The sequence below is a fragment of the Dryas octopetala genome, chromosome 5 (genome assembly GCF_963921425.1).
Source record: "Dryas octopetala chromosome 5, drDryOcto1.1, whole genome shotgun sequence".
NCBI classification, from domain to species: Eukaryota; Viridiplantae; Streptophyta; class Magnoliopsida; order Rosales; family Rosaceae; genus Dryas; species Dryas octopetala.
The window spans coordinates 13,644,487-13,887,449 of record NC_141370.1 but is presented as its reverse complement, the minus strand read 5'-3'; the positions used below and the strand labels follow the sequence as shown (position 1 = coordinate 13,887,449).

The 242,963-nt window shown below is 36.6% G+C and overlaps 25 protein-coding genes and 2 pseudogenes across 29 annotated transcripts; 10 read left to right on the top strand and 17 right to left on the bottom strand.

Moving 5' to 3' along the window:
- Positions 1-2,593: 2,593 nt before the first annotated feature.
- LOC147284564 (methyl jasmonate esterase 1-like) lies at positions 2,594-4,097 on the top strand. The gene is made up of 3 exons (XM_086242967.1): positions 2,594-3,071; positions 3,340-3,468; positions 3,748-4,097. Exons 1-3 carry the CDS (start codon positions 2,616-2,618, stop codon positions 4,015-4,017), a joined length of 855 nt encoding a protein of 284 aa, XP_086099093.1. The 5' UTR covers positions 2,594-2,615; the 3' UTR covers positions 4,018-4,097.
- An 890-nt stretch (positions 4,098-4,987) lies between these two features.
- LOC147284563 (methyl jasmonate esterase 1-like) lies at positions 4,988-6,514 on the top strand. The gene is made up of 3 exons (XM_086244292.1): positions 4,988-5,484; positions 5,601-5,729; positions 5,967-6,514. Exons 1-3 carry the CDS (start codon positions 5,029-5,031, stop codon positions 6,234-6,236), a joined length of 855 nt encoding a protein of 284 aa, XP_086100418.1. The 5' UTR covers positions 4,988-5,028; the 3' UTR covers positions 6,237-6,514.
- A 1,571-nt stretch (positions 6,515-8,085) lies between these two features.
- Positions 8,086-9,540, top strand: LOC147284562 (methyl jasmonate esterase 1-like). 2 transcript variants are annotated; one of them, XM_086244096.1, is made up of 3 exons: positions 8,086-8,544; positions 8,795-8,916; positions 9,173-9,540. In XM_086244096.1, the coding sequence occupies exons 1-3, from the start codon at positions 8,095-8,097 to the stop codon at positions 9,447-9,449; spliced, it is 849 nt and encodes a 282-aa protein (XP_086100222.1). In that variant the 5' UTR covers positions 8,086-8,094; the 3' UTR covers positions 9,450-9,540. The 2 variants fall into 2 exon arrangements, with proteins under 2 accessions (XP_086100222.1, XP_086100221.1); XM_086244095.1 differs by lacking the exon at positions 8,795-8,916 and having other exon boundaries at positions 9,180-9,540.
- Positions 9,541-11,701: 2,161 nt separating this feature from the next.
- On the top strand, positions 11,702-12,451 carry YCF37 (homolog of Synechocystis YCF37). Its single transcript, XM_086244789.1, has one exon. The coding sequence runs from the start codon at positions 11,766-11,768 to the stop codon at positions 12,249-12,251; it is 486 nt and encodes a 161-aa protein (XP_086100915.1). The 5' UTR covers positions 11,702-11,765; the 3' UTR covers positions 12,252-12,451.
- A 1,027-nt stretch (positions 12,452-13,478) lies between these two features.
- HCF164 (Thioredoxin superfamily protein) lies at positions 13,479-16,080 on the top strand. The gene is made up of 5 exons (XM_086244317.1): positions 13,479-13,703; positions 14,143-14,355; positions 14,866-14,969; positions 15,157-15,481; positions 15,852-16,080. The coding sequence occupies exons 1-4, from the start codon at positions 13,533-13,535 to the stop codon at positions 15,437-15,439; spliced, it is 771 nt and encodes a 256-aa protein (XP_086100443.1). The 5' UTR covers positions 13,479-13,532; the 3' UTR covers positions 15,440-15,481; positions 15,852-16,080.
- Positions 16,081-29,349: 13,269 nt separating this feature from the next.
- Positions 29,350-34,143, bottom strand: LOC147284559 (Protein kinase superfamily protein). Of its 2 annotated transcripts, XM_086244811.1 has the most exons (4): positions 33,863-34,143; positions 32,866-33,639; positions 31,568-31,642; positions 29,350-30,834 (listed from the first exon to the last, which is right to left on the bottom strand). In XM_086244811.1, exons 2-4 carry the CDS (start codon positions 33,605-33,607, stop codon positions 29,546-29,548), a joined length of 2,106 nt encoding a protein of 701 aa, XP_086100937.1. In that variant the 5' UTR covers positions 33,608-33,639; positions 33,863-34,143; the 3' UTR covers positions 29,350-29,545. The 2 variants fall into 2 exon arrangements, with proteins under 2 accessions (XP_086100937.1, XP_086100938.1); XM_086244812.1 differs by lacking the exon at positions 33,863-34,143 and having other exon boundaries at positions 32,866-33,852.
- Positions 34,144-46,650: 12,507 nt separating this feature from the next.
- On the top strand, positions 46,651-48,612 carry LOC147284558 (UDP-N-acetylmuramoyl-L-alanyl-D-glutamate-2, 6-diaminopimelate ligase). The gene is made up of 5 exons (XM_086244917.1): positions 46,651-46,792; positions 46,882-46,934; positions 47,814-48,005; positions 48,098-48,178; positions 48,276-48,612. The coding sequence occupies exons 1-5, from the start codon at positions 46,736-46,738 to the stop codon at positions 48,451-48,453; spliced, it is 561 nt and encodes a 186-aa protein (XP_086101043.1). The 5' UTR covers positions 46,651-46,735; the 3' UTR covers positions 48,454-48,612.
- A 4,520-nt stretch (positions 48,613-53,132) lies between these two features.
- LOC147284557 (vacuolar protein sorting-associated protein, putative (DUF1162)) lies at positions 53,133-75,535 on the bottom strand. 2 transcript variants are annotated; one of them, XM_086243328.1, is made up of 36 exons: positions 75,116-75,535; positions 74,895-74,991; positions 72,517-74,762; positions 71,824-71,938; positions 70,378-71,241; positions 69,324-69,609; positions 68,770-69,242; positions 68,473-68,599; positions 68,277-68,401; positions 66,540-67,204; positions 66,297-66,414; positions 66,053-66,169; positions 64,949-65,043; positions 64,317-64,468; positions 63,550-63,605; positions 63,228-63,441; positions 62,012-62,431; positions 61,653-61,930; positions 61,372-61,457; positions 61,212-61,298; positions 60,855-61,116; positions 60,285-60,692; positions 60,077-60,173; positions 59,409-59,728; positions 58,479-58,595; positions 58,166-58,333; positions 57,707-57,829; positions 57,484-57,573; positions 57,255-57,361; positions 57,024-57,172; positions 55,963-56,045; positions 55,781-55,876; positions 55,543-55,665; positions 54,728-54,811; positions 54,261-54,404; positions 53,133-53,710 (listed from the first exon to the last, which is right to left on the bottom strand). In XM_086243328.1, the coding sequence occupies exons 1-36, from the start codon at positions 75,394-75,396 to the stop codon at positions 53,372-53,374; spliced, it is 9,612 nt and encodes a 3,203-aa protein (XP_086099454.1). In that variant the 5' UTR covers positions 75,397-75,535; the 3' UTR covers positions 53,133-53,371. The 2 variants fall into 2 exon arrangements, with proteins under 2 accessions (XP_086099454.1, XP_086099456.1); XM_086243330.1 differs by having other exon boundaries at positions 53,135-53,707.
- A 1,810-nt stretch (positions 75,536-77,345) lies between these two features.
- Positions 77,346-78,779, top strand: LOC147284556 (protein JINGUBANG pseudogene; annotated as a pseudogene).
- A 4,503-nt stretch (positions 78,780-83,282) lies between these two features.
- Positions 83,283-89,144, top strand: XLG1 (extra-large G-protein 1). Its single transcript, XM_086243751.1, has 8 exons — positions 83,283-84,786; positions 84,881-85,018; positions 85,104-85,208; positions 85,298-85,483; positions 86,165-86,345; positions 87,017-87,249; positions 87,839-88,002; positions 88,318-89,144. The coding sequence occupies exons 1-8, from the start codon at positions 83,578-83,580 to the stop codon at positions 88,910-88,912; spliced, it is 2,811 nt and encodes a 936-aa protein (XP_086099877.1). The 5' UTR covers positions 83,283-83,577; the 3' UTR covers positions 88,913-89,144.
- A 397-nt stretch (positions 89,145-89,541) lies between these two features.
- Positions 89,542-93,039, bottom strand: RUS4 (root UVB sensitive protein (Protein of unknown function, DUF647)). The gene is made up of 10 exons (XM_086245002.1): positions 92,417-93,039; positions 92,007-92,153; positions 91,658-91,804; positions 91,516-91,578; positions 91,344-91,420; positions 90,757-90,862; positions 90,479-90,581; positions 90,231-90,382; positions 90,074-90,139; positions 89,542-89,941 (listed from the first exon to the last, which is right to left on the bottom strand). The coding sequence occupies exons 1-10, from the start codon at positions 92,885-92,887 to the stop codon at positions 89,702-89,704; spliced, it is 1,572 nt and encodes a 523-aa protein (XP_086101128.1). The 5' UTR covers positions 92,888-93,039; the 3' UTR covers positions 89,542-89,701.
- Positions 93,040-96,189: 3,150 nt separating this feature from the next.
- LOC147284553 (B3 domain-containing protein Os01g0723500-like) lies at positions 96,190-98,267 on the bottom strand. The gene is made up of 5 exons (XM_086245705.1): positions 98,172-98,267; positions 97,078-97,541; positions 96,923-96,987; positions 96,700-96,842; positions 96,190-96,420 (listed from the first exon to the last, which is right to left on the bottom strand). The coding sequence occupies exons 1-5, from the start codon at positions 98,265-98,267 to the stop codon at positions 96,190-96,192; spliced, it is 999 nt and encodes a 332-aa protein (XP_086101831.1).
- Positions 98,268-102,510: 4,243 nt separating this feature from the next.
- On the bottom strand, positions 102,511-104,762 carry LOC147284552 (B3 domain-containing transcription factor VRN1-like). Its single transcript, XM_086245704.1, has 4 exons — positions 104,697-104,762; positions 103,270-103,810; positions 103,045-103,190; positions 102,511-102,744 (listed from the first exon to the last, which is right to left on the bottom strand). Exons 1-4 carry the CDS (start codon positions 104,760-104,762, stop codon positions 102,511-102,513), a joined length of 987 nt encoding a protein of 328 aa, XP_086101830.1.
- A 9,235-nt stretch (positions 104,763-113,997) lies between these two features.
- Positions 113,998-115,686, bottom strand: LOC147284551 (putative B3 domain-containing protein At5g66980). The gene is made up of 2 exons (XM_086245703.1): positions 115,594-115,686; positions 113,998-114,600 (listed from the first exon to the last, which is right to left on the bottom strand). The coding sequence occupies exons 1-2, from the start codon at positions 115,669-115,671 to the stop codon at positions 113,998-114,000; spliced, it is 681 nt and encodes a 226-aa protein (XP_086101829.1). The 5' UTR covers positions 115,672-115,686.
- A 3,757-nt stretch (positions 115,687-119,443) lies between these two features.
- Positions 119,444-121,829, bottom strand: LOC147284550 (B3 domain-containing transcription factor VRN1-like). Its single transcript, XM_086245702.1, has 8 exons — positions 121,694-121,829; positions 121,243-121,594; positions 120,903-121,136; positions 120,632-120,723; positions 120,297-120,438; positions 120,033-120,184; positions 119,622-119,889; positions 119,444-119,529 (listed from the first exon to the last, which is right to left on the bottom strand). The coding sequence occupies exons 1-8, from the start codon at positions 121,805-121,807 to the stop codon at positions 119,444-119,446; spliced, it is 1,440 nt and encodes a 479-aa protein (XP_086101828.1). The 5' UTR covers positions 121,808-121,829.
- Positions 121,830-127,131: 5,302 nt separating this feature from the next.
- Positions 127,132-132,211, bottom strand: LOC147284549 (uncharacterized). The gene is made up of 10 exons (XM_086245701.1): positions 132,107-132,211; positions 131,446-131,977; positions 131,227-131,333; positions 130,852-131,119; positions 130,517-130,738; positions 130,253-130,359; positions 129,889-129,975; positions 129,560-129,763; positions 129,133-129,353; positions 127,132-127,384 (listed from the first exon to the last, which is right to left on the bottom strand). Exons 1-10 carry the CDS (start codon positions 132,209-132,211, stop codon positions 127,132-127,134), a joined length of 2,106 nt encoding a protein of 701 aa, XP_086101827.1.
- Positions 132,212-140,557: 8,346 nt separating this feature from the next.
- LOC147284548 (B3 domain-containing transcription factor VRN1-like) lies at positions 140,558-143,027 on the bottom strand. Its single transcript, XM_086245700.1, is given in 6 exon segments — positions 140,558-140,800; positions 140,904-141,238; positions 141,341-141,611; positions 141,745-141,959; positions 142,131-142,578; positions 142,935-143,027. Coding segments are annotated over 6 exon segments (1,602 nt in total). The 5' UTR covers positions 143,025-143,027.
- Positions 143,028-150,369: 7,342 nt separating this feature from the next.
- LOC147284547 (B3 domain-containing transcription factor VRN1-like) lies at positions 150,370-154,627 on the bottom strand (annotated as a pseudogene).
- Positions 154,628-164,602: 9,975 nt separating this feature from the next.
- Positions 164,603-168,715, top strand: LOC147284546 (uncharacterized). The gene is made up of 2 exons (XM_086245699.1): positions 164,603-165,307; positions 165,392-168,715. Exons 1-2 carry the CDS (start codon positions 164,603-164,605, stop codon positions 168,713-168,715), a joined length of 4,029 nt encoding a protein of 1,342 aa, XP_086101825.1.
- Positions 168,716-169,800: 1,085 nt separating this feature from the next.
- Positions 169,801-177,925, bottom strand: LOC147284545 (putative B3 domain-containing protein Os03g0621600). Its single transcript, XM_086245697.1, is given in 16 exon segments — positions 169,801-169,859; positions 169,939-170,059; positions 170,061-170,089; positions 171,843-172,116; positions 172,252-172,457; positions 172,572-172,842; positions 172,891-173,232; positions 173,684-173,798; positions 175,640-175,776; positions 175,879-175,991; positions 176,070-176,114; positions 176,194-176,343; positions 176,429-176,702; positions 176,799-176,926; positions 177,197-177,596; positions 177,818-177,925. Coding segments are annotated over 16 exon segments (2,727 nt in total). The 5' UTR covers positions 177,881-177,925.
- Positions 177,926-180,748: 2,823 nt separating this feature from the next.
- Positions 180,749-183,808, bottom strand: LOC147284544 (B3 domain-containing transcription factor VRN1-like). Its single transcript, XM_086245696.1, has 8 exons — positions 183,704-183,808; positions 182,745-183,001; positions 182,500-182,636; positions 182,132-182,295; positions 181,689-181,959; positions 181,466-181,594; positions 181,232-181,377; positions 180,749-180,985 (listed from the first exon to the last, which is right to left on the bottom strand). Exons 1-8 carry the CDS (start codon positions 183,806-183,808, stop codon positions 180,749-180,751), a joined length of 1,446 nt encoding a protein of 481 aa, XP_086101822.1.
- Positions 183,809-188,846: 5,038 nt separating this feature from the next.
- On the bottom strand, positions 188,847-189,758 carry LOC147284543 (B3 domain-containing transcription factor VRN1-like). Its single transcript, XM_086245695.1, has 3 exons — positions 189,470-189,758; positions 189,230-189,354; positions 188,847-189,119 (listed from the first exon to the last, which is right to left on the bottom strand). Exons 1-3 carry the CDS (start codon positions 189,756-189,758, stop codon positions 188,847-188,849), a joined length of 687 nt encoding a protein of 228 aa, XP_086101821.1.
- Positions 189,759-194,433: 4,675 nt separating this feature from the next.
- Positions 194,434-196,241, bottom strand: LOC147284542 (B3 domain-containing transcription factor VRN1-like). The gene is made up of 4 exons (XM_086245403.1): positions 196,125-196,241; positions 195,097-195,394; positions 194,871-194,998; positions 194,434-194,735 (listed from the first exon to the last, which is right to left on the bottom strand). The coding sequence occupies exons 1-4, from the start codon at positions 196,230-196,232 to the stop codon at positions 194,451-194,453; spliced, it is 819 nt and encodes a 272-aa protein (XP_086101529.1). The 5' UTR covers positions 196,233-196,241; the 3' UTR covers positions 194,434-194,450.
- A 4,638-nt stretch (positions 196,242-200,879) lies between these two features.
- On the top strand, positions 200,880-205,526 carry LOC147284541 (Prolyl oligopeptidase family protein). Of its 2 annotated transcripts, none has more exons than XM_086244930.1 (11): positions 200,880-201,257; positions 201,344-201,522; positions 201,616-201,838; positions 201,930-202,071; positions 202,154-202,354; positions 202,624-202,755; positions 202,900-203,028; positions 203,480-203,898; positions 204,082-204,298; positions 204,681-204,871; positions 205,068-205,526. In XM_086244930.1, the coding sequence occupies exons 1-11, from the start codon at positions 200,899-200,901 to the stop codon at positions 205,243-205,245; spliced, it is 2,370 nt and encodes a 789-aa protein (XP_086101056.1). In that variant the 5' UTR covers positions 200,880-200,898; the 3' UTR covers positions 205,246-205,526. The 2 variants fall into 2 exon arrangements, with proteins under 2 accessions (XP_086101056.1, XP_086101055.1); XM_086244929.1 differs by having other exon boundaries at positions 202,154-202,369.
- An 879-nt stretch (positions 205,527-206,405) lies between these two features.
- On the bottom strand, positions 206,406-210,055 carry LOC147284540 (uncharacterized). Its single transcript, XM_086245244.1, has one exon. It carries the CDS (start codon positions 209,641-209,643, stop codon positions 206,785-206,787), a length of 2,859 nt encoding a protein of 952 aa, XP_086101370.1. The 5' UTR covers positions 209,644-210,055; the 3' UTR covers positions 206,406-206,784.
- A 15,068-nt stretch (positions 210,056-225,123) lies between these two features.
- Positions 225,124-228,909, bottom strand: LOC147284539 (uncharacterized). Its single transcript, XM_086245095.1, has one exon. The coding sequence runs from the start codon at positions 228,143-228,145 to the stop codon at positions 225,269-225,271; it is 2,877 nt and encodes a 958-aa protein (XP_086101221.1). The 5' UTR covers positions 228,146-228,909; the 3' UTR covers positions 225,124-225,268.
- Positions 228,910-236,284: 7,375 nt separating this feature from the next.
- LOC147284538 (uncharacterized) lies at positions 236,285-239,776 on the bottom strand. The gene is made up of 5 exons (XM_086244896.1): positions 239,404-239,776; positions 238,679-238,921; positions 238,201-238,284; positions 237,157-237,286; positions 236,285-237,062 (listed from the first exon to the last, which is right to left on the bottom strand). The coding sequence occupies exons 1-5, from the start codon at positions 239,703-239,705 to the stop codon at positions 236,499-236,501; spliced, it is 1,323 nt and encodes a 440-aa protein (XP_086101022.1). The 5' UTR covers positions 239,706-239,776; the 3' UTR covers positions 236,285-236,498.
- Between the last annotated feature and the right edge of the window lie 3,187 nt (positions 239,777-242,963).

Genomic DNA, 242,963 nt, shown 5'->3' with positions numbered 1-242,963 from the left:
ATTTGCATGGTGGGGGCAGCTTGAGGAAAGTTGTGTCATAACAGATGAGTTTTCATTTGTTAGTCCTCTATTAATTTTCTATATAGACTCGAAGGTTTTTCCTTTCTATTTGGTATGCTTGAGCTTGAACATATATAAGTAAATTGTTTGTCAATTGAGTTTTAAGTTACCTAATTAGGCATACTGCTCTTTGTAACATTTCTCTTGAAAATTTTCTTTACGTTTTCATTTAACCCTTGCTCAACTTTAACTGAGAACTTTGAGTCACCCAAGAAAATATTAAGACATCTAATTGTGATTGAATAAGTAGACGAACATAGTGATTTCGTAAACACTTGAAATGATGATCCTTTAATCAAATAATTAAACGATTTTTGATTTGTTTAATTTTTTACAAAGATGATCCTTGTATAGAAAGTTAAAAACTTAGAAATTAGACGGTTTCGATAATCGAATGACAATGTAGAGTGGGTTCAACAAACCATACCTCATTATATTTAAGATGAAGTATACCTCAACACAAGGGGCATATATATATATATATATATATATATGCAATACTAACTAGTTAGTAAGATAATACAATACTAACCACCATTTTGGGCCTACTATACAATGTAATCTCATAATTCAAACCGTTCATATTTTAAGTCTCCATTCAAAGATTAACTTTGCAAAAAATCAACCAAATTAGAAATCATTTAGCCATTTGATTATCATTGCAACAATTTCATGTTTTATTGAAAAACTTGTGTTCGTCCATTTACATGAGCACAATTAGCTTACTAATAGTTGGTTAAACGATTTCTGATTTTGTTACTTTTTTCTAAGGATGATCTTTGAATGAGAGCCTAAAAAATAAACGGTTCAGATCATGAAATTACATTGTGTAGTGGGCTTAAAATGATAGTTAGCGTCATATTATCTTACTAACTAGTTATATAAGGGATGTCTTGTGGTATCCACTCTACATTGTATTTTAATGATCATAATCGTCTACATTTTAGGTCTCCATTGAAGGATCATCATTGCAAAAAATTAGTTAAATCGGAAATCATTTATCCATTTGATTAAATAATCATTATTTCAAGTATTTATAAAAAATATTTTGATTAAATCGGATCATTAAAATATTATATAAAATGAACCCTATTAAAAATTTGTTAAATAAAATTATTTAAAAAATAGAAGAGGCATATATATATATATATATATATATATATATGATAAGGGAGGATTTACAAAGGTGGATGCACGACTGAGAATAATCCGACAGATAAAGATAAATATGTGGCTCTAATCTGATCTGATCACATGGTCATGTTTTCTCTCCGAACCACTTGAGCTGCACTGCTCCTTCCTACAGGAAATTGTTGAAAAGTACTAATTTGTAAAATGTGTCCCCGAAAGTATGAGCTTCTTGTTGAAAAGTACTAATAGTCAGCAAGGATTAGTCTACACTACACGTACACCAAAGTTGAATCAATCCAGGGTCGGCCTGACTTTTGAAAGGTACAGGGTCAAAATCTAAGTTAAGTTCCTAATAAAATTTTTTGTAAAACAATTCACAATTAACAAAAAATTAATTAAAAATTTTTTGATCACATCAAGAAATTAATTAGGAAGTTTTTAATTGAACGTCAAGAAAATAATTGAAAAAAAAATAATTTATAGAAATATAAGAGAAAAATTAAAAGGAAAAAACACATACTTAAACATTAATTACTTTCTTGCCTCAATGAGACCTCTCTAATTTCTTTCAAATTAAAAAAGTTTGTGGAGAACAAAAAAAAAAACAAAATTAGTTTTCCACAAGACTATATGGAGAGGCAAAGATTCGTCTTTGTCAATTCAATGTAAACATGTTTTTTGAATTCAACTTTCCAAAAAGAAGACATGTACTTTTGATAAAAAAAATAAAAAAAAAGGTGTAAACCCAAGGGCAAAAAGGACCCATTGCCATGCAGATGACGATGTTGGCTTGCTTCTCTTGTGATTCACGTGAGAAGCCAAAGAAAAAATGAAGCAAATTGGCCAAACACAAATTAAGAAAATAAAAAGAAATAAAAAGGTAGCTTTCAACTAATAATCAAGAAAAAATAGGTTGCAGAACCCAAACTTTATATCTTAGAAGGGCCTAATTTTTTTTTTTTTTTTTTGGTACAAAGGGAGCCTAAACTCAAAGAAAGAAACTAAATAACTATAACTATAATACAATAAGTAGAAAGACCTAATTACAACAAAGATATTATAAATAAACTCAACAACTATTTTTTTTAATATATATATATTAATATATACATAATATAAAATTTTGTGGGTCCATCTTCTAGGCGGTCGCATAAGGTGCCCTCCTTCAGGGCCAACACTGAATCTATCTTAAACAATTATTACTCATGGACATTTCCAAATTTTATAATAAGTTACGTGTAGAATTAATGAAGATTAAGATCATATTAACTGAACCTTTGGAAAAAAGTAGGTTTGAACTTTAAACTTTGAACAAATGGAAATTTGGCAAGGGACCAAAACGAAGGATTTCTCGAGTATAAAAGTAAAGACTAGAGCAAATGCAGGCCAAGGAATTAAAGAGATCGAGGTTGAGGGTTAACAATATGAAGAAGCATTTTGCGCTGTTTCTTTTATTTCTTTGCTTGGCAACAATTAATTGTACTATCCCATCTCCAAATCCAACCCAAAAGCCAAGTGGTGCGAATAAGAAGCACTTTGTGCTGGTTCATGGAGCGGGTCATGGAGCATGGTGTTGGTACAAGGTGGCAACTCTACTCAACTCCACAGGTCACAACGTCACAGCTATAGACCTGACAGCCTCCGGAATCAACCCAAAACAGATACAAGAAATCCATTCCCACTCGGACTACGTCGAGCCATTGATGGAATTCATGGTGTCTCTCCCGAAAGAGGAAAAGGTTGTGCTGGTGGGCCACAGCATGGGTGGCGCTGCCTTATCCATTGCCATGGAGAGGTTTCCCGAGAGAATTTCTGCTGCGGTGTTTGCTACCGCTATGATGCCCGGTCCTACTCTCAGTTACAACATCGTATTAGAAAAGGTATTGAGTTACTTCCAAACACAAGTAATTTTTTCGTGTGATTGTAATATTGTCACGTACTGTTATTAATTCACTTATGTTAAAATATAAATTTATTATTCAATCATGTTATAATAATATGAATTCGTAACACTATATGACAGTATTACAGTCGTACCAAAAAATTTCTTCAAACGCACGCACACCTAGGCCCTTCTCTGTCACAACAACTTACAACCGCATGTTATCCCTTTATTGACAAATAATAATGTCTTTGACAAATGTACAGATTCAAAGCAGATCGGATTTTATGGACTCTCAATATAGATACGATCAGGGGCCCAACAACCCTCCAACCTCGATTATCTTTGGACCCAAGGTTCTGGCCTCCAATTTATATCAACTCTCTCCACCAGAGGTTAGTTTTAAAAAGAAAAGTGAAAAATTATAATTGCATGTGCAAATTATATATAACTTTCCTCTCACAATATATACTTGAGTTAATTGCGGATCTCACAAGTAGATATGTTGTGAGAATGAATTGATGTATAACTAGCGGATACAAAAATAAAATCACTTAGACTGCATTACCTTAATTACAAATGCATCAAGGTCCAATATTTTTCAATCGGTTAGCTAATACTTTTGTTCTTTTATTAAATTTTTGTTTGGTTGGTGATGTATCAATGGATCACAGGATTTGACACTAGCTTTGTCATTAGTGAGATTTGCACCTCTCCTTCATGAAGAAATAAAACTCACAAAGGAGAAGTATGGAATGGTCCCAAGATTATTCATCGTGTGTGACCAAGACCTTGCGATACAGGAGGACTTGCAAAGGTGGATGATCAAGGAAAATCCTCCAAATGAAGTGAAGATGATAAATGGTTCTGATCACATGGTCATGTTCTCTAGACCATTGGAGCTCTTCTCCCACCTCCAGAATATTGCTGACGAATATTCTTAATTAATTAAATCATGATGAGCTCGCTAGCACCAGAAGCACCATGTATATTTATAAACATGAATAAATTCTAAGAAATATTATGAATAATTTGTTTCAAGAAATTAATCTTGTTTTTTTCCGACAACTTGTCATATTCTCACTACACACTTGCCTAATTAACTTTAAATGAACCAACTAGCTACTACTACCTAGTGGCATTCAATCCAATTACATTTGATGCTCTTAAAGCATTTTTCTAAATGAAGCAGAAATTAATTACCGATGAGAAGTTTGAATCGGTAATTCGGGCACTTGAGTTATACTAGAGGAGATTGCTGAGAAGTACAGTATCGGTAAAATGTGCTCTTCTTGTTGTTATGCATTTGTGTACAGTGTACATGACACAAATATTGACTTCCCTCAATTTGTCGGATTAGAACTTTGGCATATTTGCTTATAGTCAATGAAATATTATCTTGTACCCAAAAAAGAAATATCTTCGTACAACCCACAAAAAGGACATATCTCCACCACTGACGTGAGGAATAGACAATTAAGAAAGACTTGTCATGTAAAATATTAAGGAATTAGCAATATAACTAAGGACCCAAATAATTTATTTTGTTTTTTTTGCTGGATAGGAGCAGCAAGTGGGTGCTTCCACCAAACTCAACAAGGTGCCCCTCCATGCAGCAAAGACATTATATATAAATAAATTCAACAACTATTTTTTTTAATATATATATATTAATATATACATAATATAAAAATTTGTGGGCCCACTTCTAGGCTGCCGAACAAGGTGCTCCTCCTTCAGGGCTGGCACTGAATCTATCTTAAACAATTATTACTCATGGACATTTCCAATTTTTATAATCAGTTACATGTAGAGTTAAAAAGTAGGTTTGAACTTTAAACTTTGAACAAATGGAAATTTGGCAAGGGACCAAAACGAAGGATTTCTCGAGTATAAAAGTAAAGACTAGACCAAATGCAGGCCAAGGAATTAAAGAGAGGTTGAGGGTTAACAATATGAAGAAGCATTTTGCGCTGTTTCTTTTATTTCTTTGCTTGGCAACAATTAATTGTACTATCCCATCTCCAAATCCAACCCAAAAGCCAAGTGGTGCGAATAAGAAGCACTTTGTGCTGGTTCATGGAGCGGGTCATGGAGCATGGTGTTGGTACAAGGTTGCAACTCTCCTCAACTCCACAGGTCACAATGTCACAGCTATAGACCTGACAGCCTCCGGAATCCACCCAAAACAGATACAAGAAATCCATTCCTTCTCGGACTACGTTGAGCCATTGATGAAATTCATGGCCTCTCTCCCAGAAGAGGAGAGGGTTGTGCTGGTGGGCCATAGCCTCGGTGGAGCCGTCATTTCCACTGCCATGGAGAGCTTCCCTCACAAAGTTTCAGCTGCGGTGTTTGCCACCGCTTTTATGCCTGGTCCTTCCCTTAGTTTCCGCACTGTATTTGAAAAGGTAATAAATTCTTTAAAAATTATTGGGTGGGACGATAAACATGCGGAATTCTGTTACATATTTGAACCCCATGTTGTCCTTTTTATCTGAAAATAATGTCTTTGAAAAATATACAGATTACCAGCAGATTGGTTTTGATGGACTCTCAATATAGATACGATCAGGGGCCCAACAACCCTCCAACCTCGTTGCTCTTTGGGCCCAAGCTTCTGTCATCAGTTTTTTACCAACTCTCGCCACCCGAGGTTAGTCTTTGCCAAACATTATAGTGTGTTTTTTTTTGTCGACATTATAGTGTGTGTTGAATTATTGATTATATTTCTTTCTCTCGCAACATGTATAATTTTCTCAAAAAAGTTTGTCTTAGAAAAAAAAAAAAACAAAGAAACTAAAAAGTGCAATGCTTTTATACACAATTTTCATTTGGTCAGCTAATAGTTTTCCTCATTTCTTCTTTTTTTCTTTGATTGGTGTTTATGTAGGATTTAACACTAGCTTTGTCATTGGGGAGATTTAGCCCTCTCTTTAGTGAAGAAATAAAACTCACAAAGGAGAAATATGGGTTGGTCCCAAGAGTATTCATCGTGTGCGACCAAGACCGTGCGATAGAGGAGGACTTGCAAAGGTGGATGATCAAGAAAAATCCTCCGAATGAAGTGAAAGTGATAAATGGTTCCGATCACATGCTCATCTTCTCTAAAACGCTGGAGTTCTTCTCCCACCTCCAGAATATAGCTGAGAAATATTCTTAATTAATTGAAATCATGAGCAAGCTGTGTACCTGATAACTAGCTAGCTAGGTCGATCTAGGACTTTATCATCATTAATATTGTACAAATATATGCTTCAGGATCGCCCGATCGGGTATACTAGCTAGCCTCCCTCATGCACTATCTATATGGTCTATATTTATAAATATGAATAAATTTCGAATTAAGTAAACCTAAGGAGTAAAATTTCGATTTCGAGGAAATTTTCGCGGAAAATTTTCGACGTAGATTTAAGGTTGCAGATGTATTATTTTAGGTTGTAAATGCATCTTTTTAGGTTGCAGATGTAGCTTTATAAGTTAGAGATGCATGTTTTAGATTGCAGATGCAAGGATGAGGTCACAGATGTAGGTTGCATATGCAACCGCCAAGTGTTTGACAAGAACCACCTAACGCTTAGTAAGAATTGCTGAGCGCACAATAGAATTTTTGGATCGGCTGGACCTGATTTATCTTTCTTTCTCATTTTGGGTTTCTACTTAAAACGTTCAAACCAAATATTAATTAAAGCATAGAGTTGAATCATCAAAATAAGGACTATTATAAATGATATTGAAATCATGAAACACGTATTAGTTGGACTAATGTTGAAAAGAAGTTTAGGGGGTGTAATCAATACAGAATTTCAATGACTTTTATAGAGTTTTTTTAAGTCGATCATTGATTTTTGTAGAGTTATATAAATTTTTAATAACTTTCATAGACTTCACATATATTTTAGTAGAATTCTATACAGAGTTTAAAAGAGTTTGTACGTTAAACTTATCACATAAAATTTGATAGAGTTTTATAGAGTTTTAGTAATTTTCATAGAGCTTGGTAAAGTTTAAATATATAGACTGCTAATCAATGCAGTACTAGACTTTATGCATATAATCTTCACGTCATGCTGAGTGCCAATTATTTTCGAGACGTTTATGAAACCCTTGAAGTTAGCCAACGTGGTGAGGATGAGTGAAATAAAGATTAGGATTAGACTAGGTGAGGATGAGTGAGATAAAGATTAGGATTAGACTAGGACGTCCATGATTCGATTCCCACCAATGTAACAAAAAAAAAAGTCTGTCATTTAATAAAGAGATAATTAGACTTAGGTTTTTTAGAAAAACAGTTTTTAGATGGAGACCGGGAGTGTTTTAAAATTTATAAGAAAATCATTTTAATTCATAATAATTTATAAGAAAATCATTTTAATTTATAATAAAGTCCTTTTAATTTATAAAAAAATCATTTTAATTCATAATAAAGTCCTTCCCCGATTTGAATGGTATTTCCCTCTATTTGAAGGATATTTCTCCTCTGTAGAGTGGGCTTTGTAGAGGCTTTATGTTCGCCCAAAATCTTGAAGTTAAAACCTAACATAAAGTTGTCAAAGAAGAAAAATAAAATGACTTAATTAAAAACCTTAAATCACTACCGATCTTAGTTTAAAAAAAACTCATAAAATGTACTGAACTCTAAATCTCTCTTTAATAAATCCCTTACAAATTAGTGACTTTTTTAATGCAACACAACTTTTATGTATAAACTCTATTAAAGTCATGATTGAATATTATCGTACCTTTAAAAAATATTGATCGAACACTACCAAACTTGCATGGACTTTTAAAAAGTCTTTATAGAACACCACCGACCTTGTTGTAATGATCATCACTTACATCACTTACGTGCAGAGTTAACCAAACAAATATTACTCATATTTTATGTGGTGAGGAGAGATTCAAACTTGCACTCTCTTCCTAAAGTTGACCAAAATACCACTACATAATTAAGAAGGATTCACTTCTCTCAAGTATAAAAAGCAAGGAATTAATAAAGAGATCATAGTTTGGATAGGAAAATGGAGCACAGCAGAGAGAAGCATTTTGTGTTGTTTGTTTTATTTCTTTGCTTGGCAACAATTAATTGTACCCAAACTCCAGGTGGTGGGAATAATAAGAAGCATTTTGTGCTGGTTCATGGAGCTGGACATGGGGCATGGTGTTGGCATAAAGTTTCAACTCTACTGAAATATTCAGGTCACAATGTCACAGCTCTGGACCTTGCAGCCTCTGGAATCAACCCAAAGCAGATACAAGAAATCCATTCCCTCTCGGACTACGTCCAGCCATTGATGGAATTCATGGTGTCTCTCCCGAAAGAGGAAAAGGTTGTGCTGGTGGGCCACAGCATGGGTGGCGCTGCCTTATCCATTGCCATGGAGAGGTTTCCCGAGAGAATTTCTGCTGCGGTGTTTGCCACCGCTATGATGCCCGGTCCTACTCTCAGTTACAACATCGTATTTGAAAAGGTATTGAGTTACTTCCAAACACAAGTAATTTTTTGTGTAATCGTAACATTGTCACGTACCGTTATTAATTCACTTATGTTATAATATAAATTTATTATCCAATCATGTTATAATAATATGAATTCGTAACATTATATGGCAGTATTACGGTCATACCAAAAAATGTCTTCAAACGCACGCACACCAACTCACAACCGCATGTGATCCCTTTATTAATTGACAAATAATAATGTCTTTGACAAATGTACAGATTAGCAGCATATTGGATTTAATGGACTCTCAATATAGATACGATCAGGGGCCCAACAACCCTCCAACCTCGCTTATCTTTGGACCCATGGTTCTGGCCTCCAATTTATATCAGCTCTCTCCACCAGAGATTAGTTTTAAAAAGAAAAGTGAAAAATTATAATTGACTTTCCTCTCACAATATATACTTGAGTTAACTGCGGATCTCACAAGTATGTTGTGAGAATGAATTGATGTATAACTAGTGGATACAAAAATAAAATCACTTAGGCTGCATTACCTTAATTACAAATGCATCAAGGTCCAATATTTTTCAATCGGTTAGCTAATACTTTTGTTCTTTTATTAAATTTTTGTTTGGTTGGTGATGTATCAATGGATCACAGGATTTGACACTAGCTTTGTCATTAGTGAGATTTGCTCCTCTCCTTCCTGAAGAAATAAAACTCACAAAGGAGAAGTATGGAATTGTCCCAAGAGTATTCATCGTGTGTGACCAAGACCATGCGATACAGGAGGACTTGCAAAGGTGGATGATCAAGGAAAATCCTCCAAATGAAGTGAAGATGATAAATGGTTCCGATCACATGGTCATGTTCTCTAGACCATTGGAGCTCTTCTCCCACCTCCAGAATATTGCTGACAAATATTCTTAATTAATTAAATCACGATGAGCTCGCTAGCACCAGATAACTGGCTAGCGCTAGAAGCACCATGTATATTTATAAACATGAATAAATTCTAAGAAATATTATGAAGAATTTGTTTCAAGAAATTAATCTTGTTTTTTTCCGACAACTTGTCACATTCTCACTACACACTTACCTAACTTTATATGAACCAATAGCTACTACTACCTAGTGGCATTCAATCCAATTACATTTGATGCTCTTAAAGCATTTTTCTAAATGAAGCAGAAATTAATTACCGATGAGAAGTTTGAATCGGTAATTCGGGCACTTGAGTTATACTAGAGGAGATTGCTGAGAAGTATAGTATCGGTAAAATGTGCTCTTCTTGTTGTTATGCATTTGTGTACAGTGTACATGACTAGGTACTGGTCAGCATGATGCACAACAAGACTACCAAGTCACAAATATTGACTTCCCTCAATTTGTCGGATTAGAACTTTGGCATATTTGCTTATAGTCGATGATATTATCTTGTACCCAAAAGAGAAATATCTTCGTACATTGATTCTAACCCCCAAAAAAAGGGAAATGTCTCCACCACTGACGTGAGGTATAGACAATTAAGAAAGACTTGTCATGTAAAATATTAAGGAATTAGCAATATAAATAAGGAGACAGTTGTGATACACAGTGGTGGATCTAAAAATATTTGTTCATAGAGTCAAGACTCAAAATTAAGAAGTAAAGAGAAAAATTTAGAGAACATGCAAAATGTTACAGCGTGTCTTTATGTTGTGCTTAGTAAATTCGATCGAGCATATATATTTCTACATATTTATGTACTCCATAAAACAAAATCTAGATATACTATTATTATTATTATTATTTAAAAAACAAAACTTGATAAGCAGCTATAAATTATAATTAGAGGTTATGTTGTTTCTACAAAAAAACAAAAGAAAAAAGAATAAGCCATTGGAAACCCAAATGACAAAACTTGTACAGCTGTAACATTGGGTTCTCAAAGCATAGTGTTGAAATTGATAATGTGTATTTCATCACAGTAAACATTGTACATAAAGCAGAGTTAAATAGGAGGGAACGACACTAACTAAGAACCATCTTAATTGGCTAAGAACCAATGGACAATGTACAAGGTCCATCACCACTAATCTCTCCTAACTATAAGCCTTAAATTTAGGCCTTGGAACTTGGAACTAATTACAAGAGAACAGAGCTGTAGCCTTAATTAAGGAAGCACATCTAACATAAAAAGTATGAAGGTGGTTAATCACAACCCTACACCTAAGCTAGCTAAGGTGGTGATAACAACCTATATACGTTTCTTCCAATACTCCCCCTCAAGCTAGATCAAGGATATTCATTGAGCCAAGCTTGAATAACAGCCGTTGAAACTGAGCTGAGGCAAGAGCTTTAGTGAAAATGTCTGCAAGTTGATCATGACTGCGAGTGCATGTACACTGTCTTGATTACCTTGGATTGAACTTGATGTCAAACAAAATGACAATCAACCTCAATATGCATGCTTTGTTCGTTCGTGGAACACGGGATTAGCAGCAATGTGCATGGTAGCCAGACTATCACAATGCAAATGTATGGGCTCGTTGCGTTCAACACCTAATTCACACATTAAGCCCTTCAACCATATAAGCTCACAAGCTATGGATGCCATAGCTTGATACTCAGCCTCTGCGCTAGACCAAGCAATGACGGTTTGTTTCTTACTTTTTCAGGTAACCAAATTACCTCCAACGAGGGTGCAATAACTAGTTGTGGATTTTCGATCCAGAGCATTGTATGTCCAGTCTGCATCGGTGTACCCCATAATTTTGAAATGACCATTGTTCGTCCTAATTATTCCTCGACCAACTGACCCCTTCAAGTATCGCAAAATTCTTTTGACAACTTGGAGATGGTGAATAGTTGGAGAATGCATGAATTGATTGACCAAATTTATTGCGTAAGTGATATCTGGTCTTGTGATGGTGACCAACTATTATTTCAAGTTTTAGTCACTAATGGATGAAACAGATGACATATCAATTTTTTATTTGTCATAAATAAATAAGGTCTAAAATAAGTTATAAAATAAATAGATAAAAAATGACCACGTCACTTAAAATTTATAAAGTGAAATAATAGTTGACTAGTTGTTATAGTTTACTAGTTTAGAGAACAAAATGTGACAAAATGAGATTTGAGAGGTAGAATGAGATAAGGGTGATATTTTGGGGCATTACCATAAATAACTGAAAAATAGAGAATTGCTCAAGGATTAGCTTGTGTGGTACCACGATTCACAATTCACAAAGAAAACACATGGCTACGACAGCCTCAGCTCTGAGCCAGTCTCTCTCACTCCACACTGTGCGCAATGCGCACCGTACCTCCTCCTCGCAGGCGCTCGGTTCGAAACCTGCGCCGCCGCCACGTGTAGCCGCATTATCCGGGCGGAGACAGCTGGTGGCACTCACGCTGACGTGGACGGCAGCGGTCGCGGCGCCGGCAAAGGCGGAAAACATCGGGCTGTTCGGGCTGAAGAGGAAGTTGAAGGAGGTGGAGAGGGGGACGGAGGAGATAGTGAAGGAAGGGTTCGAGGCGGCGGAGAAGGGCATCGAGACGGCGGAAAAGGGCATCGAAACGGCGGAGAAAGGGCTCGAAACGGCAGGGCAGGGGCTAGAAACGGCGGTGAGCTTTGGTGGGTTGACGCAGGCGGGAGTGGTGGCGGGAGCGGAGGTTGTGGGGGTTTTGGTCGCGACTTCTGTTGTGAATGGGATTTTGGGGCTGGAAGCTCAGAAATCGTGAGTTGAAGACTCGGTTTCGTAATTTGTGTGAATTGCAAACTTGTACTGTTACGTAGCTGTTAATTTCTTAATTTTTGCTTTTTGCAAACTTGTACTCTTAATCACTAGTACTCAACTGATTAGCTGCTTTTTGCTTTGTAAAATTCTAAGGGTCCAGTGTATTTAATTTTCCATCATCAAGTTTTTTATTTTCTTCTTCTAGTAATGTTAGTTGAAGGCTACGTAGAAATTAATATGATTGCGTGATTTATATGCTTTGATGATCATGAATATGAGGATAGATTTGAGCTTGGTGTTCAGACAGTGAAAAAAGAATAAAGGAAGAAGAAGATGATTGTGGTTTGACTTTTCTTCGTGTTTCTCTACATTTTGTGACACGCCTGCAAATTTGTACGGGCTTCCTACGTGCCACGACGGGTAACGAGTACCATAGATCCATAGCTTTGGATATTTAATTTAATTTGATTAATATTTTTCTACTCTCCGTCCATTTTCTCAAAGAGCCTTTTTTTTCACAAGAATAAAATTACTATTTTGACCCATCGTAAATTGATCATACTATATTTCATTTCTCCAATAGAAGTCAAACCCACTTCGTTCTTTCTCAATTTTTGTCCTCCCTTGGCGATTATTTACTTGACTACAAAAAGGAAGTTTCCAATGTACTAACTTTCACATCGGTGGGAACTTGACTCATCATTTTAACATTTGATTCACTATTAACCCCCTTATCTAGTTTTTGACTCAGCATTGTAGTGAAGCTAAAACATAAATTTACAAATCTTAGCATATTGAACTAGATGATGCACAATTGAATTACATGATTGAGGAACAAAAGCACACTTAACTCGTACAAATTGCGTCCAAAATTCTTTTGGTTTCTTTCATAAGATACTCATAATTAAGTAGCAATATCCTTTTCCATTCTCTAAAATACAAAAAATAATTGCTTGACTATCTGACTCAAATAATAACAGAATCAAATCTTACCTCCAAATGTAACGCAACCCACTAATTAGACATCTAATCGAGTCGAGGGAAAAAAAAAAACTTCTAATCGAGTCAAATAGTCTCATTATCAAATTCTTCTATATTTATATTTTTTATTAGATCTTATATTATATTTATTTATATTACGAATTTCTTATTAAAATTTAATTACCACCTTGTTAAAACTTGAAAAAGCCTCAACTCTCATCTATATTACTATATACGAAGCCATAGTACGCCCTATTGCTTAATTAGCTGAATTTAACTCACTCTGTCACAAAATATCTCTGCAATGGCTCGCCTGGCTTCAAACCCCGTTGGTCTCCATAGATTCCGGCCATCTTTCCAAACCGCTCAGCTTGCCCAATATGTTAAAACCTCCGTTCACTCCCGAAACAAGCACCGCAGATTTCGGACCGTTGCTTGCCAGAAACCCCCGAATCCAACCGAGACCTCCACAACGGTACGCTTTGTTTGGCCATTAATCTCTTTCACATAAGCACTAGTTGGAGGTCTGCAAGTGTACCCTTTTCGATAGTTTGCATATTTTCCAATTTATTTGTACTGGGTTAGTTGGTTTCAGCTGTTAAAAGTCAAGATTATTGTTTTTGATTAAGAAAGATGGAGTTTAGGATTATAACAGCCTTGACATGGTATGTATGCACAGTTATCTAAAATTCACGAGTTGGGTCCTTCAAAATAGTGAAGGAGGGTGGAAATTGATTGTCATGGTTTTCATGTCATAGTTAGCAAAATGTCATAGTTCACCCTTGCCGTGTCAACGTTTTCATTGATTGTTGCATATCTGAACTAGTGTTGGCCAAGTTTCTTGTTCGAATAAATTTTTTCAAGTTTAATTTATTATATGGTTGGTGACATCTTCTTCAACTATTGTGGTTCAGGAGAAGTCCCTGGTTGAGCCAGGCTCAGGTAGCAGTAGCCAAGCTGCAAGTTCCTCAAACGACTCTGGCCCTCCGGTATATCCAAACAAAAATACCAACAGGCAAATAGCAGTGGTTTCTACTCTTGCAGCGCTAGGACTTTTCTTATCAGGACGACTTGATTTTGGTGTTTCTTTGAAGGACCTGACTGTTGTGGCATTACCTTATGAACAGGTTCGTTCAATTAATTATGCGCTGTTTACTTTGTTTAGCATAACAGGTGTTCTGTATGGGTATGGGTCGGTAGGTGGTTGTGATGAGCATAATCAAGAACCTAGACAAAAGTTGTTAGCAATACCTTAGATGTTTAAGTACAAATGGACCATTTGAATGATGCTATTCAAAACCTAGTCCACAATGGATTTTAATGAATTTTTATGCTCTAACTTAGACGATGCAGTAATTGTAACAAACAGTCACTCTTTTGCCTCTCAGAAAAGCAAGGCATATCTTTAGTTACTTTTATTTTCTAGTTAACGAATTACATATACAGACCTTCTTCTTGATTTCTTGATTTATTAATTCCCATGTCTTCAATAAGTTATTTGTGTGTTCAAACCAAAAGAAAAAAAACTCCGCTATTTATATTTTCCAGCATGTACATGCATGTGAATAGAACTTTACATACTCAAGGTAATATCCCTGTTGGTTGCTTATGATCTCTTGTATTTTATGGCCAATTAGGCTCTTTCGAACGGGAAGCCTACTGTTGTTGAGTTCTATGCTGATTGGTGTGAAGTATGCAGGGAATTAGCTCCAGATGTCTATAAAGTTGAGCAGCAGTATAAGTATGATGTTCAGGTTCTAACTTGTTATTAATTATAAATGCTTCCCTACTACAAGCTTAGATATAGTGAACGTTTACTTCCGGTTATTTATTTGTTTGAAATACTCTTGATTCTCTAAATATCTGAGAGCTTCATAGTCATTGGTTTTTGAAACTCACAAATCCCTTAAATCTTTACTCATGCACAGGGATCGTGTAAATTTTGTTATGCTGAATGTTGACAACACAAAGTGGGAACAGGAGATTGATGAGTTCGGTGTTGAGGGTATTCCACACTTTGCATTCCTAGATAAAGATGGAAATGAAGAGGGTAACGTAACGGGCAGGCTGCCAGAGAAGTACCTGCGTGAGAATGTGGATGCCCTTGCCCATGGAGAAGCCTCAATACCTCATGCTCGTATAGTGGGGCAGTATTCAAGTGCTGAAGCCAGAAAGGTTCACCAAGTTGTTGATCCAAGAAGTCATGGATAGGTGCTAACTTCTTTTTGGCGAAAAAAGGAATTACATCTAAAGGTAATTAATGTCTACCTTGTTGATATAATAACATTGGTCATTTATTAATTGCAAGCAAGTTTCTAGAATTAGAACCAATTTTACTTTGGCATTTAGTTACCTGAAGCTTTTTGAATGGAGAATCCTAGATGTAATTTCATCCCTCAGTAGTTTCCCATGCTTGGTAGCTTGGTAGTGAATGCCATTTGATGTGATGATTGGATTACACCAATAATCTGGTTAAGCTGCACTGAAACTTGTGTTGGGCCTTTGAACAATGTTGGTTCCAAGTGCATAATTGCTTTTTGTAAGTTTATTTGGTGACAACACTCAAGCTTATTTGCCTTTGCATTGTTTGTGAGATTGAATCTTGATAATCTTTGACCTGCAGGTTAAACAACAAACGATATTGATAGCTAGCTGATACTGTTTATTTGCCCCAAGTGAGTTGTTGGCCTACTCCTGCAAACTCGTAGCTCTTTCGACAGGTTAAATTTGTACTTAAATTGTAAAGTGCTGTTGGGGAGGAGTCCTTGTATTGTGCTCCCTTTACAGGGTAAATTTGTACTTAAATTAGATGAAATATTATGTTACGACTCAAATTTGTATTTTGTACTTCAGGTACTTTGTTCTAAAGTATGTTAGAGAGCATAAGTGGTGAAATTTTCACTAGAATCTTCAAGAAAACTAGTACCCCTTGAGATGGGTTGAAAGCAGAGTAGATATGTAATTAGCTTAAGCAACGAGGCCAGCTGCTTGATAGAGATATATAGACCACATCAGTCTTAATTAAAACTAAAAAATAGCAGAGCAAATAGAGCAACTAGGGGGAAGAGAAAGAGTCCTCCCGGAACAGCCATATCTCGTGAACTGAGGCCATGTAACGAGGCATGCATTGCACACTTTGATTGACTGAAACCGAAGCTGCTCTGCTCTCAGTGGAAGAATTCTTCAAATGGTTGAAGGTCGAACTCATGTGGGTAGTGAAAAGCAGTAGGTTAAGTGATGGCATGGTAGTAATCATAATTATGCGTATTTCTCTTCCAGAAACGGCCGCACATCCAAAGAAACATTAATGCAGAACATATATTCATATAACCAATAGAAGGCTAAGATGATCATATATTCATCAATAGAAACTTGTACTGCTTTTTATCGCTTTTCCGACAAAGCCTGCATCTTTATAAATAACATAAACTGTGATCAATGATCATCATTTTGTTCTACATTAATTGGGTGTTGCAAGCCAATCGCCATAGATCCTCTTAGATTAAGGCAAGTGAAAATAAGAAGCATGTACCTCCATCAATCACATTCTTTTTAAAGCAAAACAAGTTGCAGAAAACAAAACCTAGATCATAATAAGCTCTGGAGACAATCTTTGAGACAGGAAGAGCATGTTTGGTTTTTGTCAAGGTGTGCTTGCCATCGTATTTCAATGACTGCAATTGTATTTCATGATGATTCCAAATACTGGGACAAGCAAGAAGCATGAGTTGAGGCACTTCAACAACAGCAGAATTTAGTAAACGCGGCACGTGCAATGTAGGACACAAGGGACTGACTATGTTTAGACAGGTCTTCGAGGCACATCGGATGCAACAAAGTAATTTTTTCATCAAACACCTCAGACTACGCATCATCAATAACTCCAAATTTGTAGACAATCCAATTGCATAATGTTTCCAATTTGTCATGTCAACAACAATATTAATACAAAACAGTATCACACTTAGTGTCAATGTTTTCGTACAGTTACTGGTTCAAGTAAATCAAACTGTAACAACAAATCAATGATACTTACTTTTCATCGAAAACAATAGAATATACGCTATCAAAATCATTAAAACATCGCCACATCCGTTTGAGAAATTTCTTCCAAACCAGAAGCTACGTACAATTCCCTTCATGCCAGTTTCAGCCATCCTAGCTTTTTTAAGAAATACGATTCCTAGCTTGCTGATGTGTTGGTGCTTATATCATTGTCCAACAATAAACCCAAACAAAGCAATGAGGGTAAAATAGTAAATTCAAATTCTTCAACTAATAAGCCTAAACAGTAAACATGCTCAATTACAAAATAAGTCATTATGTAAACAGCTGCAACGTTAAATCAGTAAAAGAATATTTCACTTCTACTACTTCTTCTTTTCAATCTGATTCAAGAGAACAAGTTTCTTCTCTTAAAGCTTGTTTGGGAGTGCTTTTGTAGCAAGCGATTTTGCTCAGTAGCACTTTGACTAGAAGCGCTTTTGTTAGAAGCACATAGATTTTTTGTAAAAATTCCTAATGCTTCTTGTAAATGTACTTAGAAGCGCTTCTTAAGGAATGCTAGGTGCTTCACAGGAAGCACTTCCAAGTGTTTTTATAATTCAAAAGCGCTTTTAATTTTTGTTGTCAAACATAAACAAAAACGCTTTTAAGCCTTCTAAAAATACTGTCAAACAAGCCTTTAGAGTTTCTCCACAGATTAAATTTGTATTTAAATTGTAAAGTCCTGTTACAGGAGAGTCCTTCTATTGTGACTAGCTAAATATATGCTAGGTATTGTATTAAAATTGGATGAAATATTATGTTATTACTCAAATGTGTATTTTGTGACATCAGGTATATTATATTTTAAACTAAAGTATGACTCAAATTTATATTTAAACAAAAGAAAAAGACCAATAAGTATGATTTACATATGTCTATAATTAAAAACAAGCCTAATAGCCAAAAAAATTGCAACAAATTAAAAGAAATGAGCCTGAAATTTGAAAATAAAAAGAAGAAGCTAGAAAACCAATTATATATAAAAGTCGAGGAAATCCTACTATAGATTGGCTTGGATTGTATTGGATTTTTAATCTAAATTGGATTGAATTAGATGGTAAAATGTTGAAAACGTACTATTACAATTAGATTGAATATATATTCATCTAAATAGCAGCTGGTTCGATTGGATTGAATGCATAACCTTTCACTTAATACATGAAAATTCTTACTATAAAACTTGTGACAGAATACTCTAATTAATTAATTACAATCAATAAGTTTTAATCTTTCTGATTTTCTTTTTCTATGTGAAAAAAATCTTTCTAATTAGCTTACTATATCTTTATTTGCTGGATTCTATGAATTAATTTCGCCATTAATTGGTCATCACTAATAAATTGTTATAAAAACCCAACCATCTTAACATTTTTTATAATCATCAAAAATTGTGGTTGTCGTACGTCTCTCTTTCACACACAACAATGTCGACTGGTAAATCAATCAAAGTGCAGTTGGCTCTCTTTTGCATCGTCTTCATAACATTCTTGGCTGTTATTCAGTGTATGTTCATACTTATCATCGCATGAAGATATTAATTACCCTCTGAATTACTTTTTTTTGAATATTTTTCTTTAGTGCGAGACAAAAATGCTAGATTAATATGAGATGGTAAATGTTCAAACATTCATTTCTTTCACTCAATGTTCTCCCATCCAACGTCGCAAATTAAAAAATGCATCTACTTTTTTCTTGTTCATCTTTTAATTCTTTCACAGGTATTTATTAACTTTTTTCATATGATAATATAATTAAATTTACAGGCAATGAAAGCATTAAGGTTATTGAGAAATTAAGGGTGAGAGGTGGTCATCATCATGTGAACAAAATACACCTTTGCAAAGACGCATGTGGACAAGGCGGTGGGTCTTATTGTTGGTGTTGCAACTTCACCACTAATTGCTATGATATTGAAGAGGAGTGTAATAGAAATTGCGTCCCTGCAGGTCTTGCGCAGTAGCTGATCATAGCCCTAGGCCCCTAGCTACATTATCATTCATCAACACAAACTTGTACTGCTTTCCTTGTGCGCGCAAAGCCTACATCTCAAATTTTCTACGAATAAAATAAAGAATAAGCTGTGATCAGAATAAAATAAAGTATATATATACTTTCATCAGGTGTTGGCGTGTTGCAAACCAATTATCCAATTTGTATTTTGTTGCATTAATTAAGACTTGAGAGCATTTTGGTAGCCTCTAAGGCTCTAACCAAATCTAATGACAAGAACTGCACTATCAATTAATGAAAATTGTAAGAGTACTTGAGTTAGTGTTGATTATTTGACATGGTTAATTAGATAAATCCAAGTAAAAATTAACTATTATTTGACATGAATACGAAATAATACGACACCCTTTAACACAAATTTCTATCCTTAAATACTATGACAAATTTAAGTTTCTTTATTTTTTATTTTTTTAAGGATGAAAGCAGATGGGGTACGTTGGATTTTCGCGTTAATTCTTATGTTTTGTTAGTTTGGATATGTTGCTATTTGGGTTGTGCTTTGGGCAATCCCCTTGTTTTGGCATCTACATATACGCCCTGTTTCTGTTGTTCAGTCCTTTATTATTAGATACCTACAAAGGCTACAATGTATCCTTAATTTGAAATTTGCGTATCAAGTATATATATTTGTTAGAGAATAAAATTATAGCTCTTTTTTTTTTTTCTCTTTATTCCTATACAAATATTGTCATTATTTATTTAGATCCATTGACTTTAAATACCAAACTTTAATAATTTTTTAGTTTAGGTACTAAAATTTAATAGCATTTTAGTTTAGATACTAGTTGAAAAGTCAAACAAACTAATAAAGTGAAGGGTACTAGAATTCATAAAAATTACATTATATGCCACTACAATAAAAAAAATTTAAAAAATTCCCAACTAACCACCGGCCACCTCCGTCCGGCCGACCACCTGCCACCGCTGTCCGGCCGACCACCGGCCACCTCCGTCCGGCTGACCACCGGCCACCACCGTTCGTCCGGCCAACCACCGGCCACCTCCGTCCGGCCAACCACTGGCCACCGCCGTCCGACCAACCACCGGCCACCTCCGTCCGGCCGACCATCGACCAATGCCGTTCAACAACACAAAAACAACTTGGCATAGAAGGGATTCAAACCCCTCTCATGCAAGAGAAAGAGGCACCTCTTACCACTACACTACATAATAATTTCAATAAAAGTATTTCTTTGACCTCTATTTATCCAATATTATAATACAATTTAAAAAAAAAAAATTTAATTCAGTCACAAGTCACAAGTTAAACTGTGACTGTCTCACAATTTGTTGTGACTGTCATGGTAAGTTGAAAGAGATACCTTCCCCAATTGCACTAGTAATTATTTTGTATAAAAAATATTGCTTTGACCTCTATTTATACTACATTGTAGTACAATTTTTTCAAAAACATTCAATCAAGTCACAACTTAACCGTGACTGTCTCATAATTTAGTTGTGATTGTTCTGTAGTCACAACTAAATCTGAAGTTGTGACTGTCACAATTTGAAAAAGATAAACCATAAACTCCAGCATGCAAACTATAGAAAGTACACCTAAACCACCCCCAAAACTTATATAACAAAATTTGAAGTTGTGACTAATATTAAGAAAAAGATAAGTTTAACATAAAATACCTAAATGTTTAACATAAAAGCTCACGTAAAATAGAGAAGAGGTTCAAAGTATCCCCTACATAACCAACAAAAATATTTCAAATTCCCAAAGAACAAATTCAGAGTTAAAAGGCTTAAAGCAACTTTGCTTACCAAGACCAGCATTCTTATTTACTACCCATTTTGAGTTTTATTACTTGTTTTACTGAAAAAAACTATGAGTTGGTCATTGAGCAATGAATTAATTTCAAAAAATGACAAACCCATGAACAATACATAGAAACCCATAATCAACATCAATGCAAAAGTATCGGTAAACCTATTCTGCCAAAAGGGGTGGGGGGGGAAAGGAAACAAAAGCCCAAATGATTCATTGGTTCTAACCTTATTACTCTCAAAGAAAAAATTACAAAGATAGCAAAATGAAAATCATAATTTAGAAGACATTAAAAGAACACACACTTGTCATAAGAATGGAAAAGAAGTCACAATGAAAACTGAACATACATCAAATACAAAGTCGCAATTTGATATCAAAATTCAAAACCTTTGTGGCACTCACTATAATGCACTAAGTCTTCTTTTGTGTAAAGTAATTGCTTTGAACCTAATTTATATGATATTGTGTATATATATATATATTTTTAAATAATTAATCCAGTCAGTCACAACTAATTAAATCTAAGTTGTGACTGTCATAATTTAATTGTAACTATTCGCACAACGACCAAACAGTAACTTTTTAACAATTATTAATTATACTAAACCCAATAAATGGGCCAAGGGCAAAATCGGAATCTGAAATAAGCCCACTAGAAATAGGCTAGGCTGGAAAGAAGGTTTAGTATCTAATCTAAAATGTTTTTAAGAAAGTTAGTAGCCAAACTAAAAAAAATAGCCATGTGCTGGTATTCCAAAAAGTTATTAGAATTAGATAGTTAATCCTAATTTTCTTTAGTATGAGATTTCAAACCTATGGTTAATATTTTATAGTAAAAAATGAATAAATCTCATGAATGAGAGTTGTTGATCAATTAAAAAAAATATACATAATATATGCTCATATTTATTGAAAGGAACAGGTCATGCATATCTGACCCAAATAAAAGAAAAGAAAGTGGTAATAGTATTTATGGATTTTAATTGATTCTTATTATATATATATAATTCAGAATGTTAAACTATATTTTGTTTTTATCAAAAACCTATATCTATTGTATGTGTAGCTAGTCAATTCAAATCCATATATTTGGAAAAACTATAAAAAACAAAATTATATCTGATTTTTTTTTTGCTAAGAAGGATATAACCATTATATCATAAAACGTGAGAAATTATTATGTATAACCGATATACATCCACGTAGTATAACCAATACATGCATGTGTCAAAATATGAGTGAATGTTATTAATATTATACTTTACAGAGATAAACATGTCGTACAACAATACCCTTACATATTAGATTGGTTACATTACGTGACGGTGTATCGATAACACCCAATAATTTTTTAAGAAACGTATATGAAATTTTATGATGTTTCCAAATATAGCATTATTGTCAAAATCCAAATACACATTCCAAATAAAGCATTATTGCCTAATAAACAGATTTTTTAGGTGACGGTGTATCGATAACACCCAATAATTTTTTAAGAAACGTATATGAAATTTTATGATGTTTTCTAATATAGCATTATTGTCAAAATCCAAATACAAATTCCAAATAAAGCATTATTGCCTAATAAACAGATTTTTTTTTTGGCCACTGCCTAATAAACAGATATATATAAGAACCCAACAAGATACGTGATTGCCATATCACCAAAAAAATTCTCTCCCAAACACAAAGTCATGGCAGCAACTCATCAATTTTCCTTTGCACTTTTTTGCATTGCCTTCATAATCCTCTTCGCTTTAGCTGAATGTGAGTATCTCTTATACTAATTATTTTCGCATGGAGATTATATAAACATAAAAAATTTCAACATATATATTATTTATTTTAATATATATAATTTTGGGCCCTTCCTAATACTGGCCCAGTATAATCACCCATGGGACCCTTTCCTCAAGGCCAGGCCTGCTGCAAACTCGAGTTAATTAATCTGAACAGGCCTTCATGTTAATTAATCAACTTTATCGATCAATTGTAAAATCATGTTCGTCCTTCTGTTTTTGGTCCTGAAATCTTGTTCATGCATGAAGTGTCCTTTCATTGTAACTGTGACTTGCTTAAGTGTTTCTCCATCCTTCACATGTTCATCACGCTGGTCTTGTGTATTTAATATCAAATTTTTTTTTTTTTTTTTCTGTTTCTGAGATTTTGAACTTATTGCTAGGATGTTAGGAGTTACTATTTTGTATACAAAAACAGAAAAAAACTTACATTTAAGAACTCAAATCTTCAAAAATTCACTTACTATATATTGTGATATTTATTACCATGATTGTCACTTATAATTAATAGAAGGTCAAACTGTTTTTCTTATAAAAATAACCCACCACTTTAACTGCATATGATATCACCACCACCAACACCAAATTGTCTCTCAGTCTCTTTCTCACACGTACACACCAACAAAACAATGGCGACTGGTAAAGTAATCAAAGTGAAGTTGGCTCTCTTTTGCATCATCTTCATAACCCACTTGGCTGTTACTCAATGTAAATGTCCATACTTATATATCACATGAAGATCAACTACTCTGCACGTACCATTTTATTTCTAGTTTGTTGCTTACCGTATGCATTTATTTATTTTCATATATATGACATAATTTGAACAGGCAATGACAGCACTAGTTTTAGCAGCAGCAGCAAGAATGTTGTTGACAATTTAAGAGTGCGAGGTGATCATGCGAACACTGCAGGCGGCATCAAAATACATCTTTGCGATGCAAAGGAGTGTGAAGGACGGCCTTGTTGGTGCTGCGCGACTACGTCGTACTGCTGGTATACTGAAAAAAGTTGTAATGCAAATTGCTTCCCTCGTGCTTCTCCTCCTAATTAAACCTAGCTAGCTTAGCTAGCTCAGTATCTCTAGAAATAAACTGCCTTGAACCTTCTTCTAGGCTTGGTGTACGTTATGATCATTGTCTTCTGACTTTTTTACCCTTGTACTCATATCAATGTTTTTCAATAAGAGCCACTTTTCAGGCTTGGGTTTTATTTTTCCTTCTTTTTTAGTAAAAGTTCATTGGTGAAAATTAACAAATCAGGTGCTGCAGAATTGGTCTAATTCTTGGTTGCGCGCTTTTAAATCTTAATCAATATTTAAATTGTAGAGAGTTATATATATACTGCCATGGCTAATTAACCATATATGCATATGTTGGAAAAATTTTAAAACGTACCGAATTAAAATTAGAGGAGGTAAAAGTTTGACGGGGGCAATGCGCGCACCATTAGATACGTGGGAACAGTGGGCAGGACATGGAGCATACAAAAAGATACCACCTATGAGGGCAGAAAGGAATGGAAGAAACTGTAAATTAAAAACCTCTGAAATGAAAAGCAACAATGTGAGACAATGAACCATAGGTGGTACCTTTTTGTATGCTTTCAATATACATAATATATGCTCATATTTATTGAAAGGAAGAGGTCATGCATATCAGACCCCTGTTGATGTTGCTCTTTGCAGAAGTACCATGTATGATGGGACTCTGAAACTGAATGTTATAAACATTGCATGCGTGGCACTCCTCCTGCCCGAAGTCCATCGCCATAGACTGTACTACTCACATCCTCCGAGTTTCCCCCATCCACAATTCACATAATCACCTTTGATGTCGAATAATAAAATAACAAACATTGTAGCCATCCATGCTATGTACGTGTGTGTGTGTTACTCTTTGAATATAGACTTAAAAAATAAATGGTTCGGATCGCTGAAATTTAATGTCAAGTGGGCCCCACATTGAGTCCCCATAAGTATGACGTGAACGTCTCACACCTGTCGATCGTTCGGTGCCGATCGAATTGTGATAGAATAAATAGACGAATGTAGTGATTCTGTAAACACTTGAAATGATGGTCATTTAATCATTTCGATTTTCGATTTGTCTAATTTTTTGCAATAATGATCCTTGTATAGAGATTTAGAAAATAGACGGCTTTAATCATCGAATTACAATACAGATTAAATGAAGTAGAAACTGATTTTTTTTTTTTTTTTTTTTTGTAATATCCAAGTTTTCTTTTTCTTTTTCTAGATTTTGAACTTATTACTAGGATTTTAGGAGTCACTATTTTGTAAAAAAAAAAACTTAAGAAAGATTTCAATATATTTTAAGGCTTTATTATACTTTACTCACCTGAATTTTGAGCTCAATCTCACTTCACCACCTGAACATTGAGCTTAATCTCACTTCACTACCTAAACAAAAAATTGTGTCAATTTATCACCTGAATTAAAAATTTGTTGCAATGTACACTTATGATTAATTTTGTCTAAACTTTTATTAAAAATAAGGGTGTTTTGGTCTTTTCATGCCAGTTTTTATTGTGTCAAAACAAGCAAAGTGTAACAAAAACCATATTTTTCTAACTATAGGAACTTGGAAAAGACCAAAACACTCTTATTTTTAACAAAAATTTAGGCAAAATAAGTCAGAGGTAATACATTGCAATAGATTTTTAATTCAGGTGGTAAATTGACACAATTTTGTTTTTAGGTAGTGAAGTGAGATTGAACCCAAAGTTCAGGTGGGTAAAATGTAAAAAAATCATATTTTAATGAAAAATGCTTGAGTACTCAACCTTGTACTTATCACCAATCACATGAGTTCATGATAGGGTCTACTATGAGAGAGAATATAGTGAACTCCATCGTGAACTCATGTGATTGGTGATGAGTACAAAATTGATATTTGTTACCTTCAAAATTCAATTTAAGGTGTAAATAGTACTTTTACGGCCCTTTCAACTGGGATACCAAACAATTGCACCTACAATTTAGGTTAAAAATAAATGATATATAAAAGACAATGCAAGTAAATGCTTGTCACTATATATAATTAATTTAATGTATTATATGGAGCTTTTACAATAACAACAAATTTTCAGTCTATGTAAAGAGAACAAAATCTCTTTACAATTATATATATTATTTATTTTAATATATATAATTTTGGGCCCTCCCTAATGCTGGCCCAGTATAATCACCCATTGGACCCTTCCTCAAGGCCAGGCCTGCTGCAAGCTCATATGTGTAGCTAATTAAATCTGAACAGGCCTTCATGTTAATTAATCAACTTTATCAATTGTAAAATCCTGTTCGTCCATCTGTTTTTAGTCCGGAAATCTTATTCTTGCATGAAGTGTCCTTGCATTGTAACTGTGACTTGCTTAAGAGTTTCTCCATCCTTCACATGTTCATCACGCTAGTCCTGTGTATCTAGTATCCAATTTTTTTAATTTTTTTTTTTCTGTTTCTGAGATTTTGAACTTATTGCTAGGATGTTAGGAGTTACTATTTTGTATACAAAAAAAAAAAAAAAAACTTATGATACATTTAAGAACTCAAATCTTCAAAAAATCACTTAGGGGGGTGTCCTCAACTTGAATTTTAATAGATTTTTAAAGTCCAATGAAATCTAGGTGTTCTTGATATATCAATTAAGATTTTAATGGAAGTCCAAAGAAATCAAAATGTCCCCAACTCAGATTTTAATGGATTTCAATGAAGATGTCCTAAAAAACTCATAGATTTGATTAAGTGATGAATTTTTATGAATTTGGATGAATGCTTTACACGTAACAAATTCCATGAAAATTTCAGCTAATTTTCTTGAATTTTGATGGATTCTATGAATTTTAAAATCCATTAAAATCTGAGCTGGGATACTCCCTTACTATATATTGTGATATTTATTACCATGATTGTCACTTATAATTAATTGAAGGTCAAACTGTTTTTCTTATAAAAACTCACCACTTTAACTGCATATGATCACCACTACCAACCCCAAATTGTCTCTCAGTCTCTTTCTCACACGTACACACCAACAAAACAATGGTGACTGGTAAAGTAATCAAAGTGCAGTTGGCTCTCTTTTGCATCATCTTCATAACCCACTTGGCTCTTACTCAATGTATATGTCATACTTATATATCACACACTACAAGAAATGTGAACAAAGGTCACTTTTATTGGTTGTACAGAAAGGGGTGGCATTTGTGAATTTTAGTCCCTATTGTCTAATTGCCACCCAATTTTGTTAAAATCGAGACACTTTAGTCCCTATTGCCCAATTGTCATCTCTTTCTATGCAACCAATAAAGGTGGCTTTTACTCATATTTCTTGTAGTGACATTAAGATCAACTACTCTGCACCATTTTATTTCTAGTTTGTTACTTACCGTATGTATTTATTTATTTTCATATGACATAATTTGAACAGGCAATGACAGCACTAGTTTTAGCAGCAACAGCAAGAATGTTGTTGACAATTTAAGAGTGCGAGGTGATCATGCGAACACTGCAGACGGCATCAAAATACATCTTTGTGACGCAAAGGAGTGTGAAGGACGGCCTTGTTGGTGCTGCGTGACTACGTCGTACTGCTGGTATACTGAAAAAGAATGTAATGGAAATTGCATATTCCCTCCTGCTCCTCATCTTCCTAATTAAACCTGGCTAGCTCAGTATCTCTAGAAATAAACTGCCTTGAAGGCTTGAACCTTCTTCTAGGCTTGGTGTACGCGTTATGATCATTGTCTTCTGACTATACCCTTGTACTCATATCAATGTTTTTAATTCAATAAGAGCCACTTTTCAGGCTTGGGTTTTCTTTTTCCTTCTTTTTTAGTAAAAGTTCCTAGGTGAAAACAAATCAGGTGCTGCAGAATTGGTCCAATTCTCGGTTGCTTTTGAATCTTAATCAATATTTAAATTACAAGTGAGTCCCACAAGTTATACTTCATCATGTTTAAGATGAGGTATGGCTTATGGACCCACTCTGTATTGTAATTCGATGATCAAACTCGTCTAATTTCTATGTCTGTATGAAAGGATCATCTTTGCAAAAAATTAGGTAAATCGAAAATCATTAAGACATATAATCGTGGTAGAATAAATAAACGAACATAATGATTCCGTAAACACTTGAAATGATGGTCCTTTAATCAAATAGTTAAACGATTTTCGATTTGTCTAATTTTTTGAAAGGATGATCCTTGTATAAAGATTTAGAAAGTAGATGGCTTCGATCATCAAATTACAATACGGATTGAATGAAGTAGAAACTGATTTTCTTTTTTAGTAATATCCAAGTTTTCTTTTTCTTTTTATGAGATTTTGAACTTATTGCTAGGATTTTAGGAGTCACTATTTTGTAAAAAAAAAATCTTAAGATAAGATTTCGATATATTTTAATTATGAGATATATTTAAGGACAAATCTTTAAAAACTCACTCACTATATCTTGTAAGATTTATTACCATGATTGTCACTAATAATTAATAGAAGGTCAAACTTTTTTTCTTATAAAACCCCTCCAATTTATCTGCATATGATCACCACCACCAACACCAAGTTGTCACTCAGTCTCTTTCTCATACACACCAACAATGGCGACTGGTAAAGCAATCAAAGTGCAGTTGGCTCTCTTTTGCATCATCTTCATAACCCACTTGGCTCCTACTCGATGTATGTCCATGCTTATTTAATATTTATCACATGAAGATCAAGTACTACATGCTTATTTTGTTACTATATTGGGTATAAAAGCACGGTTTGGGGGAAATGTATTATTTTTGGGAAAATTATTTCCCACTGCCAAAAAATCAGCACTTTTATCTCTAAAGACAAATTTAAAAAATTTAATACATTACATGAAAGAAGCTCTTAACACAATCTTTTTATATGACATAATTTATACAGGCAATGACAGCACTAGTTTTAGCAGCAGCAGCAAGAATGTTGTTGACAATTTAAGAGTGAGAGGTGATCATGCGAACACTGCAGACGGCAGCAAATTAGATGTTTGCCACGAAAAGCAGTGTGAAGGACAGCCTTGTTGGTGCTGCATCTACAAGTGCTGGGATACAGAAGAAGATTGTAATGCAAATTGCTTCCCTCCTGCTCCTCTTCTTAATTAATCATAGCTAGCTTAGCTAGCTCAGTATCTCTAGAAATAAACTGCCTTCTAGGCTTGGTGTTCATTATCATTGTCTTCTGGCTATACCCATGTACTGAAATCAATGTTTTTCAATAAGAGCAACTTTTGAGGCTTGGGTTTTCTTTTCCCTTTCTTTTTTAGTAAAAGTTCCTTGGTGAGAACAAATCAGGTGCTGCAAAATTAGTCTAATTCTTGGTTGCATTTGAATCTTAATCAATATTTAAATTGTTGAGAGTTATATATGCTTCCATGGCTAATCAACCATGCATATATATGTTAGAAAATTTTTAAAACAGAGTTAAAACTAGAGGAGCCAAAAGATTGATGAGGGCAATGCACCATTAGATAAGTGGGAATAGTGGGGAGGACATGGAGCATACAAATGGACACCACCTATGAGGAACATAGAGGCAGAAAGGCGTAGAAGAAACTGTAACATACCTCTATGGTTTTCACCATTAACATGATAGTATATATATAGGAGGCTAAGCACACAAAAAGAAAAATTTCCCATACGTCACTGAACTACATTTCCCAATAAGCTGTTTGTTGAAGGTGAACTCTGTTCACTCAACCAAGGATCATGTACAGAAACTGGGGAGCTATCCTTGTCCTCCTCCAAGGAAGCTAGAGAACCATCCACCCTTAGGGAAGCAATTGATCTCTGACTTCGTATACCAGCCTGCTTAGCCGTCACACCACCCAACGACTTCTCACTTCCATTGTATGGTGATGAACAACAGGATACCACTGATGATTCCATGCATATATTTTCCTCCATTGTTGCCCACCCACTCCGTCGAACGTATTCTAGTTCTTCGGCCACTTCTGTCATAGAAGGCCTCATGTCACTGTGAAAAGCAAGGCATCTAAATGCAAGCTCAGCCACCTTGTTAACAGAATAAAGTGTCCAAGCATCCCTATGTGGCTCGAGAAAGGGATCAACTATCTCATCCACACAACCCTTCCCAATCCTATCAATAGCAAGGGCAGCCAAATTAACCTCACTTTGAGGTCTAGCAAAATCAACCACCTTCATCGCGGTTATTATCTCAACTAAAACTACCCCAAAACTGTAAACATCACTTTTATCTGAAAGGTGGAAGTTTTGATGGTATTGTGGATCCACATAGCCCGGAGTCCCTTGTGGGGCTGTTGATACGTATGATGATTCTGTCATCCCAAGTCTAGAAAGACCAAAATCTGCTACCTTGGACTTGTAGTTGAAGTCCAAGAGTATATTGCTGGATTTGATATCTCTATGATAGATTGGTGGATCAATTGAGGAGTGGAGATAGGCTATGGCATTAGCAGTTTCAGCAGCAATTGTGAGCCTTACGGTCCATGGAAGTCCTTTGCCCCTCTCTCTTTGTAGATGTTCAGATAGAGTTCCATTAGGCATATATTCATATACAAGGATCTGTTCACCTCCCTCTATGCAACAACCTAAGAGGCGCACTAGATTCGGGTGGCTCACAGAGGAAAGGAGCTTGATCTCATTCATGACTTGGTCAATGGTGTTGGTGTCTCGATGTTTGATCTTTTTAATGGCAACCCACTCATCATCGTGTAGTTTTCCTGAATAAACTGTACCAAAGGCCCCTGTGCCCAACCTTTGTTTCTCAGAGAAGTAATTAGTGGCTCTCTCTATTTCTTTATAGGGATAAAATGGAACACTGGAGTTGCCTGCAGCTTCACTCAGAAGACGCCTTGCACTCAACTGGTTTTTCAAGCATGTGGAACGGCGTCGAAGAAAGTAACAGAGAAAAGATAGACCAGCCATTAAGAAAGCTCCAGCAATAATCCCTAAGAAAGAAGCAATGAGGCACAAGGTGCTATTTAAAAAGTCCAGATAATCATTTGTAATGTAGAGAACTTCATAACCAAATATATGAATTTTTATCAAATACTGTTCATATATGATGAATATCTCAGCTAAGGCTACTATGAAGAACCACATTGTGTTACCATTTTTGAGTCATTTGACCCTCTGTTTATCTTTGAGAATTACCATGTCAAAATTTTACTTATCAAAAAAGAAGTCGCGCCAAATTTTCATTTTGTCTTCAAAGATTTTTGTTGAAAACCCCCCACTGACCTGTTAATCTTTCTACAATCAATTGAAGAACTAAGGAAAGTATGTGCATGTAAATGGGGATATAGCCACTATTAGCCAGACAAATAGATAACAGAGACAGGAAGCTTGCAGAAACATGTGAAGCACATTCCTTTACTTAATGAAAATGCGCAGCACAACTGCATCAGCAATTGAGGGCACCTTTTTAAGGAATTCAAAACAGGGAAACCATACAACAGTTGATCAAATCATATGGATTATACATCTAAAAATCACCATGTCAATAGCTGCAATTAAAAATACTAAATACTCTTATTGAATCTATTGATAATAATGATTTTTCACAAAACTTCAAAGAATAAGATAACTTTTTTGCAGATGTATCCATGTAAATTGTTCCAAGCTAAAAGATAGGTGAGCATATGATAAATTAACAAAAAAGAAAAGGAGAAGAAAATTTACCTCCAACAAGAACACCAACTTTAGTTGTTCCCCCGCAATGACCAGACATGTACTTTGAAAGATTGCATTCCGAAACTGAAGACAAGGAAACCAGTAAGAAAATGATTAAAATGCTATACTCGGTTTCATTTTTTCAAAAGGTCATGCAATTATAGATGCATTCTAATTGCATATAGAGAACTGAAATGCAAGCAGAACTTAAGGCTCAGGCTTACTGGATAAATGGTCCATGATAACAAATTCTCACTTGTTCCAAATGTTACTTTCCAACTAGAACATTTTATACAGGCCATTGCAAGCATTATTTCTGTCAAGTAAAAGTTCAATTGAAAAGGCATCAGGGAGCAGAACATAAGTTCAAATCCCCAGGGTTTCAAGGCCACTACCAAGCATCTGCACAAAGTGTGCTAGCAAGTGCCAATTGGATAACTTCAACTAGCAAGCTTAGTTATTTTATTAAGTGTTTCTACAATAAGAAAGTATGCATGTCACATTGTCAAAAACTTAAAACTCATGAGGTAGACACCCATCAGATGGCAGGTCTATTCTTTTCTGGTGCAAGATGGCAAGTCTATTACATGAACATTTGAACCAAAGAAACTGATGTTGTGGCCTTTACGAGTCTACTCTCCCCTTAACTTCTATTGATCCGAAGTCCAAATCTATAAGTAAAGCCATGTGCTTCACTTAATATCACTCTATAAATAAACAGGGCATCTTGTCCCTAAGGTTTTGACTTTTGGAGGATTCTCTGGTTGGGAAGGCGACCGTTCAAAACAAAAGAATTAAAAAATTGACATAAGTTATAAACAAGAATATTAAAATTTCATTTCAACTATGCAGGGGCCAATATTCATGGCACATTTAATTATTCCTAAAATCATGGTCAAAATTGCTCAATTCATTTAATTATGGAAAGTAAACTCCCTGATTTTAGGCAATACCGACATTGTTATGACCAAATCAAATCCATTGATCCAATGTGGCTGCAGAGTCTAAGATGACTTATGTGGCCAAATGCTGATTACCAAAATATAATTAGTACCCACCAATTTAATGGCACAAAATGGTTGACCAAAATATAAAGTGACACAAAAATCAAACAAATTTATTGCAATTGGACTCACCCATTGGCAGGAGAAATTGTTTAACCAAAATTTACCATTTACCACCATTTTTCCAATTTAATTTTATAAATAATGACGTGTTAACACATCATTCGCCAACACATAAAACGACTGTAAATTTTTTCCTCTAAGCTAAAATAAATGCAGTAAGACAGTAGCGGTTTGACTCACCTCTCTGGCAACCCGACCCGTTTTTGAACCCGTCGCCGTCTAACCCATCATCACAGCGGCAGCGAAATCCAGCCGGGCTCCCATCAGAGTGCTTCGGAATGGTACACGTGGCATTCGTATGACATTCGCATGGACCTTCGACCCACCAGCCCAACTCTAAGGTCTCGAACTCAAGCGAGAGCGGCGAGTCCTTACCCGACTGAACCGCCGCCATCGACCCGAACAAGAACTTGCACCGGGTCCGATTCTTCAAGTCCAAATACCCCATAATCTCCCGGTCGTCACGTGCCTGAGAGAAGCAGCTGATGTTGTCGCTCTTGGAATCGCAGCTCTCCAACTCGAACTGGTTTTCGACGAAAGACGCCGGAATAACGCAGCCGTTGAGAGGCGTCGTGCAGTTCTGGAAGAGGAGGCTGTTCTGCCAAGTTGGGCCGAAGTTTGGGCCGAATAAATGGGCGATGGATTGAATTCCTCGGTTGCATTTTGCCGGGAGGTTGACGAAGACGCTGTTTGAGGTTATGTTTCGGACTGTGAATTCGCCGAGTTTGATTTCGTTTTGGTCCGAACAGTTCAATGGGATGGTACATCCGGGTGAGAATCCGAATGGGTACTGAACCGGTTGGGCTGACTTTCCGGATCCGCATGTGCGATGGCAGTGGCTGGAGTTTTGGGCTATGGAGGTTGTAGTAGTGACAATGATGAGAATAAGACCCAGAAACGTTTGGTGGAGAAGGAGAAGCATCTTCAATTGTAGTGGGTGATCATCAGTTTTTTCTGCAAACCCAGAAATTAATTGAAGTAAAAAAGGAAAAAAATCAAAAAAGGTAGAAGATTTCTGTGTTTTTGGAAGTAAGGAGAAGCTTAAATTGGGAAATTAAAGCAGAGCGTTGGGAGGCCATCTAGCTCAATAAATGCTCTGGGCAGAGAAGCAATTAAGGTCTTCTCTCCTCTTAATAAGCTTTGGGTTTGTTGAGCTTTTATTGACGAGCTTGCTTACCTCTCACTATCTATCTGGAGCTGCTTCAATGGTGGTTGGATTAATTGCTCTGTCTTTTTCAACATGTAATTAAAAACTGCTTGTGCTTGTTTACGGGTTTTGAATATGAAAAAACAAACTGCAGAAAGTTAATATGATATGCTGTGGCTGTGCTTATTCTTGTTCTTCATCAAAGAAAAAGCTTTCTCTTTCTCATGCCTCTCTGCAACTCCAAAAACGTAAATACGTGTTGTTGGTGTCTAACTGCCTCAATGTATATTGCTGTGTATTTCTGCAATCCGAATAAATCTTTTTGGGACAGAAATGGCCCTGTAGAGAAGAGGAAATTACATTACAGGTATTGGAATGTTGGGGTCAGCTAGCGAATTATAAATGGTTTGACTGACACAGACACACAAAGGTTGTATGTGGACAGCATATTAACACCATTTTGTTATTTTATTATCAATGATTTTTCATTTGATGAAGGTGGGGAGGTGGGTCTCATTGTTCCAACAGCTTCATCTCCACTATATAGTCTATATTCCCTATGCTTTTTTAGAAAATTTACTTTTAGCATGGGTCTTGTTCCACCATTTTTTTTTTCTTTTTGTTAGGTCCAAAATGATCCCTTTGCCCTTCGATCATCTTATGCAGGATGGGTTTAAGTAAAAGCGCGTTTTAAAAAATGTGGAGAATTATAACTTCCATTAAGTGCTAATAATCATGAACGGCAATTGTTGATCATGCATTTAAATTTTATGAATGATAATTGTTGATAATCAAAAGGGAAAAAAAACTTTTGAGATATTAATATAGATTAAACTTGACAAATGTGGGTGTCTAATGCCTTAAATAATTGGGAAAAATTTATAAACAGGACACATACTTTGATGACTGTTTCATTTCAGGACATTAATTTTGATTCGTGTTAATAAATGACACATATTTTTATTTTGTGTCAATTAAGAACTCTGTTTTATCTCAACTTTGGCTCGACATTAGACCCATCAAAACTCTACCAAATTTAGCAAACTTATACTTGGTTTAAAGCTATGCATCTCCTCTTTACAACCATATAAAAATCACTTAAATCGGACATCTACAACTCCAAATAATTGGCCCAAAAGTAGGGTACCCGAAACTATCCAATCAGACCTCTGGAAAAAAATTTGGAAAATCAAACAATTTCGGGTACCCTACTTTAGGGCCGATTATCTGGAGTTGTAGAGATCTGATTTGGGTAATCTTTATATGGTTGTAAAGAGGAGATGCATATCTTTAAACCCAGTATAATTTTTCTGAATTTGGTGGAGTTTTGATGGGTCAAACGTCGGACTAAAGTTGAGATAAAAACTGAAAAAAAAAACATGGTCCTTAATTAACACAAAATGAAAGTATGTGTCCTTCATTAAAACAAAGCAAAATTAATATCCTGAAATGAAACAACCATCAAAGTATGTGTCCTGTTTGTAAATTTTTCCCTAAATAATTATTAGACTCTTAAAACATACTAATACAAGTGGGAGATGAGAATTGAAGTTTTGAATCCATGGTCTCCTATAAGTCTATAACTAGAGTTCTTATATCATTCCATTTACCCTTTCGAATAACCACTACATCACAAAAGCTTGAGAATGTTTAATAATTGTTTTTACCTTTTTTTATCAAGTTGGACGGCACTATAGAAATTTTGCATCTTGTAAAGATAATTTAATTTGTTGTTTTATTGACTTTCTAAGGGAATATTGATGCATTTCTAAAAAAATAATATATAGAACTCATAGAAGTGAAGGACGCGTTAAACTTAAAAGAAGGGGATTTTTCTATAACCAAGTTGCAGTCTTGTCATCTAGATTAGTCTCAAAGTATTATTATCTATTTTTGCATATAAATGGCAGGCGTAGGGAATAATTAGGACATCAGCTGTTTGACGATAATACCCAATGGGGCCGAAATGGTGGACTATCGAGTCCCACTCTCCCAGGGAAGAAGAAAACTGGTCTGTTTCACATTTTCGGTTTTTCACTCTTACCAAATGCCAATTAATGTAAAATGAGAATTGAGAGTCCTCTTGTCTACATTTGATTTTGGGGGATATGAGAGGATTATGATGATGACTAATTAATGACTAATGAGTAGTCATTTGCTTGGATGATAAAATAGCTAGATTTCTACCACCACTAATTTTTTATTATTTGGCTGTAATTATTACAAGATATAATTATTGATATGTTATAAAATAAAGAGAAATGTAGAGAAAATATAAGAGAGAATTGGGGAGGAATCAGAGTATATTTCTCATTCACATAAGGCCTCTATTTATAGGCTCTTGGATGATCTGAGATAGACCATTAAGGTCTCCTATTTTACAATGAATTGGACTCCTCATAATTATCTATACAATTGCTCTAGATAATACAAGAGATAAATATTGAACATGAAAATGGACAGCCACATAATTAATGATATTTACAACACTCCCCCTTGGATGTCCATTGAATATGATAGTTGCCTCATTAAAAACCTTATTAGCCAAAACCCTATGGGAAAAATACTAGCTAAGGAAAAGAGTACAATCTTCATGTGTTTCTGATAGATATGATGGGCGCACGACACTGCCTCATTAAAACCTTGCTAGGAAAACCCAATGGGACAAAAACCTTGGACGAAGGAAAAAGAGTACAATGTTTGATGGCACGCTCCCCCTGATGTTGATATATTTCTCCAATCAGTGAATGTTGCCTCGTTAAAACCTTGCTTTGAAAAACCCAATGGGACAAAACCAAAGCAAAGGAAAAAGAGTGCAACTTTTGCAATATCACTGCTACAATGTTGGATGCGCTTTGCCTCATTAAAACCTTGCTAGGAAAAACCCGATGGGACAAAAACCTAGTCGAAGGGAAAAGAGTACAACACGCAAAATGGTTGGATGCTCCCCCTGATAACAACAAGCTTTAATTTGACTGGCTCAATAATCCAGCAAATAATGATATCTCACATCCCATCTTCTAGAGAATGGAGTTTGACAATGCCTGTATGAACATGGCTTCTATACCATCAGGGGTTATATGTTTGTCATCATATATTGAAATCCTGTTGAGATTGGAGCAATACAAACAAAATATAATTCCACTAAATAAAGTGGTTAGAAACAATTATCTCTAAAAGAGAAGAATTATTATGAAAATACTTTGAGTATTGGAAAAATTATATGACACAATCACCGATGCTATATTCGGTCTACTGCATTGTGATTAAGTTGAATAAGGCACATTAAGATATGGTGCTTCTGGACCAAAGATCTTTCTCACATCTTCCTTAGGAAGCAAGTGATCATTCTTAGTGCCAATAGATTGAATAACCGTTGGGCATAAGAATTTCACTAGTACAGTACTCGATCTGCAGCTCGAGACACTATTTTCATTTCCCAAGGTTATTTATATCAAATCCAATAATTAAGCATTCAATAATCTTATGAGTTCTTCAGGAGCCTCAATTAATTCATAACTTTATTCAAAAGTTTGAATATGTTGCAACAATTTCCGAATTCGGGTTCTAATCAAAGTACTCAATAAGGCAATTTTGACCATATTTATAGTGTTAAGGTTGAGTACATATTTTGAGCTTCAGGCTCTTTCAATCCTTCAAGGATTTGCTTCAAGCACATAATATTTTATGACACTTTCAATTTGGGATTTGACTTAGTAATTTGTCCTATATCTTGTAGGAAATCGCTTCTGGCGATATGCTTCAGGTATTTCATAATCTTTAAAGGTTTTTCTCCATATGCAATGAACACATTAAATTTACCAAATATGTTAAAATGCGGTTGCATCTATAACAGGAGAGTATATAACCACAATCCCATGTTTCTTTAGAGAAACCTTGTGCCATTATAAATAGTGATTTCATTCACTTTATTTCAAACACTCTATAACCTTCAGGGTTAACATATTTGGTGTTTGAATTATAGGTTCTCATTATTCCACGTTTATAATGATGTTCAATTTTACTGGAATTGCCTCTTTCCAGTTTGGCCAATCATTTAATTTTGTCGACATTTATAGTAAACGTGGTTCCACATTATTATAGCCCATGATGATTTTTAGTAGCTACCATAGACAAAACACATCATCAATATATCAACGATCTCACAATTCTCATTTGCATGCTTTAGATATAAATATATATCTTTGTAATCGGTACATATACCTCTTCAGGGGCTTTATAGTCTCTTCAGGGACTGTCATCTCTTCTAGGATGATTTGTGTACAGAATGTGGATCTTTAAATTTAATTAATTGGGCTTGTGTGGACCATTTCATATACTCTCCACTTCTGGGGAGCTAAACTTTGGAACCTATAGATTTGTCACGCTTCAGGCGTGCAATAAACCATTTTCTGCCAAATTGATGGACTACCATGTTAGGACATCAATCCATGTTGACATATATAAAACTTCCATATGTGACTTTGCAGTTTCGTTGTATATATATGCATCTAGCTTCCAAATAAATGCATTCACTAGATTTGCATTATCATTCATATCTTATTCGCATATTGAATGATATGAAAAGACTAGTATATGCATATTATGATATTTCACGCCGTTCTTCAGGAACGGTCATTTCTCCCCCTAACGGTGGAAAAATTTTCATAAGTGCATATATAAAAATCAATAGAGTGAGTGGTTATACAAACTCAAATGCTTATATAACTTCAGGTTATATAAAGACGAAACATAATTAGGTTTGCAATGCACATGTAGGTATATGAAACTTCTGGTTTCAAATAATTCTTCAACATTTAACTTCAGGTTATAATGTGAATTAATAAATTAATTATGAACAACTATGAACATATATACTAATTTGTTCTAAATTGAAGTGATGAAACTTTAAGTTTCTACACAAAATATAGGTAGAACTTCAGGTTCTTGAATTTTGTGTAAGCACAGAACTATAAGCTCTAATGAATCATATGAATAAAGACTTTTTGTTTAATCTAAACTTAATCAAGAACTTCAAGTTCATGAGAAAAATAAAAATAAAAATATAGAGATGTGAAAAATTTGAGTTCTAAATGGAACGATAGATCAAAAACTTCTAGTTCAATTTGATTTTATAACATAGAGCATGAAAATCATGGAACTTCAAGTTCTAACTTGATTAAGTAATGCACATTGAACTACAAATTTTAATCAATCAAAAGAACTTGGTTCTACAACATCTCCAATTTCATCCATTTCTGATAAAGAAATAAAGAGTCAAAGAACTTCAGGTTCTCATTAACTCTTATAGAACTACAAGTTCTAATTCTTATTTTCATGAACTTCAAATTTCTCAGGTTTTAAGTAAAACCAAGGAATAAGGAACTTCACATTGTATGCGTTAGAATATCAATTTCTTTATAAGTTTGATCTCTCCATTCCGTGACAGGAGACATAAATACAGTACAGATCAAAGATTTAGAACTTCAGGTTCTATATAAAGAAAATGATATAGTCAACTAGTGTACATAATGAAAAGCATTAATTACCAATGTACAACATCTAAATTTATAGATCTGAACTTCTGGTTCAATCTATATTGGCAAATTAAATACAAATAAAATGTTCTCATGTATTCCCAAAACCTCAAATTTGGAGTAGCTTAGAACTTCGGGTTCTAAATATTTGCTCATCAAGAGTCGTAACATGAACATCATGTCACATTAACATATTTCTGAAACTTCAGGTTCCAGATTCAAAACATAGACTTAAATTTAATTTAAAACTTCCGAGTCTAAAATGTTCGAGCTTTGAACTTCAGGTTCATATTTAGACTTCAAGTCCTTATTTTCCTATTGTTTGTACTATGTTAGAACTTCTGGTTCTTAACAAGATTCATATATTTTGAACTTCATGCTAAAATAATTTGCTCAAAACTTCAAGGTTGAGGCTGCATTAATTAGAATTTCAAGTTCAAAATCAAATCTATACTCGAAGCTTCAGGTTCCAATAAAAATAATAATGCATAGTTAAGAATTAAAATAAGGAAATAAATAGAGCGATTAAATTAAAGCAGAAATTGTAAAACATTGCATTAAAATAGACTATGGAAACTTCTGGTTCCAATAATATGAATCAACAAACTTTGGGTCATGATTTGTATATAGAGATTGAGAAACTTCAGGTTCTCATTTAATATATTACACGATTGGATAAAGATTGAAGAACTTCGAGTCTTTATTATATATAATAATAAAAAGAAGACACTTCAAGATTATGATTTGATCACATGATAAGAACCAAATAATTTAGGGTCCTCATAAAAATGGAAGAACTTCAAATCTTCGTATGATTAAATGATTAATCAAAATCAAGGAGCTTCAGGTCCTAATATAATATATGATAATCGTCGTGTATATCATATATAAAGCAAAATCGAGTGCTCAACAATATCAAGACCTCAATGATAGAATATGTTGTATTTGCACTATCATCGAACGTGTACTTCATTGCATATGGTTCCAATATTGACCAATCATTATGAAACTTCAGGTTTCGATTGGGTAACGAAACTTCAGGTTTCGATTGGATTGCGAAACTTCAGGTTTCGATTGGATCAGATGATAAGGAACTTCAGGCCCTTATAATAATTAAGGTTAAGGAACTTCAGGTCCTTGTATATGAGTCATCCTTTGTATGATAAGAAATAAAGAACTTCGAGTCCTTATCTTATTTAGTTGTATAACAATTGAGGCACTTTGCCCTAATTTAATAATACTAGAACTGAGGAACTTTGGCCCTCATTCAATTTTATGAGGATCTTCGGGTCCTCAATTGATTTTTCTTTTTTAGAGGATTTAGGATCTTCTGGTCCTTAATCGATTTTAATTTGAGGATCTAACAACATTCAGTTTTGATCTCAACAATCATAATAATCACATGATATTATAGTTTATTGTAATATAATAAAGTAAATCAAATTCATCAATAAGCAGATGGTAAAAAAAATCTCTCATATCGCATCGGGCTATTCTTGTAACACTTCAAGTATCAAATAAAATCATAGCCCAAATCCACGTCAATTGATATTGCTATACAAGCGCAATATAGTTAAACAAGCATATAGGCATTAATTAATATACAAATCGGAACTCAAAAACATTCAAATTAGCAGTGCATGTACATGCAGTTAATATATTGGAAGTGTAATCTAAAAATAAAGTTGATAGATAATTATAAAAAAATTAATTTAAACAAAACATGCCCATATATTAGATCAAACGAATTTATGATAAAGATATATCCACCCAGGAGGTAGGAATAAAAGTTATGTGCTTGTACATGCAGTTGAATCAGTTGATACATATACGATATGCATCAAGATTGACTTTGTGCGTGATATAGCAAAGGGCACATAGCATATATATGTATACACACACACATAAGGTTGCAGTAAATGAATCAAAGAATTGTCATATATAAAGCGTATATATAATAATTCAATGATAAAAGTGAAATAGACAAGAACACAACAAACTGTCAGATGAATTAATTAAACACCCAAAACATGCCATCAGTGAGCGAAAAGATAATTTGTTTCAACCCAAGAGTTTAGCACTAACGTTGCAGCGGCATATAATGGCAGGAGTTTGTGAAGCAAATATATATTGTGATGAAGAAATCAGGCAGTATATATGTGCTGACAGATATATTAAATTAATTCAAACAATATATAGTAATTGCAGTAGCGTGAATAAGAGCATCAAAGTTGAGCACGAAGGCTCTTGCTTCTTAGATCGAAAAAGCCTCTCAATGTCATCGGCTTGTTATATGAATATAAATTGTTACATAAATTGAAGAAGCAAAATAAAATAATAAAAAGAATATAAACTATACCAAGACTATCGTGCTGATAACGTGTTATAAAATAAAGAGAAATGTAGAGAAAATATAAGAGAGAATTGGGGAGGAATCAGAGTATATTTCTCATTCACATAAGGCCTCTATTTATAGGCTCTTGGATGATCTGAGATAGACCATTAAGGTCTCCTATTTTACAATGAATTGGACTCCTCATAATTATCTATACAATTGCTCTAGATAATACAAGAGATAAATATTGAACATGATAATGGACAGCCACATAATTAATGATATTTACAACATGATAAGGAAATTACATTTTCTTTTTATTCTCATTATTCTTATTTTTCAATGTATTTCATAATTGAAATCGTTTAGTTTTTTATTAATTACAAATAAATTAAGAGTGCTACTATTTGCACTTTTTTTTTTTCTTTTTGCACACCCACATCCCTTAATTAATGAATTTACAAAATTATCCTAATATGAAAAGACTAATTCACACACTCATCTCTCTTTTCCTCTCTCCTCTATCCCTTTCTCTGTTTGTCTGACCCGATCAGAAACTTCTACCCCGACCAACATTGAAGCTCCCAGCCTCCCTCCCTCCCTCCCCCTTCACCCGATCCACCTATCATTGAAGCTCGCAGCACACGCATCATTGATACGAAAATAAAAGATGACCATTCAGTTTTTTATCCTTCCCTAAAATAATCAAAACATTAAGTTCTATCCAACCTGTATGTTGAAATGAATCATCACTGTTGGTTTTTTTTTTTACTTCCATCATTAACTGCAGTGTGAGAGAGATATATGGGAAGGAAGATATAGACATTGCTTACAAGTATTTCAATTCTTAAGTTGCCTTTGTGACTCTGTAACCCTATTTGGGTTTATTATTCCATTATGTGTGTGAGAGAGAGAGGGATTAAATAATTTCTTCCTGCAACAATTTTATTATTCATCACATAATTTCCCCTTCAAGTGGATTATTTCGTCAAGACTAGATTTTTGGCTAGGTGACAAGAACTTTAGTTAAAACAATGATCTATCAAGGCGGTTTACACACAAGGCAGGAGACAATTCTGCAAGGCAAATGTATACCGATTAAGGTTTGTTGGAATTAGTGGAACAAGAGCTAATATTGGCGTGAGCTGCGAGCTGGTGGTCGGTGCAGAGGAAGCTGACACTACGACGTGGTCGGGCGCGAGCTGGGCAGAGAGAGAGAGAGAGAGGGGGAGGTTGGGTGGGTCGGGTGAAGGGCGGAGGTGGTTCGGTGAGGGAGGTGGTATGGGGGAGGGAGGAGAAAGGGCTGACTGTTTTTTTTTTGTGGAGTTGATGAGGTGTGTTTATGGATATTAAGGTAATTGAGAGTAGGTGTGTATGAGAAAATTTAATTGTGGGAGGAGTGTGAGGGTGTGAAATGAGAAAAAGTGAGAAAATGATGTGCAACAAGAAAAAAAAAGGTGTGCAAATAGCAGCACTCTAAATCAATAAAACTTTTCAAAGTAATAAATAATCAATGCACTTTTTCATAATTTCATTTTAGTCACTATAAAATGAAAAAAATAATTACAATAGATCAATAAACATACATTAGTATACAGATTTATATTTGTATTAGTTTTGTGTTTGACTGCTATGCAGCAAAACGACTTAGGGCTAGCCAAAACTGGAGACTTAAACCTTAAGCCATAAGCTCCAGAACTCTATTTCTAAACTCTAAACCTCATTTATATACTCTAAATTCATTTCTATACCGTAAACTATATCAAAGACAATGTCGTAATTTTACGCCTATAAGTAATAAAGAAATGGAATAGGCGAATTAATATTTTTTAACGCATCAAAATACATGACATCGGTTAGTGAATTGGGCTTAATAACTAAAGTGAGATAAAATTTTTAAATCTAATGACTTTTATGGAAAACAAAAAATTTATGTTGACTATTATGTAATATTAAATGCTTTATTAATTTAAATGTAAATTGCTATTTATTTTTTAGATTATTTTATAAAATTATAATAATTAATAAAAGAGAATGTCACCAAAAAAAAAAAAAAAAAACTAGCATTCATCTTATCACTAATAAACACAACGAAATGTGAGAAACTATATTACCACATACGTGACTAGTTTTTCCACAATGCCCAAATTTTTGACTCCTAGGCCTAGCTAATAGGCTAACAGGCATGCTGCTGCAATCTTGGAATTATAGGATCTAGAGAAGATGACAAGAAACATCATATCTCGAGTCCCTTTGAGTCTTTGACCTATGTGAAAAAAGTATTTGGGTATCCGATACATTATTATGTGGTATAATCAATATAATATATATGAGTATTATTAAACGATATATTTATATTAGTAGCATATATTATTAATAATATTCACCCATATTATAATATGTTGGGTTAATTACACCACATGACAGTATATCAGATACACATAATAATTTTTCGATCTCAGTTTAGGGTCACAAAATAGCTAGCTAGCTACTAGTTGCTTTGAGAAACAAAAATTGAAGAAAGAAACAAATTATAGTATGTAGTTAAATTATGTAAAATTAAATAGTTTAATATGTACGTTATTTTGTTAAAGAAAAATTTATAGATTTGATCAACTTATTTTATAGTTAATTTGATTTCATGATTTTTTTAAGTTCCAAATAGTGTTGTGTTTCTTGTTATATACTGAGTATTAATTGGGGGTAAAGGTCTCGTAGAGTTGTGTTGCTTTTCAACCATATATTAGTTCTAGGCTCATAGATCGAATTCGAAGGATTGTGAGCATTGTTGAAGCTCAAGTGCCAATTAATCTGCACACTGACTGATTGACTGACTTACAGACTAACCGACCCTCATGCATATATATATGATTACGAATTGGTCATTGTCTTGTGAGAAATTGAGGGGAAAATGTTTGCATGGAAAGTGGCACCCTTGTGGCGTGATTGGAGGAGCCTTGCTCATATATTTTGTTTGAGACTATTGAGTCTATGAAATCTGAATTGTCAAAGTCAATTGGATTGGATAGGACGAATTTGAACCACCGATGTATTCACCATTTTCTTTAGGTCTATGTGAGGTCTATTTAAGGTCTGTTTGAGTATGTTTCGTTAAGAAGTGCTTTGATTTAGTATTAACTTTTTTATAGCAATTTTATTAGAAGTAAGTACTTTAAAAAAACATATACTTGTATAGGAATTCATATAGAAAATACTCAAATGTTTATATAACTCAAAAACACTTGTTTCCTCTATATCTAATAAACACTATAAATTATATTGACTGTACTGTAGTGAAGCTAATTAGCTAAATTAGGAGAAGGTCCTTTTTGAGCAAGCAATGAAAGCAATCGCAGATACTTTGACCATGTGTACGTGTGGCCTGTGGAGGATGGCCATAGTACAGCCCAAATGTTAGACCACCAAATATTTTAATTAAGACTCTGAAAACACAATTAAAAATGATCAAGGCAGCATAGATATCTGTACCCAACTACCCACCTTCATGATCCAATATTGTATTAAAGTCCAATTAACCTAATTCATTCTTAAAAAGGAGTTTATAAGCGACATATCGACCCAAGTTTATACACATGATGCCATGTTAAAGCTTTATAGGCTTAGTTTATCTTTAAAGACTAACTTATAAGGAGGACCATACTGCCGTTGGAGCTGGTTCAACGACTTTTCAAAATGTTAGCTACTCCATCTAATTGGTACTTACCACTTGGTGCCTCTTTTGCGTCATTATTTATCTAAGCTAGCTATCAGAATCGTTTATTTTTTAAAATTAATAATGAAAATTATCTCTACAAAAAAATCAACTAAATCAAAAATCGTTTGATTATGTAACTATAGTCAAATAAACAGACAATTTTGGTAATAATTTGATTCACCGTTTACTTATTTGATAACGATTATATGACCAAATAATTTTTTATTTAATTAATTTTTTACATAAATAATCTTTAAATAATTATCTAAAAAATAAACGGGTTCGATTATAAAAATACATTGTGAAATGAAAATAATAAAAAATAATGTGGATAGTATTTCGCATCTGCTTATAAGTTATAATACATAGACAAATTAGTTGTGTTTTTTGACCATTGGAGAGGAGTCACTGTAAAAGTGTAAAGTGAGTGCTAAAACCTTGTATATATGCCAGAAATTTACATGATAATACTAAATGACTTCACTGAGATTTTCCTATTATATAAACATTAATTGGGGTCATGTTCATAATTTTTTTTTTTTAATTAGATTGAAAATTTTGCATGACCAACATCATCATAACATCATTGCCTTGTAAAATAAACAAGTTGATTTTTTTTATTTGATTCAGGAAGCAATGACGAGAGTCAAATTCTACAATAAATTTAGGGATAAGTACTATGCTACTAGAGCAACATGTCTCCACAAATGAACATTCTTAATTTTACATGGCTAGATTACGTTGACAATTGTTACTATAAGATTTCTCCAACATCTGATCTCAAATTTTCTTTTGTGTGTAATTCTTTCGGTACATATATTTGTGATCTCAATTTTGTTTGTGCATTTGAAAAATACTAGAAAAAGATATTGAGAATATACAAATATACAATCTCATATCACAAATTTAAAACTTCTTATAACAATATATAATATCACATACTTTTTTGCCTATCACTAATTGATTTTAAATTGGTTGTTCTAACTTGAACATAGTATTAAAGCGACAATTGCCTAATCGCCAGAACATGAGAACATGTGTTTCTTTTTTCTTTATTAGATTTAATTTAAAAATTCTGACAAAAAAAAAAAAGATTTAATTTAAAAATTGAAAATAATACCCATAAGGCCAGGAACCAATTCGGGCAGTCCGGCCCAAGGCCCAAATTTAGGATGGGCTCCAGCTTTATTTTGATCCAATAGGTCTGCCATGACCCAAAACTTCAGAATCAGCTTCGTCTTCGAGTAGGTTATACCTCAAACCAAAAACCCTAGGCGTGCCTGAAACTCTCTCAAGCCAAAAGGGGCTGGAATCCGATGTCGGACAGAGAGGATTACGACTCGGACGCGCCCGAGGAGCTCACAGCTGAGCAGGTAATCTTAGTCTCCAAGAACTGAATTGAAAATTTATTTTCCGAAAACAAAGTTTTGAACTTGTTTCATATTTTGTTTAATTGTTAAAGGGAGTACAGCAAGACCAAGAACTAAGTAAGCTCCAGAAAGAGAATAAAGCGAGGTTTGTCACTCATTTTTATTTTAATCAAGGTTTTGTTCGGTTGCTTTAAAATTTTTGGAAATGTATTGAATTAAGCTGAGTTCTTATGAAATAAGCTGGCTGAGTTGAGCTTCGTTGCTTAATTTTAAGAGACTAAGAACCCCATTATTCAGGAAACTCAGAACTCTGTTTGTTGTCTTTTGTAGTGTTTTCTCTACTCACTAGTCAGAACACATATGTTAAAAGGGTAGGAGAAAGGGTTCTTTTTCTTTTGTCCAATTTTTTGATATGCTTTTGTTTATTAAGATGTTAAATTATGTTTCTTAATACTGTAAAGGTTTGAAATCTTGTTATTAAATGGAACTGATAGAGGAATTAGTGGGGTCACATTGAAGTTCAAAATGGTTGAAGCCATACCTGGTAGTGTTTTGCTCCCAATGTTTAGTGTGTTCTGTGCCTTTAAGAAGTTTGATGCTTTGCATTATTTGGTGACCGACTCTTAGTAACCTATTAAATGGCTATATAACCAAAAATGTTTCTGCAATATCCAGTGATGAACCTATTTATATATGATCAAATACGGCCATTAGGAAGTAATGCTGTGGAATTTGTAGTTCTTTTAAATTCGATGTGTGCCTGAAAATGTTGCAATACATATGTCTGAGTGGACAAGGTGTATACCGATATATTATTGATGTGAGTTTCAAAGGTTGATTCAAGAAGGGCTTAAGGTATTGTGGATTTTTGCTCTTGGTTTTTTTTTATGGGGGTTCGGGGATAAAAGCTCTAATATTGTGAGACATAAAAATTATTCCTTTGTGCACAATATGGTATGCACCTTTTGCATCTATTTTGCTTAAAAAATGGACTTTAAAAGAACTTGATATTTACTTCACATAGGGTGGTTCGTGAAGGAAAAGAACGTCGTAGACTATGGGCCCAAAGGAAAACACCACAAAAGAAAGCACCACAGTCGTCTGCCAGGGTTGAAAGTGTTCAAGATGCCTTTGAAACTAAAACACGCCCAGAATCTATTGGTAGTGCAGGAACGCTTCCAACTAACATTGTTGAACTGCTTGCAGCTCGTGAGAAGTATGACCCCTCTCTCTCTCCTCTTCTCTTTGTGTGTGGATGTTGATCTTTAGTTATGAGATTGTAACCAAATGACCACATTCCATGTGCAGGCAAGTTTTCAACTCAGACTCTGAGGATGAGAAGACTGATGCAAAGCCCACTAAGAAAAAGAAAAAACTAAACAGCTCAGGGTGAGGGACCTCTTCTATAATGACACAGGAATATATTTTTTATGTCACACCATTGTGAATGGAAATGATATTCTTTTTTTGAAATTGTGGTTTGCAGGGTTGAGACTGTTATTTTGAAGGAGACGCCTGCTCCTCCATGCTTACAAAATTCCTTGGAATTTTTGAAGAAAAGGAAAATGCAGGTGTCTAGATCATCTGCAGTATTGAACAACTCGAGCCAAGCATTACGCTTCCTCTCTACTTCTGGCTTGTTGAGTAAAAAGTTGACAAACTAAAATTGTCTGCATTTTATTTTTTAGTTTTCTTGATGTTATGCTGCTATGCATCCTACTTAGGAGCATATGCCTTTGAATGATGATTGAACAACAAATTATAGATACTGCAATTGTGTTGTAGTTGCATTGTTCTCCGTGTTGTGGAAGTATTTTTCTTTATTTCTTTCTGTCTTTTCAATGAAAGAAAGATTTACTGCAATTGTTGGAGAAATTGAAGGAGCACATGTGAATGATGAAAAATATAGTGAACCATCATGGATTTTGAATATATGAATAATGTTGGGAAATCCATTGGAGGCATTAGCCGCATTATATAATTTATATACGTCTGTGGCCTACCCTTCATTTCAATGGTGGTTCCAAAGTGAAAACTAAGCCCTTTTTGGCTGCTAAAACATGGATTCCTCGTTTAATAGAGCCCACTTTTGGAGATCCGGATCCATTATGATACACTTCAATTAATTAGTGGAATTCCACATAGATTCAGATCACCAAAAGGCAACATGTAGATGTATCTCCCATTTTATTATTGTTTCCATTTAATTGGTCAGACCTTAAGTGGGGGCAAAAGCTTTTCATCCCACTTATCCACCACCCCCATATAGCTTGTTGTATTCTTTGATTAATGCACAAAGTGAATGACTATTCAGGTCCCTTTGGAGTCATAAAATCTGTTTCTCACTGGTAGGCTTTGAAGGCCAGAACTGTGTCTAAAGCTTGGATGAATTATGATTTACATACATGTTTCAATTTTCAGAAAGAACATAAATTTGATCCCGAGTGGGAAAGATGGTGATCACAATATTAAATCTTTACAAGAACTAATAACTCTTTATGTTGGTAAAATTTTCAGTAGAATCTTTAAGAAAACTAATACACTTCAGATGGGTTGAAAACATGACATAAGTAGATGTGTAATTAACTTAAGCAACGAGCAGAGCTGCTAATACATATATATATAGACCACATCATTCTTAATTAAACTATAAAAGACTAGGGGGAAGAGAAAGAGTCCCCCTGGTACAGCCATGTCTGGTGGAGTGAGGCCATGTTAGCACTATGATCTTGTTCTGAAGAGCCTCTGCCCCTCAGAGCTTGAAAAGCGTTTTTGATCTTCATCAAGCTCTTATGGTGTCTGATGCGTCTTAGAACAACATCCCTGTCCAAGGTGGCTGCTTGGGCACTGGAATTAGCAGATGATGATTTCAAGTAGAGATGGCTTGTGATGTTGGAGTTACTACTCTGTGACGCCTCAGGGACTAGTACTTCACCATCTTTGGAGTGCAGGCTCATCTTCTGATCAGCTGCCTCTGATGAGAAAGATGATGGCTGAGCTTTGGAAATGATGAAAGCGATTGTTTTGGGAAGACTGGAAGAGGAAGGTAGCTAGAAAGTGTCTGAAAGATTATTAGGAGAGTGAGAGTTTTTTTTTTTGGCCATGGAGAGTGAGAGTTTGAGAGTGCCAAATGGGGATTAATTTATAGGAAAGGAGATGTGTATGGATCGGTGCGGTGGTTTTTGTGCCATTTATTGCAGTTTTGCACTTTGTTTTGTTTTTGCCAGTGGTAACTGGTAAGTGGTTTTTGGGGTTTCAGCCTTTCAGGGTTCTCCAAGCCAATGGTTTTTTTTTTTGTTTTTTGTTTTTTCTCAAGTTTGGGTTTTGATTTAGTTTTTAGTTTACACGGCAGTTTGTGTACTGATCCAATAACCAGCACACCATGGACAATGGTGATTAGCTTAGGTTTGGATAGCAGGCCAATTTTTTAATAACCTATACTTATATAACGCGTGCTACCTATTTATATGCATACTCATGTTTATCATGTTTGAATCCTCCCTATTAGATAAAAAACAAAATTAAATAAAGTATATGATTTTAAAGTTAATTTTAGGGTTTTTTTTTTTTTTTTTTTTTTTTTTTTTTTTTTTTTTTTTTAAGTTCAGTTCATAAATTAGATGGATAACATAATCCACTTGTTACAGGAAATCTCAGTCCGTGCGACACGAAAGTCACCGAGCATTCGACAATTGCTACTGTCAGACAGTAGCTATTTGAATTGCAAAAGCCACCCATATTATACTGTTATTAATTGACATTGTCGAATAATGACAATGATTGTGCAACAGTGGCAATTTGCTCAATTCTTTTAAAAAAAAAAAAACCCCACCGAGCGCCAGCGCAAAAAAAAAATAATAATAAATAACGTGGACTTTATTTGTACAAAGTTGACCTATTTATCATTACAACTTTTAGGTGAGTTTGTTTATCATTACGAGCTGTAAAATGAACTTTAGAGTTATTTACTTTTAATTTTATACCTTCTAATGTTAAATAAATCCACCTAATATTATCAAATATTAAAAAGGTCCACCTATTGATGAATAAACCCACATTTAAAAAGGCGCTCAAATTAACCAAAAAAAAGAAGAAGAAGCTAAGTGGACACATGAGACCTTATACAATGTTGATAGCCATTGTTGGACAATAAATTTAAAGCGATAATTCCTCTTCGACATGGACCTTGCAATGACGAACATGACAAGGGTTTATGTGACTACATAAGGGTGATTTTTTGTGTTGCATATTGGTTTTATGAACATTTGACATGTTATGTAAAGCTATAAGTATCATGTTTATGTTTTTTGTTATAGTTGTTGCATAGTGAATATAGCCACTCTTTAAGCTGTTCAACAATGTCAATGTTGTAAAACACAGTAAGTAAAACGTGGTGTGCGCTGGGTTTCTTGCCCAACACATTTTCTCATTAATGCAGGTTGGATTATCATCGATTTTTTAAATGTGCGATGTGTTATAACTTATAAATTTGGTCTTAAAAAAAAAAGCCAAAAAGATATGTTCACGATTTTTCACTTACTAGTGCTACTATGTAGTCTATGTTAATTTCTATTTTCTATAAATTTCTCAAATCAATTTATTTGGAAATTTCCATCAAATGACCTATTTTAATGCTTGTAAACATTAATTTTTGTTTCTCCCAAAAAGTTTTTACAATTTTGATTTTGGACCATTTTAATACTAAACTATTACTATTCCTCTTATAATGATGGTTGAGATGTGATCAAGACTATATCAACCACCTCCACCATCATGAAGAGTCAATTACCATTAAAGGATGAGTAACTCGATTTAAAAATTACCCAAAAAGTTAAAATCATAAATTTTTTTTTTACAAAAAGCTCAAAAAAGTTTGGAAGGTATTAATTAAAATGTGTCATTTCAATGATTTCATAATTTCTCAATTTGCTTTGCCCCGTTGTTAGTAATTCTATCAAGAAAAACAATGTAATTGGACTTACAGATGAAAAACAAACACTTTCTTATCACGGATTTATACACTATATATATGAGTATACATGTCTCATCACGTAAAAGTTTTACTCCTACAAATTTTATTAATTATGTTTTGATTTTAAATTGGATATTGCATAGGTCATGAATTGGAAAATATGCAAATCAAAATGTGGTAAAACTTGTAAAACAACAAATGATTTCCTTAGAGAATCACGATATATGTAAAGAAACAATGCAATTTGATGTGCCATGACTCATAACTCATAAGTAGAGACTAGAGAGAGCCTTGTAATGATTTCAAAACGTGGGCCAATGGAGGCATGCATGGGATCAAATGATCAATGGATCATAAAGATAGATAATTGCGGTTGGTTTTGTCAGCCACCTGACGAGTGACGAGTTATATGATTCCGGAATCCCCGCACCATTTATATCAGGTTGGCCCAGAACTCTTATCCTAATTATTTCTTAATCTGTAATTTAAGAGCATGTGCAGTAGTGCAAAAGTGCATGAGAGCATTTTATAGAAAAATACTTCATCGGAAATGGCTTAATAGTCCCCAGCATTCAGCACAAAAGCTCCACATCAAGATGGTCGATGAGGAGGTTTCATCTTGGCCTAACAAGGTAACAGACCAAATGTTGTACAATATAAGCTCAGGATAAGAGGGAGCGCTCCAATCTGACTGTTAAACATAAGAAGTTATAAACTCTTACTACAAAACATATCTCGCATGAGAAATGTAAGCATACATAAGCATAAGAAATGTGAGCATATAGAATTACAAAATTTTACTAAATACTTTATAGTCTAGTAACTCACATTTCTCTTTTTATGTATATTCACAATTTTCATGCGTATAAAAAATTTTCATCTTTATTTATGCAGTTAATTATCCAAAAAGAACCATTAGTATTATTTAGGAGAGATTTAAAACTTGAAACTCTCTAAAATAAGGGAAAGGAAAATATCATTAACTCAATAATTAATTGGTGGTCCTTTAGATTTTTGTCATTGCATGCATGTTGATGATGTGGAGTTCCTTGATGCTGACGGATTTCCATTGGTGGCCACATGAAAGCGACTACTAGTGCAAACAATGGGCAACTTCGTGACTTCGTCGGTTGTTTCAGATATAAAACTGAGGGCCATTGATTATGCATTTACGAGGCATGCACACTTCAAATGAACTCCATTGACTACTGAAACGAAAACTACTCGAATTCTTAAATAGTACTTGCTTGTGGTACTTGCTACAGTATATAAGACAAAATTAAAAAGGAGCCAAAAAAAAAATGTATAAAGGAAAATTAGGACTTTAATTCAAACAATAACAAAAGGCTTGCGAAACTAAGTAGGGATCTCACTTAGTGGGGGCCCTTTCGATGATTGTTGATTCAACCCAAATTGATAACACTTCTCTAATGCTTGGGGACCTACTAATGCAAGTGACTCTCGTTTCTATTAAAAAGGTGGTATCAATGTGGTACAAATAGTTTGTCCATGTAACATATGAACTCTTTTTGGTATAACGTAACATAGACGCAGCCATGTAAATAAGAGAGCAAAAACATAAACTAAGAAAGATAAATTAAAGACAAAGTTCATTCATTGCTATTGTTATCAAGGAAGGTCAGTAAAAAGCCACTAACAATGCGCCGAGCTACAGGGTTAGGAATACAGCGACATAACCGTCCATCTACATATGCTACAATGGCTGACAAAACAAACTTGCTGATGCCATTGCCCCATTTCCAAACGAACTTAGACTTCACGGCTTCAGCAGAATTTGTAAGGACAACAGCTTTAGAAATGTCACCGTCTGGCTTATACTTGATGCCGGCAATGAACTTGTTAGCTTGCTTCCTTAGCAACCGAATTGCAAAACTCACAAAGAGGTGCTCACACAATGTCAGCACAGTTGGTCCGATTCTCCACTCCTGCTGAAATGAAAGTTTCACTTAATCAACTTCAAATGGTTGAAGGATGCATATTTCTCTTCCAGAAACTATTGGCAGCCAAGCAAAAAAAATAATGCAGAACAAAGATGAGCAAATAGGTTTTAGTCCATATTGGGTTATCAACATGTTCCTTACAACAAATTAAAGTAGTATGCAACTGAAGAGCATAAAAACTAGTGGCGGGAAGAAATAAAAGTGCAATTTCTTTAATTGATTCTGAACTTCTTCTGTTCTATGTCAGGATTCCTGCTACTATACACGTTTATCAGGAATTTCAAGTTAGGGTTGTAACTTCTCTAGTTCAAATTAATCAACATGTAGGATGATAAAAGGTTTGAAAATAAAAAAGATCATGAGCCATTAGATAAATCCGCTGTGTTAACAATAACAAGACAACATGGGTGAGGGCAACATTTTCCATTGAACGTCAGGTCAAGTCACAAACACTAATTTTAAAAACCAACATCATATCCCAACATATGGAACAATAACAAGGAAAGAAAGGTTGAGTAGGGAGGGAAGGACCACTTACACTTTCACCTCTAAGATGACTCAAGGGCCGAGATGTTATTGATGGATCTCCTTTTAGCAATGCCTTGCTCACCAGAAACCCCTTCACACGATCCATAATCTCCTCTATAAGAGAACTGTTTGGGGGTAGGTTTTTGAGGTAAACCTAAACACAACACACACACAATTATTAGAATCTCGATTAGAAGATTGGCAGGCAATGACAGCATTGCCTAAAAAGAAAATTCAACTCAAAGATCTGTCAGTAGACATGCACTCTACTGCTGGACTTTAAACAAACTTCACCGCACAAAGAATGGGCCATCATTACCAAATAAAGATTTCATGCGACTATTCCATACAATGTATGCTAAACTTCTATACTCTAGTCACTGGACCTAGTGATAAGTTCTAATATCAAGATAAAACATATATGAATGGAATTATTAATCTATACCAGAAAAGCTTTCTGATTTCTTTTAAGATTACCTGATTTTCAATGACTCTGACCCTCAAATATTCTTGTCTATAGAGTGTGTCCAACATGGCTTGCAGGTATCCTTCAATATATAACTGCAGTAGTACAAAAAACTAATGGTGATTAATTTTCAAAGCACCATACAGAAAAAGAATCCCCAACATGGTGGTACATAGTGAAAACTAAATTTTCTCAATATTTCATTCTAAAAAGAGTCGCCCTTTATTGGTGATTGGTATTTCTTGTCATAATCTTTTTGGTCTTACCTATCTATACTCACAACCCACACCAGAATGCAATTTCAGTAAAGTTACTAGCTTCAAAACTACACTGTTAACAGGGAAAATAAAGGGAGGGGACGGAATAAGCTAATTACAGTAAGGCATAGTTATCATTACCATACTGAACATTGGCCCACGCAAGGGTTCTACTCACTGCTTTGCCAGATTGAGTCTGATCAGACTTAGGGTTCTACTCACTGATTTGTTCTACTTATCTCTATTTGAATTTGGAGTAGCGTCTTAAGCTCATTTTATTGTAGTTCGCAATGGCAGATATGAGTATAGGTTTAAAGGGTTGGCACAAGGTTTTTAAGCCTGTTGGCATTGCCATTCTGGTGTCAGCTAGTGAGGTGAAGTCATAAACTGTCCCTAAAACATGGAATTCCCATGCAAGAAACTTTTTTAGTATTGACACTAATGAAATAGGAAGGTGCTAAGCTGTTGGGGTTAGCCCAAGTGGTGAGGGTGGGTGGGGTAATGAGTTAATAACTTAGGATTAGGATAGGCCAAGGTTCGATTCCCTCCAATGTGCCCCAAGATATTACCTCATCAACAGCAGGACTTCGGTCAAGCTTAATCTTTCTATCCGGGCCACCTTCCATCACAGCACTCCCTAGTAATGATGGCTCCATAGCCAATTTCAACATTCCTTGGTGAAAGCCAGTCACCTTGAAGAAAATACCATGACAGCCAAAATGTCAAAGATTTCAACAGTCATTTCTTATTTTCAGATCCACCAAAAATTATGAAATATGCAGCTAGTAATGTTAAGATTATTCCTACCACTCCATTAAAACCACTTGCTTCTGCGCCCTTCAGAACAGAGTCTGATATTTCAGTGACTGCGGCAAAGAGTACATTTGACCCCGCTGTTCTCAACTGCAAAGCCAACATGAAGTTGATGGTTTTTGGGTATGTGTGTGGCTTTGCAAACATATTTGTAACTGAAAGAATATAAAACTTACAGATTTTCCTAGATCACCAAAATAGCGTTTTGTTCCTGAGAACCCTTTACCATCGATGCATTTACGGATTAATTTGAAGGTACCTGCCCCAACAGCCAGACCAGCAAAAAACATATTTCAAGTCAGAGATAAAACAGAGGAAAAATGACACTCGGGAGTGAGGACCAGACTTGGTTATCTGAAAGAACTAAGCGATTATACAAATATGGAAGTACAAGTTGACATTCAGACAGGAAAAGGCAGACAAAAAGAAATCAACTTGATATTTCCAGCAGACCAGCAAATGTCACATTAGACAACATGCATTTTGTGTTAATAACAATCCACAAAATGCAAAAGTACATAACTGGACAATGGTACTAGAATCTTCAATTTGTTAGGCTTAATCTGATTCTGCAGTGATCAATCACCCTTTAAGGTATCTATCATTTAAGAGGGAAAAAAAAATAATAATAACGAAAAAAGAAAGAAAATAACTCTTTAAACTTTTTGACCTTTATCTTTGACATATATATGCAATATAGACCTATACATTTCTACTCGATGAAAAAAGTTGGCAAATCCTGTTAAGAGATCAAGAAAACTAGAATATTATAAAAGTATTATTCCCCATAATATGTAAAAGGCATTTTGATCTTTGATTCTCAATTTCAAACAAATCCTGGAAATGAAACTTTAATAAATTCTTCTTTCGATGTGTTAATCTGTTAGACCCAAAAATAAAACCAAAATGAAAAAAATAAAAAGAGGAAAAATACAAACATAATATATTTTCTTCTAATATCAAAGAAACACCAGATTTCTCAACCAAAGGATTATAAAAACTTCATTTCTAAACCAATACATTTAACCCATGTATATGCTGAACACAAAGATTGACGATCGTGATGGTAATTTTAGTACTTGCATCATTACTTATAAAGGTGGAATAACTTTGAACTATTAGGCCCAACTATTATCATGGTAGTAGTAGTACCAATCAAACAAGGGAAGTTAAATAGAAGAAAAAAAGGAACAACAGAGAAAGAAGAATCAAAGAATGAACAGTGTAAAAGGCATACCCAAGGTGAAACCTGGAAGATTCATTAACCCGCGGGAAGGATCAAAGAAGACATCAAGAGAGGATGAAGCCGTGTCATCAAAGATTGACACAAAATCTGGTGGAAGCAACGGACTTCCTTTTGCAATATAGATTGCCCTCATGGCATACCTAGATAAACAAATCTTCAGTCAGACATGAACAAACATACTACTTAAATCACAAAACAAGACAATATATATGACAGATTTACCATGAATAATGTTGTGCACATTTGATAAGTAATTCACGCATCGTAATCAAAGCATGAGTGACCAGAACACCGTTGAGCTCTACAACCTTATTTTTTATCGCAGGGACCTAAAGAAATAGAATAGGGTAAAGAAATCGATGGAGAAATGCTCTCATGAAATTCCAGAAGACATGTGATTTAAACATTTAATTGTAAGATAAGATAAATTTCCACAAGTAGTCTGTGCCACCTTTACTACACTGTGCAATAAGGACCTTAGAGCCTCCTCGGTTGAGCTATAACTTGAATACGAGTCCCCAGGAAGAAAGTTTGCAAAAATCTAAAAGGACATACAAACACAGGTGAGTTCCCATACAGTCTTATAATTTGGACGACCGTCTAATAAGAATAATTAAGACAAAATTCTATAAAGGGAATATTTCAAAAATGAATAAATAAGAAAAGGACCTAACCTTTATCGGGTGGATCTCAAAATGATCAAAATAATACTGACGGCTCTTGGAGTCACTAAGAGATGTTCTCCAGAATGGGACAAGTTTCACTAATGTCTCCTCATCAAGATTTAAATCCATTGGCTGTGGAAGACGAAATCACAAATTCAAAGCTGCTACAGCCAATGCAGTGTAGATATACCACTATCAAATCTATGGGAGACATCTTTAATAATGGAAGTTTTTCACTAGCTGACATTTATAGAAGCAAATAGAACTGTTAAGCAACAACCTAATTGATCTCATTAGTCAACTCTTAGCTGTGTAATTACTTAAGTTTAGGCAATAGCTGTATATTTACTTAAGTAATTAGGTTGTTGCTTAACAATAACAAAAGGAAAATAAAACATATATACAAAAGCTTAAGGGGGGGGAAATAGAGTTAACATAAACGATTAAATGTAAGGTGACTGATTTTACCTGCAGAGCAATAGATGAGTATTTAATTTGTACAACATTGGAGCTGGTTGAAAGCAAGATGACAACAATTTTGAGTGCACAATCATTTGAGTCATTGTAGTCTAATTGATGTCTACGAAGCATTGCTGCAAAAGGAGCTCCGACCCATTTGTGCTCCAAATTCAATGACTGCATTTGATTTCAAGAAGGCACGGCAGTAAGAAAAATGCCTGAAAAATTGTATTAAGACACTCCAAAACAAGAAAATAATAGAAGATGACATGTAAGGATCACTGACTCTCAGTTGTAAGGCAACAATCATATAAAATATTACCTGTACACTGATCTGGCTAAACTTTTGCTCATAAGTATAGAGAGAATCTAAGTTAATATTCCCAATTCTTGCAGCTATTATTGGTGTATAAGCTGATGGTTCCATATCATCTCCCTCCTTCAGAATCATAACAGAAGAGTCATTTAGTTGAACAACAATGTAAAAAAGATGACACGATGCCACTATAGTGTCTCCATAGAATGATGATGCCTGAAAGGCAAGACCCTGATTGCTATTGCTGTAAATAGATATGCTTGAGCATAATGAAGGGCAACTTGAAGTCTTGAACACTGTCAATTAATGGAGATAATTTTTCCATAATAACAGCTATTCATTGTCAGTCATACTATACTATAAGCTCACTTTTGAAATATTATCTTCTCAGCAGTATTTTAAAATAGATGCTGACATTGCACCTAATGCAATCTAGCCTCCACCCACGCACACACAAGAACTCAATCTCAAGCTGTTCTTTTTACTCCCCCTCAGAGTGTGTATTTCTAAATGTTCATTGGTTACTGGGTTCAAGTACAAGAACCAAGAATTAAGAGGAAGTCATCAACAAAGGTATAAGTTCCATCTAAAATAGAAACTTTATCATTAAATTTCATTGGTTGACTGGGTCGAGCACAACAACCATGAACTGAGCAACAAGTCAGCAACAGAGGTCTAAGTTCCATCTAAAATATAAAGTTTTATCATTATTAAAAGTGTAACCAAAGAAAGAAGGAACTATCTGAATCACTACCCATGAGATCTACGGTCTACTTTAATATTCTTTCACAAAGAAAAATACCAATTTTGCAAACTTCATACAATGCAAATAAAATAAAAGGATCCAGGCAAGGAGGTTGAACAAAAATCAATAATAGGAAGTTGGATAACAGGTAATTCAGTGACCTAAGGATTCGATATGACTCTTTGACTTGCCTGCTTTTCATGTTCAAGTAGGTGGATGGTAAATTGATGAACTCTTAGTTGAATCTTCTCACACGAATGAAACATTGTCTCTCCCTTGTGGCTGCTGGAAATCTCACAAAATCTTAAAACCCGGGTTGGACCATCTGCATATATTTCATACCCCACCTTCACCATCTCCATGCCATTGAACTCACCAAAATCAGTTCTCTGGTCTCCTGATTTTTTTCCCAATGATAGCTGAGATGCCAATCCATTCCGCTGCCTTGGTTTGTAGAAAGGCTTCCATGCCCGCACCTTATCCAGGTTAATTTCACGGAGTAGAAGACTATCTACAAGAAAAATCAATTAGCCAGCTAAGTTACACATAAATTATGAGTACCCATGTTACAAGGATACTTCAAAAATTGTGTCCACATTGCACATGGGTACGAAAGTATCAGAAAAACCTAACTTTCGTGCCATAATTCAGCACAAAATGCATATAGGACGTTTTTCTAGTCATGTGATAGGTCTAAATGAATGCGAAGAGAAGTCTCTAAGAGAATTAAGATGTGTTAAAAAGACACTTTCAAGTTTGATCATCTCTATATTGGACATAAAGTACCAAACAAAATCATCATTTGCACTCAATGGATTACTTTGAATAACTTATACAACGTAATGAGATTAGTGAGTACCATTGATTCTGACAACCAACTTATGTGGAAGAGTCGAATCATCCCAAACATAATCAGTACCACTTTCAGATCCAAGAATCTCTGGCTCCAATGAGTCCTGGAAATTTTCAAGTAAAAAATGAAAATGGAAATTTAAAAACACATCACATACCATTCGTATCTATTAAAATAGTATATGAGAAATAAAGAAAGGTAACAACAGCAGAACCTTCTGGTAGTATGTTATAGATACATCACGCAAGCAATTCTCAATCCGATATGGTAGACTGACTTTGGGAGGTTTATGGAAGTGTAAAACAAGAGTAGAGCCTTCTTCCACAACATGAACAGCAGCAAATTCTGTTACATTTTTTTCTAGTGGTGTCCCTTGGTCCAATTGTTGCTTTTTGAATTTGAGGAAAAATCTTCCTAGTGAAGCAATGCATACTGGCCCTGACCAACCTAATTTAGACTCTTTCAGTCGAAACTGGATATATATCAGTGAATCATCAACTTTTCTGTGATGTTTTATAAAATTTTCAAACAAACTGAAATCTCTCTTCTTATTCATTCCATTCCATAGCTGTAGAGTTGCCCTCTGCTTACTGTTTATGGGGACCATGCCTTCTGTATCATCCTTTCCCAATTAAATATGAAAGAACAAAGTCAGAATACAATGCGAAAATAAACATAAAAATGAATGAATAAAGCAAAAATAAATAATAATAAAGACGTGCTAAAAGAAAAGAAAAGAAAAGAAAAGAAAAGGAGCCACAAAGATATAACAATGTGAGCAAACCTGTAAATAACATTGACGAACAATGATACTTTCTTCTGATTCATTAACTACAACATGTCTTGGGACCATAGTTACTATTTGTGATGGCACAACCACTCTACTCAAAGGCGGTCCCGTGGAAACCCCAAGCTTTCTAATAGATTTGAGTCCAGATCCTTTCTCTACTTCCAAGCTTATCTCCGCAAGGCCTGATAAAGCATCCAAGTCGATCAGCGTCTCAGATGGATTATCTTCTAGCAATTTGAGACGCACTTTGTTGGTTCTGGCAACATAAGATGCCCATAAGGCCATAACATCAAAGGGATACCTGTAGAAGTGTGCAATTAAGCAAAAGCCATTAACAATAATTTATCTTACCTTAAGAACCATGATCTGGTTGACTTTGGAGGCAAATATAATCCAAACTCTGGAGGGATGTCAGAACCATAGTTCTCTTCTTCATCCCTGCACATAATTACAGCTATCAAGTACGCAACATAGAGCAGTACTTATCAATATTCTGAGAAGGGGGGATTACCTAGAAAGAGGCCTTTTATTAGGAACAAACAAATAAAAGGCAAACTCAGTATCATTTTTCAGGGCATATGGTGTGAAAATAGCAGCCTGCAAATGGGATATAGCGATTAAATCCGACAAGATATAGAACTAATATAATTAGCCATATGCTTAGCATATATCTGTAGAACTCATACAGCATGTATTACTTCAAATGACGAAATCCAAAATGTGTTTAATACTCTGTTGACTTATATAAGCATCAAGAATATAGCAGAAACTGAAAGCCATATAAATAACAACCTCTAATGTGCCCCTGTTCCCTCGAGACAATCTTAAAGAAGCAAAATACTTTCCCCCACCAAAATCAAGATCAATGTCCAAACAATGGGCATCACTTTTCTGCTTCAGTAACTTTTTGACCCAATCACTACTGTTCACTGGTTTGCAGCTTGAATTATAAGTGGTTAAAGTAACAGTAAAGTATATTATGGAAGGGTTGGCATAAAATTCAGCCACTGAACCACATGAAATGGTTGATTGATTCCTATCGTCGTCAGAGCCAATGGTGGAATATCGATCTGCACTGAGGCAAATAATGTAACTTAGAAGTTGTAAAGTAAAAGAACTAATGATGATCCCTGAAGTTTCCCTCTCCTTACCTGATTCACGTAAAAGTACATGTATCTCCATGTGCAACAAATTGGATACGCGTACTGTAGGAAGAAGATAAATATCCTTTTGCTCTTGTAATGCAACTGATGATTTGCTCTTTTCAAGGCCATCTGTAGACCTATTAGGTTGTACAACAGGCACATTTCTCCCAATACTCTGAATCAGAAAATGCATGTCGGCAATATTGGTCCCATCAGATTTAAGGGTACAATGTGCAGTGCTGAAGGAACATTTCACTGATTCAGTAAACAAAGCCTTCCGCACTTTGTAGCTCAATTTATCAAAAATTCCAGAGAGACGAACTGCCTTTCCACCTTTAAGATCATCTGACCATTCTGCTGAAGGTGAATTCTTGGAATTCATAAAGCCATCTGTAATTTCAGGTCTAAAAGAGAACAAGAAATTACCTGCATAACAGACACCAAACATGTAGTTTTCAGGAGAGTAGCAAAAATGAAACAAGATAATGAAAAAAAAAATGAAAGCGTTAATTGCATGTCCTAGCTTTTATTGCTTAAGCAAAAGATGTAGGACTAATAGAGGAGAGGAAAAGAGCAATGGCAACAAAATAGAATCTTCAGTATTAGCCAGAGAACACTGCTCTGCCCTTAGTAGGTTAACATGTCTACGTATACTTTCAATAACTAGAAAACGATTAAATCTCTTGCATCAGGCTTAAAGCTCAAACAGACCAAGTTAAAATCAGGCTGACAAAAAGATCCCATATACCTGTTCGGACCAGAAAAAAATAAAAAGAGCCCATATTTCTGCAGCTAAAGAGCAGCAATGACATAATAACACTGTGATCGGCCTCACAGCAGCCTAACTTTCCAGGTAAATTTGCATTTTGATTGCCAGATTATAACTTTATTCTTCACCTGAGTTTTTGAGAGGCATTTGAGGATAGATACAGCATAGTTTTCATAGAAAAGCATTGTGCCAATGCCCACAGAGATGAGTGGAAAACAAACAGACATATGCAGTCCAAAAGTCTGCCTCCACTAACTAATTATCTTTGATTCAAAAGTGGTGCAACACATAATGAGTATACAAACTGATTGACATTATGTTTTTGATACCTGAACTTTAAAAAAGCTATTAATGATTATGGAGGTTTGTTACGAAATATATAACACATGAACTGAATTAAAGGAAATTGGGATTTTGATTTAATTGAAACTAACTGGCATTGAGAATGCATACCAAGACTTAAAGACATCAGTGCCTTCTTTCTTCCACCAGACAGATTTATAGCATCAAACATGGCCATAGAGTCATCAATTGTATCACCCGCATTTAGCACCACTGAAGCAAACTCATCTTCCTCCTGCTGAGGTCGTCGAAATCGTACCTCCATAGAGAGCCCAGTTTCATTATGTATTCTAATCAAAGGAGAAATAACAATCGACAAACCATCCTACAAAAAAACAGAAAATTAATAACCATAAAGCAAATATAATGAAAATAATGTGAGTCTCTCTAGAATGAACTCAATGAAATTCAGACAGAGCAATGGATGAAATACCTCAGATTTCCTTGAAACATCAATGATAACAAATGGCCCAGGATAGGTTCTTGAATCTGTCAATAATGAAAAAGGAAGGAATATGTGAATCCAAACACAAGTAACTTAAAATTGAATGCTAAAATCCTCACCAACAACTAGGAAACTAGCATAAAAAATAGTTGGTTGGTTCAAAAGCAAAACTAAGTCAATTATACCAAAAATCAAAAGCTAATGTCTTTGACCAATCTTAGCCTAGCTCATCCAGTAAGTTTGATCTTTAAGTTCTTCTCTGCTGAGTGAATTGTCTCTTCTAATGTAGCAACTAAGTACTTAGCCATACTAATTTCTGTCTATGGGTCAAACTAATGCATGCAAACAAGCATACATAAGAGTGCTTATCAATATCCTACATGTATGATCAATTCATGTAATGAAATCATATAACTGTTTGCCCAGTCATATTTTCTACATTTCCGAACACTTTGGAAGCATATTTCACTTCACCCACAACCTCATAGAATTTCCATTCATTGTGTCCATTAAGTTTAAGAGTTCATTATCGACCTTTACAATTTATTCAACTTAAAGATCCAACCTTATAACCATTTAGACAAATGAAAGGAAAAAAAAGAACTTATTTCATTTGACTAGGACAGTATCAAGAATGCAGGCTGTATCCAAGGGTATATGCTGGTTGGAATAATCAGAACTATTTTATGTTCAAAGAACAGGAAAAAAACCAATCATAGTATTTCATTATTCTATATAGAGAAAATAGAATATACCTTGAAGTGACATTATACGTGTTCTCCAAGCAAGTGCTTGAGCTTCTAAAAGAGAGACATTAATAGAAGAAGTCATAAAGGATCTAGGAACAGCAAGTTGGATTGAAACAACTGATGCATTCTCTGGAGGTTGGCTTGCCAAATCCGAGCACCTTACAATTAAGTAGTAATTAATATTAACTTTTTTTTATAAGAAACACAAACTTTATTAATGAAATATTAAAAATAGAAGAAAATACAAGGTAAGATGGATGAGAAGTCCATCAAAAATAGTTCGACAACCTCAACCAATAACACATAAAACACTCAACACAACCCCCCAGAGAATGCGTCACCTATGCAAGGATTCACATGACCTGTTTCATGTTCCAGAAGAGTGCTAAAGCAATATTATTAATTTTATGACAGAAGTTCCATTCCCCACAGAATCATCATAACACCTTTTTCCAGATAATAAAATATTTAATGTGTTTTATATCTAGTTTATTGGAGACTAGGAACTCTCTCTTTAATATAGAGCTCAGAACACAGGTATACTTTGATTAGAAAAATGGAAAATTTTCTTCTGATACGTCATCTGATCCTGCCTTGCACATGTGGATTAGTATGATTTCAGTATTACAATGAGCTACCTTAAAATAACGGATGCAGACTGCCTTCTGGAAACTGATACACTTCGCTTATCATGGAAGTGACAAAGAAGGTTTAAGCCTGACTGGTTCTCCACCTGCCATTGTAGGAATTTGTAATAAAAGCCACAATCAGGATTCATTATAAGACACTAGACAAAATTAGAGACAGAGAGGAGCAAAGCAAAGAAAGGGAGGGGAGCAAAGGAGAGAAATGGAGGAACAGAAATATTCCATCTATATCACAGCTTTCTATAACTAAATATAATTTTGTGAAGCCAACTATACCTTACAAATAAAAGCTCCTTACGCTAAACCAAATAAAATTTAAAACCAAACCCATCACACAATGAAGGACCAGTTAGATGTGGCACCAACAGCAGCACCTATTCTATTCATAGTGTTTTAATTGTAGGCCCTCAAAGGTGGCATGTAGTTGTGAAGTCTGTGGTTTCAGACTTCCAGGCAAGAAAATTTAAATGCTAAGCTCTCAGACATATCTGATCCAAGCATCTTAAATTATCTACATGTATTAGATCAAATTCAATATCAATATCCAAATTCACTTCAGACCCACACTATAGCCAATCACTAGTAAAAATGGAATTTGTATAAAAATTTATGAACAATGAGGTTGGTGGATTACCTAGGATTACCTACCAAGTAAAATAGAGCTCTACTAGCAATTCATCAGAAAGATCTATCCATTGGGATCAATTGGGACTCAAGGGGAGCCAACCATAACAATAAGTTAACTGAAAAATACACAGCTCTTCCAGAACATTTTGACACTCACTTGGTGCGACTATATGTGAGCAGGTGGCAGTTCACAAATTTAGTCAAATTATTAGACAACATGAACATATCGGCTACTGTAAGTCTGTAACAAACATGGTGAAAGATCTCACTCACATTAGGCAGGCGATTGGCATAGAAAATACACCTATTCTCCACAAGACACAAAAAGACGGTAACATGGGCGCATTTGCAAGCAAAGATGCATAGTTATGCATATTGACATATAAGGTTTATTTGCATACATAGTATATTTCAAGTATGTACAGTATTTGATGCTTCATGAACTGATTAGACAACAGAGTAGCAAACCTTGCAACAATTGCCCCAAATCTTATTGCTTCTCACTGAAAAAGGACCAGCTACATCTAATTTCCCGACCACAAAGAGAATTATGTCCAGTGAAAGCTCGGATAGGGATATATTCACCTGAAAATATTCCATATCACAACTTTGTTAAAATAAGGATATACATAGTAAAAATAGTCCTTTCTTCTGCTTCTTGTTCTTTTTTTTTTTGGGTGGATCCTTTCACTCAAGAAATCACAATCTTAACCTCTTTAGTTCTGCAGTGGATATGAACAGGTACTCCATGCAAAACAGCCTCTGAACCCTGAAGTTGGCTGCTAGTACGATAGAAAAAGCATATTTCAAGTGGGTGGAGAAGTTCTCTCCTACAGTTCAAATACAATAGAGGAAATGTATTGAAAGCTGGCCAAATTGGGATGGATTGTAAAGTAAAAGAAATCCATAAGAAAATAATAGAATCTATAAAATTTTATTCAGCATAAATACTCACCATAAGTTTCTTTGTGCATCAAAGTAATATAGCACTGTCGTTGACATGCTTATAACCCTGGTTTTAGAAGGAAGAATTTGGACAATAAGTTTGGTTCTGTCAATGCAACCACGAAGGAGAGGAAACATGTCTTTTGTATCTACAAGTTCATGGAAAATGGTCAAAGAAATTTTGTCAAATGTAACATCAATGCAAGGGAGCTTTCCAATGTTCTCAGAAGTTTTCCCTTCATCCCTGAGTGCATTATGTTGCGGACTAGTTCCAGATGCCTCCCCAGGGTAGCCATCCATCTTTGTGTCATGAATTACAGAAGAATTATGGAACACTTTCAACTTGAAGGGATTTCCAGGCTTCCTAACAAATTCTGGAATCCCATCTACAAAAGCAACAGCAGAGTCATTCTTCTTGTTCACAAGGTAAAAAGTCCTTTTAACCAATTGATTGTAGGGCTCCCTGTCAATGTCGCCCTCACAACTTTCAGGCTCACAAGAAAGTGCTCTCCAAAGTGCCCACCCATTATCATTAGTGCTAGAGATGTCAACAAAACCAGATCCTGGACGGTAGTTCAAGCGCAATGGCTCCCCTGAAGCATTCTTAGCATGCAATGATATCAAGGAGAACCACGAAACTGATGACCTCCATCTCCCTTGATTGTGATAGCTGACCTACACATGAGTTTCAGCAGAGATGGCACGGACCATGGCAACACCAAAAAGATAAAAAGAGAGAAGAATCAGTAAATACAACCAAAGAGTTGTATCAAAGCTGAGTAGTCAATTGCACAATGTCGTAATTATTTAGTTAAAATCTTCATTTGTAATTACTCTATTTTTTGACCCAAAAAAAAATTACTCCAATTATCTCCCTTTTTTTAATCCAGTTGGGTAAGGCTTCATTGATTACTTGATGTCATGTTACTTAATTCATCACCTCTTGTTACATTGTTTGGTGACAATAGAGCTGTTGTTTCTAGTTTTTATTTGTATAATTATTTATCTAGCAACAGAAGTTTCTTTTAAAGGTTCCAGAGAGTTTCCATGAGAAGTTTTGGAATAAAAATAGAAAACTAGATTAGAAAGTTTGCCTCTACGCGGATAGGGGCTTTGAAAGCAAAGAAAAAAATAGAGCATGTGAAGGGACTGAATGGTCTATTCACCACATCAAGGCTGCATTTTTCAGGAGTCATTCAAACTTACGGATTGTATCTATCTTCCACTTTCTACCCTTTTTAATTATTTTCTATCCCGCAAGCATGACCGTTCACTGGCTTTATCAGGGATTATGTATTTTCTGTACTTCCTATTCACTTGGCTTGTTTGTTCCAACCTGGAACTAATGGTTATCTCAACCCCCAAATGGATATATCAGATAAATTTTAACTAAAACAACTCAAATTAGGACCTACATAGCATGAACAAAACAAATGGCATTCAACAAATCACACAGACCAAAAAGCCACATAGCTGAGCATCCCACCCAGACAGTGATTGCACAGAAATTATCATGTTACCCTTTCAAAATACAAACCTAAGAGCACGACCAAAAATCTGTGATTTGATATCAGTATTTTGAACAACTTCAAATTTAATACTTTAATACCAAACAAGCTGCAGACATATATCGTTATGCAGAGAGCTACTTGAACTATATATTAAAAACACCCAATTTTTTAATTGGGAAAACTAGTATTCATCATGATCTACCCATTAGAAATGCTTAGTAACAAATATACCATACCCTGAAAAGAGCCCTTTCTCCCACAAGAGAATAATGAACTGCACCTGCTAGACTGTACTTATTCTCTTCACCCTCAACTGTAAAGTACATATGTTGATGGACATCCTGAATTGCAACTATTGCACCTATACAGATCAGAATATTTGTTAGCTCAAATCTGAAAGCAAGAGATTTATCATTTAGGAAAGCTGTATACCATTAGGAACCATTGTCTCCAAACTGTTCCCGAGTTCCTCATCACTGTACTGGTGCTTTCTATCTGATTCACTTATCATCTCCTCCCCAAATACCCCAGAGAAGGATGAAATCATAGACAAAAGCATCTGATGCATAAAAGCAGATCAGATTCAGTGGCACATGACTTGGCAATTGTAAGCCACAAACAAGGCAATCACATGCTTTAGTAATACTAAACAATGCTAAAGCAGCATGAATGCATTGTTTTAACTGATATCAACATTAAAAGGAACCAGAGAAATATAGACTTGCTCACCTGTATTTGAGATAGAGATATTGTAACATCGAAACATGAAATAGATCCACTTCCAACCCAAACCTCATTTAAGCACAAGGGTTCCTTTAAAGGCTTCTCAACTGATATGAAAGCACCTAAATGATTCAGGATAAATTTCTGATGACTTAGACGGAAGGCCTCAGGCTGAGAATTGTGTACAGAAAACTCTTCCTGTGATCCAGGATCTCTTGAACAACTTGCATCATGAACAGGATGAATCCCATCCCCATGCTGAGAATCTGAAGCAGAACCTCCAGATACAACATGAGACAGAGAAACATTTGATATGACAGAAGAAAAATGTGGAATTTGGATTTCATTTTCCACAATTTCTTGAAGGACCCGAGAAAAGATTGACATGCGAGAAAGATCAAATATAAATTTTCTTCTCATGTTTGCCAATTCAAAGTTCACATGGACATCAACCTCAAGCACAAGTTCCTGAACACCACCTGCGAAAATACACCAACCATTTACATAAATCTATAGTAAGTGTGCATCTGTAACACACAGTGGAGAATGGATGCATATACCACTTTCATCTTCAATTACAAGACCACAAGAAAAATGAGAAATATTCAGAATAAAAGCTTCCATCTGTCCCCTGTTGGCCTGCGGAGATGTACAGTGACTCTCTTGCATATGGTCCTTAACAGAGTGATTATTTGGTCCAGTCATATCCACAGCAATTTCAGCTTCTACGATGTGTTTATCAGACGATCGTAAACCAGATAAAATATTTGCAAAACCATAACGATATGAAGCAAAACAATGGAAGAAGGTAGCCAAAGCTGTTGTTTCAAGGAACAGAAAACCACCCTGCCCAGTAGCATCATGTGTCACTAACATGAAAAGCAGACTTAAATGTAGAAACTGAATGCATATGGAAGGCATTTCAACATGTTTTAACAAGTACCATCTATTATCATTACAACAATAAGATAAAAGATCTCTAGCTATGAAGATATGAGAAAATAAATTAAAAAAAGCTCATAAAGTAGATCAATAAATATTTCATGACCATGTAATTTGAGGTAGGTTTTGATTTAGCACCTTACTATTTTAATATAAGCAATCAAGTCCTTTTATTTCTTCAATTGTAGCAAGGAAAATGCTTCTTGTACCAACTTTTTTTCCCCAACTTAAGTGGCACATGATATGCACACCTCGTCATTGCATCAAAGAAAACAACAATGTTGTAGAGTCCAATGTAAGAATGTCAGGTAAGTTGGGAAGAATAGTTTGGCTAAATAGCATTGTCCTAGTAGAAATTATATTCCGATCAAAGACCTGAAAAGAAAACTGTCGTAATCTGATGGTGTTGCTCTCAATGATGACTTTTTAATCAATTAACAATTGGGAACAAAATTTCCTCATTTCATTTGCAATTGTCTTTTATTTTACCTGATTACCATTACTGGAAAAATTAACAAAATTGGTTGCTTAAATTTAAAATCACAAGGACATAATTGAAACTTACTCCAAATTCAGGAAAGAAAAATGTGCTTAACCTATCAAGTATGAAGAATACCATTGATGACAAGCAAGAGATTGTAATTCACACAAACAAATAAATAAAAATATCACCTGAATTCCACAAGAGATTGTCTGAAATTCACCACCAACCGAAAGTGATGACAAAAACTTATTTACTTGATGAACCCCATTCATAACATTCTTTACGGAGCACCTTCCCATATAAACCTTACCCAATGCAACATTTATAAGTAACCAATGACTTGGGCCCGGTGGTGGAATATTTGAAGCAAATTCTATCTCCTGAATAGAGCTACAATGCTGGTCACTTGATCTTTCAGAATTAGTGGTGAATGGAAAATTTTCCATGTGCACTGTTTCACCAATAGAAGTAGAGGTACCAAGTGTATTGCTACTACCTGAAGATGGGTAATTCTGATAGAGGAACAGCGATAAATGAAGTACGCAACTAGAAAGTGATAATTCATATAAGCAATCAAGAGATTGCAGTAGTAGATCACAAAGTACAGAATGACCAATACTTTTTCTTTTTTGATTCTTATACCTAAAAATTACAGACTGAATTTCTGATAAATTAGAAAGAACTATCACTTTTCCTTCTTTGCAAGATATGTCAACACTTGTTTGGTGAACTGAAATCCAAATTCCATAGTCAGGCAAGTCATGCTCGGCCAACTTTTTGCTACTTGAAGCATCAAAATTTCCTATACAACTCTCCACAATATCACATATCCTAGACTTGTGAAGAATTATATTCATAGACTTGATTTTGAAGGTCGCATTAATTGAAAATAAGGAGATGCTATAATTCAAGGGAGCTACAAGTGCAGATGTCTCCTCATTCTCAGATTCAGCAAATGCAAATTCTTCCTTCGCAAACTGTAAAGGCATGTAACTGATACATGCAAAATTGCTAAATGAATATGATACGGCAGATGATAAATTTGCAAGCACCTGTCAGAAAGAATATTCTTTAGTCATAAAAAATGATATGAAATTAAATTGGCGTATACAAAGATCACAAACAAGTGTTGATAAGAGACATGAAAAACAACCACATTATTTTTTAAAAACTTATCCAGCTCCCAAATTATTGATCCTTTTGGAATAACAGTAACTATCTTCATAAGTACAGACTACAAGAAGGCGCTAAACGAGGGAGAAAGAAAAAACACAATGACAAAAAGAAGACTATTTTTAACAGGAGTAAGGTCCAAGAAGGACCTTTAAGCAACAAAAATAATATACTAACAAAAAAAAACTTATAACACAGGGAAAATGCCCCAACCCCAACAAAATATAGTCTCATAATTAAGTAGCGGTGACCCCACTATAAAAGAAAATGAAAAATGAAGTTCAATATGGCCATATGGGTACATTCAGTAAAGAGTAGGAAAACTGTATGATAATGATTTCTATATAAGTATTAATAAACAACAACATCACACATAAAATAAATTAAGAAAAAACATTAATATCAAGACTTAATAACAAAAAATGAATGATTTTGACTAGGCAGCAAAAAAGAACAATCACCTGAAAGAAAACATAACACTCATCTGTATATGATAAAATAGTGAATCCTTCAGCTGTCCCCCAAAAAGCTGCTGATAAAGCAATAACATTTGTGCTAAACGAATGAACAGACTCCCTGCAAAATAAAATGATTCTGACTATAAAGGACAAGACAGATAATTTTTCCATTATGTTATATACTTATGTTCTCCTCTGGTTTGGAGAGTGGGGGGAAATAAAGGAAAAGAAAGTTCTATTTTCCACCTCACTTCTCATGTTCTTCAAAATCTTACATATACTAGGAAAAGGAAAGAGGCAAAGAAAAATGTAAAAAGCAATTTTAGTTCTAGACCAAAAAAAAAAGACAAAAATAATCAAAAGGACAAAAAAAAAGTCATCTAAATAAAGAATTTACTCCTAGGTCAACAAAATCCTCAATGCATTTCAGAATTATTGATCAAAGTATTAGAAATGATATCCAAATAAGAAAATTAAAATAAAAAACCAGTGAGCAAAAAATTTGGCCTAAAAGAAGCTCATCAAAACCATAGGAATGCACTCTCTGTGTTCGAAGGATTTAGAGAATATAAACTATTAATAAAAAAGTAAGTTGTAAAGTTCAATAGAGCAACCCACCAAATAAACCTCTCTGAAAATTGGAGAAAATAGCATGTAAGATTAACCTATCAAAGCAACATAACAAGAAAATCCTACCTGAAGGATAACAACCGCACAGTCATTGGCTTCAAAACCAAAATTCGGCTTTGTTGATTTCCTTCTGAGCCAACCAGGAAAACATCTAAACCATCAACTCGTACGTAAGAACCAAGAGAAATCCACCCATGAGATTGATACTTCCCACTATTTGATTTAATGTTCTCAATTATCAGAGGCTGCTCCAACCTGAGGCACTCTGGTTCTACATCATCAGACCCGGAGGGCCCCACAAATGATGTCGGATCAGATTTTGAAGTTGGCCAAACTACAGCTTCAATGTTGTGCACATCAAATGCAAGGTGAAAATCCTCATGACTAACTTTATGATTGATATCTTTGTTGCCACCATCAAAATTCTTTCCCAATGACATACGGATGTGAGGACCGGCTACAAATACCCCTAGTTGAATATGTTTATATGGTAGCATCTTAAGCAATGCTATTTGTAATCTACTAGCATAGCACTTGTATTTTCTCTCCAAACTGATTTCTGGTTGATCCTCACTGGTTCTTGGAGAATGTACCCATGACTGACCATTGTCCTCTGTCCAGTTTAGAGCATGCTGTATTTGCCTAAAGAGCAGAGATAATGATAGTATTGATGAACATCCCAAAACTAGATTCAACTTTCCTAAAGTCAACAAGAATTTCCCAAAGCCAGAATCTGAGTTTTTGAGGTCTGGATATGTCAAGAAGTTTCTTATTTCACACAGAAGGAATGGGTTTTCAGAATACTGGATCTCACTTTTTTCAAATTTCTTGCAAGCTCTTTTCCAATTCAACCACATGTCTCCAAGAAAATTTTCCAGAAATGAGACAGAAGCACCTTCCACACGATCGGCAGAACTGCTTTTACAAGTTTCTGAAATGGGAAATAATTGTGCTGCCTCACCCCACAGAATATTCTTCAAATCATCATTGCTCTCCTTCCAATGTGCTTCCATAGAACTAAAAGATAATTTTGAACTGCTTTCCTTAACAGGAGCTTCCATACGAGACGAGGATCTAACCTTTAACTGCCCACAGGATATAAGTAAAGACTGTTCACAAATGCCTTCTGCATATTTTAATAACAGTGCATCAATTGAGAGACGAAATGAAAGGAAATCCGAGTAAGAGATCCCAAAATGTGATTCTAATTTTTCATTTAGTGAGAGTTGAATTTCATTTATATGAGAGATAGTTATTAGAATTTTTCCAAGGATCAAAATGAAGCAAAACTGTGTAGAAGGACCTTCAGGAACAACACTCAAATTTGCATTCTTTGGCTCTTTGGCCAATATTTTCCTAAAAACCAATAAGTGTATGATAAAATGGAATATCTTGCAAAAAACTCTCCAAGTACAGGCTAGTAGTGGAAGGATCTTGAGAAGGAAGTTGAAATGAGTATCCACAAAAGATCTTTTGAAACTATCCTTTGCACATTGAACATTTGATGCAGCTCTATGACGGGCTATTCTCCATGCCTGTGCAATAGCTTCAGCTGGCAGCTCTTTCTCAATATCAGAAATCACCTTCCACTGGTTCTTAACAGAACCCAAAAACCTCTTGTCTTGAGAGATTCTAGTAGCTGATCTCTTCAATAAGTGGTCATCAGAATATCCAATCAGTAGCAGTAAATGCTCATAAGCATTAACATAGCGTAGCCAAAAGCAAACAACAACAACTAATTTTTGCAACGACCATCTAGGACCTGAAGTCACACTGTCAATTCTGCTTGCAGCCACTTTCCATAGTTGTCTGGCATTTCTAGCACAGTGAGATTCTTGGGATGAGGCTTCAACCAATGCTAAATACAAGGAAATATCATTCGGAGAAAATGAAAAACATAATTCTGGAACCTGAAGGTTGATGTCTACAAGCTGAAGATTATTCAATTTAATGCAAGTGCACAAATCAGTCAACAAGAAGACGTGGTTGAGCTGATCTGCCCTCTTAAACCCAACCTCAAAACCATTGGCTACTATAGTAAAAGAGCTCTCTTCCAAAGCTATAAAGATTGCACCAAATAGACCACGAAGAAGACACCCATGATCAAGACACTGAGGACCTGCAATAACATCCTTTATGTCCAACAAGAAAACAAGTGAATCATTTAAGATGGGAACCTGCACTTGCACGTTGATATCATGCACTCGAAGCTGACAGTGCTTGAGAATCAGATTCAAAAGGGTTGTTTGAAACTTCTTTCTTGGAGTAGAAGCAACCATGATCTTTTCCAGAACACCATGCAAAGCACTACCCTGAAATCCAATGAAAAACTTCAGTGATTGATATTTGAGATTCACCAGTCAAGTAAGCAAGTAAGTTTTCACCTAACTCCATGAGATAAAAGGAAGAATTTGAGATTCAACATTAGCAACAACAATGTCTACCTCAGGATCAATTTCAGAAAGCTTCTTCTTCATATCCTCTGCAAATGTATCCTTAGGTTTCCGCGCACTTCTTAAATTTCTCTCCTCCTTCAACTCCCTTTCGATGAAAAAAAGAAAAAGAAAAAGACAAATCAAGCTCACGAAACCAAATAATACAAAGAAAATTGAGCACACAGGTACATACAGAGCGAGTTAGTGCGCAAGCAGAAGCAGCGACTTACCCAACTGATAGTGTCACTTTGACGCCATGAATTTCAATTGAAAAGGCAGGGACGAGCCAGTTCGAGAACCGAACGCCCAAGTGTTCGACAGTGACCTCTTTAAGCGAAAACTGGGCCGAATCGTCGCCGAGTTGGTTAAGGACCGAAGTATCGAAGCGGAGGTTCTTAACGACCGCGTGGGAATTAATAAGCCCTAATTTCAGCTCGATTTCGGGCTCGTCTCGAAGCCATGGTCGTAGCAGAGACGCTAGTCTCCGTCGGGTTATGTTGGCCAGGAACATTATTGTGATTGGGCTATGGTTCGCGTAATTGGAGTTTTGCCATTAGAGAATTCGGAACTTTCTCGAGAAACAAACGTGAAATATTTTCCCTGAAAATCTGAGAGTAAAATTGTCGATGAGGGCTGAGGGGATGAGTGTGAGAGAGTGTACCGGCGGGAAAAATAAACTGAAATAGACAGCTTCTTATTTATAGTCGGTTGGGTTTATTCGGAACCGGCTTAATAAATCAGACTTTTCTATCAAAATAAAAAAGAAAATACTTTTTCTGTCCATGTTTTTTGGTCTCAAGACCTTTTCTGTCCATTGTGATGAAATTTTATTATTTTTTTACTGATAAAAACAAAATTTATTACTTTTTCTTTTTTGTGATTGGTTGGACTCTTGAATTTATGATTTATTTATTTTCTTTTTTCCTTTTTGTTCAGAAAGGGGGGAAGGCTCTGGACCTCAGATAGTAGATTGTAGATGTGAGGGAAGTTCAAGGCCCATGGTTTTTGTTACCTTCTAAAATTCCAACTTTCACGAAGCAACAAGCTAACAATTGGGTTTTGAGTAGCAACATAAACTTCCATATTTTGTTTGGATAATTCACGTGATGATGAGAGTGAGAGGTGTCAATTTGCATCCATGTTGTTGATTTGATAGAAAAATATACCATTTGAGGATTGTCATTTGTCTATACAGTCTATATATAATATATATGATACTTAAAGAGGGAACTCGTAAAAGGCATCTTATGGTTAGATCATTTGCAATGGTGGTTATTAATGCAATTTCATTGCATGAAATTGAATTAATGGATTAAAATATACATACAAGGGTAATCGAGGGTGCATGAAATAACACCCAATATGAATTGCAATAGTACTAAATAAGGGCCTCACATGTCATATAAGTATGAAGAAGAGAGAGAATCATAAAAGAGAAGACCAATAAGTGGGTGATATTTAAAAAAATATATAACTATTGAACTGCACCATTACAAGTAAAAACTACAATTCAATTCAATAAATATCAAAATAATTCAAAAAATTAAACTATTGAGTGAATGCACTTAGTACCACTCACAATATGGTACAATAATCCAAACTCTATGAGTTTTACATTCTCGTTTAAGAATGGTTTTTACTTGGCCAAAAAAAAAAAAAGAATGGTTTCTACAAAACAATCAATAAAATCGAAGCTCGTCCAACTATTTTAATTATCAACATAATCATTTAAGTTAGTGATGCATGGAGTCACATCAGGACCATGGACACAGCCCCCTCTCAGTTCTTTAATTGATTTGTTTTTTGTTTTTAATTTTTTATAAGGATTGAAAGATAACCTAACAAATAGACATTTTGGATCATATGCTGCATCAAGATCTAGTTGAGCCCACATGCAATCCTTCATGACTCATATATCTTTATAAGTTTCTCTTATATATATAAAAATTAATAAATAGATCGATAAAAAGTCTAAGCTATTTTATTTTATCTGAATAATTATAATTTCATTTAGCTAGTGATATATTTTAGGGAGAGTCCATCCTAGTCATTTACTTTAACCTTTTAAATGCTAAAGTGTTATGACTTTTAGTATTTTTAACTAAATTCCAATGAGCCTGATTAAATCATACACAAAAAAGTTGTCTTATTTATAACATATTTTATACTTTTATATTTAGATCCATGCACGAATATGAGAGACCAATTTAGGCCCATTGACCAAGTCAGAGGCTAACTTCTTCATCTGCATCTTCCTTGGTAACCGCAGCCTTTTCCTTGGCATCGCATAATTGGCTAAGCCATCATGCACATTGACCACGCAAGAAAACAAAAAAAAAAAAAAATAGAAAAAGGAAATCTAGCTGTAAATTGCTTTCAAAGCTTTCGGCTTCCCTGCAAACCTGGTTTTCCTGATGATTCCATTAGTTTGTTTACAATATATGTATAGTCATATCTAACATGAAAGGGTCGTCGAGAGGGAACCGCATATTCTCCGAAGAGAACAGCGTGGGTGGGCAGAAGCTTGGCCGGCTGAAGGGTTTTGAAGAGCAGGACGACCACTGCGGGTACCCCGTCAGTAATCGCCAGCTCTTTTGCAACACTTCAGCCACGCCAAGCAGCCCCGAGGAGCCGAACCATCTCATGGGCATGGAGGAGACATCGTCGTCATCTCCTTTTGCCAAGTCACCATGGTCCGCCCACATGAACAACAACAATAATAATAATTCTCCGAATGTGGCCAACGAGAGTTTCTCCCCAAACGTCCTTATGGGCTCGCTTGTACGCGAGGAAGGGCATATATACTCGTTGGCCGCGTCCGGAGACTTGTTGTACACAGGGTCTGATAGCAAAAACATACGAATATGGAAGAAGCAGCATGAGTTCTCGGGGTTCAAAGCCAACAGCGGGTTGGTTAAAGCAATCATTATCGCCAAGGAGAAGATCTTCACGGGTCACCAAGACGGGAAGGTTCGGGTTTGGAAAGGGTCGTCCAAGAACGAAAGCAATTACAAACGTATAGGGACTCTACCAACTACCAAGAATTACATATCGTGTTCCATGAAAAAAAGTGGTTACATGGAAGTCAAGGGTCATGGTAAAGCGCTTTGGATCAAGCACTTGGATGCAATCTCATGCCTCAGCTTGAGCGAAGATCAAACTCTTCTTTACTCGGCCTCGTGGGACAAAACGTTCAAAGTCTGGAGAGTTTCTGACTTCAAGTGCTTGGAATCCATCACCGCTCACGACGACGCGGTCAACGCGTTGGTCGCGGGTTTTGACGGATTGGTGTTCACCGGATCCGCTGACGGAACCGTTAAGATTTGGAGGAAGGAGATGCAAGGGAAGGGAACGAAGCACTTCTTTTCCCAAACGCTGTTAAAGCAGGAAACTGCCGTAACGGCGTTGGCTGTGAACCCGGACGCCACGTTGTTGTACGGTGGTTCATCGGACGGGCTCGTCAACTATTGGGAGCGCGAAAAGAACCTCTCGCATGGCGGCGTTTTGAGGGGTCATAAATTAGCGGTTCTTTGCTTGGCCACATCAGGGTGCCTTGTGTTTAGTGGCTCGGCCGATATGGGAATATGTGTGTGGAGACGGTCGGCCGAGAGTGAACACATTTGCTTGTCGGTCTTGACGGGCCACACAGGGCCCGTCAAGTGCTTGGCGGTGGAAAGGGATAATGAGTCGCCAGCCGGAGAGAAGCGGTGGATGGTGTTCAGCGGGAGCTTGGATAAGTCGGTGAAGATGTGGAGGATTTCGGAGCAGGCGCCGCCAATGGTGCCCAACCAAAAGCACCAGCATTACACGTCGGATGGGTACTGTGTGCCGATGTTGAGCGCCGCTCCTAGCTTTTCCTCTCGTGGTGGCAGAATGGGTTCCAAAAGATTCTAGAATATTGATTTGATATAAATTGCATGTGTCATGCGGTTCTGTTTTCTGCTTTCCATTTTCTTCACCCTATATTCATACAATGAAACTGTTGACTTCATCAGTGGATTTTGCACGTGATGTACGTAAAGCCAAATATTATTCATATGGAATATTACCAGTTTCACAAAACTTCTTCTTAATTCTTCTTAAACAAAAACAAAATTCATATAACTTCTTAATTGATCCAACAGATTCACCATAAATATGGTGTGTGACATGTGGAATCCATTTGAAGATTGTTAATCAGTTTGATACAACTTGAGTTTGTATCCTATTCGATTGTCTCATTTTTTTTGGGTTAAATTATTCAAAATAAATTAGCAAAAGAAACAAGTCAAATTCAAAAGAAATATTAAGATTAATTGTCAATTAAAAATTCAAACTAAATTGAGTTTTGGTACATTTGACCCGTAAAAATATATTCCTGATTAACTTGAATTTTATCATGAGATAACTCTAGTTTAACTCAAGCTCACTCATACATTCACATTCGGTTTGACGCGTTTTCATTAATACAAATTCGTAGCATTTAAATGATTTATGTAATTAAAGCTAAACACTAGATAATCTTTTAATGGATAGTCTTGCACTCTTGCTACTCAATATGGTGAAGTGGCAAACAACTTCATAAGGAAGTTTTTCTCCCATTTTTTATATCAATTAAGTCGATCATAATATATATATATATATATATATATATATATATATAGTGTGGCTAATTAAGTTTTGAAAGTTCAGGCCAAAAAATGTACCAAAAGAAAGTTCAGGCCAAAAACAAAAAATCAAGTTTTGAAAGTCAACGAAGGAGATAGAATTGGTGAAATCCTTATGAACAAAACGTCTATGGAAATACCTTTGGTGTATTATATAGAAAACATGGTGCACCAAGAATAAGATATGGCAGGAAAATAAATTTAAAACCAATACTTAATTAATTCCCTTTCTACCTTATAATGATATATGATTGAGACTTTACACCACCTTAATTTGATTCTGGTATATATATATATATATATCATATACGTTGTTATCTTGGTAGTTGGTATGCAACGAATTAAATGTGTGAAATTGTGCATCAACCAAAGTCTTCTAGATGGTGAGCTATATGTGCAGATCTCTTTGAATATTTCACCGGTTATTAGTAATTAATATATATTTAATTTAAGGGCAAATTACACAAAAGTACCTCAACTAACCACCCTATATCACTTGAGTACCCCAATTAAAAAAAGTTGCTCGTAGATACCTCAATTACTGATTTTGCACACCCAGGTACCTCCGTCAACTTTTCCGTCAGGCCTGCTGTTAATTGCTTACGTGGCACACTAAAAACATGCCACGTGGACAAAAAAATAAAAAAAAATTTAAAAAATGAACTAATTATTTAAAAAAAACTAAAAAAAATTAAAAACTCAAAAACTAAAACAAAAAAAAGGAAGGAGTTGCAGGGGAGTTGCAGGGGCTAGCTCCCAGCCTCCCTCCGCCTCCCACCCCTCTTAGCCATCCCCCCCTCCGACCCCAGCTACCCTGCCGCCGATCCACCCACCGCGCCGCCGACCCACTCGACCACTCACCCCCTCTCTCCTCTCTCTGCCTCACTCTCTCTCTCTCTCCTCGCCCCTCACTTTCTCTCTTGGCCTCGCTCTCTCTCTCTCTCCCCGACCGAGCCACCCACCCCCTTTTTCTCCCCTCCCATCTCCTCTCTCTACCTCACTCTTTCTCTTTCTCTCTCTCCCCAAAACCCCAGCCCCGACCCGCCCGCCCTGAGCTCCACCTTCGTTCAGATTTATAAGAGAGAGAGAGAGAGAGAGAAAAAAAAACAGAGGGAGAGAGAATGACAGAAAGAGAGAGATGAAGCTGGTGGCCGGAGAGGGGAGGGAGGTGGGTAGGTCACTGGGGGAGGCGAAGGGAGGAGGGGGTGGGTCACTAGGCTCGGGCTGGGCTTAGGCTAGGGTTTCGGGGAGAGAGAGAGAAAGAGAGAGTTAGAGATAGAGAGGAGAGAGGCGTGGAAAGAGATGGGGTGGGTCGGCGGCGCGGTGGCTGGGGTCGGCGGCAAGGTGGCTGGGGTCGGAGGGGTGGTTAGCTGGGAGGGGTGGGTCTCGGAGGGAGGGGTGGGAGGCGGAGGGAGGCTGGGAGCTAGCCCCTGCAACTCCCCTGCAACTCCTTCCTTTTTTTAGTTTTTTTAGTTTTTTTTTTTTAGTTTTTGATTTTTTAATTTTTTTTAGTTTTTGTTAATAATTAGTTCATTTTTTTTAATTTTTTTAATTTTTTTGTCCACGTGGCATGTTTCTAGTGTGCCACGTAAGCAATTAACGGCAGGCCTGACGAAAAAGTTGACGAAGGTACCTAGGTGTGCAAAATCAGTAATTGAGGTACCTACGAGCAACTTTTTTTAATTGGGGTACTCAAGTGATATAGGGTGGTTAGTTGAGGTACTTTTGTGTAATTTGCCCTTAATTTAATTTAGGTTGGAGAAACCTCTCTCTCGATCTTGACCTTGCATGCCAATTTTTGGTGGTTTGGGCATCAGATACAGGAGTCTAGTATGAAAATAATTACTGTATATTGGACTTTTGTAGGTGTATAGCTAGGTCACTACGTCCTGGCGATTATGAGCAATTTTACAACTCTGATTATGATATGGGAGCCGGCAGAAAGTGGAGTTTAATTAGTTATATATAATTATTATTTTCTTTAATAATTTAGAAATGAGATAGATGGATAGAGAAACTTTGACATATTTCAGTAAATTGGTTGAAATAGAAAAATGATAATAATTGTAAGAATCAATTAGAAAAAAAAATGAGATAATTATTCTCTGCTAATCCCTCATGTGCTAATCTTATACGAATCAATTAAAACTGTGTCATTTTACAGTGTAGACTTATGATCGGAACTGTTCAGTTTTTAAATTACCCTTTAAAGATCATCTATGCAAAAAATTAATAAAATCGAAAATCGTTTAGTCATGTAACTGCTATTGAACAAACATACATGAGTTTAATAGTTATCAAAACTGTATGTTTATTTTATAATAGTTACATGACCAAACAATTTATGATTAGGTTGATATTTTGCATAAATGATCTTTAAAAGGTGATTTAAAAAGTAAACGGTTCTGATCATAGGCCTCCATTGTAAAATGACATATTTTTAATCAATTAATTAGTATGATATTAGAACATAAGAGATTAGTAAGGGTCCGTTTGGTATCTTACTCAAATTTTTCTTTCAAAAATTAAGATTTTTTTTTTAAATGTAAGTTTTTAAAATCAATTTTTTTTTAATTTGAAAACTTGTTTGGTATGAAATTTGAAAACAATTTTTAAATTTAAAAAATGATGACAGCTAAGAAATAATGAAGTGTAAAAAAAATGAGGAAAACGATGTTTTATCATTGTTTTAAAAGGGCATGTTTTTGAATTTTTTTCTAAAAATTGTTTTTGAAATTAGTCTACCAAACACGTTTTTTTTTACTAAAACTTATTTTTTTATTTTTGAAAAAAAATATTAGTTTTTGAATAGAATACCAAACAAGGCCAAAGATCTAAATCCAACTTCAATATTTTTCTAACATTCGCACTTCTATAATATCAACTAAGGGATGATATTACGAGGGTCTAAGACAAATTATAAAAGTAGACCTCTCGATTTTTCATGTATATTACATAATATATAAGTACATATGAGATTTATAAAATTTTGTGTCCCTAAACATTTTGGAGCATGCGACAATTACTTGCTTCCACCTCAAGATTATTGAGGATTTAGACATGTGAAACAGTGAAAGAGTTAATAAAAAATCTACACTTGTCATATACAATGAATATTTCACATTTAGTATATATATGTCACACACTATGATTAATGTTGCTAGACACTCATTAATATTATATAGGTAAAGACACATTTGGTATTATTTTCTAATATTTTTATTAGAGAAATAATTGTTACTTACCTTCTCTTTTCCATATTTTTCTTCTACTTTTTCACTTTGACATTTATTATAATCCAAGTGAATTTCATAGTTTTTTATTTTATTTTTATAAATAAGCCAGTTTCATAGTTTCATGTTTATGAGCAAGCAGTCTCATAATTGCAGATATCATTGCAGGAGAGTACATGAGTTTAACAAAACAAAGAAACAGAATTCTAATTCCAGTTCCACGCTTACAAAAGTGATTGGCTGAAAGCCTGAAATTCACTGCCCAACACTAGAACTCTGGAACACTTGAACCCAGCCAATTCAGTCCACGTTGAACTGCAAAGCGTAAAGTCCGTACTGCCCTCGTGGTCCTCTCCGATACCAACACCACGAAGCAAAAAAGACAAAAGTGACCCCAAAACTGGACCCCACCCCCCACCAACAACCCAAAAAAGTAAGCAAAATTACGAAAAAACAAAAAAAGAAAGTAACAAAAAGATTCCAATCCAAAACCAGCTCCTGTATTTTCTTTTTCTCTCTTCTCTGTCTGTCACTTTCCGCAGTCTCCCACTTCCAACTTTCCCAACACATTTTTCTTCTCCCCAAACGCTACCCACAGCTCCAAGCCTTGGACTTCCCATGAACAATCCTCCTCTCTCCTTTTCCCAACCCCTTTGCTCTTCTCCCACTCCAATCTCCACCAATCGAAACTCAGACACGCCATTGCCTTGAGCTCTTTTGGATGATTCTTTGCACTACTGCTTGCTCTGTTGGGCATTACTAGGGTTTGGTTTGTCGTCGTGTTAGGGTTTCCGACTTGATTCCAGCTGCGCAATGCCACCGGAGGGCACGAATTCAGGTTCGGGTTCCAACGATGGGGTCGAGTACTCGTTTGCTATAGAGTACAAGGGTCCTCCGGTGACTTACGATCTGCCCCGGGCAGTTCCAATCAACGTTGACAGAATCCCGGTGGCAGCGGTGGTCGGTCAGGTTCCGCTGCCCGATAAACTGTCCTTGCCGGTGGTCCAACCGGTGCTGGCAACGGGTTTGCTGAGCAAGACCTTCTCGAAAGAGCTCAAAGGGTTGGGCTCTGCGAAATCTACGGTCTCTCCCACTTCCGTGATCGCGTTCGATCGGAGTAGCGAGGACGATGGAACGAAGGAATTGGAAGAAGGGTCGGAGTCCACTGTTTCGCCGACCTCTGTGATTGGGTTTGAGGGGAGAGCTGTGGAGAGCGGTGTTGGGTGTGTGTTGTCCGGCGAACTGAGTAGCTCCGGCGTTCTGGAGTTTTCGAATGGGTTGAATTACGGGTCGGGGGAGCTGTCGGATGTGAATAATGGTAGTTGGGGTTGGAGCGAAGCATTGAGAGCAGCTCCCAATGGTGGGAAGGAGGAGAGTTTGGATTTGAATAGTGATTTGAATCAACCCGAACCCGATTGGGCCTCCACGGAGTCGGTATTGAGCTTGGACTATCCGTCATCTCGGGTTTCCTCCATTAAAGCCGTGGAATGTGATGCACGGCGGTCACAGCCGGTTGTGACGTTTCGAGACATTGAGTCTGACGATGCTATTGATGATGAAGATGAGTCTGAGGTTGTACAGGCGAAGAAGGAGCCTCAGAGCAAAGGGAAGAAGAGGTGTTGTTATCGGTGTTTGAAGGGTACTCGGTTCACCGAAAAGGAGGTTTGTATTGTTTGTGATGCCAAGTATTGTAGTAGTTGTGTGCTTAGAGCCATGGGGTCGATGCCCGAAGGTCGAAAATGTGTTACTTGCATTGGGTTTTCTATTGACGAGTCCAAAAGAGGGAGCTTGGGGAAGTGCTCTAGAATGCTCAAGCGGCTGCTGAATGATTTGGAGGTTCGACAGGTGATGAAAGCTGAGAAGTTCTGCGAAGCAAATCAGCTGCCGCCGGATTATATTTGTGTGAATGGACAACCCCTTTGTCATGAGGAGCTGGTTGTATTGCAAACCTGCCCAAACCCACCAAAGAAGCTAAAACCAGGAAACTATTGGTATGATAAAGTTTCCGGTCTTTGGGGAAAGGTGAATATGGTTACTTTGAGGCGTTTCTTGTTGTTTGTGGTGCTTAAATTTGTTACACCCTTTTGAATTTCAATTTTCCTGTTGAATTCTACAGGAGGGACAGAAGCCTTCCAAGGTAATTAGTCCCCATCTTAGTGTTGGGGGTCCCATTAAGCCAAATGCTAGCAATGGAAACACACAGGTTTTCATCAATGGTCGGGAAATTACCAAAGTAGAGCTCCGGATGTTGCAGGTTGAACTTTCTAGACCTATTTTATTGTTGTTGCAGCTGGTTGAATGTGCAGGGTTATATATGACCCTTTTGTTGAACGTTGCAGTTGGCAGGAGTTCAATGTGCTGGTAACCCGCACTTTTGGGTGAATGAGGATGGATCATACCAAGAGGAGGGCCAGAAAAATACAAAAGGATACATATGGGGGAAGGTATGTTTTTTGAGAAGAATACTTGAATCATCTTTTGTTTCTTGTTTAGATTTTCATGTATATTAAATTGTTATTAATCAATTTTTCAGGCTGGAACAAAGCTTGTCTGTGCTGTCTTGTCACTGCCAGTTCCCTCTAAATTTTCAAATCCTTGTGGCGAACCCCTGAACTATGTGGGTAGCAGAGTCGTTCCTGATTACATTGAGCAGAGAACACTTCAGAAGATTCTTTTAGTTGGATACAATGGATCTGGAACAAGTACTATATTTAAACAGGTGATTGCTTTAATCACAAGTTATATGTGTAATCTTCTTATGCGTACTATTCTGTTTATGTGAGGATTTCCCAGATATAGTAAATTGCATAGCTGAATAATTTATTGTTTTTTCAAGAAGCAAGAGATAGATCCAACTGTATCTAACCTGTGTGTTTCACATGTATGTGGGAATGAGGGGTCGGATTCCATAACATTCCTTTTAACATTTGTGGACTGCTATAATAACAAGAACCTCGGCATTTCTTCCAAAGTGTGGTTTTTAAGTTAAATATCACTTTGATGGTTGTGTATAAATAATTAACTTTCTTGCTTCTTGAAGTTCTAGTTTAAACTTTTGCCCTAAATTTATATTTAGTCATTATTGTTAACGCATACTTGCTGAAAATTGTATTTTTGTTTTCTATTGGGATTTTGAATTGAGTTTTCCATGCACGACCATACATGTTATGTGACATGCACACATACTGGAAAATAATAGTCAATTTTTTAGATACCTCAACTAGGACGGACCTATTACCCAACAGGTTTGTACTGAGTTTTTCCATTTCTAAGTCTTATCTGGTCTGTTTTTTGGTTGACTTATCTGGTCTTTCATAATATAGCTGTTATTCTGTGCAACATTTTAATTAAAACCCTAAAGAAGAGCGTTAATTTATCAAATTATAAATGCTTCTTTCAGGCCAAGATTCTATATAAAGCTACCCCTTTCTCGGAGGATGAGTGTGAAAATATCAAGTTTACAATACAGAGCAATGTGTATGGCTATCTTGGTATACTTCTTGAGGGCCGTGAGCGTTTTGAAGAGGAAAGTTTGGCTGAGACGAGGAAGCAATGTTCTTCTAGTCAAATGGATGCTAGTGGTACGAGTGCATATAATTTTGTGACATTTTCTATCTCTTCTTTGACTTGTACATGTGCATGTGCATACAAAGTTTATTTTTTTCTGTGGGGTTTCTTCTCTATTCTCTTTTTGAATTAGTTATAATAGCTTAAAAGGGAACAGTTTTCAGTAATCATACATTGATCTGCATAATTTTATTCTATATGCATGACTGTGCTGAGAGGAAATTTTGAATGCTTGCTTGATATATGGGAATTTCAATAATTTAAATGTTGAACTCATATTGTCAGTGTTTTTTTTTTTTTTTTTTTTTTTTTTTCTTTTAAAAGAAAATGGATTGCTAAATGTTAGACCTGCAGAACAGAATCGGCAACGGAGATGTATACAGGAATGGAGCTAGATAACATTTTTATAAGATGTTTATACATCAAAACAACTTACAAAAAGATTGTGCAGGACATGGTGTTTGACAGCAGATTGGCAATTTGTGTAAATTTCACTGCAAGGACTTAAGTTTTCTCTGTTGGTTAATTAACATTGTATCTATTGTGCTTCTCTTAGTCAGGTTGGTTGGTCATGTATCATACTGGGTTTTATATGCTGAATCACAAATGTCAGAGGCTTGCATTCAGCATGACCATGTAGAAATTCATATATTTCTTATAAAATTTGTCTGCTGGTTACCAACAGGGAACAACAATGACAAAAATCTTTACTCCATTGGCCCGAGGCTGAAAGCGTTCTCTGATTGGCTTCTCAAGACTATGGCATCAGGCGATCTGGAAGCCATTTTCCCAGCTGCTACTCGTGAATATGCACCATTGGTTGAGGAGTTGTGGAATGATTCAGCCATTCAGGCCACATATAACCGGAGAAGTGAATTGGAAATGCTCCCTAGTGTTGCTACTTATTTCATAGAGAGGGTAAGATCATGTTGTGGCCTCTGTTTAACTCTTGTAAATTGTTTTGGTGGTATTAATGTTGTTCAATAGTATTATCTTGTGCTTAATCTAATGGACTTGGTCTTTTAATCATGCAATTTTCTATCATTTAATTGGTTTGGGGCTAGAAAAGGTGGGTTTGCACGATGTCTGAATGAAGAAGATAATATAAGTGTGATTGTAAGATGTAGTGAAATCCTTTAAATCCACAAATGTCATAAAATGGCACACATGCTGATGATATTTATAAATGGCATGCGATCTTGAAAACGCATGTTTGTGCGATTCTGTATGTGTAAGTATATGATCATATCTTTAGATATGTCTTGGGTTCCAAGTAGTTCAAAGTTCAAACAAGAAAAATTGTGCTAATGGGGAAGATGTACTGATTCATTCTAGTGAATATGGGTTGAAAGGCCAAGGGAAGGTTGTGTGTATATTTTTGGCTCTGAAAATGCCTTGTTACCGGATAATTGCTTCGAGAGGCCTCATACTGTTGCATAATCCACATCTCATTTCTGTTTTCAGTTTATTGTTAAAATTTCTAAGATTATCTTTTTTCCCTTTTCAGGCTGTTGACATATTAAGAATAGACTACGAGCCCTCAGATTTAGACATACTATATGCTGAAGGTGTTACTTCATCTAATGGGCTTGCTTGTGTGGACTTCTCATTTCCCCAGTTAGCATCTGAAGATACCATCACTACTACTGATCAGCGTGACTCTTTGCTTAGGTTCATACCAATGTTTATTGTGCATTTCAGGTGGCCCTGAGATGGTCATTTGGTTTTTTTGAAGAATTATTTTTATTGATAAACTTATGTGGATAAAAAAAAAAAATTATATAAATCATTTAGATGCTTGATATACTGGTAAATGTGAAAAAGTTTATGGTAACATCATTAAAATCAATTACTTTCCTTATAATGTTCGACACATTTACTACTACATTTTATATCATCTAATTTCAATTCCACAGACATTGTATGCTTCTTGCTTTGATGAGTTTGACTGTTCATTAACCATTGTTTTATCTGGTTGCTTCTTAGGTACCAGCTTATTCGAGTAAATGCAAGAGGACTAGGAGAAAACTGCAAGTGGTTGGAGATGTTTGAAGATGTTGGAATGGTCATCTTCTGTGTGTCCTTGAGTGACTATGATCAGTTTTCTGCTGATGGGAATGGATCTTTCACTAACAAGATGTTGCTGAGCAGGATGTTCTTTGAAAGCATCGTTACTCACCCAACCTTTGAACATATGGACTTCCTTTTGATTCTAAACAAGTTTGATTTGTTTGAAGAAAAGATAGAGCGGGTACCATTAACTCAGTGTGATTGGTTTGATGATTTTCATCCAGTCATTAGCCGTCATCGGTCAAGCAGCAACAGCAACAGCAACAACATTAACAATAGCCCCTCACTGGGTCAGCTAGCATCTCATTACATTGCAGTAAAGTTCAAGAAGCTTTACTCTTCTCTAACTGGGAAGAAATTATACGCATCTGTGGTAAAGGGATTGCAGCCTGCCAGCGTGGATGCAGCTCTTAAATATTCAAGGGAGATTTTAAAATGGGATGAAGAGAGAGGCAATTTCAGCTTTGATTACTCCGTGTATAGCACTGAGGCGAGCTCCTTTTCACATTGATGTGAAACTGAATAGGCTTGTAAATGAGTTATACTACTTTTGTGGGACATTAAACAATTCCACTGTAAATATAATGGTTTGTATATGAGCAATACAAAGATTGTTCCTTGTACCAGACCTTGTAGCTTCCAGATTTTCAAGATCATTGAACATGATTCACAGAATATATGTACAAGACAATGTATTTTCCTTAGACTATTAACCAATTACAGCACATAGCTTATCCTTAGAATTTGATTACCAATTACGTCAAAGTTCCATTATGTAAATCTAGAAAAATTCTTAATTTCTTATATACAATATATACAACTGGTGTAATGCTGATTGCATGATCAAGAATGTACATAGACTATAGTGATTATGAGATGCATCGATTATGAGAAAGATGCATCATGCATGCATGCATTCGTAAGAAATTTTTGTACCAATTTTTTTTTCTTTTGTAAATATGGGGTGGGACATGAGAATGCAGATTCTCAATTTATGCGCAAGGACAATTCAACCCATAAATTTACATATCGAAATAAAAGTGAGAACAAAAGACTTGATAAATAACCAAGACGGGGGCAGTTTTATTCAATTCTTTGGCCTTCTCTGGCTACATCTAATAAACAAATCAAAATACAAATACAAATACAAATACAAATGCAAATAAATTACTTAATAAATATTAAAATACACTTGAGTTTTGTGTAAACCCCAAAATTCTCCATGGCATGACGGAGAACCCACCAAAGCTAGGAAAAAAAAAAAAACCAACACAATATACATAGACATACGAAGGAATCTTCAGTCATCTACAAAACTGTATCGAGTCTGTTCTTGCGTACTCAATAAAATATTTTTAGCAGCCCAACCCAATGCCAACATTTGTTCGTTCAACAGGCACATATCGCCTTGTGCACATTGCTTGCACTCCTCAATCAGTTTAGACCACTCCTTTAGAGTTGAGTCTAATGCACCTCCAGCATTTACCATGTTCTCCCACTTATTCTTGTTTGTAAGGAGGGCTTTGCGGATATAGCATGCCTACATAGCAAATTACCAAAGTACCAAACAAATTGACAAAAGTTGAGGAGACAGAAACTTTTTAATGGTGCAAGCACCACACTATTTAATAATGTTGCAAAGTTTTTTTTTTTTCAAGAAAATTCTTATTACCTGCAACAAACCCATTATAACATCTGCAGTGCCAGCTCCTTCCCGTAGACAAAGAAGGATGCCTTGCTAGAATTCATAAAGGGAAAGAAATTTTGATCATTATAAAGAATCATGCATAAACACGACTCCTAGGTTAAAAATCCATTAATATACTTACCCGCCTAGTTCTTCGAATTCTTGTGTACAAGATCTCCATGGATATGAAGTAATGATCCTCACCACTCGTAGAGCGCATTGCCATCATGGATAACTTGGGGATCTGATTGTTGGGGTCCAAGTACCCTATTCTGATGGGCCATAATCCTTTGTCTGATTCAAAGCCCAGTTTTTGGATTTAAGCTTATAGGTGCTTAAATAAGAAAACACTGAAACAAGGCTATGAGAAATGCATGTGAAAGACCTAACCTTTGCTCCCTAGGAAATCAATTCCTTCCTCTTTACTCACTTCTGCAGGTGCAGGAACATAACCTAACTCGATCCAAGTATTTAGTAAAATTTCAAGTCTATCCTGGACACAAGAACAGTGCAAAAGTGAGACACTGAACTTAATTCATTTATGAAGAAATTTATCTTAGTCCTCATAAAAATGGTAATGGCTCATATTCATCACAAATGTTGTCATAGAAAAATGGCCCAGTTGAGGCTGCTAAAAGAGATTAGATGAGCAGAGAATGCTTACTCACCTTAGTTAATGTTTGTAAATGGACATGTTTAAGCCCTTGATATATTCCAAAAAGGTCAAATGCTGAGAAAATGGGGTATACAACAAAGGGTAAGCCTGTTTGCAATCTGGCACATCAACAAGAAGTTAGAAAGCATGAAAGAATAAGTGGCCAAAAAAAAAAGCAAGAAAGAATAAGATTTGATAATTATAATAGTATAGACATCACCACGAACAGGACAAAATGACATTATAACCTACTGGCCCAGAAAAGCAAATAAACAGATAAACTGGACAGTTTATACTTTATAGATATTTCAATCGATATTGATTTAATCACTGGGATGTTACTTTTATTCTTAGTTTCACATTAAAAAATATGAACAAGAACCTCTATGGAAGAGCACCTGGAAGTCTATATAAACTTTTCCACACCCAATCAATAACATAGTTATAGTGCAGGTTGGTTATGATATGTAGTGTCAAAAGCCTTGGCAGAAAATACTAAATAAGGTTTGTCATCCAGTCAGCTTGCCAGCAACAAATAAGAAGAAAAGTCATGTAAACTAAAGGTTAATAATTTCTAGAAGTGGAAATTAAAAAGAGAACCTTTGACTGTTCTTGAACAACAAATTCAACAGTGCAGCAAGCAAAAGGCCAAGGTTATCAAAGCACACCGTTTGAATCTGAAAACCATACCATCGGTCAGTATATTTTTTGTTTTAAGTATATGAAAGATAATTGATAGAAAACTTATTTTCTAGGAAAGATTATAACAAACCTGTGCCTTTGCAGAAACTTCACCAAGGTTATCTGCTATTGCAAAGCTTCGATGAACAGCAGACTGCTTAAACACTCAAAATGAGAAGGTGCCAAAAACCAACCTCATAAAAGTTAGCAACAAAAAGTGTCTCAGTTCTTACACTAGTTGCTATATAGCAAGCCAAGCTTATTTGTTTTGCAATGTTGGCTAAGGATGCAAGAAGCAGGAAGTACTGAGGATATGCAGGCGTCAACAACTCAACTCCAATGCTCAAACTGAATAGAACGGACGTTGAAAACCTAACCCTCTTCAAATGAGAAAACAAAAAAATTAATGATTGGTTGAAGCTCTATATATCACATTCTAAGTACTCCATATCACTGTATTTTGGGACTTGTAGTTACTTTTGTTTAAACACCAAAAACAGTGCTAGTAAGAAATTTAGTGTCATATCGAAAACAAATGAAGATGATCATTCTTACCAAATACTAACAGAGTAGAAGTCAAACCTTCAAATTGGTATCAAAAGCAGAAGCCAGACTAGCAGTGTAGATGCATCTACTCAGCCGTCCAAGTCCATCCTTCAAGACCCAGTTAAGGGCAGCAGCTGCTGGGAGCGACCGAGAGTACCCAATCCCAATAGCCCGAAACATTGCCTAATATCAGTGCATCCCCACGTATAACTAACCATATAAACCACAACTTTATTTATAACTTAAAAAAATCATTTATGACTATTTTCCGAGGGCTATAATCCTAAAGTTATCAAACTGCATGAAAGCAGTTATATTCACTTATTCTTTTGCATTATATTGCTTACTCTCTCTGTTTTATCATTGTAGCATTAAAAATGTTATATCATTCAAATGTCAATCAATTATTCCGAACAAATTAGTCGCTTTATCGCATAAATCAGTACCTGAGTGGCAAGGACCTGTAGCGCCGAGCTGAAAACCCGGTGCAAGAACTTCCATTTCACATAATCCATGTAATTTCCACTAACTTGCTTGGGAATAAAGAAATCCCTAACAGCCAAACTACAAATCCTATACAATTTTCGGAACCCATCATCGAAATCGAGACCAAACGACGACGCACCGCCATCTACTCCGACTAACTGCAAACAATTCCCATCCCAGAAGTACCTAGAAACCCTACCCGACCTCCGAATCACCACCGGAAGCCGACCCGGCGCGGCGGGTCCGGGTTCTTTGCCGAGACTTTCTTCTGGTTCATACCCAACTGAAGTTCTCAAAGAGTTGTTATAGGTTGGGGCTTTGAAGCACGTTTTGAGCTGCTTGGGGACTGGTTTCTGGGCTGTGAACTGGGTTTCTCGAATTTTCCATGGAAGGGGAAACTGGTTGGAGGCTGTGTAGAAAGCGGATTGCATGAGAATCGAATTGGCGAATTGTGAAAAATTAGGGTGCAAAATTAATTGGGTCTAATTTTCCCGCCAAATAATAGGGTCCTTTTAGTAGTTGGGGTTTAGGGTTTTAGAGCTTCAAAGAACCAGTTACTCTTATAGATTTTGTAGTTATACACACTAACTGTGAAGTCTGTGAGCACCACTTCACCTAAGACGAAAAAGAGTTTTGAAAACATAAAATGACAGATAATAAGATTTTTTTTTTTTTGGGTCCGGAGATTATAAGATTAAATATGCCCAACACCTCAAACACAAAGCAATGCATTGTTGTACGGACGTGCTTACAAGTGGTACTTTCAATTATTCAAGTTCCAACCATTTGTAATGTCCTCATAAATATTTGTTCCATGTAATAAAGAATAAAATTAAATACTGCTAAAGTGTTAAAGAGATTAGTTCGAGTCTCCAGTTCGATCCTTGAAACTAGATAGTAAGGGAGGTAAAATTCTTTGTGAATCCCCTAAATCAAGCGTGGATTGTTTGTTTTTGACTGGCTTAAGAAATTAATTTGGTACGTGAAATCTGTCACATGATATCCTCAATTACAAAAAAAAAAGTGCTAAGATTAGACCCATTTAGATCGAACCAAAACCCGACTTGAGATATTGATGATTCTAGGTGTGGGCAAATAGCAATTGGTCATTGTTTTTTTTTTTTTTTTTACAATTGTTAGTTATCTAACCAATCCAAACCAAATTAACCGATTTGGTTATTGGTTTGTACATCTTATTCTGATGTTTACGACTGAATCAAATTTATTAATTAATTCTTTTTTTTTTAACTTATTAACACTTGAGTATTTTTAATTATGTTATGTATGTTTAAAAAATTAATCTAGAATTAATTTGGTACGCTAAAGTTGGCACATGACATCTTACCAAAACAAAAAAGTGTTAAGAGATTAGTATCATCGAATGGCCAATGGCTCAAGGTTGGATCCCATCCCATATAATTCATGAGGTTAAAATTTGGTCCAGGCCTATACAAACTAGTTCGACCCAATCCAAATACAAAGATTAATCTTGATTAGGCCTGCTTGGCTTTTGACCCCAACCCAATTAGAACCATTTAGATCGAACCTGAACCCGAACCCGAACCCAACTCGAGATGTTGATGATTCTAGGTGTGGGCAAATAGCAATTGGTCATTGGTTTTTTTTTTTTACAATTGTCAGTTATATAACCAATCCAAACCAAATTGACCGATTTGGTTATTGGTTTGTACATCTTATTTTGACGTTTACGATTGAATCAAATTTATTAATTAATTATTTTTTTAAAACTTACTGACAGTTGAATGAAACCCATAAATTTGAGCATTTTTAATTATGTTATATATGTTTTAAAAATTAATCTGAAATTAATTTGGTACGCAAAAGCTGACACATGACATTCTCGGTTACCCAAAAAAAAAAGTGCTAAGAGATTAGTATCATCAAATGGCCAATGGCTCAAGGTTGGATCCCATCCCATATAATTCATGAGGTTAAAGTTTGGTCCAAACCAAATTGACCGATTTGGTTATTGATTTGTACATCTTATTCTGACGTTTACGACTGAACCAAATTTATTAATTAATTATTTTTTTAAAACTTACTAACACTTGAATGAAACCCATAAATTTGAGCATTTTTAATTATGTTATGTATGTTTAAAAAATTTAGAGAAATATTTAAATTTGGGCCTTAATTGAATGCTTTTTCAGAAATATTTGGCTCAGTCTAAACCGTATAACCGAAGTGATAATATCAATAAATTGAACCAATCAATTGGAATGCTATGTGGTTCGGGTTCGATTATAGGTATTTAATACCAACCATGTTGGTTTGGATATAGGTTTGGAACTTATGGTTTGATTAACCGAACTGTGCCCATTACTAAGTAATTTGGTATAAAGACCACACATCAATAACCTCAACTGAGGTTAGCAATGGCTGCCCTTCGATTGAGGCTACGATCATTGGCCTGCACAAAAGCCAACCACGATTGACATTTTTCTATTATTTATTTTTAGCTTGAAAGAATTAAAAAATAATGATGAGAAAATTGGAATTTTTTTTGGCGACTTATAGTTCTAATAGTAGAGTACTTATCCCAAAATTCATGGTTAGAGTTCAACTTTTACCTTCCTTATTGAATAAAACAATTGAAAAAAGTTTGGAATTTCTTTTAGGTGATAGAGTGTTATGAACAAAAAAACTGTGGAAATATAACCTCCGGAGTCCTATTTTAAGTGATTGAAACACTAATGAATTTGCCTAGGGAAAAAAACAAAACAAAAGAAAAGATCCGAAATAGGCCCAATTTTGGTCGAGCCTGTTCAGCCCAACCCATTAAGATGGGCCTCAGCCAACATTATGTGACCCATAACCCTTCTGCTCCTTCAGTTTTTTTACATATTTTATGAGTTTTAGGGTCAAACTTGAAAATTTCACCAGATGTACGAATCAATTGTTCTTCTGTGCATTTGAAAAAAAAAGGTCTAAAAGTTTTCACAGTTCACACATCACGCACAGACTACACAGTAAAGGAAGCCAAGCCACATTGGGAAAATGTGAACTACACATTATCTCATTATCTCACCCAATTGATTGAAAGATAGGCAAAAGGATGAATTACACAGGTCAAAAGGCCCAGAGCAGCAGAAACCAAAACTTTAGTCGCAAGATGGCCAAACTAGAACTAGTAGTGTGACTTGAGCAATGCTAAACTATATGAATTAAACTAGCAAAACAATTGAAAAAGTTAAAAATTCACTCAAATACATGGAACTTGGAAGAGGCAAAGGTATAATCCTAATGTGCAAGTGCAAGCAAGAAATACAATCTGTCCATATGAGTACATAACCATCAAACCATCAAACCCTCAAAAAACAAGTCTCTGTTTTTGGGAAGTCCTAAAAAAACAAGCCTAAATACGCTACATTCCACGCAAGGTGAGACAGACGTTTTTGTAAATTAGGAGTTTTGAAAATTGATGCATTATAAAACAGTATTGTTAATGATGGTGCAAAATGTTTCTAGATGTATGGGGCACTGAAACTATAGAATGATGAGAATAACATAAACACGACACATAAGCTTTCAAAAGACTAGAGGCACAAATTTTATATGCAAACTTGGAATCTCAAAATGCATACAAATTGGAAGACTCTTTTGCTTTTTTGAATATACCAAAATTGAGGCAGCACATGGTGCTCAAACATCCCAAAGTCTTAAATGAATACAAAATTACTAATCAATATCTCCAAACTGAAAAACATACCAACTAACATCTAAAAAACGACACTTTCATCAAACCATCACCTTTGTTAATCAGCTCAAAGACACAAACATCTCCCACTTTCAAAGCATGATCCTTCACAAACTTGAACCACCCTGCAGATAGCCTGGTTGAGGTCGAGTTTTTTACACACTTCACAGTCCACAACCTCTTTGACACTTGAAGCTTGACGTTGTTTCTCCTTCCCAAATGCTCCATAAAGCTCTTTGCTACATGCTGCAAATTATTTGCAAATGATAATGTAGATATGATTGACCGAGAGAATCAACAACATGTTTATTAATCAAATTTAACTCATAATAATACTTTTGCATAAAAATATAATTCAGAGTTGGTGATTTGTACCAATTTAAATCATGGCAGTGTAGATGAAATCATTGCTCTCAAGCATATTTGCAAAGTAAATCAATAAAATTAAGGATGGGTGGGAAACATTATTATGCTTACAAAAACCAGTCTGTTCTATGCATCAAAATATTGGTTTCATGTCCATACCAGCAGTCCCTTGTGCACATAAGCGGTCAGCAAGACACAAACGAAGGAAGGATACCGAAACCCAGAGGAATATTTTTGTGCTGCTTCAAGAGCTCTAGCACGACTAACCTCCAAAGACAAATTCTTTCTAGATCCCAACTGGTCTCCTGCATAAATTAACCAAAAAAATGACTCTGCAGTTTCAAAAGGATATCAAAACAAATTATCAAGTTCAGAAACTTACTAGGCAACCCAATTCCGGAATCACCACTAAGTTGATCAGTTTCAGGCTCATCAATATGCATAGATGTCTCAGGTTCAGATGTCTCACATTCAGATGCCTCACATTTAGATGTTTCAGAATCAGATGACTCAGATTGAGATGCTTCAGATTCAGATGTTTCAGAATCAATAACAACTACCTCTTCTTTGATGGGAGTAGTGGCTTGCCTAGTCCTAGTTCCAGGAGCTGATGAGGCTTTTAAGCTCTGGCCATTTACATTATGCTTTCCATGTCTGGTGAAGCTGGCACCATACTTTGATCTTGGGCTATTAACTACATTATCATGTCCCTCTTCAAGAGGCCTGTCAGTACTATTCCCAACGTCCATTCCAAGCCCCCTTTTGCAGGCATTTCTTCCAAATATCTCAACATAGAATTCTGAATTTCCAGCATAATGGAAAACTAGAAATTCACCAAACTCTAAACCATTGTCATGCGCAAATTCCCTCCAACCCTTTTGGAAAAAGAGCCCATCATTAACCTTCTGCACATCAACATTCCAGGTTCTTGATGGGGTCCAGAGAAGAGACTGCTTAGGTACCTTTCCATCAAAGTGCTTGTAAAAAGCTGGTGGTATTTTCTGCAACAAAAATTGATTTTTTAGGATGTAGACAAGATGAATAGTATTGGGAATCAATACACACAAAAAATACATTATATCAAGACCAAAATATAAAGCAAACACTTTGTATATAATCACTATGAAACAAGCAAAAAGCAAACATCTTCAGAAAGAGCTAAGTTAAAAATATTTGATTCATATGCATATTAATGACAAAAGAAGCAGCATTATATACCCCATCAGTGGGAAACTGACAAACAACTAAGGATCTTAACCAGTTTACAGATTCTTATGATTTTATGCTGCCTTCAGTAGGGAGGTTGGGTTTGAGGGGATAAAGATGATGAAGACTCATTATTGCATAACCCAATAAGACTCCAAAAAGACAAAATATATATATGAACAAAATACTGTGGTCCATATAGACTGAAAGATACATAATATGAAGTCAGTTAGAGATCTCATAAATGGGATAAGCAAAAGAAAATACAGAAACAGTCACACAAATATTTAGGTAGTACCGTAGTACTCCATACTCGTAGATGAGCCAAACCCCATATTCATTAGAAACTCAAAATAGTAAGTATGTATGTATATATGAGACACACGCACACACAGTGAAGGATGAAACCGAAGAGGGGCACTTACCAACTGGATAGAGAAGTTATCATCCACAAGGACCTTGAAAAAAGAGGGTACTCTTCTTGTCCTCTGTCTGCTTTCCCTTAGTCTTCTTGCCGCCATTGGTCTTGCCATGATCACGATTTGATTCTTTTCTTCTTCCTTGCTTTTTTGCCTGTTTCTCTTCTTCTTCTGTCCCTTACATCAAAGGAATATTATACTACCATACCCTGAAACAGAACAGTCACGAGAAACGTCTCATGGAGATATTCATCGGATAAAAAGTAGAAACGGAAACGGAGATTAATCAGTGTGGCTGATCATTGACCAAAAAGAGAGCAACCTTCTGTAAATTTATTTAAGTACTAATCTAATAGACCTGTTAAGATTTTATTATTTACTAACACCAAGATTTTATAATTGACCAACAAAAAAAAAACACACCAAGATTTTATTATTTACACTTTATTAAGATTTCATATATATATATATATTGTTTTCTTATGGGAGATTAAGATTTCATATTTGAAAGGTCTAATAGTCATTTTGCCCCTTAATTATGATCATGTGTTAAATTATTCCCCAATAAGAAGTTGAGCCATTTTACCTATCAAACTGTTTAAAGTTTTAAACTATAATTTCTAAGAATTTCATTTAATTTTCCGTCCAAAAATCATCACGTGCCTTTCTTGTAAGGGAAAAATGGATAATTCCTGCCCAAAAGCTTCACATAGGTCTTGTCAGTCCATCCAATGCAATTCACTATAATTCGACCAAATTTTGTTTCTTTTTGTGCCATATATTTTGAGAAAGAAGACAAGTCTCGGTAATGTCATACAACATCTAACTCATATAAGGCTCTGAGTGTGAATTGTCAATTTTATCCTCATATAATCTTTTGGACATTCATATTTGACCAATATTATTCTTAACTTCATGTGTCTACAAATGTGCATTTTTTTTTCCAAGGGGCTTGGTCTAGATAAAGGAGATATCCTTCTTTATATATGCCAATGATAGATAATAACTTATCACTTGGTAAGCTTTTTTCAATATAACTATAGTTTGTATAATGAGAGAAACAATAGAGTTGGGCACGATGGGCTTCTGGGAGAGCAATGTTACACAAATTCGGGCTTGGTAGTATATGAGGTCTGACTTCCGATTCAGATGATTTTGATGACATGAGGTCGGTAAGGGATAATTAGGCTCTCGGCAAGATAGTAAAGATGAGGTCAGAAGGATAGGCACCGATGTGGTACCAGCCTAAGGTCCTTTGACACTCAAGTTAGTAAATGTTGAGAGTAATGTGAAGTAATGTCCCACATCGAAAAACTAGAGCTTAACATATGTGCTTATAAGTCTTGGGCCTCTCCACCCATTGCCAATTGGTTTTGGGTTGGATGCTCTAATTCTATTATGGTATCAAAGCTTGGTTATCCGTGTGTAAGACCCAACGGCCACACGGGCTCCCACGGCACCCAATACAATTTGTTCACGTGTAAGGCTCAAAATATCGCCACACGTGCGGGGGCGTGTTGAGAGTAATGTGAAGTAGTGTCCCACATCGAAAAACTAGAGCTTAACATATGTGCTTATAAGTCTTGGGCCTCTCCACCCATTGCCAATTGGTTTTGGGTTGGATGCTCTTGCTCTTGCATGTATTGCATTTGCACCGCATTGCTCATATGCATTGGAGCATCGCTCCCACAATTGCCGTCCATTGTTTACTCCTTAATTGTATCACACTGTTCCAAGATCACTCTTTTTTTGTACAAACTTGCATATATTTACTGCTTTCACCTTCACATAAATGCTAGAGCATTCGGGAACAGGATAATTCGGAACTGGAATAGCGGTATCCGAGATTGAAATATGCAATTCCGGTTTCGTTTTCTGATTCTAAACTATGTAATGCAAAAAAAAGAAAACGAGAGAGTTGGAAATTTAGGTGAGGAAGGAGGGACGAAGATCTGTGGCCGTTGGATCGAGGGGCGAGCCTTTGATGATGATCTACGATGGGATGGTGAGGGCTGGAGGCCCCCTTCTTTTTAAAAGTGGTTTCGAGATTAAAAGTCTTGGGCCTCTCCACCCATTGCCAATTGGTTTTGGGTTGGATGCTCTAATTCTATTAGTAAACATGATAGATTAAAAGATAATAGGTGAGAGTAATAAAATGTGTCTCTTACCTTCATAATGGTGGGCCTATTTCTAGTAATCATGAATAAGAGTAGCTTGATGAAGGGACGTGTCCGTATCTGTTCTTGCCATGTAGGGGCTAACTTGACTAGGAAGCATGGAATGACTGTGCACCTCAGGGATGGGTGGTAGTTGACCCTTCATGGTCAGGTCGGAAGGTAGGTCTAACCAACCCTCCATGGTCGGGTCAGAAGGTAGGTCAGTTTTAGGGTAATTCTGCTCGGTATGAATATATGTATCAACAATACTAATAATCTCTCACCAAATAAGTAATTTAATAGCCTCATTTTGGGTTCGTCTATATATAAATTTGGGAGAATTTAAAGTAAATATAATATTTCGTAGCTTAATTTTTGATTTGAGATAAAGATAATTCTATTATCCGTAACCCTAACCGCCACCTCTGTTTTCTCTCTTCTCTCTCCTCAAGCCCTCGCACAATTGCACATTCCAAGGAGGGTGAGGGGAGTTGGCCTCCCTTCCCCTTCTCTCCCGTCCCTTCCTCTTCTCCCCCCAACTCAGGGATACTTTCTTCCCTCAATAGTGAGAGTTTAAGCACTATATAAAATCTTTTCACGTTCTTGTTTATATATAAAAGCAAGATTTCTTCCCTTAAGAATAAATTTATATATGTATATATCAGAATGGTAACTCAAACTCACAAAGTCAAGGTATTTAAGAAAGCTGATCATTTCTCTAACATATATAAATGCTCTAAGCCTGTAAATTGATTTTTATTGTATTTCATACTAAATATTCTGGTGGATGGATGATCACCTTAAATGAAGGCGCCCTAGCTAGCACATGATCTCTATGAACCATAAGCTTTGTGAAAAATTTCTGCTTTTAAAGTTTTTCTGTGATTGGTTTGTGGGTTTGGTGGCGGGTTTGGTTTTGGCAATCGTACGTATCATAGGGGAGAAGGGTGGTTGTAGGTGTTGATTTCTTGCATTTATCTTTGCCTTTTAGCTGTATTCTGGTCAGTTTGAGCCTTTCAATGCCTGTTTTTATTTGTCTTTTTGGTGAAAGGTTACTGGTAAAGAGGTAATGAGTGGGTGGCGTTGATTGCCTGCATTAACCTCTGCTTCTAGCTGTATCTAGATAGAAGCATCTATGGTGCAGATAAGGAATAAAAGATGTGGAGGAAGGGAAAAAAGGATTAAAAACATTGTGAGTTGTAGGATTTAATTTTGGATATTGTAATGTTTTCTTTATAATAAATTGTAAATCTAGACTATACATTCAGTTAAAAATCAACATATTCAATCATCAAAATTTATGGTAATATTATGTTATATAAGATTATATGGCAAGAAAACGTTGTGTGAGGTTGTATTACTAAAACTTTGGGTGATTGGGAGTTACCATAAAGTGACAAGTCCAATGGATTAAACATTAAAACCTTCTATAAGATGATTACAATCAACCAAGCCTGTCTCTATTTAGCTTCATTTTAAGGACCATTGTTACAGTAGAAGACACATTTCGTACCATTATGGTCAGCACACTTCTCACAAGGCACAGGGTCACCCTTAAGACCGACAAAAACAGGGAGAGAAAGTGAGAACATTGGCAGCAAAGAAACTTAATAGTGGCAATAGCAAGAAAAGTTTGGGTCTCCAATTAAAGGTCTATCAAAGTCGGTGAATTAATAGTAGAATGGGTTAGACAAAAGCCTTTTGGTTGAACTATGACAATAAAGAGGAAACGACCCATCTAAGCTAGCAGATGCCTAGCACAGTACTACTGCAACAATATTATGTGTCATAACTGCAGACTAAAAACAAAGCCAAGATCAAGATGAGGACTCACAGTTAAAGCATGCATATCAGCAATGCAGATGATAAAACATATGTATTGTTAATGATGGTGCAAAAATGTTTATAGATGTATAAGGCACTGAAACTATAGAATGATGAGAATAACATAAATACTACACAAACTTTCAGACAGCTAGAGGCACACATATGTTATATTCATACTTGGAAGCTAGAGACAGAGCCAGTACCAAAGTACAATCTTTGGAGTCTCAAAATGCATACAAAATGAGAGTTTCTTTTGCTTTTCTGAATGTACTAAAACGAGGCAGCCCATGGCTGCACAGACATCCCAAAGTATCAAATGCATACAAAATACTAATAAACATCCCACCAAAATGATTAACAACTCAACATCTATAAAAAGAAACTTTAATGACAGGAACATCATCTCTCCCAATCAGCTCAAAGACACAAACATCTCCCACTTTCAAATCATGGTGCTTCACAAAGTTGAGCCAACCTGCAGAGAGCCTGGTTGCGTACTGGTCATGGACACACCTTATAGGCCACAACTCCTCTGAAACTTGAACCTTGACATTAACACTCCTTCCCATTTGGTCAATAAACCTCTTTGGTATATGCTGCAAAAGTTAGATTAAAGGTAGATTATTGCATATATAGTTGCAAGGAAAATGTAGATATGGCTGACCAAGAGAATCAGCAATATGTTTTTTTTAATCAAGTTTAACTCCATACGACTTCTGCATAAAAATATAATTCAAAGATGGTGATTTCTGCCGATTGTGGCAGTCTAGATGAAATTATTGCTCTCAAGCATATTTGCAAATTAAACCAGTATAATTAAAGATACTGGCAAACATTTTTACGCTTACAAAAACCAGTCTGTTGTATGCATCAAAATGTTGGGTTCATGTTCATACCAGCATTCCCTTGTTCACATAAGCAGTTTTCAAGACACTAATGAAGGAAGGATATCGAATACTAGAAGAGTATTTTTTGGCTGCTTCAAGAGCTCTAGCACCACGAGCCTCCCAAGACAAATTCTTTCTAGAACCCAACTGATCTCCTGCATAAATTAACCAAAGAAATGAGCATGTGCAGTTTTCAAAAGGATGTTAAAACAGATTATCTGTTCAGAAACTTACTAGGCATAGATGTCTGAGATTCAGATGTCTCAGAGTCAGATGCTTCTTCAGATTCAGAGGCATCTTCAGATTCAGATGTTTCAGAATCAATAACAACTACTTCTTTTTTGATGGGACTAGTGGCTTTCCTAGTTCTAGTTCCAGCAGCTGATGTGCCTCCCTGGTCATCTATATTATGCTTTCCATGTCTGGTGGAGCTGCCAACATGCTTCGATCTTGGGCACTTTCTGTGAATTCCATTGCCATGTCCCTCTTCATCAAGAGGTCTGTCACTTTGCCCAATGCCCATTGCAGAACCCCTTTTGCAGGAATCTGTTCCAAATATTTCAACATCGAACTCTGAATTTCCAGCATAATGGAAAACTAGAAATTCACTCATCTTTAATCCATTGCCATGCACAAATTTCTTCCAACCCTTTTTAAAAAACAACCTGTCATTAACCTTTTTCACATTTACTTTCCAAGCTCTAGCTGGGGTCCGAAGAAGAGACTGCTGAGGTACTTTTCCATCAAAATGCTTGTGGAAAGCTAGCGGTATTGTCTGCAACAAAATGGTCAGGATGTAGATATAGATGAATAGTACTGTGAATCAATCCACAATTCATATATAAATTATATCAGGACCAGATTATAAAGCAAATAACTTTTGTTTATAATCACTGTGAAAAAAGCAAAAATCTTAACAAACAATTCAAGACCTTAACCATCAGTGAGAAACTGACAGATTGTGGATGAGCTGGTGTTTAGCTGCCAAGTGTGGAAGTTGTTAGTGGTTTAAGCTAATCAGTTAGATAGTTAAACTGACTGGATTTCTCTCCAGCTTATTATATTAGACATCATTGTATTATGAGATGATTATTGAGGAATGATTAATGAAAAGAGGGCTTTTCTCCCAGAATCAGTTTCATTCTTTGTCTTTGCTGAACCTTTTTTTTTTGGTCAACTTTTCTGAACCTTTTTGAGACAGTTTTCACTTATAGCACAAATAATTCAAGACCTTAACCAGTTATAGATTCTTAATTAGGGACTAAAGTGGCTAGCTTAAGGTTCACTGCATAACCCAATAAGACTCCAATATACACAACATGAACTCAGTTAGAGACTAAATGGGATAAGTAAAATGAAATAAAGTAGCATTCACATAAACATTTAGGCGGTCCAATGGTCCATCCCATACTCATACCCATAGATGAACCAAACCCCATATACAAGTCATTGCAGAAAACTCAAAATAATACCACATATAAGATGCGTGAGTATGACAGACAGAGTAAAGCACAAAACCAAGCAGCTGGTATATAAAACAAAAGTAAAAATTTCTTTGTCATGCATTTTTCTTTGTTTCATTTCCAGAAGTAACAGAATTTTTTCTTTTTCATGTGAAGTATATATAGATTAGAATAGATATATAGGGGGGAGGGACTTACCAACTGGTCACAGAAGTCATCTTCTATAAGAACCATGAAAAAGGAGGGTGGTCTTCTTGGTGCCATTGACCTTCTTCTTCTTGCCATAAGGATTTGATGGTTTCTTCCTCTTGAGTGTTTTGAAAGAAGGAATAGTACTACCCTGAATCACAGAGGCCAGGGGATACGTACTATCATGGAGATATTGTGTAGCTCAGACCATTGACCAAAGAGCTACCTTTTGTCAGTTTGTCTTTTATGATATTCTAATAGACTTTTTAAGTATTTTATTTATTTATTTTTATTTCCAATTAACAAGAAAATGTAACAATTTTTATTTTCCAGATGGACAATATTAGAAAATAGAAGGGGGGGGGGGGGGGGGGGGGGAGACACTTGAAGGAAATAAAAAGGATGCATTTGGTCAAAGAATTAAAGATATGAAAGAATATCCTACAAAGACAGAATTAGTTTGAGAGAAAAGGAGAGATTGAACGATGCAGAGCAAACATTATTGAACAAGTTCACAATTGATGAATATATCCTTGGAAGTGGATTTTAGATATAAGGTAACATTTTTGTGTTTAAAATTACTATATATACACATTGGATCATTTGAAATCCATGCATTTCTTCTTTGTCTTTTAATATATATCTAGCTTTGAAGTCACTCTAATTCCAAATGGACCCTAGAGTTCAAGATTAAAGAAACATAATGCATATATGTCAATTGAAATTAACCAATAGTACGTAGTGTAGTATAGTAGTCCACGCACTTCTGATATATGAATGATCCTTTACTTAGTAGTAGTAGTTGGATTAGGGGTGAATTAATATCTCTCTGCATATATGGTTTACTTCTTTAGGAATTAATAAGGTGAATAAGCAATCCACAGTGTTTTAGAGTGCATGTGAAATTGTGAAGGCAACAATACATACACATAGTTGCTCACTCAAGAATGATGGCGAATTGGCGATCACAGTCATTGACCAAAAACCCACAGTCATTCACAAAAATCCCAAACTCTCGGACAGACCCTTTGATAAAGATCCTTCATGTTGGTTGAATTATGACTTGGGGTCTAGTCTACTGGTCTAGTAGTGAAATATAATATAGTGGCATAAAGCTTTTGTTATCTGGTTTTGCAAACCACATAAATTAAACATTAAAGAGGAATGCAATATGTGTTGTCTGTAACTGTAGACTAAAGACAAAGCCATGATCAGGATTCAGGGGCTCAGGGCTGTCAGCAATATGGTGTTTCCTTTTTTGACCAGGCACAGTAGCGTACCAAGAACAAATGTGAAGAAACAACTATTTTCAGGATTATCATTTATTTGTTTTCAATTCAATTGCTGAAGGATTTTACTTTTATTTTTATTTTGTTGTCCTATATATTCCCTAATTTTTCATCATGTTTTAGAGTCATGTTGCCGTCAAGAAAAATAAAATATTCAATATATAAAATATAAAGAACGATGGCGAACATGTATTAATTTACAATGAGAATTTTGCTCTTTTGTTATTATTTTTTAAAGGAATGAGAATTTGCTCATTAAAAAAAAAGATAAAAAATTAAATATGAGTAAAATGCACATATAATAAAAAATTACTCCATCAGAACAGAAATTTCTAAGAATCACCTTTTGGGCTTTTGTACATGAGTAAAATGCACATATAATAAGTTCAACATTTCTGTGATCATAAATATTAACCAAAGGCAAATTCTAGCCATACCCAATTATTTTCTTTTTTAACCCAACATATATTTTACACATGAATGGACTATTTTGTCCCACTATAAAATGACTATTAAGGACAAATGATATTTAAACAAAAAACCTCAATTTTCTCTCCATACCCAACATCTCAATCATCAACCTCCCTTCCTCCGAAACTTACTTTAAACCTTACTCTCATAACTAAAATACAAACCCTAAACTAATTTGTGTTCCCATATCATTCAATCAAGGTTGTTTTGACGAATGAAGAGTCCAATCGTTGTTTGGGAGCCTTCAAATGAGGGTTGTGTGCAAATTTTTTCATGTTCTGAACACCATGAACGCCATGAATGAATTTGGGTTCACGCTTCATTCGGTGAATCTGGGTCGAATATTTACATTAAATTCAGCAGGTGCACACCGAATAATGATAGGATGTTCGGCAAGTGCCCACCGAATAGTGCATAAATGTTTAAAATTATCACACAACCCTCATTTGATGGGCACCTATCATTATTCGGTGGGCATCTGTTGAATATAATGCAAATGTTCGGCAGGCACTTGCCGAACATAATACAAATATTCGGTCCTGGTCCATCGAATCAAGCGTGAACCCAAATTCATTCATGAGGACAAAAATTAATTTTTGTGTGTTTATGGAGAAAGATGGTGGGCTGTTTCGGGTGGGATGTTGCAGGTGAGATCTACTGGCGCAACGGTGAAGGTGGGTCGTCTTGCGAGGGCGGCGGGAGCGATGGGTGAAGCTTGGATGGTCGGTGGGAATGTGTTGGCTAGATAGGTTAGGTATGTGAATAAGTTGGGTAAGGAAATAAAATATAAAAGAGTGGGTTGAGTAGTATTAATAAGGATATGATAGTAATTTGGGTTGGGTAAAATGAGAAAATATTAATTCCAAAAAAGTAATAATTGGGTAAATTGAGAAGTTGGGTAAAATAAAAAAATTTTTTGGATATGTTTAGAATTTTCCTTAACCAAAACAATGAACAAAAGAAAAATGACAGAAAAGGTAGTTTCAGTGGTGAAGCATCCACCCCACACTTATAGAAAGAGTTAATTTGGACTTTGACTCTCACCCTCATCTGGTCTTTGGCCTTCCTTTCAGAATCGAAAAAGGGAAATAAAAAGTGAGAATTGGCATAGGATTAGATGTCAGACCTCTTAATTAAAACAAAAAGTCAGATGAAAAAAAGAAAGAAAGAGAAAATTGCCTTGCAAATGCAGATCATCCACCAAATAATTCACTAGTTGATGATTGGTAAGCAAACAACTTCACAAGCCACAATCTTACCCGACCTGTGAAGTTGGAGTCCCAATTCATTCCCTTCCGTTTAATGTAACACTTAGAAAAAGCATATATATAGGTCTCAAAATTAAATAAGATTTATGTTCTAATATGACCAGTTGTAACATGACCAAAACAACAATACAACACAAAAACATATAGACAACTTGTAGTAGTTTTGTTTAGACTTGTTTAGATTTACAGGCCTCCAGTTTCCAATTCATGGTGCAATCAGATTGATTACTTCATCAATCGGCTTCTCTTTAAATTTTTGGACTTGAGACTTGGTTGTCTTCCAAGTTAACAGATCACTTACCTTTTGACAAGGTGCAATTTGCAGCTTCTCTCTTGCAGAAAATGACAACGTACTTCAAGTCTTCAAGTAAAAATTTAGTCTTGGTAGCTAATAATTTCAAAGACACACACATCACCAACTTCTAAATTATTGCCTTTTACAAATGCCCTCCAACCGCGTACGAATCTACCACTTGAGAATTTGACAGGTCAAGTTATTATGCTATGTGGTGTTACGGTCACATATAATAATTTTTCTAAAAAACCGAAGGGTAGCATCAGTACTCTGCTTGATATATAAGATATTTCCTGACAAACTCGGATGAAAATTGCTGAACAGAAAAAGAGACAACATGAAAGGCATTATTAAAATTTTTGGAGAGAATATCTATGATTTTAATTTGCTCTGTAAAAGTATCTTTGCCTAATTCTTTTCACACATGTACATACCACGTCCAAATAGAATTAAGTTATAGCAGTAAGTTGTGATGGCCCAGCAGGGTTGTCTATAGAATGCTTACCACATAACATCGATGGATATAAGAGTAATGCATAGGAGCCGTGATAAAAGGGTTTTTAGATTTGAAAGCATTAGCTCTCTCAAGAGCAGTAGCTTCCCCAACTTGATAAATTATGGCTATCACGGTAAAAAAATGATGATAAATTACAGTAAAAAAATGACAGTGTTGAACGATGATAAATTACTATTCACCTAAATCCCAAACTTGGACAGACCCTTGGATAAATAGCCTTCTTCGTTGAATTACGACGTGGAGTCTGGTCTAGCAGTGATATATATACGGGCATATAAATTTTGGACAAGTGATGTTAGAGTAATATTCTCTTGTCAAACTGTGAATTTAATCCACACATTTGTTACAAGTTAATCTCAAGTGTTTAATACATAAGAGAACATTCATGTGAAGTTATATTATTTGTTGAAAAATTAACCAATTATAAACCCAGAATTGATCTTTGATTATGGGATTATCAGTTGATTATTAAATTTTTAATTAATTAGCCTTGAATTATGTAAATAGGAGTTGATTACGTAATGAGGCATAAATTATGCAGTTATACCTATTTCCTTTCCTAATGGAAAATGTTATGTCCACCAAACCGAATGATGCAGTATTGTCCTTTTCTAATTATAGTTTTGTTTTTAGGCTTATTCGCGTCAATGTCCCTTAAAAGTAACTTAGATTTTCAATTTGTCCCCTGGAACTTCATTCCTCCCACTTTGCTCCTCAAACTTTACAAAATACCATATTTCGTTAAGTTTGTTTATGACTTCATCAAAAAAGCCTACGTGACGCTTATGTGGAAGAGGCAATAAAATGTCACATCAGCTTATTTGACGGAGCTTGTAACATATTTGACGGAATATGATATTTTGTAAAGTTCGGAAGGTAAAGTAGGAGGAATGAAGTATTAAGGAGCAAATTGAAAATTGAAGTTATTCTCAGGAAGCATCGGCATAAAATAGGCCTTGTTTTTACTACTATAAATTTCTGCAAGGAAAAAAATAGAGTACAACCAAGAAAGTGTTTTTCATCATTATTACAAATTTAGATAAGTTAAAAGAGAGGTCCAAGTACCGACATAAATTCTAGGACGCACCAATTGCAAGTGACAATAAGTAAAACTTCCAATGGATTAAACATAAAAACCTTCTATAGATCACATAAAAAATGTAAAATAAAAAAACCTTTTATTGAAGATTTTTGGTGGTCGGATTCTATAGATGATAATTATTTATAGCCCTCACCCACTTCAGGTAAAAAAAGTTAAAATTGAAACGAAGAATTTCTATAAATCATCTTTTTAGACAGAACAATGGAAAAAAAGTGACTTAACATGCATTAGCCTTACCCTCTTATAAACAAAACAAAGGATTTGCCCTTGCAACTGCAACCCAACTACCAGATAATTTAATAGTTGATGATTGGCAAGCAAACAGTTTCACAGGCAGATTGATGCCTACATTCAAATGAATTGTTCAAGATAACCTTGAAATGCAAAATTAAAGAAATACCGTGTCACTGAACCTCAGGATATCAAAATTATAAGGAATACTAGACGTGGATGTCGTAATTTTGTTTCTAGAACAAAATGTTGTTTCTAGAACAAAATGTGCTTCCAAAAGAACCAATTGTAACATGATCAAAACAACAACAGAGAATAAAAACAATTCATGCCCAATTTCCAGAGCTTGTAGTATTTGTGTTTGGACTTCTTTAAATTTGCAGGCCTCCAATTTCCAATTCATGGTGCAAGTAGATTCAAGAACTTCATCAATCAGCTTCTCATTTATTTTTTTGACTTGAGTTGATCCTCTGCCGTGGATTGTCTTCCCCAAAACAAAAACAAAAAGAACAAAGCATGTGTGAGTTAAGCAGACGGCAGACAAAATGGAGCACAAATTCACAAGTTTACACATCACTTACCTTGTGACAAGGTGCAATTTGCAGCTTCTCTCTTGCGGAAAATGACAATGTCAGGCAACAATTTAGTCTTGTTAATCAAGTTAAAGACACAGACATCACCAACTTCTAAATTATTACCTTTCACAAATGCCCTCCAACCACTCACGAATCTGCCTGTTGTCCTTTGATTTGCATTTTGGTACTGGAATTTGACAGGCCAAGTTCTCCCATTCGAAACCCGAAGGGTAGCTTTCACTATTCTGCTTGATCAGATATTTCTTGATGAATTTGGATGACAAAGACTGAACAGAAAAGGAAAACATAAAAGACATTAATAAATTTTTTGGAGATGATTTAATTTCATCTCTAAAAGTATCTTTGCTTAATTATTTTCACACATATATACATGCACAAATAGAATAAAGTTATAGCAGAAGTTGTGATGGCCCAGTGGGGTTGTCTATAGAAAGGTTACCACATAAAATCCATGGATGTAAGAGGGCTGCATAGGAACCCTGAGACAAGGGTTCTGAGAATTGGAAGCATTAGCTCTCTCAAGAGCATTAACTTCCCCAGTACTTGCAGTCAATGGATGCATTGATGCTTCATATTCAGATGTTTCAGATTCAAATGCTTCAGATTCAGATGTTTCAGAATTATCAATAACAACTACTTCATTGTTTATGGGACTAGTGGCTTGACCAGTCCTCGTTCCATCAGCTGATGAGCCTTTCAAACCCTGATTATCTACATTCTTCCTTCCATGTCTGGTGGAGCTGCCAAAATGCTTTGATCTTGGGGACTTTCTGTTAATTTCATTGCCATATCCCTCTTCATCAAGAGGTCTGTCAGTACTAGGCAACCCAATTTTGGAATCCTCACTAAGTTGATCAATTTTAGGCTCATCAATATGCATAGATGTGTCAGATTCAGAAGCTTCAGAATCAGTAGCAACTACTTTTTTGATGGGATTAGTGGCTTGCCTAGTCCTACTTCCAGCAGCTGATGAGCCTCCCTGGTCATCTACATTGTGCTTTGCATGTCTGGTGGAGCTGCCAACATGCTTCGATCTTGGGCACTTTCTATGAATTCCATTGCCATGTCCCTCTTCATCAAAAGGTCTGTCACTTGGCCCAACGCCCATTACAGACCCCCTTTCGCACAAATTTGTTGCATATATCTGAACATCGAACTTTGAATTTCCAGCATAATGGAAAACTAGAAATTTACCAATCTTTAATCCATTGTCATGCACAAATTTCTTCCAACCCTTTCGGAAAAAGAACCTGTCATTAACCTTTTTCACGTTATAACTTTATTTATAAGCACTATGAAAAAAGAAAAAATCTTCACAAACAAATCAAGACCTTAACCATCAGTGAAAACTGACAATGAATTCATATCAGTGCAGGGGAACTTATAGCATAAATAATTCAAGACTTAACCAGTTTATAGATCTTTATTTGGGACCAAAGAGCTAGCTTAAGGTTCATTGCATAACCCAATAAGACTCCAAATTATGAAAAAATAAAAAAATACAGGTTGTCCATATAGACTCCAAAATACATAGCATGAACTCAGAGATCACCAAATGGGATAAGCAAAAGAAAATACAGAAAGAGTCACATAAATATTTAGGTGGTCCGTCCATACTCATACTCATAGATGAGCCAAACCCCATATTTCATTGCAGAAACTCAAAATAATATCAAGTATTAGAAGCATGAGTACGACACACAGATCAGTAAAGCATGAAACCGAGCGGGGATAAAACAAAGGGATAAACTTTTTTTCTTCATTTCTCTTTGTTTCCTTTCCATAATTAACAAGGATTTTTCATTTTTATGTGAAGCAGAGATCAGAGCGCATATGTATATAGGAGAGAGGGCCATTTACCAACTGGTCAGAGAAGTCATCTTCTACAAGAACTGTGAAAAATGATGGTCGTCTTCTTCTTGGTGCTCTGGGTCTTCTTGGCATCAAGATTTGATGACTTTCTTCTTCCTTGTACTTTCTTTTCTGTTCTTCTTCCCCTTCAGTCTTGTAAAAAAGGAGGAATATGTCTTACCCTAAATATACAGAGCCAGGGAACGTATTATGATGGATGGAGACATTGTGTAGCTAGTGGTGGGATTAGGTGTGAATTATTATCTCTCTGCAGGCTCTGCATGTATGGTTAACTTCTTTAGTAGCAGTAGTACTAGGGACATACTATATATAGATATGGTCCTGCAGTAGCAGTTTACTTCTTTAGAAATTATGTAGGAATGACCATTAATTCCACAGTGTTTCAGATCGAGTGCATGTGAAGGCAACAAAGTTGATAGTCGTCGCTGTCATTAACCATTCTAAACAGTGATAATTACTATTCATCTAAAATCCCAAACTTGGACAGATCCTTGGATAAAGAGCTAATGGTTGAATTATGACTTTGGGGTCTGGTCAAGTAGTGATATACAGTGGCATAAAAATTATGTACATGTGATGTTAGAGTAATATTCTCTTGCCAAATTTTGAATTTAACCCACACATTTGTTATTAGTTAACCTAAAGTGTTTGATAAGAGAACATTTTCATGTGATGTTATATTATTAACATTTATTACGAGTTAACCTAAAGTGTTTGGTAAGAGCACATTTTCATGTGATGCTATATTATTAACCAAAAAGGAAAGTATTTGCCTTTGCAACTGCAACCCAGCGACCTTAATAGTTGATAACTGGCAAACAACTTCACAGGCAGATTGATGCCTATATTCAAATGAATTGTTCAAGATGACATTCTAATGCAAAATTAAAGGAATACTATGCCACGAAACCTCAAGATATCAAAATTAATGGAATACTTTCTCACTGTTAGAGTTGGATGTAGTTTGTTTCTAGAACATAATGTTTTTCGAAAAGAAGCAATTATAGTGATCAAAACAACAACAGGGCACAAAAACATGCAGGCATCTTGGACTTCTTTAAATTTGCAGGCCTCCAGTTCCCAATTCATGGGGCAATTAGATTCAAGAACTTCATTAATCGGCTTCTCATTTATATTTCGACTTGAGTTGACCCTCTGCCTTGGATTGCCTTCCCCAAAAGAACAAAGCATGTGTTAGTTAAGTAGACGGCAGACGAAATGGAGCACAAATTCACAAGTTAACACATCACTTACCTTGTGACAAGGTGCAAATTTGCAGCTTCTCTCTTGCGGAAAATGACAACTTCAAGTAAAAACTTAGTCCTGTCAATCAAGGTAAAGACACACTCATCACCAACTTCTAAACTATTGCCTCTCACAAAATCTCTCCAACCACTTGTGAATCTGCCACTTGCATTTTGATATTGGAATTTGACTGGCCAAGTTCTCCCACCCGAAACCCGAAGGGTAGCACCTTTATTCTTCTTGATAAGATATTTGTTGACAAACTTGCTTGACAAAGACCGGACAGAAACATGAAAACATGAAAGGCATTAATACAAGTTTGGGAGAGAATATCTGTGATTCAATTTGCTCTTCAAAAGTATCTTAATTATTTTCACACATACAAGTACAAATAGAAGTTAGCAGAATGGCCCAGCAGAGGAGTCTAAAGAAAGCTTACCATATAACATCGGGTGACATACGAGCGATACATAGTAATCTTGATAAAAGGCTTTTCAAAAGCATTAGCTCTCTGAAGAGCAGTACCTTCCCCAGTACTTGTAGGCGATGGATGCATCGGTGTTTCAGGTTCAGTATCAGTTACTTCAATTTTTATGGGACTAGTGGCTTGAATAGTCCTAATACCATCAGCTGAGCCTTTTAAGCCCTGGTTATCTACATTCTGCTTTCCATGTCTGGTGAAGCTGCCAACATGCTTCGATTTTGGTCTCTTTCTGTGAATCACATTGCCATGTTCCTCTTCTTCAAGAGGTCTGTCATGCTTCGCATCAGCCATTACAAACTCTTTTCGGCAGCCATTTTTTTCATATATGTCAACATAGAATCCCAAATTTCCAGCATACTGAAAAACTAGGAATTGTTTAACCTTTAACCCATTGTCATTGACAAATTCCTCCCAACCGTTTCGGAAAAAGAACTTGTCATTAACCTTTTCCACATTAACACGCCTAGCTCCAGCTGGGCTCCGAAGATAGGGCTGCTGAGGTAACTTATCATGAATTTGCACCAAAAAAGATGGCGGGATTCTCTGTAACAAATGCAATTAGGGAGTTTAGGATGTAGAGGAAAAATGAATATTGTGAATCAATCCACAACATATAAATTATATTAAGACCAGAATATGTAGCAAACAACTTCTAGTTATAATTTTGTACTCACATGAAAAAGCAAAAGGCAAAAATCTACACAGTGGGACGGTAAATATGTGGTTTCGGGTACATATTTACCGCAAAGAGGCATAAACTTATACCCAAATAGTGAATGAATTTCATATTAAGAAAAGGGAATACCTGACATAATACCTGAACCAATTTATAGATCCCTGGAATTTACCTTAACCAGTTTACAGATTCTTGGGAGTTAATGCTGCCTTCATTGAGGAGGTGGGGTTTAATGGACTAAGGAGGACTAACTAAGACTCACTGCATAATCCAGGACTAACTAAGACTCACTGCATAATCCAATTAGACTCCAAAACACAAAACGTGAACTCAATTTGTCTCCTTGCACAAGTCAAAATAGGAGTTAATGGTTAAGTAAAAGCAACAGTCACATGAATACAGCAAGATTTAGGTGGTCCATATATCGGCCAAAACTCTATATCAGTGCAGAAAATCTCATATAGGAAAGTACAACACACATAGTAAAGCATGAAAGTTTAGTATTCTAAACTGATGCTTCAAAGTTCAAAGATCAGTTTTGAATCAGGGAAAATATGATCAAGGTCAGTATTCTAAACTACATATATCAGCGCAGAAAATAAGATCACATATTGCAAAGTACAACACACCCAGTAAAGCATGAAACTTTGTATTCTAAACTGTTGATTCAATGATCCAAGTTTGAATCAAGGAAACTACAAAACCCACTATGGCATAAGAAAGTACTTTTCTTTTGTTTTTTCCTTTCCCCTGTTTTCTTTCCAGTAAAAGGGTTTTTTTGTTTTCTTTTTTCTTTTTTCATGTGAACTATATCCAATAGAGTACATAGAAATATAGAATAGAATCGAAGGAGGACTTACCAACTGGCTAGAGAAGTTACCCACAAGAACCTTGAAAAAGGAGGGATTTTTTCTTACTGCCATTGATCTTCTTGCCATCACGATTTTCTGTTTCCTTTTCCTACTTTTTTTTTTTTTTTTCTTTTCTTCTTCCTCTGTTCTTTTACTTTAATGGTCTGATTGTTCTTCCTCGATCTTTTACTTTACAGTCACAGTGGGGATATTGTATCATAGTGGGGAACTGGGGATATTGTGTTGCTTCTTATCAGTCACATTTTACTGATTGAAAAGACACTTAATCAAAATATATATAGTTTAAAGTAAATTACTCTAAAATACATTTTTAGAGTCCTTATTAATAAACAAAAACATCTAAAAAATTGTTTGAATAATGTATATGTCTATTTTATACAAATAAAACCAACATTATATTGTGTTTCATGTTTTTGGCACCGAGTGCTTTGTGAAATTAAAAAAAAAAAATTGAGAAAATTGACATTCACACAGTGACAATTTATAGAGTGTTTTTACAATTTAAAGAGTGTTTTTACAATTTAAATAGCTACTGTCGCACAGTAACAGTAATTACCATTGTCAAATAATTATAATTTCATAACGTACAGTAATATTTTACTGAGCGCTCGATGGATTGTACAGAGTGCTCAGTGATAGTGCCTCCGCTCAATATAGTGGATCGGCCCGTCACTGTATTTTTGCAAATGGGCCGGCTGGGCGGTCAGAGTCATTTTCATTTTGAACTTAAAAAAAACCCTTAATTAAAGCCATTTTTTCCAACAAATCAGTTGAATATCATCATTATATATAGAATATAGATGGTGTTGAGATTGAATTAAAAGAATTGACGTTCCAAAAAAGTACAGAGATCTCCTCATATATTGATGCCTTTTCAATACAATTGCTCAAGTCGAGATTAGAATTGAAAATAACAATTGAGATATAGTAGATTGAGGCCTCCGCCTTTCTAAGGTGATCAAAACAACAAAAGGGGCAAATATACATGTAAAAAATTTACTTATCCCGGCCCATGTAATACTATATGGTTTTTTCATCCTCTCTCACTCGCTCTCTCTTCTCTTATTTTCTTTCTTTCTTTTTCTCTCATCTAATCATCTTTTGTCTCGATCTCTTTTTTCAGGAGGTCAAATCACTATAAGGAAATAGGTAAATATTTTTCAATAACATACAAGCAACTTAGTACCATCTAGTGATCACGAACAAGGTGCAATTTGGAGCTTGAGCACGACCAACTGACCAAGGAGGAAGAGTGCCAATCTAGAACGACAACTGGAGCCCGCATACATGTCTTGAGAAAAAACAGTCAGGTGAGGAGGTCACACACAAAAGTTCCTCCAACTAGACCACAAAATGCGAACTCATAACTTTCTGCTATGTTTACTTGAACGTGATACTTAGTACTGCAAATTAATATTTGAAAATTTTGGGCCAGGCTCCTAAAAACTCAGTACCGACCCTGGCTTTACTATTGGAGCTTGATCTCTTTTTCTTGTCACGAGGCCACGGTGCTAATGGAGAAAGTTCACAATCATTAGTTGCTTCCATGTTTGGCATTGTTTGTTTACCATGAAAATCCTCCAAGATTTCAACAGAATCATCATCATCATCATCTTGGATTTCTTTATCATGATCATGATCATCAGCATCATCAACATCATCATCATCATCTATAGTTATCGGATAATCAATCTCTGTGGCACTTTTATCAAATATACGAACATGAAATTTAGAATTTCCTTTATATCCAAAAACTAGCTAGTCTTTATAGTCTAGAGAGCAAAACTCCGAGAACTTTCAATCCTCGTATCCTCGCACGATCTTTTCAATTCTACTTTCCATTTCGGACCACTTGGAAGCTTCAAATATGCTGAGTTTGATAGACCTTCTCCATATTTCTTCACAAATTTCTTCGGAATCCTCTGTACAACAGTTGATAGGTGTTATATATTGTGTCAAGTAGTTGATCATATAAAAAAAAAAAAATTAAGTAAATTAGATACTAGTACCAAACCACTAATAAATTTGATGAGAAATTAAGACCCTATCTATTAAGTTAGTGTAAAGGACAAAATGACAAATGCATCTCCCGCACATGCAGTTGCATTTCCCGCAAAGGTATACGTAGATGCATCTCCCGCAGGTGCATATGCAGACAAATGCAGGGGTAGCTTGCAATTCAATATTTTGGGCTGAATGTCTTTTAGGCCAATAATATTAGTGATCCAACCCTTAAATCTAATGGACCCAAAAAAAAAATTATGATCTTTTGTGAAGAAATGATGTTGGGAATGCAATCCAATTCTACACACAAGTAGGATGCAAATCATGCAATAGAGATAAAAACATAGAACAAAGAAAGAACAATCAAATACACAAGACATATTTAGAGAGAGAGAGAGAGAGAGAGAGAGAGAGAGAGGTGCTTGCAAGTTTGGTGTCTCTTGAAGTGTCATCAAGAATAATCTTGACAAAATGGGGAGTGGTAGCAGGAAATGTTGGCCGGTCCTCAAGTTCCCTGCGATGAGAAGTCATCGATGGTTGAGTACTTAGAAGCTTTAAGGATGAGTTTGAAAGCTTTAATCGCCCCAGCAGTTTATGGGACAAAACTGCAGTTCCTGAATGTTTTATTTATGCACCGAGTATATATGTATTTTGATGGTGAAAGAGCAAAAAGTAGCGTAAATTTGAGAGTAATTAATTCAATGCAACTCAACCAACTCAATAAATTCAACTGTCATTATCGCTACTCACAATATTGGTTATTGCTACTCATAATAATGCTTAGAAATTAAATTATGATACATCTGTCAAATTATTAGATTAAATTATTTTTAATGGTCGATATTTAATATGATAGGAATACTAGCTATCGATCTTTTCCTTAATATATAAAAATCCAAAACAAAAATCTTTTACTTTCATTTGCTCGATCTCAAATTTTGATAAAAAAAAAAATGCTAACTATATCATCTTTTCAAATATTTTCATTATTCCTCTGCCATGTGGATTTTACTTACACATAAAAACTAAAACTTTAATGACCAACTACCTATTGGTCTAGTGATATTTTTCCTCCTAATATTTTAACCTTTAATAAAATTTGTTAGACCATTTTTTCATTAGTTTATAACACATATATATAGGCTGAAATCCCACTGAAAAAATAAAATTGAAATGATAATACCTAGGCCTAATTTGCACCTACATATATCACAAAATTTAGACCCTACACATACCAACAGTTAAGATTAAATGTACATTTTTTTTCGATTGACCTTGACTGTATGGGAGGCTCTTGGAGTTGATCAATCGTTCTACCGACCCTCAAAAGTCAAATCTTTGAAATACAAGTTATAGGAATACTCCCCAAGTGACCCCAACACTTATCACATGTCAACAAAGGGATAAAAAAAAAAGGACACGCTTGAGATCTTTGTTTTTCCCTTTTTACTCCTATGCTAAGCCAAGTAAAATTATGTTTAACCATAAAATAATTCTATAGATACTTTTATTTTTTATGAAAAGGCTATAATAGTTGAATCAGTACCTTAGATAACAAAGGATCCAAATAGATAGACGATTATCATCTTTTCATATCAAGTTAATCCATCATGGCAATATGGCATGTTGCCCACATGAGCCCAGACGAGCAAATGTTACCCCAAAAGTAGACTTTTCCAAATTGAGGAATGAGATAATTAATTAAACATAAACAACAAAAGATGACAATATATATGTGACGTTTGTGAGTTCTTCAAATTTGCAGGCCTCCACAGCCTTCTTTTGCAGGAGAACCATAAAGAGAAATAGAGAGGCCAGTTTCTCAATTCATGGATCAATCAGATTCAGATACTTCATCTATACGTACTCCGACTTCTCTTTTAATTTCTCGATTCAAATTGATCCTCCCTTGTGAGTTGCCTTCCCTCAACAACAACAAAAATGTGTAAGTTATGCATCTGGCAGACCAAATGGAGCACAAATAAAAAAATCAACAGATTACTTTTAATTACCTGGTGCCAAGGTGCAATTTGCAGCTTCTTTGGTGCGGAAAAAGACAACATTAAACTGAAGTCTAATTTTGTTAACCAACTCAAAGACACATATATCACCAACTTCCAAATTATTGTCTTGCCAAAATTCCCTCCAACCATAATGGAATTTAGCTCTTGCTTTATCATATTTCAATTCAACAGACCAAGTCCTCCCATTCGAAGTCCGAAGGATAACATTACCAGACTTATTAATGAGATGTGTCTTGACAAAGTTGGATGGGAACCACTGAAAAAAGAAAAAAAGGTAAAGTAAAAAAAGACAATGAGCAAAATTTTGAAGAGAGAATGTTTATGGTTGTTCTGCTCCGTAAAAAGAAGTATCTTTGCTGAAATCTTTTTTCACACTGACATGATCTATAGAAAGCTTACCGCATAAGCCTTACGGATATAGGAAGGCTGCATGACAAGCTTAAAAAAAGGGTTCTCTGATTTGAAAGCATTAGCTCTCTCAAGAGCTTTGGCTTTCCCTGCTTTAGGGTTTGGTGGAATGTCAACCTTTCTTGCAGGCGAATCATCTTCCCCTGTTAAGAACATATTAGGATATTACAGGAAAGGTGTCACTGCGTCTTAATTGTCCAGGGAAAAAAAAAACAGTAAGGTAAAACCATAACCAACTAAATATATATTCCATACCTTTTATTTCTAATTTAGACCGATGTGAATCTGTGTTTTTCATTGACTTCTCAACAATCAGTCCATAAGGCCGCGTGCCTCTGTCCGGAAGGGTTGAGCTTTGCTTCTTCTGTTTGGAAACACCAGCTGGTACATGTACATGCTGCAACAAAATAGATATTTGAGAAAATGTAGAGGCCGGTCAGTTTTTAATTCTTATTTAGGAATAAGAACCTATTCTACATTCTTTCTAACTTGAACAAAAACAGCCATAGAAGACAAACATAAGTAACTTGCAAAGAACATTTATGTTTGAAGCAAATTAAGTCGTATAAATATGTTGTCAATGACCCTACCACATTTGACAGCTTGTTGGCAGCTACAAGAAACTTCAAAGATGAAGCCCTTTGAGTAACCTTCCCACCAGTCTCTGACATTTTGCGCTTGCCTACAGTAAAACAGAAATGTATAATCTGAATGATTTCCTTAATCATGTACTTATTACCAATTTTGGGAATTTCTCATTCTCATGTACGTACTTATTCCAATTTCAACTTTAGTTGTGGACATCAAATATTAATCATGTATACTGAAACCACATTTTTTAGCATACTAATCCTTGCTTACCCAGATATGTGTGGCTACTAATACTATCTACTCTTGCTGTTTCAGTGACAGGTTTTTGGCCTCTCCGAGCCATCGGTAGTCCACTGCATTTTTTTGCAGGAGAAGAAGGATCACCAGCACAACTAGACATGTCAACTCCACAATTCATGGTACAATCAGTTTCAACTTTAACCGTCCGGCTTCCCTTTCTTTCAACTTGATCAATTGCTCCTCTGCTAGGGACTGTCTTCCCGCCTTTCACCAAAATAAAAAAGGAAAAGAACAAATCAACAAAAACTTCATAAAGTTGCAAGTTGAGGAACCACATTATGCAAGTTGATGTTGTTGTCTGCTTTATTACCTGTTCTGTTTTTCTTATGAGCCCGAGGACATGGTGATGGAGATTTCTGCCTAGTTTTTGCTTCATCATTGTCTTTACTCTCTTCATCATCAGCCACGGGATAGTCAATCTCCATGTTACTTCGATCAAATATACACACTTTAAATTCGGAACTCCCTTCGTATCCTAAAACCAACCGGTGACCATAGCCCAACGAGTAAAACTCAGAGAACTCTGGCCAACCCTTCTCAAACCAAACTTCACCATTTCGTTTCGTCACTTTTACTTCCCATTTGGAACCACTGGGAAGTTTAAGACATGCTGATTTGGAAAGATTTTTCCCATATTTTCTCATAAATGTTTTTGGGATCCTCTGCACAAACAGAACGTGCCAAGCTTAAATGAAAAGAACATTCTTAATGGCCAACACATGCATGCACAACAAGCTACAGAGATAGAGAGAGGAACTTACCAGTTTGCTATGTCTAGAAGTTTCCTCCCGAATGACCTTAAGAAAATGGGGTGTTACGGGTGTAGTAGAAGGAAACTTTCGCCGGTCATCGATTTTCTGGGGAAGAGAAGCCATCGTACGTTGAGTACTTGAAAAGCTTTAAGATGTTTATCAAAGCTCTACTTGTCACCAGTTTATGGAACAAAGCTGTAGTTTAAACAAAATGTTAGTAAGGCTAGGGAAAATGACGGTTTTGTGGGCTTAAAAACTTATGAGCTGATTGTTGGGATTGTTTTGTTGTGTTTTTCATAATTAAGGAAGGCTTAATGCATGATCCCTGGCACCAAAAAAAAAAAAAAAAGGCTTAATGATGGTTGGCCAATTTTATAAGAATATTTATATTCTCACCCTCCTGTCCTATTTTTTTTCACCCACCGTCTTTTTACACCCATCATTAGATTTAAAAAAAAATATTAAAAAACTCTTCATACCTCCTATTATTCTTATAATACTATTTGATATACAACTCGAACACTCACCTAAACACTTTTTCCACCCTCCTTAATTATCATCCCACCCACCCACACTTTTTTTTTTTTTTTTTTCATAAACTCTAATTCTACTATGTCACCAAAACTTAAAATCAGTGATACTATTTGATTGATGCCCATACATCTATTAAAATGTATAATTGTTCTATACCCTAAACCTTTTTTATTCATTTATAGTTTAATTAAGATCATGAATTCATTCTATTTTAATGTTTCTTTTAATTCAGAAATTGAATATTAATCTTAGGAAATTAATTTGACATTTAAGAATAAATTATAGGATGGGTATACGATTTTTTTTATTCTATTTGGAAAAAAAATGGGTGGGTGAAATGATAGTTAAGGGGGAAAGAGTGTGTAGTATGTGGGTGTTTAAGTTGATATATTAAATGGTATTATTGGAATAATAGAATGTGAGAATAGTGTTTTTATAATTTTTTTCCAATTAAATGGTTGGTGGGGGTAAAAATAAGGTGGGTGGAAATATAAACACTTTTTTATAAAATAACCTTTTTTAGAGAGGGACTTACTTTTATAGCCTTGCTAGAAAAACTCTTACATTTCATAGCTCTTTGGCCATTTTGGGACAAAAATACCCCTTAGTGTTTGAAAATAAAAGAGCTCAAGGTTGACAAAGTTGACAAAAAATGGTTACAGCATCATCTAAAATGGTTGTAACACTATCTAAAGTAGCTGCAACACCATTTAAAGTGGCTGCAGCCAGTTCATCTTGTTCATTTTTTACGAACAACTTAGATCTGAAAACTCATATATATTGTAACAAACAAAACGAAAACCATATATGCAACCCATCATTTTCATTGAAATTGATCTAACTTTCAAATAAAAATCCAAAAAATTAATGTTAATAATCAAGTTTCACTAACAAATCTAACTTTTATTATTTCGATGAGTGTAAATTAAAATTACTTAAAAGTTAAAACCACATCTAAATCAATTTAATACAAGCAAGTCCTAAAAAAAAATTAAAAAATGTGGCAGATCTGCAAGAACATGTATGCAACAACAATAAACTCACTACCACCTCATTAAAGAGCTCATCAAATTAAGAGAGCTCATCAAACACAAGAAAAGACTCACCTTGGCTCTCGCATCCACGACCTCGATCTAGTGTCGGCGAGGTCGCCGGTGATGGAGAGAAGGAGAAAGAGGAGGGAGCTAGGTTGCAATACCAGATCTAGTTGTAGGATTTTGAGAGAGAGAGAGAGAGAGAGAGAGAGAGAGAGAGAGATAGTGTTGCAATACTAGATCTAGTTGTAGGATTGAGAGATAGAGAGAGAGAGATGGGCTGGGCTTGGAGAGAAATAGATGGGTTGGGCTTGGAGAGAACATAATGACAAATTTTGGTCTTTCACATATATGAGCATTTATATCAAGGGTATTTTAGTCTTTTCAGGTGAAAAATAGATTACAAAGTAGAAATTTTGCTGCCTAGGCTAAATAGTAGGAGAAGCCCCAAAAGATTGGCTATTTTGTGTAATTACTCATGATGGTTTAGATGTTCATTGACAAATCTACCCATATATTTTTATATTGCTTTAATTTATTCTTTAATTGAAAGAATAGGTCAAATTATGATTTGATACCTTTAGTTTGGGCTAAGTTCCACTATGATATCTATAGTTTTAATTGTTTAAGTTTTAGTATTGTAATTTACTAATTGTTTCAATTGTGGTCCAATTGCTTAATTTTGTCAAATTTTTTAACCTAAAAAAATTTAATTTACTCCCTCAGGTGCCTTTCTCCTGTGCCCCTCACTTGTTCATTCTATTTAAAATATTGCACTTCTTGTGGTAAATTGGACTTTTCATGTTGAAAATTTTGACAAAATTAAGCAATTGAAACAATTAATAAACTATTGAGACAATTAAACTATAAGTATCTTAATAAAACTTGGCCCAAGTTATAAGTACAAAAACCATACTTTAGCGCAAATAATATATCATCCAACTGCCACATCGATCTTCACACAAAAGCTTTCTTTTATTTATATTTAATTAATTTAATTATATATGCGCTAGCAGATATGGTTAAACAATACATCTAATTTAAATAATAATTCTAATTAATATTGATTCTAAGATTGAGATCAATTTTGGTATTTAGATAAAAAGATGTAATTAAATAAATAAATAAAAACTTATTCAAGGAAGCTGAAAAGCAATTAAGGGTAAACTTAAAATTAATTCGATAAAATGGGATTAAAAGAATAAATAATACAAAGGAGCGCAGATTCTTGGAGTGTCAATAGTGCCTCCAAAAATACAAATAAATTACTCTTGTGTACATTACTTACCTTGTTTAATTTCTTCTTTCTTTTTAATTTCGTTTTTGTACCTCGAGCTATTTCCGTCTGATTTACTATGTCGATCAGTGTGGCTCTATTCACAGCGGCATTCCTAGCTAGCTCTCATTTCCCATGTGGTGGTTGTTGGTGGCGGCTTCCTGATGACGGCTATCTTGTTGTCTTAAGGCTAGGGTTTGGTGGCAACGACTTCTTGATGGCGGCTATCTTGTGTCGTATTTCTAGGATTTTAGCTTTTAGCTTGTTTGTTTTTGTGCTTAGACCTTAATTTATGCTATTTATTTTGTTGTCTTTGGATATTGGGCTCTCTCTTCTTGTATATGGCTTTATTCTATATATATTTACTACCTATTTTGCCTAATTTTGTTTATTCTATATTAAGCCATCCTGATAAAAAGAATGTTTGATATTAATGTTATGACAATACCGTAAGTATGTTTTATTTTTTTAATTCAAATCATTTGTCAAGTTTAAAGGGGTCAAACGAGTCAGATTGACACAAGCATGACACGAGCACAACACAAGTGGTTCGGGTTGGGCCAAAAATTTTAGCCCATCAAGCACAACACCAGCATCATACGGGCCAAGTACAATGCAAGCATGAGTAAGAAATGAGCCTAAATTCTGTTAACATTGTACTTTTCCTTTTTTAAAGAACTTTTCAATATCATTAAAATTGTTTGTTTCTTTTTTTTTTTTGCTAAAAAAGAGTCTGGAAATAAAGTGTCAAAAAATTTTAATCGGAGAAAAAGTGTAAAACAAGGCATAAACTGGGGGAGTAGTATATGTAATCAGTAATGATCACTCGCTCACCATAAAACGAGGAATTCCTCTAACCACTCAGCAATGAATTTCAATGATCAGAATCGTTCATATTTTAGGACATCATTCAAAGATCACCTTAACAAAAAATCAGCCAAATCGAAAATTGTTTAGCCAGTATATTACTGTCAACATCGATCATTTACCCTTTTATCTGACGGACTGTATTTGTCTGCACAGTTTGGATGACCAAACAATTATGGATTTAACTAATTTTTTATAGGGACGACTCTTAAGAAGAGACCTAAGAAATGGACGGTCCCGATCATTGAAGTCTCTGCTCTTTGATTGCTAGGTGGTTAGGTGAGCGTGAAATTCCACACTCTGTGGTGAGCGAGTGATCATTCCTGTATCTTGGATCAGCAGAACTGTTTGCCGGATCAAAAGCAGTGTGAGGGTATACGTCATAGATCAGAGCTCATAAGATGATCATTCGGAAAGTTTCTTTCATCGAATTCACCTCTCCCACGCCCAATATTTACATTAATGGACGAACACCGCCCAATCCTAGAACAAGAACAAATCTTTCAATTACAGTCGACCAGTCAATAAGAGAAGGAGGTGACTATTAGATAGAGATTGAAATTAAGTTTGTGTGAAGAGGTTCGTGGAAGAGATTATGTTTGTGAGGTTGGAGTCACCGAAGTGGACAATAGGCAAGAGAAGACCCATGAGTGGACCTGACAACGAGTGATCATTCTTGTATATATATAGATATATATTTATATATATATAAAAGAGTAAAATACATTTGTACAAATAAATATACAATTTTTGAAATGAAACTGTTGAGCAGTTTCATTTAGTTATATTGAAGCTGTTCAATAGTTTTTAAAGATGTCAAGCGCTCCGCTCATTAAAAATGAATACGACTTGTATTAAATATCTCTGTGCGGGTCTCTTGTCCATTTTTAAGGAGAAATTTGGAAAACTCATCAATTTTCATTAAAGACTTTTAAACTCTTTTTTTAATTTTTAGAAATTTGACTATCGAGTAGTGCTCGAGCTCCTATTGAGAAGTGCTCGAACCTCCCTCAAGTAGTGCTCGAGGAGGGTTCAAGCACTACTCGAGGGTCAAATTTCTAAAAATTTAAAAAAGATGTTAAAAGTCCTTATTTGACTTCAATTTAGGTTAGTTTTCCAAATTTCTTATTTTTAAACACTAAGGTTTTATAATTGTGTTGTTAGGGCTTAAAAGTTAAAAGGAACTAGGTTCAATCAATCCCACCTTGAGCACATTTTTTAAACAAATAAAGGGATAATCAGGCCACGCCGGTTTAATGCCAGACACGAGCATGGCACCACGAAGCTAGTCACGAACCCGAATGGACCCGAGTGAAGCCAAGCTGAGTGTTTGGATAATTGGATTTGTTTTATATGAAGATAATTCCTCCATTAAACAGAAAACAAAACTTCCTCATCGAAGGAGGAAGAGTGCCAATCTAAAACAAAAAAAAGTGGACCACAAAATGCATGTTTTGTGATTATTTGAGAATTTTAGGCCAGGCCCCAAAAAACTCTGTACCGGCCCTGGCTTTACTATTGGAGCTTAATTGTACGTTCTCTTTTTCTTGTGAGTCTGTGGTGCTAATATTGGAGAAATATCATCATCTTTGAGTTGTTTCCATCTCCGGCACTGTTTCAGATTTCTCTCCTGTTTTGGAGCATGGTGGACAAAGGTCTAATATCAACAGAAAAATAAAATGTGTAAGTTATGCATCTGGTAGACCAAATGGAGCACAAATTAAAAAATGAGCAGATTACTTAACTGGTGACAAGGTGCAATTTGCAGCTTCTTTGCTGCGGAAAAAGACAACATCAAATTGAAGTCTAATGTTGTTAATCAGCTCAAAGACACACACATCACCAACTTCCAAATTATTGTCTCGCGCAAATTCCGCCCAACCACAAAGGAATTTAGCTCTTCGTGCTTCATGTTTCAATTCAACAGACCAAGTCCTCCCATTCGAAATCCGAAGGATAGTGTTACCAGAATTATTCAAAAGATGTCTCCTGGTAAAATAGGTTGGCAACCACTGAAGAAAAAAGGGAAAAGGGAAAGCAGAGAGAAAGACAATGAACAAATTATCGAAGAGAGAATGTTATGATTCTGCTCAGTAAAAGGAAGTATCTTAATTTGCTTAATTCTTTTTCACATTGACATGATCTCCAGATAGAAGTCAGCAGAAGTTGTGATGGCCCAGCAGAGTGTCCATAGCTTACCATTAAAGAGTGATGGATATAAGAGGGCTGGATGGGAAATTGGGAACCCTGAAAAAAGGGTTTTCAGATTTGAAAGAATAAGCTCTCTCAAGTGCTATAGCTCTCTCTGGTGTTTCCTTTGGGAATCTTTGAGTGCTAGACAAGCCTCCGCCATCCTTTCTCATAGGCGAATCATCTTCCCCTGTTGAGATTATAATAGAATTTTATTGGAGATTTGCAGGAGAAGTGTTGCTGCATCTTAATTGTTTAGGCCGGCCAGAAACACAATAAGGTAAAAAAATAACAAACTAAATATATATTCCATACTTTTGACTTCTAATTTAGACCAATGTGAATCTTTGTTTTTCACTGGCTTCTCAAACATCATTCCATAAGGGTGCGACCTATCCATTATGAAGACCTAATGCAGCACAAATTCAAATATATAATAGCTGATTACTTACCTGGAGATAAGGGGCAATTTGCAGCTTCTTTAGTGCGGAAAAAGACAACTTTGAATAAAAGTTTATTGCTTATAACTCCTTATTGAATGACATTACTCATGATAGAAGAATGAGTAATTATATTGCTTATAACTCCTTATCGAATGACATTACTTATGATAGACATCTGATCAATAAAAAGTTTCATCAACATGTAAATGCAATTGAAAAGTCTTCACCAACTTTGGAGTAACTTTTGTAACTGATGCTAATTCATCCAAATACTCAATTGTTTGGAATATGGCCAAGGAAACTCAGACTGCTAAAAAATGTGTTGATTTATTAATTATTACCAATATAGACACTTAAGGAGAGAGTTGATATATGCAAAGCTTCTACAGGCTCAAGGAAAAAAGTTTGGGTTGGTTTGACGAGGAGATAATGCAACAAAAAGGGTAGACTTGGCAATACATGTAATAAAATATATAAATAATAATTTAAAAAATAACAAGAGTGCAAATAGAGAAAAATGGAATGTGAAAATCGTCTCCCTATTAAAAAATGACATTCTATAATAGATATATACTACACATGTGGATATTCCTCATAATTTGGCCACTCGTGATGCAATCTAATTCTTTATATGCTAATTGATGATTCTTCACAATGTTAATGAGAAACGAAGATGCTTCAAGTTAATTTATAAGCCACTTGTATTTTCCAACAATACAGTCGAATACTATCACTATAGAATATAGATGATGGTGAGATTGGATTAGAAATTGACTTAAAAAAAAAAAGTAGAGTGATCTCCTAGATTGATGCCTTTTCAGATGAACTGTTCAGGAAGACAATGAACTTCAAATAAACAATAGAGACCTGATCGAATGATGATGCCTTTCTAAATTCTAAGGTGCAAAACAACAAAAGAGGACAACTATATACAAGCAACTTGGTAGCATCTGAGTCTGGACTTCTTTAAATTTGCAGGCCTCCATTGTCTTTTTTCGCAGGAGAAACACCATGGGAGTTATGCATACATGCCATTACCGGGTGATCACAAAAAAGGGTACAATTTGAAGCTTCTACGTGGCCCAGAAAATGACGACATCAAACCGAGGCTTGATTGTGTCGTTGTTAATCAACACAAAGACACACACATCATGGACTTCCAAATGATTGTCTTGCAAGAATGCGCTCCAACCAGAAGTGAATCTAGGCCTTCTTATGTCATTTTGGCTTAATCTCACAGACCAAGTTCCTCCATCCGAAACCCCAAGGATAACCTCATCAACCTGCTTAGGAAGATGTTTCTTCAGAAAATCGCATGGCACAGGCTGAAACACAAAATAGAAAATTAGATTAATTGTCATCTTATGTATCAGATGACCAAAATCATCCAATTAATCCAATTTTAATGAAAATCAAATTTCATAAAAAAATTACAATCCAATCACTCCAAAAACAAAACAGATGACACCATAAAAAATTTTGGGGAGAAAATTTATGATTTTGTCAACAGGGTTGTCTATAGAAAGCTTACCAAATAAAGTCCATTGACATGCGAATGCATTATGGCTCTATAGAAAGAAGGGTGTTTAGATTTGAAAGCATTAGCTCTCTCAAGAGCTATGGCTTCCCCTGTTTTTGGGCATGGTGGAAAATCATATTTTCTTGCGGTCGAATCACCTTCCCCTGTTAAGGTTATAATAGGATATGACAGGAAAAGTGTCACCGCATCATAATTCTTCAGGCAAAAACACACCATAATAAGGTAAAAAATAACAAACGAAATATATATTCCATACTTTTTTTTTCTAATCTAGACCGAAGTGAATCTTTGTTCTTCATCAACTTCTCAAACATCATTACATGAGGCTGTGATCTATCCCTTTCCTGAAAGGTTGTGGTTTGTTTCTTCTGTTTAAGGAAACTGTTGGAAACACCAGCCGGTACATGCTGCAAAAAATAGATATATAGTTGAATAGTATGATAGTATCACAACAGATGATGGTGAGCATAAATGATATTGCGATAAATTTAGATCAAGAATTTGAGAAAATGTAGAGGTCAGTTTCCTAGATATATTCATGCCATTTCTATTACAATGTTCGTTAGAAAGTAGTATTTATGTATGACAAAAAAAAAAAAAAAAACCATAGAAAAACACAAGTAACTTGGAAGCAGTTTTTATGTTTGAAGCACAGTTGTATAAATATGTTGTCAATGACCCTACCACATTTGAGTGATTGTGCTTGTTGGCAGCTTCAAGAACCCTACGAGCCCTCAAGGATGAAGACCTTTGAGTAACCTTCCCACCAGTCTTTGACATTTGGTACTTCCCTACAGTAAAACAAACAAAACATAATCTGATTGATTTCCTTAAACCTTAATTATGGGAATTTCTCGTTCTCATGTACTTAGTACCAATTGCAACTTTCGTTGTGGACATCATTGATCATGTATACTGAATTCACATTTTAACACATTCCTCACTTACCTAGAGATGTGTGGCTGCTACATTCTCTTGCTCTTTCGGTGAGGCCTCTTTGAGCCTTCGACAGGCCTAGTCCACTGCCTTTTTTGGAAGGAGAAGGATCATCATCAGAGCTAGACATGTCAAATTCACAATTTAAGGTAGAATCAGATTCAACTTTATTTGTATGTCTTCTCTTTCTTTCGACATGATCAATTGTTCCTCTGCCACGGGTTGTTGTCCCGCCTTGCACCAAAATAAAAAAAGGAAAAGATTAAATAAACAAAATATGTGTGATTATGTAACTTATGCAGACCTAATAGAGCACAAATTCACATATTTAACAGCTGACCACTTACCAGGAGACAAGGGGCAATTTGCAGCATCTTTAGTACGGAAAAAGACAACTTGGAATAAAAGTTCAATGTCGTTAATCAAGCTAAAGACACATGCATCACCAAATTTCAAACCATTGTCCACTACAAATTTCAACCAACCAGACAGAAATCGCGCTGTTGAATTTTCATATTTGAACTTAACAGGCCAAGTTTTTCCATCCAAATTTCGAAGGGTGGCGAAAGCAGACTGCTGAATAAGATGTGTCTTGGCAAAATCCGTGCTCAAAGTCTAAAAAACAAAAAGGGAAAGCAGGAAAGACAATAAGAAATTTTATGAAGAAAAACTATTTATAATGCTCTGCAGAAATCCAAGAGGATTTGTCTATGAAAGCTTACCAAAATATTTTGACTGACATAAGTGAGATACATGTGAACTACGCAAGAAGGGTTTTCAGATTGAGATTTGTAAGCATTGGCTCTCTGAAGAGCTATAGCATGTTCTCCTGTTAAAGATTACAATAGGATATGACAAGTTAAAACAGAATGGCAGAAAACACAGTAAGGTTAAACAACGAAAAACAAAAAATAGCAACCAAAATGTTTAATATCCCTTACTTGTCATTCCAGATTTGTACCCATGCCAAGTTTTTTGTTTTTTACAGTTGCTCTCTGCTTTATTAATTGTTCTGTTTCTCTTCTGAGGCCGAGGACATGGTGATGGAGATTTCAGCCTTGTTTTTGGGCAAGGTGGAAAACCCTCCAAGATTTCAAGGGAATCATGATCATCTTCAGCTTCTTCAGTGTCATCTTCAGTTTCTTCACCATCATCATCTTCAGATTCTTCATCATCATCATCATCATCATCATCATCATCATCTTCAGTTTCTTCCACGGGATAGTCAATTTCTGTGTTACTTCCATCAAATATACAAACTTGGGACATAGACTTCCCTTCATATCGAAAAACCAGCCGGTGACCATAGTCTAGAGAGTTAAACTCAGAGAACACTGCCCAACCCTTCTTAAACCAAACCTTACCATCGCGTCTTGTCACTCCTACTTTCCATTCCAAACCACTTGGAAGCTTAAGATTTACATATTTTGAAAGATGTTTTCCATATTTTCTCCCAAATTTATTTGGAACCTTCTACACAAACAGAAGGTATGGAAGCTTAAATTAAAAAAAACATTTTACATAGGTAACATAGCCAACACATATTGCATGCATGACAAGCTAGAGAGAGAGAGAGAGAGAGAGAGAGAGAGAGGTGCTTACAAGTTTGATATCTCTAGAAGTATTCATCTGAATGATCTTAAGAAAATGGGGAGTGGTAGCAGAAACTGTTGGCCAGGGATGGATTTTCCGGAGAAGAGAAGACATGGTTTTTGAAGTGTTCAAAAGCTTTACTTGGTCACCAGTTTATGGAACAAAGCTGTGGTTTCAGAGCCTTTAAGTTTGGATTTTGCTTAAACAAGAAGTTGAGCAAACGTTAGTCAAGGCTAGAAAATGACGGTTATGTGCGTTTAGAAACTCGTGAGCTGACCTATGCCAATTTAACCATTGGATTCTCCCCTTGAAAATACGGATGGTGTAGATTAAATTAGTAAGAGTCACACTCACAATTAAAATCTAGGCATGACACTTTTGATATTATATTTTCATGAAATTTTTATTTGATTCTATTTTTTTTAATTTTGATAATTTTAATTCTATAATTTCAATACAATAGTAATTAAATTTAAATTATTAATCTCATTTAAATTAATTATAAAATATTTGACGTGCATTACATGTGCCCAAGTCTTTTTCTTTTTTTTCCTGAGCATGTATTTTAGACATTTTATTCCACTTGAATGTCTATATAAATTCATACTCGCCTTTATACGCAATCAAAATAAAAAAATTTAATATTAAACTGAATATATTAAATGATGAGTAAAGATTTAAATAGACATTTAAATGAACTAAAACATTTAAATTGTCACTAATTAATGTTCAAAGCACGGGCTTCTATTAATATTATTTGAATTTAATTATTATCAATTTATCATATAAAAAGTACAAAATTAAAATCATCAAAAATAAAAATACAGGACTAAAATAAAATTTTCGTAAAAATATAAGGGCAAAAAGTATTATTTGACCTAAAATCTATTGTCTATTGTCGGTAAGTATTTGTCCAAAGCTCAACAGTCAAGGACGAAATGTAACCATTGGATTCTCGCCTTGAAAATACAGATGGTGTAGATTAAATCAGAAAGAGTCACATTCACAATTAAAAATCTACGCTCTGTTATCTATTTATAGTAAGTACTTGTCCAAAGCTCAACAGTCAAGGACGAAATGTAGTGATTGCTCTCAAGTGTCAAGTGTCAACTCAATGGTCTACTTTAATTGGTACTCATGACGCAATGCTGGGTTTTAATCTGTTTTAAAATGCTTGGTTTTTGCATTTTTGGTAGTAATAACAAAAAATTGGAATGATAATGATTAATGAGAATGGAATTTCATTATATTGTTTGACTGAAAAAAAGAATTATGATAAATATTTAGTGAAGTCATGATTGTACTTCAAAAGCTAATGTATGTTTCGAAGCTCTGTCAATACTCAATTGTCATAAGTTTTATGGAAGAACATAGCTGTGGATTATTGAATGTTGAATTATGATTGATTATTTGTCTTCTTTCCCTAGTTCTCAGCTAGAAAATTGGACCTAAGCTTGATGGTAGAATGCATGTTTTTACTGTCAACATTGAATCTAAAAAGGATGGCTATGAACTGAAGAGCCACTGCTTGCTTTTGAAGTTACTTAATGCTTTATCATTACGGCCAATATTAACTCTCTTGCAATGTGCTCGTTACTCAGCCCCTTAGATCCAGGTGAGGTTGAAATACTTCTTTCTTCACTTTATGGGACTAATCAAGACATTGTATGAGTACATGACTACATGGACACTCGACCTCCAAGTACTTGTGCTACAAAATCAAAGCTCTGATGCAATAGTCAGCCAAATATAAGGGGACTAGCAGTCCAACTAGTCATGCATATAAATTTCAGTAGCTTAATTGGAAGACATAAGAAATAAATACATAGTTGAATTACAAACTTGTATGGGGGATTTAGACCCCGTCATGTAGTTAGTTGGTTTTCCTTTTTATTTTCGGCTTCTGGCCCATATAAACTATGACAAAAGACACAGAGAAGATAACAATAAACTTATCTCACAAAATACCTCTCCTAACATATTCTATCATGTTCAACATACATACAGTTCAACCAATCCAACCTCTTCTTGTACCCTAAGAATAAAACATACATGCTTCTTATACCATCGAAGGAAATGGGGCTTCTCTTTTTCTCGACTTGATCAATTGCTCCTCTATCATGGCCTGTCTTCCCTGAAAATTACATTGAAAAGAAAAAGATATGTAGGTTATAAGGCAGACAAATTAAATCACAAATTCACAAATCAACAGATTTACCTGGTGACAAGGGGCAAATTTGCATCTTCTTTGGTGCGGAAAAAGACAACTTCGAATAAAAGTTCAATCTTGTTAATCAATGTAAAAGCACACACATCACCAACTTCCAAATTATTGTCCCTTGCAAATGCCAACCAACCAGACTTGAATAGGGCTATTGATTTTTCATTTTTGAATTTAACAGACCATGTTCTTGTTCCATTTGAAACCCCAAGGATGACATTACCAGTACGCTGCTTAAGATGTCTCTTGGCAAACTCTCGTGGAAAATACTAAAAAAGAAGGAAAAGCAGGGGAAAGACGGTAAGTAATTTTTTGAAAAGAGAATATCAAAGTATCAAGCTTGCGTATTACCAAATAACAAGGTTGTCTATATAGAAAGCTTACCAGATAACTTTGTTTGATATAGGAGGGCTGTATGACAACCATGAAATAGGGGTTTTCAGATTGGAAAGCAATAGCTCCTCTCTCAAGAGCTATAGCTTTTTCACTCAGAGTCAATGTATCCATCCTCCCAAGAACCTCTTGTGTTTGTTTTTGGAACCTTGGAGTGCTAGACAAACCTCCACCATCTTCGATTGGCACGGGAAAATCATCTTTGATTTGTATGGGCAAATCATCTTCAATTTGTATGGGCAAATCAGCTTCACCTGTTAAAGATTATTATAGCATATTACTAGAACAATAATTAACATTGCACCTTTTTAATTGTACAGAGTACAAAGTCACAAATCAAAGATTTACCTAGTGACAAGGAGCGATTTTCAGCTTCAATGTTGCGGAAAAAGACAACTTCGAATACATTTTTTATCTTGTTCATCAAACTAAAAACACACACATCACCATCATTCAAATTATTGTCCCTTACAAATGCCAACCAACCAGACAAGAATAGGGCTCTTGATTTCTCCGTTTTGAATTCAACAGACCATGTTCTTGTTCCATTTGAAACCCCAAGAATGACATTCCCAGCACGCTGCTTAAGATGACTCTTGGCAAACTCGCATGGGAAACTCTAAAAAACAAGGTAAAGCAGGGGAAAGGCATTAAGTAATTTTTGAAGAGAGAATATTTGTGAGTCTGCTTTGAGAGAAAAAGTATCAAGCTTGCTTAATACCAAATAACAGGGTTGTCTATATAGAAATCTTACCAAAAAATCTTCTTGGATATAGGAGGGCAGCATGACAACCTTGAATTCAGGGTTTTCAGATTGAAAAGCAATAGCTCCACTCTCAAGAGCTATAGCTTTTTCACTTTTAGTCAATGTAAGCATCCCCCCAAGAACTTCAAGTGTTCCATTTAGGAACCTTTGAGTGCTAGACGAGCCTCCACCCTCTTCTTGTGTGAGAAAATCATCTTGACCTGTTAAAGATTATAATAAGATATTTACTTAGTTGTTTGGGTAAAAGCACTATAAGGTTATAAACTAAAAAACTAAATAGATATCACACTTTTCATTTCTGATTCAAGATGTGGAACCCCATTTTGTAAGTTGATGGTGCTCTCTGCTTTACTACTTGAACTAGTTCTGTTCTTTCGAGGCAAAGGACATGGTAGGGGTGGAAAATTCTCCAAAATTTCAACAGAAGCATCATTTAATGGGGATTTCTCTCTTGTTTTTGGGGATGGTGGAAAGTCCTTTCGGATTTCAACAGAAGCATCATCCAACTGCGTACTCACGCAATCATGCTCAAATTTTTCATATATACCGCTATTGGGTTCCTCTGGATAATCTATCTCCAAATTTTTTGGTCCATTCAAGAAACATGATATCACTCTAGCTCTCATTTTTGTCATGGCTCCATCCTCAAACTGGTTGTCCATCACCCAGCCTTCCGATACATGCTCCATGAAATACATTACCGCCACACCACAATCCAATCTGTTAATGAACCCATACACATAAGTGAAGTTAATCAATATTACACCATCAGAAACCGGCAAAGCAAACACAAAATCTAAGGAATATGAAAAACACTTACGATGTTTCATGTTGTTGTGGACAAACTGGACTTGGTACCAATGGGTACTCAACTTCTGCATTCCTTAAAAATTGAAATGCTTCTTTCTCATTATCTCTAAGTGGTACACTCGCACTGAATGGTTTGCCATCCCCCATAAACTCTCGTCTCACCATTCTAGTTGACAGTACTTGACCTGCAATTGCTTTATTGCATTTCATGAAATCTGACACTTCTTTATGCTGCATTCATGAATGCTACAATTCAATATTTTAGTCCATACAAAAATTCATGTAGACCAATAGGTTGGTACTATCCTTACCAGCTTTTTTGCCTCCACAAAGCATGGATCCCGTTTAGCGCCTCCTCTTCGTAACAATGGATTGTAATGATGCCAGGTTCCCTCCCCCGTCTTAAGTATCAGTAGCGTGAAGTGATATTGATGCTTATGTGCCAATGGGAAAAAGATAAAATCAGCTCGTCCAAGGTTCTTAAGAAGTTTTTCATACAACATGAGTCTCAGTCGATCATACTTCCCAGTTTTGATAAAATCCTGCATAAGATATAATTCAGGTTATATTTTAAGTTGACTTCTTAACACTAAAACATTATTAAATAATATAGGTTACTAACAAGTAACAAGGTATTTTCATACACAGGTAACTGCACTGTATGTTCTTACCCAACAATACGAGGGCATAAAGTGTGATAGTGTTTGCCTTTCAGTGTGTGCTGCTTGCTTTCTACCCAAAATAGTTGCAAATGAATCGATGACCTGAAAAAAAATGGACATTTGAATAATTAATCCATCTATTTTTTTTAGAAAAATCACCATAATTAAAAAAATATATAAAAAGAAAAACAACAATTCAGGCAGTAGTTACACCTACATTGGAACGCACTGCTGAGTCTTGCACTAAGGATACAATATCCCTTTTGTAAACTGCAGTTATCTCACACTCCCACAACGGTACGCTAATTCATAGGACAAGTAACATCACAAGAATTAGTGGTTAGAACTAACGTTTGATATACAAATGATAAGAAAACTGCCAGCAGCGTTCTAGGTGAAATGCAAATATGTTAGTTTTACAGAACCCTGCAGTACTGTTTAGCCACAATAAAAAGGAAAATTAACTATGATGCCAGTGCAATATAGAATGAAGTTGTTGGTACTTACCCATTTCCTGTTTTTTGGAGATACTCACCAAGAAAATTGTATCCATCTTTATTAGCATCTTGCATGTATTTCCCAACTTTGGTTTTGGATAAGTTGATTGGGAAATCCTCAGTCAATAGTGCACCCATCTCATTGTAATCATCAACATCAATCACATCAGCTGCATCATGATTGCTTGTGTCGGCCTTAACAGCTCCAGATTTATTGCGACATCTTAGTCTTGTCATTTTTGGATTGATTGCTTCAAAGTTGAGGTTATTGTCAGTTTCTTTTTCCTTGTGCCCTTGTACTTTCCCCCTCTTTGAAACTCTCCTTTTTATAAGCGGTTCGCACTGGGAGTCCTCTAGGTTCTTCTTCCTCTTTGAACCTGCAGCTATGCAATTTCCATGCTTGATCCCATCAATCTCTGGGATTTGCTGCAATAGTAACTTCCTCAAATTAAGATGTGCATGTAAATGTAATTATGTAACATATAGATCAAGCACACATGTGGATAACATGTTGTGCAGCAACCAAGAAGAAGGCATGTAGATGCAGTCAAGTTGAAATTCAGTTGAATAACATTTATCTAATCATATGTACCATATATGCCACAGCCAAAACAAGCCTCAAACTTTCACAAAAAAGGGAAAAACAAGCAGAGGTAAATGCAGGAAATCATCACAACCCACCCTTACTACTTTACCAGTAAAGTTTGGATTACAACAAGGATAGCTACGAAAGTTCAAATACCATTGCCAAAACCAAACCAACAAACTGATCAGAAAAACTTTAAAAGCAGAAATTTTAAACAAAGCTATTATGGTTCAGAGAGATATGTGCTAGCTAGGGAGTCTTTATTTAACGTGATCATGATCCATCCACCAGAATATAAAGTGTGAAATACAATAAAAATGAATTCACATTTCACATCATGTACATATGTAGGACAAATCACCAGCTTTCTTAGATACTTTGCCTTTTTGAATTTGAGTTAGTACTCTCAATACCCAAGGAAAACTGTATAACAAAATTTCATATATTCGAAAATAGATAAAGAATATAAGGCCAAAACAAGATTTTTGTTCGTCTTGGGTGCTTAAAAACGTGAAAAGAAGGCAACTTTCAAGTTTCTCTTTTTTTTTTTTTTTTTTTTTTTTCCTTTTAGTTGAGAAATGTGAACATGGTGGTAAAGGTTTCAGCTTTACAAACTGAAAGAAGAAGAGAAACAGAATGACACAAAGGTTTGAACTTAGAAGCTGAAAAAAAAATGAGAAAGGTGAAGCAAAGGTTTCAGCTTTACAAACTGAAAGAAGAAGAGAAACAGAATGACACAAAGGTTTGAACTTAGAAGCTGAAAAAAAAATGAGAAAGGTGAAGCAAAGGTTTCAACTTACAAGCTTCCCTTCTGGAAGAGCCCTCTCGTCAGGAAATGCAGGGGTCGAAGAACCCATCTGAGTTGAGTGGACTGAGTTTGGTGGGTGGATTTGTAGAGATGATTTGGGAGGTTTTTTCGGGGTGTGAAACAGTGAAAGGCTGACACTGATGGAATGCAAAGGTCTTATTGCTCAGACTGAAACTCACACTTTGATTTCATCCATGTTAATAAGGCAGAGCTCTGGGTTTTAGGAGGCTCATGTTTTTGGGTGTCTAGTTTACGGACACAAATCCTCTCATCCTCTGCTTAGTTCTAAAAGGTGCTTCTTTTTTCTTGGGGTGGGTTTTGGCTGTGGTGGAAGAAGAGGAATGTGTTTACCATTTTTCTATTTCAGAAACTCCATTACACTTGGAGCCTTCTGATTTTAAAAGGACTGTCAAGATATAAGTTAAAAGCAAGCTTTGACTAAAACAAAAACAAAAACAAATTTTTTAATGACTATGGTATCTCTTCTTGTGAAATCCATTTCAGCTGAAAAATCTTTAGATTTTAAAATGAACTCAACATAAATGTGAATAAACACGAGCCTCCGGAAGTAAAAAGGTCATCTAATGTTTTGAAAGTTAAATGTAATTAACTCTTAAATTATAATACTTTTAAGGAAAAAAATCAAGTTTTTTGGTATGGCCGGTCACCAATTCTCTGACGAAGAGAAGTCATCGTTGAAGTACTTCAAAAGTTCTAAGATATTTTGTCAATGGTCACCAGTTTTATGCAAGAACAAATTAAGCTCTAGTTTTTGAAGCTAGAAAATTACCCGCATAAGTTTGATGGTAGATTATGATGTTTTATAAATGTACATTGTTATAAATCTAACGAAGAGTCACAACACTCACAACCTTGATCAGTCAGAACTCACAAGACTCGGTCACAACCCAATGCTTGATTTCAATTTTTCTGTTGAGTATTGATTTAATGTTACTTAATACTTGATCAAAGTTAAATATTGTCAAGCTCTGAGACCAGCTAGTCATTCAAATAAATTTCAGTACCATAGTTGTGAGGGTTTGAATATTTATCTCTAAAGCACTGACATCAAAAAAGTTTGGATTGCTTAAACAAGCAGAGCAAAAGTTAAGGGTATAAAATGACATGCCTAACCATAGTCACTCAGAGTCTAACTGAGTTAACCATAGTCACTCAGAGTCTAACTGAGTTAAACCATAGTCAATAGTAACAGCTGGACCTGAGTGACAAAGCATAGACATGAAATATAGACTTAGTTGTGTGTGCTTTCAGTCATAACCCAAGACAATAGTCACTTAGTCAGCCAATAAGGGAGACTAGCAGTCCAACTTGTACATTTAGAAGACACAATAAATATGTACGTATGGAAATAATTTGCGTGGCTTAATTGGAAAGACACAATAAATATGTACATACATAGTTGAATTAATACCTTGCAAAGTTGCAATGGTGGTTTATAATAAATAATAAGAGAATGAGTACCCCTGAATGTGATGGAGAGATAAGAACAAAGATAATCTCTTCGATCAAAGTCTAAAAAGTTTAAACAATCACACATTTTACATTACTTTCTAGTTCTTTGGTGTTAACTAGCTCGTGTGATATATAGTAAAGAACACCAAAGCAACAAGCTGCACTGAGCAGCTAAGGAAATTTTACTCAAAATTATTGCAAAGCTCAACACACACCTCTTTAAATGACATTACTTTGCGCTTAATCAACCTCGAAAAATGTGAACTTCCATTACATTATTATTTCTCTTGATGAGCTCAAATATGCAAACATCTCCTCTTCTTAAGCAATTTTCCTTTGCAAATGCAGACCAGCCAGCCGAAAATTTAGCTGATGACTGGACACTACAACCAATCAAAGTCACAGGCCATAATCTATCTCCGACCTGAAGCTTGACCGTTTGTTTCGGCTGTTTGATGAAACTCTTGGCAAAACTATTTGGTACATGCTGCATAAGATAGATATACACACACATACACATAAGTAGTTCGCTTGCATTTGGTACTTGTGTTTGAAGCAAAGTTGTATAAATATGTTATCAATGACCCTACCAACAGATTGGACGACTTTGACTTCAGAGAGACTCTGAAGAATGGATTCTTTGCGACAAACTTGTTGGCAGCTTCAAGAACCCTCAAAGATGAAGGCCTTCGGCTTTGAGTATGCCCACCAATCTTCAACATTTTGTATTTCACTGCAGTGAGACCAATACAAAATAAAATCAGATTTCCTTAGCCTTGATTTGGGAAATTTCACATTCTCTTAGACTTGCCAGTTTCAAGAGAGCTTGACAAACCAATTTCACAATCCATGGTGCAATCGGATTCAACTTTATGTATGAGGCTTCTCTCTTTTTTGACTTGGTGAATTTCTCCTATGACATGGCCTGCCTTCTGCCAAAATTAATTACATTAAAAAAGCAAAAAATATGTGTAAATTATGCAGACAAATTTAATGGAGCACAAATTCACAACTTAGACAAATTTACCTGTTGACAATGGGTGATTTTCATCTTCTGTGGTGCGGAAAAAAACAACTTCGAAAAAGGGACTAATTTTGTTAATCAAACTAAAAGCGCACACATCACCAACTTTCAAATTATTGTCCCTTACAAACGCCAACCAACCATTTTGAAATCGGTGCATTGCATGTTTATATATGAAATTAACAGACCAAGTACTTCTCCTGTCCAAAACCTGAAGGATTATGTTACCGCGATGATTGTTTAGATGTCTCCTTGCAAACTCGGATGGCACGGTCTAAAACAAAAGGAGGAAAGCAGGATAGAGAATAAGAAATCTTTGGGAGAAAGAATACGAATATATGTTTCTACTCTTAGAAGTTAGCAGAAGTCATCATAGTAGCAAGTCGTTGTATAGAAAGTTTAATTACCAGATAACAACCTTTACGGATATAAGAGGGCTGCATGACAACATTGAAAGAAGGGCTCTCAGATTTGAAGGCATTGGCTCTCTCAAGAGCTATAGCTTTTTCACTTGTAGTCAATGGATGCATCCTCTCAAGAACCACAGGTGTTCGTTTCGAGAACCTTTGAGTGGTAGACGAGCCTCCACCATCCTCTTTGTTGGTCAAATCATCTTCCCCTGCTAAAGAATATAGTAGGATATTACAAGAACAGTAATTAACACTGCATCTCATTAATTTTTTGGTAGAGAACACAATAATGTAAAAGCTAACTATATTTTCCATACTTTTCATTTCCACTTCAGATTTTGGAACCCCATTTTGCAGGTTGATGGTTCTCTCTGCTATACTACTTGAACTTGTTCTGTTTTTCTTTTGAGTCCGAGGACATGGTAATGGAGACTTCTGCCTAGTTTTTGGGCATGGGGGAAAGTCCTCCAAAATTTCAACAGAAACATCATCTTGAGTTGCTTCCATCTCCGCCGGCAGTACTGTTTGTTCCCCATCAATGTCTGCAGGTCCATCGCAACGGACGGAAGTGATCATCGGATACTCAATCTCAGTGGTACTTCTATCAAATATGCAAACGTGAAATGTGGAATTCCCTTCATATCCAAAAACCAGCAAGTGGCCATAGTCTAGAAGGTAAAACTCGGAGAAGTCTGTCCAACCCTTCCCAAACCAAACCGCCCCGTCGCATTTTTTCAGTTCTACTTGCCATTTGCAACCACTAGGAAGCTTAAGGTGTACTGGGTTTGATAGATCTTCTCCATATTTCCTCACAAATTTCTTTGGAATTCTCTGCACAACAGAACATGTCAAGCAAAACTGAAAGAACATTTTCTCATCTTTTTTTGGGCAAGAAATGAATCATCTCTACAATACCATAACAAGTTCACTTGCCCAAAAATCTTGAAACCAACCCCATGTGCATTTTGTCCCCTGCTTAAAATCTGAGACTTCTTATTATTTTTATTCGATGAAATTTAATTACCATTGCTCAAAACCAACTGTACACGATACACCATGTCATTTTACAATTAGTACATATAATGTAGTAAACGTAAACTGCTGCAAGCATTGTTCACTTCTATTATAATTATGCAGCAAGCAATCTTCGCTAGCTATAGAGGAAGTACAGAGAGAGAGGTACTTACAAGTTTGCTGTATCTTAAAGTGTCCCCAGGAATAATCTTAAAAAAATGGGGAGTGGTAGCAGAAAAAGTTGGCCGGTCATCAGTTTCCATTGTTGAAAGGTTTCAAAGCTTTTTGAAGAATAGTTTCATGGAAGAATAGAGCTGTAGATTTTTGAACAGTTTCAAAGCGTATATTTGTATGTGTAGGTAGAATCTTTTGATCAGTCTTTTTTTTTTCGGTTTAATCTATGATCAGTCTATAAGCTCAACACGCAATCGTTGTTATGATTGCAACCAACTGAAGAGTCACAGCTCTTTATTAGTCATAAGTCTCACAACCCAATGCTTAGCTTTTATTTTTTACTTCTTGTCTTTGAAACCCAATGCTTGCTTTTAGCTTTTCTTTAATTCTCGTCTTTAAAGTTTAAACCCAATACTACCTAAAAATTTACCCAAAAAAAAAAGGTAGAATTACATATTTGTCAATTATAAAGGGACTAGCAGTCCAGGTAGACATGAAAATAAATTTCATTTAGTATCATAATTGGAACACATAAATCCAAGGTAAGACTTTATATGAATCTAATTATGATGGTAGCATGCATGTTTCCCCAGTACTACTTCTCAGCTACAAAATTGCCAGCAGAAATTTGATGGTAGCATGCATTATTTTACTCTCTACGTTGAATCTAATTATGATGGCTATCAACTGATGACTCTACTTTTGATTAGTGGCAAGACTCACAACCCAATGCTTGCTTTTAATTTTCCTCCAATTCTTGGTTTTAAAGTTACTTAATGCTTGACCAAAATTACTAGTTGAGTTTTTATTTTCTTTTCACCTTATGGGGACTGATTGAAGACATTGTATGAGTACATGGACATTCAATCTCCTCTAGCACAGCAGTCCAACAACATCAAGCTCTGAGATACAGGCAATTATAAGGAGACTAGCAGTCCAACTAGTCATGAAAACTAAATTTCAGTAGCTTAACTGCAAGACATGTAAGAAATACATACACAATTCAATTAGTACCTTGTATGGGGGGTTTCTAACTTTCTAGACCCCATGAAGTAGTTGGTTTTCCTTTGTGTTTTTGGCCTCTGGCCCATTTAAATTATGTCCGAAGACACAAGAGAAGATAACACTAAATTTCACTCTCACAAAATACCTCTCCTACAGTCCTACTATATTCCATCATGTCCAACCAATCCAATCTCTTCTCCAATCTCTTCTAGTACCCTAAGAATAAAACATGCTTCTTGTACCACCGAGAGAAATGGAGCTTCTCTATATTTCGACTTGATCTATTGCTCCTCTTCCATAGCCTGTCTTTCACGAAAATTACATAGAAAAGTAAAAAATATGAGCAGGTTATAATGCAGACAAATAAAATGGAGCACATATTCACATATCAACAGATTTACCTGGTGACAGGGCAAATGTGCAGCAGCTGTGGTGCGGGAAAAGACAACTTCGAATAAAAGTTTAATCTTGTCAATCAACTCAAAAACACACACATCACCAACTTTCAAATTATTGGCCCTTGCAAATGCCAACCAACCAGATCGGAATAGGGCTCTTGATTTTTCATATTTGAATTTAACAGACCATGTTCTTGATCCATTTGAAACCCCAAGGATGACATTACAAGCAGGCAGCTTAAGATACCTCTCGGCAAACTCTCGTGGGAAATGCTAAAAAGTAAGGCAAAGTAGGAGAAAGACAATAAGTAACTTTTTGAGAGAAAATTTGTGAGTCTGCTCCGAGCGATAGGTATGTACCAAGCTTGCTAAATACCAAATAACAGGGTTGTCTATATAGAAAGCTTACCAGACAATTTTTTTGGATATAGGAGGGCTGAATGGCAACCTTGAAATAAGGGTTTTCAGACTGGAAAGCAATAGCTCCTCTCTCAAGAGCTATATTTTTTTCACTTGAAGTCAATGTATGCATCCTCCCAAGACCCTCATGTGTTTGTTTTAGGAACCTTTGTGTGCTAGACAAACCTCCACCATCTTTGAATTGTATGGGTAAATCATCTTCATCTGTTAAAGATTATAATAGCATATTACTAGAACAATAATTAGCACTGAATCTTATCAATTGTACGGAACACAAAGTCATAAATGAAAGATTTACCTGGTGACAAGGAGCAATTTGCAGCTTCTATGGTGCGGAGAACGACAACTTTGAATAAAAATATACTTTTGTTAATCAAAGTAAAAACACATACATCATCAACATTCAAGTTATTGTCCTTTACAAATGCCAACCAACCCAACTGGAATATAGCTCTTGATTTATCATATTTGAATTTAACAGTCCACATTTTTGTTCTATTTGAAACCCCAAGGATGACAATACCAGCAGGCTGCTTAAGATGTCTCCTGGCAAAATCTAGTGGAAAACCCTAAAAAAGAAGGGAAAGCAGGGGAAAGACAATAAGTAATTTTTTGAAGAGAGAGAATATTTGTGAGTCTGCTCTGAGAGAGGGGACGGTATCAATCTTTCTTAATATCAAATAACAGTGTTGTCTACATAGAAATCTTACCAAAAAACTTTGTCGGATATAGGAGGGTCGTATGGTAACCTTGAAATAAGGGTTTTCAGAATGGAAACCAATAGTTCCTCTATCAAGAGCTATAGCTTTTTCACTTGTAGTCAATGGATGCATCCTCTCCAAAAACTCATCTTCACCTGTTAAAGATTGCAAGAACAGTAATTAACACTGCATCTTATTAATTTTTTTGGTAGAAAACACAATTAACGTAAAAAACTAAATTTATATTCAAGCTTTTCATTTCTGATTCTAGATGTGGAACCCCATTTTGTAAGTTGATGTTGCACTTTGCTTTACTGCTTGAACTAATTCTCTTTTTCTTTGAGGTCGGGGACATGGTAATGTAGATTTCTCCCTTCTTTTTGGCAATGCTGGAAAACCATCCAAGATGTCGATAGAAGCATCACCTAATGGAGATTTCTCTATTGTTTTTGGGGATGGTGAAAAGTCCTCCAAAATTTCAACAGAAGCATCATCTAATTGCGTACTCACACAAGCATAATCAAAATTTTCATTTATACCTCTATTGTGTTCCTCTGGATAATCAATCTCTCTATTGCGGTCCTCAGGATAATCTATCTCTAAATATTTCAGTCCATTCAAGAAACATGATATCACATTAGCTCTCATTCTTGTCATGTCTATGTCCTCAAACTGGTTGTCCATCACCCTGCCTTCTGATACGTGCTCCATGAAATACATTACCGCCACACCACAATTCACCCTGTTAATGAACCCATACTCATAAGTGCTAATGATCAATATTAAACCTTCTGAAACTGATAGACCAAACATAAAATTTCAGAAAATAAAAAACTTACGATGTTTCACGTTGTTGTGGACAAACTGGACTTGGTACCAATGGGTACTCAACTTCTGCATTCTTCAAAAATTGAAAAGCTTCTTTCTCATCATCTCTAAGTGGTACACTCACACTGTATGGCTTGCCATCCCCCAGAAACTCTCGCCTCACCATTGTAGTTGACAGTACTTGATCTGCATTTACTTTATTGTATTTCATGAAATTGGACACTTCTTTATGCTGCATTCATGTATGCCAGATTTCAGTATATTAGTCCATACAAAAGTCATGTAAACAAATGGGTTGGGTACTATCCTTACCAGCTTTTTTGCCTCCACAAAACATGGATCACGTTTAGCACCTCCTCTTGGTAACAATGGATTGTAATGATGCCAGGTTCCCTCCACCATATTAAGTATCAGTAGTGTGAAGTGATATTGACGCTTGTGTGTCAATGGGAAAAAAAAAAAATCAGCTCGTCCAAGGTTCTTAAGAAGATTGTCATACAGCATGAGCCTCAGTCGATCATACTTCCCAGCACTGATAAACTCCTGCATACGACATTATTCAGGTAATATTTTAAGTTGACTTGTGAACACTAAAAAATTATCAAATAATATAAGGTCTAATCTAACAAGGTATTTTCATACACAATGTACAGTTCTTACCCAACAATAGGAGGGCATAAAGTGAGATTGTGTTTGCCTTTCAGCATGTGTTGCTTGCTTTCTACCCAAAGTTGTTGCAAATGAATCAATGACCTGCAAAAAAAATTGTGCATTTAAATAATTAATTCATCTATTTGTTAAAACAAATCATCATAATTCAAAAAATAAATCACAATTCAAGCAGTAGTTACACTTACATTAGAACGCACTGTTGAGTCTTGCACCAATGATACAATATCCATTTTGTATACTGCAGCTATCTCACATTCCCACAACGGTACGCTAAATTCATAAGACAAGTAACATCACAAGAACTAGTAGTGGTTAGAACTAAACTTAGAACTATAAACAACTAGCAAACTGCCAGCAGCGTTCTAAGTGAAATGCGAAATGCGAATACCCCAGTTTTACAGAACCACTGTTAGATTTACGGAACCACTGCAGTTCACCTTTTAGTCACAATAAAAAAGATTATCAACTATGATGTGCATGTACATCTATTAGTAAAAAAAATACACCTACTAGGCTACTAGTAAATGAATTTCCAAATTAATAATGCATCAAAACGTAACATGATGTAAAAAATATACATTCAATGCATTGTAGAATGAAGTTGTTAGCACGTACCCATTTCCTGTTTTCTGGAGATATTCTCCAAGCAAATTGTATCCATCTTTATCAACACATTGCATGTATTTCCCAACTTTGGTTTTGGACAAGTTGATTGGGGAATCCTCAGTCAACTGTGAACCCCTCTCATTGTGATCATCAACATTGATCACATCGGCTGCAGCATGATTGCTTGTGCCGGCCTTAACAGCTCCAGTTGTTTTTGGATTGATTGCTTCAAAGTTGAAGTCATCGTCAGTTTCTTTTTCCTCACGACCTTGTACTTTCACCCTCTTTGAAACACTCCTTTCTATAACCAGCTCACACTGGGGGTCCTCTAGGTTCCTCTTTGAAATTGCATCTATACAATTTCCATACTTGATCACATCAATCTCTGGTATTTTCTGCAATTATTTACTTCCTCAAATTAATATGTGCATGTAGATGTAATTATGTAGCATATAGATCAAACATGAATGTGGATAACATTGTTTTTCAGAAACTAAGACGAAGGCACGTAGATGCAATCAAGTTGAACTTAATTAAACAACATTTATCTAGTCGCATGTACAATATATGCCACTGCCAAAAAAACCTCAAGCTTTCACCAAAAATAAAAAACAAGCAGAGATAAATGGAGGAAATCAACACCACACCACCCACCCTTACCACTTTACTAGTAAAGTTTGGATTAGAACAATGATAGCTACGTACGTACGAATAGAATTTCCAAAACCAAACCCACAAACAGATTAGGAAAACTTTAAAAGCAGAAATTTCCATACTTGATCCTATCGATTTCTCAGATCTGTTGCAATTAATTACTTTCTCAAGTGCGTGTAAATGATATAATGTAGGATATATAGATCAAACACGCAAGTGGATAACATTTTTGTGCAGCAACCAAGACGAAGAATCAAGTTGAAACTTAGTTAATAACATTTATCTAATCACATGTTCCATATATGCCCCTGCCAAAACAAGCCTCAAACTTTGACACCCCCCCAACCCTTACCACTTTACCAGTAAAGTTTGGATTAAAAGAATAGCTACGTAGCTACGAAATTTTTTGCCAAAACCAAACCCACAAACTGGTCAGGAAAACTTGAAAAGCTGAAATTTTTCACAAAGCTAATATGGTTCAGAGAGATCATGTGCTTGCTAGGGCGCCTTTATATAACAAGATCATCCATCCACCAGTATATTAGTGTGAAATACAATACAATTCACAGTATGTATATATGTAAGACAAATCATAAGCTTTCTTAGATATTTTGCCTTTTAGAGTTTGAGTTCCCATTCCAAATACCAAGGAAAAATATATAACAAAATTTATTTTCTTTTCGGGTGCTTAACAACATGAAAACAATGCAACTTTCAAGCTTCTCTTTCTTTGTTTTTAAGATGAGAAAGAGAGCATGGTCGTAAAGGTTTCAACTTTACCTTAAAGAAGATAAACCATATGAAGCAAAGGTATTAACTATGAAGCTGAAAGATGAGAAAGGTGAAGCAAGGTTTTCAACTTACAAGCTTCCCTTCTGGAAGAGCCAGCTCAGGAACTATCTCGGAGGAGCTTTGAGATACCACTGGAAAGGGAGGGTTTGAAGAACCCATGTGATCGAGTTGAGTGGACTGAGTTTGGTGGGTGGGGTTGGGTGGGTTTTATCTGGGTGTCAAAAGCTGACACTGATGGAATGTAAAGATCTTGTTGTTCACACTGAAACTCACACTTCGATTTCAGCCATGTTCATAAGGCTGCTCAGGGTTTTAGGAGGCACCTGCGCCCACCTAAAGTTTGAATTTAATAATAATTTTGCCTCTCTATCTGTCTTTAGGTCAAAGGTCAGACGTTAAATAATGACGTGATAACAATAGAACTTAAGTTAAATAATGACATAATCACAATAGAACTCACATGTTTTTAGTGATATTGCACACATGAAGCTCATTTGTTTGGTCAAATTTTATTTTTTGACTGAGTTCTATAATTTTTAAATATTATTAATTAAAGGATAAAATTTGTTAAAAGAACTTTTTGTTATTGTTTATCCACCATGTAAGCAAAAACGTAGGTTTCATACTTGCCACATCGTCATAATCAGACAAACATAGGAGGGGGCAATATTATCATTAATTTCAAATCTTAAGTTATATTTTTTAAAAAAAATTAAAAGATAAGGACCAAATTGTAAATTGAGTCAAATCTAAAAAGTGTAAGTTGAAAAAAAGTATAATTTTATCTCGTGTTTGTTGCCAGTAGAATTGAAGGCAAATAGCAGGCGCTGCGTAGGAGGAAACTACTTACAATTAATGATTGTGATTTTTTTTTTTTTCAAGATTATGATTGTGATTATGTGAATTCCAATATAACATATGTGAAACTCCCAAACAATCATATATCGATAAAAGTAAACTTTCTAATTTTATATGATATGAATATGATGAATATAGCATTACTCAATTGAATTAGAAGCTCATAGGCCCTCTACCCGTAGTGAGTAATTACCACAAATCCAATGGGTTCAGCTTTATAGCCCTCAAATATAAATATTTCCACCATACCAATTAACAGAAAAAATAAAAGTGACTCTAGCATCCAAATACCCTCTTTTACGAGATCTCCAAAAACAAATCCCAAGCTCTCACTAATCTATTTCTCATTAGTCTAAGATGGCAAATCATATGCTAACACAATTAAGGCAAAAAAAGGAGAATGACATTACCTTGGTACTTGAAATAACAAGAAGGTGGTCCATTTTGATAGCAAAAAGTGGTATATGCTTGAGCTCACCAGAGACCTTCTTTCAATGGCATTACTTTGCATAATCAAGGTCCCTAAAAATGTGAACTTTGAGTAGCATGTTATTTAACTCGATGAGCTCAAATATACAAACTTCTCCTTCTCTTAAAGAATTTTCTTTGGCAAATGCAGGCCAGCCACCACAAATTCTGAAATGTGATTGCCTATGGCTATCAGCGATCAAATTCACAGGCCATGAACAATCTCTGACCTGAAGCGTCGCGGTTTGTTTTTTCTTCTTTTTAACGCAACTCTTGGAAAAAGTATTTGGTACATTCTGCACAAAATAGACAAACATATAGTTGAATATACAGTCACTGGTAGAGTATGATAGTGAGGATGAATGATATATATTAATGGAGAGGATTTAGAACGAGACTTTGGAAATGTGTAAAGGCCTTGTAGATGAACTGATGTCATGTCTATTACATATGTTCTCTTTTGATCAAAACAACCATAGACGACAAGTATACATATACGCGTGTAAAGCAAAGTTTTATAAATTATGCAGTCAATGACTATGAAAGTACCACTTTTGAGAGCCTCCAAGCTGAATCCACATTGAGTTTGAAGAAGGGATTTGTTCGAACAAACTTGCTGGCAGCTTCAACAGCCCTCAAAGATGAAGGCCTTTGAGTAACCTGCCCACCAGTCTTCCTCATTTTGTACTTGCCTATAGTAAAAAACCAAACAAAACATAATCACAGTTCCTTAGCATCAATTTGGAAATTTATCATCCTCATCGACTTACCAATTTCAACTTTTACTTGATTAGTTGTGGTGCCAGTTTCACAATTCATGGTGCAATCAGATTCAACTTTGTTTATGGGGTTTCTCTCTTTTTTGACTTGATCAATTGCTCCTCTGCCATAGCCTGTCTTCCCCCAAAATTACGTAGAGAAAAACAAAATATGTATAAGTTATAAACTTATAATGCAGACAAATTAGATGGAGCAGAAATTCACAGATACCAGACTTACCTGGTGATTTGGGCCAATTTGCAGCTTCTTTGGTGTGGGAAAAGGAAACTTAAAATAAAAGTTTAGTCTTATTAATCAACATAAAAACACACACATCACCAACTTTCAAATTATTGTCCCTTACAAATTTCAACCAACCATACTGGAATATGGCTCTTGGTTTTTGATATTTGAATTTAACAGACCAAGTTCTTGTTTCATTGGAAACCCCAAGGATGACATTACACGCAGGCTGCTTAAGATGCCTCTTGGCAAACCCTGACGAAAACCTCTAAAAAATGAGGGAAAGCAGGCGAAAGACCATAAGATACTTTTTGAAAAGAGAATATATATGATTGTGCTATGAGAGATTGGAAGGTATGAAGCTTGCTTAGTACCAAATAAAAGGGTTGTCTATATAGAAAGCTTACCAAAAAAATTTGATAGATGTAGGAGGGCTGCATAACAACCTTGAAATAAGGGTTTCAGGTTGGAAAGCATTAGTCCTCTCAAGAGCTATTGCTTTTTCACTTTTATTTAATGAAGGCATCCTCCCAAGAACCTGATGACATCTTCGTTTTACTAATCTTTGAGTGCTAGATGAGCCTCCTCCATCTTTTTCTGCATGAAAATCACCTTCCCCTGTTAAAATTATGGCAGTATATTACAGGAATAGTATTGATGCATGCCTGCATCTTAACTATTGTGGCAGAAAACACAATAACATAAAAACTAAAAACTAGATAAATATATTCCATATATACCTTTCATTTCTGTTTTAGGCCAATGTGAATATTTGTTATTCATTGACTTCTCAAACATCATTTCATAAGGTTGAGTGTTTCTTGGTCCAATATGTGGAATCACATTTTGTAAGTTGATGTTGCTCTCAGCTTTACTACTCAAAACTTATTCTGCTTTTTTGGCTAGGCCGAGGACATGGCAATGGAGACTTCTCCCTTGTTTTTAGGGATGGAGGAAAGTCCTCCAAGATTTCAACAGAATCATCACCTAATGGAGATTTCTCCCTTGTTTTTGGGGCTGGTAGAAATTCCTCCGAGATTTCAACAGAAGCATCACCTAATGGAGATTTATCCCTTGTTTTTGTGGATGGAGGCCAGGAAAGTCCTCCAAGATTTCAACAGAAACATAATCTTGAGTTGCTTCCATCATCTTGGGCATTGTTGGTTCCCCGTGAATGTCTGCAGGCCGGTCACAATTGATGGATTTAATGGGATAGTCAATCTCAGTTGCACTTCTATCAAATATGCAAACTTGGAATTTTGAGTTCCCTTCATATCCAAAAACAAGCCAGTGACAGCATTCTAGAGAGTAAAACTCAGAGAATTGTGGCCAACCATTCTCAAACCATGCTTCATCATCGCTTTTTTTCAGTTTGACTCGCCATTCTAAGCCATTTGGAAGCTTAAGATATACTGGAATTGATAGATATTCTCCATAATTCCTCACAAATTTCTTAGGAATCTTCTGCACAGATATGTCATACTAAATTAAAACAAAATTTTGTGATCTTTTTGTGGGCAAGAAATGAATCAGCATTTCATCTCAACAGTAGAGCAACATTGTAATAAAAATTAATTTATGATTAATTAAATTCTAGTATTTCAACTTTCAAGCTATTAGCTAGAAGGACTGCAAGTTGTCTTACCCAAAAATCTTTCTATCTTAACAAATTAAATTAGCATTGCACAAAACCAACTCTACAAACTACACCAAGTCACATACAACCCTCGCTAGAAAACATTAACTCCATAGAGCATTGTTCACAATTTTTATTCATGTCACATATAAATATTTGGAAAATGGAGTTACGCAGCAACATATCATTCGCTATAGAGGAGGTACAGAGAGAGAGAGAGAGAGGTACTCACAAGTTTGCTGTCTCTTACAGTGTCCTCCAGAATGATCTTTAAAAAATGGGGAGTGGTAGCAGAAAACGTTGGCTGGTCATCGATTTCCCGAAGAAGAGAAGCCGTTTTTGAAGTAGTTCGAAAGCCTGAAGATATATGTTTCAAACCTTCTGGCAATTGTCAGTAGCTTCATAGAAGAAGAGAGTCTACTTTGAAGTTTGGTTTATGTTTGCTGTGTAGATGGAATCAAATAATCCTATTATCTAATGATGGTAGCTACTCCACAAAGCTCAACACGCAATCTTAGTTATGATTGCTACCATCTGAAGAGTCACTGCTTTGATTAGTCACAATTCTCACAAGTCACAACCAATGCTTTTTGTTTTATTTAATTCTTGTCTTTAAAGTGATTTCTTAATGCTTGAATAAAGTTACATATTGCCAGACTTCTAAACTTCTAGTTACATTTACGTGGACTTTAATGCCAATATATAAGAATTATATAATGTGTATATTAATAACTAAAACCCTAAATTTTAAATTTTTTCTATAATATATCACGTAGATTAGATAACATCACGTTACTCAAATTAAAATTTAAATAAATGAGACGCTGTCAAATTATTATTATTATTTTTTGGTTATATTAGAGGAAATCGAACCTTAAACCTAATCTAATCTTAATCATTATCTCACTCACCATCACCACTTGGGCTAACCCTACCAGTTTAGTTTATGAAATTAATTTCTTGGAAAATCAATTTCTTTGTATTTTCTTAAGGAAAGGGAATGTAAAATTCCATTTTTTGTGTTTGGTAAGCTTGAGAAAGTAAACTAGGAATTTGAAGCAATAAATGATGTGTTTGGTAAGTTTTCCAATTGTACCATAATCTATTATTTATTTTGAAATAATAGCAGGGTTAGTTTTATTTAAAAAGAAGTAATAAATGATTTCCCAATAAAGGGAAATCAATTTCATTGCTCCAGCAAGAGTTTAATTTTCCCCCTAATAAGAGCATCAGATTCTTTTGGGCCAATAATTGATTTCCCTTTTATGTACTTATCAAACATAAAAATGAAATTAATTTCTCATTTTCAGACTTTCAAAACTTGAACCAAACGGGCCCTAAGAGCTTTTCACACTATTAATTTAATAAACTCAATTTGATAAATATATTTGATGAGTATAAAAGTATTATTTATAGTAAACAACAACAGCACAACCAATTTTTATCTTGGCATGTTGCCATACCATTATCATGCGATCGAAAGGAAATTGTACCCAAAATTGAGGCAAAATCCATATAATTACATAAAGTAATATGCTAAAAAAAATTATATAAAGTAAGGAAATTATATTCTTACTTCTCTATCCTATTTCTTCACACTCTTTATTTTTACACCCCCATAAAAAAAATAGTAAAACTCTCTTACCTTCCATAATTCCTGTAATATCATTTAATATACTAACTCAAACATCAACCCAATAAACACCATTTTCACCCCCTTAAACTATCATCACACTCACTCATCTTTTTTCATAATTTATTTATAGGTGCCGTTATTTGAACCCAACTTTTTTATTAATAGCCCTAACATACTCTTTACGCTCACCTTCAATTTAAAAAGTTTGAAAAAATTATTAGTATACCCAATATTATTTCCAAAAACACTCTTACTAAAACCCAACAAACAAATTAACCCAACAAATTCTTACTCTTTATACCCAACAACACACTCAACACCATCACCATTACCATCACCATCACCACCACCCACCACCCACCACCCAACACCACCACCCATTGGCCTTTATATCAAATAATTTATTTTTGGGTTGCAATAGTTTAAATCTTAGTTGTTTAATGTCGAACATGAATGCAAAGGAGAGAGTTTTGAAAATTTTTTTTGGATTTTGTTCGACACTGGTTAACCGAACATGTAGAAGAATGTTTGGCGACGCACAACTGAACAAGTGAAAAGATGTTTGGCAGCGAACAACTGAACATATAGAATGATGTTCGGCGGCGAACAACCGAACGAGTAGAAGGATGTTCGATTGGCAACCACCGAACACCTTTTTTTTTTAATTTACTAGAGGTGTTCGGTAGTTTGTGGCCGAATGTACAACACTATGTTTGGTGCATTATTGTCAAACGACTCATAACATGTTCGGCTCTAGTGTGTTGAACATGTTGTAATTGCAGTTTTTGAAAATAAGCATTTAATCAATTAAATCTCAAAAGAATAATGAAAATACTTCATTTAAAAACTCTTAAACCGCAATTTAACCATCCAATTGTCAATATTAAACTTGTTTGCATCAATATAGAGAGTGTTATAGTGTGTTTAGAGTTTTAATAGAGAGTTAAATGGAGATATGAGTGGATAATTGATATTGGGTATTGAAAAAGGTTGGGTATAGGTTCAAGTTTATTTTATTTTATTTTAATTAAATATTTAAGTCCTTGAAAGACAATTTATATTAGGGTAAAACTGAAAATTATATTCTATTAAAGTGTTGAAAAAAAAAAATTTGGGTCTAAATAGCAGCATCCTTTATTTATTCCATAAACCCTAATTTTATTTGGTTACTAAAACTTAAAATTGATTATACTATTTGGTATATTGTGTGGTTGTTCTAGTACTCCCAAGGGTGCGCGGAACATTTTGTGGTTGTTCCACTTAAAGAGTGGAACAAGACATTTAAGTGGAACAACACAACATTATTGGGATGTGCAATTGGAACATTACATGGGTGATGTACCATGGTTAGTGGAACAAGTTTCACCTCCTACCTAAGTTTTGTTTTTTTAAATATCATAAAAAATGACTTTATTTGCTTACCTTTCACTAGAGTTCCCTCCATCCCTTTGATCGTTCATCACCCATCACCCAACAACAGTATAATAAAAAAGATTAGTGATATGAGAAATTGAGAGAAGATGATTCTACGATTTATTGAGTTTTGATCGTTTTAGGGAGATGGGTGAATGGGGAGGTGGGTGGGTTAAGTAAGATTTTTTGTTTTTTTTTGTTTTTACTTACGTCAAGGTCATTTTACAAAAAGATAAACTTATCAATTATCAATTTTCATTAAAAAGTAGATGGAAAAATGGGATATGGAGAAGGAAATATAAGCACTCTTTTAATTTTTACTACCTCCGTAATATAATAGTCACTAAATTAATCCCTGAATTATATATACAATGTTCTATAAATGTTAAGAGCCAAGACAGAAAATCACAAAAAGAGAGATTACTTTATAGCTCAACTGATTGCAAATTGGACTCTAAAGTCTAAACAATTGGGGAAGTGAAGGCAAATAGCAGACATGCACTGATACACTCAAGGAAAGCCTTACATGCCTTTGCTTACCTGGCTATACCTGGATAGTACTGACCGGGGAACTTTATTTACAAACCAATGCTTGCTTTTAATTTTTCTTCAATTCTTGTTTTTAAAGTTACTTGCTTGATCAAAATTATAATTTCCCTTCTATGATCTTCTTGTACCCTATTTACAGTTCAACCAATCCAATCTCTTCTTGTAGCCTAAGAATAAAAGGTGCTTCTTGTACCATTGAGGGCAATAGGGCTTCTCTATTTCTCAACTTAATCAATTGCTCATCTGCCATGGCCTGTCATTCACGAAAATTACATAGAAAAGTAACAAATATGTGGAAGTTATAAATGCAGACAAATAAATGGAGGCACAAATTCACAGATCAACAGATTTACCTGGTGACAAGGGCAAATTTGCAGCATTTATGGTGCGGAAAAAGACAACTTTGAATAGAGGTTTAATCTTGTCAATCAACTCAAATACACACACATCACCAACTTTCAAATTATTGTCCCTTGCAAATGCCAACCAACCAGACAGGAATACGGCTCTTGATTTTTCATATTTGAATTTAACAGACCATGTTCTTGTTTCATTTGAAACCGCAAGGATGGCAATACCAGCAGGCTGCCTAAGATACCTCTTGGCAAACTCTCGTGGAAAAGTCTAAAATAGAAGGCAAAGCAGAGAAAGACAATAAGAAAAGTTTTCAAGAAAAAAATATTCGTGAGTCTGCTGAGAGAGAGAGAGACAGAGAGAGAGAGAGAGAGAGAGAGAGAGAGAGAGAGAGAGAGAGAGAGAGGAAAGCTTGTTTCATACCGAAAAACAAGGTTGTCTATATAGAAAGCTTACCAAAAAACTTTGTTGGATATAGGAGGGCTGCACGACAACCTTGAAATAAGGATTTTCAGACTGGAAAGCAATAGCTCCTCTCTCAAGAGCAATAGCTTTTTCACTTGTAGTCAAGGTATGCATCCTCTCAGAACCCTCATGTGTTCGTTTTTGTGTGCTAGACGAACCTCCACCATCTTCGAATTGCATGGACAAATCACCTTCACCTGTTAAAGATTACAATAGCATATTACTAGAACACTAATTAACACTGCATCTTATTAATTGTATGGTGCAAAGTCATAAATTAAAGATTTACCTAGCAACAAGGGGGGATTTGCAACTTCTGTGGTGTGGATAAAGATGACTTCAAATAAAAATTTAATCTTGTTAACCAAAATAAAAAAACACACATCCCCAACTTTCAAACTATTGTCCCTTACAACTGCCAACCAACCAGACCTGAATAGAGCTCTTGATTTTTCTTTTTCATATTTGAAACTAACAGACCATGTTCTTGTTCCATTAGAAACCTGGAGGAGTATGTTACCGGGCTTCTTGTTTAGATGTGTCCTCGCAAACTCAAATGGCACAGCCTAAAACATAAGGGGGAAAGCAGGAAATACAATGAAAAATCTTTCCAAGAGAGAATACTTATATATGATTCTGCTATTTGAAAGAGAAGAAGAATATTTGCTTTGCATAATCCTTTCTCACAATGATGTCTACAAATACAAAGTTAGCAGAAGTTGTGATGGTCCAGCAAGGTGTTGTATAGAAAGCTTACCAAAAAACATTGACTGACATAACTGGGATGCATAGTAACCTTGAAAAAAGGGTTTTCAGATTTGAAAGTTTTAGCCCTCTCAAGAGCTGTAGGTTTTTCACTTGCAGTCAATGGATGCATGCTCCCAAGAACCTTCAGTCTTCGTTTTGGGAACCTTCGAGTGCTAGAAGAGTCTCCACCACCTTCTTCAAGTGCTATAATAGGATATTTGCAAGAAAAGTAAAATTAAAACTTCATCTTATTAATTGTTTTGGTACAAAACACAATAAGGTGAAAAACTCAAAAACTAAATAAATATTCATACTTTTCATTTCTGATTCAAGATGTGAAACCCCATCTTGTAAGTTCATGTTACCCTCTGCTTTACTACTTGAACTAGTTCTCTTTCTCTTTTGAGGCAAAGGAACTGATAATGTATATTTCTCCCTTCTTTTTGGCAATGGTGGAAGATCCTCCATGATTTCAACAGAAGCATCATCTATCTCCAAAATTTTCAGTCCATTCAAGAAACATGATATCACTCTAGCTCTCATTTTTGTCATGTCATCATCCTCAAATTGGTTCTTGATCACCCAGCCTTCCGATACATGCTCCATGAAATACATTACCGCCACACCACAATCCAACCTATTAATGAACCCATACTCATAAGCGATGGTGATCAATATTACAACATCAAAAACCGACCAACCAAACATAAATTTCAGAAAAAGAGAAACTTACGATGTTTCATGTTGTTGTGGACAAACTGGACTAGGTACCAATGGGTACTCAACTTCTGCATTCTTTAAAATATGGAAAGCTTCTCTCTCGCCATCTCTAAGTGGTACAACACTGTATGGCTTGCCATCCTTCAGATACTCTCGTCTCACCATTCCAGTTGATAGTACTTGATCTGCAATTGCTTTATTGCATTTCATGAAATCTGACACTTCCTTATGCTGCATTCATGTATGCCAGAATTCAATATTTTAGTCCATACAAAAATTCATGTAGAAAAATAGGTTGGATACTATCCTTACCAGCTTTTTTGCCTCCACAAAGCATGGATCCCGTTTAGCACCTCCTCTTGGTAACAACGGATTGTAATGATGCCAGGTTCCCTCCACCATCCTAAGTATCAGTAGTGTGAAGTGATATTGACGCTTGTGTGTCAATGGGAAAAAAATAAAATCAGCTCTTCCAAGGTTCTTAAGAAGTTTGTCATACAGCATAAGCCTCAGTTGATCATCATTCCCATCTTTGATAAAATCCTGCATACGACATTATTTAGGTAATATTTTAAGTTGACTTCTTAACGCTAAATTACTAAAACAAACATCAAATAATATAGGTTACTAATCTAATAAGGTATTTTCATACACATGTAACTGCACAGTTCTTACCCAACAATACGAGGGCATAAAGTGTGATCGTGTTTGCCAACCATGTGCTGCTTGCTTTCTACCCAAAATAGTTGCAAATGAATCAATCACCTGCAAAAAAAAAAAAAAAAAAAAAAAAAAAGCCCATTTGAATAATTAATCCATCTATTTGTTCAGACAAATCACCATAATCCAAAAAGAAAAAAAGACAACAATTCGAGCAGTAGTTACACTTACATTAGAACTCACTGTTGAGTCTCGCACCAAGGATACAATATCCCTTTTGTATACCGCAGCTATCTCACATTCCAACAACGGTACACTAATTCATAAGACAAGTAACATCACAAGAATTAGTTGGGTTAGACCTAACCTTTGTAATACAGACAATTAGTAAAGATTATCAACTTTGATGTACAGGTGCACCTATTAGTAAAAAAGAATACACCTACTAGTAAATACAATGCCAAATTAATAATGCATAAAAAAGTAATGTAATGTAAAAAATATACAATCAATGCAATACATAATGAAATTGTTGGTACGCACCCATTTCCAGGTTTTTGGAGATATTCTCCAAGAAAATTGTATCCATCTTGATCAACATATTGCATGTATTTCCCAACTTTGGTTTTGGACAAGTTGATGGGGGAATCCTCAGTCAACGGTGTACCCATCTCATTGTGGTCATCAAGATCGATCACATTGGTTGGGGCATGATTGCTTGTGCCAGCCTTAAAAGTTCTAGATTTACTGCGGCATCTTACTCTTGTCGTTTTTGGAGTGGTTGCTTCAAAGTTGGAGTCATTGTCAGTTTCTTTTTCCTCGTTCCCTTGAACTTTCAGCCTCTTTGAAATTCTTCTTTTTATAACCGGCTTGCACTCGTAGTCCTCTAGGTTCTTCTTCCTCCTCTCCTTTTGTTTGATGCCTCTTGAAAAGGCAATATCAGCAGTTGACAAGGCTCTTGTACCACCTCCTGTTCAATTCCCATCCATGAGAGTCCCAAAGGAAAAAAAAAAAAATCCCAAAAGGATTCTAATTGCACTCATTCAAACATAATCAAAATTTTCACATATACCTCTAGTAGGTTCCTCATCACCGCTTGAACTGAATGGATAATCTATCTCCAAAGAATTGCTATGAAAAATACGTACTTGGAAACTGGAACATTCCGCTTCATATCTGAACACTAAGATGTACCCACAGTCAAGGGAGTAAAATTTTGCGAGTTCTGGCCATCCCTTTTGTAACCAAACGCTGCCCTCGCTACATACTTTCAATTCGATTGGCCATAGTCCTCCATTTGGTACATGGAGAATTACTGACCCTGCAGCTATACAATTTCCATACTTGATCACATCGATCTCTGGGATTTGCTGCAATTAATTACTTCCTCAAATTAAAATGTGCGTGTATTGTAGCATAAAGATCAAACACGAATGTGGATAACATTGTTGTGCAGCAACCAAGACCAAGGCATATAAATGCAATCAAGTTGAAACTTAGTTAATAACATTTATCTAATCACATGTACCATATATCATATATGCCACTACAAAAAAAGCCTCAAACTTTCACCAAATGGAAAAACAAGGCTTGAGCGCTGATCAGATACAGCAAATTAAATTCGACTTTTTGAGTTTGAGTTACCATTCTGAATACCCAAGGAAAATTCTATAAAAAATAAAATCATAAGCACAAAACAACATTTCTTTTCTTTTTCTTTTTGGGTGCTTTAAAACGGGAAAAAAAAAATGCAAGCTTCAAGTTTCTCTTTCTTTTTTTGTTAGATGAGAAAAGAGAACATAGTCCTAAACTTTAAAGTTTTCAACTTTACAAACTGAAAGAATAAGAGAAACAAAATGACAGAAACGTTTGAACTTAAAAGCTGAAAGAAGATAGAAAGGTGAAGCAAAAGTTTCAACTTACAAACTTCCCCTCTCGAAGAGCTCCCTCGTCAACTGTCTTGGAGAAGCTTTGAGATTCCAGCGGAAAGGCAGGGACTGAAGAACCCATCTGGGCTGAGTGGACTTTGGTAGGTGTGTTTGGGTGGATTTGTAGAGATGAAATGAGAGGTTTTCTCTTGGTGTGAAGGCTGACACTGATGGAATACTGAAGCTCAAACTTTGATTTCAGCACTGTGGGTCACGGTCACCACTGGTGTTGGAGGCTGAATGGCTTATGTTTTTGGGGGGCTTAGTTTTCGGACACAAACCCTCTGCTTGGTTCTAAAAGGTGCTTCCTTTTTGCTTGGGGTGGGTTTTGGTTGTGGAGGAAGAAGAGGAATGTGTCTACTCCAGTTTGCTTGGGGTGTGTCCTTAAGTTTGCTTCACATTTCAGAGTTCAGAGCTTTGCTTTTTTCTATAGCTGTGCCCAAATAGGGGAAAGAAAAACACAAATAGAAAAAGAAGGCACCATTTTATTCTCATTAACTTTTTAACTAGTTTGTTGTTTTTCTAGTGTTTACAAGTTTTAAACTTTAATATTTATTATCTATGTTGTAAAACTTCATCCCTCAAATTTAAATAAAAAATATTAAATCTTTATAAGTTTTGAATTTTTATAAATTTCAAACAATTACAATTATATAGCAAATAAAAAAAAAACTAACAGAAAACCATCGAGCGCTCGGCCAAAGTGTCGAGTGCTTCATGTCAAAAAATTCACGTTTCGTACAGATTTATAACATTTAAAATATCTTGCTGCTTTGTTGAAAAACTATTAATATTTGATATTTAATCATAATTTTGTATTTTCTCTTTTGCATGCAATACCTATTTACTTCAAATTCATGGAGATCTTGTTGCTACTATAATGAAGTCTTTAATAGGAGAAGGTCAAATTTTTCAAAAGATAACAACATTAATCCCTTGTTCCCAAATCTAGGAACATTCCTTACAATGTTATTGCTGCTCTTTCCAAATTGTTTGAAACCATGAGATGGAAATTTGTGGAATTATGTAAAGGAGTAGGGAAACATGGCTAATCAAATTGTAACCAAAAGTTTCATGTAAATTAATGAACAATCTTAAAAAGATGATCAAGAATGTGTTCATTTATGAACAAATGAACCGTACGTTACTCTCAATTGGGATCCAAAATATTTGCGAATACAAAACCTTATTATGTTTATCTCATACAATGTGATCTATTTTAATTTGTTAAACATCTGCTACTAACTTTGCTTCTCGAAAGACATGTTTTGCACCGTGTCAAAGATTCAACATGAAAAGTTTCAGCTATTGAGCGCGTGAGAAAGCTCTGTTCTCTCTCCTAACATACGTTCTCTCTGTACTCTTTCTGGTGGTGTTCTTCTGGTTTGGGGGTGGCGTCAACGGTGGAGAGACCCATATTTTCGGCTCTCCGACCACAAATGGGCGGCGGGGAGCCGGAATTCACCTTGGCTAATTTGGGAGGCTTGGATTTTGTGAATCCTCGTGCTGGAAAGCGAGGTCGATCAGCCGACGACCCAGATTTTGGTTCTTACTCTACCTCTCCTCCGCCACCATCTGGGGTGGCGAAATCGACTCCAAGTTTCATGGATCGTCTTATGAAATCTGTTGAGACTACTATGGGTGCTCGATCTGTTCCGTTGAATGAGTCTGACATACTTGATGAGGATTGTGTTATTTCTCGTGGATCTAAGGGTCCAAGCATTAGATTCTCTGAGAAGGCGATGGATCGGATGTGCCAACCTTGGCGGCAAGCTCTCATCATCAAACTTTTGGGCAGAAACCATACTTATAATTTCTTGGTGGGTCGTCTAAAGCAGAAATGGGGTCTTAAAGGGGATTTTCAGCTTATTGATCTTGAAAATGGCTATTTTATTGTTAGATTTCAATTGGAAGAAGATCGGCAGTTTGTTTTAACAGGTGGACCTTGGGTCATTGCTGGAAATTATTTGACTATTCAAAATTGGAGGCCTGGGTTTAATCCTTTTACTGACACTGTGACTCATATGGCTGTCTGGATTCGAGTGAGTGGTGCTCAGATGGAATTCTTTAACACTTGGGCTATGAAGAAAGTGGGCAATGCCCTGGGAAAGCTGCTCAAAATTGATATACTCACAAACTCTTGTTCTAGAGGTAAGTTTGCTCGCATTTGTGTTGAGCTTGACCTTACTAAGCCCCTTGAAGCCTATATTGAGATTAATGGAATTTGGTATAACTTGGAATATGAGGGTATGCCGCAAATTTGCTTCCATTGTGGGAGGTATGGTCACAAGCAAGAGGGTTGTGCTTGGAATAAGGCTTCTGAAGCTGAAAATATGGAGGTTGGTGAGGGTGCTGTTAACTCTGGGGATACTACAATTAATGAACCTGTTCCTGAGATGGTTCCTGTTAAGTCTCAGGAGGTGGTTGAGGAGCCAATTCATGGTGTTTGGATGCAACCAAAGCATAGGGGAAGAAGTAAGAAGGCTTCCGGGACTAGCTCTGCCGGTGGGGATAAGATAAAAGTTCAAGGATCTAGGTTTAATGCCTTAAAATCTAAGGAAGCTCAGGAAGCTGTTGAGTCTGTTGTAGGGTCTGTCCCTGCTAACTCCACCTCTGGTAAGGACAAACCTGTTTTGGGGAAGAAAGTTTGGTCCCCAAAAAGCAAGAAGGCAATTACTGAAGAGAGACCTCATCTTTCTGATATATCTAATAAGAAGGGTGGGGGAATTGGTGTTTCTCAAAAGGGAGGCGCCTCTGTGAGTGGCACTAAGTCTATTTATTCTGAAGAGGAGGTTCAAAAGCTCAGGAAGACCTTAAGTGCTGCTTTCTCTGGTTTTTTGGGGCAGGGTCCTCGAGTGTGTAATCCTATTATCACTGAGGCTTATGTTGGTCCCAACTATGAGGAGAGCATTGTTGTCTTTGGCCATCAACCTCCTGATATTAGGCCTGATAAAGGGATTTGCTCTATGGAGGGTGTAGATATAAGTGACACTAATTTGTCTTATGTCCCTGAATCTCAGGAAATTGGTCATGGAGCTGTTGGAGCTCAGTATGGTGATATGCACATTGACTCTTCTCATCATGAGAAGGGTGGTGTTGCTTCTGTTTGAGGTTTATCCTCTTAGTTTTCTACCTCTCTCTTATTTTTAATGATGATGAATATTATTTGCTGGAATGTTAGAGGGGCTAAGAGGTCTTCTTTCAAGAATTCTTTTCAGGATTTAATCTCTAATAATAAAGTTGATGTTGCTGCTATTTTTGAGCCTAGGATTAGTGGTTCTAAGGCTCTAGAGGTCATCAAGAGTCTTGGTTTCCCTAATTTTGAGGTAGTTGATGCTCATGGCTTCTCTGGAGGCATTTGGTTATTATGGAGTGCCAATGTTGCTCAAGTGGATGTCATTCACTGCATGGATCAAGTTCTCACTGTCTCATTTTCTGGGCCTGATGGTTCTATGTGGCTTTTTTCAGCTGTGTATGGTAGTCCCTGCATTAGAAAGAGAGCTTTTCTTTGGCAGGTTTTAGATATTATAGCTTCTAATCATAATCTCCCTTGGCTTTTGGCTGGGGATTTTAATGAAATGGTTTGCAGTAGTGAGAAGAATGGAGGTTCTCCCAACTTTCGAGCTGGTGGTTTCAAAGACTGGATTCACAAATGGCAGTGTATTGATCTTGGTTTTGTTGGTCCGTCGTTCACCTGGAAGGGAAGAGATAATGTTGGTAGGCTTGTTTGGGAGAGGCTTGATAGGGCTGTGAGTAATGATTCATGGAGATTGCTTTTTCCTGAAGCTTTTGTCAAGCACCTTCCCAAAACTTCTTCTGACCATTGTCCTATCCTTATTTGTTTAGATAATGGTCATTATGTTGATTCTAGAAATAAGCCTTTTCGTTTTGAAAGCATGTGGTTGTTGCATGAGGGTTTTAAGGACTTTCTTCAATCTGTCTAGGCTGCTCATGATCTCGACTTATTTAACAAGCTCTCTGTTGTGACTATTGATCTTAAAAAGTGGAATATAGAGGTCTTTGGTCATCTTTTTCACAGGAAAAAAAGGCTCTTGGCTAGGTTAGGGGGAGTTCAGCTGGCTCTCTGTACTAATGCTTCTTCTTTTCTCCTAAATTTGGAAAGTCAATTGCAAAATGAGCATAATGCAATTTTAGATCAAGAGGCTGCTTTTTGGAGGCAAAAATCAAGAGTAAAATGGCTTCAAGATGGTGATAGAAACACTAGTTTCTTTCACCTCTCCACTGTCATCCGAAGAAGAAGGAATAAAATTGCAGGGCTGCTCAATGCTAATGGTATTTGGGTCACTCATAAAAAAGATTTGCAGGACATTGCTGTCTCTCATTTTAAAACCCTTTTTATGGATTCGGATGTTAGTGTTTCTGATACCCAACTCCCTAATTATTTCCCTTTTATCCCTAGTTCTGAGTTGTCTTGCATTAATAAGACTGTTACTGAAGATGAAATTAAATCTAGCCTTTTTTCTATTGGTGCTTTTAAGGCACCTAGCCCTGATGGCTTTCCTGCAGGCTTTTATCAGAATCATTGGGAAACTGTTGGGCCTGATATTGTCAATATGGTCTATAACTGTTTTAGCACTGGTTCTATCCCTCAAGGTCTTGGTAATACTCTTATTGCCCTTGTCCCCAAGATTTCTGGTCCTCAGTTGATCTCTCAGTTCAGGCCTATCAGTTTATGCAATACTTTATATAAAGTGGTCACTAAGATTGTGGTGAGTAGGCTTAGACCTCTTATGCAAAAATGGATCAGCCCCTGCCAGGTTAGTTTCATCCCTGGAAGACAGATAACAGATAATATTTTTACAGCTCAAGAAGTCCTCCACACTTTCAGAAGTTGCAAGGCTAAGAGAGGTTTTCTAGCTTGGAAGATTGATCTTGCCAAGGCTTATGATAGGCTCAAATGGTCTTTCATTCAAGAGACTTTATTAGAGGTTGGTGTTTCTGGTAACCTTTTAAATCTCATAATGGATTGTGTTGCTAAAGTTGATTATCAATTAATTGTTAATGGTGAGTTAACTAGTGCCTTTCAGCCTGAGCGAGGGATTAGACAAGGTGATCCCCTTTCACCTTATCTTTTCGTTCTTTGTGTTGAAAAGCTTAGTCATCTCATTATGGATTCTGTTGGCAAAGGGGAATGGAAGCCTGTGCATGTTTGTAGAAATGGTCCAGCTATTTCTCATTTGTGTTTTGCAGATGATATTATCCTTTTCTCTGAGGCTTCAATGAGGCAAGCTAATGTTATTAAAAGATGTTTGGATCAGTTTTGTTCCGTCTCTGGTCAACAAATCAGTTTTGAGAAGTCTAGATTGTTCTGTTCTCCTAATACTCCTGTTGGTCTCGCTAAAGCTATTAGTTCTCATTGTGGCAGTCCCTTGACTAAGGATTTGGGTCGTTACTTAGGAGTGCCTCTTATTCACTCCAGAATTACTAAATTCACCTATAAGGAAATTGTTGAGAAAGTGCAGTCAAGGCTTGCTTCTTGGAAGATTAATAACTTATCTCTTGCTGGGAGGGTTACTTTAATTCAATCTGTTTCTTCTTCTATTCCTATCTATGCTATGCAATCGGTTAAGCTTCCTGTTTCAATTTGTGATAATATTGATAAATTGAATAAAAGATTCTTGTGGGGTTCTACGGATTCTAAGCGGAAGGTCCATTTAGTGAAGTGGAGTCAAGTTTGTCTTCCTAAAGCTATGGGTGGGCTGGGTTTAAAAAGAATGAGATTGATGAACACTGCTTTACTCGCTAAGCCTGGTTGGAGGATCCTTCATAATGATGATGGTTTGTGGGCCAGAACTGTCTCAGCTAAGTATTTGCAAGGTAATAATTTGGCTATCCTCCATGAGCATAAGCCTGCTCCTTCTTCTTCTTCTTCTTGGAAGGGAATGCTTGCTGGGGCCTCCCTCCTTAAGAAAGGTTTGTTTTGTAGGATTGGTTCAGGTACGCACACTTTATTTTGGCATGATAATTGGACTGGTTTTGGAAAATTACATGTTCACGCGTTAATTCCTCTTGACTCTGTTCATTCTGAGGCTAAGGTGGTTGATTTTGCTATGAATCAGAGTTGGGATATTCCTAAGCTTAGAATTTTTCTGCCTGAGGATTTGGTTCAAAAGATTGTTGCCATTCCTTTTTGCACTTCTGAGAGTTATGATGATAGATGGATTTGGGGAAGTTCTTCTGATGGCATTTTCTCAGTCAAGTCTGCTTATCATATTGGTCTTGGGGATGATGGTTATGAGAACTGGCAATGGTCTTTCATCTGGAAGCTTGTTGTTCCTCCCAAAATTAAAACTTTTTTGTGGTTGCTTTGTTTAGGTAAGCTTTTGGTCAATGAGCAGAGGTGGAAAAGAGGTTTTTGCCCCATCCCTGCTTGCAGTTTTTGTGGTGCTTCTATGGAATCCATTTCTCATGTCTTTAGGGATTGCAGCAGGGCTATTTTGGTTTGGAGAAGCCTTTGGATGCCCATTCATATTTTGGATTCCCCTGGCATTGAGTTTTCTGATTGGTTAAAGATCAACTTGACTTCCAAGAAAGTCTCTCATGGTGGGGTTGCCTGGAATGTGATTTTCTGTTTTGGTTGCTGGTTACTTTGGTTTTGGAGGAATAAAAGGATTTTTGAGCCTGATTTCTCCTTCCCTGGTCAGCCTGAAGTTTGCATTAGGACTGCTGCTTTTGAGTGGTACAATACTAATTTTGCTTCTGCTCCTCAAAAGATTAATTCTCAGTTGATGCTTTCTTGGACCCCTCCTCCTGTTGAGTGGATTAAACTGAATGTTGATGGGAGTAAAAGTGGGCCTCTTGGTTCAATTAGTGCTGGGGGTGTTCTTAGAGATTGCAATGGTTGTTGGGTTTCAGGTTTTGCTGCCAATCTTGGTAGAGGTGAGATTTTATCTGCTGAGCTATGGGGATTATTTCATGGTCTTTGCTTGGCTTGGAATAGTGGTTATAGACATCTTCTTGTTGAGATGGATTCTGCTTGTGGTGTCCATTTGGTGCTTCATAATGATTGTATAAATCACCCTCTTGGCTCCTTGATTGCTTCCTGCCAAGATCTCCTCAAAAGGGACTGGACTTGCTGTTTATCTCATATCTACAGGGAAAGAAACTATGTTGCTGATAGTCTTGCTACTTTTGGTCATTCTCTGGATCTGGGTCTGCAAATTTTTAACCATCCCCCTTCTTGGTGTGCTCAGACTATTTTTGAAGATTTTATAGGCCTTTCTTGCAGTCGTTCTGTTTTTAGCTAGTTAGTTTTTTTTTTTTTTTTTCTCTTGGCCTTTGGCCCTCCCTCCTACCAAAAAAAAAAGAAAGACATGTTTTGCACACCAAGTACTGCCACTAATTAAAACATGTTTGCAACAACCATTTCACATTCCTATCTCCTCCATTGCAAGTTGGTATCGTGTTGCACGGTGGCTTTGCTGTTCAACTCCATGGTATCCCAAAAAGAAAAAAAGAAAAAAACCCAACAAAAATTAATTCTAAATGCTTAGTTGCCTTCTCACACAAAACATAACCAAATTTCAATATATACCTTCGCAGGTCCCTCATCATGGCTTGAACATGAAGGGATAAACCCTTCAGCAGTAGTAACCAAAACTTGCTCTTTTGTTAAAGGATCTATCAGCACTAGTCATGCTCTCAGTAATCAATTTCATTAGTCTCAGATGGCACATCATTTGCTAACACAGTTACATTAAAAAAAGAAAAAGAAGAGAATAATACACTAATTTGCTTAATCAACGTACGTCTCTAAAAATATAAACTTCCAGTACAATGTCATTTAACTTGATGAGCTCAAATATACAAACATCCCCTTCTCTTAAACAATTTTCCTTGGCAAATGAAGACCAGTCATCAGAAATCTGAATGATCATTGCCTATAAGCAATCAAATACACAGGCCCCACGATAAATATCTCCGACCGAAGCATCGCAGTTTGTTTCTTCTCTTTAATGTAACTCTTTTGAAAAACTGGCTGGTACATGCTGCATCAAATAGATACACATAGTAGAATATAGTCACTATATAGTGAGGATGAATTATATATGTGAGGATGAATTATATATATTAATGCAGATGATTTAGAGCTAGACTTTGGAAAATTGCAGAGGTCTTGTAGATGCATTGATGCCATTACTATTAAATATGTTCTCGTGATCAAAACAAAACCAAAGACAACATGTATACAAAATGTGTGTGTGTGTGTGTGTATAAGTAATTAGCTTGAGTATATATTTATGTTAATCTGAAGAAAAGTTGTACAAATTATGTAGTCAAGGATTATGACAGGTGCTTGTTGGAATGAACTTGTTGGCAGCTTCAAGCATCCTCAAAGATGAAGGCCTTTCTCAGTAACCTGCCCACCAATCTTCCACATTTTGTACTTGCCTACAGCAAAAACCAACAAAACAAATCAGATTTCCTTAGCCTCAATTTTGCAAATTTCTCATTCTCATGGACGGCTTACCAATTTCAACTTTAACATCGCCACTGTCTTCGTCTGGACACTCTGCATGAGTTGTGGTGCCAATTTTACAATTCATGGTGCCATCAGATTCAATTTTATTAATGGGGCTTTTCTGTTTTTTAAACTTGATCAATTTCTCCTCTGCCATGGCCTGTCTTCCCCCAGATTTGCTTAGAAAAGAACAAAATATGTGTAGGTTATAATGCAGACAAATTAAATGGAGCACAAATTCACAGTCAACAGATTTACCAGGTGACAAGGGGCAATTTGCATCTCTGTTATTCGGAAAAAGACAACTTCGAATAAAAGTTTAATCTTGTCAATCAACATAAAAGCACACACATCACCAACTCTCAAATCATTGTCCCTCACAAATGCCAACCAACCATTCTGGAAAAGGGCTCATGATTTTTCATATCTGAATTTAACAGACCGTGTTGTTCCATTCGAAACCCGAAGGATGACGTTATCAGCAGGTGTCATAGTTTTACTTGGCCACGTCATCGCATCGAGTATCAGGTTCTCACTGGGTTAGAACCCCTCATCGCCTAATTATCCTTTTAAATTTTGTGGGTTTGGATTTTAAGGATTTCTTAATGTAATATGGAAATAAAGATAAAATTTCAAGAAAAATACTTGGATATTCATAAATGAGTACTAAGTTTGTTATTACAACTAATCACATGAGTCTATAATGGGGCCCACCACTTTCTCTTTTATAGCGAACTCTATTATAAACTCATGTAATTAGTTGTGAGAATAATCTTGTACTCATTTCTGAGTACCTAAACACTTCAAATTCCAATGGGTTCAGCTTTATAGTCCTTAACAATTAACAAAAAAAAAAACAAAAGCGAATCTAGCATCCAGAGCCCCTCTTTTAATCATACAGCAAAAAGTGATATTTGAGCTCTCCAGAGACCCTTTTAAGTGGCACTACATTGCTTATTCATGGTCGCTAAAAATGTGAACTTTGAGTATAATGTCATTTAACTCGATGAGCTCAAAGATGCAAACATCTCCTTCTCTTAAACAATTTTCCTTAGCAAATGCCGGCCAGCCACCACAAAATCTGAATGATTGCTTATGGCTATAAGTGATCAGATTTACAGGCCACAATCTATCTCCCACCTGAAGTGTCGCGGTTTGTTTCTTCTCTTTAATGTAACTCTTGGAAAAGCTAACTGGTACATGCTGCATAAAAAGATATACATATGGTTGAATACAGTCACTGCATGTAGAGAATGATAGTGAGGAAGAATGACATATTAAATTATTAATGGAGATGATTTAGAGCTAGAGTATGTAAAAGTGCAGAGGTCTTGTAGATGCATTGATGCCATGTCTATTACATATGTTCTCGTTATCAAAACAACCATAGGTGACGTGTATACATGTATATAAGAAATTAGCTTGAATATAGTATTTATATTTGAAGAAAAGCTGTGCAAATTATGCAGTCAATATATGATTATAACAGTACCACTTTTGAGCCCTTCCAAGCTGACCCCAGAAAGACTTTGAAGAAGGGATTCGTTGGGATGAACTTGTTGGCAGCTTCAAGAACCCTCAAAGATGAAGCCCTTTGAGTAACCTGCCCACCAAGCTTCGAGTACATTTTGTACTTGCCTACAGTAAAACCAACAAAATATAATCCGCTTTCTTTAGCCTCAATTTTGGGAATTTCTCATTCTTGTGACTTACCCATTTCAGCTTTAACTTCACCGCCAAATTCATTTGGATTGACTTGATTAGTTGTGGTGCCAATTTCACAATTTATGGTGCAATCAGATCCAACTTTGTTGTCTTCCCCCAAAAATTACAAAGAAAAAAGAAAGAAATTATGTGCAAGTTATAATGCAACAAATTAAATGGAGCACAAATTTACAGATGAACAGATTTACCTGGTGAAAAGGGCCAATTTGCAGCTTCTGTGGTTCGCGAAAAAACAACTTTGAATGAAGGTTTAATCTTATCAATCAACATAAAAACACACACATCCCCAACTTTCAAATTATTGTCCCTTGCAAATGCCACCCAACCAGACAGGAATAAGGCTCTTGATTTCTTATATTTGAATTTAACAGACCATGTTGTTGTTCCATTGGAAACCCCAAGGATGGCATTACCAGCAGGCTTCTCAATAAGATGTCTCTTGGCAAAATCTAGTGGCAAATTCTAAAAACAAGGGAAAGCAGGGGAAACAATAAGATATTTTTTGAAGAGAAAATATATATGATATTGCTCTGAGAGAGACGAATGTACAAGCTTGCTTAGTACCAAAAAACAGTGTTATAAATATAGAAAGCTTACCAAAAAACTTTGTTGGATATAGGAGGGCTGCATAGCAACCTTGAAATAAGGGTTTTCAGATTGGAAAGCATTAGCTCTCTTAAGAGCTATAGCCTTTTCACTTGTATCCAATGAAATCATCCTCCCAAGAACCTGATTGCATCTTCGTTTTACGAATCTTTGAGTGCTAGATGAACCTCCAGCATCTTTTCTTTCTGGAAAATCATCTATCCCTGTTTAAATTATTATACGATATTACAGAAACAATATTGCTGTATGCCTGCATCTTAATTTTTGTGGCAGAAAACACTAAGATAAAAACAGAAAAACAAAGCAAATACATTCCATACCTTTCATTTCTGTTTTAGGCCAATGTGAATATTTGTTGTTCATTGACTTCTCAAACATCATTTCACAAGATTGACTGTTTCTTGGTCCATTATGTGGAATCACATTTTGTAAGTTGATGCTGCTCTCTGCTCTACTACATGAACTTGTTCTGTTCTTTTTGTGAGGCTGAGGACATGGATTTGCCAATGGAGATTTCTCCCTTTTTTTCGGAGGTGGATGAAAATCCTCTAAGATTTCAACAGAATCATCACACAATGGAGACTTCTTGCTTGTTTTTGAGGATGGTAAAAAATCCTCCAAGATTTCAACAGAAACATCATCTTTAGTTGCTTCCATCTGGGGCATTGTTGGTTCCCCATTAGAGTCTGCAGGCTGGTCGCAATGGTTGGAAGTGATTGGATAATCAATCTCGGTGGTGCTTCTATTAAATATGCAAACTTTGAATTTAGAACCCCCTTTATATCCAAAAACCAGCAAGTCACCACAGTCTAGAGAGTAAAACTCGGAGAACTCTGGCCAACCCTTGTCAAGCCAAGCCTCCTTGTCGGATTTTTTCAGTTCAACTTGCCATTCTGACCCACTTGGAAGCTTAAGATATACTGGATTTGATAGATGTTTTCCATATTTCCTCACAAACATCTTAGGAATTTTCTGCACAGAGATGTTAAACTAAATTGAAAGAACATTTTCTGATCTTTTTGTGGGCAAGAAATGAATCATCATTTCATCTCAACAGTAGCATATAACTATAATAAAAATCAAGTTATGATTAAATTATAGTGTTTCACCTTTCAAGCTATTAGCTAGAAGGACTGTAAAACCCCATGATGAGTTTTTTTTTCCCCATTGTTCATAATCTGAGACTTCCATTATTTTTATTTGAGAAATTAAATTAGCATATTGCACAAAACCAACCCTACAAAATACACCAAGTCAAATACAACTCTCGCTAGAAAATACCATTTTACAAATATATAGTACAGATTGTGTAGCAAACATAAACTGCAGAGAGCATTGTTCACAATTTTTGTTCATGTCACATATAAACATTGGAAAATGGAGTTATGCAGTAACATAACATTATAGAGAGAGAGGCACTTACAAGTTTGCTGTCACTTAAAGTGTCCTCCAGAATAATCTTAAGAAAGTGAGGAGTGGTAGCAGAAATCATTGGCCGGCCATCAATTTCCCCGCGAAGAGAAGCCATCGTTGAAGCACTTCAAAAACCTTAAGATGTTTCAAAGCTTTTGCCAATTATCACCAGTTTCACGGAAGCTGTAAAGTTTAAAGGTTGTTTATGTTAGAAGATGAACAGAGGTGTAGATTTTTGAAGGTTGGTTAATGTTATCTAATGATGGTAACTTCTCCATAAAGCTCGACACCCAATCTTAGTTATGATTGCTACCAACTGAAGAGTCACTGCTCTGATTAGTCAATGCTTGCTTTTAATTTTTCTTTACTTCTAGTTCTTGTCTGTAAAGCTCTTTTTTAATGCTTGAACAAAATTAAGTTAATTAACTATCGGCAGTTACTTTTACGTGGATATACGTCTTAATTTTTTGACGCAGCGTAATACACCAGTAAAAGAGATTAGGAAAAATCAGCGTTAATCCTAAGAAAGAATCTGGAGGCCACCAGAGAAAAGAGAGAAATCTCAAAGTTTTCTGATTGAAAAATGATAATAATGAATGATACAAACAGCCAAAAAGGTTGTTTAAATACGTTCAGAACCCTAAACGTTCGAAATTCAACGGAAATAAAAATGGAAATAAAGTGCAATTTAGGAAACTTATTTAAAAATACTAAATTGCTTATTTGAAGCCCTAAACGAAAGAATTTGGCCAAAATAGGCCCTCGACCATCGCCTGTGGCAAAGACTTGGATTTGTCTAGTCGTTCCCTTCGAATCGGTATATCATGAGCCCATTTCTGACACTGAGCCAGGCTGAAGCTTGTTACTTTTTTTGGCCTTCTGGCAGTCGAATTGTTGAATTAACCGTTCTGCCATTTGTTCTACATCATTTTTATTTACCAAAAATTACATATTTGGCAGTTTAGTTTATGTGGAATATTATATAAGGAGCCACATGGCAGTAAATGAGAAGTCAGCCAATTATAAGGGGACTAGCAGTCCATGTAGCGGTACCATAATTGGAAGATATATAAGAAATATATGAATAGTTGAATTAATACTTTGCATTAATAGTGGTTTATAATAATAAGTAGATAACAGATGAGAGAATGCGAAGTGGGGTGAAAGAAGAGAAGTACCACTCAGGCACTCACAACGCATTTTCAATTACTTCCTAGTTCCTTTCATGCTATTAAGGCCTCGTTTGATGCATATGATAGAATTAGATAGAATAAATAGCTAAATTCATGTGTATTTAAGGAAGATATCAAACGATCAAACAATGAAATTTTACACAAGATTGTGGCAAAATCAGATAAGTAACACATAGAGTAGAGATATTAGTTTTAAATTGTTTTTACTATTTTAGTAATATAATAGTGACTAAATTAATCCCTGAAATTTTGTATAGAAAAAATAGAAGAAGCATAGACATAAAATCACATTAGAGATACTTTCTACTTTGTAGCTCAAGTGATTATATAAAATTGGGACGCTAGCAAAATTTATAAGATTTTTTCTGTGCGTTGGTACCATTTTGCAGTTGAGTTTTAACTTATGAAACAATGGGGGAAGTGAAGGCACTAGCAGACATGCACAGAAGGAAAGGCTGAGATGGAGGAAGATTTAGATTACTTGGGTAGTATATGATCTCATAAATTCAAGATTTACAAGATCAGAAATATTTCAACAATAACAATTAACAGAAAATATAAAATGACTCTAGTATCCAGAAACCCTCTTTAAATACACCAAAAAGTGGTCCATTTCCATAGCAAAAAATAACAATTGAGCTCAGCACACCTCTTTAACTTTGCTTAACCCACGTCTGAAAATGTGAACTTCCAGTACAATGTCATTCCTCTGGATGAGCTCAAATATGCAAACATCTCCAAATCTTAAACAATTTTCCTTGTAAAATGCTGACCAGCCACCACAAAATTGAGCTGATAATGACTTAACATTACGAATCAAATTCACAGGCCACGATCTATCTCTGACCTGAAGCGTCACAGTTTGTTTCTGCTGTTTAATGAAACTCTTGGCAAAACTGCTTGGTACAGACTGCATAGATAGATATATATGTATACATAAGTAATTAGCTTGGATGTGGTATTTATATATGTTTGAAGCAAGGTTGTATAAATATGTTGTCAATGACCCTACCACATGCACCAGATGGGAGGACCTCAAAGAGACTCTGAAGGATGGATTCTTTAAGACGAGCTTGTTGGCAGCTTCAAGATCCCTCAGACCAATCTTCAACATTTTGTGCTTGCCTACAGTAAAACCAACAAAATATAATCTCATTCTCATTCTCATTCTTGTGGACATACCAAATTCAGCTTTAACTTTACCTCTGAATTTGTTTGGATCGGCTTGATTTGTTGCAATGTCCCAAGCTGAAAATCAAAAAGCTTATGAATAAGTGTGGTCATTGTGTATATACTAAATTCACACCTTAACACATTCCTCACTCACTTGGAGACAGGCCACCACTGCCTTCAATTGCAAGAGAAGGATCAACAGAGCTGGACATGCCAATTTGACAATTTGTGGTGCAATCAGATTCAACTTTAATTATGGGGCTTCTCCTTTTCTCGACCAGATCAATTGCTCCTCTCTTATGCCCTGGAAATTACAAAGAAAATAACAATAATATGTGTAAGTTATATGCAGACATAATGGAGCATAAATTCACAAATTATCACACTACCTGGCAACAAGAGGCAATTCGCAGCTTTCATGGTGCAGAAAAAAACAACTTCAAATAAAAGTTTAGTGCCCTTAATCAAGGTAAAGACACACACATTACCAACTTTCAAATTATTGTCCCTTACAAATGCCCTCCAACCATACTCGAATCGAGCTTTTAAGCTTTCATATTTGAACTTAACAGACCAAGTTTTTTTTCCATTTGCAACCCGAAGGAAGACACTACCAGCAGGCTGCTTAATAAGATGTCTCTTGGCGAAGTGTGATGGCAAACACTAAATATAAAGGGAAAGACAATAAGAAAAAATTTCAAGTGAGAGAGTATTAATAATTATGCGCTATTAGAGAGGAAGTATCGATAGAAATCTTACTAAACAACTTCTGATATATGAGGGTTTCAGGGCAATCTTGAAAGAAGGTTTTTCAGATTTGAAAGCAATATTAGCTCTCTCAAGAGTCATAGCTTTATCAGTTGAAGTCAATGGATTCATCCTCCCAAGAACCTGATCATGTGTTTGATTTAGGAACCTTTGAGTGCTAGACATGCCTCCACCTCTTTTTATGGGCATATCTTCCCCTGAAAAAGATAGTAATGAGATATTTCAAAGACCAGAGATTAACAGCACTGCATATTATTAATTGTTTTGGTAGAAAACACAATAATGCAAAAAATAAAAATAAAAACTAATTATGATTTCCGTACTTTTCATTTCTGAATTAAGACGTGGAACCACACTATGCAAGTTGATGTTGGTCTCTTCTCTACTTGAACTTGTTCTTGTTTTCTTTTGAGGCCGAGGACATGTTAATGGAGATTTCTGCCTCGTTTTTGGGCATGGTGGAAAATCCTCCAGAATTTCAACAGAATGATCATCTTCTTTGTCTTGGGTTTCTTCTACATCGACCTTTGTAGCGGGATAGTCAATCTCCATGGCACTTTTATCAAATATGCATACCTTGAATTTCGAATTCCTTTCATATCCAAAAACTAGCAAGTCTTTGTAATCCAGAGAGCAAAACTCAGAGAACTCTGCCCAACCCTTCTCAAACCAAACCTCACCATCGCTTCTTTTCAATTCCACTTCCCATTCTGAACCACTTGGAAGCATAAGGCATACTGGGTTTGACAGATCTTCTCCATATTTCTTCACAAATTTCTTGGGAATCCTCTACACAACAGTATACATGCCATGCAGCTGATCATCAATTAAAAAAAAATACATTTTCTAATCTTAATTTTGTGGGCGAGAAATTAATCAATCATCTGAGTAACTTAATAGCATAACTGCAGCAAGCATCTTTACACATCCACACATACACACAAGCGTATAGAAGGGTACATACGTACTTAGAGAGAGAAAGAGAGAGAGAGAGAGAGAGAGGTGCTTACAAGTTTGGTGTACCTAGAAGTGTCGTCCAGAATAATCTTGAAAAAATGGGGAAGAGAAGCCATTGTTGAACTTCAAAAAGCTCTGAGATCACGTGTTTCAAAGCTTTTTCATCACCAATCTATGGATGGACCAAACTCCAAAGCTCCAGTTTTTGGAAGGTTTGTGTATGTCTGGGTTTAATTGTATTTTCAGTACTTCTCTGCTTTTTTTTGGTCAAAGTTCAGTACTTCTCTGCTAGAAGGATCCTTGTTAATTACTACAAAAATGATACCTTATCTAATCGAAGATAAAAACTTTACTTATATGATTAATTTAGTATTCCAATTCAATTATATAATAGACACATATACTCTTATAATTTATCACATAAATTTTTTTTTTAATTTCAAAATAAAACATATTTTATGTGATGTCAAGTTAATTTTTCCTTAATTTGAATAGTTATTACTTTTTAATTGGTCATAAATCGATTCACTTACATGTATGTTACCTAATTTATGTATTATTAATTGCGAATTCAATCAGATGCGAACAAACAAACGTGGCGGCACTTTTTTACAATTATCGAACACTACATCGAGCACTCGGTGATAAATATGAATGTCCGCACCTGAATGAGTCTGTTATTAATTGTGCATATGATATTACCTAATTCATGTATTATTATATGAGTAGACGGGTTTATAACTTGACTTAATTATCGATTTATCACCCAAAACTGTAACTCATTCCCACTTTGCCACCTAAAAGTTTTTTTGACCCAGATTACCATCTGTAACTTACATCCGTGTCTCATTATACCTTGTTCCGTCAACAATTCCGTTAAAAATGATTATCTGGCCATTAATGCTGATGTAGCGGGCTAGATGTGCACCACGTGTCACATCTATTCTTGTATTTTCTTATTTTTTTTATTTTCCTATTTTTATAACTTTGAAAATTAATTAAAAATAGCTCCGAACGTAGAAAAATACACAGAAAATTCCTACTGACTTGTCTTGACTAGTACTAATTTACTATGGGGTCAAAATGCCAATTTTCCCACTAAAAATTTTCAGAAAATTTAGAAAGTCCAAATTTATTTTTAGAAAATTAAAATATTCTAGACTCTTTGGAAATTTATAAGATAATCTCCCGAACTCCAAAAAATATGAGGTCTGCACCGTTAGTCTTCTAAAAAATAACAATACCTTTCTCGTGAACACTTGCTACCCAAAAGACCTCTCGGTCTTAGAGGAAAATAAATTTTCCTATAAAATAAATTCTAGAAATATTCTAGAATTTCTGTAAAGTCTCGAAATAATTCTCTAAAACAGGCTTTTGGTAATTTTCAAAATATTTTTGAGAATTTGTCCAAGAGTTTACGAAAATTCTAGAATTTATTTAATAGAGGGAAATTTATTTTAATTTTTTAGAAATAAATTTGGACTTTCTAATTTTTTTTGGAAATTTTTAGAGGGCAAATTGGTAATTTAACATAATAGTAAATTAGTGCTAGTCAAGACGAGTCTGTAGGAATTTTTCGTATATTTTTCTAAGTTCGAAGCTATTTTTAAAGTTTATAAAAATAAAAAAATCTAAAAATCTAAAAATAAAAGCAAAGATGTGACACGTAGCGCACATCCAGCGCACCACATCACCATTAACTGCCAGGTCATCATTTTTAACGAAATTGTTGACAGAACAAGATAAAATAGGACACATATGTAAGTTACAGGTGGTAATTTAGGACAAAAAATCTTTTAGGTGGCAAAATGGGAATGAGTTACAATTTTGGGTGGTAAATCGATAATTAAGTCTTATAACTTCAAGATTTTTAATTTTAAATATTAATAATTATACACATATTATAACTCTAATAGGTCGATCACATCGACATATGGTGTTATTGTCAAACACAATAATTTTCCCACAACCCAATACTTAATTAATTGCTTTTTAATTTTTTCTTTTAATTTCTTAATGCTCGTTTTTAAGTTATTGATTTCCCACTAAACCTTTGGGCCTGCAAAATTTGCTTTGAGTTGTGGTGTTATGTATTTTTGGGTTCCGGATTCCTTCTTAGTTTCTTCAATAAAGCTTTACTTAAAAAAAATAAAAACCTTTGGACCTTGTTAATGATAATTATGATTAATTTAAAAAAAAAAAAAAAAAAAAAAAAAAAAAAACCAACCTCTATAGTGATAGGCTAAGATAAAATGGTAAAGTAGTCTACCTTTATTTTTTATTTTTTTTGATAAAATGGTCTGCTTTTTTTTTTTTTTACCAATATAAAATGGTCTGCTTTAATTGGTAATCTAATGTTGTTATAGAGAATGAGAATAATTATTCTGATAAAGAAAATATAGGCGTGGTATAGCTTAGGAAAATATCTCAATGTGATTATATGAAATGAATCTTCAATAATTATATATTTTAATAGATTGATCATACCATTATATGGTGTTACAATCACACACAATAATTTCTTCTTAAATAGATTCCAATATAACATATGTGAGACTCCAAACAATGACGGTAAAAGTTTAGTTATTAAATAGGGTGAATTACACTTTGCAACCTTCAAGTATAAGTCGCTTTTCACTTTGGTATCCAATGTTCAAAACATTTCATTGTGAAACTTAAAGTTTATGAAAATTGTAATGTGTCCGTTTTGAACATCGGATATCAAAGTGAAAAATGGCCTACTTTAGGAGTGTAAAGTGTAAATGACCTTATTTAAATAAGTAAACTTTTCAATTTCATCTGGTATGATATGAATATGATGAATCATTACTAAATTGCATTAGAAGCTCAGAGGCCCTCAACCACTAGTGAGTTACCACGACTCCAAAGGGTTCATCTTTATAGCCTTTAACAATTAACAGAGAAAAGCAAAATGTGATATTTGAGCTCACCAGAGACCCTCTAAATGACATTACTTTGCTTAATCACCCTCTAAAAATGTGAACTTTGAGTACAATGTCATTTAACTCGATGAGCTCAAAAATGCAAACAACTCCTTCTCTTAAACAATTTTCCTTAGCAAATGTAGGCCAGCCAGCAGAAATTCTGAATGATTGGTTATTAGCTATCAAATTCACAGGCCACGATCTACCTCTGACCTGAAGCATGGCAGTTTGTTTCTTCTCTTTAAGATAACTCTTGGAAAAGCTAGCTGGTACATGCTGCATAAAATAGATATACATATGGTAGAATATAGTCACTATAGAGTGATAGTGAGGAAGAATGATAAATATTAATGGAGATGATTTAGAGCTAGAGCTTATAAAAGTGCAGAGGTCTTGAGGACGCATTGGTGCCATTTCTATTGCATATGTTCTTGTGATCAAAACAACCGTAGACTATGAGTATACATATACATGTGTAAAGCAAATTCGTATAAATTATGCAGTCAATAATTATAACAGTACCACTTTTGAGAGCTTCGAAGCTGACCCCAGAAAGACTTTGAAGAAGGGATTGGTTGGAATGAACTTGTTGGCAGCCTCAAGAACCCTCAAAGATGAAGGTGTGTGAGTAACCTGCCCACCAAGCTTTGAGTACATTTTGTACTTGCCTACGGTAAAACAAACAAAATATAATCAGATTTCCTTAGCCTCAATTTCTCATTCTCCGGGACTTAGCAATTTCAACTTGAACTTCACCTTCAAATTCGTTTGGATCGACTTGATTAGTTGTGGTGCCAATTTCACAATTCATGGTGCAATCAGATTCAACTTTGTTTATGGGGCTTCTCTCCTTTTTGACCTGATCAATTGCTCCTCTGCCATAGCCTGTCTTCCCCCAAAATACATAGAAAAAAAAAAACAATATATGTGTAAGTTATAATGCAGACAAATTAAATGGAGAACAAATTCACAGATTTACCTGGTGAAAAGGGCCAATTTGCAGCTTCCGTGGTGCGCGAAAAGACAACTTTGAATAAGCGTTTAATCTTGTTAATCATCATAAAAACACACACATCACCAACTTTCAAATTATTGTCCCTTACAAATTTAGACCAACCATCCCTAAATCGTCCTTTTGAATTTTTATATGTAAAGTTAACAGACCAAGTACTTCTCCCATCCGGAACCTGAAGGATTACGTTCCCAGGCTGCTTCATATGATGTTTCCTCACAAACTCAGATGGCACATTCTAGAAAAAAGGGGGAAAACAGAAAAGACAATAAGAAATATTTTGAAGGAGTAGAATAATATTTGCTTTGCTTAATCCTTTTTCACACTGATCTCTATAAAGACAAGTTAGCAGAAGCTGTTATGGACCAGCAAGGTGTTCTATAGAAACTTAGAAAGTTTACCAGACAAGCAGTACGGAGATAACTGGGCTGCATGACAACCTTGAAGGAAGGGTTCTTAGATTTGAAAGCATGAACTCTCTCAAGAGCTTTAGCTTTTTCACTTCTAGTCAATGGATGCATCCTCCCAAGAACCTCAGGTGTTTGTTTTGGGAATCTTTGAGTATTTAACGAGCCTCCGCCATCTTCACCTGTTAAAGATTATAACAGGATATTTCATGAATAGTAATTAACAATGCAGTTTGTTAATTTTTTTGATAGGAAACACAATAAAGTAAAAAAAAAAAAACTAATTATGTATTCCATACTTTTCATTTCTGGTTTAAGATGTGGAACCCCTTTTTGCAAGTTGGTGTTGCTCTCTGCTCTACTATTTGAACGAATTCTCTTTTTTTGTTGAGGCCAAGGACATGGTGATGGAGATTGCTGCTTTGTTTTAGGGAATGGTGGAAAGTCCTCCAAGATGTCAACAGAAGTTTCTTCCAATGGAGATTTCTCCCTTGTTTTTGGGCATGAAGGAAATTCCTCCAAGATTTCAACAGAAATATCATCCTCAGTTGCTTCCATTTGGGGCATTGTTGGTTCCCGAGGAACGTCTGCAGGCCGGTCGCAATTGATGGAGGTGATGGGATAATCAATCTCTGTGGCACTTCTATCAAATATGCAAACATGAAATTTGGAATTGCCTTCATATCGAAAAACCAGCCAGTGACAGCAGTCTAGGGAGTAAAACTCAGAGAACTCTGGCCAACCCTTCTCAAACCAAGCTTCACCATTGCACTTTTTCAGTTCCATATGCCATTCTGCACCGCTTGGAAGCTTAAGACATACTAGATTTGATAGATCATTTCCATATTGCCCCACAAATTTCTTAGGAATTTTCTGTGCAGAGATGTCATGCTAAATTAAAAGAACATTTTCTGATTTTTTTTTTTGTTGGCAAGAAATGAATCGATCGTTTTATCTCAACAGTATCATAACATTAAAAGGAAATATAAGGTATAATTAAATTCTAGTATTTCAACTTTCAAGCTCTTAGCAAGGAGTTCTGCAAGTTGGCATGCCTAAAATTTTTGAAACAAACCCCATGATAAGTTGCATTCTTTCCTCTGTTTAAAATCTGAGACTATTGCACAAAACCAACTGTACATAATACACCAAGTCCAATACAAGTATACTACATTATTCATGTCACAGACTCACATATTAGTATTGGAAATTATAAATTTTACATGCAGTACAGCTTATGTAGCAAATTAAACATAACCAACAGCAAGTAATGTTCACAGTCATTATTCATGTCACATATAAACATTGGAAAATATAGAAGAGGTATAGAGATAGAGATAGAGTAGATAGAGAGAGAGAGAGAGAGAGAGAGAGAGAGAAGAGAGAGAGAGAGAGAGGGAGGGAGGGAGGGAGGGAGGGAGGGAGGGAGAGAGAGGGAGGGAGGGAGGGAGAGAGAGAGAGAGAGAGAGAGAGAGAGAGAGAGAGAGAGAGAGAGAGAGAGAGAGAGAGAGAGAGAGAGAGAGAGAGAGAGAGAGAGAGAGAGAGAGAGAGAGAGAGAGAGAGAGAGGTGCTTACAAGTTTGCTGTCTTCTAAAGTGTCCTCCAGAATAACCTTAAAAAAATGAGGAGTGATAGCAGAAAACGTTGGCCGGTCATTCATTTCCCAGCGAAGAGAAGCCATCCTTGAAGTACTGAATCGAAGGCCTAAGATGTGTTCAAAAGCTCATGGAAGAAGAAAACTGAGAATTTTTTAAGGTTGGTTTTATGTTCTCAGCTAGAAAATCTCCCCCTTAATTTTGATGACTTTACTGGGGAGGTGGATTCTAATGCTCCTCTGCCAATTAATGATGGTAAGTTGGTAACTACTCCACTAAGCTCAACACGCAATCTCAGTGGCTCTGCTGGTCAGCTTCCTCTGTTTCCTTTTGGGAGGAAATTACGGGGAGGCAATTACGTAAATGTTGCACTTATTATTTGTTAAAAGTTTTATTTTTGTTTACAAATTTTTTTAAATTATATATTATTCACAAATTTTTTGATATATTTCATTTTAATTCAAATTGGATAAAATTGAATAATTATGCTCCTCAATTTTGTACTAATGAGTTGAGTTTAAGAAATAAAATTATTCATTTTGAATCAAAATAAAACACATCAAATAATTCATAGGTCAATATAAAATTTTAAAAAAAAATTTATAATCTAAATCAAGATTTAACGAATAAGAACGAATAATAAGTGAACTATTTATGTAATTTTCCGAACGTTTTAATAGTCTTTTGTCTCGTAGTTAATGAGTTCAAGAGTTAAGAGTGTACATTTCTCTCTGTTGGGACTTGTGCCATTTCTCTCTCTTGGGGTTTGTATCTCTAGCCTTTGGCGATCGGGTTGTACCTTCCTTGGGCATGTTTATGTTTGGGTTTAATTGTATTCTTCATTACGTCTCTGCTAGAAAAATGATCCTCTGTTATTTTACCAAGAAAAAATTGATCCTCTGTTATCTAATTGATGATGGTAATTAATACTCACCAAAGCCCGGTAAGGAATCTATCAATGGCTGTCCCAATTGCTTTAAATGGTAATAAATCGATTGACAACCTAATGCTTAATTGACTGCTTTTTAATTTTCCTTTTTGTTAATTTCTTAATGCTTGTTAGTTGTTTTAAACTTACTTATTTCAGTTCATGCTCTCAATATTTTTAAAAGCAATTTTTATGTCAATAATATCGGGTCTCCAGTACTGGAAGCATGGATTAATGAAATAAATGATAGTGGGAGCATGAATTGAAATCAATGATACTATGGACATAATTATTCTCTAGTAAACTATTTAAAACCCAAGTTTGAGCTTGGTTATTTATAAACCTCCACCTTTAATAAAACTATTTCACAACCCCCTGTTAGTCACTTAATCTCTCCCAAAACCCCTTAGTCAACTAATACCCAACCAGGTTTGACCCTCAATTTTTTTAATATTCCAATTATATCCCCAGACAATTAATATCCAGCCATATCTCTCTCTCTCTCTCTCTCACATTCGATCTTTATTTGTCCTCAGCATTCTCTCTCTCTCCTCGCGCGGCTGTGCCGACGCATTCTTCGTCGTCCGGTGACGGTTGCCGGTGAGACCAGTCTCAGAACAACCTTCATTCCTCCTTCTTCCTCCTCCTGCCCTCCACATGCCGTGAAACCAAACTTCTATGCCAAATTGGGTCTAAGCAGACCCGAGTTCCATCGCCGGCGATCCGCCGATTCCGGCGAGGACGAGCTGTCAAACTGCTAGGGATGGCTTCCTCTCGTCGTCCTGAGTGCGCTGGTGTCATCAGAACTCCAACCCAACCCGTATCGCCTCCGTTTCTAAGGAGAGAAGCCAGCGAAAACCTCGCCGGAGATCTCTGTGTTCCGGCAACCATTTCCGTCGTGTCAGGTATCCATCTTTTTCTCCTCGTTGTGCTCGTCACTTATGTGTGTTTGGATTGGTCCAATTGTTGATGAATCAAAAAACCTCATTTTATTGCTTAGGATAAAATGAGCTATTTGCAGACGGTTTGGTTCGTTTGAATTTTTTTGTTTCCTTTGAATTGGTGAGCTATTTGCAGATGGTTTGGTTCAAAAGCCCTAATTTGAAAACCCTAATTTGAAATTGCTTTGTGAATCTGTTTGTGAAATGTATAATTTGTGAATCTGTTTTAGTTGAATTTGTTGTTAATTGGATAGAAATGTGGGTTTTTTAATTGATTTATAAGTATATACAAATTTACTTTATTTATTGATGAAACAGTTTCAGTTCGTGAAACAGTTTCAGTTCGTGAAACAGTTTCAGTTCGTGAAACATGAGTTTTAAATGAATTTTGAATGAAATTATGGTTCTGAAATATGATGAATCAAATTTGCAGGTAGAAACAGATCGAGGCAGTGGCGACTGTCGTGTATTTGTCGCGCGTGAGGTGATCGGACGATGTTGTCTAGGGTTTCAGTTTCACTAAATTCAATTTCACTGAATTCAGTTTCAGTGCATTCAGTGAACTGAATTTGAATTTAATGAATGCAATGAAACTGAATACACTGAAATTGAATTCAAACTGAAACTGAATTTAGACTATAGTTGTTTGATAGACTCATATCGATGGCTTGCTGTGGTTGCTACTCCTCTCATCTCGATGGCTTGTTGTATTGTTGTTTTTTTTTTTATAAGGTTGCTGTGTTCTTTTTAGTGAAACAGAATTCAGTAAAGATGTAATTGTTTTAGTGAAGGTATAATTGTTTTAGGTGAAGGTGTAATTGTTTTTAAATTAAGGTGTAATTGCATTTTAGTCAAGGTGTAATTATTTCATCACTTAATTCAGTTTCAGTAAGTGAATTCATAACTGAATTCTTCAATTTAGTGTAACTGAATTTCTGAAATTCAGTTTCAGTGTAATTGAATTCTTGAAATTCAGTTTCAGTGTAATTGAATTTTTGAAATTCAGTTTCAGTGTAATTGAATTCTTGAAATTCAGTTTTAGTGTAATGAAATTCAATTTCAATGTTTGATTTTAGTTTTAACGAAATATTGAGTTTTAGCAAAAACTTCAATTCCAAAAAAAAAAAAAAAAGTGTTTCACCAAAATTCAGTTACAGTGATGTCAGCGTGCGTCAGCACGTGTCAGCATGTGTCAGCGCACGTCAGAAGGATAGGGTTGGGCTTCCAGCTGTCCTGTGGACTTGCTAGGATGCGGTAATGGCTGGGTTCTAATGGCATACATGTAAATTAATGTAATTAATAAGCCTAAATTATTAGTAGGCTTATTCTTAGGTGCTGGTGGTGTGTTTGATTAAAGGTGGGTGCGGCAACAAAGTTTTCTCTATAAATGGGTGCTACAAATTACGAACTAATTATTCTCCAAGTACATTGTTTTTAAAGTTATTTATTTTTAATTGCATTGGAGAATTGCACAGTCGGCACTAGAGATGACAATTTTCTTCACAAACTCAATTCCCGTAGGGACCCGCCCCGAATGAGGCGGGGATGGAATAACACTTCGCCTTATTCCTGCCTCATTTTGCCTTATAGCCACCTCATTTCTCCGTTTAATATTTTACATATTTTTTTATTTTTAGTTTTATTTTGTTTGTCTCTTAAATTTAATGTTACTAATTTATGATTTGAAAATATTATATAAAAATATAATAGTGTCCCCAAAAATGATATTTGAGGCCCGCATACCTGACTTTCTCTGTTAAATAGATTTTTTTTTTTTTTGGCAAGAAAATAGAATTAGGGCCAGTTTGGTATTGCTGTGTGAAACAACAGCTGTGAGGTAAAACAACTGTGAAGTAAAGTCAGCTGTAAAGTAAAGCAGCTGAGTGTTTGGTAAAGTATGTTTTCAAAAGTGCTGTGAGTGCAAAAAACAGTATCAAAGTGTTTGGTAAATGTTAATGTAAAAGTGATGTGACTGTGTATAATTACTAAAATAGATATGATGCTAAAAGTGTCTTTCACTTATTTGTTTGGTAAAAATAAAATGTGTTTTACTTGTTTTTTAAATTTTTTGCTACAAATTTTTATTAGCATTAATTTTTCTAAGAACAATATTATTAAATAACTATGTCTATTATTTTTTTAGGTATATTATAATTTTAATCGTGCAAATAAAATATCATAATTAATTATCACAATATAAAATATAACTAACAATGGACATATTTTTTAATTTAAAATAAACAAATTAAAAATATAGAAATCAATGAGGATATTATGGGTAAAATAAAATATTCATTGTTGCTGTGATTCACTGCCGCTTTCAAAAGCACCTAGAAACCTGCTTTCTGTTTTTGTTATGGGGAGTTGAGAATTGTGAGAAAAAGTAATTTTTAATTTTTTTACCAAACACCAAAACTGCTGTAGGTGATTGAGAATTGTCATCTACAGCAGCTTTTGGGTCTTCTACCGCAATCCCAAACGGGGCCTTAGTTAATGAAAATGTATATGGCCTAAAGTATTGGAGACTTGTTTCTCGGTTCAAGTAGCAATGTAGTAGTACGGACATGCATGCATAGTTAGCTAGCTGTATGTATATAGAGCAAGCATATATTTAAAGAGAGAGGTGCATATGTGCTCACAACTTTTGGGTCTCTAGAAGTCTTCTCTAGGATGATTTTATTGGCAGAAAATATAATCTTTGGTAATCTAGAAATATATATATATACTAATGAACGTACAAAAAAACTCTCTTTGGATTTGCAAACCTTTGAAATTCATTTATTTCTCTCAGGAGTGGGCCGAGTGGCTTTGTTTTGGTTTTGGTGCATTTCATGTAACAGGAAAAGGCCCAAAACGGAATGGGGAGGGGAGTGAAGAATATGCAAGCCCAATCTAAAGTCCAACCTGAATTTTACTAAATTTTATTGGCACGGCTAGAAAGAACCAAATGGTCCAAACTCCAAAATGATCCAAACTCCAAAATGATCCAAATATGTTGAGATATGCATGACTGCATTCCTGTATTGGCAGATTTGCCAAATCTTTTCAACAACTTTGGAGTTTTCTTTTCTGAGTATTTACTTAAGAGTAAAATATTGAAAGTGACCTATAAACTTAACTGTGTTCATGATGATATGTATATAAGTAGAAAGTTTGGTTCAAATAAAATTAAAATATAACCTAACATAATCTTCACTACATATATCCTAGATGGCACATCATGATGTACCAGGCATATAATCAGTGTGTGCATCTTTAATTAGCTCGAAATATGTGAACTTTGAATGTAATTTTAGGGCCATCTCGATCGATCAGCTCAAACACACAGTCATCCCCTATTTTCAGATCATTTTCCCGCACAAAATCTTTCCAACCATCATAAAATCTTGCATATTGTCTATTCTGAACACCGTATAGCGAAAGAGTGCACTTGAGAGACCACGTTCTCATATATGATGTCTGTAGGATCACATCCCGAGTGCCTCCTATTCCACAGATATATTCTTCTGCAAATGCTGAAGGGATTTTCTGCAAACATGAAAAAAGGAGAAATATAACAAGTTCATTCTTCCCAAACTCATTTCTCTCATCATACAGACTTGGATTGTATTGGAAAAAAAAAAAAAAAAAAACCTTACCATGTGATACAATTTTATGTATGACTGGTTCATTTTAATCACAAAGAATGGATGGTCAGATATGAAACTCTTAGACCCTGAAAATGCTCTATCAGCAGCAGTAGACATGCCTCCAGTGCCACATCCTGTTGGATTCCATGATTCAAGTCCATGACAAATCTTGAAGGAAAAAATAGAAATCCCACCAAAAAAATTGTAATTGCTCACTCACACAAACATAATAAAATGTTTCAAATATACCTCTATTGGGTTCCCCAGCAGGACTTGAAATGAGTGGATAATCTATCTCCGAACCGTTGGTATTCATAATAAGTAGTTCGAAACTGGAACTGTCACCTTCATAGCTGAACAGTAAGATGTATCCATCGGATATAGAGTAAAATTTTGCGAATTCTGGCCAGCCCTTTTGTAAATAAACCTTGCCCTCGCTACTCTTTTTCAATTCTACTGGCCACACTCCTCCATTTGGAACTTTTAGGAATGCTTTGTTTGCCATACGATTTCCAATGTCATACTCCATCACAGCCATCTTTGGAATTTCCTAATGATCGAAATTAACAACTTCCTCAAATTAGATGTGCATGTAACTGTGTAACACATGGAAAAACACATGTATTGTTGTGCAGCAATCAAGACAGAGGCATGTAAATGCAATCAATTTGAAACTTAATTAGTTAGTAATAGCATTTATCAAATCACATGTACAATACCATTGCTAACCAATAAGCCACAAACTGATCAGAATATATGCAGCTAAAAGAAGATATTTTAGTTCCAACATGTAATTAGTAAAAAAAGAGATGCAACAAAGACAAGAATATACAACAAGACACTGAACAGGTATATTAAAATGATCCACAAAACAAAACTTTTTTATTTGGTCAATGGATTTTATTCAACACTAACAGAGCAGAACACTAAGAGACCAACCGGACAGCCCAAGACAGAGCCATCCAAGAGGGACATGTAAGTCCTAAAAGGGAAAACATACAAAGCAAACTAATAAAGAAAATCAGACAGAAAGAACAGCAGAAAGGGAGTGGTGAAACTTGTTAAAACTCCAGAGCATATAACAAGAAAAAAAGGTAAAAGTTTTCCATGAAAGTGCATATTTAATTACCGAGAAAAATGGCTGCATACCAAGCCAAAAACAAGATTTTTCTTTTGGGGTGCTTGTTAGAACGTGAAAAGAACATGTACTACAATTAAGTTAAGCAAAAAGATGTACATGTATACGAAATGAAGTTTAAGCTAGGTAGGTTTGGATGGACTTACAAGCTTTCCACTTTGAAGAGCCCTGGCCAGAACAACCTTGAAGAAAAGTAGAGATGGAGGAAGAGTAGTGTTCTCCTCAAAGGCAGGGGCTTTCCCTTCTCTGCAGCTGGAAGAACCCATCGTTTAGCCTTTGGAGCTGAAATTGTACTACTGGTGATCTACTATAGTTCAAGAGCTAGCTAGCACTGCTCTACTGCAAGGAGTGAATGAAAGTTTCTTAGAAACCAGAAGAGAAAGAAAGAGGGATATATGAAAACTTAAGAAAAAGGCCTGAAAGCCAACAAGAACAAAAATGAGGAAGGAACAAACCTTCAGAACAAGCAATGAGGAGGAAATGAGACCAGGCATATGTAAACAAAGCTGGCTTTAAAGCCTGGTACATTCGTACACCACCACGTACAGTCTGCACTCTGCAGGGGAATCGTACGTAGAGATAGTGAGCGTTTTTGACCATGATTCCTTTTGCAAACAAAGGTAGTCAACACAGGTGGCATTCTTCTATTTGTTCAAGATAACAAAGCATATATTATATATCATAGCTTTCTGCAATGCTAGCTAGCTGGGTGGGTTTCATTTTTCTACCAGGCAGGCACAACAAGAAAATGTATGGACACAGAACCTATTTTTAGTGCTCATTTAATTTTTTTTTTTTACTTCAGTAAAAAGCAGAGATAATTAAATTATTGCAGGACATTAACAGAGATAACACCACCCTGGAAAACTTTGGTTGAACCAAACAGTCCAAATTGATCCACATATGTTGAGATATGCTTGAATGCATTCCTGCGTTGGCAGATTTGACAAATCTTTATAATAACTCTGGAGCTTTTTTCTTATTATGTGCTTAGCTGCTTTTTTCAAAATGGTTTCCAACCACAACAAGAAATTTCTGGTTTTGTGTAAAGGAGTAGGGCAAACATTGACCCTAACAAAAATCAGCGCACAGTAGGTCTTGAAAAAGATTTTAAAGATGACCTAGAGATTTATTACAAATACAGTGCTAAAGATAAAAGTTGTAAAAAAGGCATCTATTGAACAAACTATAAATAGAATTTCTTTATGATAAACTTACTTTCTTTCAAATGTCAGACTAGCATTATAGGTCTACTACTATATTGATATTTGATAGCTTTGTAGGTTGAATTTGTTGAAACATGTTAGCATTCCCAGATTTGTCAACTTAGAATAATTCTCTCTTCTATGTGGTGATAGCATTTGAAGTCTTTTTTAGGCTTTTTTACTCGAATACCACTTGGAATATAGGGGTGGTACTCTCATACCACCCAAATTTTTTTTCTTGTCAATTTATCACATGAAGTATCAATATGTGTCAATGTGGCACCTGTCATTTATTTCTATTTTTCTGTTAACTTGAAGGGTAATATTGTCAATTTATATTATAAAATATCAGAAAAATAAAACTAAAATCCAAATACAGTTAAAAAAAAACAAAAAACAAACCCAACAAACCCACCTTCATCCCGAGAAATTATTCTGTATAACCGATATATTGACACTTGGTATAACTAGTTTATGTGTTATAATATAAGTGGATGTTATTAATATTATACCCTACTAATATAAACACATCGTCTAATAATACCCTTACATGTTGGATTGGTTATACCACATGGCGGTATATCGGTTATACCCTATAATTTTTCCCCTCATTCCCGACAATGTCGGACTTCCTTCCTCTCTCTCTCTCTTCTTAATTACACTTAAGGGCAAACTAGAAAATTTGAGAAAAAAATTGATAATTTAACAGAAAAATTGACTGTAGGTGCCACATTGGCACATATTGATACTTCATGTGGTAAATTGGCAAGAAAACAAGTTTGAATGGTACGGAAGTACACCCCCTATAATTCAGGTGGTATTTAAGTAAAAAATCCTATAAATTATAAGTATGTGATGGCTTTCGTTAATTAAAATTGTGGTTGGATCTAAAATTTTGTTTGTTAAATGGAGACTCTCTTAGTAGCTAGGAGCCACAAAAATATATTGGTCTTTGGCATTTTATAGTTATTTCAATTTTCAAGTGCTCTTATTATTGGGTGAGTCACTTTTCATACATTAAATGTAACGTAGCTAGCTCTTTAAAAGGAGCAAGTCATAAAAACATGAAAACTAAATTATAGTACTATCAGACATTTATATGGTCTCCATTCCTAGGTCCATGAATCCTCTCATATATTATTCAATGCAAGGATACACATATAGATAACTCTTTCCGCCAAATCAAAATTAGATAAAGAAGAGTAAAATATTGAAAATTATCATAAATTTTACTGTTTTCATGATGATATACATAAGCGCGCAGCAAGTTGGGTTCAAATAAACTAACTCTATCTTAACATAATCTTCACTGCATTCTACATGGCATACCATCATCTTCAAATATCAAGGAACAAACATTTAAAATGTCTCTAGCTACAAACTGAAATTCTCAAAGAACGACTTATAATGTCATAAGCAACGACTTTAGATGCCCTAAAAAAGGACCGCATAAACTTTGCAGTCTTACTTTTGATGCGTGAACACATGAGGATGTCACTAGTTACAATTTGAAATGCATCAAGAATATAAACATAAAAAATGCCTCAAGCTATAAAATAAAATTATACATCTCAATTCGTGTCTTAGGGCATCTCTAGTTGTTCCTTAAGACATCTCAAGTCGTTTCTTGATAATTTCAGTTCGTAACTCAAGGCATTTTAAATATTTAGACTTTTGATGTATTTCAAATTGTACCTATTAACATTCTAAGTTATGTTTTGACATTTCTAAAGTCATACCATAGAGTTTCTCAAATCGTGTTTTAGGTTATCTCAAGTCGTTCTTTAGGGCATCCAAAGTCATTACTTGAGAATTTCTATTTGTAGCTCAAAATATTTTAAATGTTAATACCTTTGATACATTTTAAATTGTACCCGGTGACATCTCAAGTCATGTTTTGACGTTTTCAAAGTCATACACTAGAGTTTCTCAAGTCGTGTCTTAAGACATCCTAAGTCATTTTTTAGGACATCTTAAGTCGTTCCTTGAGAATTTCAGTTTGTACCTCGAGGCATGTTAAGTATTATAATTTATATCTATCATTGGTCTATATTAAGTATTATATCTACTTAATTTGGGCCAAGATCGACCCTCTGGAAGAAAATTAGACATTTTTATGGACCAAAAGATGTGAGCATCAACATGTGTTTCAAAGCTTGGTCAACAATTTATGGAACAAAGCTCGCTGTGGTACTTTTTGAACCTTGGCTGCAGCTTTAGCTTAATATATAGCATTTATTTGAATTTTTTTTATTCCAAAGGCATACTTTTGTTGCTTCCTCTGCACAGCTGTTATCAAAAGATAAGGACAAGCAATTCACAATGTGCAACGAGCTGGTTTGATTCCATTTTCAACCGGTACAACAACATGTCAAGAAAATATATGGACGCCAGTACGCCACCCACCATTACTTCATATATATATATATATATATATTTTTTTTTTTTAGTACAGTAAAAACCAGAGGTAAGTTAATGTAGGAAATAAATTAACACCACCCACCATTACTATTTTACTAGTAAACTTTTGATTGGCACAAGGCCGCGTTGAACTTTTTCTAGAAATTTTCAGTTATGTATATGGTTGCATTAGTTCTTTATTTCTCTCAACATTAATAGTCTAATAGAAATAAAATATAGAAATTTCACCCTCTCTGTTTTGTTTGCAAATATTTTTGAACACCATCATTCGGTTTTGTTTTTTGCTCCAAGCTACATTCCACCAAACAAAATGAGATGAAGAAAGTAGAATACTGAAAATCATAAAGTTCACTGTAATATATAAAAGAAGTTGGTTACAAATAAAATTACTCAATCATAGAGAAGTTTTTCACATAAACTAAAAACAACATCATCACATAAGCCAGCATATATATAATTATATGTATCAATTTCCAACTTTAGCTCGGAATATGTGAACTTTGAATATAATTCTATGGCGAACTCGATCAATCAGCTCAAACACACAGTAGTCTCCTACAGTTAAATGATTGTCGTCCACAAATGTTTTCCAACCATTACTGATTTTTGGATCTTTGTACTCTTTTGACCCCCTAGTGTATGCAGTGACATGGCACTTGACAGGCCAAGTTCTCCTATTTGAAAGCTGTAGGTCAAAGTCCCAAGTGCCTATGTCACCGATATATTGCGCAGCAAAGGTTGTAGGGATTTTCTGCAAACATCAAAAAAGAGAAATAGATATAAACGAGCTAGCCAGAAGGGGATATCAGACTACTTAATTATATGGTGACTGGTGAGAGATTATTTAAAGAGCCACAATGCATTATACAGACTGGAGTAGTATTACCAATTGATACTCTATTATGTATGACAGTTGCATCTTGATCACAAAAAATGGACGGTGAGATTTAAAACTGCTAGCTCTGGAGCCTCTAGATCGGACCACAGCAGTAGGCATGCCTCCAGTTTCACCTCCTATTCAATTCTCATGATTAACTCCATGACAAGTCCCAGAGGGAAAAAAAAAATGTAAATATTGCACACAAAAATATAATCAAAATTTTCATATATACCATTGGGGTTCTCATCCCGGCTTGAAGTGAATGGATACTTTATCTCCAAAGAATTTTTACCAAGAATCCGTACTTGGAAAAAGGAATCTTGGCCCTCATAGCTGAACACTATGAGGTATCCAAAGTTTATAGAGTAAAAATTGGCAAATTCTTGCCATCCCTTTTGTAACCAAACATGGCCCTCGTTACAGATTGTCAACTCTATGGTCCATACTCGTCCATCAGGTACCTTAAGGTTCAATATTGAGCCAGATGTTAACCAACGTCTATACCTCATCACAGCGATCATTGGAAGTTTCTGCAATTAATAATTTCCTCTAATTAAAACATACATGTGGATGACAATATTGTTGTGCAGCAAACAAGACAAAGGCAGGCATGTACATGTTAAAGTCCAATGGTTAAACATCGTTTATCTAATGACATGCATGTACCATATATGTCATTGCCAAACAAGCCTCAAACTTTCACCAAAGGGAAAAAGAAAAACAAGCCAAGCCTTTAAGGGCTCATACTTACTAGAATACAGCTAAAAGCAAAGGTAAATGCAGGAATTCAACACTTTCATCCAGCATAAAAAAAAACAACAACAACAAGAGCACAACTCACAAATACAACACAGAACTAGGATAGCTAAAAGGAGATAGCTCCAGGAATACATGGCAGCAGAACCAAAAGGACTGAGACCCTCAAAAGCAGTCTAGGGTATCATATTTACGAAGATAGATAAAGAAATATAAGGCCAAAACAAGATTTTTTTTTTTATTTATCTCTTTTATTTTTTGGGTGCTTAAAAACACACGAACATGAAAAGAAAAGAATGTAAAGGTCTCAGCTTTACATGTTCTTTTCTTTCTCATATAAGAAACTAAACAGAACATGTAAAGGTTTCAGCTTTACAATTAAGCTGATTAAAGAAGAAGAGATGGAAATAAAATGAAGGAACTTAAGGCTGTAAGTTTAGAAGCTGAAAGAAGATGAGGAACTAAGATGATGGAATTAGTAAATATATATATGTATCAACTTACAAATCTTCCTTCTCGGAGAACCCGCTCGAGCACTATCTTGCAGAAGGTTCGAGCACCCACTGGAAAGGGAGAGTTTTTACTGATCTCTCTACGGCTTGAAGACGCCATCTGAGTTGAGCCAGCTAGAGTGTGATGGGGTTGGGTGGATCTGTAGAGGTGGGGATGGAATTCTTTAAAGCTAGGACAGAGTTATGGAAGAGGGTGTAGGCTTTTGGCAGCTTGGGTATAGAGAGAAGAAATGATATCAAGAGAAGGAGGGAGAGAGTGTGTTTGAGAAGGTAGAGAGGAAGCAAGCAATAGAGAGAGTTAATAGGAGGAGGGGTAGAAGGTGGTGTACTTTTTTGTAAGAGACATGTCTGAATTAAGGTTAAGGTGTGGTATAATGACAACCTCTATAGGATTATTCCGATGTTCATACATAGAAGTATAGAACAACGTTTTTCTTGTTATTGAGTTCGAAGTTTTTCTTACCATGTGATAGCTGCTCTTTCCAAATTGTCTCAAGCCATGATACCAATTTTTTTTTAATTGTGTAGAGGAGTGGGGCAAATATGGCAAACTAAAATGTTGAAAAGATGATCAAGAGGCCGGTTTAGTTCCAGCGTGGTTGTTGTCATAACAGAGACAGGTTTGGTCAATATTGGAAGACTAGAATTTTTCCAATAGTAGTGTTCTTGGATGAGAGCTACTTTCGTACTCTGTTGCCAGGTACCTATTTTTATGAAAAATTATCAGCTGAATCTGGTCCCAAATAAATTCATCAGTTTTGGGTTGACAGCATATCAAACATACTATTTGTTTTTTTGATGTCCCATTTGTATTAAAAGAACTCACATGAAACATCATTTAACTTCCTCTAGAAATTTTTTGTTATCATTGAATAGTTCTCTATTTTTCGTAACATGAAAATTCACTATGGCAGCCCTTGTGCTAAATGAAAATAACTTACCTATCCCCGTGTTAGGGGATAGGTGGTTGATAAGTCCATAAATATACTCATTTATGTACTCTTTTTACTTAGGTTTTGTAGAAGAATTAGATTTAAAAAAAGCTTATTACTTCACTTTTCTGATTTTCAGCTTTTCTGCGCTCATAGAAGATTTTTAAGGGAAAATCAACTTTTCGGAGGAATTTTAGCGCAAGGCCAATTGGAAATGAAAGCTAACACCTTGAAGTTCAATCTGTGATTTTTCTAGAATTTATTACCGAGCCAATTGGTACAGTTTTACAAGTAAAGTTAGCCCACGTGCAGACAGGACAGTTTCGTACATGTTACGTGAATATGAAGAAACGGAAGCCTTCCCGAATTTTTCAAGTTACGTGCTATATATGGTTGGAAAGATAAGACATTTATCTTTCTAAAATATATTTTTACTGATTTTTCTAGAAGGCCGAAAATCCCCAAATCGTGTGACAATTGGGCTGAGCTGTATTTCCCTGTGGAGTTAGGAATTGTGATCTTTACTTTCCTATTTGGATTCCTTGTTTACCAAGACTTCTTGGACGACTTTTCAGTCAATTTTGAGGGTTTAGGACTTTGATTTAAGTCATATAAAAAGCCAGCCAAGGCCCCATACAAGGGGATTCAGGTCCTAAGGAGAGCAACGGCAAGAGGAGAAAGCTGCCAGCGAGTTCTTTCTTTTCCTTTCTTCTTTGAATTTTCAGTTCTTATGTATTTATTTTTGAGTTCATCCAAGAACATGAGTAACTAATTTCTTGTTAGTTAGGGCTTAATCTTGAAGCCCTAAACATGATTTCAATTCTATAAACAAGTTTGAATGGATTTTTCAGTTTCTACAAGAGTGATGATTTCGGTTTCTCTATATTATGTGAATTCTGATATTTTGATTCTTGAGTAGCTAACTTTGAAGCATGTATCGGAATTAAATTGTTGTAGAACATATGTCAATTGCCATATTGAATGTGCTCTTGTTTGCAACGAATAATTGGGTTAAGAACTAGTTATGAGAAATCGATTCTTGAATTCCTAATAACAAATGCCATGTTTTAGGGTTTTTGTGACACTCATATTCTCTTTGATCTTAATGGATTTTTGATTGTTAATTTGAGTAGATGCCATACTGGATTTCAATTAAGAATACACGTATTGATGTAAATGTCATACACCTTACATACACTTAAGAGAGAATCATACAACTAGAGTCAAATGCCATGATCTTGTTGTGAGTGTCGTCATCATATGCTTGCTAGAAATTGATTATCTATTGTTGTTTATGGATTGATTGATTGTTTGGAGGTGGATAGTGAGTCCTAGCTATTGTTCTTGATTGATTTTAAACCAATTTCTCTGAAACTCTAATTTAAATTCTGTTTTGTTTTCTTTTCCTTGTTTTGTTTTATTTACAAAATTAAATCAAAACCCCTTTGGTGTTGGCGTGTGTGTGGAAGTCCTTGTGATTTCAATCTTTATTTTGTTTTCGTGTTTAATTGTGTTCTAGTTTTCTTTGTGTGACATTGATAAACATCTCTTTAGATTACAATCTCTGTGGGAATGACCCTTGCTTGCTTACTATACTATCATTTGATTTGTGCACTTGCAAGGTTTTAATATTGTTGTTAAAAATTACCAACAGTGGTATCACAATAGGAAGAGAAAGAGGAAAAGAGAAAGAGAGAGAGAAATAAAAAGAGAGAGAGGAGAGAGATAGAGAGAGAGGGGGCTGGGGATAGCAGGTGGCATCCCTTAGGATGCAGGTAAGTTCTTCTCGTGCTAAATATATAAACGAACCAAAAAGGTGGTTATTACTTATGCTAATTAAGGGACAATGTAAATATATTGCTCCTTAAAGGGGAGTCCTTATGCCCAACCTATTAAACTAACTAATTTAAATCTTATATATACAAACTGGGATCAGACATTGTTGATTGTAGCATGTTCTTGAGAAAGCTTACGTACCAAGTAATTTGATATGTACGTTGGTTGCATTTTGACCACGAGAACTGGATTGTCATACTTGAAACTGTTAGCTTTTGCAAAGGAATAAACTTTCGTGCAGTATACACTTGTTATAGTTAATTGATGGGGTAATTAGGTGATGTAGAACAAATGGCAGAACGGTTCATGCAACAACTTGACCGCCAGAAGCCCAAGAAAAGAAACAAGCTTCAGCCCGGTCCAGTGTCAGAAATGGGCCCATGACATACCGTTTCGAAGGGAACGACGAGACAAATTCGGCCTATTTTGGCCAAATTCCTCCGTTTAGGGCTTCAAATAAGCAATTTAGTGTTTTTGAATATGTTTCCTAAATTGTACTTTATTTCCATTTTTATTTCCGTTTTGAATTTCGAAACGTCTAGGGTTCTGAACGTATTTAAACAACCTTTTGGCTGTTTGTAAGATTCAGTTTTATTATTTTCAATCAGAAAACCTTGAGATTTCTCTCATTTCTCTGGTGGATTCCAGATTCTTTCTTAGGGATTAACGCTGGTTTTCCCTCATATATTTTAATTGCGTGTTACACTGCAGTATTGCGGCTCCCATATAGGGGTCGAGGTTGTGGCATGTATCCGCCATTGTGGCTCAATATATCGTTTGGGCAGATCATGTCATCGTCTTGGAGTGTCGTGGTGAACCCTGACCACGTTGGAGCTTGGCTTGGGTTCGGCCTTGCTCAAGGAAATGCATGGATGTCGACAAGTGCAGGTTGGGCGACCCTGCACTGCGATGAAGGTTTGACGTATGGACATTCGATGTTATATGTGTCGCTCTTGGGTGGCATGCACGTCTGACAGCGTGCATGACTAGCCGAAGAATAGGATTGTGGGTAAACCTTACCCTCAGTCTCTTGTGGGTTATATGCGTTATTAAGAGATTGTCCCGACAGAGTACGGACGTGCTGGTTGGATATGGATGTGGCAGACCATGTCCCGTCACCAACACATGACACGGGTCTGTGGCTGGACTTGTTAAGGATGCGTGTTGGATGCCTTCCGTATCTTCTGTCACTGGACATAATCATGTGTTATACATGGGCGAAATAGGCTGACCAGGATTGAGTGGATCCTGGTGCCGCACGGGATGACGAAAATGATGTAATATACAATGCTTCCGCTGGGCTTGAGTATCGGCACTATGTCTGCATCCGCATTCTTGCTTATTTATTGTTCATCCACATTAGAGTCTATCCCAAGTAATTAGATTGTCTGATCTTTACATGTAAGACCATTGTATGTTGGCCCAATGCGGCTTGTAAGGCTCGGCCTATGCAGGTGGGCTCGAGCTATTGTGGCCTAGGCCTGGCTCAAACCAGCTTACTAGTGCCTCCAAACTCATGAGGCTTGGCTCAAGCTCGATAATTTCAAGTTGGGCTAGCCCAACCCAATGATAATGCATATTGTTGACAACCCCTCCCTTTCCCCAATACCCCATTTTCTCAATGTCCCCTTATTTTATTTTATTTTCTCTCTCTCTCTCTCAAGGTCGACAACCTTGTCAACCACAAAATCGAAAATCAATAAATCAAGAAAAGAAAATTATGAGTATATTTAGAATCCTTCTTGCCCTTAGGATTAGCCTAAGTGGTAAAAGTGAGTAGGATAAAAGTTAAGGTTAGTTCGATTCCTTTCAATATAACCAAAAAAATAAAATACAAATCCTCCTTAAGATGGTCAGAGGCAAATTTAAGTCCTAATAATTTGGGCTTTCGTAGGCCCAACTTCAACCCATAAACAGGTTGATTATAGGACCCATTCTCGATTTGGACTATTACTACTTCACAAAACCCCAACGCTAAACCCGTCTCCCCCAACAACGATGCGCCACCTCGTAAAACCCCTCCGCCACGAGTGCCGCCGTCTGCGGCGGTTGGCCCACTTCAAGGCCCCACCAAAAGCCACAGCGAGCTCAGCGTCCCCTCCGAGACCGCCGAAACCGCCGCAGAAGCCTGAAAGCTTCACCTTTCACGACCAGACGTGGGAGGACCCGTACAGCTGGATGTCGAAGCTGAGTGACAAGGTGGCCATGCGCCACATGGACATGTACATGGAGCAAGAGGAGAAGTACACCGAGGCCGTCATGTCCGGCACCGACCGCCTCCAGAGCAAGCTCCAGTCCGAGATGGCCTCTCGCTTCGCCTCCGACCTCTCCACCCCTCCGCTTCGCTGGGGGCCATGGTACAACCGTAATTATCACATCAATTTCGTCCTTTTTTGCTTCTTGATTACTCTTTGCTGATAATCTGAATGATATGCTCTATCAGGTTGTACTATCGGCGCGTGGAGGAAGGAAAGCAATTCCCCGTGCTGTGTCGCAGACTCGCCAGTTTAAACGACGAGTTCATTTCGCACAATTCGCCTTCTGCTGGATTCGATTTCACTTCGGGAAAGAGAATTGAGCAGAAGCTCCTTGATTACAATCAGGAAGCTCAAAGATTCGGAGGTAAATTATTATTTCATTTTGAAAACAGCATTTTATTATATTTTGTTTTATTTTTTTGCCTTGAGATTCTATTTTGAATTTAATTTTCTGTAGGTTATGCTTTTGAAGAACTATCGGAAGTATCTCCGGATCATAAGTTTATTGCGTACACAATGTATGATAAGGACAATGACTACTTTAGGCTATCTGTTAGGAATTTGAATTCTGGTGCACTATGTAGTAAGCCTCAAGCGGACCGTGTTTCAAATTTGGCATGGGCCAAAGACGGGCAGGCATTGCTTTATGTTGTTACTGATCAAAACAAGCGGCCGTATAGGTTGGCAATTTGTCAAATTTACAGTGTTTGTGTGTGTGATTTTGTTCTGCCACAATGAAATTGTAGTAATTTTAGACTTTTTATGAATCAGGATATATTGTAGCATGATTGGATCAACGGATGATGACGTTTTGATTCTAGAAGAGTCGGATGATAGTGTATATGTTAACATTCGACACACCAAAGATTTCCGGTTTGTGACTGTACATACCTTCTCTACCACATCTTCCAAGGTATTGCTTTGGAGATGAGTTTGTGGCCAGCTGAAACATCAGTTTTGGTTCAAGTGATATAGTAATCGTGACCTCTTTTTAGGTGTTTTTGATAAATGCAGCTGATCCGTTGTCCGGGATGAACTTAGTTTGGGAGTGTGAAGGTATAGCCCATGGCATTCTTGAGCACCACCAAGGATATCTTTATATGTTTACAGATGCTGCCAAAGAGAGCCAGTCAGTTGATTACCATTATCTTCTTCGTAGTCCTGTGGATTCTTCTTCCAGTCCAAGAGTATGGGAGGTCTGTGGCTTAACCGTGCGTTTCTGTGCTTTTTAATCTACCAAGTATTGTTTTTTACTATGTTTCTTTGCTTGAGATATGATCTGTAGCTCATTTCTCTTTTTCATTCCTTGATCAGTGTATGCCTTTCAGATTCATGCTTTGATTAGTATTATTTTTAGATCAAGCATGAGCATTTCAGTTTGTTTTCTATTTTTATCTGGCATGGTTTTTCTTCTTTAATCTGGATTGTACTCTTGCACAATAATTTACTGTCTTATTTGTTGCAGGATGTATTCATCAATGACCAGGATTGGGTTGTTGAGGATGTGGATTTCAGTCATACACACTTGGTACTTATTTTAAGGGAAGAGCGGAACTTTAGACTTTGTTCACTCAGTCTGCCTTTGCCTGCTGGGAAGGTAGGTTAACAACACCAACTTCTTTGGGGTATGTGTGCATCATGAATTGACAACAACAATTTCAATGTGAAAGTGATTGAAATATGCTCTTGACTGCTTTTAGCCTCCTCATGGTTCTCATCAATTTTAGTTCGTGTGTAACAGGGACCAATTCATCTAAAAGAGCTACACCCACAATTCCTGCCTCTTCCAAAATATGTTTCCCAAATTTCACCTGGACCAAATTATGACTACCATTCATCAAAGATGCGCTTTACAATATCATCACCTGTGGTATGTTAGTTACTATAATCACTTCTAAAGATTGTTGCAGCATTGTTTTATAGCTATATGGTCTCATATGTGTTTCTTCCATTCTAGCAAACAAGTTGGTTATACTGTCTTGACTGTAAATTGAGCCTCTGCCTTTTCTACATGGGTAAAATAATCCCTTCCCGAATAACTGGTCTCAAACTTTTGATTGCCTGCCTGGCTTCATATAGAATTCATGATGTATTAGAAGCTGAAGGTTTTCAGGTTAGGTCCATTAAGCACAGCATGCATCCTTCTGCTTTATGATTACTTAATTTGTACCGTTTTGGGTAGCTTCCTTCTAAAATTTAAAAAAAGTATAAGGTTCATAATGTTCTTGACATTTGGTTGCGTCATCTATCTTTTTTATCTTGTTTCTGGAAATAGTGTGCATCTCCAGTTTAGATTATGAACCCAATCTTTTGAATTGCAGATGCCAGATGCTGTGGTTGATTACGACCTGTCGAACGGAAAGTGGAATATCATTCAACAACAAAATATTCTTCATGAAAGAACACGGGTTTTGTATGGAACAGCTTCTTTAGCAAGCATCAGCGAGAAAACCTTAAATACAATATCTTCTAATTCTACAAATGAGATCAACTCTGATGATGATCAGCTGTGGAATGATCTTTCTGAGTTTTATGCTTGTGAACAGTATAATGTCTCTTCTTATGATGGAGTTTTGGTTCCATTGACTGTTGTGTACTCTCGCAAAAACAAGAACGAGGATCAGAACCCTGGATTGCTTCATGTGCATGGAGCTTATGGTGAGATGCTTGACAAACGGTGGCGCAGTGAGTTGAAAAGCCTTCTTGATCGAGGGTGGATTGTTGCATATGCTGATGTTAGGTCTGGTTTCTAAGCTATTTTTGGCTTATTTTTCAATCCCACTAAATTACCTCAGTGAAGGAGTTTTTTTGAGTCATTTGCATCTAATGTATTGCAAAACTCACATTTTTTTTTTTTTCTAACTAAAGAGCCTTGTTGTTGCCTACCACTTTAAGTACGATTGTTTGGATAATATATTTCCAGAGGCGGAGGAGGTGTAGGTAAGAAGTGGCATCATGATGGAAGACGTACAAAGAAGATTAATTCCATCAAAGATTATATCTCCTGTGCCAAATTCCTTATTGACAAAGATATTGTCTATGAAAACAAGCTTGCTGGTTGGGGTTATAGTGCTGGAGGACTTGTGGTTGCTTCAGCTATCAATCAATGCCCAAATTTATTTCATGCTGCAGTTTTGAAGGTAAACATACTTCACGCCCGCGTTTGGGTTTGGGTTTTACACATCTTTGGTTTCTCATTTGTTCTTGTTGCTTAGTTTTGATGTCTTTGCTTTGGTTAAATGGAGGTTGCTCTTTCTAATTATGAGTCTACTTTTTTGGTTTCTCATCATGAAGAGAACCTCATCATATTCTGTTGACAATTTTAATTGGGTGTTTAATTCTTCATTCGCAAGAAGAAACAGCATTGGTAATTAAGGGAAACTAATACATTGGAAATTGGCATTTGCAATTATGTGTCTGTAAGGAGGCATTATAGTTCTCTTTTCTTAGTAATACTAAATGCATAGTCATGCTGATTTTATATATTTCTTTGTAAATTAATCCATTTTTTCTATGTGTCAGGTTCCATTTTTAGATGCAACGAACACTCTTCTCCATCCAATTTTACCACTCACAGCCGTTGACTATGAAGAATTTGGATACCCTGGGGACATTGATGATTTTCATGCTATACGTGACTATTCTCCTTATGACAATATTCAGAAGGATGTTCTTTATCCAGCTGTATTGATATCGTCATCGTTCAATACACGGTAATTTTCAAATATCCTTGTATTAGTTTTTTCAACTGATATGCATAGGATAATAAATTTAGTATAAACAGCTGTGGCAACTGAATAGATGTGAATTTTCTACCTCACAAGAGTAAAAAGCAGCTTTTTGATGAGCTAGCAAAATGTAAAGAAGGTTGGCAGGCTGTTGATGATCTTTCTGTTTGATATGTTTCAGATTTGGAGTTTGGGGAGCTGCGAAATGGGCTGCACAAGTTCGTGAACAAACAATTTATGACGCAAAGCGTCCGATACTGCTCAATTTAACAACGGACATAGTGGAGGAAAACAGGTACCTCCAGTGCAAGGAGTCGGCGTTAGAATCTGCATTTCTTATAAAAGTGATGGAATCGTAGATTTCATTTTACCCCCCCAATTCAGTACTGAATCTGTTGGTCAGCAAGACAGAAGCTAGCAGTTACAGAGGTGGAACATAGAAGGGACTAAAGAGGGGCCATGCCCCTACAAACTTCTGAAAAAAACAAAAAATCAATATATGTTATAGAGAATATCAATGTGTTCAGCATATGTATCACATATCACTTGTAAAATTTTTGTCTTCCCTTCTATTCTTCTCATGAACAATTGAACATCATAGAGATTCTCTAAATTGGAACTCTCTAGCCATTCAAATGCTTTAGGCATATATTATATATACTAATCAGGTTTCGGAATGGAAGGAATGGGATTCATTCTGATTCTTGTTTATTCTTGTGTTAGTAGCGGAATGAATAGTGATGCGCGGCCCATACGAAATTAGGAATAAGATTCTTAATATTGGGAGAATGGGATTTCTTAGGGGAGTGTTCGGAATGGAAAAGGGAGAACTGGAATGGACTTTTTCATATCAAAACTACCCTGCCAACAGCCCATTTCCAGGCTTAATAAAAAAAAAAAAAAAAAACATATTCCCAGGCCGAAAAAGGGACTACATTAACATATTCGATACGCTCAAATTTGTCTACTGATCACTGTCACCACCCACCAAGGCACCAAGCAAAAGAAGTTTCCTTTAGAGGTTAGGTTCCCCAATAACCTACCTCCCAAAATGGTTTTTTTAATAAATAATTTCTTGTCGAACAGTGAACCACCATTGACGATTCTGTATGCATTCTTTTACTTAGATATTATAATTGATTTGCCTTACAAAATGGGATTTGTTATTTGCTGGTTAGGTGTCTCTTTCTCTTCTTTTTTTTCTTCTTTACAAGACAAACGGATTCTAATCATCACTATCAAGTTCTAAAAAGAAGCATGCAATGCAAAGAGTATATCCTACCAACTTCATAAAAAGGGACTCTCAAGCTTTACTCAGTACACAGAATAGGCATAATGAAACATGCTTATCACTGTAATTTCCATGGAAACAAAACCAACCATTGATAATCCCCAAACATTTAAATCACCCACTCTTTAATTTCTTTTACTTTTACTTTATATATAAGATAATAGTTGCTTTGCCAAGTACCTTGGGGAGAATTTTACATGCATCTTCAGGACAATGACATAACACACAAGAGGGCAACATATACCAAGAAATTAATCATACCATGTAATGTACAAGAGCAGATTGTGAGTAATGAGAATCGTTGTGTAATCTAATTCTGCTTTGGTTTTCCGTTTGTCAAAATGATACAAATTTCTAAACCAACTCTACAAGAACCCTTTCTATCAGTAAAAGAGAAAAACTCTACAAGAACCCAAAACGTGAACAAGAAAATTACAGAGCAATATCAAACAAGAATTAACACTTTTGTCCGTTGGCATTGATGAGCTTTTTGAGCAAGAACAAAAGAATCGAACCATACAGGAATTAAAATCATCCCCTGCTTTTGGCTTGGAAATCATCAGCTTAGATGACCGGGGAGAGGCCATCAAATAGAAAAATTTCTTTCTCATTTTGGAACAGAATCAATTATAGATGTCTCAGATTCTTCATCAACAGTAGACAGCCCACCCTCTCTGATAAAGGCTGGATTAAGAAAATTCGCCAGAAAAGCCCATAACTTGTAAACATCCTCAAAGTTGGTGAGAAAACCCAGAGAAGCTGTTACAACCTCAACCCGTACGAACCGACCTTTTCTATCCTTTCTGCCATTTTCCATTGGCCTGCACAAGGTAGTATCTTGCAGATTCAAAGCCCCATGTTTCTGTCTGGGACCATCCATGATTTGTATGTGACTTAGGAAACCAATGCCAAGATAGATACCTTCTTTCTCAGCCAGCTTCTGAACAACTTCTGGATTGATTAGCCCTCTATTTCGGTCTTTCACATTGAAAGCTACAGCTGCACCCCTTTCATATTTTATTTTTGGCCCGTAGATGTGAACTAAATTTGTTCTGTTGTCTCCATCTGAACCAGGCAACCTTAACTGCAGCAATGAGGTCACTAGCCAGTTGATCAAATATCGCAATCGGAAGGTGGTTTTATTGAGACCCAACGTATTAACATGATCAAGATGCCGGCATGTTATCTCAGGTTCCCTCCTGCTGTCCCAGTCTTGTCCATCACCATATTCCCCATCACTGGTGTAATCTTCATCCTCGAGACTAGTCACAGAAATTTCTCCAGTATGGCTTACATGATCTTTTCGGTTATCTTCCATGCTAAAGGACACCCTTCTCCCCCTGCTTGGTGGTTCATTCTCTTCCAAACCAAAAAATCTACCATTAGCATATCTACTCCCCTCCCTTCTCCCTAGCAACCTGAATTCACCTTCAGTTTCTCTTCTTATGGCGCAACCTCTTATCTCTGTGCAACTTTCAGTGGTTGATCCATTCTCTAGGACATGGTGCTGAGAAGTGGAAGTTGAATTGTTGAGACAAAACCCATTTGTGGCAGAATTCAAAACTGACCCAGTCGATAAGGATTTGCTAGTTCCACATTCTTCTTGGATCTCACTAACATGAGGACCAGAACCCCTTTTACCATTTTGTGCAGTGGAACCTGTTTCTGCAAATTGTTCTTCATTGACCTCCTTGACACAGTCCAGTTCCTGAGAAATTGATAGGAGAGCAGCGTCAAATGATAGCACATGAGAATCATCATGTGGCCTTGAGTTTATCTCTTTGTCATCATATATGGGGCTGCCATATATCTTAGAAGTAGGTTTTGGAGAAAGCTGCTTATGATTCTTCCTGCCCAGAAACCAAAATGGTGGCAAAGGAGAGGCAGTCTTCTGTTTGTTAATCTGGCCTGAATAGTCAGAACCCAATGGGCTCTGACCCAAATCAATATAAAACGAATTGTCTGATGACTCATCTTCACTGAACACTGGACTCTTCATCACCTCCCCTATTGAGATACTCTCAGTATCTTCAAATATGGTGCTAGTTCCATCTCTGTCAGAGCTGTTATCTTGATCCATCTCCGTCTCAAATACATCCCTCACCTGAGCAGACGTGTATGCTCCAGAGAAAGCAGGCATCTGTGATCCCTGGTGAGTTTCAGAGGTTTTCTCACCATTTATAACTACTTCATCATCTTCACTTCCAGCCAATTTGTCCAAACCATCTGCAGAATCACTCAAATACAAAGGGAACTCAGGGGCTATCTTCACCATCCCAGACCCAGTAGACCCAGACTGATTTTGAAGGCATCCAATAACTGATTTCTTTATCAGAAGGCACCCAAATCCAGTTGAATCATACCCAAAAACCTTGTAAAACGATGTGATGATAAAATCAGGCCTGAACAGGGACAACCCTAGTGAATCCATGTCCTTGGGACCCAAAGACCCAGCATCAAGCAAGACATGCCAATTATTCTGCTGAGCCAGTGCCATCCATTGGTAAGAATACTTAGCCCCTGTAACTCTAGACTGAACCGGAAACACAAAAAGACCAGTTGCGGAATCCTTCTTCCTCCTCTTTTTGTTCGAAATTTGTTTTCTCAAATCAGTTGAGCAGAGTTTCAGGGTTGGCCACTTAAACCAGGCACTGTACACCTTTGCACCTTTCTCTCTAGCACTCTGACCCATCCAATTCACAGACTGGCTCTCATAATCAAACATGGTCAACAATTTCTTGTTCGTATGGAAAGGGTATGATTCGGCCAACAATTTAAACGCAGACCCTCTACTCACAGTAAAAACAAGACCATACTCATTCTCAGGAATGTTTAAATAATCCATAATCCTAGTCTTTATATCATGTTCAACAGTGCCTTTCTCAGCACCACCATAAAGAGCATGATTACTCAAATTTGTAGTTATCTCAGACAAGCTAAATGTAGAAGACTCCCAATAGTGTAAGGTCTGAAGGTAAGAAAAAAGACCAAAGCCACAGTAGTCAAGGCATACCTTTGGAGACAAATGTGCGTACTCATCCAACCTCAGCTGATCGATCTTCTCCGAAGACTGGTACTTTGGGTACATAGTGAGGAACTTAGAGAAAGCTCCATGGAGGTCAGGAATGGCGTCCTCGGACTCAAATATTCGGTCAGCAGCAAGAGCAGTGGCGCAGAGGAACTCACGCTGGGCATGGAGTCTAGCGAGCGATCTGGACCGGCCCAGACCCTCGTCTTGGTTAGCAAGGGCCTCAGACTCCATGTCTTGGGATTTGAAGAGTGACCCATCTTCTGAGGCTTCTTCAAGAGCTTCCCTGAGCTTGTTTTCCTGAAGCTTTCGAAGAATTGATGGGTTTTTCTTGATGTCAAGGTTTGAATCTGATGACCCATCTCTCTTTTTGCTGCTCTTCTTGTCCATGAGCAGAGCAGCACAGTGAGATATGGGCTTCCATAGTGAAAAATGCATGGAAGCTTCAAGCTTGTGTGGTACAATTCAATCTGGTAGAAAACCCAGAAGGGAAAATTGGCTCAGAGCAAAAGAACTCAATGGGTTTAATTTTAGCCCATCAAACAAGGATAGAGAAGAAGGTTCAGCTTCAAACCCTAAGTCCTCTCAGGCAAAATTGGATTTTGGGCAGATCAAGAAAACCCAACTCTGGATTTGCTTAGAGTTCAATTAAATGTCACTCCCAACAAAGAAATTGGTGAGTTAGTGAAGCATTCGAACAATTTCCAGGTCAAAACCCACCCAGAATTTCACTAAAAAGGAAGCCCCATTTCCACCAAATGTCAACTGTCACTGCAGCAAAGCAAACCCACCACACCAAATGGCTCATTTACTCAGATTCTAGTAAATCCAAAAACATGCTGGTGTTGATTTGGGCAACCCCACTCTCTCTCTCTCTCTAGCTTTGACCCACCTATGATCTCTTTTATTTCTCTATAATCTTTCACACCAATGACCAATCCCTCCTTAACAAACAAGAGAGAAAGGACATTGACTTTTAAAAACCAAATGTAAAATGATGTTATTTGTTTCATTTAATAAGTCTTTTTCTTTTTGGGTCTGCATTTAATAAGTCATGTTTGTCAGTTTGTCATTATTTATTTTTTTTCTTTCCAATTTTTATTTAATCAATAAGAATCATCTCACATTCTCACCAGAAAAAGATCTATAATAATCAGGTTGGTTTTTGCACATCTGTATGTTGGGGGTACCCACCAAAGCCACTTTCCTCTTAAAAGTCAAATAAATAGTTGGTTGGCTTTGTACAAAAGCTGATTTCTGTCCAACTAGGCAGCTAGAATGGACTAGTGGACTGCATAGACTGCATAGTAACATAGTTGTTGCGTTCTTGGTTCAGACTTCAAACTTCCGAACCTGAAACCCCTCCCACCTTTTTTATTTCAGTCCCAAATTCACTTTTGCTAATTGCTATCAACAAGTTCTTAGTCTTTAAAACTTTTCTATTATTGTCATTGTCACCATTTTGTTATTATGCTCACTTTTTTATTTTCCTTCATAAAAAGCCTGGTGAATTGCTGTTGCCTACCATAGTGCTAGTACTTAACTAGGATTGTTTGGATTATTTTCAGAAGATATATAATTCCATCAAAGATTATACCTCTCTGCCAAATTCCCTATTGACGATGAAATTGTCCATGAAAAGTACAAGCTTGCTGGTTGAGTGGTTGTGGACCTTGTAGTTATAGTGCTGGACTAGTCTTGGTTGCTTCAGCCACCAATCAATCCCCATATTTATTTCATGCTGCAGTTTTGAAGGTAAACATTAAAACATGATCTCTACCTCCATCTTTTGGGTTTCCCATTTGTTCTTCTTGCATAGTTTTGATGCGCTTGCTTGCTTTGGTCAAATGGAGTTGGCTCTTTCTAACTTGGAGTCTACTCTTTTGGTTTCTCAGCATGAAGAGAACCTCATCATAATCTCTTGACAATTTCAGTTTGGAATTCATTTCTTTATTTTGAAAAGAGAAGCAGCATTGGTAATTTAAGGGAAACTAATACATTGGAAATTGGCATATTGAGGGAAACTAATTAAAGATGTTCTTTATCCAGCTGTATTGATCATCCTCCAACACAATGTAATTTTCAGATGTCCTTGTTTAGTTTTTCATCTGATATGCATAGAAGAATAAGTTTAACTAGTTGAGTTTAGAAAGCTGTGGCAGCTGAATGGATTTCAAATATTGTGCTACCTCACAAGACTAACAATCAGCTTTCTGATGAGCCAGAAAATGAAAAAATGTTGGCAGGGTGTTCATTATCTTTATGTTTGACATATCTCAGATTTGGAGTTTTTGAGGAGCTGCAAAATGACCCAAAACGTTCAATACTGCTTAATTTAACAACATAGTGGATTAGTGGAGAAAGACAGGATACCTCCAGTGCAAGGAGTTGGTAGTGGAGATTTGCATTTTCTTATAAAGGTGATGAAATTAGAGTTCATTTTACCACCCCATTAATCCATTATTGAATTTGTTGATGCAATAGTTTAGTAGCCAGTTCTACAAACTCAATGGCTCAAATTTGTCAACTGATCACTGTCACCAGCTACCAAGTACCAAGTGTTGATGCAAATTCTCGTAAGGTAGATGCAACAACTTAGATAAGTTGACCTGGCTGATCAGGTGCTTTGCTGGATGATGAAGTGGATGCTGGTTGAGATCTTCCTGTAGACAAAAACAAGATCAAAGGAGATGGACCGGTGTGGTACCAGCCAAACACGCTCCGATGATGAAATCAGTGGTGGTGTTTGATGGTGGGTGAGGAAGAACAAAGGAAGAACTTAGGAGAATGGGAAGAACAAGGCAAATGTTCTGGGTTATTCTCAGCAAGTTGGGTAGGCTCTTTTTGTAGAAGGGAATGCAAGTGTTTTTGCGTGTATATTGGTGGATTGCTAGATGCCTCATTTTGCACATATCTGGTGTCTTATATAGGCAAAGGAAGACTTAATGATTAAGTTACCTGCATGTCAATGAATGGTTGCCAGAGACCCACGCACCTGGTCAGACCTAGTTGCATGCTCAGCTGCTTGCTTCCTCAGCATTCAATGCTGTATTGAATGCTCCATTAAATGCAAGGTTGGAAGGTCCAGGCAAACTACCCAGCAGTCATGAATGCAAGCCTGATATTCTATCTGTCAGAAGATTGTGTCAGGTGCATTCAAGTGTGGCGGTTCGTCCCAGCGTGATCTTCCTGGGAATGGCGGCGGAGAGCCGAGCCGAGCTGATGCGAACACATGTTTTCATGTGAAGACACGAAGTCCATGTGTGGTCGGGTCGGACATGAGATTCCAGGCCGAGCCGGTCCCATAGACTGGGGATCTTTCCGAGCCCTAACTGGTCGACGCCAGAACCCGAAAAGAGACCATCTCCTGTGCCGAGCCGAGCCGAACCGGGATGATCGTGGGAGGATGGATACTCGATCCCTTGGAAGATCATCGGTTCGGCTCGAACCGAACTTGGAGGACCAGGCATGGAGATCCGATCCGAGCTGGCAGAGGCGATGCTGAGTGGTGATGACGTGGAGGTCAAAGTTTTGACCACTGAGAGTCAACTCCGAGGTGGATATTGACCAGCCACGTGTCGAGCTGTGATTAGCTGTTCGGATTGATGTGGATTTTCCCACAAACAGGAGTCCCCCAACTTCCGATCCGAGCGAGCAGTGGTGGATTGGAAGTTGAAGTGTAAGGACAATCCCAAAGGTAGCGTGTTGCTTGATCCGAGCCGAACCCGGCGAGCCCAGGTTCCCGAAGATCCGAACACAAGACGACTTGTGATTAGTCAAAACATCTCAGGGACAGGTGAAGAGACGTTTGATTTCTGCATGGGGGAACGTAAGGGTCACCTCGTTATGGGTATTTTTGAATGCTTGACAGGTGTCAAGATCTGGCATGTGAAGCGCCAGAAATGAAGGGCTGAGATCTGAGTTGCATGGGGTATAAAAGGCCCCTTTCTCTCTCTTCCTGTTCACTTTCCAGTTTTTCCAGAAATTCCCACTCTCTCTCTGCAAACTCTTCCCTCCTCCGCCGTGAATTTCCTCCTACCTCCGTCGTTAGTGCAGCAGTTCGGTCACGGTTTCGGGCAAGCGTAATCATAGACGAAGCCATTCCGAGTGTGTGAGGGGTGGAGGGATTGGCCGGACAAAAACCAGTAAGTGATTCTGTCCATTCTTGAGTTTTTGTGTTTTTCGGGTTTTTTCTGGGTGTGTTCTTGGTGTTCTTGAGAAAAAGAGCTTTTTGATCCATAAAGTGAGAGAGAAAGTAGAAAAACTGTTAGTGATGTCTGGATCCGACTCGAGTGATCGGCTCGGCTCTGGGGAGGCGTTTGAAGGAGACAGTGAGGCCGAGGTGAGCCGAAGCCCATCTGCGGGTGAGGCCGAGCCGAGCCGAAGCCCACCTGCGGGTGAGGCGAGTTGGGACGGGTTGTCCGAAGAGTTGGACGAGGCCGGCTCGGCACTGAATCGCAATCCGGGTGGAGAGCGCCGAGCCCGAGGGGATCAGGAAAACCCCGAGATACTGAGTTCCGACTGGGAACAAGGGACGGCCGAAGGAGGTGACGAAGAACCTCTCGACGTCGAGCCGATCGCCACCATTCCGAGCAGACTCACCTCGGGTTCTGATGAAAGGGACAGGGGTCACGAGGCGTCGACCTCGGCTCAGGGGGTGACGGGAAGTCCGATCGATCCGGACTTCTACGAGGAACTGGCGTGGAAGGCCGATCAGATCCCCAATGAGATGACCGAGTACCACCTCAGGGACTTGAGGAATAGATACTCAGTCCCCGACTCCGTGCTGATGAGGTTGCCGACCGAGGGGGAGAAGCCGAGCCGACCCCCGATAGGATGGGTGACCATGTACCCGGAGATGTTTGAGAATGGGGTTCGGCTTCCCCTGCACACCTTCCTGCAGGACTGGCTCGCGACGATCGGCGCGGCGCCACACCAGCTGAACCCGAACGTATACATGATCATCCTGTCCATGCATATCTTGTGGCACAAAGTGCACAAGTGTGTGCCACACAAGGATGTCCTGTTCTGCTCTTACGCACTGAGGTCGAAGAACACCGAGCTCGGCTTCTACAACCTGCAGGCCTACTCGGGGCCGTTGTTCTCGGGCAACCCCTCCTCTCAGAAGACCTGGAAGAGGAGATATTTCTTCGTCTCCGGGGATTGGGAATTCTCCGATCCGAGCAGACCCACCACGGCTCGGGTTCCGAGAGCTTTTAGGATCCCAGGTGGGCAACGGAAGACTGGGGCCGATCCGAGGGCAGTTTGTATATATTTTGTAGTGATTGTATGTATATTTTGTGGCTAACTCCTTTTGGTTTCATCCTTGCAGTCAGCTGGGGCAAATATAAACTCCGAGGCGAGCTGAAGGATCAGATCGCCGCGATCAGAGATTCGCCGACCGAATACCTGTCCACCAAGTTCCTGCTCGGACCGACTCAGATCAGGTTAAGTGGGATCTCCTGGTTTGTACCCAGGTGGAATCCGAGAGCGGAGAGAGGTATGAGTTCGGCAGATCTTGAGGCTCGGCTCAGAAGGAAGGCGGCGAAGAGTGTCCAAAGGAGAGCTGCGGGGCGGCCCCCTACCGAGCCGGTCCAGGCTCCTGCCCCAGCGGCAGCTCAGCCTAGATCTCCTGCGCCGAGACCGGTTCGGCAAGCAGAGAAGAGGGCTCGGGCCGAGCCCGGCGGTTCTGGTGCCGGAGCGTCTGGTTCGGCGCCCCTGAAGGCGGTGGAGGTAGATCCCGGCCTCGAGCCGTTCGTCACGGGCCTCAAGCGCGTGATGACCGCGAGGGTGCAGGAGGGGCTGTGGGCCGATCATGGCGAGCCGGGCTTCAGCCACCAGGCTCTGATCGCATCCCGCCAGGCCATGTTGGTAAGTCTCTTTTACTTCGGATTTTGTCTATTCGCTCGGTTCGGATTTAGTAACGAATTTGTTTCTCTTTTTCTTGCAGCTCGCCATGAGGCAGTTCGAAGCTGCCAAGGCCGCCGTCGATGCCGAGGCGAAACTGGAGAGGTTTCGGGCACGGATCCTGGAGCTAAAAGAGAAGCTGTCCGAGGCCGAGCGGACGGTCAATGCCGAGCGTGAACGGTCAGAGGGTCTGCAGTCCAGGCTGGCCGGGAAGGAGGAGGAGGTCGCTCGGCTCGGCAAGGAGCTTGCATCCTCAGAGCAAAAGGTAGCCGACCTGGGGCAACTTGCTGATCAGCTCCAGCGAGATGTCGAGGAGGCCGAAGGAAGGGCGGCTGAGTCTTGGCGTCGAGCTGGGATTCCAAGCGCCCAGGCACTGGCTGATGCCCACTTTGATGGGTATCAGGAGCTCTTGGAGGCGATCAAAAAGAAGAGGCCGGACTGGGACGTCTCGTTCCTTGGCGAGTCCGATGACGATGAAGACACCCAGGGAAGTCAACAGGATGAGCTTCCTCCTTCCGATCGTCAAGTCCGCGCCGAAGTCGAGCCGACTACAGAAGATCCTCCACTGCCTGCATACGAGCCGACCCCGATTCCCCCAGTCCCCGAATCCGGTCCTAATGACGAGACGCAGATCGGTGGGGTTGAGGTGGTGCAGCTCGGCGAGGAGACACCTGAGGAGTCTACCGAGCCGATCCAGGAGGGTCCTGCCGAGAGATCTGCATGATGGCTGATCTTGTTTAACTTTTATGTTGTCTTGTTTTTGTTTTTTTGTTCCCGAGCCGAAGTGTGGCTCGGGTTTAATTGTTTTTTGGAACAATTTATATTTGGTTTTACCCTGTTTAATTTTATCAATATTTTCTTTATATGATACAAGTTGCTGTCAGTTCGGCTCGGGAATTAAGCTAAAAGACAAAACTAATAACACATGGACAAGAAAATGATAAAAGTGAAAAACGTAATAAAAACCAAGGCATTTTGAGATCTGCTCGGCATGCCGATCGCGATGAAAATGAATGGTAATGATAAATTAGAACTTGTCTTCGGATCAGCTTGATAAGCATAACCAAGATAAGTAAAAAATTTAAAGACCCTAGTCATCTCGGATGGGCTCGGCATACCCATTGAGATATTTAGGAATGCAGTTTTTTGAGAAAAATATTCAAACCTACTTTCAGATCGGCTCGGCATGCACGATGAAAGTTTTGGTTGGAGTGTATATTTTTCTTTTAGAAATATCCTGTTGAACGTTAGGACTGTAGGAAGTCACTTCGGCTCAGACAGGGATTTTTATAGACCTGATAAGTCTGTACCATGCCGAGCATTGGGCCGAAAGTGGCGCGCTAGTTCGGCACGGGAGTTTATAGACCTGATGAGTCTGTAATATGCCGAGCATCGGGCCGGAAATGGCGCGCCCGCTCGACACATGAGTTTATAGACCTGATGAGTCTGTAATATGCCGAGCATCGGGCCGGAAATGGCGCGCCCGCTCGACACATGAGTTTATAGACCTGATGAGTCTGTAATATGCCGAGCATCGGGCCGGAAATGGCGCGCCCGCTCGACACATGAGTTTATAGACCTGATGAGTCTGTAATATGCCGAGCATCGGGCCGGAAATGGCACTTCGGCTCGGCACATGGGTTTACTATTTTTTCGAAGGAAACACTTAGATCTTTCCTCTTTGCTAGAAGTGTATAGGAGTAGAGTCCCCAGTGTTTGCTTCGAAAAATAAGAAGAAAAATGAATAGAAATGTGTTCATCTTTTCATTGATTGGAATGGGTGTTAGGTCGGACAGTCCCCGATCCTAACTACATTTTTACTGGTAATAAGTCTTCAAGTGTTCAGCGTTCCAGCTATGCTTGAGAGGCTTACCAGCCAGAGTGGCCAGGTTGTAAGTGCCGGGCTTGACTATGCCCGTGATTCTGTATGGTCCGGTCCAGTTCGGATCGAATGAGCTCTCCTTGATGGCAAGAGGATTCTTTTTCATGACGAGATTGCCCAATCCGAAGCTTCTGGGTCTGACCCTTTGATTGTAGTATTTGGCTACCCTTTGTTGGTAGGCGGCTCGGCAGAGATCGGCGTCGGTTCGCCTCTCCTCGATCATGTCCAGGCCGAGCCGAAGTCCGGCGTCATTGGTCTCGGGATTGTACGTGCCGGTCCGGAATGAAGGAGTCCCCATTTCGACCGGGACGACAGCGTCAGTTCCGAACGCCAACGCATAGGGTGTTTCCTTCGTGGAGTTGCGATAGGAAGTTCGGTAGGACCAAAGTACCTCTGGCAGGAGTTCAGGCCAATTTCCCTTAGCCTTATCTAGTTTAGTCTTGAGGGTTTTCTTGATGATCTTGTTGATGGCCTCGACCTGTCCGTTCGACTGCGGATGGTAGGGCGCGGTGAAGCGCAAGTTGATGTTCAGACGTGAACAAAAACTCCTGAACTTCTTGCAGTCGAACTGCTTGCCATTGTCCGCAATGATGGTGTGCGGCATGCCGAACCGGCAAATGATGTTCTTCCAGACGAAGGTCTCCATCCGTTCGGCTGTGGTTGTGGCCAGGGGCTCGGCCTCGGCCCATTTGGTGAAGTAGTCGACTGCTACCACCGCCATGGTGACTTGCCCTTTCGCCTTCGGCATAGGGCCGATCAGATCGAGTCCCCACTGCGCGGACGGCCAGGGGCTGGATATGGAGGTCAGCAACTGGGGAGGTTGATGGGGAACCGCGGCAAATTGCTGGCATTTGATACAAGCGCGAGACAGATGATCTGCGTCCTTGTTCAGCGTTGGCCAGAAGTAACCCTGTCTGATCGTCTTGTAGGCGAGGGCTCTTCCTCCCGAGTGGTTTCCGCATATCCCCTCGTGGATTTCTCTCAGCACATCCTGACCTTCTTGGGGAGTGACACACCGCAAGTAAGGCAGGGAGAAACTCCTCTTGTAGAGCTGACCATCGATCATGCTGAACCGAGCCGACCTCGTTTTGATGAGACGTGCTTTATCCCTCTCTGGGGGGAGGATCCCGGAGACCAAGTAGGTGATGATCGGCGTCATCCAGTTCGGTTCGGCCTCGGTTTGCATAACCGTGGCCTCGGTTTCGGCGGTGCTAGGTCTGTCCAGGATTTCGACTGGAACATGCCTGGCGGATCCGGTGTCTGTGGCCGAAGCCAGGCGCGCCAAGGCGTCGGCCCTGCAGTTCTCTGCCCTCGGGATTTGGGATATTCTGTATTCGCGGAAGTTCCCAAGTAGCAGACGAGTCTTCTCGAGGTAAGCAGTCATGCTGGGCTCTCGAGTCTCATACTTTCCCAGAATCTGATTGACGATTAGCTGGGAGTCGCTGAAGATGTTTAGTTTGGTCGCGCCGAGCTCCTTTGCCAATCTGAGCCCGGCGATGAGTGCCTCATACTCTGCTTCATTGTTGGATGCTTGAAATCTGAAGCGAAGAGCATACTCCATCACAACTTGTTCTGGGGAGATCAGAACAAGCCCGGCCCCGCTACCCATGGCGTTGGAAGATCCGTCCACATAGAGGGTCCAGGTGAGGAGATCAATCTGGCCGCGTTCGCCGATTGTGTTCGGATCGGCTGATGCTGGCATAGCGTCGGCGCGCGGTGGATCCTCCATCGAGGTGGTCGACTCACAGATGAAGTCTGACATGGCCTGACCTTTAATGGCCGTTCTGGGACGGTAGATGATGTCAAACTCGCCGAGCTCGATTGACCACTTGATGAGCCGACCTGAAGTCTCAGGTTTTGCTAGGATTTGTCTGAGCGGCTGATCCGTCAAGACAACGATGGAATGAGCCTGGAAGTAGGGTCTCAGTTTCCGAGCCGAGCTGACCAGGGCGAGAGCCATCTTCTCGAATTTTGGATACCTGGTCTCGGCATCGGCGAGGGCTCGGCTCGTGTAGAAGACGGGGTGTTGTACACCGCCGACCTCCCTCACCAGGACCGAGCTGAGAGCCGAGTCTGAAACAGAAAGGTAGAGGAAAAGTTCTTCACCTTCCTCCGGTTTGGATAAGATGGGAGGTTCCCCCATGTGCCTTTTCAGATCTTGAAAGGCCTGCTCGCATTGGGGGGTCCATTCTATGCTCTTCCCTGCTCCCCTTAAGGCTTTGAAGAAAGGGAGGCACCGGTCAGTGGACTTCGAGATGAACCGGTTCAGGGCGGCAACTCTTCCAGTCAGACTCTGGATTTCCTTGCGTGTCCTTGGGGACTTCATGTTGATCAAAGCCTGGATCTTCTCCGGATTGGCTTCAATCCCCCGTTGGCTGACCAGGTAGCCCAGGAACTTTCCTGACCGAACCCCAAAGACACATTTGGCTGGGTTCAGCCGCATCTGATACTCCTTCAGGACTCCGAACATGTCTGAGAGGTCCTTGACGTGATCGTCCGCCTTGATGCTTTTGACCAGCATGTCATCCACGTAAACCTCTACGGATTTGCCGATGGAAGATCTGAACATGTGGTTGACCAGCCTTTGGTAGGTGGCTCCGGCGTTCTTGAGGCCGAAGGGCATGACCTTGTAACAGTACATGCCGCGATCCGTTATGAAAGATGTGCCTTCCTGGTCGGACTTGTGCATCAGGATCTGATTGTATCCAGAGTAGGCGTCCATGAAACTGAGGAGCTGATGTCCTGCTGTTGCATCGACGAGCTGATCTATTCTGGGCAAGGGAAAACTATCCTTGGGACAAGCCCTGTTCAGATCGGTGAAGTCCACGCACATCCTCCACTTCCCGTTGTTCTTTTTCACCATGACCACGTTGGCGAGCCAGTCGGGGTAGTTGACCTCCCGGATGAACCCGTTGTTTTGCAACTTGGTTACCTCTTCAGCCATGGCGGCGTATCGGACCGGATCGTATGACCTCCTCTTCTGACGGACCGGTTTGCATCCCGGGTCAGTGTTCAGCCTGTGGGTGATCACGTCAGACGATATGCCTGGCATGTCATCGTAAGACCAGGCGAACACTTCCGCGTTGGCACGGAGGAAATCAATTATGGCGGAGCGCTGCTCGGGGCTGATCTGAGTCCCCACTCGGACGAGCCGATCCGGTGTCTCGTCAGAGATCGGCACTTCCTCCCAAGCCTCGGCGGGAAGGGGTCGAGAATCTGAGCTCGGCTCGGAAGTGAAGTCGAATGTCTCCGCCCTCGGCCACCTGCCGGAATCGGCGATGGAGTCAAGCTCCTGCGAGTTCGGCAGCTGACCCTTCTGCTTGATTGAAGCGGCGTAGCACGACCGAGCCGAGCACTGGTCTCCCTGAATGACGATGCAGTCGTCGCCCACCGGACATTTGATGAGGAGGTTGGCGTAATGGACGATGCAGTCAAGGTCGACCAGAGCCGGTCTGCCCAGAATGATGTTGTAGGCTGACGGCCGCTTGATGACAATGAAGTACGTCATGCAGGTCTTCTTGATCGGTCCCTTCCCGAGCGAAAGGGGAAGGTAGATGTGTCCGAGGGGCTGAACCACTTCTCCCCCGAACCCGACCAAGGCAGGTGTATCGGTCTCCAGCTTATCCTCGCCGATGCCCATCTGCGCGAACGCAGAGTGGTAGAGGATGTTGACTGAGCTCCCTCGGTCGACGAAGGAGCGCGCGATGGTTGTCCCGGCCACCTCAGCCACTATGACGACCGGATCATAGTGGGGGAAGATGATCTCGTTTGCCTCGTTTGGCTCAAAGGTGACCGGTGCCCAGTCCTTCCGCTGTCTTTTGGAAGTGCTGGGCTGACCCGCCTGGATCGACAGGGACTCGTGAGCTTGAGCCGCCTGTCTGACATACTCCTTCTGGGATCGGTTCGAGTTCCCCACGAAGGTTGGTCCCCCCCCGATCGATCCGATGGCAGCATCCTGGACCTCGATGGTGTTGGTGGGCTTCTTCGGCGCGGCCTTGGGTACCCTAGGCCCACCGGCCAGGAATTGATTGATCTTACCCGCCCGGGCAAGAGTCTCAATCCCGTCGCGGAGGGCGTAGCAATCACCCGTGACGTGGCCGTGATTGGAATGGTATTTGCAGAAGACGCCCTCCTTGATTTTGTCCGGGGGTGGTCCCTTGATCTCCCTTGCGACTGGGAGTTGGTCCTTGACCTTGGAGTAGATTGTCTCCAGACCGGCGTTGAGGGGAGTGTACTCCGTGTACTGGACAAACTTGGGTCCCTTGCCCAGAAGTTGGCGTGGCTCCTCGGTCCTGGTCTTCTTGGATTGGACCTGGGGTTTGGGAGTTGCAACCTCTCCCTCCTTCCTCTTGGCCGAGGTCGGCCTGGGATTCAGGGCCTCCACCTGAGCATCCCACTCCTCAGCCCGCGCCCACTTAGTGGCTTCGGCAGAAAGCTCATCGTAAGTGGAGGGAGGATTCCTCATCAAGTGGGAGCGGAGTCCCCCGGCGTGCAGGCCTTGCATGAGGGCATTCTTAGCTGACCTATCGTCGCAATCGTCGCACTTCGTATATTCGATGTTGAAGCGGATCAGATAGGCCTTGAGGCTCTCCCCTTCCTGCTGCTTAATGAGCGACATATCGTTCAAGTTGTAGAGTCGTTCGGATACAACCCGATATCTCGCCAGGAAGGCCCTCCGGAGGTCGGAGAAGGAGTCGATGGAGTTCGGTTGGAGGGTTCGGAACCAACCCCGAGCCGAGCCCTTCAAGGTAGAAGGGAAGATTCTGCACTTCGTGGCTTCAGATGCCTGGCGGGCCTCCATGGCGTATCTGAAGCTGTCAAGATGGTCGTAGGGATCCTTGGTCCCGTCATACTGACCCATCTTGGGGGGCTTGGTATCGCGGGAGACCTCAGCATCCATGATTCTGCTGGTGTACGGGAGGGGAAGTTCCTCCCCGTGGTCGACTCTACCGGTGTACCCCCTGGAGACCTCGACATGTCCGAGCCGATCGTGGACGCTTCGGATCTGGTCCTGGACCAAAGTCCGAACAAGATTTTCCACATTGGGCGGGGTCGGCTCGGCCACATTCTCCCCTGAGCATTCGGCCTGGTTGCCGAGTCTCTCACTCACCGGCTGACGAGCGAGCCTTTCGCTCGCCGGTTGTCGATCCGACATGATCATGGTAGATCCCAGTCGGTCGCTCACTGATCGCCTCCCCGAGTGAGCCCCTGATGGGGAAGGATCCTGGCTGGCGATAGGGCCGAGTCTATTCCGAATCGGGCCCCTGGTTTCAGTTGAACCGGCCGGACTGTTGGCCCCCAATCTTGATTGGGCCGGGGGTCGTCGGTTTGTATTCGGGTCGGCACGGTTTCCGCCCGAATTCCTGGGGGCATGCTTCCCGAAAGCCGCCTGTTTTTGCTGAAGGAGACGGTGGGCGTTTAGGCATTCGGCCTGTTCGGCCGGGGGCATGTCCTCGAAGCCCGGGAAGACGTAATCAGAATCCTGCCGATCGGTCTGGTCGTTCGGCTCGGCAGGAATGCTTTGCCGAGAAGGAGACGGTGAAAGGACCTCCTGCTCGGTTCGGGTCCGGCGTGATCGGAAACCCGATCCCCCGCTGTTTTCAAGCTGAGCACGATGGCGCGCAAGTTCTCCGGCCAGCTCGGCCTGTTTTGCGAGCAGCTCATTATTCTGCTTCAGGAGTGCATTCTCAGCGGCCAGGTGTCGCTGACTCTCCTTAAGGAGTTTGTGAGCGGCTCGGATTTTGGAGGAACCTTTGGACTTTGGCGTCCTGGGGAGTTGTGCTCCCCTCGTTTTCTCAGGTGTCTCAGGCTGATGTTGTTCATCATTCTGAGACGCTCCTGAAGAAGAACTGGTGTCCCGAAAGATGGTAGTCATGATGACTTGCGTGAAGGAAGAGCTTAGCGTTTGCGGTGATGAACACAACGGCTGAAGTCAGCTTCCCACAGACGGCGCCAATCTGTTGATGCAAATTCTCGTAAGGTAGATGCAACAACTTAGATAAGTTGACCTGGCTGATCAGGTGCTTTGCTGGATGATGAAGTGGATGCTGGTTGAGATCTTCATGTAGACAAAAACAAGATCAAAGGAGATGGACCGGTGTGGTACCAGCCAAACACGCTCCGATGATGAAATCAGTGGTGGTGTTTGATGGTGGGTGAGGAAGAACAAAGGAAGAACTTGGGAGAATGGGAAGAACAAGGCAAATGTTCTGGGTTATTCTCAGCAAGTTGGGTAGGCTCTTTTTGTAGAAGGGAATGCAAGTGTTTTTGCGTGTATATTGGTGGATTGCTAGATGCCTCATTTTGCACATATCTGGTGTCTTATATAGGCAAAGGAAGACTTAATGATTAAGTTACCTGCATGTCAATGAATGGTTGCCAGAGACCCACGCACCTGGTCAGACCTAGTTGCATGCTCAGCTGCTTGCTTCCTCAGCATTCAATGCTGTATTGAATGCTCCATTAAATGCAAGGTTGGAAGGTCCAGGCAAACTACCCAGCAGTCATGAATGCAAGCCTGATATTCTATCTGTCAGAAGATTGTGTCAGGTGCATTCAAGTGTGGCGGTTCGTCCCAGCGTGATCTTCCTGGGAATGGCGGCGGAGAGCCGAGCCGAGCTGATGCGAACACATGTTTTCATGTGAAGACACGAAGTCCATGTGTGGTCGGGTCGGACATGAGATTCCAGGCCGAGCCGGTCCCATAGACTGGGGATCTTTCCGAGCCCTAACTGGTCGACGCCAGAACCCGAAAAGAGACCATCTCCTGTGCCGAGCCGAGCCGAACCGGGATGATCGTGGGAGGATGGATACTCGATCCCTTGGAAGATCATCGGTTCGGCTCGAACCGAACTTGGAGGACCAGGCATGGAGATCCGATCCGAGCTGGCAGAGGCGATGCTGAGTGGTGATGACGTGGAGGTCAAAGTTTTGACCACTGAGAGTCAACTCCGAGGTGGATATTGACCAGCCACGTGTCGAGCTGTGATTAGCTGTTCGGATTGATGTGGATTTTCCCACAAACACCAAGTACCAAGTTTCCTTTAGAAGTTAGCTTCCTCAACAACCTCCCAAAATGGGTTTTCTGTCATGTGTTCTTTTAGTTAGATAGTATAAGTGATCTGCCTTGTAATATGGGATATGTAATTTGCTGGTTAGGTGTCATTTTTGGCTTCTTTACAAGGAAAAACGGATTTTGATCATCAGTGTCAAAGTTCTTTTTTTTTTTTTTTTTGTCAAACATTAGTGTTAAAGTTCTAAAAAGAAGCATGAAATGCAGCGACTATACCCTACCAACTTCAAGAAAAGAAATGCTCATGCTTTCCTCAGATCACAGAATAGACAAAAGCCAATAGAAAAGCAAATGAAACATGCTTATCACTGTAATTTCCAGGGAAACAAAACCCAATGGGTATGGCCCATTGATGATTATTACAAGGAGAAAAAGAAGCCCCAAGAATTTAATCAGCCACTCTTTAATTTCTTCTACTTTTTCCAGCATGAAGACAAGCTTCACACTGTTCAATGAATCAAAGTATGTCTATATAGACTATATTCTTTATATCAGATAGCAGTTGTTTTGCCAAGTCCAATTCAATTGTGCCTTCTCTCTTCTTCTTTTTTTTCCTCAAAATGTTAAAAGGCGATAAATCAAAATGCTTACATCAATAAAGGGTTGAACTGAACACCGACATCAAATGTGCTCAATTAAAACAGGCTGTGAATTTTGCACGAACTTTCAACTTTAAAAGGACACAGAAGGATCCCACATTCCATAACAGAGCTCAATTATGTTTTGACCAGAATATACTCCTCATTGGCTCTCATTGTTAACCAAGGGAAAATTTATCATATGCATCTGACGAGAACAATGCCAAAAAGCAACAGAGGGCAAAATCTGAATCTTTTTACAAGAAATAAGATACACTCATACACCATGTATTGTGCAAGAGCAGAATGACAGTAATGGGAATAGTTCCAATCCTAATTCTGCTTTTGCTATACCATTTGTCAAGATGATACAAATTTCTAAACAACCTCTACAAGGACCCAAAAGGTGAAAAGAAAATACAGAGCAATAACAAACATGAATCAACAAATTCATCCCCCCCCCCCCCCCCCCCCCCCCTGCATTGATGAGCTTTTCAAACAAGAGCAAAAGAATCCAACCTTACAGGAATTAAAACCTTCCCATACTTTGGCCTAGAAATCATCTGCTTCGACGATGGGAGAGACCTCCAAATAATTTCCACATTCAATAGAAAATTTTCCTTCTCAATTTGGAACAATATCATGGATAGATGTTTCAGATTTTGTCTCAGATTCTTCATCAACAGTAGACAGCCCGCCCTCTTTGATAAAGGCTGGATTAAGAAAATTTGCCACAAAAGCCCATAACTTGTAAACATCTTCAAAGTTGGTGAGAAAACCCAGAGAAGCTGTTACAACCTCAACCCGTACGAACCCACCTTTTCTATCATTTCTGCCATTTTCCATTGGCCGGCATAGGGTAGTATCTTGAAGATTCAAAACCCCATGTTGTTGTCTTGGGCTATCAAGGATTCGTATGTGATTGAGGATACCAATGCCAAGAGAAATACCTTCTTTTTCAGCCAGCTTCTGGACAACTTCTGGATTGATTAGCCCTCTATTTCGGTCTCTCAGATTGAAAGCAACAGCTGCACCTCTTTCATATTTTATTTTAGGGCCATAGATATGAACCAGATTTGTTCTGTTGCTACCATCTGAACCAGGCAACCTTAATTGCAGCAAAGAGGTCACAAGCCAATTGATCAAAAATCGCAGTCGGGAGGTGGTTTTATTGAGGCCCAACATATTAACATGATCAATATGCCGGCAAGTTATCTCAGGTTCCCTCCTGTCCCAGTCTTGCCCATCACCATATTCCCCATCACTGGTGTAATCTTCATCCTCGAGACTAGTCACAGATATTTCTCCTGTCTCAGCATTATGGCTTACACGATCTTTATGGTTATCTTCTATGCTAAAGGACACCCTTCTCCCCCTGCTTGGTTGTTCATTTTCTTCCAAACCAAAAAATCTACCATTGGCATACTTACTCCCCTCCCTTCTCCCTAACAACCTAAATTCACCTTCAGTTTCCCTTCTGATGGCACTCTCCCTTATCTCTGCACAACTTCCAGTGTTTGATCCATTCTCTAGGCTATGATGCTGAGAAGCTGAACTTGAATTTTTGAGACAAAACCCATTTGTGGCAGAATTCAACACCGACCCAGTAGGTAAGGGTTTGCTGGTCCAACATTCTTCCTGGATCTCTCTATTATGATGATCAGAACCCCTTTTACCATTTTGTGAAGTGGAGCCTGTTTCTGCAAATTGCTCTTCTTCAGGGACCTCCTTGACACAGTCCAATTCCATAGAAACTGATAAGACAGCAGCATCAAATGATAGCACATGGGAGTCATCATGTGTCCTTGAGTTTACCTCTTTGTCATCATATATGGGGCTGCCATATATCTTAGAAGTAGGTTTCGGGGAAAGTTGCTTATGATTCTTCCTGCCCAGAAACCAAAACGGAGGCAAAGGAGAGGCAGTCTTCTGCTTGTTAATCTGGCCTGAATAGTCAGAACCCAATGGGCTCTGACCCAAATCAATCCAAACCGAATTGTCTGATGACTCATCTTCACTGAACACTGGACTCTTCATCATCTCCCCTACTGAGATACTCTCAGATTCTTCAAATATAGTGCTAGTGCCATCTCTGTCAGAGCTGTTATCGTGATCCATCTCAGTCTCAAATACATCCCTTACCTGAGCAGACGTGTATGCTCCAGAGAAGGCAGGCAACTGTGATCCCTGGCGGCTGTCAGAGGTTTTCTCACCATTTACAGCTTCCTCATCATCTTCAATTCCAGCCAATTTATCCAGACCATCTACAGAATCACTCAAATACAATGGGTATTCGGGGGTAATCTTCACCATTCCAGACCCAGTTGACCCAGACTGATTTTGAAGGCATCCAATAACTGATTTCTTAATCAGAAGGCATCCAAATCCAGTTGGATCATACCCAAAAACCCTGTAAAATGAAGTGATGATAAAATCAGGCCTGAACAGGGACAACCCAAGTGAATCCATGTCCTTGGGACCCAATGAACCAGCATCAAGCAAGACATGCCAATTGTTTTGCTGAGCCAGTGCCATCCATTGGTAAGAATACTTGGCCCCAGTAACTCTAGACTGAACCGGAAACACAAAAAGACCAGTCGCGGAATCCTTCTTCTTCTTCTTTTTGTTCGAAATTTGCTTTCTCAAATCAGTGGAACAGAGTTTGAGGGTTGGCCACTTAAACCAGGCACTGTACACCTTTGCACCTTTCTCTCTCGCACTCTGACCCATCCAATTCACAGACTGGCTCTCATAATCAAACATGGTCAATAATTTTTTGTTTGTATGGAAAGGGTATGATTCAGCCAACAATCTAAACGCAGACCCCCTACTCACAGTAAAAACAAGACCATACTCATTCTCAGGAATGTTCAAATAATCCATAATCCTAGTCTTTATATCATGTTCCACAGTGCCTTTCTCAGAACCACCATAAAGAGCATGATTACTCAAATTTGCAGTTATCTCAGACAAGCTAAATGTAGAAGACTCCCAATAATGTAACGTCTGAAGGTACGAAAAAAGACCAAATCCGCAGTAGTCAAGGCATACCTTAGGAGATAAATGTGCATACTCATCCAACCTCAGCTGATCGATCTTCTCCGAAGACTGGTACTTTGGGTACATAGTGAGGAACTTAGAGAAAGTTTCATGGAGGGCAGGGATGTCGTCCTCTGACTCGAAGATGCGCTCGGCAGCCAGAGCAGTGGCTCGGAGGAATTCGCGCTGAGCGTGGAGCCTAGCAAGCGATCGCGACCGGCCAAGACCCTCATCTTGGTTGGCAAGGGCCTCAGACTCCATGTCTTGGGATTTAAAGAGTGATCCATCTTCAGAGGCTTCTTCAAGAGCTTCCCTGAGCTTGTTTTCTTGAAGCTTTCGGAGAATTGATGTGGTTTTCTTGATGTTAAGATTTGAATCTGACCCATCTTTCTTTTTGCTGCTCTTCTTGTCCATAAGAAGAGCAGCACACTGATACAAGGGCTTCCATAATGAAAAATGCATGAAAGCTAGTGTAATAGAATTCAATCTGGATTGAAACCCAGAAGGGGAAATTGGCTCAGAGCAAAAGAACACGAGGGGTTTAGCTTTAGCCCATCAAACAAGGTCACAGAAAAAGCAGGTTCAGCTTCAAACCCTAGGTCCTCCTAACCCAGAAAAAAGATGTTATTGGCCAGATCAAAGAAACCCAACTCTGGATTCTTCAGAGTTCAATTAAATGTCACAAAGGAAGCAACTTTTGGTTTAAAACAGAGAATTGAGAGAAAGATAGGAAATGGGAGAGTTGTTAGAGCAGACAAAGGAAGCAACTTTACCCTCAAACTAAAACCGGTTGCTCAGTCAAGCATTAATTCGAACAATTTGCAGGTCAAAACCCACCGAGAATTTCACTCAAAAGAAACCCCATTTCCCCAAAACGTCAATAAAGAGAATTATTCTGGGAAAAAGGAAAAATAGGAGAAGATAGGGAAAAATCAGAGGGAGGGTCAAACCCTAAAACCCAGATCTCCAAAATGAAAAAGAAACCCACTTTACAGAAGAAAAGAAATCCAAAAAAATGAATGAATGCTGTAATTCTTTTCCTTTCAAGAATCAACAACTCTGTCACTGCAGCACAATTAATGGCAAAGCAAACCCACCACACCAAAAATGCACAATTTACTCTTGTCTCTCTCTCAGTCCCCCCCTCTCTCTTTCTTTGACTCTATCTATAACCTCTTTCTCTCTCTACAATCTTCCACACCAATCCTCCTTAAGAAACAGAGAGAAAGAACATTGACTTTCCCAAACCAAACGTAAAATGATGTTTTATTTATTCATTTGTTTGTTTATTTATTTTTCTTTCCAATTTTCAATCAATCCATCCATAATAATCAGGTTGGTTTTTGCTCGGTTTTGGTGGTGGGACCCGCAGAAGCCACTTTCCTCCTAGGGTCACGGCTTAAAAGTCAAATAATCAGCTGGCTCCCTTTTGTACAAAAGCTGATTTCTGTCCAACCAGGCAGATACATACTTACATACTTACATAGTACATATTTTCTTGTTTTTTCCATACATATTATTATTTCAATCTCAAATTAACTTCCTATAATAAAAAAAAAAAAATTGGAATTTTGCAGGCCTAGATTGGTTGTTTCTTAGTGTTTTTGTTTGGGCTTTGTCCCCCATCTTACCGAAAAAAAAAAATTTGGAATTTATAACTTAGTGATAGACTTCTTCACTCCACACTCATAATAAGAATTCAATTTTTATCCTCTACTCTACTAAATTAAATAAGAAAAATTGTTGGTATTGAAAGTTAATTCCATTATTGTCATCATCACTATTTATTTTTATTTTTATAGTGGCATTTCAAATTTTCAATCTTCTCTTTTCTGTGCCTCCACTTTGATATACAGGTCTATCTATGAAGTGAGAAATGCTTTTTTTGCCAAGTTAATTGGATAAGTTTCCTTTTTTTTTTTTTTTTTGTGGATTTATTTCTTTTCTAGAAAAAATACAAAATAGAAGCAATGCAAAATCATAAATCTTATAATATAATTTGGCAAAATCAAGTTGGGTGCAACTTGTCCACTTGCTTTCTTTATCAGCAAATTAATTAAATAAGCATATTCTCTCATGCAAAATAAAAGGGTTATATAAACATATTTGTCCACTACCATAAACAACATCTTAGTCAACTCTCACATCAATTAGACAAACAAGACTTGAAAGAGTTTTAAGTTGGCTTTGCTTCACTTTGTTTAATGTTTCTTGGATGTTAACCCCACATTATATGCAAATAAAAACTATGGTTTGTATTGATGTCTCTACAATTTGGTGATTCTAACACTTCTTCTTTTTTCAATTTAAAAAACAAAGTAAACCCTCAATTAATTTGTTGTTTTGTCATTTCATTACTAGTCTATATGTATCCGCTAAATAATTTCTAACTTGAATGACTAATTTTTTATTTGAATACTTTTTTGCAATGATGAGCATTGAATGATAACCTAAAAAATGAACGGTTATGATTATAAGATAATGTTGTGTAGTGGGCCCAAAAGGGTAACACAACGTGGTCTCTGAATTAGAACAATTCATTTTTTAAATCTTCATTCAAATAATATTCTTGCAAAAAATCAATTAAATTTGAAATTGTTTAATCAACTATTAATAAGTTAATTCTGCTCATATAAATAGACGAATACAATTTTTCATAACATTGAAATGATTGTGATGATAATCTAATAACTAAATAACTTTTTATTTAAATGATTTTTTGCAAGGATTTTCTTTAAATGAGAACCTAATGAGATTACGGTTCTATATTATCTTACTAATCAATTAACTTTATAACGTTTTTGTTTAGAAATATATGCTTATATGTATATATGTATATCTTTTAGGATATCATGTTATACAAGAATGCTCTAAAATTAACTAGTTAATAAGATATGGTTAATTTCGTATTAACTTGCTAACCAGTTAGTTTTAGAGCACTTCCTCTCATGTTCTATATTATTGAAGTTATGGCATCCTGTCTTTTAGAGTTTTGGTAGAGTTGGGTCTCTGACTCCGGAAAGGAGTTAATTACACTTACACCCCTTGAGATTTATCGTCTTTTCACATACACCCCCTAAGGTTTCAAAACTGTTGCATATAACCTTCTATAGTGAGACGAAAAATGATGATAAATTATGCAAAAAAGCATAATAAGGGGTTAAATGGCCTAATAAGATTTACTCAAGGTGTAAAATCCAACCTCAATACAAATATTTTCTTTTTTATTTATTTATTTTTTTCTCTTATAGGGGGTTATATGCAACAGTTTTGAAACTTCAGGGGGTGTATGTGTAATTATTGAAACTTCAGGGGATGTATGTGAAAAGACGATAAATCTCAAGGGGTGTAAGTGTAATTAACTCCTCCGAAAAGTGGCAAGGATTAAACAAAATGAAAAGGTGTTGATATAGTACACATGCAAAACCACCCTATCAAAGTTTAAACGAATAATGTTTGTTCAAGATTAAGTAACGGGTGATTTTAGAAGGAGATTTTTAAGGACCAAGGTATTAATTTATGATGGATTTGAAGATGTACGATACCGATGAAGGAAAGAACTTCCTTCTAGACAATAGACATGAATGCAAGACACAACATCTCATTAATAATTGTTACTAATAACAATTTAATGTTGTAAGTCTTGATACTTTTATTATTGTTAATTAATACCTATTTACCAAGTTACTAATGTTGGGAACCATGGATGGCTTTTGACTTGGGCCTCTAGGAATTTTTTCGGGGCTACTTCATTTATTAGATAATTGTTGAGCCGTTATTAAATATGTTTGCTCCACCTCAAATAATGATCATGAGTCATATATTATAATTGTTTTTTATTTAACCCAAATCGAGTGCGTTCGGGTGTGGAGTTTTAATCAAAAAATTCAGTGTAACTTAAGATGATATCATGCTTAATAAATTTAATGACAGACAATGACTTGCATTTCCTAATTAATTACCAAGTAATTAGAAAAAGGTTTCTCACGATTGATAAAAGCAAACATAATGTACTTTATTTTGAACTCAATGGGATCCTGATAGACGGAATTTATTTTGATTTTTGGTCTCCCCTTAATGGGATCTTGTCAGAATTATGGGTCTTCACTTTTCATATAGATAAAGTTCTGTAATAATCATTGCTACTTTGCTGAAGTTTACATGGTTCTCATGCATTTGTATGTACTGTTGTTGTTGTATAGAAAAATTAATAATTTTATTGCAATTTTTAAGTGAGTATTATTATTATATGAAGGGTTATTTTTTAGTAAAAATAAAATCATTCTTTTATGCAACTCTCCTGCGTGAATGAGCACATTAGAAAGTTTAGTAGTAAGGCTAAGGTAGACATACAACAACAATAGATACAACTCTTTGGATTCCCTCTCACTCCTCAATTGCCAGACTTGGTGCACAAAACACCAGAACCTGCCAATTTGTCATATTATAGTTTACTCTTCATATTTGGACTGTTCATATTGACTTTTAACTAAAAGTTAAGGAATAAAAAGTCCAAGACAAAAATGAAAACATTTTCTTATATAGTGTGCTTAAGCAGGGGTAGTTTCGAGGTTAAAAGTCACATTCAGAGCATCTATGTTTGTCATTCCCCTTTTTTTTAAAAAAAAATTTGGAAAATAATAATGTCCCTAGTCAATCTTGCTGCTTATAATTGTTCGGCCTTCTTAATCATCCTTATCCTATAATTACTAAATTACATACACTAGCTACATATACATTTCTACTGGTAAATTTTGTATCCCTTTTTGTTTAGTTACATTGAAAAGTATTTGATATTAAACATATTCTAATTCTAATTTATTGGTCAGCTCAGTTGACCAAATAAAAAAAAAACTAATAAATCTCATATTAGGATCTAAAATTTTTTCTCATGGTGAAACTTTATTCGAATATTGATCGATAAAATTTGTGGGTATCTTTACTAGAGAAATGTATCTAAGAGTTTACATACTAACTCAAAATTTTTGATTTTTTCCATGTGAGATATTAGATCTACAAATTTTTGCGTAGTTTTGTCTCAAAGGCTGAAAGGCCTTAGAAAATTACAAAGTCAAAACATTCAATTAAAGCCATGCCCATGTATAATTCAGAAATATAATACTCTTATGGTCATATACACTTAACCAATGGGCAATGTCTTAGTTGAAAATGTACCAAACCTGATTAGTGCTTCTTTAATCTATTAATTTCAAATCCAAAGCAAACGTTGTTCATACTTCATACACAAGCAAAAATTATATATGCTCTTTAAGTATATATATTGAGTGTTACAAGCAATTATTTCCACCCAAGTTTATTCAAATTGAAAGTTTCCTCTGACTATCAGAAAATTAAAAAATGAGATGTGCTTATCTTTGAATTCAATTCAAATTAATTCTTTGACATGGTTGGAATGGTTTAATCACTTTTATATGACAAATATATTGACATTTGCGATCGAGTGTATAACATTGAAAGCAGCCAAGAATATGATCATAATACATGGTTGACCAACAAGCTTTTCGAATGAGCAAATATACCTTTGTCAAATCACAAGGGTGGACTGCATCAAAGAGTCTAAGACCAGGACATGCATGATCTCATCCACAATCAAACGACAAATTAAATGGAAGGATCGACCAAACATAGTTGAAAAATTGAAATAAGATCCTATTCTATGTTGATGTTGATGTAGTTTCAAAATTTTGGAATTTGGATTTGATATTTTTAACAATATTGAAAAAATAGTTTTTAAAAAAAAAATTAAAATAAAGTATTTTTATACATAAATACTATATCGGCACATCGAAATATAAACAGATCATCTAAATTCATTAAATTTATTCTGGTTTTTTGGCATGCTTCTTATGAAAAGAAGAAAAGGAGCTTTGCATAATGACCACGACTTTAGCACAAGCTTAGCCTATGGTATCCAATCCATGTCCAACTAGTAAATGTAAATGATGTGCCTCGAAGCACAAGAACACCAACTTTGCTAAAAGTGGGATTAGCAAAGATCTTTAGTTGCAAGTAATGAGTAAAGGATTGTCTCTTTTTAGCTATCAATGCCTTTATTTTTTTACGTGGGATTTTTTTATTCTTCAACCCTCCTAGCTACCCTTTTTTCAGATATTGGATTCTCTCTTGAATGTTTTTGTACTTATGTACTAGAAGCTTATTTTTGCCTATCTTTTTCTCAAGTTCTCAACATACCATCATTTGTAGATAAGACTTCATTGGTACATAAGTATTTGAAATAAGCAATTCAGCTTTTCTTTTGAAGCTTACAACATAGAAGTGTTCTCTAGCCCATCCAAGCTCAACTTGATGGTCAATTTGAACCTGTTGGGCCCAACTCCATGTGGGCTACTGTGCACACTTTGCTCTTTAAGTATTTAAAATAATCAAACTCTCTTGCCTATGAGCCTTAGCTTTATTTGTAAGGCTTGTTATTATCATAGATATCCGTTGACCCAGAAATTCGACAAGTAAGCTAATAAATTAATAATTGCCAGCATATGTGAGAAAAGGAAATTACATAAAAACAAGTTTGGTCAAGAATTAAAATACAAAATAATTGGTTGAAATAAACCCCTGTTAACGGTTTGGAGGAAGTTGATTCGAATAAAGTGTTTGTAACCTGCTCTATATCCAAAATGCTCTAATTGATTGCTAGTGTTCATCATCATGTCTAATATACTATTCACCCTCTAGTTTCCTTGATCTCTGCTGTTAAGCTTTTACTTGGTGGATCTTGCTCTAGTCATTTTAGAGCAGCCTTATGTTAGTAGTTAGTTATTTGTTTGTTTGGGACATGCCCCTATTTTACCAAAAAAAAAAAATATATATATATATATATACACTGTTCTCCTTTGCTTCAATTTGCACTTTAGTTTAGCAACAAGAAAACGCTTCTTGAACTAATAGCACTTGTTTCAATGACTTGATGATGAGATTATTGCTATCACCAAGTTTCTTATCCATGCAATTCATTTTATTCTCTTTCTCATTAGAGTTGGAGACAAAAGTTTATGATTGAAGCCAAAACATAACACACATCCATTTTAGTTTTCACCAATATCTCAATATATTTTTCAAATACTTTCAATAATATCTAAATGTTCATTTACCAAAAAAAAAAAAATTTAGTAATAAAAACAATAGTATGAAATTGTCAAGATGTGTATGTTATACATATATTAAATTCGCATATAATTAGCATGAATGATATGATACATTTTTTGAGTGATACTACACCCCAAACATATTCATAAAAGTTTTGTGTATTCATCTAGGTGTGTACATAGTTTATTTATTATAAGCATATTAAAAAATTATTGTTAGAACTTTAGATTCACACATTTGTTGCACTAATCATCATCACCAATTGGCTCTGAACTCTTTTGTGTAATAACTAGTTCTTAAATATATTAATTTTCTTGTTTGATTTAATTGTATATTAATTTTTTTTAATTGATGTTTAATTGTTCATGAGTTGATTATATTACATTAGTATTTAGGTTAAGAAGGCATTAACCTAAGAAATTGGGCTTGAAGATGTATGGTTCTTCAAACAAAATAAAGCTCGTTATTAAGGCTAATTGGTAGAAGAATGCTTCCTATTGGAGATAGTATTAGTTTTGTAAAAAAAAAATTTGACATGCTCTAAAGGGGTTGGCGTCATGAATCTAAAGGGGCTGAAATTTTCTAGTTTACTTACTCAGAAATCTAATTAGTAGTTTATTGTGATTCAGTGTAATGATGATGCTCTCGACACATTGAGTAATTGGCAAGAGTCTTCTAATTGGCCCTGGTCTCTTAGGGTGTTTAGGCTTCTAGATCAAGTTTATGCATTATTAATATTGAATTTATGATGTCAAGTTTATAATTGGGAGATTTAAGATTTATTTTTGGATCTAGGATTTATTATTGTCTACTTCATAAATTTAATCTGAATTATGAACTTTCAGACAATTCGGTTTTAGGATTTGGTTTTTTTAGAAAGTATGAGTATGACATAACTTAGTTGATTATATTAGAAGAAAACAATTTCGCATGACTTAAGTTTATGTAAGTTTGAATCACATCTTCAAAATGTATACGTTTGTTGTCATGATACTTTGGTTTGTGTAATGGTGATTTTATTTAAATTCAACTAAGCTTCGTATTACTTTCTCATTTATGTGGACACACAATGCACTTACTTGGGGCTTATTTTTGAGATAAGAAATATTTGGGTTTTTTACATTAATTTGAATTCAACACAATAACCCAAAAATTCTCTATAGCAAGTGGCGAGCAAGCTTTAGAGAAAAAAAATACAAAATAAAAACATTCCCACATTCACTCTTGCAAAAACTACAACCAAATAGCCCATCATCTCTTTACCCAAAACACAAGGATCCATATCCAGGTGAAAAGACGGACGAAGGGTTGTTTGGTTGCAGTTTTCTGCAAGAGTAAGTGGGAGAAAAAGAAATTAAATAAAAGAAGTTGGGTTAAGAATCAAGATACAAAATAATCAGATCAAATAAATCTACTCTTAACAGAAAAACAAAAGAAAAATAAACTCATATTACCTATAACCATAAAGATCAAGTATTCAAATAATATTATGAGGTTTGATTTAGTTGGTATTTGATTTGATCTACTTAGAATTCCAATTTAGAGAATCTCTATGATGTTCATGAGAACAATAGAATAAAAGAGAAGACAAAAAGTTGTTACAAGTGAGAAATATGCTCAACACATTGGTTTAAATTGAATTTTTTTTTTTCCTAAAGTTTGCAGGGGCAATACTCTCTCATCATCATTTCTAATACCCTATCCGCCTTCGCCTCAATCTACCAGCAATACTGTCTGGTTCAGCCACAAGAGCACGCTTCTTCTTCTTGAGCTTTGAACTTCTGTTTAATGCAGTACTCCTATCATGTTGATTATCAGTAAATAGCACACCGTCTTCTTTCTCCACTTCCTTCTCTGACAAGATTTTGTCTACATCCACTTCCTTCTCTGACAATATTTTGTTTACATCCACTTCCTTCTCTGACTGTTGTACTATATCTGGAAAGTACAATGACCTCTTTGCAGAAGTTTGGGTGTTCATATCTTGATTTTCCTTTCTCTGCATTTCATTCTCTTTTTCCTTCTTAAACTCATCATCTCTTTTGTCTTCTCTACCACCTAGAGGTGTTAACGATCCAAGGTCACTATAATCGACCTTGAGATTTTCTTTACATGATGCATCCATATCTTGGAAAGGCAGTGACCTTTTTGCAGAAACTTGAGTGGTAGTTTCTGGATTTTGTCCTGAATATGTCTGTGAGCGTCGTGTTTGAATGAGATAGTGTGCAACTGATTTGAAGCCTAGTTGTGATATCTGGAAAGTAGACATGATTAATCTTAGCTCCAAAACAATGCCAGGGGAAAAAGGAGCAAATTAAAAAAAGATGACACATGGTTTTGAAGGGAACCTTCTTGTACATAACACCAGTTGGAGCCCATCCTTTTGCATTCCGGCACAAACTACAGTTGCATATTCCACGGCAGACAGGGCAAATCCAATCTGGATTCTGAACGGCTTCAAGCACATGTTCCCCATATCTGCTCCAAGGAGATAAATGATGCAGTATAAACATTGGATTAACAATATATAGACTACATATATAGAAACCAAGAAGCTCCAAGCCTACTACATTGTAGTATGAAACATAAAGGGATGGCTCTCTCCAAGCCAAATGTGTAGAACACATGTGGGATAATACCTATGAGATGTGTGAAATTTAACTGATGGAATTATGTTAACTGTCCAATATGGCAGCTGTTTTGGCAAGTGACCATCCAATATGTCAATCATCATTCGTTATAGTAACATTTAAAGGTCATCTTTAACAGTGATTCAAGAGCAAAAGTTGACTTTCTTTGGAGTTTGACAGTCTGAAATCAAAACTTCCAGCCAAGTTGGACGGACATTGTATATGTATAAATGACAAAGATTTAGCAGAAGGGTGGGGGTGATAACTACCTAACATATGAATCTGCTCAGAAATTCTTAGAATTTGACTTCTTTACCAGAAAAGTCAAATTGCTTAGTTGTACTATTTTGATTTTGTTAAAGTGAAGTCAATCTTGCGAACTGCAGCCTAAGCTCTGTGAAGCTTGTTTTATTCTAAGGCAATTGATATAATGTTTGCAAGACCCACCAAACATGGTAGAGATGGGCACATTGTAATGCATATAAAAGGAATAAATACGAAGACTATGTATCAACCTAAAAGTAGGGACATGTGCACAAGGGAGAACCCAGTAGTCATAAAATCAGCACATGGTAAAGTTTTGACAACCAACATGTGCCTCATGCTAAGAGGGGCATGGTAGGAACCTATAGTTATTAGCCCCTTTATGAAATTATAAATAAACTGCCAAATGTTTACAAATAGGCGCAATGAAAGTAATGGGACCAAACTAATATGCAGATGTTAGGGCAGAGAAGAAATTTGTAGGAGTATACAGTTTACCTCATGTACAAACAATCTCCACAAAACTGTCCTTGGACCATGTTGCAATTGCTGCAGTGAGTATGATGACCCAGAGTTTTCTGCCTGTAAAACAGCATTTCAATCCTTTAGAATATATGATATCAAGCCAAGGGAAATAATCCAGAAAAACATATAGAACCACCCTTGTTGCATCTTTTGCATGAGAAAATGTCACCTCTGCATGAGACACAACACATATCAAGAAAAGGAAATTGAAATTATGGAAGGGTTTTTTATCACCATATTTAGAGCAAAATAATGAATTCCAGAAGTTACAATATTCGGTATTCACAAGACTTGACAAAAACCGTGTTTCTTAACTTGTTCTCCACTTTAATTAATCCTCTTTTGAACATCCAACTTGTCTCTGAATAACATTCAAGTTGCTCTCTCATTGTTTAAAAGGGTATTTACTATTTACACAGCGCAGCCAGCATTTTGGCGGCAAAGGGTATACCTGCATTGATGGCAAGTCTTTCCTCTAACGGCGTCGTAAATTCGCTTTCCATCTTTCCCATAACCATCCACAAATAGAGTCCAGCTCTTTTCAGTGTTGCCCAACAGCTTTTCATGCTCTTCTGTGTAAATCTCCGGCTTTGCACCCACCTCCAGCCTAATACCCTTACCCTTCTCTTCCACAGCCTCAAGCTTCTCCCCCAAATGCACCTCCGAGTAGCTTACTGGTGTAGCATTCTGCAATCTGAACCGAAAAACCAAATTTTAAAATTAAATATAAAAATAAGTCTACTTAGAAACCACAATCTCCAAAATCAAGTGCTAAACTGCTAATATATTAAAATTGTATTCTTAGTCGAAATTGTTAGAGACCCATGTAGCATTCACAACCAGAAACAGTTTCAAACCTACCAGAATCACAGACACAGTAGATTAAAGATTCAATTTTTAAAGCTAAAACAGTTATAAATTATCAACCCAAGAAAAAAAAAAAAAAACTCTGAAAATGTAAGAACCAATGAAGCATTCAGAGTCAGAAACAGTCTTAAATCCACCAGAATCAGAGACCCAGTTGGCTAAAGATTTTAATTTCTAAGCCCCAAATGTTTATTCAAGTTACCTGTTAACTAATAAGACTGCATTTTTCTCAAAAACAACAAACAGATCCACATAGAGGTAGCAATCCAATAAGCCTATAAGGAAATAGAGAGGGTATGAAATGATTACCTGGAAGAACGGCGAATGGGTCCAGTTGGGCGCATTGGAGAGGGTCCAGACGGCGTCGTACTGCGGTTGGAACAGCTCTTTGTTGCGCGCTTGGGTTGAAACTGGGCCTTGAGCTGAAGAGAGATGTCAGCAATGCCGAGCTTTTTCATTCTCTCAAGGTTTTCTCTGATTCGTTCTTCTCTGGACTGCTCGTACTGACACTTCATCTGGGTCTGATTGGTTTGGGCTTGCTCATTGCTGCTTCGATGTTTAGGGTTTGCTGAAGATTCTAGGGCAGCACTCTTCTTTCTCAGAGTTGGCATTGTGAACTCAGTAACTCACCCTTGCGACTCTCTCTTTCTCTCTGTGATTCTTCTTTCTTCAGTAGAGTCTCTGCGCCTTATTTTAATCTCTAAACCCCAACGGTCGAGTTTGGAGCGTAGGATTAGGACATAACTGGTTTTATGTGTTTCTATTTTTGGGTTTCTTCTTTTGGAATGGAATTTAGAATTTTCCTTTTTCTCTTTGTGAGAATCTTTTCTTTTTTGAAATTTTGAATCCTAAAATCTTTACATTCTCTCATTTTTCTGTCCTTTGTATTGATTTATTAATGAAAAATTTCATTAAATAACTCTTTTTAATACAACTCTATCTTTTTTAACCATTTCCTCTCAACTTTATCTTTTATGACTCTTTGGATGCCCTTTTCGTCGCCACATAGTCGACAAAAAAAAAAAGGTAGAAAATAATGAATATGACGAACTGGTTGCAACACCATCTAAAGTGGCTGTAGCACCATGTGTCAACCATTTATCAACCATTTGTCAACCATGTGTCAACCATTTGTCGTTGACGATCAAATTTCAGATCTGAAAAAACAAACTCAAGTTGAAAATTCAAATTTAGAACATCAAACCCATATCGAAATTTCATATCTGGAATATCAAACTCAAATTGAAATTTCATATATGGAACAACAAAACCATGTCCAAATTTTATGGAACAATAGAAACTCATAATGAATAATGAATACAATGTTCTTGTTAATCTTCTTTCCCGATTACATCCAAAACCCAAAAAATTTCAAAGGAAAAAAAAAAGTAAACAAGGAAATCCAATTGACTGACCCACATTCCAAAAGGCTGTTATAGTGTTTTTCCAGCAACACCATAGCGTACCCATCAAAGTAGCTTCAATGGTGGAACCCCAAGCTCTTGAACTTTCACCAAGACCTTGACGACACTCCAGACCTTCCCCTCCTTTAGAAACCCGGAAATCATTTGCCTTCCCCTCATTTAGAAACCCAAAAATCCTTTTCCCAGCTTAATTAGAAACCCAGATCGCGAAATCCTGGAGCTTCTCGTCTCGGGCGAGCTTGGAAGCGAGGTTGGCGAAGTAGCCGAGGTGGGTTTTGCTGGCCGGGTCCCATCAGACGGCGAAGAAAGGAGGGGGGCGAGAATGTGTTGAGAGTAATGTGGAGCAATGTCCCACATCGGAAAACTAAGGCTTAGCATATGTGCTTATAAGTCTTGGGCCTCTCCACCCATTGCCAATTGGTTTTGGGTTGGATGCTCAAATTCTAACATGGTATCAGAGCTTGGTTATTCGCGTGTAAAGCCCAACGGCCACACGTGCTCCCACGTCACCCAATACAATTTGTTCACGTGTAAGGCTCAAAATCTCGCCACACGTGCGGGGGCGTGTTGAGAGTAATGTGGAGCAATGTCCCACATCGGAAAACTAAGGCTTAGCATATGTGCTTATAAGTCTTGGGCCTCTCCACCTATTGCCAATTGGTTTTGGGTTGGATGCTCAAATTCTAACAGAATGAAGGGTGGAGATTGGAGAAAAAGAGGAGAGTTTGGAGGGGGAGAGCTTGGGAAGTAAGGTCTTGTGGGGTTTGGTGGAATGGTTGTTGCCATGGGAATTTGGAGGAGTGGAAATGAAGGAAGAAGAAGAAGAATAGCCATGGATTTCGCTGTGTAGTTGTGCAGAGAGATGAGGAGGATGTTAATAGTTGGGTAGCTGTGTGATATGTGGAGATCACAAATGGGGAGAATGTTGATGTGGGTGGGAGAGAGAGAGAAGTGCATTTTTGTTCGAAAATGGGCCAAAGATTCATAAAAGATAAAAATGGGTGATAAGGGTTAGAAAATATATTGTTGTATTAAAAAGAGATATTTAATGAAATTTCCCTTTATTAATTTTAGAGTATGAGAAGTGTACTTACTAACTATCGACATGTAAATTGAATTCAATTGTGGTAGTGAATAAAAACTGATCGGCACTTAAATTTAAATACGCATTAAAAAACAATTAATTATCTAACTACAAAGGTAAAATGTACTAAACAACTTAACTATTTTTCTTAATCCGCTGCCTTTGACATAGATCCGGTGAAATTAAATTCTTTATAAGATGCCTTGGATTTAAGTGAGGAATTCTTAAAAAATAGGACAAAGTCTGACATGAGAATAGAGCTTCCAAGAATTGTGAGCAGCTTCTGATCTCAACTATTATTCCTAAATCTTATAATATTATAAATACGACTTCATAGTATTTTGTTTTTTGGCCATAAATACGACTTCATAGTATAACTTCACAAAATGAGTCCTTTTTTGGATGTTATATTTCCATTTATATGAAATAAATAACTCTTCAATCTTGATCTTGAAATTATAATGGTTCTCGATTTACCTAGAAGAAATTTCATTTATTCTCTTTCAAATTTTATATGGCAGTACATTATGCCTAATTCTATTATTCTCATCATTAATATAGAAAGAGGAGGAGGTTTGGGTATATAGGGTTTATAGTTTAGGATTTAGGACAAAAAATATATAACCATATTTGGGTATAGGTGGCAATTCGTGTTAATGGATCATGTTCATGTTAAATACTAGTCAATCTTAATTTAACCTGTTTACAATCGTGTTGTGTACAAGTTGACCTATTTATCGTGTGATCTAAAAACTTAACATAATTTCCTTTAATTTAAAACCAAAACTATCACTTATGTGTTACTTATAAAACAAAAACCTATTAATTATGATACCAACAAAACCATAAAAAAATAACTCTATATTTATATAACGACTCATACAATAAATATTAAAAAGTAAGAGAATTTACTCTTTTTTTTTGTATAATAGTAGTTAGATTTATTTATCGTGTCCTAATCATGTCACATATGTTTGACGCTAATCTGATTTGTTTATTCTTCGTGTTTAACATGTCATGTCATAATCGTGCTCAAGTCAAAAAATGGTCAGTCCTAACTTGATTTCATATCTTGTGTATTATCGTATCTTGTCAAAAATAGCCACATTTATATTTAGGACTACAAGAAGGCTATAAAGCCTTGAACATTAATTTCTAAATGGGCTAGAAAGGGCCTAACATGCTACATTCGGGCCAAATCGGTAATTAGAGCTTACCAGTGAGAAGTGGGGGGTTTAAAAAAAACGAGGAGGTTCTGAAATTCAGAAGGAACACAGAGAATCATATATAGAAAGAAAGTCAAGTTAAGATAAAGCTCCTTACTTGGCCATGGAATATCATGAGTTTATTAGATTCAAAGG

Excerpts from the sequence above, each read along its gene's own strand:
- LOC147284538 (XM_086244896.1), bottom strand. The coding sequence starts at position 239,705 with ATGCCAACTCTGAGAAAGAAGAGTGCTGCCCTAGAATCTTCAGCAAAC. Across the intron at positions 238,922-239,403 it reads CCCATTCGCCGTTCTTCCAG|ATTGCAGAATGCTACACCAG; the intron begins GTAATCATTTCA and ends TTTTCGGTTCAG. Across the intron at positions 238,285-238,678 it reads AAGACTTGCCATCAATGCAG|GCAGAAAACTCTGGGTCATC; the intron begins GTATACCCTTTG and ends GCTGTTTTACAG.
- YCF37 (XM_086244789.1), top strand. The coding sequence starts at position 11,766 with ATGGCTACGACAGCCTCAGCTCTGAGCCAGTCTCTCTCACTCCACACT.
- HCF164 (XM_086244317.1), top strand. The coding sequence starts at position 13,533 with ATGGCTCGCCTGGCTTCAAACCCCGTTGGTCTCCATAGATTCCGGCCA. Across the intron at positions 13,704-14,142 it reads CAACCGAGACCTCCACAACG|GAGAAGTCCCTGGTTGAGCC; the intron begins GTACGCTTTGTT and ends ATTGTGGTTCAG. Across the intron at positions 14,970-15,156 it reads AAAGTTGAGCAGCAGTATAA|GGATCGTGTAAATTTTGTTA; the intron begins GTATGATGTTCA and ends ACTCATGCACAG.
- RUS4 (XM_086245002.1), bottom strand. The coding sequence starts at position 92,887 with ATGCAATCCGCTTTCTACACAGCCTCCAACCAGTTTCCCCTTCCATGG. Across the intron at positions 90,863-91,343 it reads TTGTTCAAGAACAGTCAAAG|ATTGCAAACAGGCTTACCCT; the intron begins GTTCTCTTTTTA and ends TTGATGTGCCAG. Across the intron at positions 90,140-90,230 it reads GAATTCGAAGAACTAGGCGG|CAAGGCATCCTTCTTTGTCT; the intron begins GTAAGTATATTA and ends TATGAATTCTAG.
- LOC147284541 (XM_086244929.1), top strand. The coding sequence starts at position 200,899 with ATGCGCCACCTCGTAAAACCCCTCCGCCACGAGTGCCGCCGTCTGCGG. Across the intron at positions 201,258-201,343 it reads CCGCTTCGCTGGGGGCCATG|GTTGTACTATCGGCGCGTGG; the intron begins GTACAACCGTAA and ends ATGCTCTATCAG. Across the intron at positions 201,839-201,929 it reads CAAAACAAGCGGCCGTATAG|GATATATTGTAGCATGATTG; the intron begins GTTGGCAATTTG and ends TTTATGAATCAG.
- LOC147284539 (XM_086245095.1), bottom strand. The coding sequence starts at position 228,145 with ATGCATTTTTCATTATGGAAGCCCTTGTATCAGTGTGCTGCTCTTCTT.
- LOC147284552 (XM_086245704.1), bottom strand. The coding sequence starts at position 104,762 with ATGGCACCAAGAAGACCACCCTCCTTTTTCATGGTTCTTATAGAAGAT. Across the intron at positions 103,811-104,696 it reads ATGACTTCTGTGACCAGTTG|ACAATACCGCTAGCTTTCCA; the intron begins GTAAGTCCCTCC and ends ATTTTGTTGCAG. Across the intron at positions 102,745-103,044 it reads ATGTGAACAAGGGAATGCTG|CATATACCAAAGAGGTTTAT; the intron begins GTATGAACATGA and ends TAACTTTTGCAG.
- LOC147284544 (XM_086245696.1), bottom strand. The coding sequence starts at position 183,808 with ATGGCTTCTCTTCGCTGGGAAATGAATGACCGGCCAACGTTTTCTGCT. Across the intron at positions 181,595-181,688 it reads AAATTGGCCCTTTTCACCAG|GCTATGGCAGAGGAGCAATT; the intron begins GTAAATCTGTGA and ends GGGGGAAGACAG. Across the intron at positions 181,378-181,465 it reads CGATCCAAACGAATTTGAAG|GCAAGTACAAAATGTACTCA; the intron begins GTGAAGTTCAAG and ends GTTTTACCGTAG.
- LOC147284562 (XM_086244096.1), top strand. The coding sequence starts at position 8,095 with ATGGAGCACAGCAGAGAGAAGCATTTTGTGTTGTTTGTTTTATTTCTT. Across the intron at positions 8,545-8,794 it reads ACAACATCGTATTTGAAAAG|ATTAGCAGCATATTGGATTT; the intron begins GTATTGAGTTAC and ends ACAAATGTACAG. Across the intron at positions 8,917-9,172 it reads AATTTATATCAGCTCTCTCC|ATCACAGGATTTGACACTAG; the intron begins ACCAGAGATTAG and ends ATGTATCAATGG.
- LOC147284546 (XM_086245699.1), top strand. The coding sequence starts at position 164,603 with ATGAATATTATTTGCTGGAATGTTAGAGGGGCTAAGAGGTCTTCTTTC. Across the intron at positions 165,308-165,391 it reads GTTTAGATAATGGTCATTAT|GCTGCTCATGATCTCGACTT; the intron begins GTTGATTCTAGA and ends CAATCTGTCTAG.
- XLG1 (XM_086243751.1), top strand. The coding sequence starts at position 83,578 with ATGCCACCGGAGGGCACGAATTCAGGTTCGGGTTCCAACGATGGGGTC. Across the intron at positions 84,787-84,880 it reads TTTCCGGTCTTTGGGGAAAG|GAGGGACAGAAGCCTTCCAA; the intron begins GTGAATATGGTT and ends TGAATTCTACAG. Across the intron at positions 85,484-86,164 it reads CAAGTACTATATTTAAACAG|GCCAAGATTCTATATAAAGC; the intron begins GTGATTGCTTTA and ends TGCTTCTTTCAG.
- LOC147284549 (XM_086245701.1), bottom strand. The coding sequence starts at position 132,211 with ATGTCTTCTCTTCTCCGGAAAATCCATCCCTGGCCAACAGTTTCTGCT. Across the intron at positions 131,120-131,226 it reads ATGTCAGTCAAAATATTTTG|ACTTTGAGCACGGATTTTGC; the intron begins GTAAGCTTTCAT and ends TTTGTTTTTTAG. Across the intron at positions 129,764-129,888 it reads GGGATAGATCACAGCCTCAT|AATTATGATGCGGTGACACT; the intron begins GTAATGATGTTT and ends TTTTGCCTGAAG.
- LOC147284551 (XM_086245703.1), bottom strand. The coding sequence starts at position 115,671 with ATGGCAAGAAGATCAATGGCAGTAAGAAAAAATCCCTCCTTTTTCAAG. Across the intron at positions 114,601-115,593 it reads GTAACTTCTCTAGCCAGTTG|AGAATCCCGCCATCTTTTTT; the intron begins GTAAGTCCTCCT and ends CATTTGTTACAG.
- LOC147284540 (XM_086245244.1), bottom strand. The coding sequence starts at position 209,643 with ATGCATTTTTCACTATGGAAGCCCATATCTCACTGTGCTGCTCTGCTC.
- LOC147284563 (XM_086244292.1), top strand. The coding sequence starts at position 5,029 with ATGAAGAAGCATTTTGCGCTGTTTCTTTTATTTCTTTGCTTGGCAACA. Across the intron at positions 5,485-5,600 it reads TCCGCACTGTATTTGAAAAG|ATTACCAGCAGATTGGTTTT; the intron begins GTAATAAATTCT and ends AAAAATATACAG. Across the intron at positions 5,730-5,966 it reads ACCAACTCTCGCCACCCGAG|GATTTAACACTAGCTTTGTC; the intron begins GTTAGTCTTTGC and ends GTGTTTATGTAG.
- LOC147284559 (XM_086244811.1), bottom strand. The coding sequence starts at position 33,607 with ATGCTTCTCCTTCTCCACCAAACGTTTCTGGGTCTTATTCTCATCATT. Across the intron at positions 31,643-32,865 it reads CGGGTCGGGTTGCCAGAGAG|TTTCGGAATGCAATCTTTCA; the intron begins GTGAGTCAAACC and ends CCTTGTCTTCAG. Across the intron at positions 30,835-31,567 it reads AGTTGGTGTTCTTGTTGGAG|GGATTATTGCTGGAGCTTTC; the intron begins GTAAATTTTCTT and ends CTTCTTTCTTAG.
- LOC147284550 (XM_086245702.1), bottom strand. The coding sequence starts at position 121,807 with ATGGCTTCTCTTCCCCAGAAAATCGATGACCGGCGAAAGTTTCCTTCT. Across the intron at positions 120,724-120,902 it reads TAGTAGCCACACATATCTGG|GCAAGCGCAAAATGTCAGAG; the intron begins GTAAGCAAGGAT and ends GTTTTACTGTAG. Across the intron at positions 120,185-120,296 it reads GTCTAAATTAGAAATAAAAG|GGGAAGATGATTCGCCTGCA; the intron begins GTATGGAATATA and ends TGTTCTTAACAG.
- LOC147284558 (XM_086244917.1), top strand. The coding sequence starts at position 46,736 with ATGTCGGACAGAGAGGATTACGACTCGGACGCGCCCGAGGAGCTCACA. Across the intron at positions 46,793-46,881 it reads AGGAGCTCACAGCTGAGCAG|GGAGTACAGCAAGACCAAGA; the intron begins GTAATCTTAGTC and ends TAATTGTTAAAG. Across the intron at positions 46,935-47,813 it reads CAGAAAGAGAATAAAGCGAG|GGTGGTTCGTGAAGGAAAAG; the intron begins GTTTGTCACTCA and ends TACTTCACATAG.
- LOC147284553 (XM_086245705.1), bottom strand. The coding sequence starts at position 98,267 with ATGGCGGCAAGAAGACTAAGGGAAAGCAGACAGAGGACAAGAAGAGTA. Across the intron at positions 97,542-98,171 it reads ATAACTTCTCTATCCAGTTG|AAAATACCACCAGCTTTTTA; the intron begins GTAAGTGCCCCT and ends TTTTTGTTGCAG. Across the intron at positions 96,421-96,699 it reads ATGTGCACAAGGGACTGCTG|CATGTAGCAAAGAGCTTTAT; the intron begins GTATGGACATGA and ends AATAATTTGCAG.
- LOC147284557 (XM_086243328.1), bottom strand. The coding sequence starts at position 75,396 with ATGTTCCTGGCCAACATAACCCGACGGAGACTAGCGTCTCTGCTACGA. Across the intron at positions 55,666-55,780 it reads CAAGTGGTTTTAATGGAGTG|GTGACTGGCTTTCACCAAGG; the intron begins GTAGGAATAATC and ends ATTTTCTTCAAG. Across the intron at positions 53,711-54,260 it reads GTCATCTTAGAGGTGAAAGT|CAGGAGTGGAGAATCGGACC; the intron begins GTAAGTGGTCCT and ends CTTTCATTTCAG.
- LOC147284564 (XM_086242967.1), top strand. The coding sequence starts at position 2,616 with ATGAAGAAGCATTTTGCGCTGTTTCTTTTATTTCTTTGCTTGGCAACA. Across the intron at positions 3,072-3,339 it reads ACAACATCGTATTAGAAAAG|ATTCAAAGCAGATCGGATTT; the intron begins GTATTGAGTTAC and ends ACAAATGTACAG. Across the intron at positions 3,469-3,747 it reads ATCAACTCTCTCCACCAGAG|GATTTGACACTAGCTTTGTC; the intron begins GTTAGTTTTAAA and ends AATGGATCACAG.
- LOC147284543 (XM_086245695.1), bottom strand. The coding sequence starts at position 189,758 with ATGGCTGTGATGGAGTATGACATTGGAAATCGTATGGCAAACAAAGCA. Across the intron at positions 189,355-189,469 it reads TGCTGGGGAACCCAATAGAG|GATGTGGCACTGGAGGCATG; the intron begins GTATATTTGAAA and ends GGAATCCAACAG. Across the intron at positions 189,120-189,229 it reads ACATAAAATTGTATCACATG|AAAATCCCTTCAGCATTTGC; the intron begins GTAAGGTTTTTT and ends TCATGTTTGCAG.
- LOC147284542 (XM_086245403.1), bottom strand. The coding sequence starts at position 196,232 with ATGGCGTCTTCAAGCCGTAGAGAGATCAGTAAAAACTCTCCCTTTCCA. Across the intron at positions 195,395-196,124 it reads TTCTCCGAGAAGGAAGATTT|AAACTTCCAATGATCGCTGT; the intron begins GTAAGTTGATAC and ends TATTAATTGCAG. Across the intron at positions 194,736-194,870 it reads ACATAATAGAGTATCAATTG|AAAATCCCTACAACCTTTGC; the intron begins GTAATACTACTC and ends TGATGTTTGCAG.